Here is a 265,201-nt window from a genome sequence, read left to right as displayed (position 1 = left end):
GGGAGAAAGTCATGTGGTCAGATGAGACCAAAATAGAACTTTTGGTCATAATTCCACTAAACGTGTTTGGAGGAAGAAGAATGATGAGTACCATCCCAAGAACACCATCCCTACTGTGAAGCATGGGGTGGTAGCATCATGCTTTGGGGTGTTTTTCTGCACATGGGACAGGGCGACTGCACTGTATTAAGGAGAGGATGACCGGGGCCATGTATTGTGAGATTTTGGGGAACAACCTCCTTCCCTCAGTTAGAGCATTGAAGATGGGTCGAGGCTGGGTCTTCCAACATGACAATGACCAAGCACACAGCCAGGATAACCAAGGAGTGGCTCTGTAAGAAGCATATCAAGGTTCTGGCGTGGCCTAGCCAGTCTCCAGACCTAAACCCAATAGAGAATCTTTGGAGGGAGTGTTTCTCAGCGACAGGCCAGAAACCTGACTGATCTAGAGAAGATCTGTGTGGAGGTGGGCCAAAATCCCTCCTGCAGTGTGTGCAAACCTGGTGAAAAACTACAGGAAACGTTTGACCTCTGTAATTGCAAACAAAGGCTACTGTACCAAATATTAACATTGATTTTCTCAGGTGTTCAAATACTTATTTGCAGCTGTATCATACAAATAAATAGTTAAAAATCATACATTGTGATTTCTGGATTTTTTTTTAGATTATGTCTCTCACAGTGGACATGCACCCACGATGACAATTTCAGACCCCTCCATGATTTCTAAGTGGGAGAACTTGCAAAATAGCAGGGTGTTCAAATACTTATTTTCCTCACTGTATGTATGTGTGTGTGTATATATATATATATATGTATATGTGTATGTACAGTGGGGCAAAAAAGTATTTAGTCAGCCACCAATTGTGCAAGTTCTCCCACTTAAAAAGATGAGAGAGGCCTGTAATTTTCATTATAGGTATACCTCAACTATGAGAGACAAAATGAGAAAAAAATCCAGAAAATCACATTATAGGATTTTAAAGAATTAATTGGTAAATTCCTTGGTAAAATAAGTATTTGGTCACCTACAAACAAGCAAGATTTCTGGCTCTCACAGACCTGTAACTTCTTCTTTAAGAGGCTCCTCTGTCCTCCACTCGTTACCTGTATTAATGGCATCTGTTTGAACTCGTTATCAGTATAAAAGACACCTGTCCACAACCTCAAACAGTCCAACTCCAAACTCCACCATGGCCAAGACCAAAGAGCTGTCAAAGGACACCAGAAACAAAATTGTAGACCTGCACCAGGCTGTGAAGACTGAATCTGCAATAGGTAAGCAGCTTGGTGTGAAGAAATCAACTGTGGGAGCAATTATTAGAAAATGGAAGACATACAAGACCACTGATAGTCTCCCTCGATCTGGGGCTTCACGCAAAATCTCATCCCGTGGGGTCAAAATGATCACAAGAACTGTGAGCAAAAATCCCAGAACCACACGGGGGGACCTAGTGAATGACCTGCAGAGAGCTGGGACCAAAGTAACAAAGGCTACCATCAGTAACACACTGCGCCGCCAGGGACTCAAATCCTGCAGTGCCAGACGTGTCCCCCTGCTTAAGCCAGTACATGTCCGGGCCCGTCTGAATTTTGCTAGAGAGCATTGGGAGAATGTCATATGGTCAGATGAAACCAAAATAGAACTTTTTGGTAAAAACTCAACTTGTCGTGTTTGGAGGAGAAAGAATGCTGAGTTGCATCCAAAGAACACCATACCTACTGTGAAGCATGGGGGTGGAAACATCATGCTTTGGGGCTGTTTTTCTGCAAAGGGACCAGGACGACTGATCCGTGTAAATGAAAGAATGAATGGGGCCATGTATCGTGAGATTTTGAGTGAAAACCTCCTTCCATCAGCAAGGGCATTGAAGATGAAACGTGGCTGGGTCTTTCAGCATGACAATGATCCCAAACACACCGCCCGGGCAACGAAGGAGTGGCTTCATAAGAAGCATTTCAAGGTCCTGGAGTGGCCTAGCCAGTCTCCAGATCTCAACCCCATCGAAAATCTTTGGAGTCAGTGTTGCCCAGCGACAGCCCCAAAACATTACTGCTCTAGAGGAGATCTGCATGGAGGAATGGGCCAAAATACCAGCAACAGTGTGTGAAAACCTTGAGAAGACTTACAGAAAACGTTTGACCGCTGTCATTGCCAACAAAGGGTATATAACAAAGTATTGAGATGAAATTTTGTTATTGACCAAATACTTATTTTCCACCATAATTTGCAAATAAATTCTTTAAAAATCCTACAATGTGATTTTCTGGATTTTTTTCCTCATTTTGTCTGTCATAGTTGAGGTATACCTATGATGAAAATTACAGGCCCCTCTCATCTTTTTAAGTGGGAGAACTTGCACAATTGGTGGCTGACTAAATACTTTTTTGCCCCACTGTATATATATGTATATGTATATATATGTATATATAGAGAGAGAGATAGCAATAAACTAAATGTCTCTGATTGGCCACTGCATTCATATACTCAACAGAAATGTGTGTGATTGGCCATCGTGACCATCATTATATTTAGTTCGGTTGTGTTTTTTCTTTTTTTTCTTCTTTTTTTTTTGTCAACTTATCTTACGTTTGGGGGGAATTTTTTGTTAATTTTGGTGGCTTTTTTGCCCAAAGCCCTTGATGATTTCTGAGCTTGGTGTGTGTGTGTGTATATTGTTGGTGTATCTTTGGAATGGAATGTTACAGCAGAGTGTGATGATTCTCTACCCATCACCCCTCTCATCCCGCCACGGTAACCAGAAGAGTGCTGAGGTTATGGGGACAAACCCAGAATGTAGAAACCTTGTGCTAAACTGATAGGTCAGGTCTGAATTTACTGGTGGTCAGTGTTCTCAGCTTAGGAGCTATAAATCAGCAGATTTTATTTTTTTTGCATGTTTTGGTTAAAAATTGAAGGAAAATTGCTGTGAAATTTCAACAATCTTTGTGAAACCGGAACTCAAACTACAGTGATGTTTTTGTAATACAATATTTTTTGAATAACTTTATCAATTTTGACTAAAATAATGACTGTTTCCAGACAGGTTTCAGAACGCGGCCCTGTCTGCCATTAGTTGCGCAAAAAGATAGTCCTGCCGTATACGCCATTGGTTGAACCAGTGTTGCTGTGTCAGGCAGGGATGCGTTTTCCATACAACTCGCTGTTTTTGCTAAAATAGTGCAATGCGTTTTTGAAGAAATAACTACTCACGAAATCACAGTAACTTCACAAATCCGTTGTTCAAACCACAAAGAACTGGTGTTAATGAGGCAGGTGTTTGTGTAATAACTTCAGCTAATTAATCAGTTTGAGCTTGAATTAACGTCAGATTTAGCTGTAAATAAAGAAAATGACTCCAATATTTTTGTTCTCTCCTGTTTTGCTTTATTTTCTAGATGCTTGATTCAATCACGGCTTTCCTCGCACATCATAAAATGTTGCTTACTGTACTCTTAACAAACTAAAAATGTAGAACGATTAAGATGATAATAACCACACAAAAAAAAGAAAAGAAAAAGCAAGTAACACATTGAATTAAACATGACGTTCTAAGGACAACCCAAATTCCGGAAATGTTGGGACATTTTTTTTTTATTTGAATAAAGTGAAAACTAAAAGACTTTCAAATCACATGAGCCAATATTTTATTCACAATAGAACATAGAGAACATAACATGTTTAAACAGAGAAATTTTATACTTTTATCCACTAAATGAGCTCATTTCAAATTTGATGCCTGCTTCAGGTCTCAAAAAAGTCGGCACGGGGGCAACAAAGGGCTGAAAAAACAAGAAATTTTGAAAAGATTCAGCTGGGAGAACATCTAGCAACTAATTAAGTTAATTGACATCAGGTCTGTAACATGATTAGCTATAAAAGGGATGTCTAGGCAGAGTCTCTCAGAAGTAAAGATGGGCAGAGGCTCTCCAATCTGTGAAAGAGTGTTTCGAGTCAAAATATTGGCTCATGTGATTTGAAATTCTTTTAATTTTCATTTTATTAAAATAAAATAAAACGTCCCAACAAAAGAATGAAAAAGTATTTTCTTGTAAAATTTATTCCAGTAATCTTTGGTTTACAACTTTAAAAAAAAATCTTTTAAATAGTTTAATTACAGTTGTCTTCATGGTTTTCCATGAATTTCCATAATCTAATGTACTGTAGTTCTCACCCTCAGCTGCATGTGTTGTTGAGATTTGACACCTGAGCACTGCTGCTGTGCTTTAGAGTCTCAGGTTACGTGGAGAGAGTAAAGGACCTCTGTAAATTATTCATGACTTGAATCTTAAGGGTGTCTGAGTTGGAGCAAGCAGAGTACATCCCCATCCCTGTTTCTCTCTCTCTCTCTGTTATCTCTATCCTTCTGTGGCCCCTATTACTCTCTCCATTAGCTCAGGCAAAGCAGATATAGGATGAAGTTGAAGTAAAAGTGTTGAAAGACTTTTAAATGTAGATCAAAGTGTAGAAAGTGAAGTTGAGCTATTTTGACACTGGCAGTGTTCGTGTACAGAATGTGTCTCTGTGAGTGTATACATTGTTTTCTTTTTTTTGGATCCTGATGAGGTCACAATATTCAATTCAAACCAATGTTCAAACACTGCTTGTACTCTACACTCTCTCTTACACATATAAATGAACTGTATACACACACACACACAAAAACACAATTTCACATGATATAGTTTTTGTTTTATTATTTTTTCATTAATTACACGCATTTTATGTTTGTTTTATTTTTTTATTACTAAAAATACTTTTTAAAAGATTCTGTTTACCTGAATATATCCAGAAGAGGTCAATTATGTGTAATACTTATCTTTGTAGATTTGGTTGGGTATCCTAAACAACTTAAGTGGTTTTGGTGTTTGCCAACTTATCTGCTTCTGGCTATCCTACCGTCTCTATTAATCATGATGTCCAGATGATAAATAGCCTGAAAATATCCTATAATATTTGGAAGCAAATTTGTTTAAGATGATGACTACATACAGAGAAGAAAACGCCCACAGGGTGTCAAACTTTTAAAATAAATCATCTCGACGGACAGAAAAATGAGCACAGATTAGTCAGGCACATGTTCTCTATCTTTGCAAATCATACAAAGGGAATTATGTAATGTGTTTTCTCTGAAGACCGAGCTTGGCTCGCTCACTCTGTCGCTCCTTTTTTTTCTGTTTTGCCATCTCTCACTTTAGAACAATGCCTCTTTCATTATTTTTTTTTCCCATGGATTGCCAGCACAGATTTGAGTGAGTGTCTAAACAATCATTTTTAATGGTGCTGACAGAAACTGAAGCCAAATGCTTACGGCAGCAAATTTAGCACAGTAAAAAAAAAATTGTAATTAATTACTTGTTTGGTTTTCCATTTAATATGGACCTTTAACTTTGTTGAAGTAAATCTCTATGGAGAGGAGAAAAACATTTTGCAGTCAGTTCTAGTGAAGTTTGTACTGACGTAAGTAAGTGTTGGAATTTGAAATGGCTCCTGCCTTTATTGCAAAAGCCCCTGACAGGTGCTAGCTGCCCGTTCACAAGCCTGATCATTATTCAGGACTTATAGAGGACATGTGAGAGAGTGAGATAGCAGTATGACATTGACTCATGCTCTGCGATTAGACATCAAAGAGTGAACCGTGTACAGAGATGGAGCTGGATTGAGGAGTCTTCAGAACTGGAAAAGATTTGAGCCCCTCTGACCTCATGAATGCATTAATTAAATGGACCGGGTGTGTGAAAAGTTCTGCGGTTCATAAATGCCTGCCATGGCTCTGTTCATATTTTAGAACTTTCATTAGAGCGACTGCATTCAAGTGTGTTCTTGCTAATAGAGCACTGATGGTAAAATATCAGCTTGCAACTGTTGTTACAGGCATCCAATCCATCACAATCCAGTCATTTTCCAAGGAAAGGTGGATTCCAAATGACAAGGAAAACACAAACAAGTCAATATAAGGCATGATCTCATGTGCAAAGGTATGTCGTAATAAAATAAAGGGTTCTGACTGAGTCAGATAGGGCTGTGTGTGGCATTATAGGATAGCAACGGATGCAGTTGGTCACTCTGGTTTTGTTTGCCTGTTTCATGTTTATTTGGAACATCCTACATTGTAAAAATTGTTTTTGTTAGCTTAATCCTTTAGGGCTGCCCCCTAATAGTCGACTAACCGTTAGTTGACAAGAAGAGGCTTGGTCGACTAAAATTTTATTAGTCGCTTAGTCGCAGAAGAAAAAATTCCACACGAAGTGCATGGCGAAATCACACAGTCCGTGACGGACAGATCGATAACGGCTGGTCTATGTGGTAATACATCGGGCAGGACATCCAAACGCTCACTACTTCAAATAAGGCTTTTCATCTGAAAGATGCATGTAGTAGCAACTTTACATGGGCGCTCAATCTAATGTTAACCTAGAAAAACGTGCGCCCTTGATAACCCTTTCATTGTCTTATAATATGCATCTATTTTTACTGTACTTGCTCAACGACTCCTAAACGATTCGCTCAACGATTAATTTTTCCAAACCCCTCATTTGCTTGACACTAATCTGCGGTGATTGTCTGATTGGTCTCATTTTCATTTCATCATGCCTATAATGCCTGATAAAGCAGCATTTGTGAGGGCAGTGCTGCTTTGTGTACAGCGTTACCGGGGAAACCGCTATTTTTACTGCTCCAAAAGCGGCACCTAGTGGCAAAGAATGAATTTGCATTTTCATTCAGACTAACACGAAAAGACCAACAAGTGGGCGGCCAATATGCTAATGTTTCATGCTGACTCTTTCTTTTGAGAGACAATAACTTCATACATGGTGCACTTTCAGATTTAAAACTTTGCAGGATGTTTTCATTCACTTAGAGCTGCGTTACACAATGCATGAAAGGTAATTTTCAAAAATCCATAATAGGGGCACTTTAAAATACTCCATTTTTGGTCATACAGATAAAAGTAATAAATTTTTCGAATCTATAAAGACTTTGTTTATTTGTGTGCACTCACAATAACAATGAAACGTTGCGCTTTTGTAAAACAATGAAAGCAAACAGGATGCGCTTTCTGCCGTCTCAGTCTCTGTGAACCTGAGCACGTCACTTCGAAACTCCGTGTATAGGCCTACTTGCCTTTACAGACATATATATCATATATCATATATATCTATAGTGAGTGAAATGTCTACTTCTAAATGAAACAATTCAAATAGAAAAAAAAAATTCTCAGATTATGTAATGAAACATGCATAAAGGCACATCACTACTGCGGAGATGATGAGTCAGTGTCGCTGCCTTCATCTCTTAAGTTGAAAACAAAGAAAGGACTAGTTTATCAATAAATTATTTAAATGTTAATGCAGTCTACTTGCTGTTTTTCCCTGACACATTCATAATTATTATATCTGCCGGTGCACTGTGGCAAGCTTGAGCACTTATTAGGCTATGTAGGCAATTAAAGGCTCATTATTATTTTTATAAACGTATAAACATATTTTTATAATAGTCGACTAATGCTTAAAAAAACGACTATTAGTCAACCAGAAAAATCTTTAGTCGAAGGCAGCCCTAATATCCTTGTGTATATCCATTTTATATTAAATAAACTTATTCATATTTATATTTATATTTTTCATAGTTTCAACACATTTTCTTCATTGTTAGTAATTAAAGTGCTAGAAAAGTGGAACAATACTTTTTGGTTGTCTCTTTAAGATGAAATATAAATAATAATAATTATTTGAGGAAACATCCTATTTATTCTAAGGTACAAAGGCCTATCCTAATTTAATTTAATTGTATATTATGAATATTGTGAGACTTCCAGCATTTGGAAAAGGTAAAGAAAAAAAAAAGAAATTATGGAATGTAAAATATGCTAAATTATATAAAATATTAAAATATCGTTTGATGACATTCCAGTGTCCTTAGACCTGATATAAGTTTATAGCCTAAAACGCGGAAACATTTAAAAGTATGCAGCATGTTTCTCACGTTAATAACTGGTTGATTCATATATTGTTTTTTTTCCCCCCAACTGGGCTGAATGATAGTCCAGCTGCGTACCTCACACAGAGAAAATACGGTAAACGCCCTCAGATATTTGGGAAGGGGTGTCATGTTTTTGATCGAGAAGCTTCTATTTATAATGGATTGCTGCAGTAGCTCAAGTGTGAGGCGGGAATCATATGACCTGCGTTCATTCCTGTAGTATCGCTGTGACACGCGCTGTGTGAAACGCATTTCTCCGTCGCTCGCGAGAGGAGCTCAGCATTAACATGTACCAGAGTAAACCGCTGTGCTCCACTGAAATACTGTCGGATATATCTTTTTTTTAAACAGCAGGCTCATTCTCTTATTTACAGAATAGACGTGATTACGGGAGACGATGCCTGAAGAAAAAGGTAATGTTGCGCTTTGACGCTCTGCCTGTTTTTTTTTTTAATTATTATTTCAGGTGGCGGTTCTGCCGCTTTGTAAATGGGATCCTGTCATTTTACATGTTGATTTCATTTTACTAATGTCGAGGCTTATGAGGGTTATGATGTTCAGCCTGTTTATCATCATTGAATTTGGGGCTTTAAGACTATGGCATTTTTATTCATAATGCATGTTATATGGTAAGCATATCGCAAATGTACAATGTGAGTAGTATTTTTGTTACATTGAGGCTCTGCAAAACATTATTATGATTGTTGTCTATTAAAACAACAACAATAACAGTCCACCTAGAGAATATGCATGGTTTTGGCAGAAGGACACACTGTTGCACTCCAGGCGCTCGGATGCAATCTGGCCTCCTTGGACAGCAGTCTAGAGATGTTTGCATGTGTGTGTGTGTGTGTGTGTGTGTGAGTGGCAGAAGGAGACAGTGAAAACATGAAGGGGAGGGGGAATGGATACTGACATGCTGACATGTAGTTATTTTTTGAGTGGCAATTAAAGAGAAATTGATTATTATTATAGGTTTGTATGTCTAGTACTGTGAGGCTAAATAAGGTTTTATTTTGATTGTCAAATTTAGACACTGCAATGATATCTAAATAAGAAAGGCAGATAATTGCTTTTTAAATGTGTTCAGTGTGCATTAAGGTTGTTAGCAGGCAAAAATGGAAAATTTTATGTGAATTGGTATTAAGACTGGTGGTTGATAATGTAGATCGATAAGCTTGGTTGGTTGCCAGTGAATACAGTGTGATCCTTTACTCTGCAATTAGTTTTTAAAATCATTTGCTGTTTGTAAATATTCAAAACACTTTGAAAACAGAAATTGTGCATTATCCAGTGACAGTGCTGACTTTGTAACTGAGAATAGGAATCGTTTTTTAAAAGGAATAGTTCACCCTAAATTTAAAATCTGCTGAAAATGTACTCATCCAAGATATCAATGAGTTTGATTTATCATTTGATCCGATTTGCAGAAATTTTAGCATTACATCACTGGCTCACCAATGGATCCTCTGCAATGAATGATTGCCGTCAGAATGAGAGTTCAAACAGCTGATAAAAACATCACAATATTCCAATGATTGACTGGAGCGAAAAGCTGTGTGTTTGTATTAAACAAATCTATCATTAAGGTGTTTTTAACATTAAACTGTTTCCTCCTTTATCCAAAGTATTGCTTTTTGTCCTTAAGTCGTCTCATCTCAAGCACTGCTTACAAGCAAAAACAGTTAGTGTGACATACTGTATTTATCAGCTGTTTGAAATCTCATTCTGACTGCAAAACAGTAGATAATCAGTTATCAGGTAGTTTTGGCACACAAGCAATACTCTAAATTGCTTGGATGGCCTTGCTGTCACACTTTCACAAGGGCAAACACATCCAAGTCATGATATAACTGTTGGAAGAGTCTCAGCAGCTGCAGAAATACCTTAGTGCTGACCCTGGTGACAGTAAACAAACTCTCTTTCTGTGCTCTGCCTCTTTAATGCAGGAAAACAGATCTGAAAGAAATATTAAGAAATTAAATATAAAAGGTATTGTTATCTTTGCAAATGTGAACTGGATTTATAAAATCTGATTCTTGCTCTGCAAAAAAATGTAATGGTGCATCCGAGGTATTTTTTGTTTCATTTGTCCTTGGGAGTACGAAATTGGTATATCAATGAACATAAGTGCACAAATATAATCTGTGGCATTGAGTCTTGGATGTTTATCTTGTTTTTTCACTACCACAATGAATGAGACTTTGATTAAGTGCTTTAAATCCATTACTGTGGTTCCTGTTGTTGTCCTCCAAGGCGGAAAGCTGCTGAAATGGAGTTACCTCTGGTTGCCTCAAAATGGGCTCTCCATGCTCATGAGCGTGTAATTTGCTTTAAAATCCTTTAATCATCCTGCCATGTCCGAGGATCATCCTCACACACAGAGCTGCAAGCCTTGTGGACAAATTAGTGCTTTAAGTTTCTTATAGAAGGATGTAAGCGTCTCTTGGAGTATTTGCTGTGACTTTACCACCAAAATCTTTTAATTTTGCAGGATTTTCCTCACCAGTACACAGTAAGCTACTTGTTTTTCCTCAGTCGTCTGAAAATGATTTAACATTTAACTCTAGAACTAAATGAAAAGGAGTATGTACAGCTGCACATTGATGTATGCACTAGCTTGTGGATTTCCAAGTTATACAAAACAATTATAATTTAATAACACTTACTTTAATATAATCTTTAACAAATCTTAAAATTAACATCATTTTTTATACTGTACATTTTACTTAAATTTACTTTTACAATCATTCTATTTTGTAGTCTCTTATTTACAAAAATAGTATCATTTACCAATTTTATACTATCTGTTTTTATTAGGTGACTGCCATCAAATAAACAATATATTTGATTTTTTTATTTCCATATTTATTTGTCTTGCGCTCTGGAAACTTCTCATTGGCTGTTTCACCTTGCACAGCTGACAACCCGATGAGTGACATTTAATACAGAAGAATCATCTAAATGTGACTTACTAGGTCGCTTTGAGGTCAAGATGTGACTTAATTCGTTTCATGAAGTTGTACACTTCAGTGGAAGTGAATAAAGAGATGGTGAATGCAGGAGATGAAAATATAAACCTCTCCTCATTGCTTATAGGGAACATCAAACAGTTTCGACATGCACAGTGTGATATTTAAGGAATGGGGCTCTTATATAACTCATAACTATAGAAGTAAGCTGCAGTATTGAATTATGCTGCAGCACAAGAATAATAAGATGAATGTTCTAGTATTCAAAGGCTTTCTATTATTCAATCATACCCCAAAACCCACAATTGCATTTGCAAAATAAGGCAAATGACGAGTGATTTTTGGCTAGTTGAATGGCAGAGAGATCCTGCGGTGGAAATCTGAGCCTTTCAGATACACAGTCATGTCAGCCATGCGCATGGACCTCAAGCAGAATGTAGTAGGGCATTATGGAATCCCCACGGGTTGACTAGATGCTCTATTTATGGAGAACCTGCTTAAAGATGGATGACTCTGGCTGTATGAACGAGAAAGCTGGTGAAAAGTAAGGTGTGTGTGTGTTTAGCGACATGTGGAACAAACTCCTCCCTTACGCTGACCTTTAGTTGGTCGTGCTTACAGAGGTTTTGATGATATATGGTGTGGACATCTGAAGCATGCAGATGAGTGTATGAAGAGAGCGGGTGCGGCAGTGATAGAGATCTTACTACTGCAGTACGGCTTCATGCCTTTATTACTTGAACCGCAGATATTTGGCTCAGGTTGAAAGGAATCAGAGATTTGGGAAAGCTCTGGATTGTTTTTGTACTTCATGAGAACTTAATGATGATCCACCCTCACTTACGAGTTCTTATCAGAGGAGATGTGGTTAGGCTTATAAGATTCAATCACTGTTTTCTCTCTTTTATGATGTGGTTTTCTAGTTTATGGAAGCTTTGTGCTGGTTGGAACCACCAACATGATGATTTAATTAACCTCCGAATCTGTGGTGGCATCACGGAATCGCCGAAAATTCCGTGATGGGCTCACAGAAAAAATTCCGTGATGGGCTCACAGAAGTGATACCAATGTAAGTCAGTGACAGGCATCAGCCGCGCTCCACGCACGGAAACCCTTAGCATCAATATGCCGTCGTGATACTGGGAAATTTCTCGTCATCATTATTGTTCAGAACTGGGTAGGTTTAGGGTAGGGGTGGGGTCAGGTACTCCAGTGAAAGTATAAATTTATATACAAAATATAACTGCATCGGAGTCACTCTTTTTACGCAGCGCTGGTGTTGAACCAGTGAATCCGTGAATGGACCACGGCTGATGCCTTCTGTGAGCCCATCACGGAATTTTCGGCGATTCCGTGATACCACCACAGATTCGGGGTTAATTAAGTCCGTGAACATTACACGGAATTCTGTGAGATCAGGTTGCAACCACAATCACTTTATACTCCCTATAGTATATAGGCTTTTACACTTGACCGACATTGTGACTTGAAAGCTATAGTAATAGTTCGCCCTTTGTTTCTTCTGCACAGAAGGTATTTTCCAAAATGTCTCATTGTTTTTTTTTTGTACATAAAATGATCCTCAACATACTTTTTTGGTTCTGCAGAAAAACAAAAAATAATCAGCGTAAATTAATTCTGGATGACAATGTCTTCATCATTTGAGTTAACACTCTCAAATGCTGAGAGGTACAAAGTGTATGAATGTTTAATGATGTAACCTTTTAGACGGTTTATGACTGGCTATTTTTACCCCGTAACATTTAACCCCTTTTCAAGAACTGTGAAGTGAACTTATATAATATTAGTGTTTATTCATATTTTGAATCAGCTTCTATTTCTGTATTTGTAGTTGTAAATTCAGTTTCAGTTTTAGTAATTTCATGTGCTTTTGCCTATTTTTTTTTTATTTTTTTTTTTATATTTGTTTAAACTTTAAATTATTTTTTATTTCGATTACTTGTATGTACAAGTAATTGAAATAAAATGTATTTCAGTTGAAATAAAATTGAAATAAAAATGTATGTAAACGTATTTATTCTGGGATGCACCAAAATGAAAATTCTTGGCCGAAGAAACTGAAGCCATGTATTTTGCCAATTTTTTTTCACCACTGAATAAATTAAATAGCCAAAATGTGTTTTTTTTTTTTTTTACTGTTTAAAGAAAAAAAATAAACAATTACAAAACAACAGTTTAAAAATATGATCGGCCCTCAAAGTATATGGCATACCTTGGCAACAACCTTTACTTGTGCATCCATTGTATAGATTAATTGCTGTTCAAGAAAATAATAGTGGTTTGGTGTCTACATTATATAATTTTATTTTGGAAACCTGCTATTCTAAACTGTCACTAGACAGGCTGTGGAGACATGATTGCCCCGACTTGGATCCAGATTTTAACTGGGAGGATGTTTGGTTATATATAAAGGAGGCTTCTCGTAATCCTGACCACCAGCAGATACATTTTAATTTCATACACAGAACATGTTTAACACCTCGTAAACTCCATTTAATGAAGAGGTTAACTGACACAAACTGTACCTGTACTGTGTGTGCTTTGAAGGTTCCACACTGTGAAAAAAACAAAAAAAAACAACTTGAACCAACTTAAAATTTTAAGGCAACCAACTTCAGCAGATTTCTGAGTTTGCTCAACTTATTTTTGTGGGAGATTCTCAATTTTTTGTTGTATATACTTAAAACTCAAAAATCTGCTGAAGCTGGTTGCAGAAGAGAATTCTTTTAAAACATAAGAAAATATTACAGATCCCAATTTGAACACTGTGTGAATATTATAATAAATGTATTAATAGAGCTGTTGTAATTATAATTCTTATTATTATTGTCTTAATTTTTTATTTTGTTTTACAGAACAACAGTAAAATTATAATACTAACATTTATGAATGGTGATGGAGTTCTTGCTTTTTCTCAGCTTATTTTGGCGGAAACCTCAGTGCTTCTTTTTGTTGACAACTGCAGATTTATATATGACTCTCATTACAAATTTAGGAAGATGTTTGTCACACGTATCGCATTGTCACATGCCTTGTAAGAATTCATAAAAATATTACTGAGCAACTGACGAATAACACTGTTTCAGCGCAGATTTTCCATTGGACTTTGAACTCTGGTGCGGCACGCGAGCTCGTGCAGCGCTGTCAGAATACATACAATTTGTGCAAGAAAACATAACGTTTTGCAGTTTATTTACTAATTGTTTAAGGCTATTTCGTGATTTCAATCATCATACAGTAACCAGCAACAACCACCCTTTCCTCTTCTCATTATCCTCAGTAGTAAACAGTCTCTCGCTGTCGGTGCTTGTAATGATTTTTGTTTTAAATGCTTCCACACCGCCGACATGTTTGCTGCATTATAAAGAGTGCACGCCTCTCACTCTACGCTGCTTGCCATTTGATTGCGTCACCAAAAATGTCATTGTTTGGTACAATTTAGCTATTCGGTCTTTTCGCTTATTCTGTATTATTTCGCTATATTATTTTTTTTTTTGTGCTATTTTTGGCCAAATAGTTTCGGTTGCTGAACATTCGGTGCATCCTTCATTTATTCCCATTATTTGAAAAGGCAACATTTCTAAAGTTTGTTTTTGTTTATTTTTTAAACTGTCATCTCTATTTTTTAGTAACCGAAAATGATTTTAATAGTTTTCATTTTAGTTAACAATAACTACAATGGGTTCACCCAAGGTTTAAAAATGTAGATGAGTCTAAATGCTAGTCTTGAATGAAAATGTTTGTCCTTCCTGTTCCCATAGGTCTTTCTTTGTGGTGGTAGCTGGAATGTACCTGCCATTCGTTAAATGCATTGACCTCTTTATGAGGGTTGATAGGACTTAAAGCTTGCTCTTCTTTATTGGAAGCATACATTATGGAAAAAAACGTTAAAATAAAACCCCGCCCTCTATTCAATATTCCGTTTCAGCTGGAAATACGTCACTACACTGAAATAAAGTCGGCAGCAACTTCCGGTTCATGCAGACTTTTAAAGAGGTGTCTCATACTGTGTGACCACTATTATGACTTGGCAGATAGGTTGTCTTTCCCCGTGACATGACAAATGCTGTCAAACACACACACAAACAAACACACATTCAATGATTTCTTTAGTTTCCTCCCAAAGCACTTCTATCTAATTAGAGTCAAAGGCGCTCAGTAAGTCTGTGTGAGCGAGCTGAAACCAGCAGCTCTTACAAACTTCTCAATCAATGAGGGACAAATGCTGGTTTTCGCCTCTGAGAACAAGCAAAAACACATTTCTCTGTAGCCATTTATCCCTTAGACTTCACAAAATGAGCACCTGTTGTGAAAAATCCCACTACAGAATGGAACAGAACATCCAACAGAACCAGTTTTGCTACACGCCCTTTTAAAACAAGAGGTTGAAGGTCTTTCTCTAGCTGTGTGTTGGACTGTATTAAAGTGTTTGTTTGAGTTTACACACCTTTGTAATGGAGTAGGTGTGAATATTGGGTGCCAGACAGGCGCAAACGACAGCTTAAAAATGTACAAAGGAGAGCAGAACCCTGACGTCATCCATGTCTACCGCAAACTCATCTTTACTGTTCCGGTGATTATCCGTGAACAATGGTGTGAGAGGGTACAAGGTCATGTAATATTTTAGTATGGATCCCCGCTCATGATCTGCAGGGGGGAAAAAACAAGAATGCATTCCCATGACATTAATCCATTCTCTTTTTTTGTGGCCACATTTTTGTTTTTTTAAGTAAACCGTAAACTTAAACGGATGATATTACCAAATGTCAAAAAATTCACAACAAGAATATGATGTAGACAACTTCAGGATTTACATTTAAGAGTAACACATTTACACGCTACATTATTGTTAAAAAATAATAAATGAGTAAATAATAAAAATATTTAAAAAATATACTATTAGAGAACTGTTCACATTTTTAAAGTTAGCTTTTGTTTTTTAGTTTTAATTTTAATATTAGTTTAGGTTTTAGGAACGTTTGTCATTTTGTCACTTTTATTAGTTTTTTAAATATTTCTATTTAGCTTTTTTATTTTTAGTCATTTTAGTACTTTAACTTATTTATTTCAGTTATTTGTTAATTTTTATTAAATTTTTTGCAAAGCTTTCCACCTGATTTAATTTTTTTAATTTTATTTAATTTTTATTTGTTTTAGTTACCAAAGCTACGCTGGTTTTACCCAGAGTTTAAAGATTCATGGCAAATTATTATTATTATTATTATTATTCTAAAGTAAACTGTAGGCTTTGATGACATTTTCAGATGTCAAAATATTTATGACAACGAGATGATGTAGACAACTCCTGGATTTACTTTTCAAAGTAACATATTATATTATTATTACTATAAAATAATGTATTCCAAATCATTACATGTTTTTAATATTGACTATTCAATGTCTGCATTTGCAGTAGCATACTAGCATACGTTCCCCCCAATATTCAGATTAATGTGGTCAGGTTAGTATAGGTCGTTGACTGATTCCTAAACGTTTCTATACCTGTCAGTTGATGCTGTATTTGGGGATGTGTATTCTTTTCAGCCCAATTTTTTCTCACTGTGTCTCCACAGCATTTCACCAGCAGGCTGTTCACAGTCCCCTGGAGCAGCAGAAGGGACAACGGCAGAGCGGGCCCGTCCCGTGTCAAAACTGTGGCAAGCCCTGCAAAGGCGAGGTGCTCCGGGTGCAGAACAAACACTTCCACATCAAGTGCTTTGTCTGCAAAGGTAACACGTCAATCACGACACCACTCAATCCATCTATTATTGTGTGGCAGTTTTCAGACAGTTATATAATGGCTTTTACCCTAAAGGAATCTTGAAAGGCGCTTTGAATGTACAGCTTCTAGAATCTGAACACAAAACAAATGTGATGAAAACCTCAAGGTATTTTGTTGTGCAGCATTACACTGTTTTTACGTTAGCAAACTCTATCATTGTCCATGAACGGGGAGGGTGGGGTGCATATTGTTGTGACAGCGGTCTGCCACAACCATCGTTTAGAGAGGAAGTTTATTAAGGTGACGGTGTTTCATCTGTTTGCGATCTGATTTCATCAAGAATAGCTGCAATTAAGCCAAACAGATGGGTCACTGTGGATTCTTGTTTTGTCTGTCTGTGTATGTGTGTCTGGTTATGCATAAGCAAGATCATTTCTCCCAGCACCGGCTGTTTTCAGCTTGATGATGTTGTGAATACAGACAGGGGTTGCTAGGTGACCTCAGGGTTGAGACAATGTGATCTTCTTAATAGAGTTTAGCACGTTTATTCTTACCTCACAGTCAGTGCGGTTACTGCACGCCATTAGTCAAATTACAGTTGCTGCTCTTATTGTTTTGATAACCTCCCACCCTTAACTCTTATTGTTTTAAGTAACTGCTTTAAGCTATGCACAAATAATTATGGATTTAATACAGAGTTGTTAAGACTAGTTTTGTAAAACAGAATAGATAGTCATATGCAATTCACCATTATTTTGTGGATGGGTGTGTATTTAGAAAAGTTTGTATTCTCTGAATAGTCAATGTGTCATGCTTTTTTACATGACAAAGGATTTCTATTCTATTTCTATTGCTGTGCTTTTAAAGAATCTTTTCCACAAAATTAGTTGTACAAATTAGTTAATCAGCACCACTGTTTTCAACATTGATAATACACTACCCCTTTAAAAATGTGCTAATATATACCATTTAGGTACTAATATGTACATTTTAAGTACTAATATGCACCTTCTACTTAAAAAGGTACAAAAGCGTACCTTCTGAAAAGGTAGTGCTCCAGTGACCGCTTTTGTACATTTGTACTTACAGCGTAAGAAATGCTTCTTGAGCACCAAATCAGCCTATTATAGTGATTTCTGAAGGATCATGAAGGAAGGAAAATTCTGCTTTTCCATAATAAATGACATTTTACAGTATATTCAAATAGAAACAGTTATTTTAAACTTTAATAATATTTCACAATATTTCTTGTTCTTTATTTTTGATCAAATTATTAGACTTCACTAACCCTCAACTTTTAAACAGTAGTGTATACAGTTGAATTTTCCATTTTTAATTGTAACCATTACTGTTGTTAAATACTTATAGTGCTTTTTTTTTTTTAATTTTGTAATGTATTTGAGTTTCAATATTAGTAATTACGGAATTAAATATGGAATCTGCATAAAATTATTTCTAAATTAAAGAAGACTTTCACCTTTCACCCCGTTAGTGTCAGCAGTGGTGAGACAGTGATTTTTATTTTTATTCATCCAAAATGCTTAATAAAAATGATATAATAGGTGTATCGGAGAAAAATTGGATAAGCAAGGAATATCAGTATTTTAATTGCTAAGCCTTTAATTGTTTAAAATTTGCACTTACATTCTTAATCACACATGATTTCTTCAGCTTCAACAATTACAAATACAGTGCCTCATTGCTTTTTCTTTTATAGGAGTCATTCTAGGAACACTGGTTATGTGGGCGGGTGTTGTTTTTACAGGAAGTGTGTTTGAGCGTGTGTCTTTCCAGCACTCAGTATGCTGTCACACCACCTTCAACTCATTTGTTATGTAAAACATCAAACAAACCAGATGATATTGCTTCATTCTAAGATGTTTTGGAGCCTTCGTATGGAGGTCTGGAGAAGGACAGAGACACGTGGGGGAATTCACTTATCGTATAACTGCCTGTATTTGTTTCATGCACACCATGACAACATGGCAATTCTATTCTGCACAGTGGGGATTTCATTGCTCCATAAAGGCTGGACTGAGCACGCCCAATGCTCGTTCCAAACATGTGAGCTCAAATATATTATTCAATCAAAATGCGCATATGCATAACAAAATATATATGTACATGCAGCTTTTCTCAGCAGGTTTAAGTAGAAAGGAACATATTTTTAATGTATAGCATTATGGACATAAACATACCCTTAGTGTATAGTTTTATGTAAATTGGAGTAATTGTAATGTAACTGGAGAGGGATATCTGTTCAAAACATGCTCTAACTCAATATTAATAAAGCATTATCAAATATCAACCATTCAAAGATCTTCTAAAATATACATGTTCTGTGTGTGTGTTTACTTCTGCAAAAATGTGTGACCTACACCCTACTGAAAACACCCTAATACAGCTGCCTTTTGTTTGCCTGAATCCCCTAGTGATTTTTTTTTATCAACACACAGATACACACTATCCACACATACATACATACACACACAAACACACACACACACCAGAGTAAAGTCTTGAATCTTGATACCTCATCTTGAGAAAATGTTGAAATGATTTGATTTGAATTCTTAGAATGTCTGATTTCCCGAACCGAAAAAAAAAATCATTTTTTCTGCCTTCTTTCCTTCTTTTTGAGGCAGCCTGTGACACTTCTCTCTTCTCTGTCCTGACAGCTCCGGAGTTCAACATCTGAAACATGAAGAGCCTCATATATTTATAAGTGTGTGTTTGGCAAGTGATATGCTTTCTGTAGGCCTGTACGTATGCACACTTGTATGTAGGGATGTAACGATTCACTCAACTCACAATTAGATTCGATTCACGGTTTATTTTTTAACAAAATTAGATTTAAGACAAATTATAAATTAAATGTGTCCTTTTATTATTGCTTGGACAAAATGCTGCACGTTTCTTTGTGAAAATTGAAATATAACACTATAATAATATACTAATATAGCACTTGCATATTATTGCTCTTCTGTTGGTTTTGATTGCTTCTATTGTCCTCATTTGTAAGTCACTTTGGATAAAAGCGTCTGCTAAATAACAAAATGTAAATATAATGTAAATTTAAATAACAAAACTAAATTGAAATTTTAAAACAAGCCCCAAATCAAATAAATAAGTAACACAAATAAAAGAAATTTCTTTATATAAACAAAATAAGGCTTTGTCTGTGCTCTTTCCATTTAAAATTAGACCACTGAATTTTAATCATGATCCAAACAAAGATGCTGCATACATGTAACATGAGCAGTTTTTAGTCTAAATTAGATTGTATAATTTCGAAATTTGAAGCAAAAACAGAATGGTTTGACTTCAGTTTTGTGAAACTATACATAAAAAATATCTGCATGAAACCAAAACAGCAGACGAGCTGAATGAGACGCAGATTCACTCTCTGCCAGCAGGTGGCGCTTAAAGCGTTTCCTTTGTTTCCGCTGTAAAGAAAGCAGCGCTGCACTTATGAACATTAATATGCATTATACAGAGGCAAGGTGTAAAGAAAAAATACCATCAAAACTTTTCTAAAGACAGTAAGTTCCCCTCAGACATACATTCATATAAACTCCTACCCCTAATTGAATCGCGATTTGTTTAGCATTTCAACCGATTTGAATCGTCACATCGATTGAATCGATCTTCAACCGGCTCGCGGTTAATCGTTACATTCCTACTTGTAACTGTTATGCGTGGAGATTTACATGATAACGTTACTGGCTTTGTAATTCAAAAATATATTGATTAATGTAATTTTCTGTGTTCTATAGGGATGTTTTTTTAATACAGTAATGTAGAATTCATATTTACAGATGGGATATGTCATAATGTTGTCTATAATATGGCTTCTGTTTTATCTTGAATATTTGATTTGTTTAGTTGTCATTTCAGCGTTGTTTCAGTAGTTTTTCATTGAAGCCTCCAAGTACATATTTCCCAGTTAAATTAAATCATGTCAGTTTGATTTAACACACAAAATTAAATTGTTTCCCTCTTAAGGACAGAGCTCAATGTTTGTGTGCTCAAGGCTATGTCAAGTTTCTAATTTCAAACTGTTTCTCACTGCCACTGACAACTCCACAGATCCGGAAGGATTCAGCAGAATTAATAACAACTCCACAGATCCAGAAGGATTCAGCAGAATTAATAAATGACACACTTTATTTAGCTCCTTTAGTAGCGCTCATCAGGGACATTTAACCGCAGAGGCTTTCTATTCATAATTTAGCAGTAATAACTCAACAGTGGTGCATTGAAACCATGGATGCTGTGAAATGACAAATATTGATTTCCCCCATTCTCTGACATTTTCACTGGATTTAGAAACACATTATTCTGTAATGCTATCTGTCACATTGGATTATGATCAGCTAAGATTCACTCAAATATCATTGAATATCTCTAGCAAATAGGCAGGATGCAACTTTTGCTGCTCATTTACAGATGCTGGCTCATCTGTAAATAAAACTGCATGCTGTATACAGTAGCACACATTTAATTAAGTATATTGTGCTCTGGTTGTGTGATTATGTGTGTGTCTGTTTGGGAGTTTACATGGTTGTACCATAGTTTGGAGGTCAGAGTTGTTCACAGAAATTAGCTCAATCTGACAAAACCTCATAAATGATTCATAAATAAATCAAATAAAACAAAAACAATTCTCTTGATGGTTAAAGCTGGATTTGGTTTAGTGTGTAGTATATGGTCACACTTTATTTTAAGGTCCTATTCTCGTTATTCACAAACCATTAACTACAAGTTTAGCCTCAAACGCCTAATTTGCTGCTTATAATATGGTCATGCAGAATATGTACTTTGTATGAACTAATAAACAGCCAATATGCTAACAATAGGAAAATTGGTCCCTGTACTAAAGTGTTACCTTATATACAGCTGTGTATTCACATGACTAAATTACACTTTAAAATATATTAAAATAGAAAAATATATGTAATAATATTTCATTATATTAATGTTTATACTGAGACGTTTTTCAAAAACATTTAAAAAAATCCTGGTATTACAGTATTGTTGTCTAACATTATAGGTCATTCCAGTAATTTAAAGCCAATCCATGTTATGTCATTTCACATCAGACAATATGGTAAAAACGGTGTGGGTATTTTGTTTCTGTTTTTGCGATCTCTTTTCAAGGCTTGCAGGAGTGCCCATTCTATGTATCACAAAAACACTAATACCACTAACCCACTTACTGTATATAGTCGTTATACACTCACTGGACCTCAGATGAAAAGATAATATGAAGTTTAAAGGGATACAACTGTATTTATAGTAATATGCAATATGGAAAAGGTGCCATTTTGCAAACAACATCACAACAATACAACAACAAATACTGTATAATCCCTTTCTTCGTTTGACAAAAGTCAAATGAAGTGTTTAGTTTTGGATCGGTGTTAAAAAAAAAATGTTGATACTTAATTGGTGTTTAATTGTCGTAATAGCTAAAAATGGATAATGAACCATATTTGATCATAATTAAACACATTTCGCTTTGCTCTATTGGATGAGTGGTCAGCCTAATCTATTTTGTCTATATGTATGTATGTGTATATATTTTTTGCTGTTGTGTAGGCTATGTATCTATTCAGTGCACTAGTTCTGTCTGGCTAGTAGCCCAGGCCTTTTATGTGCGGTGTCTACAGTATGTACTTGTTCAGAGATGTGTTTTCTTATCATATTCCATTTCCCTGCTGTGTCAGCTTCATGTAGTTACATGTCCATGCCTTCTTCATTATACTAGTGCACACTAATTTGCTCTCATGTGTTAGTTATCGATTAATTGCAGGTCATTAGCGACACTCAGCATCATGTAGAACAGAACACTGTGCTGTAGTGCAGTGAACGCTCAGGATTCTCAAGGTGAATGTCACAGCTGGAGCTTGTGATCCTCTGCCAAATGAAGGTGATGATGCAGGAGTTCTTCTGTTTATCAGGTCATTGATGCGAGGTTCATTGCCAAAGGTGTGTTGATACCTAATAGTGTTGTTTTCTGCATAATCTGCTGGATGCAATATTGTGATACTGTGTTTATGATGAGGTAGTCTCAACCTCAAAAGTACCGCCCATAGTCCATTAGCAGACTGTCTAATCCAATGGCAGTAGCTGTACTTAATGCCTTTATTGACCTTAAAGAGAGTACACTCTCATGCTTTCTAAGTACTTTGTATTTTGTCTTATTTTCTAATTAGTCATCTGCACCCGACCATTTTGTCCAAAATTAGCCCATTAAATCATATTTGCCTGGAGGTATATGCAACATTAACAGTACTTCGATTATGCATTACTGTTGAGTTCCTCCCCCTACACCGTGGGCTACGATTTGGTCCAGAGTCTAGTGGTCCCAAGTCTGGTGGTCTCAGCACTCTTCAGTCTGGTGGTGCCAAATTCGGTGACCCCTTAGTCCTTCCTAGTCTGGTGGTCACAATACTCCCTGATCCTGTGGTGCCAGTGCTCTCTAGCTTGGAGGTCCGAAGTCCAATGTTCTCAGTTCTCCTTAGCTCTGTGGTCACATGTCCGGTAGTCTCCATAGCCCAGTGGTTCCAAGTGGTCCCGAAGGTCCTTTCCTTGTCATCAACACTTCCTGTAAAAGCTATTGCCATTTTGTGTATCTGGACCACACACACTTCCCTGACTGCCCCAGTGGTGGTGACGTCCGTGACATCCCCAGAGCCAGTGGCGTCTGCTGTGGCTTCTCCAGAGGTGCTGCCCCTGACTCCTCAGAGTTCCCCCATTATGGCCAGGAGGACCGTCCCTGATTCCTCAGAGTTTCCCTTCACAGCCAGGAGGGCCATTCCTAACCCCTCAAAGTTTACCCTCATGGCCAGAAGAGCTGTCTCTGACTCCTCCGACTACCCCTTTACTGCCAGGTGGACCATTCCTGAACTTCTTGAGTTACCTGCTCACTCTATAATGGCTAGGAGTGCCATCGCTGAACTCCTTGTGTTACCTTCCCATTCTGTTATGACCACAGAGGCCATCTATGCCTGGTCTGTTACAGCCATGGAGGCTACCCCTGGGTTTGTTTGGTTCCTTGTCTCTGCTCTGTGGTGGTCTTCCACTCTGCCATGGTGCCATACTCTGCCATGGACTGCAGATCCCCAGAGGTCTTCTGTTCAATCCTGGATATCCCCTGCTCAGTTGGCACAGCCTAGGTCTCTTCCTCCTCCCGTAACCCCTGGTGTTCTCCGGCTCAGTCATGGTGGTCTTCTGTTCTGCTGTGGTCGCCATCTAAGCCAGCTTTTGGCTGTGGTGGTCTCCTGATCCTGAGTGGTCTTCACCTCCACCCCTGTTGGTGGTCATCTTATATTATAGATGTGAGGCAATGTGAGTTTTTGCTTTGTTGAAGCTGCTGCTATCTATGTGATGTCTTATTGAGGTCTCTGTAGAGACATTCCATGAGATGTTCAACTTTTGTTCTATTTTATTCTAAGGTAGATGTGACATTAGTAGCCTGTCTGCTGGATTGTTGCTTAAAGTTTGATCTCATAATGTGAAATTGCAACCCCTCTCATGTAGAGGAACAGCAGACCCTCTCCAGGCAGCCAACTCCCTGAAAGCATGCACTCTAGCGCCATTTTAGATTGCCAGAGAATTCAGTTGGAACTCTAGTGCTAGCTAGTGTTGGCTTAGACAGTGTGTAGAGGGGTTATATTACCCTACAGGAATAAAACGCTTCCCTCTGTTGATGTGAGTCCTGCCAATTACATGTCACTGGTGCTAGCTTTCGCAATTCTTTGGCTTTGAGGAAAGGGATTTAATCCTGCAGCTTCATTGACCTTTCACCGATAGCTTCCGAGATTGTTCCAAAAGGTATCCCTTAGATTTAGAGTGCCTCAGGTGAGTAATGTGTAAAGGAATTGCTTTCACCCGCCAACACGTTTTTTATAATCTTGTTTACTTGCTCTTGTTCCATTGCAAAGTTTAGATTTCAGAGAATCAGACATGTCAAGAATGGCGATCCAGAGATTTTATTTCGAGTCCAATATTAAGATCAAGTTTCCATGTTGACTTACTCAGTTCACCCTCCCAATTTTTTCTTGTTTGCACACCTTCCCTATTCTATAGTCTGCTTATCTTCCTCCACCATCATTTTTCCATTTTCCATTTCTCCTAGCCCAACCCATCCTCTTTTTAGTGCCGCTTGCATAACCTCCTTAGCTGTGCTGGGTTTTTTTTTTTTCTCTTCTCTCCATGTTTTCTAATTTATCTGCTCTTTTCTGTTTCTATAAGCACCCAAAGTGTTCATTCCCAAGGTGCTGATGGGGTGTCCATCTGGAGCACTTAACCCCAGGGAGGGCTGTTCCTGGAATTGTTCTGGTATTTGCTGTTTTGGATGAAAACATCCTCTAGATTTCAAAATAATAACTAACATTATAACTTATAACTTATAGCTGAGTGGAGACTACTCATGTGTGTGATCATGAGAGCAGCATTGCTCACAGACATTCCATGCTGCTCTTATTCAGGTGTTGTTTTCTGTCTGCAACTGAGCTAAATATACCAGACAGGGTGAAAGACACACCCTGTGGTGCCCAGTGTTGAGGACTTCTTATCATTGCAGGGTTTGGGTTACATTCTTCAGTACTTGATGGGCAAAATATGCTTAGAGCAGTGGTTTTCAAACTGGGGTCCAGGGGCTGGGCTGCAATGGGATGCTGAGGGGTCCACAAAAACTTTTACTGACAAGTATTGGTCAAAGTCAATGAATTAAGATAATAAATGTTTAATGTAATAATTTAGCAGGCATTTGATATTATAACTTCATTCTCCTTTCTAAACATTGGTAATAAATCATGAGATCAATCACAACTATTTTACTCTATTGACAGCCCGATTAGTAACTGAAAGAAACATTTTTTTTTAGGAATTTTTATGCAAACAAGAGTAAAAGATGTCAACTGTCATCTTAATATGAAGAAAATATTCTACAGTATATATCATATTTGGTCACACTTTATATTAGGTGGCCTTAACTACTATGTACTTGCATCCAAAAATAAGTACAATGTACTTATTGTGCTCATATTGTATTGCAAAACACTTTTGCTGGTATTAAGGTGGGATACGGGTAGGTTAGGGACAGATTTGATGGTATTGGTAGGTTTAAGGGTGGGTTAAGGTGTAAGGGATGGGTCAACAGTGTAATTATACATTTAATTACAGAAATTAATTACAGATGTAATTACATATAGGTATTTTAAAAATATAAGTACAATGTAAAAACATGTATGTACACAATAAGTGCATTGTATCAAATTATTAATTTAAATGTAAGTACATAGTAGTTAAGGCCACCTAATATAAAGTGGGACCTCATATTTTAATAGATAATAGTTCTTCTTTTTATAATTGACTATATTTGGCTTATTTTAATTATTTATACAGTAGTTATTTAATTTTGAAGCATGGTGTCCTTATATATTACACTTATTGTTTTTTTCACAAAATATAAGTATATCTTTGTACTGTATATGAACATTTATATATTAGGTTCAAATTTCACTGCACACAAAAAAAAAACAGTGTTTAATTTTTTTAGAAGTATCTTATGAAATTGACTAGGATAATATAAAAAATTGCCAAAGTAAGATGCATGTCTATCATTGGTCAAATTCATGTAAATAAAGCATCCGTGGCTTCTATTAAAAATCTATTTTGCTTGATGAAATAAGAAGTTCAATGTTGTTTTCAGTCTTGCTCTGGGTGTGTGCTGCTCTCTTACCTTACATGTTCTCTTTAAGACAGTTTGTGCTTTTAGGAGGAAGTTTTAATTCATTTGGAACAGAATTCACACATTGTCACACCGCATATGCCTATAACCTAGCTAACCTTCCACATCACAGTCGCCAACCAATCATTCTTCAGCATCTGTGGAAAATATCTCTGCCATTTCCTGAGCAACATTCCTGTGTTATTGTTTGGATTTTTACTACGAGAGGAACATTACTAGAATGCATTGTGTTGTGTTAGCACGGGAATTAGTACACGTATTAGTATAAGTGTGCATTTGGGTGTGTGTGAAAGAACAAGAGAGAGAGCCTGTTTTCTGAGTGCTAAAGCTTATTATGTAACAGCAAAGTGAGGTCATTCAAGATAGGATCTTACAGAGGCAGGTGGATAACTGTCAGGCACTTGGAGATAATAAATGTTTAATGTAATAATTTAGCAGGCATTTGATATTATAACTTCATTCTCCTTTCTAAACATTGGTAATAAATCATGAGATCAATCACAACTATTTTACTCTATTGACAGCCCGATTAGTAACTGAAAGAAACATTTTTTTAGGAATTTTATGCAAACAAGAGTAAAAGATGTCAACTGTCATCTTAATATGAAGAAAATATTCTACAGTATATATCATATTTGGTCACACTTTATATTAGGTGGCCTTAACTACTATGTACTTGCATCCAAAAATAAGTACAATGTACTTATTGTGCTCATATTGTATTGCAAAACACTTTTGCTGGTATTAAGGTGGGATACGGGTAGGTTAGGGACAGATTTGATGGTATTGGTAGGTTTAAGGGTGGGTTAAGGTGTAAGGGATGGGTCAACAGTGTAATTATAAATTTAATTACAGAAATTAATTACAGATGTAATTACATATAGGTATTTTTAAAAATATAAGTACAATGTAAAAACATGTATGTACACAATAAGTGCATTGTATCAAATTATTAATTTAAATGTAAGTACATAGTAGTTAAGGCCACCTAATATAAAGTGGGACCTCATATTTTAATAGATAATAGTTCTTCTTTTTTATAATTGACTATATTTGGCTTATTTTAATTATTTATACAGTAGTTATTTAATTTTGAAGCATGGTGTCCTTATATATTACACTTATTGTTTTTTTTTTTCACAAAATATAAGTATATCTTTGTACTGTATATGAACATTTATATATTAGGTTCAAATTTCACTGCACACAAAAAAAAAAACTGTGTTTAATTTTTTTTTAGAAGTATCTTATGAAATTGACTAGGATAATATAAAAAATTGCCAAAGTAAGATGCATGTCTATCATTGGTCAAATTCATGTAAATAAAGCATCCGTGGCTTCTATTAAAAATCTATTTTGCTTGATGAAATAAGAAGTTCAATGTTGTTTTCAGTCTTGCTCTGGGTGTGTGCTGCTCTCTTACCTTACATGTTCTCTTTAAGACAGTTTGTGCTTTTAGGAGGAAGTTTTAATTCATTTGGAACAGAATTCACATTGTCACACCGCATATGCCTATAACCTAGCTAACCTTCCACATCACAGTCGCCAACCAATCATTCTTCAGCATCTGTGGAAAATATCTCTGCCATTTCCTGAGCAACATTCCTGTGTTATTGTTTGGATTTTTACTACGAGAGGAACATTACTAGAATGCATTGTGTTGTGTTAGCACGGGAATTAGTACACGTATTAGTATAAGTGTGCATTTGGGTGTGTGTGAAAGAACAAGAGAGAGAGCCTGTTTTCTGAGTGCTAAAGCTTATTATGTAACAGCAAAGTGAGGTCATTCAAGATAGGATCTTACAGAGGCAGGTGGATAACTGTCAGGCACTTGGAGAGAATAGGTTGCATACTATAATTTACTGGGATTGTAACAATTTTACTGCTAACGTATTCTCAAATGTTTCTCCTGTTATTCACTAAAAACAAACAGTCAAAATGAGGCAATTGCTGACTTGCGGTAAGAATAAAAAGCAATAAATTGAATATGGACAGCATAGTCCAGATTTGATTTTGAATTTGAATAGTGTTTCCTTCTGTACTGACAAAAAAGATGTTTATATTTGGATTTTAAAGGGCAAATTTTGTTTTGTATTTGTTTGTTAAACATGTTAAAAACCTTCAGCTGTGGTTGCTAGAATTGTAAAAATTACAGTAGCAAATTTGCAAAAAACAAAACAAAAAAAAACTAATATATAGAAGGTACACACAAATAAAAAATCATGGTAACGAACATGACACTAAATAATACAATAAATGTTAACAACATAAAATGTAACATACTGCCCAAAGATGCATAACTGTAAAAGGAAAAAACAACAATTGTTTAAATGAAAAACCATAAAATGAGAAGTGTTAAACAGGAAATTCTGGGAATGTCAATTTACTGTTTTTCACTGTAAAGTATAAAATGACATGTTCTTATTTGCTTCTAAAAACAGTATTTTACGGTAAAATGACATTAGATGTGTTACATTGTTTTTTTATGGTATATAGTAGGGAAGCTTAATGTTAATCAATTAACAGTTTTTCTTACCGTAACATTTTTAGAGTGTTTTACCGTTAAAATTATAAAAGCAGACAAATAAGAGCTGAAGGTGCAGCTGTGTGTGAGTGTTTTTGTCTGTTATTCAGAATGAGATATCTCAGAAAGAAAAGCCATGGGAGAGAAGGAAATTCCACAGTTATCATTTACTTCAGAGGAGGTGGAAAATGGATCGGCCCTGAGAATGATGTCATCGGAGTGTATCTGTGTGTATTATGTTCCTGATGTGGTTCCTGTTTTAGTGGAAAAAGGACTGTGAGAAAAGGAAAGAGAGAGTGGGGAGAGATGGAGGGAGTCTATGAGGGAGAGGGGAAAATTAGAGGAAGGTTGTGTTTCATTTTGTTTTGTCCTGTCCACTCATGCACCTGCCCGGTCTCCAGTCTCCATGTGCCTGGATCATGTCATGGTGTGCTGATTAGAAACACCCCAATTACTCTGCTCACATAAACAACTGGACACACACCCAAACATGTGATTTGGGTAGTCATTATGTCATTATGGGTAATATGCATATTTATTCCTCAGACCCATTAAGCACAAACCAGTGTTACTTTTGACAGCAAATTTTGATTCAGTTTTAATCATAGACTTTTGACTTTAGTCATAGACATTTGACTGGATCTCTTCCAAAATTTGCCCTTCCAAACATTTTCATCTCGTTTTTATTCTTTGACAAAAGTGTCAATAGATTTTCGTGATAGTTTTGTCATTCAAAATGAGCTTTTATTTCATTATCTCTTTTTCATTGGTGAAAACATTTTGTTGACGAAAATTATTCATCAGCGAAATTAACACTGCCACAAACTCCGCCCTATCTGAAATTCTAAAGATTTCATTGGTCATGTTTGCCACAGTCAGATCCATACATGACTTTTATGAGCTGTGAATCTATGAAGTCTGTATATTAGATTAGGTCCGTATATCCATTAATATTGTATATTAGATATTTGTTTATTAGAGCACCGACTATTAGTGATTGTAAATGGAAGCACCAACAGGTTTCTGCTCCGTATATCCTCACCAGAATAAACTTTTCCGGTTTTGCACACATTCAAGTGACGACTTTGAATGACAGATTGCATTCTGGGAATTTTATGTTATCATTTAAAGATGAACACATTGTAGCATTAACTGTCTCTCTCTTTTTTTCCTGCAGTTTGTGGATGTGATTTGGCTCAGGGAGGCTTTTTTGTGCGTCAGGGCGAGTTTATCTGCACTCTGGATTATCAGCGACTCTATGGCACCCGCTGCTTCAGTTGTGAAGAGTTCATTGAAGGGGAAGTTGTGTCCGCCCTGGGCAAGACATACCATCCGCGTTGCTTTGTCTGTGCTATCTGCAAGTAAGACACACAGTCAAACACACTAACATACATTCACTTTGGTACTTTAACAGTTTTAGCTTTACGTTTTCAGTTGAACATTTTCATTTGGATAAGGTACAGCAGCAGTAACCAAATTCAAAATGTTAATCACATATGTGACCCTGGACCACAAAACCAGTCATAAATAGCACAGGTATATTTGTAGCAATAGCCAACAATACATTGTATGGGTGAAAATTATTGATTTTTCTTTTATGCCAAAAATCATTAGGATATTAAGTAAACATCATGTTCCATGATATTTTGTAAATTTCCTATCGTAAATATATCAAAACTTAATTTTTGATTAATAATATCCATTGCTAATAACTTCATTTGGACAACTTTAAAGGCCATTTTCTCAATATTTAGATTTTTTTGCATCCTCAGGTTCAGGATTTTCAAATAGTTGTATCTTGGCCAAATATTGTCCTATCCTAACAAACCATACATAAAAAAAATTACCTTTATGACTTATCAATATCAGTTTTATCAGTAATAATTTACACACTTAATGTCTTAATAATAATAATTTTTTTATAATTCATTTTTAATCTTCTCCTTCTTCAGACATTAAGTGTTTGCTTTCTATTAATTTCTTTCAGTTATATTATATTATGTAATATAATGTGGACAAAAATTACTTGCACACTGCATGTAGAAATGTACTAATACATACACTGAACAAAATTATAAACGCAACACTTTTGTTTTTTCCCCCATTTTTCACGAGCTGAACTCAAAGATCTAAGACTTTTTCTATATACACAAAAGGCCTATTTCTCTCAAATATTGTTCACAAATCTGTCTAAATCTATTGTGGCCAGTAGGGCTGCAACAACGAATCGATTAAATCGATAAAAATCGATTACTAAAAGCGTTGGCAACGAATTTCATAATCGATTCGTTGTGTCGCGCGACGCGGAGACGTTTGATTATTAAAAAAAAAAAAAAAACTTTAGTTGAGCGTGGAGCGGAGTGAACACACTCGGTCTCTCTCGCGCACGGATGGTAGCAGAGTTTGGCGCCTCATAAAAAAAAAAAAAAGTAAAAAAAAAAAAAAAAAAAAAAAGCGGAGGTAGAGGAAAGATACATGGCGGAGGCAGAGAAATCCGTGCGACCCAAGTCATCCAAGGTGTGGGAGCAGGGGCGGCGTTTGCGTATGGCAGAGTATGGCAGTTGCCATACCCTAGCCCAGTCAGGTGCTGTGAAAAATTATCCAAACTTGAGTCGCTTATAATTCGTTTTTATTATTTTAAATCAGAGAGTTTTAAAAATAGTAAACCAATGATAAGCATTAAAATAACTTGTCAGTAAAACTTCGTAACGCCATTGGATCATCGAGCTCTCAGCGAGACCTCGTAACTTCACCCGCCTCCGTTCAGATTGACGCGCGCACAGCCTGGAGAAGATGAGATCTCTGCTTTTCGCAATGCAAGGGTGAATAAATAATTGGTGTTTGAATAGTACAGCGTTTTCTTTACTCAAACACTATGTCAGTAAAGGATAATGTTTTGTGTGTTTGAAGAGTGGAGAAGAATTAGTTATTTGCTGTCTATATCGTTTTAAATATCCTGTGCATTATGTGCATAAGCGCTTAATTTGAGATTTTGGCCAAGTGTATTAAACAACAAGAAAAACTAAGCGCCCATATAGCTACAATCAAAGTTATATAACCTGTAAAGTTGATGAAAGCATAATGCACTTGCTGCTTCAGATAACAGTTACAGCCGTTCTAATGACAGACAAAACACTCCATCTCCGTCATTCTCTGGTCAAAAACATTATTAACTCCATTTGAGCTTGATTTTCATATAATGTTAAGTGCAAGTGTCTGATACAATACCAACGCTAACGACGCAGTGTTGTTAAATTATTTAATTTTTGCACCCCAAAAGTCTATATATTTGGCAGATGTAAAGCATACATGTGTATGTTTTTGTGTTAGTCCATTTTATTTTATTTTTATTATTATTATAACAGCTCAGGGATGTTCAAGGAGCAACATGTTTGTGCACTTTCTAAAGATTTTAGTTCTGTTTTTGAATAAAGGGTTGGAAATGAATGCTTTTCTTTTTCTTTTTTAAAAATCCGATTCATCGATTAATCGAAAAATAATCGACAGATTAATCGATTATTAAAATAATCGTTAGTTGCAGCCCTAGTGGCCAGCCTAAGGCACACCTGTGCAATAATCATGCTGTCTAATCAGCATCTTGATATGCCACACCTGTGAGGTGGATGGAATATCTCGGCAAAGGAGAAGTGCTCACTAACACAGATTTAGACAGATTTGTGAACAATATTTGAGAGAAATAGGCATTTTGTGTACATAGAAAAGGTCTTTGTCTTTGATCTTTGAGTTCAGCTCGTGAAAAATGGGGGCAAAAACAAAAGTGTTGCGTTTATAATTTTGTTCAGTGTATTTATATTATTATTATTATTATTAAATTATTTTTATTTTTATTATGAAATTATTATTATTATAACACAAGTCATAGTATAATAGTATATAAAGTTTATATTTATTATTATAAATACAAAACTCTAATATGGTTTGCTAAATGCAAGGAATGATTTTTTTTCATACCTTTACACATGAAAGAAAAAAGAATAGGCTTAGTAAGTGTCAGTGTAATGTCAAAAACTGCTGTTGTATTGGCAAGTGAAAAAAAGAAAAAGTAAAGACAAATGCTGTGTGAAATGCATCTTTATTAGATTCAGCACTTCCTGCATGCAGGGTTTTGCCCTGGATGCACAAATTCCATTTGTATCTCATGGTGATTCAAACTAAATGTACTTATTGTGTTTCCGTGTGTGCATTCATGCTAGCTCGTGTAGCTGCCATTTGTGGTGTTTTATTTCGAAATGTTCTGCCGCTGACTGTGTGTGTGTGTGTGAGTGAATTTTATGGGAAGGCAATCTTGTTACTCAGGGAGGGGAAGGAAAGGGGACCCGTCAGCTTTCAGTTAGAATGTTAAGTGTATGCTCTGCTCCCAGGCCACTTATTTCCAGAGTGGTGTAGGGTGTCCCTCAGTCTCTGAATGGATGTTGTGTATGTGTATGTGCATGCGACATGTTGCTTAGAACGTGGCCCTCCTACATTTCCATAGAGATGCCCATGTTTCTGTGGACATGGTGTACTCAATTGGTATCTTGGGTGCGACTGGATCTTAAATCACCTCATAAATATCTCATTTGTAGTTACTCTGGATGACTTTATCCAACCTATTCCAACACATAGTGTTTCTACATTTGCCAGTAAGAAATTATTGTTACTGCTATTATTATACCTTTAATGGCAGGCTAGTGGGTGTGAACAGAGGTCTACAGAACTAGATGATGACATTTTTACAAACTAAACTGGTCCAACAATCACAGGAACAGAGTATTCGTTGTTATACCAAGAAAAACAGACAACCGGTATCCATCACAGAATTTTGGATAACATACACTAGCACTAGTCAGGCGATGGTGTGTTAATTGGACATGGACTTCCACTCTTCCATTGGGTGATGAGAGCATGAGCTGATTATCAACATACTGTTATATCATCAGCTCTCGTACTGAGCTATCAGCCAAAGAGATGATTGGACATGTGCCATCATAAGCCTGCCTTATAATGGCTTGCTTCAACTAAGAGGTCTTATGCCTGCCATGTTCATTGTGCTGTAGCACCAGAAAATGATTTAATGTAATAATATAAGATTAATTTTCATAAAACTTCTGTGGAATGCAGAAGTGGATGTGAGGCAGAATATTCAAGATGTTTAATTTCATACACTGTAAAACCAGTAATGTATTAATACTAAGACTATATATGTTGGATGCTGCTTTATTTGAAAAGCAATACAATGTTAGTTCATTTGATTTATGGATTTGAAAAAAAAAATTGTTTTAAGAAAAAAAGTTTAAACTACATAACCTACATGTATTTAGATTTTATATTTATTTAATATCAAGAAAATATTTTTTATGAACTCAGATGAATTAAGTTACAGTACTAAAAAAATATACAGTGGTGGCCAACATTATTAGAACAGTAGTAATTTCTCCAGCTAAAAATGCTTTTAAGTCAGTTATTTGAATCTTTTGCTGTAGTGTGTCAGTAGGAAATATCACTTTACATTTCCAAACATTCATATTGCCATTAACTGTAATAATCCAGTGAGATTTGTTTACACAAGGAGTCTGACAACAGCCAGTGCTCTACACAGAGATCTGATCTCATCTTCATCCAGTCTGTCTGAAATGACACGAATTAACAGAACAAACTGAGACAGACTAAATCCAGAAGAACTGTAGCAACGTCTTCAAGATGCTTCAAGAATCCTACCTGCAAAGCTACCTGAAAAACTATGCGCAAGTGCACCGAGGGCAAAAGCTGCTTTAAACGCAAAGAATGGTCACACCAAATGTTGATTTAATTTTGTTAATTAATTAAAAAAAAGCTATTTATGACATTATTTTTGACAGAATCCTCATTTTACAGCATTTTTACACAAGTGGCTAAAACTTTTAAAAGTACTGTAGCTTTGCAGGTAGGCTTCTTAAAGCATCTTGGAGTCAATACTAAAAAAAGCATTAAAAAAGTAGTTCAGAGGTATGCAATGCTATATTTGATGCTGCAATGATTTTTTGTGTGCGTGAAGGTCAGACTTAAAAAATTTTTATGTAAAATTCTCATTTACATTTATGTTTAGTATAAGTATGCATGCAAAAACACAGCAGGTCTGACACACAATGATGCCAAAGAACATTGGTTGTCATGTGTGTCAACTGGTTTTGAAGTGGCAGTTTCATGCAAATATCCAAATGAGTATGAATGTTAAGGAGGAGCTTGGATCTGCTATAGCTTTACAAGACTCTCTTTTAGCTTATTTTAGGGTGCTTTTTTGTCATTTTAAAGACTGACAGCATACATTCTCATTGCTTTTAAATTTATGCTAAATGTCACCTTTTGTAAATAATAGAAAGTTTCCCTTTTTTAGTATATGTAAATTAAATTTTGGGTGAACTGTGCCTTTTAGAATGCATCTGCCTTTGCTTATGCTTAGATTTAATTTAAAAGATTAACAAGGCAGTAATTGTCGTGCAGTGTTTGCCAACTGCGAATGTGCTGAAATGTTTCGTTCTGTGAGTTTTTGTGTCCCTGCATCTGATCCTAATTGAAAATAGTTTAAGAAACTAGTTTAAAGTTCATCGTCATGTGAAAGTGACTTTATAACTTTGGTGAGTGATGAGGTGACTGTGTGTGTGTATTTCTGGCAGGCAGCCGTTTCCAGCTGGGGGCCGCGTGACGTTTAATGGGAAGGAGTGCGTTTGTGAGAAATGCACTCAGCCTGTGCCAGTCAACAGCACGGCATCCCCACAGGCTGTGCACAGTGAGTACTCTGTGTTTCTGCATTGCAATCTATTCCATTCTATGTTGGTCTCTTTCTCTTACACACACACTCACTCATTCATTTCCTAAATGTCTGCAATGACAGCTTTCCCTGCCATTTCATTAGTAATACACTACACTTTTGTCTCGCTCTCTCTGCAGATTGCTGTGGCTGTGGAAAGGAGTTTAAAAATGAGCAGTCTCTGGTGGCGTTGGACAAGCACTGGCACCTTGGCTGCTTCAAGTGCAAAGTGTGCAATAAAGTGCTTAATGCAGAATATATCAGCAAGTTAGTCCCACTCTTGCTCTTCTCTGTGTGTGAATGTGTAGATGGGTGCTTGTGTGTGCTTTATCGATCGCAGTAATATGATAAGGTGATCCACAAGCCTGCTGAACCCTCTGGAAGGAGTCAACGTTATTGATGTGCTGTAGTTTGAAAGAACAGGAGATTCTCAAGGCCAGAAAGCAAACAGAGATCTGTCACCATCCTTGAGTTCAAGTGAAATACATCTTCTGTAATGTGTGTTGATGTTCTGCAGGGACGGGATCCCCTACTGCGAGGCAGACTATCACGCCATGTTTGGCATCCAGTGTGAAACCTGCAAGAAATACATCACTGGAAAAGTACTTGAGGTTTGAAGAAATCTTTTCTATTTGTCGGGGGTCCTTTAATGAATGGATTCATTAATAGATTGAAGTAGATGAATGGGTGGCTTAATTATATTGCTAACATTGCTTAAAGTCCACATGAAATCAAAATGAACCCTATTGCCTTTTTTCAAGACCAAAAAAAAAAAAAAAAAGTTCAAGATTGAAATTGAAAGTTTAGGCCAGTGTTATTTATATACTATTTTAGTATTCATTAATATTTTAAATGAGCTTTTATTATTAGATTTTGTTAGATGTTTTAGTTTTTAATTTTCATTTAGGTTTTGGTAATTTTGTTATGTGTTTTTGTCATTTTAATTAGTTTAATAGCTATAGTTTATTTTTATTTCAATTTTAGGTTTTAAGATTTTAGTACTTCAATCTAAACTTATTTATTTCAGGTAGTTGACAAGGCAGCCCTAGTGAAAAATAAATATACTAAAATGTATTTGAAATGCATTTATTTAATGCTTTGTATACTATAAATACATTTACATATTTATGTACTTAAAAATATTACAATTATAAAATACTGATAAATTGGAACAACTAAATTTGTACTTTGCATTTTAATTGTGCAGGAGTAGTGCTAAAGTCCAACTAAAGATATACTGAAGTATATTTCATTGTGCTAAATTGGAAGTATTGCAAGCTTACTTTAGGTACACTTTAAATATCTTGCATTTAAAGATCGATATTGTTCATATAAGACCATATAAATTTCATCAATATTGACATTAAACACATTTTAGGCATAATATTAACACAAAATTAATGAAAATGTTTTTCATTAATAGTAACAACACTAGTTTGTGCAGGACATATTGAAGGGTTCATCTTTTTTTTTTTTTTTTTTAATAGCCAAGGGTTTAGTTACATGACAGCCATGAATGAGGAGGAGGGACATTCTCACGCTAGAGAACATTTGATTGGACAAAAATCTGCAATGCAGGATGAGTCATCATTATTTTGATCCATTTTCCTACACTGTAAAAAGTGATAAGTTGACTTAACTTTAAAAAAAAATGAGGAAACCCATTGCCTTAAAATTAAGTAAATAATAATAAAAAAAAAAAAGTTAAGCAAACTTGATAATTCACTTAACTTATTTTTTTAATTATCATTTACTTAAAAATTTTAAGGCAACGGGTTTCCTCATTTTTTTTTTAAGTTAAGTCAATTTATGACTTTTTACAGTGTAGAAGAGACAGATTTCAAATTTAACTTGTGCATTTCTGCTAATAAAAAATTGTCAACTTTTAAGAGTGCACTAGCATAAAAACCAAGATGTCTCGAAGTAAACAGACAGAAAAAGTAAAGCCACAAAACTGTAATTCTGGCCACATTTCATGATGCAGTCAATGCCCAATGCAATCAAGTCTTGCTTTTCTCATCGAATATTCTGTTTCACTCTAAAAGAAGTCACATTACTGAGTAAAATGGCTTGTTAATGTCATTTCATGTTGACTTTATAGCAAGACTTGGTTAAGTTTTATCATATCTTTGCTTTGAGTGTGTGTGAAAGACTTTTATTCTCATCTGAGAGCTTCAGGCCGGTACTCTGTAATCACAGTGGTCATGTTGGAGGGGGCAGAAGATGAGTGGGTGCTTACAAAGACAATCTCAGACAGTCAATTCACAACCCATCTGAAGCCTAATTACAGTATAGAACAATATATCTCCTCATATTGCCTCTCACTTTTTCTGGTTTGTTCACTCTCTTTTGTACTTGCATGCAAACTTTTCCTCATTTTTCTTTAAACAGCTATTTTGTTACACCCTAACAAGCACCCTATTGATGTAGTTGTTCTTTGTATAAGTTTTCCATTAGTGGTCTCATATGAGTAAATGTTGCTTATAAAAATACTTGTTAAGTTAGGTGTGCATTTCATATCTGTCACATATACATAAAGATCTACAGCTTTGTGTACTTTTAAAGCTCTATAAATAAGTGTATCTCTCTGTGTGTGTGTGTCAGGAGTGGGACACTGTTGCTATAGTGACTGTTCCATTGGCACTGCCACTTGCTCTCAGTACCCCAAAATTAGAACGAGTCACTGTATGACATCATGGTTTAGGATGGTAGTTTTAACTACTCAATTTCTATGCCAAGTGCTTTGAGCAGATGTAAAATAAATGAAGTCATGCAAAACAATATCTTGGCATCTTTTTTTTGCCCTCGGCAACATTTTTTACATGAACTGAAGGCTAGTTGATACAGGTATCCTAATGTTAGCAAGAATAATTAGCCCACCTTTCAGGAGTAATGCCAGGTCACAAGCCTAGACAGCATCGGGGTACTGAGGTAATCAAAGGTAAAGGATTTTATTGTGTAGTTGAGGGGATTTTTAAACAGTTTGTTCCATTTGTTGTTGTTGTAAAGCATGTAACAGAAAGAGAGCACAAACAGAGCATGATTTGCAGGTCTTATTTACTCTGTAGCATTTATTGAATTGTATCTGAGCCTGAAATATCACGACATTTTGAGTGGCAAGACTGTTGGAAGTGAATGGAGAGGGAGAAGGGGCTGAGTAGATTTTCCAGTGCATGTTTTGATACATGAGAAATTAAATCTACAGCTGTGCTGAACACTAAAAGGAGTGTGACACAGCATGCTAAAAATTTCTGATCACAGATGAGTCTTTTAGGACTTAATGAAGGTTGATGAAAAATGGATGACTGGAATCTAATGGATGACAGGAAAATATAAAAGATTGATTTCACTAATCTGTACTCTTTCAGGGTGGACGGAGCTATTGACCTTATGAACTAAATCTAACCTGGAAAGTAGTGCAAAATTACAGCCTGACACAGCTCTTAAGAATCAATAAAATGATTGATAACCAGATTAATTAATAGAGTTAGAGAGAATAAGATACAGAATGATAAGACTTTATCTCTTAATCTTTTGGTGATAATACACTACCATACAAAAGTTTGGGATCAGTAAATGTTTTTTTTTTTTTTTTAAGAAATTAATACTTTTACTCAGGAAGGAAGGACACATTAAATTGATCTAAAGTTGACAGTAAAAACATGACTTATATTTAAAAAAAAATGCTGTTCTTTTGAAATTTCTATAAAAAAATCCATTAAAATATATAATTATATAATATATATATATATATATATATATATATATATATATATATATATATATATAATATAAATTTGTTTCATTAAAATAATAAACAGCACAGCTGTTTTCAATAGGAAATGTTTCCTAATAACCAAATCAACATATTAGAATGATTTTTCTAAAGGTGAGCCTAAGATACTTACTCTTGGCGTTGGTAAAAAAATAATCTTACCAAACCCCAAACCTTTGAATGGTCGTGTATATAAAATATACCAATACCATTTATTTATGGCATTTTGTCACAAATGCTCATTTATTATGAGGAGTAAATCTCACAATGAATTGTTTGGGTAAAATTTCATCCCAAGGTCAAAAGAGGGGGGGAAAAATTCTGAATTTGACATACAGATTTTTTTGGTACATTTTTTAAATGAAGTGTGGCTATTAAGAAGTGTGGCAGATTTGCATCTGTGGTCCCTCTACTGTTCAGACATAGTTACTGCAGATGGTGTTCCCCGGCCTACCGCTATCAAATTAGCATTTGAACTGCAAATAAAGTGAATTATTTAAGGAATAAATCAATTAATTACATTGTCGAGAATTAAGACAAATGCAGTCTTAATAATCCCCCAATATGAGTATATAAAATGTATTCATTGAGGGATTTCTGCAGTGGTGGTGAGTGACTGATATATGTCCTGCTTTGTGTTTATCTGCAGGCTGGAGAAAAACACTATCATCCCGCATGTGCCAGATGTGCACGTTGTGAGCAGATGTTTGGGGAGGGGGAGGAGATGTACCTGCAAGGTAATTTCAACATCATCAAATTTACACGATTTGATTCAGATACATACATTTGCTGATGTTTTATTAAAACAAATACTTCAATACAATGAATATTGCTTCTATTTTATTAGTAAATTATTTTAACGTGACAATTAATGTGTCAACTATTTACATATTATATTCAACAAAAGTATAACAATATAAAAATAATTGATTTAAAAGTTATGGTTGAGAGGATAAATTTAATTTGATGATTTGTGTGAGAATGCTACAGGAAACATTTTCCTCTGCAAAGTCACATCCAAAGCCTGAATACATTCCATAGTTGATGTGTCTTAAATTATAAAGAAAAACACACACATTTGACATCATAAGATAAATATGGTTTTATTTATTCTCTTGTGTCCCACCTCAAACGTTGCAATACTTCAGTATCTTGTTGAACTCTGTGCAGTGATTTACCACAGAAACTCACTGCACTACAGTTTGTCAAAGAAGATTTATAGTCAGATGTGCTTTTAGAAAGCAGAATCAGTTAGAAGCCTTTTTTCAATCTGGCTAGAATAAAATGAAAGACTGCTGACTCATTCAAAGGGTGAATGATTGTGTTACTTAGTTTATGAATGCCAGTTGATATGGTGGTATATATGAACATGCTAACTCCTCAGAGAGATGAAGTACGTGAAATATGTTTGTTGAATTAAGAACGGAGGCAGTTTAAAGATACAGTGAGCACAAAAAGTATTTCAGCCCCACTTAAAAATTTACACCACTGATCTTTTGTAAAATGTTTTTGAAGTGCCACCAAGGTTGCATTTATTTGATAAAAATACAGCAAAAAATAAAAAAAAACCCTGTGAAAAATATAACAATTTTAAAATGTTTTCTATTTTAGTAATATTTTATATAATGTATTCCTGTGATGGCAAAGCTCCATTTTCAGCAGCCTGCAGTGTCACATGATCATTCAGAAATCATTCTGCTAAGTTGTTATTATTAATGTTCAAAATGGTTGTGCTGTTTGTGTTTTAGTGGAAACTGATACATTTTTCACTGGATTTTTTGATGAATAGAATATTCCAAAAGAACTGCATCTGAAATAGTTTAAGACATTTATAATGTTACAAAAACTTGATCAATATAAAGCATCCTTACTGAATAAAAGTATTAATTTCTTTTAAAAATGAATCATACTGACTTTAAGTTTTTATCTACCTGATGTCAGAACAATTTTTGAGCAAAAGAATGTAATTAATTTAATAATTAATGTGATGTACTATGCTTGTGAATGTATTGCTGTGTAAACTTGAAGGCAACTGACCTCATAAATCCACTAATAATGACACCAGTTAGTTCAAATTAATTGCTTTAGTGACTCAAGAAAATGAAATTGAGCCATTTTGAGTGTCAAATACTTCTCAGAGCCAGTGTATTTTTTAACGTGGACTTGCGAGTTATATTTGGCTTTCTCTTGCACAGGTTCTTCCATCTGGCATCCTCCTTGCAGACAGGCAGCACGTATGGAGGAGAAGAGTAAGGTAAATCTAAGCAAACTGTGACTGAAGACAGGGGGGTGAATTCACTAAACAGTTGCAGCACAAAAACCTGCATCTAATGTACCTGCAATTTAATATGACCAGGAACTAAAGGGTCTGAAACAAAGTCATTCGCTTGTTGTAAATTAGGCTTATTATATATTGCACCTTATTAAAAAAAACGTACTACTTTAGTCCACAGAAAATGGGTTGACACTAGGGATGCACGATATTATCGGACCAATATCGGAGTCGGTCGATAATGGCTTTAAATGTAAATATTGGCATTGGCCTGATATGAAAAATTATGCCGATATGCCTTGCCGATAAGAGGAATACATTGACTCACATGTGCTCAGGGTGTGCTAGTGATTAGATCAAGTCAGTAGTGTGGCTCATTCTTGAAGCAAAGTTTTGCCTGAAGAATGATTAGATTCACTGTTTTGGATCGCTGCATTTAAACTAAAAATACACGTACAGAATGCATTCGGTGTATGATAGAGTAAACAGTAACAACACATGCAGCGGCAGCAGCTGCAACCTCCCCCGGGTCCTAATGCCCGCTCAGTAAGTAGTTTTTAATTCCGTAGGGGGCACTGTTGGCCTACTTCTAATAAAATGAAAACAAAATACCCAAATAATATTTAGACTGTGTTTCTGATTAAATAAAGCAGTAATTGATGCCAAAAAATCATGAGTATGATTTGATTTAAAGTTCAAAACTTAATTTCATATATACTGATTTATTTATTAATGTGTAATATGTTATATTTTTAAACAAATTATGAGCTCTAAATGATTTTCAGAACTTTTACAGCTCTTGCTTTAGACCATTTACAAATGTTAAATCTTAAATGAAATTTAAAAAAAAAAAATAAAATGTTAAGGTTACCACTGCAACTTTCTGGAAAAAATGCACCGATTGAATATAGTTTATTTATAGTTATTTTCAAATCTTCAATGTACTGTCATTATAAAAGAACTTAATTGTTGTTTATTTGATTCTAACAAATAAGTTCTTGTTAAAAACTAACCAAAATGAAAAATTATTTGCTTATTTATAATTTCTGCACAGGAGAGACTTGGTGTTGTATCCAAACAAATGGAAATATATCGGTATCGGTTATCAGCTAAAATGAGTTAAAAATATTGGCATATCGGATATCGGCAAAAATCCAATATCGTGCATCCCTAGTTGACAGTATTTCAAATACATTTTGCTTAAGAAAAATGATGGAATAGTTGGTCATGGCAGATTTTATTCCTGAAGTAATGGAGAAGTGTTGTAATTGGGCAAGTGTTCAGATGCGTGTTGTTGTCGAGTGCACTTTCGGCTTTTATAGTGCTGATTATGGTGCCTGGAACATGGTGGTGGAGTGATGTTGTACAGTGTAACAGAGCCGATGAGACGTGAGGCGTGCGGATCCATATGCAAGCTTTATTAAAAGACGTGGTCAGAAACACAGGCAGGGTCGCAACACCAGCAAACAGGTATATCGTGGACAAGAGACAAGAGTCGTCCAGAAAACAAGCGAGGGTCAATCAACAGCAAATGTAATCCAACAGGGCTTGACAAGAGGGGTAATCCGATAACAAGAGCATAGTCCAGGCAAGGTGCAAACAGAGTTCGAACGGCGAGACAAAAGGATATCCAAAAAACACAGGCAAGAATCTGAACACAGGAAAACAGGCAAGGCAAGCCTATGACTAGACTATAAAAACTAGAAAAAAAGCTATCGCTAGGAGAGAGATAAACACAATACAATACTCGGCAGTTTGAGAACGATCTGAGTGGGTGTAATATAGTGTGTGTGTAGTTGAGTGCAGGTGAATCCAATGTAGTCCAGGGTGATGTGTAACAGTCTGTGTGGTGTGAGAGTCAATATAGTAGAAGAGCGACCTCTGGTGGCAATCGGACGGAAGGCTATGGACCGGATTCATGACATACAGTCCCAGTAAAATATGCAAGATTGCGGTAGTCTGGTGTGTCTAGCTCATAGAACCATCCTGCAAGTTGGAGAATTTCTCTATGCAAATTTGGAAGGTTGTGCTGTTAACAGATTTGCTGAATTTCTTAAGAGAATCAGGCACTAAAACAATGCAGACAGCGTGTGCAAATAAACACAATTTTTATTGACTTGAATGTCATTAAAGACTAAATTCTAGAATCATTGACAGACCCTAAAAAGACAGTCAGCAGAGGTGTCGGATTTAAATATTATCCTTAAGAAGTTGAAAATGAAAAATGAGCTCTGGTTTAGGTAGCTGACATGCTCTGAAATATATTACGCAAAATCAAAGTTAAACAAAGGTGATGTGCAGTATGTGGAAGCGCTTCACTGTAACAACCCTTTCCCTGCAGAAACAGGTGCGGATTCAGCTCAATGATCTCCATTCCAATGTACCTGAGCAGGTTTGTGACATGCGGCCCTGTCCCCTCTGCATGGGCTTACTTCCCAACCTGCTTTTAGTTTTAATAGAATGCTCACTAAAGTCCAAAATGGGGCTTTCAGGCTACCGTAGGCTACCACCACTCCCACCTAGTAAAAATCAGGAACCAAAGAACAAGATTTTACATCGTCTGGACAAGTACTTTAAAATGAGTGTGTGGCTATAGAGAAGACACTGTGAATCAACCCAGAATGCATTACTTATAAATAAAATCACAAATAAATCTTTCATATTATTGTAATGAGATACTCAATGTTTTTTTATGATTGCTCGATGTTTGTTGATTTTAAAAATGACAGACCATTTTCCCTTAAGTGTGCAACTTACAGTAATCTACCATTTGTCATATATGCCATTTAAACAAAAAAATAAAATAAAATAAAATAAAAATTCTCAATAAGAATTTTTGTCTCGTCCATTTTAAATATTTAAACATCATTGCAAGGTACATTCACTTGAGAAGCAAAATTGCTTAAAATAATAAGCCTTTTTAGAGAATATTTCTTATATATCTTTACAATATATATTAATAAATCTATAACCAAACTTTTATAGGTTTATTGAGGTTAATTAAAAAAATAAAAAAAACTATTTACTATAGCATGTTTGTTTACGTTTCCTGACAAAATACAGATTATATTTATTTTTTTATTGCATTATACTGTGTATCTGTTCCTGTATAACACCAAAAAAAAAAAAAGTATTGTTCTGTCCTAACAGCAATACCATTTCTACCTTTCTGTTGATTCCTTCATAACCTGTGTGAAAACTGATAAACTGTTGTTAGTGCCGCACAATAGTAACAGCCACATTGGAATTGTTCTATAATCACTCATGTTACATCGTACAGGGTTTAAATTGAGTCAACAAAATGCCTTTTGGAAGCTGTTCCTTTTATGGTTTAGTGTCTTTGTTTTTCTCACCTTGTTTTTGTTTCCAGGTGACGAGAACCTCCTCTGAGAGCATCACCTCTGCTCCTGCCTCCAGTGCATCGGGCTCCCCTAGCAGAGTTATCTATGTAAGTGCATTTTAAAATGATTCTTTACTTTATTAATTTTCATTTGTTCAAGATCACCACCAGTGGGCAGCAAAACACAAGTCTACAAATAACTATATGTGTAGAGAGAGTTTTAAAGCCATAATGTTGCTCTTTCTTAAGGCAAAGCTGGGTGATGAACTTCTGGACTACAAGGACCTGGCTGCTCTTCCTAAAATCAAAGCGATCTACAACATTGACAGACCTGACATGCTCTCATACTCACCCTATGTGAGCTACCCTGTGGAAGACAGGACTTTTGGAGAGGTACAAACAAACACCCTCATCCAGGCTTACATGAAGGAATAACATAAACATTTTTGACAGTTTTGTATCTTTATAGGTGACTTGAAAGCAAAAGGATTGCATAATTACTCATACAACAGCTACAGCATTCATTTGTTGCAATAGTGCCATTTTTAAATGCAATCATGTTTACTCATCATCCAGCTTCATTGCAACATAGCTTGGCCAAAAATCATAATTCATTGAAGTCTTACAGTAGTTTCATTGTAACTTAGTTAGGGGGAAATCTCATTTTTTCATGAATATATCTATAATGGCATTCAAGTCCATTTTACTCATTTGCTTTCTTTGTTTACAGTCACCCCAACAACTCACCCCTACTCCAACTGAGGTATAGTAGAGTTAACATGAAGAAACGGGACCCGTTATTGTTTCATTGGGTGTTGTTCACTAATCATGCCTTACAATATATACTGAATATATGTACACATCAAATTTTTATTCAGAATCTGGACAGATTGTTACTTTAACTTATTATGTGATGAAACCATTTCTAAGTGAAAATGTTACACACCTTTTCACACACAAATATGTGCACGATTAGTGAATGAGACCTTGTTTCCTCGTATTTTGTGAGCAGTTGTTTGTGAAGTAGAACAGTTGTGGTTTGGAGACATGAACAGTATTGTGTGTTTTTCACCATCTTCAGTTTGAAAACTCTGTGGTGTAATCACTCAATGATCAGCCTATTTCTAGTTAGGACTGATTATTGCAAACTGGTCACATCTGTGTTTCTTTTGCAGCTTTATATCCTCCTGTGTGTCCCAGTGCCATAGTGATTACCGTTTAACATTGTTAATTGTCTAATGCTTTCAATTTCATACTGAAAAACTGTCTGTTTGATTCCAGGGAGATGGGGAAAAGTCTCCCCGGCACAGGAGGCCCTCCAGCCCCAGCTCCAACAGCTCTTTGGGGGGTTATGGCCGCTATACGCCTTCCCGCTCACCTCAGACGTACAGCAGACCAGGTATCCCTCCACATACATGATGATACTTATGGACACAAAGCTATTCTTACCTGCACAGTTATTGTGTACCTACACTAGTATTGGTATAGTATAGCAGAAGTATTGGGACACCCCCTTCTAATGAACAGGTTTGACTACTTTAGTAATTTCCATGAGTACAAATCTTAATGTTTAAGCATATAATGATATTCTAGGGAATTGTGTGCTTCTACTTTTATAGCAACAGTTTGGACAGGACCCTTTTCTATTCTAGCATGACAATGCCTCTGTGTATAAGGCAGGGTTCAAAAAGAAATGATTGATTCAGTCAATGTGGAAGAACTTGACTGGTCTGCAGAAAGCAAAATCCTAATCCTCGCTGCACCTCTGGTGTGACTTTAAATGCATACCTTGAGCCAAAAACTCATCATCAAACACCAATGACTTGTACATATGGTACAGTTAGACACTTCCAAAACTGTTTCAACAGAGATGGAAATACAATTTTTAAATACATGAATTATGTTTCCATCTATGTTGTCACAGCTTTGGAAGTGCCTTTTTCTGTTCTAAAGAAGGGGGTGCCCCAATACTTTTGTCCATATAGTGTATGTACAGTGTATGTATCTATTATATACTAAACAAAAACGTCACTAAAGATTTATATTTTATTTAGATTTCTTTCGAACTTCCTATTTATCCAAAAATTTCCTCAAAAATATTAAGAAGCAGCACCATGACTGAATGAATTAAAAAAAAATGTATTAACAAAAGTATTAAGCATCACAACATTTTTAAACATTGTATTGAAATCATCTTTTGTACAGCATTCCAAATCACTCACTTAAGAGATTCAATGCAGGTTGTAAAGACAGTTGGCAGTGAGGCAGTTCACTAAGATGTGGAACAGAGCTAAAGTATTCCATTCTAAAATGACATTTTTAACCACAATAAACTGATTTGATACAGAATTTCATGGAAGAAAGTAATTCAAGAATCATTTGCTTTTTTAAGTATAGTTGCTGATCTCATATTACTGCCATTCTTCCCTGACCGTCTGGGTCTCTTGCTCAGAGCAATATCTGAGTGTCAAATACACGACTCATCCAGAAAATTCCAACTTGTTGTCTGTTCCAACTTCGGGGAGGAGTAGTGCCCATGGTAGCGCCAGAGGCTCCTCCCCACTGCCTTTGTACAGCGGCAGTGGTAGAAACACACCACAGGCAGGGAGTGGTGGTGTGGCCCTGCCCCTCAACCCCACTACTCTGGCTTTGCTCCAACAGCACAACTACATCCCTTACTTCAGAGGTACCACAGTTCTGCCTGCAGGCTTTTGCCCAGTACAAATCACCACATGCTGCATGTGTGTGAGCTTATGGTCTTGGATTTGGTCGGTACAAGATTCACTCCCCCCTGACAATATGAATGAATAAGTTCAATACTAAAAATGCTATTTTTAGAGCATAAGACTAATGTTGCAAAGTGCATGACGTTCCAGCTGTTGGAATTGGATTTCAACACAAATGAACCATTGGACTAAGCTCCATAACTCTTAGTGCTTCATATCGGTTGCATTCACATTGAAGGACTAGTGAATTACAAATATAGAATTACTAGCCTATCCTTCATCCACCTTTCACCCACCTTAGGAATTGAGACAGGATTCAAACAGGAAGCAAAGTCTGAAAGTAGGCCTAGGACAGCCCTGCACCTCAATTTGCCTTCTCACGGTAAACCCTAAAAACCAGTCTGTTTTTCACTGTGTATCACCAGTGTATTACAATGATGTGAGATTGTAGGTGTACCGCAAGGTTCAGTCCTTGGACCAGTCCATTTTTTATGCTTGCTGGTATTGTGTTTATACAGAGTTGTTATGTCCAATCATTTTGCATGGAAAACATGTTGATATTCATTGTATTTGAGCTGAAACAGTAACCTAATGCACAAAGACAAATGCAGACGTTGGTGGCGAGCATCAATATGCATTTATTTGTTGTACTGTAGTTGATGTTGTGCTTCTTCTGTTAAGGTGAAATTTTCCACCATACATCTAATATTCAAAGTGACTGTCTGTATGTTTGTGTTAATGTTGCCATTTACTTGGTGGTTGTTGTTTCTCTCTTTTCAGCATTTTCAAGTGGTTTATTTGACCCAGCATTCATACTCAGACAGGCAGTAGTTTGCAGGTGGAGTTCAAAAGTCTGAGACCATGTATAGAAATGAAAAATGTATAGAAGTTTCAGAATTTCAGAACACAGATCAGTATCACAAACTTGCATTTGATTAGTGATTTGATTAGTGACCTGGAAATAATGCAAATTTCTTCATTTTACATCAAAACATTGTTTAAAATGTTTTCGAAATCTTAAAACATTTTGTTCATTTCGTGTTTTAAAAAAAAATTCCAGATCTCAGGTTTTTGGACCCCACTGTGAATATGTAAATTCTATGAATATCTAGAATATATTGGGAAGTATTTATTCATACAGATAAGATGTCTCTGCAGAGGAGGAAAGTATGATGAAACAGTTTGGGGTTTTGTGGTTTTTCTGCAAGAAGTAGAGAGAGTGGGAATAAAGTTTGCAGGAGAAGATTAAAGGGTAAATTGATGAGCTGTAATTTTGGGTCAGTTTGCCAGGCACAGTGGCATAAACTTAGGCCTTGCGCAGTTCCAGGCCAACCCTTTAATGCTGCATGAAAGTACACTGAGGTTGTGTTTGGTGTGTGCCGTTTATGATTCACTTAGCTTTCTAATTAACATATTGGTAAAGTAGCCACACAAGAGGAAAATTGCCTCTTCTTTACAAATGCAAAACCTCACTGACTGTAGCTGCCTTGATCTTGTGATATCATTGAAGGTCTTGAAGATCGAAATCATTCACAGAATATGTGATGAAATGCTGCATTACACCCAGTGGACATGATAAGGGCGTTGCAATCCATAAAATCATATTTTAATGAGTAATGGGACCATCGAGACCTTCATACTCCACAGTGTGCTCCAGTGTTGTGATTTGTTTATGTTTAGTGTTATTTTATGACAGTTTCCTACTCCCCCAGCTCCAGATGTGTGGAAGATTTTCCCCTGATACAGGGTGAATTTTTACTAACAGCACTTTGTGTGTTAAATGGTGTGTGCATGTGTCTGAAGAACAGTTGCAAGTGTGTGTGAAAGAGACAAAGAAAAGACAAAGGAGACAGAGAAAGAGATTATTGTTCGTGTATTTTGGCTTTCAACCTATGTAAATGACTTTAAAAGAGCATTTGAAAAAGAGATTCTCTCTCTCCTTTACTCTCAGTTTGGTACAAGATTGTGATTATAAATACTTTGTGATTATAAATATTTTTTTCCGAGTATGATGATAACATCACAATTCAGCCTGCCAATGACAGTCATGTCTATGTCCACTGCATACTGGCTCCATGCAGTTCAAACAGAGCCATGAAATTTGAGTGTCTACTGAACAGATGCCATCGGTATAAACACAACATACTTTCACAAACTCCAACACAAAGACAAATTTATACTTTTTAGAGCTGGCTGTATTGTGAGGTTTGTTGGAAGATCTAAGACTAAATTAATCATCATTCTGGCAGCCCTGTTAACTTTTCTTCTCTTTCCTTTTTGTTTTTGTGTCTGCCATGACCTTCACCCCCCGAGGTAGTGAAAGTGGTCGGAGTACCCCCAGTCTCTCCACCTACTCTGATGGCAAATCTCCTTCATCTACATATGTGGCGGCCCCACGGCATTTCCATATCCCAGGTAGGTGCTAAAACTTTTGTCCTTTAGCTAACTATGGTAAATCAGCAGGGATTTCTTTTCTCACAGCTCTGCCTTTATGAAAACATCTGGTAGACTGAATAATTCTTATTCAAAATCTGCCTTCATATTGTTTTGTGAAAGGTCACAGTCATTTTTGTGCATCGTTGCATCATGATTTGCATCAGTTTAATACATTTGTAAGTCACTATTGTAAGCAAAGCCCTATTTTTAGCACATAAAAGAAACTTGTTACTGTCACTGCTCGTCCCTGGATATGTTTTAAAATATATCTAATGATCAGTTTCATGTGTTTTCTGTCCATTATTGTAATGACGTCTTGTTTCCAATGCTGGCAGATGCTGAAACAAGCTCTTAAAATGTCCCACATGTGTTACATTAAATGACTGATTTTTTTCTAGAAGTAATAGTTGAGAAGCAGACGTGAGATGACCTAAACAAGCTGCAGAGAGACACATGTTGTGTCAATTATTAAGACATTATGTCATTGCAATTACTCCATTTATCTCCCTGTTTTCCTCTTGGCTCAGTTCATTTTAGGTCACATTTCTGTCTTCTAAGTTAAAAATGTGATAAAGCTTTCATTATTTGTAATGTTATACATAATTCTGACTGCAGAAAATCCATTTTTCAAAGCCAAAGATTTTGTCAAAGGCAAAATGCTTGATCATGCATGCCAATCATGTACATGATGAATGAAATGGACTACAATATCTGGAATCCTTTACAGCGTCATATACTGCATTTTCTGCCCTTTCTTTTGCCCGATTCCATCCTCTAATAACTCATGCTTCTTTATTCATCTTCTTTCTTATTCTCTTCCTCTCTTTGTCTTCCATTCTCAGAGACTAAAGTCAAAGATAATATCTATAGAAAGCCCCCTATCTACAAACAGCATGGTACAGTCCAGTCTCCGTACAACCATGTTTCTTTGCATGCTGTTACGCATGTCACCGTGGTACATGTGTCCATGGAACTGTAAACTTTGACCCTCCTTCTGTCTGCTGGTTTCCATTTCAGCTCCAAACAGTAGGCCTTGTAGGTTTTACAAATCCCAGAAAAAGGTTTGAATTTGACAAGATACTTGTTATTAAGCAGTCGGTACCTAATTGTTGGTTCTTGACCACAGGCCTAAGGGTTATATTTCTTAGATAGTCAATGTGTTTATTTTGAATAGCAGTTAGCCCTGAATAATTAGTGCTGCTCAATGCCTATTAACTTAGAGATTATTGTTTTGATGTTTGTTTTTTGATGTTACACATACACCAAAAATTTGAGGTCAGTAAGATAAAAAAATAAAAAAAAAACTCACCAAATCTCACCAAAGCTGCATTTATTTGATCAAAAATATTATAGCAATTTAATATATTGTTGTAACATTACAAATATCTTCACATCACTTTTGATCAATTTAATGCATCCTTGCTAAATAAATATATTAATTTCTTTCAAAAAAATCTTACTGACACCACGTTTTTGAACGGTTGTGTACTTTTAATGTAAATAATGCCTTTGATATGATGTTTTCATACATGTCTTTTGAAATTCACCCTGACATGGAAACAGCAGTCAGATATATTCTTTATTTTATTTTCATGCCTCTGTCCATTCATACATACTCGTTTGTCAGTTGCAGTATTTGTAGTTTCCCATCTATCTGTGGTCTTGTAACTTAGATGTTAAACAAACATGGTGTCCGTGTAACTCATCGGTTTGGTGAAATGTCAAAGGCATTTATGCAATCCATTGTGATCGGTTTAAAGACATCTGTAAAGCTCATTGTGATTGGGTGGTAGAGGTATCAATCACTTGACTGGTTTCTATCGTCCTGAACTTACCCCTTGACATTGTGTTTGGTTGTGTCACTTTTCACTTGCTTGTTGATTCTCTCAGTGAATTTGTTTTTCTCCTGTAGTGAATACTGCAATTAGTTCTCAAAACAAGCTACACTGAAAAAAATTAGATTACGCATGTAGGAGTATATAACAGTATTTTCTTTCAGTTTTTTATTGTGTGTGTTTGTGTGTGTATAGGACACTGCATGATGTAACTTGTGTTGATCACTCTCTCAAACAATGAAAACTGTCCTCAAGGATATATTTAAACTTTCTTACTGTGCTGCAGCTTCCAGAACCTCCTGGCAAGATGGTGAAGACGTAGACAGAAAGGTGATTTATATAAACATCTCTGTGTGTGTTCGTCCATTCTGGTATACAGTACCAAGTTGTTTTGGTAATTTAATCCAACCTACCCTTGTGAAAAAAGTAAATTTTTTACTTATTATGGAAAACATATATTTTAAATAAATATACTTGAGTGCAAACTGAATGTAATGTTTTTAGACACTATCCCCCGGTTTCACAGAAAAAGCCTTAAGCCTAATCCCAGACTAAAATCTAAGTCTGAGCTGTTTAAACTGAAAGAAACTTGCTCTGACTGATTTAAAAATATATCAGAGCCTTTATTTAGTCTCAAAATGCTTACTTAAATGTCCTAATTTAAGTATGGCCAAATCCTGGCTTAGTCTAAGCCCTGTCTGTGAAACCAGGGCTTAATTTCATGTTAATTGCAATTATTTGAAAATGTATTACAGTTTAAATTTATATTAATTACAATTAGCAGAACTTAGTGCTTAGTGCAAATTTTAGTCTGACTGAAGCACCGTTCACACCAAGCATGATAACTATAAAGATAACGATAAAGATATAGTTCTAAAAATTGTTCTCAATTTTAAAGAATAGCAGATTCCACAACACAGCTATAACGATAAAGGCACAGAGAAACAATATCGATGGAATCACTTTCCAAACGATTTTTTTCAGCTGATGAACAATGAAAAACCTTGACAGCCAATCAGAATCAATCCTGCTATAACAAGCTGGAAAATTTAAAGCAGCAGACGAGCGTGCGCTTACAGACGATATCGTTCGCTGGTGTGGACGCTAATATCGTTATCTTTAAAGTTATCTTTGAAGTTATCGTTCTTGGTGTGAAAGGGGCTTTAGTCTTTATATGTAATTTCATAATATGGTTAAAGTGTACTGCTGTTTGTACTGACAACCTTTAATGATAGACTAACATGTAAAGTAATTTATATTAAATCTTGTGTCATATATTTAAATATATTTGTAATTACACATTTGCAGTTATGAAGTTGCAGTTGAGTTCATTTCAAATATATCAACTTTAAGTGTAATATCAAATAACACAATTCAGTTAAAATGATAATCAAGTAGTTTACATGTGCTTTAGTATGTTATTCAACATCAAAATAATTGTACTTCAAAGCATAATGGAAGATTATTACAATATAATGATTTAAAATGTACTTTAAAGTAAAATTTATAATTTGATATTATTGCAAGTGCAATTTTAAAGATTTTTAGTACACTTCAAGTGCACATTCAATATATTTAAGCACGCTTCGTAATATAATCAAACCATGATTTGTTTTCCATCTCTCCATTAAATTCTTTATTTGATTGTATTTCTTGCTGCTTTTGTTTGTCAATAGACCAGAACAAGTTGGATGAACCTGAAGAGTGAGATGGATGGACAGTCTCCAGATTTGGACCCCAGGACCTCCACCCACAGCTTACCCACCGATATGTCTCAACCCAGTGAGTAGCCAATCAATGATTTCATTAAAACGTCACATTAGATCACTCAGCTGCCATCTTGCTAACATATCAGAGCAGCTATTTTCTGTGTAGGTAACAATGAAATCTGACAACAATTGTATCATAGTTATTGATAAATAACTTTAAGTTCATTTGCATGCCCTTTTCAGAGTAAACGGAAAAATGGTCTTTCTTTCCTACAGCTTGCCATATTGATATTGAGTGGTACATTTTCTTCTGTTCATTTTTCTATGAATTTTTCATATCCTCCTTTTAAACTGTCTCTGCCTGTCCTCCCCTTGAACATGATGCTAGAGTAAAGTGCCATAAATCTGTCTAAATTCTCTGTTTTACAGACTTTCCATACAATAAGTCTGCTTCGCTGCCAGGATATGGGCGGAACGGCATATACAAGGTAAACCTTATAAGACCTGATATCTGCACACAAACACAGCACCCCACAAACCTTTTAACACACCATCTGTGTGTGATTTTTGGGAATATATGTGAGCTGTGGTCACAAATGCTGTCATTCGCTCTCTCAGCAGTGAAGAATGTTGTTTGATCCTAGTTGGATTTGTCAAACCCAGCTGCTGGGACACAGAGGGCTGTTGTAATCGCGCACATCAGGAAACACAGTCACAGATCAGTTAGTGTAGAGATTTAGCTGAGGAAGCCATAATGCTCAGAGGGTGTGTCTGTGCTTGCGTGCAGTTAGAAGTGTGTCTTGTTCCCACCCTCTGGCTGCTTTCCATGTTCGGCTTTGATCTTGAAATCTGGCTCCCTTAATGGACTATCCTCTGTAACAAAGAGCAAGAAAACCCAGGCACACTCTTTATTAAAAATCTGATTCAGATCTTTTATCTCGCATTGCCAGTGTTTTCTTTGTTTGAAAGCTTCTCCTGTACTCTAGGTGGCAGTATTTTGCAACGGTTCTTTGTATCTGGACAATAAACTACCTGAAAACAGAAATATTACCCATTCTTTATACGTAATCTGGTCTGACTTAGTGTCATGTTTCACCTATACTTTCCACAAGCGTTCACAAAGGCATGTGAGATGGAGAGCTGGTCATAGATGAATATTTATAACCAAATCCACCGGCAAGCTTTAGCCGCGATGATTCAAGCCTCTGTCTGTGCTAGACTTTAACCTTTAACCTCAGGAAATGAAAGAAAAACTTTCAGTTACAGCAGCCACCCTGTTCAAACATGATATTGTTATTCTCATTTGATAGTAGCAAAAATAAATAATGAAGGCAAATAATGTGACCTTCTTAAAACCAGATGCTGAAATTAGTTGCTTTGGTACATGAATGTGCCTGTAGTTGAAAAAACAGCCATCTACTGTTTTGATATTGCCGTGCATTCTGCATGTGAATAAATGGGCTCTGTATATAATTGTAAATATGCCATGTCTTGTCATGCATTGCTTCTTACCAGGCAGCTGATCTTGGCGAGGATGAGGGCGATCATGACTCATCCTGGAGTGGAATGAGAGGTGAGTGAGTATTTAACTTACATAGACAACAGACAAATTGCCTTTTTTTTTTTTTTTTACCATACAAAGATTATTGGTTGTAATTTGTCTTTCTCTTTCTCTTTTTTAAACTCTTTCCTGTTTTCCAATGCTTCTCAGAGTACAAGGTGAGTTCTACTGTGTATAATGGAATGCTGTAGCTTTTCAAGTCTTATCAGTTTATCAATTTTGTAGAACAGTAATTCTTAACTTTTTCTGTCATTTCTGTCATTAATTACTCACCCTCGTGTCATTCCAAACCCGTAAGACCTTTGTTCATCTTCAAAACACAAATTAAGATATTTTTTTATTAAATCCAAGACCTTTCTGACCCTGCATAGACAGCAGCACAACTGAAATGTTCAAAGCCCAGAAATGTAGTAAGGACATTGTTAAAATAGTCCATGTTGAAAAGTTGTTACAAAAATAACTTTATTCAACAGTTTCTTCTCTTTCGTGTCAATCTTAGACGCGTGTTCATGAGAGTACCACGACACGTGTGTGATACGCTGTGCCTTGTTTATAAGCAGAGGAATGTACACGCTGACTGACACAGAAGAGAAAAAATTGTTGAAAAAAGTCATTATTTCCATTTTCTTTGCAGACAAAAAGTATTCTCGTAGCTTCATAACATTACAGTTCAACCACTGATGTCACATGGACTATTTTAACAATGTCTTTACTAGCTTTCTGGACCTTGAACATGTCAGTTGCGTTGCTGTCTATGCAAGGTCAGCTCTTGGATTTCATCAAAAATATCATATTTGTGTTTCAGTCTTTCAGGTATGGAACTACATGAGGGTGAGTAATTAATGATGGAATTTTCAATTTTGGGTGAACTATCCCTTTAAATACAGGTTCACTTGCAGGGGTGGACTTTGTGTGGTTAATTATTGGTTGCAAGATGCTTTCTATGATTTCAGTAGATATTTAGAGACAAAATTGTTAATTTTCCATTCAGCCTATTTATGCACCATTTTAATAATGTTGAATATTGTTGGGTCCATATAGTTCAATAACAAATTTGAATGCTTGAAATAATTATCATAGCACCTGTAAAACCGGGTCCTCAAGCAAAACCAGTTGAGAACCACTGTTGCTGTACAGAGATTTATGTATAAACATTACTGTTCAAAAGATTGGGGTGAGCAAGACTTTTTATTGTTTTTGAAATACAGTAAAAACATAAATTCTGTGAAATATTATTACAACATAAAACAACTGTCACTTGATCCTTATCTTTTAATATGCTGATTTGGTGCTCAAGATTTCAAAAGAACAGCATTCATTTTAAATAACGCTATACAATGAGTGCATTTTTGTAATTGTATGTATTTCACATGCATGTATGTTGCAGGTCTATCCCTATGACATGCTAGCTGTGACCCACAGAGCCCGAGTAAAACTACCACGGGATGTGGACCGCACCAGACTGGAGGTAATATTTTATTAGACCTTCAAGTAGACCACTTTTCTGTTTTGTCCATCTCTTTCCCTCTATGTATTCCTCCTTATCTGGCCTGTTAGCTGAATCATACTCTGTCATATGCTGTAGATGATTTTACTCAGTGGTTTTGTTTAGTGTGAATACTGTATATTTTGCATCTTATATATTGATTGCACTTTGGAGCATCCCAAGTTATGATGATTGAGTGATACTTTATAATGATTGACATTTAAATACAGTTGTGTTATCTTTTTAATATGGAGCATGGGTTGACTTATTTCTGTTTAATTATTATTTTGTCAGCATTAGTCTTGATCAAAGTACGCATGAAGGCAGCCAGGCGAAGAGTTGCGTATGTTTGTCTGTATGCCTGACTGTATGCCTGTATTGCGTTGAGTGTTTGTGAGGTTATGGCTTTGATGGACTACAGTCCACTTGCCCCCGGCCAACACATAATATATCCTCAGTGGTCCTGGACATTGTGTCAGTGTTATTAGTGGGTTTAAATGGAAAGGGGAAGAGAAATGTCTGGCTCACTTTAACTTCAGCATGAGTTACGAGAAATGTTGATTTACTGATCCCACTCCCTATAACTGTTAGTTTGGAATCACTGTGGTTAAAATTGCAGTATCTGAAAATGTGTGTGTTTGTCATCATACAACTGTTGTCCTGATGTAAGAGGCCCTTGTCACATCTGTTTGAATTGAGGATGATTTGAGTCTCCCAACGGGAGACACTTGCAACACCCAAAACTTTCCAAAGACGGTGATTTCAGCAGCTTTTTGGAGGAGTTCAAGATACCCATACATCTGCAAGTGATACAGTACCACATACGAAAGGGCCTGAAAGAATAAAGATTTATACAGATCTATTCTGGAATAGGCTTAAAAGCCTGGCAACTTTCACAGCCCTCCAGTGGTGCTCGTAATCCTGATTGTGCTAAAGGCAATGAATGTCCTCAGCCGTTGCAAAGCTTTAGGTGACACATGCACGTAGATGGTTGTAATTATTGTCAATATTGTATTCTTTTTTTCGCTCTGTCTTTAATCTGTAATGACGTTTGCACCATGCAGATATTGTTAGCAGAATAAACAGTGCTTAGAGTCCTGGCAGAAGTCCTTTGGGTTTGTTGTGATTAAGCTTTGATTAGCTGTCTGACAGTGTTATTTTAGGCCTTTATAGATGGATGACTATATCATGGAGCTATTCTGCATGCTTTAAAGTGATAGTTCACCCCAAAAAAATGATAATTCTGCATTGGTTTAAATTTTTAAAGTTTTCCCATATCGGAACACAAAAGGAGTTATCAAAATGTCCAAGCTGTTCTTTTACAAACAATTAAAATGGATTTTAATAACTTTTGAAGAATTTTTAATGAATAACCATTTCAGTTCCGGTCTGTTCCTCACACAGAGCTTTCATATGGTTCCAAAAGACTTTAATTAGGGTTTTTAGGGAATTAGGGTCTTATGATTTGGGGGGAAATCTAATTTCTCAATTTTTCCGATAAAAATGTGATTTAAAAAAGCTTCTGGTTTGATGAATATGCTTGTTTGTTGGGCAGCACAATTTCACCAAAAATGTTGAGATTATATATCAATTTGATTAGGAAATAATAATAATGATGATAATAATAATGACAAATTAAGAAATATTACAATTCTAATATTTCACTGTATACTTTTATTTTACAGTACAGTTGTACAATGACAATACTAATATTTCCAGGCAGCGCATAAAATATTTGAAATAGACATTAAATCACAGCTTTCGTTGTTTTATAACCATATAAGTGCAGTGTGAACATTTTTCAAAATATCTTCTATTGTGTTCCACTGAAGAAAGAAAGTTGTACAGGCTTAGAATTACACCTCTTACATTTGCCAGATATCAAAATTGATTTGTAAAGTTTTAAAATTCAATTAACTACATTTATTGTAATTCTTATCATTTCAGAGGCACCTGTCACCTGAGGACTTCTATAGCGTATTTGGGATGACCATTGAACAGTTTGACCGTTTGGCCTTGTGGAAGAAAAATGACCTTAAGAAGAAAGCCCGCTTGTTTTAAATGCCGCCGAATCGCTTGAAGGAAAGCAAAGATAAAGAGAAAACCTCTTCTCATCCATCCTGTGTGCATGGAGGATGAGTGTGAGAGAAATATATATGCACCTCCGTTCTGCTGCATAGCTACTGTCGTCCCATCTCACGCTGAGGAAGAGGGAGCGCTTTCACAACGCTGTTTGCCACCTAGCTTTGTTCGTGAACGCCGCACCACATGGTCTGAATGTTACTCTGATGCCAGAGAGTCAGAACTAAATTCTCCATCTTGTTTTTCTCTTCGATTGTCTTTGATCTTGCGCCCTCGGCTGTCTGTGTGATTACTGCATTGTATTATCTCTTTGTGGAAAAAGCACTCAATATTGATATAAGCCACCTTCTTTACATTTTATACCGTTGAGAAACATGGCCAACCAGCTCTACTTGTACATCTTTTTGCAATGTAATAATATCCATCTTCCCCATGTCCCCTTGTCTTTATTTTTGACTGCAGTGAATGTTGTCCAACGTTTAAAGTCTTGTCCTCGTCTGCTCATATTGTGTCATTCTCTTGTCTCTTCCTGCCTGTTCCTCTTCTTACCTCCTAGACATGATACTCAGCCACTGCTTGGACTGTAATATCTATCATGTAATATCAGCTTTATGGAAGCTCACTCATCCATGGCTTTAGCATGAGCAGGCCAAAGACTCAATTGGAGCGAGAAGTCAACAAAACACCTTACACGTGACTTAACCAGACTCGACGCAGTAAAACGACAAGAAAAAAGCTCCTCCATGTCATTTATTTTAAAATTTTTTTGTCCTAACCAGCCTCGATCGTGAGAAGCAAAGAGCAACAGGAGGACACAACACGACATCATGCTGGGAAGCCCCGCCCACTGTGAAATCTCATTGGTTCCTCAGAACTGTGCATCTCATTGGGTGTGATTTTATCACGTCACGCATCAGTTTTCGAACTTGTCGTATTGCGCCTGGTTAGGACACAGTGTTAGTTGATATGTTTAATAATCATGACTGTGAGTGCAAACAGCTGGAGCAATGCATAGCTTTTGTGTTATATTATGTATTTGTTTGCTTTTTCAGGTCAATGTGCAATTCATCAGATGTCATTATCATGAGATCACAGTTATTCAATAAGACATTTAGAATTGTTCTAAACTGATATCTGGACTTCACATACTCTCTCCATATTATATTGTGCACAGTACTATGGTCATAAACTTTATCAGCCAGACATTCTCATTGTTTTAATCCACACAAATGAAAGTGCTCAAGGCAAAGTAAACCCTTATTTTTGTATGCAATTTTTTTTTCATACAGATGTTTGCCAGATACTTTATTTTCCATTTGCAAATAATTGCAACATTGACTTTAGCATGGAGCCATGCCAAAGTTAACAGAATCTGTAGCAATTAGCAAAACTAATACAACACGACACTTAATAAAGCATGCAGTTCAGTGGCGCATCATATAAAACCCAAATACGATTGTTTTTCTTGTGCTTTTTTTGATTGTTAATAAATGTGTGTGCAGTATATTGATATAAATGTCTTATCATGTCACCCCGTTGGCATGCACTGCATTTATTAGGAGCATCATGTAGTGGTTTCACATCAGACTTTTATGAGTAATCATTACACGTGTTGTTTGATTTGAGATCTTAAAGTTATTGAGAGATTGTTTTGTTTCTTCAGACACATTCTTAAGTCACACCATGTCTGTTCTAGATATCTCAAACTCAAATTTGCAAAAAAGAAAGGTATTTTGTCCTTTTAATTATATGAATACATTACATAAAGATGTCAGAAATCTGGAACTGTTAGAAGCACCACCACATTCAGTAAACTAAGTTCTGAGTAATGATAACCATGTGTAACATGTGCCTATATCTTGTACAATATCAAGGCATCTTTGGATTTTTTTTAAACTGCTCAGCAGGGAAACTCAGATTATTTTATTTGGTTGATTGTGAAAGTATGGCGTTTCTAACTAACTGTATGTGTGTGCTTATCTCATTCTTCAGGGTCATAATGTGACATTTTTTCATGCAGTAAATTTCAGCCTTCATCGGTCATGCCAAAATCTGTTGTTTTGGGGAAAATACAGTACAGTAAAGCTTGTCTGAAACACTTGAACGTGTTTCGGTCTTAGTGCGTAGGTGGGAGCCTTCCCAGAAGAACCATGTTGAGCTGCGAAGGACGAATGTGTTAGTCTTATTTGAACAGCTGTAGAAACATGCTCGTGTGGGTGTGAGTGCTGTTAGCCTCCAGCTCAGCAGTCCAATAGTTCAGACTAGGTGAGTTCAGATCAGTGTCTTTTCGATCATCTTTAATCTTCAGTGTAGCACTGTTCTAACCTTTAAAAAACAGGCCCAAGTGGAGACTAAACGGGGAGGTCATATCTGCATCTGCATTTCTATGTTTTCTAAAAAATATGGTTTGCTTTTGGGAATCATTTCAAAATTTGTTATTCTTTGTGTGTGTGAAGTCTCTTTGTCTGGATGAAAGCAGATGTAGGACTGTGACCCAAGAGAACTCTGACCCAACAGTTTTGAGAGCTGCTTTCCTACTTTTGCTACTATAACATTTGAAGAGAGTTTGTGCCTGGGTCCGACTGCATTCACACAAATGTATTATTTTATACCTAGAAAGTTTGAGAGACATTCTTATGAAGTTGTCTTTGTGTTATGATGAGGTAACGCAACATATTGGGTTTTCCATGGGTGCGTGTGGTTTTGTGCTAGTATGCAAAATAACTACTGCGTATAACTGTGATTGTAATGTTGTTCTGACTGTGCAAAGTAATGAGTTTGGGAAATGTAAATGCACCCATTTCATTCACAGTGTCTTTGAGTTGCTTTGCAAGAAATATTGATATTCATCTCAATAAATACAGTTACTTCAACTCGTGTTTTTCTGTAAAGAACGTTGCTGAGACACTCAGACAGATGATTGGATGGATGGATGGATGGATGCATGGATAACCATCTAAATAAAGCTACTTCAGGTTTTCAGTTCAGTTTTGCCTTTTTTCTGTAAAGATTCTAAATCAGACAGACTGACCAATAGATAGATAGACAGACAGACAGACAGACAGATAGATAGATAGATAGATAGATAGATAGATAGACAGACAGACAGATAGATAGATAGATAGACAGACAGACAGACAGACAGATAGATAGGTAGATAGACAGATAGATAGATAGGTAGATAGACAGACAGACAGATAGATAGATAGACAGACAGATAGATAGATAGACAGACAGACAGATAGATAGATAGATAGATAGACAGACAGACAGACAGACAGATAGATAGATAGATAGGTAGATAGACAGACAGATAGATAGATAGATAGACAGACAGACAGATAGATAGATAGCAGTGTTGGGAAGGTTACTTTGGAAATGTAATAGGTTACAGATTATTTATAAGTTACCCTATTTAAAATGTAATAAGTACTGTAAATATTTCAGTTACTTTATTAATGTAACTGATTACATATAATTACTTTTTGATTACTTTTCTAAATTTCTAATGAATGTTTTCAACTGTTAATCATTTTCAAACATTTAAAGCAGGCACAGTTATCCTTACATTAGTATTACAATTAAAATAATTTAATTTTAAAATACAGACACCACAAAATCAGACTTTAGAGATCATTCTGAGGTTATATACAGATTTAAAATCATAACAAGATATAGTTTAATAGCTATGATACTGTTTTTGAAATCAAATCTTTGCACAGCTACAAAAGGAAACACTGGCATCTAACAATGCCTTGGAAAAAAAACAGTTAATCTTAAAAAATAAAGCATGCACATAAACCCAAACAGGAAATAAAATAAGCATGTGTCATATTCTGCGTCCTAAACTCCTGAAACTTTGGTGTCTCATATTTTATTGTAGTCGGTGCAATTTGGGAAAGAAATCAATCAAATCTATATGTGTGTGAAAATATTCAGCTGTAATCTACTTTGTAATCTTTAAACATTTTCATAAATTTAAATTAATTACACATTTTTTATCAGTAACTGTAACAGAGTAACAGATTATAGTTACATTTATTTTGCAATATAATAATAATAAATGTTCCGTTACATATAACTAGTCACTCCCCAACACTGATAGACAGACAGATAGATAGATAGATAGATAGATAGATAGATAGATAGATAGATAGATAGATAGATAGATAGATAGATAGATGATAGATAGATAGATAGACAGACAGACAGACAGACAGACAGACAGACAGACAGACATATATATATATATAGACAGATAGACAGACAGACAGACAGACAGACAGACAGACAGATAGATAGACAGATAGATAGACAGACAGACAGATAGATAGATAGATAGATAGATAGATAGATAGATAGATAGATAGATAGATAGATAGATAGATAGATAGATAGACAGACAGACAGATAGATAGACAGACAGACAGACAGACAGACAGATAGATAGATAGATAGATAGATAGATAGATAGATAGACAGACAGACAGATAGATAGATAGATAGATAGATAGACAGACAGACAGACAGACAGACAGACAGACAGACAGATAGACAGATAGATAGACAGACAGACAGATAGATAGACAGACAGATAGATAGATAGCAGTGTTGGGAAGGTTACTTTGGAAATGTAATAGGTTACAGATTATTTACAAGTTACCCTATTTAAAATGTAATAAGTACTGTAAATATTTCAGTTACTTTATTAATGTAACTGATTACATATAATTACTTTTTGATTACTTTTCTAAATTTCTAATGAATGTTTTCAACTGTTAATCATTTTCAAACATTTAAAGCAGGCACAGTTATCCTTACATTAGTATTAAGATTAAAATAATTTAATTTTAAAATACAGACACCACAAAATCAGACTTTAGAGATCATTCTGAGGTTATATACAGATTTTAACTAGTCACTCCCCAACACTGATAGACAGACAGATAGATAGATAGATAGATAGATAGATAGTCTCCTATGTTTATCATTAAACAAATTAAATGGACGTTGAAACTTAATATCTTCCAAAACTCCTTGATCTAACCAGTTTGTTAATGTGATAGATAGATAGATAGATAGATAGATAGATAGATAGATAGATAGATGCCTCCTATATGTTTATCATATAAACAAAGTAGATAGACGGATGGATGGATATCCATCTAAATAAAGGCACTTCAGTTTTTCAGTTCAGTTTTGTTTTTTTCTGTAAAGATCCTGAATCAGATTGATAGATAGGTAGATAGATAGATAGATAGATAGATAGATAGATAGATAGATAGATAGATGTGCCTCCTATATGTTTATCATGTAAACAAAGTAGATAGACGTTGAAACTTTTAATATCTTCCAACACTCCTTGATCTAACCTACCCAGTTTGTAAATGTGACCGCCTCCCGATTCTGCTATTGGTTGGAGTTTTTGTAGCGCGCTGCCGGATTGGCTCACACGGTTGTCAATCTCGGACCGATTTGACAGCGTGAGCGGTCCCTGAAGCGCAGATATGAATCTGAAGAAGCTCACACAGGCCAGAGGAAGAACAGAGGTGCACGCGGATACTGGGCAGGTCCACCACCTTGCGGTAAAGTTATGACGGAAAATAACGGAGAAGGTAAGATGTCACTGTTAAAATTATTTGACAGTTGTCTATATTTATGCGTTGTGAAAGAGTCTTGGCCATCCATGAAATATTTCCTAATTTGTCGATTTCAACACACTGAGGTTTCTTAAGGACAAGAAGCGTTACTCAGAAAACATTTAATGTAAGTGTGATAGGCTTGCTTTCTATGTTTTATTTCTTTACAAATGTTAATAATAACATAAAAGAGCTCTGAAGTTGTCATCCTGCAGTAATATTAGTCATTTTTTTGGAGCTGCCATCAACCCTTTTCTTCTATTGGAGCTGAGGCTGAGCACAAAGAAGCACGAGGCATCCTGATGAATGTGGGGGGCTCTTGTTGAATAGCACGAGCGTAGGGATCAGCTGGCGTCTCGAGCCCCAGTCTCTTGATTATACAGAGGGGGAGGGGCTGAGAGAGGTGAAAAGCTAAATTATGAAGAACAAATCCAATTAATTTGATACAATGCAGTGGGATGACTCTTAAATCACTGGGAAAGGGAAGCTGGATTATGTTTTTGTAGTTTATATGAGGATGAAGCATAGTTGTCACTGACAACATCATAATTGCATCTCTATGTCTAAGATTTCAGTGTAATGATTACCCTAGCTGACCCTATTTTTTTTTAGCAGCTTTGTTACTGTTGTTCTCAGGTGTTTTGCAAGTTCAGGGGATGTTGATTTAGAGAGGTTATTTATATAAAGAGTTTGGGACCGTGTGAAAGTGTTTTCATCTCCAGTTTAGATTTCCTCCAGGAATAACTGATAATGGAGCGGACAAGAACCGTCATCCTGAGTATTGTTGGCTTTACTGACTCTGGCTCTGAGATGAGAGAAAACAGAACAAAACGTTAAAAGCCACCAAAGTGGTCGCGTCTCATATCTCATTGTCCAGACTGTCTCAAAACAGTCAAACCAGGTAAAGAAAATAAAAAATAATCGACTGGAACAGGTTGGGTTTGGCTAAACCGAGTTCTTGGACTCCTTGGGTAGAAATACGATCATTTGGAAAAACAAAGATAAGAGTGTGGACAAAGCTCAGCATCTTTGATCAATAGCCAGTGTAGAGTTTAGAAGGGCGTGACCAAGCGCTTTGAGGGATGTTAGTCAAAGGCCATCTGGTAAAATGGGCGATGGAGCCTAACTTGACCTGTTCATCTGCTTTTGGCTGAACTTTCACCACAATTTGTAGCATCCTAATCAGAGCAGAAACAAAATACCATTTCCTTATTGAATCCCACCCTTTAAAAATACCATTTCCTTCGATTCTCAAGTAAATGCTGATGTTACTGGCAGTTTCATATCGATCTGGCAGAGAACGAACACCTTTGTAAATCATGAACCACTAAAAGCCTGAACTAGGTGCATTTGATTCCATTTAAGGAGAAAAAGCATGCGAGTTGCACCCTTATTATGGTAGCATAGCATGTGTAAGCTTGTTCATTTACACTTTATTTCAAGAATTTTGTAACCGCACAAAGTGAGTTCATCCAAGAGCTAAATGCCAGTCTAGCTGAGTGTTGCATGGCCTCAGTAGGTGGGAGTTTGATATTTTCTCTGATAGCTTGATGACTGTTTTGCACATGTGGTCAAAAGTCTGATTGCTGATGCAGTGACATCATTACTAGTGCACATCTGGACCTGCATTGTTGCAACATCTGTGCGAGAAAGAGAGAGGCCATTGGTGAAGATGGATGACTGGCCTTGCTTAATTTGCTGGAGAAAAAAGCAGCTGTACAGATATTTTGTGGACGTTTGTTATCTTCTAATCACTGCTTTGAATGATGGGGAAAATGCAGTGATAATATACGGTATAGTTTTCTCTTTCATAGTAGCCTGACTTGTACAAGTTCCCTTAAAGGCTTTTTTCCCCCTCTTGTGGCTCTAGTCTAGCAGTCTGTGCCTTAGGATAGTTTTCACAGACAAGTCTCCAGTGGGTTTATATTAGTCTGCCTCGCGATGCAGTATGTAGTTTAATTGTGTGAGTGTGTGTGTGTGTGTGTGTCACATACAGCTGTGAACAGCTGCTGATTCTTTGTCTGTCTTTCTCAATACCAAACCACTTCCTGACCTCTGACGCTGATTCCTATGGAAAGATATGTTGGTTTATGAAAAGACTTAAAATGCACAGACGGTTGAAATTTTATTGATGCAATAAAGAGATAAGGAAGTGTAACATGCATCGTTACATTTCTGCATTAAGCACACACTTTCATGGCGAATGCCTTGTTTGGGAATCAAACCCATGACCTTGAATTTGCAAGCACTTTGCTCTACCAGTTGGGTTCTTGTCTTTGTCTCATTAAACCTTTTATATACTCTTCTCGGTTTTGTTTATTTGAGCTGAAAGGCCCTTTGAGAACACATAAAACCCACTGACTCTGTCTTAAAGATCCCATGAGATCAAAATATGTTTTTTGACTTTTCTTGTTACTTTCAAGCCATCCATCCACCTTATGTTTAATGTAAGAGTGGGCATGGCCATTTTTAACTTGAATGCCACTTTCAGTTATTTTAGCTGTACAAAACGCTGTCTGTTATAAAAGCATACTTTTTTTTTTCATGAAAGCTATGAAAGCAGATATACACATTTAAAGGTGCTGTATGTAATTTTTTGACTGTTCCAAATCATAAAAAATACCGTAAAATGTTTGCAGATATTTAGGAAGCATGCTAAATTCACATACTTGATTGTCTGAGTAACAGTGCTACAGCAAGTTTTCTGCATTTTTGTGTCGGAATGTCTGTTTTTGTTTGTTCTGTGTGATTACAACCAATGCCAGTTTACCCAGTAGTATTCATGGCCGCGGGAACTGAGATTTTCCTTGTGCCCTTCAATCATCCCCAAGATACTTCATTTTTGTAATAACTTTGTGATTAATTAATTATTAAACTGACCAGAAATATATAGCCTACTGCGGTTGTATTTTTCTTGCGTGCCTTGTGGTGCACGTCCCTACATCTCCCCCTCACACTGACAGAATTTCATGTGAAATGTTCACGTGATATTACCGTAATTTTACAATCCGACTTGTACAAACCATTCACATCCTCGTCCTTTTTATGAGCCATTTTCCGAAGCTTTCTCGCTTCTCAAGATGGCCCCCGACAATCACATAAGCACAGCTCTTTAATTGCGCTCTAGTCTCTGGTCAAACATGCTCAAACCACTGTAGCCTAATGTAATCTATTAACTACGCACATCAGACCGTTTTTGGCAAGTAGGCTACCATATTATGACATAAAATATTATAATATTGAAGTTGTATTGAATTTGTATTTAACCTGATCACGTTTAATAAAAATATATTTTAAGTTTAATTATAACGCTGCATGTCCACGATTATTCAAACAACGAACAAATTATACAGCGAGCTAAGAACATTTACATTATCAAAGAATATCACTGAATTCAGTCTAGCATTGAGTGTAAGAACTCTAAAAAAGCTATAATCAGTGATGTTGTCTGCAGTGTATGATGAATTCATCTCTTATTTACATCGCATGTACATCTGCACTTTGTTGTTTTTGATGAGAGAATTCGCCAAAGTGCACTGCTATAATAATATTTCAACACCACGGGTTGCCAATATGCAGAAAACACGTATTGCAGCAATGTAAGCCAGCAAACAAATTGGGTCAGATTCCATCGATTCTACCCAATCTAAAAAGCCTTGGGATCCATCTAAAAAGCTCTATCATGACCTGGGGTATATTAAAACATGGATTAATCAACTCAACAAATTCCAGTGTAAGACTTGTCACCTTCCTTTGTAAATAGCGCTCATTCCAATTGTGTGTCCTCAATCTGGAAACCTAGAGGGGGCGGGACAAACAACCAATATTTTGAATTTGGACTGTAGTACCCATTTCAACCACTAGCTGTCAATATGATACACTACATATAGATTGTCTCTTCTTGGATGACAAATTTTTCACTACCCAGACTTTTGTCCAAACAAGTGCTCAAACACAGTATGAAGCGTATAACAATGATTAAAATGATATATGAATTTATAAGTTGAACAAGTTAAAATAAATATTGTTTTATTAAATAAATATAAAGTTCTGAAGTAGCACCGTGTATTTTACACAAACAGCTGTGCAAGACGTCTCTCTGGAGCTGTCAGTTACCCATACTGCCCACGGCTCTGTAACATGACTGGATTGGAGTGGCAGATCTTTAAAGTAAAACATGAAAAAGTGGTGTTGCATGCCTTTTGGCTCTTCTTCAGCTTTGGAGGTTGTCCCATTAGGGTTTTACATCGAGACATAGCCAGAGGGAAGATGTAGCTTTGCACTTTTTATTTTTATTTTTTGTTGAACTCCGCACACTCAAGTGTGTTTGTGTTCACAAAGAAGGTGCTTTTACTTCAAATTGCCCATTTGAGTACGTGTGTGTGTAGACTCAGAGTGTCTGCTGTAAACCAAGCTGAACTCGAGACCTCTGAGTCACTGTCTGAGAAAGCTGATGCTTCATTTTCTTTAGAAAGCTTTAGTTATCTTTCTCTTGCTTTCATTGAATATTCTCGGAATCATTTAAAGTAGAGGTTTGCTGTCATTATTTGTTTCCACTATGTTTCTTTATTTGTGGTATGACATGGAAAGTGAAAGAGGGAAAATAAGGGAAATAACTGAGGAAGGTGTGGAAATTGTGGCAGAGATACAGAAGATGAAAGTTGCTGTGGTTCTTAACACTCCTGACCACATCACAGGCAAAGAGGAATCTGATTAGACTGATGTGGTTGCTGTTATTCGCCGGGTGGAAACTCTGGTTAAGTATTTTGTGTTTAGGGTGTGTTGTCGCAGCCAAGGTAACAGTCTTTCTGTAAAGGCTTGTTTTATAGCTAACAGATGCTAGAACTGTTAGCATAAATAATTAATGCACAGTGTGCTGTAATTGTTTGGAGCTTTTAGGAGTTGAGCTAGTTTAAGAATAACAAATAGTGATTTGTTTTCATAGATTCCTGAAATTTTCTGTTTGAATGACTCATATCAGACAATTTCCTCAAAAACGCACCAATAATTAAATCGAAAATCTGCAGGCATGTATGTAAAAGTTTGTCATGCTGAAGAAAGTCTCAAAGCTCTGCTTATGAAACAGTCCCAGTGTGCAAAAATCTCTAGTGAAAGTGAATATAAGAGGACATGAACACAAGAACACACACATCTTTATGATTAAACAAACTTCATCTAATATAATCATCTTCAAACAAGCGTAGTTAATTGTTAACAAAAATGAAAAATTATTAAACAGGCAATCTCAATTTCCTGTCGTATCTGTATCTCTCCTAAAACAGCTGACCTACATGAACTGTTTCTTTCTGTCTTTCGCCAAATTCTTTCTGTTCTGAAAACACGCACCATCTGTGTTTTTGTGCTTGATCCTGCAGGTGTATTTGTAAGCACTGGTATTTAGACCTTGAGGCAGCTCTCTCATCTTTCTACAGTAATTTCTCTTCTCTCTGCCGCTCGGCATGCCTTTTCGTGCCTATTTTGTGCCTGTCGTTACCTATTTCCTGCATAAATTTTGTTATGCCAGATGAATAGAGACAGGAATTAAAGAACGCTCACACATTCACTGTACTGCACAAAATCCCAACAACAATGTGATGGAAACAGAAGAGGCCCACTTTATAGTAATCACTCTGTAGTCCATGGGGAAAGTGACGGTGACTAATAGATTATGTCATTTCCTGTGGCGGGTCAGAAGGGGAGTAAAAGTGAGTCAGACTTTGGGTTCTAAATCTCAAAGGGAGAACATATATTTCAACGCTCAGGCAGTATGCATGTGTGTGTGTGTGTGTGTGGGTGGATGGGTGTGCACACAAACAAACTCACATATTTCTTTTTATGCTTTTCCACTTATTAATGTTATTGTAACCCACTTTCCATCAATTCCAATTTATTTTTAGTAGGGGAGTATGATTTTTAGTGTGATAATGAAGGCAACCTGCTCTTTGGGTATTTGGGTAAAATGCTTAGTTTGGATTTTAGCCAAGACTTGTTTTTACATGTTTTTGGAATAATGGTTTCAGGCTTTTCTGCAGTAAATGTTTGTGCTTATGTGCATGTATAGATCTGCTGGTAAAATAACCAGGTGTTCAGTGCTATGTGCGCTAAAGCTGATGTTGAAGTTCTGGTTGCATTCTGGAAAATTTAAGTGCTCTTCATTATGAACTTTTTTAAGCACACAGAGATGTGTGCCGAGGCCTCCAGACCTGTCCTTTTAAATTGATTGTACTGTACATGAAGGTTACTGTCTAGGTGTTATGATTTATGGGAATACTTGCTTTCGTTCCCTGTATTTCACCCTTGACACACCCACACAAAGCCCAGAGGCTATACATACTGAAACTTCAAGCTTAGTGTGCTTTCACACCAGTACTTTTAGTCTGTTTGGTGTCAAATTTTGGTTTGGTTTGGTTGCTGGGTGGTAGAAAGTGTTTTCTTAAGTAATAAAAATAAGCAGGAAATTTATTTTTAAGAATGTTTCATGAAATTTTGCCCCTGGTTGGTCCTCACAGCATGTTTCCTAATGCAGTCAAGCTGCTTTCACTGTAGTAGTGTCACCTGCACATGACACTTCTGTAGATGAAATTGTGCCTGTTCCAAAGACAGCAATCTGCAGTGTTGTGATGCAATATCTTCTGTGGAAACAGGTGGTTCACTCGATCCAGAGGAAATTCTGTAGAGGAACATTGCCAGTGTTTGAATGTGTGTGTTTGTGTGAGTGCATTGCATATATAATTACTGTAACCTTTAGCAGCTTCTACTTTTAGTCCTCAGTAAATCTTACAAAGTTTCCACAGCAAAACTCTGTCAGAGGTGTGAGTGCTAAGATCATGGTATTCTTTCATGGATTAAACCACACAGGCATTTGCTGCTTTAGATCATAAAACACCCTCGTACATTTTCTAGCTAGCAGCAGGATTTGAAAGCCAAGTGAGTAAATGGTTATGACATTTTAAAACATAAATTTTTCAGAGATGCAGAGAATAGGATATATTCATATTAGAGATGCCAGTATTGTTTGGCTTTAAAACTACTTGAAAATTGATTCTGATTTATCACATCTTAGATTTTTACACATCACATAATTCTATAAGGCTGTAGCGATTCACATTTTTCTATGAATCGCTTTATATGAGTGAATGTTATTGTGTGTCTGTGAGATTTTATCAAAACTCAGCCTTTGTCATCTTCTTTTCTATCCTACCTCTCTCTTTTCTTTCAGCGTATGATAGTTGTTTGTTGTTGCAGTCATTCAGCACTTTTACACTTGAAGCTTTGCAGATGTTTCTTTGGAATGCTATTCCCATCATCCCTCTCTCTTCAATGGTCCTCTGCAGTACAGCCATTGGCTGCGCACAGAGCCTCCGCCTCATATGCTGTCTTCAGAGAGAATGATGAGTATAATTTTACCAAGTTTACAAAACACAAAACTGATAGACAGGAATGATATGCTGTCTTAACATGCTACGGCTACGCCACATAAAACAACACACAAACAACGCAAAAGGTAACATAAAACATAATATAAAAATACATACAAAACACAAAAGAAACAGATTTTATAAATGGTCTTTGCCCATGGAGATTTTAAAATGGTTGCTTTTGTAATCAGTGTTGCACAGAGAAACAAAAACAAAACTACTACATCTACGCCTAGACTATCAGACGAGAACCATGATTTTTCCATCAATCCATCTTTTTTTACTAGTGTTAAAGTTCAACATAGATGACCCAGATCAGTGTAAATATTTGGGGGACTTCTGGATGTTTAAAGCTGATTGGCCTGCTCTCTGACAGTAAGGGCGAGGTTTGGTAATTTGTGTCTGCCAGGTGAAGTAAAGGTCTTCCACATTCTTTTATTTTCCTTCCTTCTTCTCCCTTACCTTTCACCCACATCCTGTCACCTTCCCTTTGGCCTTGCATACTCTCAATACCTTTACATGCACTTATTTTTGTTCTTACTTCTTTCCTATTAATTGGATTATTTCAGGTCTACACCACTCTTACACCAATCTGATTTAGGTGTTTAAATGAATGCCTTTTAGTCTGAGTAAAGGTTCTTGCACACTGAGTCTGAAATTTTCGTATGCGTTGTTTCGTTTTGTCGTATTCGTCATCCTTTCCTATCAAAATGCTTGCTATGGATGCGAAAATGCAGAAAATCGAATCTGATCTGAATTTTTTATGATGGACGAAAGTTTCGGAGGCAGTGTGTAAACGTGATTGACACAACGTGAGGTCGTATTTATTTTTTAACGTGCAAAAATTTCAGATGGGAATTTCGGACTCAGTGTGAAATGGCCTTAAGTCATCAGTCTGATTATTAACAGATTATTTGATTGCAAGTACTTTTCTCCTGTAATGTAAATAGTCCTGGGGTCTCATTTATAAACGCTGCGTATGCACAAAATGGGCATATAATATGCATAAGCAATTTTCCACGCACATATCCGGATTTATAAAAAATAAACTTGGCGTGAATATGTACGCACCATACGGACATTCTAGACCATGCGTACGAACTCTTTTGGAGTGAGAAGTAATGAAGTAAACGATTTTAAACGTGTTTTTAAACATTTCGATATGCATTTACAATAAATATTCCACTCTCGTTAAGCACTGAAATTACAAAAAGTCATTACGCAGAAGTTAAACAAAATTAAATTTAGACATATAGTGGATGCATTTGACCACTTTTCATTTGGCATCCTATGTTTTAATGACAGCGAGGAGTGCTATAGGTGCACAATAATTCATTTTTAAACTGAACTACAGATCTCATGTTACGAGGAATTAAAAAAAAAAAAATCATCATGATCAGTCATGATGTGCACTTACTTCGATATTATGGCGGACACAGCTGGAAACGGTGGTCGAACGCTCAGTCCATTGTCCGGTTTGAATAGGACCAATGATGATATCTTACTGTACAACCACAGCTGCACGGACGTGTTGATGTCGTGTCAAGGCATCTACAAAACATTATAAAAAATACCACTGTATTTGAAGGATACCATTAAAGGAAAATGGTAAGATTTGCACATTTCCTTTTTAAAATACTTTCAGTAATTCGCCGAATCAGACAATTGTATTTACACTGCCAAAAATATAGGCCTATTATATCAGCTGTTTCCACTAAAAATAGATGTTCAGCTTATGGTCACATCAGCAAAACTGCATAAATTTAATTTGATTTGATTTGAATTGTTTAAAACAATTGAAATACTATATGACCAGTGTAAAAGAATGAGATGAACTATTTAAAACCGTTTTGTTTTTATGGATATTTTCATATATTTGTTATAAAACATAACAAGGATACTGGATCATTTTTAGCAATAAAAATTAATGTGTAGGCTATGGCCCAAATAGAATTACAGTCAGGATCTCATATTTCCGTAAAGTGTACCTTTGACGGTTTTGTCAAGTGGATGGGAATATGCATGGAAATCATATGCAGTTGAGGTTATGCACAGTAAAATTGGGCGTTGTAAGCTCCATATATGGTGATTTCTGGGAGGAGTCAGGGTGGAGATGCATGTATGCACAATTTTCCCCTGACTGGGGTTTGTAAAGGGATTTTTGCGCAGGTTCTGGCGTACGCATAGTTTTATAAATCTGAAAAAATTCACGCGTATGCAAAATCTAGCTTTTGTGCGTATCTACACTTTTAGGATGAAATCTATGGAGAGACCCCTGGTCTGTGTGCCCACTTAGGGTCAGAATTAACATTATGGACACAAATCAGTTATGTGACTCAATCTAAACAGAATTGGAATTAAATAGATAAAATGAATGAGCTTGCATATTTCAATGGCTGTGACAGCAGTGCTTTTTTTTTGTATTGTATTATCTCATTTTCTTTCTTTTGTTGGGTTCATTTATCAACCTAGGTTGACTTCTTTGATCTGCAGTGAGAGGCCAGGACCCATATATGTACAAGATCACATATCAAGAATGCTGTCTCTGGATCAGAGCTGCTCCTTAGCACTCCTTGGCTTAAACCCCAGTAAACAACGTGAAAATCTGATCCTAAATCAGCACTCTGCACAAATACATGCTGTTGGATCTCCGGGGGCGGACTTCCTCCCTAAGGTCTGATGAAAATCAATGTCTGTGGTTCTGGCTGAGTCTGGCTGAAACATTTATCAAGATCATCTGATGGAAAGTGCCTGGATCTGAGGAAATGAAGGACTGTGTGATGTCCGCTATATACTGAAAGGATTTGTATTTGATTGCTGTGTTCAGCAATCCAAGGAGAACTAGATTAAAATGTACTGGTAAAAAAAAACTGAGGTGGGGGCTTATACATTTTGCATTAAAGCAGATTGGTTTCTTAATTGGGTCTCCTCCCCCCTTTGGGCCAGCCAGCCATAACCAACAACACGTCTGCAGTCTCAGCCTGGCCAGATGGTGGACTGAGCCTCAAAAGGGTGGGGTGGCCTGACGGAGGGAGGTGTGTGCGTTGAATGTGTATTAGTGGTTGTGACTCGTAGTCCTGCTGCGCCATCCTCCCCTTCGTCCATCTATCCATCTGACTGTTTGCTGTGGATGGTTGGAGCTAAAGAGGCACCCTGGCTATAGCAGCTGGGACTTGAGACTGGGTGTGGATTGGGGGAGGGTCATGTGCATGTTATCAAGGGTTGGTATCGAGAAGAAGAGGAAGGAAAGAAATGTAATTGGACTGAAAAATTAGGTGGACTTTGTAGATAAAAGTCACAAAATTAGGAAGAATCTGACCATTCTGGGAAAAAAGAGTTAGGGATCAATGCAAAGTGGATACTTTATAGATCAACAGAAGAAAGCACAGAATGAGCTTCATGCAGCTGCTTGTTCCTGTTGAAAACTTGAAAAAACAGATCGGTCTTCAACATTATCCACCCCATTAATTCTAACAAATGGACTCAAGTTGAACTCCTATCTTGGTCATCTTGTCCTTGCCAACACTGTACTTGGTACTCAGTGTGCTTTGACATTTTCTGTTAAAACCAGTATGCAAATACATTTACTGAATTATACTTTCAGTGCTGAATAATAAATAGAGAGTGGTTGCTCTGAAGCAGTTGGAGAGAAAAAAATGCAAAAATCTGACTGGTACAATTTCAGTCAGACTAAACCATTTACATGACATTTTAAGAACATGAATTATTGCTCTAGTCTGATGAAAATCCAACTTTCTTTGTTCTTATAAGTGCGCTTATTGATTATTCTTGACTGAGCATACATCACTGTAGAGGAAACAGAGAGCGAGAACATAGCGTGGCCTCATCTGCACCAGTCCGGAGTATCATGTGTGGAATGTTGAGCTGTTTTTTGTCAAAGCCTTCTTTAGGGCGGTTTAAGGATATAGGATTGTGTATCTCCACTGAGACCTTTTGTTGGACTGGTTTGTAGTGCACTATCCAGCTGACCCTGCCCAACCCAAACACAGCACTAATGTATGTCTGAAACCCAGCCAGGATATTACAAATGAGCAGCGTGTCAAAAGGCAGTCATGCTCACTCTGATTCTGACCTAGTTTTAAATACTCCTTAGCACTGCTCTGTCTTCCCTTCATCAAGGCTTTCCTCCACTGGAGCACAGCCAGTGCTCCATACTGCCCATCCATATGCACTACAGCTTTCTGCACTATAAAATGACTCTGGTGTCAAATTATGCAACTACAGCTGAGCAGAGCGGCCTTTACCTCATAGCCATTTGGAGAGTCTGTGAAGCCTGATTGCTTGTGATGAAGACGGTGATGATGACGATTTCTCCAGACCTGTGTACAGAGTTTTGGTTGCAGTGTACCAGCTCAGAATGTTTCCATTATTCACATTTACTGCCTGTGTAAGTCAATCTGTGTGCGTGTGCTTATTTAGTTTAATTTTCCACATGTGTACCTGAGATAACATCTTATCAGAGAAGAACTGCAAACTGGAGACCAACCAGTTAAAATGTGGACAAGGTTTGTTGCTTTTTTGCCATTATGTGTGTTGACTACCTAGTTATGCTGTTTTAATTGGATGCATTGCAGTTCATTTAACACATTTCCTTGAATATGAACACATCTGAGGTATTTACAACAACAACATGTGTAGCTACATTCAGTCTCTGCAATCTGGCACAAATTAATTTTCATTGCAGACTGCAGTGTACATGTTTTCTCTCAGGCACTAGGCTATACAAACTTATATGGTATAGCTTGTGTAGCTTAGGTATACAAGGTGTTTTATCTCACTGATATTATGCTTTTGGAATATTACAGGATATAACCTGGATGACACAAACTGTCTTATCAGATCATCCACCTCATGTAGTCCTAAATCCTGTCTGTCTACTCTTTGTTAATTCCATAAGGAGGCTTTGGTTTGATTATACTGTGTGTGTGTGTGTGTGTGTGTGTGTGTGTGTGTAGGAGAAGAGTACAGCCAAATGTCTTTTGAAATCTTAGTCACATCTCTGCTGTTTGGATACTGAGAGTAGGAGGGGTGCAGATTGCAGAGCTGATATTCAGTAGTTTCAAATGAATCAAAAATACTTTGCAACATTCCAGAAACCCAGAAAACATTGTCCAGCAATTATAAAGGTTCAGAAAGTCCTGAAAGCATTTCAGGGATGAAAAATAAATGTCAAAGGGTTAATTCAGGACCCTGATTATAAATGCTAGTTTTCTAGCAGAAACAATATCGTCTAGAGCATTCAAATGAATTTGTCTTTGGAATTCAGTCCATTTACTTTTGGGGTCTTGTAATCAAAAATCCTGTTGTCTTGCAGGTGGTGTGCATTTGATTTTGGCTTGTGTATTTTGCCAATGAGGCCAACCACTTTAGTAATGAGGTGTTTCACCAGGACACAGATTGTTGCTGCATTCCTTGGAGACATGAAAACACATAAGCACTGATGAGTGACACACAGGCACATTCTGTGAGATGCACTTCAAAAGACTGAATTCAGCTCATGTGTTGCCCCTGACAAAACAGTTTTTGCTGTAATGAATGCCCTGCAGTGGAACCCAGAGGAAACAGTCATTCCACTGGCTACCAGGCTCTTTAATGCTTCATTAGAGTTCTGTTTGTTTAAAGCTTACCCTCCTGACAGTTACCAGTTTGCCAGTACGGGGCCTCCACCCTGTTTCCAACATCCTGAGCACGTGATGTGAGGGCCAAGTCCTGTAGAGGGGTATCACAGAATTGCTTTGTTTTGACAGCGTGTCTGGAGCTGGGAAGAGATAAAGTTTAGATGCGGTTTACTCATAATGTTGTTTACATGAGATACAATTTCTTTCTATTCTTTGTTTCAATATCACTACTCACAGTTTGTGTGTTTCAAATTAGCTGAATGACTCGATGTTTGAGAATCTTGACAGAAATGAAGTGTTTCACAATTTTGTTTTAAATGGCTTGCAGCTCTTCTTGTGTATCTCTCTAAAGACTCTTGACTCTTCTAAAATATCACTCTATTGAATTGTGTGCACTGTATTGAATTGTGCCGTTATAATGACCTCAACAGTAACCTTATTCACTCTCTCTATTGTCTCCTCCATATAACTCACTCTAGATTGTCTGACTCGTGCCATGTGCCTTTTTTAATGTGAGTAGAAAATAAACATGGCTTTGTCATGACTTTCAAGTGATGCCACAAGAAGCAGATGAAGGTGTATATTTAAGTTAAACACGCAAGGTATACACCGACTGATAAAGTTATACTGGAAAGCAACTAAACAAACAGAACACAGATAAGTATGTTATCGTAAAACTGGCACTTGTTTGAATCTGATACAGTGTTGAATCTGATACTGTGGGGAATGCAGGCTTTGTGTTGAAACCTCTTAGTCAGTGACACTATTGCTTTCTTCTGTGCTGCAGGCGTTGGGTTGGCTTAATGTCTGCGTATCAATTTGATTTCCTCCCCACAGTATGATGTCAGAGCATATAGTTGTTTTTGCTCCAAGGCCAAATATATGGATCAGTGTCCAGATACAATATCCTGCTGACAAGCACGCGAGTTCTCTTGGCCACCCACACGTGTGCAATGCTTTGCAATCCAGTCATACCTTTACACTGACTTGTAATTACATTCTTAAAAAGAATTAATAACCTTTTGTATAAAATTTGTATTTTCATCACTAAATGGGACACGCACATGAAGAGGCTGAGAAATATAAGTGCTGACTGAAATCTTTAAAAGATCTTTTCTTTAGTTTTAATTGTTTATTTTCAAATAAACGTACAACAGATTTAGGCCATATCAGCCTTGGACCTGTTTATTATTGGAAACATGAGAAGCATTAGTCACAAATTCAAGCACCAGCGTTTCACAAGTGGTGAAACAAAGGGGAAACTAAAGTTATTGGAAAAACCAAACACTTTAGCCACTAAAGACTGTATATTAATGCTTTGTTAAAACATCTGGGTCAGTGACCCTAGTGTTTTCATCACACACCAGCACACGGATGTTGCAGAGTTTCTCACTTTTTATAGAACCTTTCAGATTAACGTCTTGTAATGAATCAACAAATAGAGGACTGATGTATGGAAATAATGTATAAACTTGACAGAGAAATATGTTCACTTGTGCTACAATAAAGCAGCAAACCTTTTTTTTTCTCTGTTTCCCTTTATAATAGAGGCAGGATTTACTTTTCTTTCCTCCATAGTTCTATTAAACTTTTCAGCTGTTCAACTTTTCAATGCCAGCATAAGTTGTCAACTCTTTTGAAAATGATAATGTCTGGTCACCTGGTCACTCTGTAATCCTGCACTCCATTACAGTGAAAACACGCATTAAAATACAACCAAATGCAGTTTTGATGTACATAAAATGGCTAACGGTAACAATTACGTTTAATGATGACCTTTATGTTTAAGATGAATCTAAATATTTGATTAGAAAATACCGGGGGAAGTTAACGTATCAATGTGTCCTATGCTGTGAAGAAAAAAACAACAACAAAAAGAAACCTCTAACATTGAAGATAAACCTCTCTCATGCTATTTGTAACTCTAAGAATGAAGATACATTTTTCTCATGTTATTTGTATGTTAAGGATTTTTTTCTACATTTTTGCTGTCACACACACTGGACACAGTCCAGTTTTTCTTTGTCAACTACCCACCTATAGATAAGTCAGAATCTACAAAGTTGAACCCTTGGATGAGCTCATGTATTGATTTTTAAACTTTTTTAGAATTAAAGTTTTTTATTAAATACAGACAAGAATAAAGATGCTCTTGATCAGTCTGAGGTAAATATTCTAATCTTGCATATGGGAGTAATAAACCTATCCGCGCACTAAACCTATCCTGGTTAATCGTCCCTCTCCACACACATGCGCTGTATCCAGCTGTGGAATTGGAGAAGTGGGGCTACAGGGCGGAGAAAATAGGGAGAGGAAACTAAATAGAGAGGAAGGAGGTCCCACTTTTCGCTGAGCACGACATGGAGAGAAAGTGAGAGATTTTACTTGAAGTCTCCAAGCAGCTCCCCATAGAAGGCGCAGCGGTTTGCTGTCGGGATCGCGATAAACAGAAAGTGCTGTGTCAGGATCGAGGAGAGATTCAGGGGAAGTTTTCAGAGGAAACGAGACTTTGCCGGGCGCTAGCGAGCGGAGGTGGTCTGCAGCTGGTTCGCACAGGGAGAAAGCGGGGGAAACAGAGACGGCTCTGTTGCGCGGATTTTAATGAAATACAGCAGCTGTCGGACACACGCCTGCAACCTCTACCTACCCCGAGTTAGATGCGTTTGACTTTAAGATGCGGAGCGACCCCATACTGTTCGCCTCGAGGGGTGAGTGTCCTGTACCTCCATGAGTGGATTTATTGTTGCACGCTTTGAGAGCGTCGGTTAATATTACTGTCACCAGACGTGTCATTTATAGCATGAAACAACAATGTATCTTTTAGTGAGTTGCAACATCACAACAAAAAAACAAACAGTAAAGTTACATGTTGTAAACACATTTATCATTCTGGAATATCCACGCGCTTTGAGTAAAGAATAGGTTTGTTAAAAAGTTTTTCGGATGAATTGAATTTGAACGATACAGTAACGTTAAGTGAGAAAATACTAAATATTTCATATGACGAACATTTCAAAGGCGACAATACCGTTTTGGACCGGGAAGAGCTGAGTTCATCCCGTGAGTCAGATTTTCTCCGTTGAATCCTTCGTAGCTTTTCTCTCAGGTCAGTTAGAAAAGCCGTTGCAATTTGAAATGTGGAGGCGGTAAATTTAATGACGTCGCAAGGAAGTCATTGATTGCTATTTGTTTGCAATTATAAAACATGTTTTAAAAAGTGCTTGTCGTTTTTAATGTTCAGATTTGCATAATTTGAAACCAGTTTTTTTAAATTATATTTTTAAATATTTGAATTAGCACTTTAGAATAATTAAATCACGTTTGAGAACGAACGATTCCAGTCACCCGTAATAACTTTATGGTGATACAGGTGCCCTGTTATCTTGTCACAGAAGTCTGCACTTTAAAAAACACAACTTGAGCTGGATAGGCAGGACGTCTGTGATTGGTTGGCTGGCTGGCAGCTGTGAGGTGTCAGGTATCCCTTACGTGCATCACAGCTTTGCACTCTGTTGGATATGACAGAGCTCTATTGTCCACAATGGTTTAACAGTATCTGAGTGCAGGGCGTAGTATTGGCTTTGGGCTTTTGTATGTAAAGGGCCAAGTGTGGTTTTGCCATAGCATTATTCAAGGCTCTGTGGAATGCTTTCTTTTGATTGGTCAGTTGCAGTGGTCATACTTTAATTCTGAATGATTGTTGTCCAGAATGTGGGAACATTGTCCATATCATTGTAGCAAAATAAACTCCTTTAGGTTGATGCCGGACCCCTTCTGCTTTGTTTCAGAGTCTTAATCACACTGTTAGGGTTTATTTTGTGTTATATTATCCTTTACATATGTTACTGTATGGTGACACTACAACACCATTCTTTATTTGAAGATTTGGCACTAAAACATGTCAGCATAGTTCCAGATGTGACAATTTTCCTTTTGGATTTGAACTTTTCATCTCGTTCTAAAGCTCATGCTGGGCTGTGCTGGTGGTTAATGTGTTTATTGGCATTTATGAACATGGCACAGTGTTGTTAGACCAGTCAGACATGGTATGAATTGGCACTCGATTACTGTGTGATGTGGGTATTGGTCTGCTAGCCTACTTGGCTTTATTTTAGGGGGTCTCCTCACCGACATTTTCCACACTGATGACTTTTTAAAGGCTCACACGTGCTAGAAACCCCCAAAGCCCTTCCTTCCCTCCAAGTAGAGATGTCTGAACCAAAAAAGATGGGAGAGAAGAAGAGAACTCTTTAACTTTGCCTTCCTTCATCTTTTCCACCCACTCTGTCAACTGCTGCTTGGCTCCACTGCAGTCTTTTATCGTATTTTTCTGTTTTTACTCTCTCTCAATTGCTACCATAAACATTCACTACTACTATATAAGAGAGTTAATAGCTCTCTAGTCTCTACATTGTCCCTGAGGGGAGATATTAGTGTGCCAGAGAGGTTAGTGCGTTTGCCGCTTTGTCAAAACAGATGAAGACAAAATTGGGAAACTCTAAGAAAAAGGAACTCCAAGCATTTATGACTATTACGTGAAGTGTATTTTTGTGACCATAGGTTGAATAGTTGGATCAATTATAATTGTTATTATATATTGATATTATAATATAATATGCAGATCAGTGGGGGGGTGAGAAGCATAATTTTGGTCTAAACTAATTTGTCAATATTCATAGATTTACATAGCATATTTGATTTAGTATTTTACATTAATGACACCTTGAAAAGGAATATTGTTAATATTAAAAGTAAATTTGTCTATTACACTATTGTTTGGGGTCAGTAAGATTTTTTAAGGTTTTGAAAGAATTCTCTTATTTGCTCTTTTCTTTCTAAAAATAGAGTAAAAACAACAACATTGTGAAATATTATTATGATTTTTAATAGCTGTATTTAAAATGTATATATTTAGCCATTTGATGATGTCAAAGCTGACTTTTCAGCAGCCATTACTTTAGTCTTCAGTGTCAAATAATCCTTCATAAATCATTCCAATATGCTGATTTGAAGCTCAAAACATTTATTATTTTTATCGATGTTAAATAGAGTTGTGCTGTTTAATATGTTAATGATACTTTTTATCTGGATGCTTTGAATAGAAAGAACTGAATTTATTTGAAATGTGAAAATTTTTACTCTTACTTTTGGTTAGTTTAATGCATTTTTCCTGAATAAAAGTCTGTTTCTTCTTTCTTTCTTTCTTTCTTTCTTTCTTTCTTTCTTTCTATAAATAAATAAATAAATAAAAATACTGACCCCAAACATTTAAACAGTATTGTACATATTCTGCAAAAACCAGATGACATCTGGGACAAGTAGGTTGCCTCTTTTCATGATTTTTCATTTTCTGCTAAATTACATGACCAATTATTGACATTTTTCCCCCTAATAATATCTGGGATGATACATCATCATCCTGTATGTGGTAAACTCATAAATATGCTACAATTCAGCACAAGTACTGAAGTCATTGTTGGAAGGCAAATACACAAATGCTGGTGAGCATTCAATGCACACATAAAAAGTGGATGCAACACTTCTCTGCTCAGTTTCTCAGGCACCACAGAGTCTCCTCCACCCTCTAGAAGGATGATTCTTAAAGGTTTCTGTAACCAGTGGCCCCTCTCTCCCACCCCTCTGCCCACTGTGGTTTAGGAGTTAGCGCTCTGTAATTATACACACACAGTCACACACACATATACTCATAAACACACAAGTACGTATTTATGGACATATATTCTTAACCGTCCTTTCATAATTGAATCCTCAGTATTTTCCTCATATGTTCATGTGAACACATATGGATAGTGCACAAAGTGTAATCAAACACAGAGATGAATGTAATCACACAACTGAGATATTCTCTTATTGATGATCCTGGTGCGCTTGATATATGTGACTACACAGATGCTGCTATTGAAGCCCATCATTAGTGGGACAGTGGAGCATCTGTTCAATATTTTCTTCTATCCTGTAGTTTTCTACTATTTTCCAGGCATGTGTAGCCGAGTGGTGCTCTGGTGTGCCCTGGCCTGTGGCAGTGAGCGGTAACCATGATGAGGCCAAACCGTAAAGGAGCCTAATTTCACAAACCACAGACTAGTAGCTGCCTTATTCCCAGCTGCCAAAAGTTTTGTCACAGGCACCCAGTGCCTCTTAGATCTTTGAGAGATTCTATACAGTATATAACCTATATTGATATTTTGAGTTCCAATGGGACAGAGATATGAACAGATGGACCACTCATTGAAAAATCAAAGAAAGAAATTGTAACTCAATATGGTGGCTGTCCAATCTTTAACTTAAAGAGCTAAACAGCTTATTGATAGTTTGTTTAATCTAAAACACAGCAATGACATAATGTTCATTTTTGTATGTATCTAATAATTTATTAAAATACGTTAAAACGAGAAACAATAAACAGTTCTGCTATTGTACTGTTTTACAGTCACAGTTGTATGAAAGCTTTTTGTAAAAAAAAACTATGCAATTCATACAATTTCTGATTTTTTTTTTTTTTCATTTTGATTTAGGTAGATCAGGTTGTAAAATGTCATGTTGTGTGACACCACCCACTTTCTTAATGATGGAAATAATCGTTAAGATGTGTAAACGTGTATATTCAAAGCATAATCATAATATTTATTTGTAAAATTTGAGTTTTAGTTTTTATGTATTGTCACATTTTATTACTGATGTGAAATATATTTTGAAACATAAAAGCTGTTTTGGAGATTTCAGGCAGATAGAAAATTACTGTTACCACAATGGTTGCAGGGTAAACTGACTTGCTTTTAAAGAACTTTGATTTGACTCTGAAGGTGTTATAAGAGAGAACGGCATGTTTTTCTTTTTATCTTTCCCTCCTTCCATCCATCTGTTCATCCTCCAAGCTGTTTGGTGTGTAAGACCGGATCGGAGTATGAAGAGCTTGTGTTTTATCTCAGTCATCACGAGCTCTCCGTCCGGATCCTGTCAGCAGACATGAAAGAGAAGCAATGCACTGGATGAGAGGTCGGCCTCCTACAGAAAGGGAGGACAGATGAACGAGAGGTTCACGTTTATGTTCTTGGCAGGTTTCTTAACCAAAGCAAAAGAGGTTGTTTGTTATCTTCTTTTTTCAAAGGTTTATTGTCAGCTGTCGTATCTTTCCTCTTCTGAAGTGAGAAGTGAGAAAAATGAATAGCGTTTTGGCTCAGCATGGAAATAGAAATGGAGTGAGAGAGATAAAAGAAGGCAGAAGTGTGAGTGAAGGATGTGGGATGGTGGGTGCTTCACAGAAACTTGGCATGGGTTAGTGCCTGATTATATATATGGTAGGTCAAAGATCATGTGTGAGCATATGGATTCGAATGGTTCATTAAAGAGAACTGCTTTAAGATCTGACGGAAGAGTCAGACAGCACGGAGAGAAAGGTACTCTGTAATCTGCACGCATATATATACACACACATACATTTCCGTCTGTGAATTTCAAGGATGTTGTTGCTTCTCAGCGGCCTGGGTGGTAGACCATAACCACATATACATAGACACCTAAGCAAATGTACACACATACTGCATCAGCACACAAATAATACCAGTTCTTGCATGCTGGCAGCATCACAATTGCTTTTGCAGACCACATCCCTCTATGTTATTGAATTTGGGTCGGAACAGTAGAATAATGTGATTTTTGTTCAGGACAGACTGTGAGTGTTGTTTATTCTAAAAGTTCATTGGGTCAACTTGTCAAACTGGTCCTAGACAACCACCAAACCGAATGCCATTCATTATTTTCTCTCTGTCAACACTGAATTAAAATCAGCTTTGCTTGTTGAAACCCTTTCTGGCATGGCATCAGCCTTTTTCAGGTCGTTTTGGCAGGTATTTGTAAAACAAGACAAGAAGTTCTCTGTAAAATCTCATTTTGCTGACTTTGAGGTTTTTTTTGGTTGGGATGTGTTAATATGTCCATAATTTGTCATTCCTCAGCATGTCTCTATTTTAAAAATGGGCTGTTTGGACGCATTGCTTGCTATCTTTAATCATTTAGCTTTGTTTACACTAGGGTTAGTCAATCCAGAGTATGTGAATGAAGAAGAATCAGAGTCAGAGATTTGTGATCGTGGGTGGTTGTGATTGTTTAAAGTTTTTCCCTTCTCTTTTCTCTCTCTTTTTCTCTCTCCCCTGACTTTGCCCCCAAGCATAGTTTGAAGGTGGTCCTCATTTTTGTGTGGCACTTGGTGCTCTTTAATACAGCGATTTGGTTTGCTTGGTTGATTTTTAAAGTGTATTTCCTTTCATGTTGTTTGGCCACCATCACTGAAAGTGCTTCATTAGCTTTATTCACTCTGACATGTGCAAGCTGTTGGACGGGGAATGATAGAGGAACAACTGGAAATGGTATAAGCTTATTGAATTGTTCATTATATACAGCAATATGAGATCTAAGATCCATCAAAACAGTTGAAAAGTTCCTTTAAAAAATGTTTCCCTTCACATTTTACTGCAGTTATTATACATCAGTTTTGTTTTGTTTTTTAACTTTTTTGTCTGATTTGAATACCACATTATTTTCAGGTAAAATATACAGTATGTATGATTCCAGAATTATTAAAAGATCATTCGGATTTTTTATTATAATGCTTGTTGATAGCTAGACTGTTCTTGCAAAAGCCTGCAAAATATACTTATGTTTTTCATTTTAATCTTTGCTTAATTTATGATTTAAATTAAGATTTTGAAATCGCTACTAAAACAGGGTTTGCGGTAGAATGCATATGTATTTATAAGATCATATCACCTTGGTGACAAGCACAGTTTTTGGACAATTTTGGACAAAAACCTCTATAAAAGTGTGTAAATGGGTATTTCAGTGTGCTGTCCTATTGAAGTGTGATAGTGGATTACAGACAGCATAACTGAGGACAGGGCACTTGCATGCATTACATGCACTTATTATTTTTGAGGGGGCACAGGAGGTGGGGTGGGGGGGTTGACACACCAGTAGGCTAATGTCTTATCTAATTTTTCCTTTTTAGGCTATTCGAAATATTCCCAGTTAACTAAACTCTAAGCAAATGCATTTTGCACCTTATATATCATGTTAGTTAATCTATAATGGGCAAATTAGCCTAATGTTCTATTAGGGTCGTTCTATGGAAATGTCAATTTTCTCTCCCTAGCCTTTACAGAAATATTACTTGAAAAACACCTTAGGGTTATGATTTCTTTACATTTTATGGGTAAATAAAGATTTTTTTTTTTAAACTGTCATGTATATTCATAAAATCAAAAGTTAATCTAATAATGTGGTCTAATTTTAAATGTTAGAAAAAGAAATACATTTTAAGACATTGCCATACCAAAAGTGGACATTTCTGTATAATGACACATTACTATGCATAAAATCTGTCTTTTTTTACTTAAGTACCACATATGGGTGTCATGCCTTAAAATATTTTTTATATGACTGACTTTGTATTTAACGTGAATTTAATAATAAAAAAAAGTTTTAAGTTACTAATTATAACACTTTCATTGTACAGAAACACAGCAAATGACATTTACCTTACATTATCAAAGAACATTATCAAGACTTCTGTCTCAAAAACTCCCACTGGATGAACTGATATCTTACTTACATCGTACACACTTCTGCACTTTGTTGTTTCTGATGAGAGAATTCGCCAGGGAATTCAGTCAGCGAGCCTGAACTCATCTGACTCATCTGAATGCCTCTGATTGGTCATTGCATTCATAAGCTCAACAGAATCGTGTGTGATTGGTTATAATGCACAGAGCTGTATAAACACGTCTGTCTCTGGCTCAGCGCCAGCCAGCGAACGCAGATTTGAATTTAGCAGCTGGTGATTGTATCAAATACAACAAATATTATTTGGCTATTTTTTGTCTTTTGGAAGCCTCTTTCAAAATCCACTTGGCTCAAAAATCTGAGGGGGCACTTTGAATGGGCATGACGCCACTGACCGAGGAGCAGCTGAAGCGCATACACGGGGAAATGTCTATTCAGTTGGACACAAGAACATGTGATTTGAATTATCTAGCAAATCAGCAAGACTCCACTGATTAAATTAGATGTCCTTATGTAAGGGCACCCTAATGTCTTCCTAAATCAGTCAGTGCTCAGCCAATCAGTTTAACTATGACGTAAAGAAAAAGTTTTTGTAGTGACTGTCTTGTGTATCCTAATCTTGAGGGACAAAAACTTGCATTCAAATGAACTACAGCCAACCTGAAAAAGACTGGCTCATGTCTAGGAGTAAGTGGAAGTGTCTTTGTTGAAATCTAGACCGGCAGTCATACAGTGACACACTCAATTTGCTATGCACACTTCATTTCATAGCACACTCTAATCAGTGAGCTGTATTCTCTGTTTTACGTCAAGAACTGTCCCTACAGCAGCCGTCCTCCCCCCTCCAGCCCTCTAGTCTTATGTAAACCTTCAGCTATGTGTTTGTATGGGCCTGAGCACATTGTAATGCCGTTTTATAGACCTCTGATTTTCCAGGGCTGCAATTCACATTTGATAGCCTTTGATATTCTTCAGGTGCCGAGCCAACAGATACCCATAATTCACTGCTTTTTCCAGATGCCAGCCAACATCTCAGTGCAGAAAAGCTCATGGCACATCTTTACAGTGGCAATATGAGAAATTCAACAAAGCAGAAGATTTGCTGAAACAAACTGGGTAGTTTGTTTTCTGAAGCTCCTATTGTGCTTATTGAACATCTAAATGTATGTGTTTTTTTCAGCGATGGAGGAGTTGTTGGCAGAGTTGCGGGTCTTTCTGGAGTTGTTGGACAGAGAGTATTTAACTGCTGGAGTGAGAGAGAAGAAACAGCAAATATTAAACATCCTGCACAGAGTTCTAGCAACTAGAGGTGAGTCAAAACCCCAAAAGCTACTCATTTGACCTTTGACCTCAGCTGAACTATTCACACTGCACCATATCTCTTCATCATAACTCATGTCTCCTTAAAACCTGCATCAATTTATTTATTTACTTTATTTGTTTTTTCATTGATGTGAATGTTTTTTTATGTGTGTTTTGCTCTCTCAGAGCCCTCATGCAAGACAGAGATTCACACCTCTCTCCCGGCCCCTCCTCAGATGCCCCTACCAGAGATTCCTCACCCCTGGATGGTAAGATGTGTATATTATTACAATTAATAAAGCAAATACTATAAACTAGGACTGGGCAATATAACTAAACCTTTTGATAACCTTTTGATAATATTCAAAAATTCAATTCAATAATCTGTTGATTATTCAATATATCACCCAGGCCTACTAAACTGAAGGTCAACAAGGAAAACTTTGGTTTCTTTACAGTGAGTTTAGGTTTTTCTCAGTTTGTTTTAGCATTCCTTGTAGTCCAGGAACAAAAATAGTGTTGTCCTATATTTGGAAGTTATGTCGTCTGAACCCCGAATGCCACTGGCTGGTGGTTTGATGGTCTCTTTTTGTGAAGTTTTCAGTGCTTTTTATGAGCTCTGTAAAACAGCAGCAGGAAGTGTTCACATCAGTTTGCTTTCTGTCACATGACCTCATAGTTGCCGACACACGACCCTGATGTGGTCTCGTCCGTCACACGTGAAACACATTACGCCATTATGTGCTCTCATATGTGTGACACATCATCTTTGTTTGAGGGCAGCAGCTGATGCTTGTGATAAATAGCAGGTGTTCATAGGTCGCAGTTGGTCATTCTCAAGCGCACACATCCCAGCACGTTGTTTTACAGTCCACCCTTTACGCACTCAGCACTTTACAGTATAATTAGAAACATCCTTTCCTACTTCAGCCATCCGTGCATAACCCCAGTGTGTGTGTGAGGGGGCGGCTGTTCACGTTCCCGGAAGGTGTGAGGGGGCAGGGATTTGTGGGATAGACTGTGAGAGATGATAGGAGAGAAATATCCATTTACTACAGTCCAAGGTCGGACCTGTGCAAAACCTGTCCGAGGAAAGGCAGAACACGCAGTTTCTTTTCCATTGCACTGTTTAGTTTTTCTTATTCCTGCTCTCCATCAACCACACCCTCTACTCCATCCTCTTCTCTTTCTCTCTCACTCTCTCTCTCCCCAGCTATGTGATGATTTAGTATTGCGTCAGTGAGCCAGGTTTATAAACGGACTCCTTGTCATATCCCTGCCAGACCTAACTCTGCACGTTCATTGTGTGTGTGTGTGTTTAACTAAAGCCTTCTGTGGCCCCTATGAGTGGTCAAAACCACAGTGGGAGAGATTGAAGAAAAAAGACTGAAGCTGGGCATGTGGGTGGTGAGATAGGGCCGTGGACAGGACAGTAGACGCCACAGTATGCAAGGGCAAGAATCGCGTCTGGAGACTTTCTGTGCTTGTGTGTGTATTTGTGTTGAACTGAACTCTGTGGCTTTGGGTTTCTGAACGTTTGGCAGCAAATTCACTGCAAATCTTCCCTGTTCATGTACTATAATGAACCCAGGGGAGGAATTTTTGACTTTCCGTTGATGCATAGCTTTCTAAGCTAATTTAGTTCTTTCAAGCAATAGTGACTATTACTTAGAGACAAGTGAAGGTTATGCTTACTGCACATGCATGCACAGTTTTGTCTGTGCCCTTTCAATAGCCCTTATAAGAGTGACAGCAATGTTCAACAATGAAACCTCTTTTCCAATATATCATGCAATTAAAACATACTATACATGAACACGATACAAAAATGTTTAACTTGCAGTTGCGTGTTATAAAGTTGTGTTGTGAATAAAAAAAATAAAAAAGGTAATTGCGACTTTTTATCTAAACGATATAAACTCGCAATTCTGAGAAAAAAAAGTCAGAATTGTGAGATAAAAAGTCGCAATTACCTTTTTTATTTTTTTTATTCAGTGGCAGAAACAGGCTTCCATACACAACACAACAGAAACAAGCTGCAACACAATGAAATTATCACAACATAACAGAAACAAGCCACAAGACAACGAAAATAGCAGAACACAACAGAATCAAGTCGCAACACAATGGAGTCAAGTCACAACACAACAAAATTAGCAGAACACAAAGGAAACAAGCCACAACAATTAGTACAACACAACGAAATTAGTCGTATGCGTTGTGTTGTGGAAATTTTGTTGTGTTGTACTGTAGCGTACATCAGTTATATGTAGAGCTCCTTCAGGTGGTACAACACTTTTATTTTATTATTTTTAATTAATTTGTCATTGATTCATTTTTCCATGTTGCAAACGCCAATTTGTTTTAAATTAATTTTGATTAGACAAATATGTATTCTGTGTTCTTACATCAGCAGTGCAGTAAGTACACTTATAGGTAGTTAAAGGTGCACTAAGCGATTTTTGCCAAGCGATGTTGATATTTGAAAGCACTCTTTGTTTATATGTTTATATTTGAAAGACCTCGCCCCTGTTTTGAAATCTCCGCCCCACACGTACGTACACAACCATGGCAACGACGATCGTGGAAACAAGTGAAGATGACACACAAGCATATTCAAACAAAAGCCAACATGGATAATTTGTGTGAAAAGAAGCAAAATCAAAGTTACTCACCTATCAAGAAGAAGCAACGCAACCTCGGCGTCCAATTCCAGGCTTTCCCGCTCCTTGAGTTCTCTCCACCCCTGGAAAGCTGCTCCGTTAATTACTTAGTGCACCTTAAGCTGGTGCCCCTAGTTAGTACTTTGGTTAAGTAAGTTAGAAAAAGAACACTATAACCTAGCACTTTTTCGATGCCATCACAAGTCAATATTCTAAGCTTCTCTAAGTTGGTGTGTCAAAAAACACATCCCAAAACTTCCACTTGTGTGAATCTTGAGTGCTGTTAAAGGGCATGTTCTTCCTTTCAAAACAAGCTAGATGTAATGCAGCTGAGTGGAACAGAACCCTGTCTTGACGTGTGTTTTTTGACACGCCATCTTAAAAACCTGGTACCAAGAAGTACAAGACGTGATGCAACCTTCCATCCCATCGTGCACAGTGAGTTCAAAGACAACACTGCCATGTATCAATAAACATTTGTGGATTCTGTCGTGGAGGGGGTAAGACCCTGGTACACTTTCTACAGTCACCGAATTACATCCTGCCGTTTGTAGCTAAGCAGAGAGAGAGTGTGTGTAAGAGAATATGGGGAAGCCATAGCAGACTCCGCTGGGACAATGATGACTTCCATCTGTGTTGATGTTGGCTTCTGCTCCTCCCCACCAGCATCCCCCATCTGCACCCCAACACACAATGTCACATTAATGAACACAGACGCAGACAAACTCATTATCTGTCTGCTCTTTGTAACCCAAAAGGGAGTCTGTTTAAAAAAAATTAAAAACTCCCCTTTTTTAGGCCATTTTTAGGCCCTCTCTTCATGTTTTCCCTCCATCTCTCATTCTCACTGAATCTCCCAAAGTTAAATGAAGTTTCTTTGCTTAAAATGCTGTACCAGTGACTGTTGATGACGAGTCTATCATAAAATTGGGTACTTTTGGATTTATGTTCTCTCTTTCTAGGCCCACAGTGGGAGACGATGGAAATCCCAAGATTCAGTTGTGCTAAAGGAAAGGGCTCTACTGTATGCCCCCCCCCCCCCCAAACCACCTCCCTTTTAAGGAGGGTTAACCGCAGTCTGGAATGCAATGACCTAATCCCTCATTGTGTCATGGACAAAAGGAGGAAAATGAATTATGATTCATGCACAACAATGCATTTTGTCCGTTGCCATAGAAATACCAATACAGATGGTGATTTCTACCCCCCCGAACATCTTTTATAGGTTATAGCAAGTGACAGTTTATATACTCACTTCATTCGGGAAAATGAGCTTTCAGTTTTTCTGCTGTTTTTTTGTGTGGGGCTGCTGGAAAGTTTCTGCAAAGAACCAGTCGAGAACGAAAAGATTCTCTGAAACACATGGAAAGCTATTTGTGGAGACAAAAACATCACAAAACTAACTCCGCTGAGTTAGTCGAGTTGTTGTGCATGAATAGTGTTCAAATGTACATTGCATATCAAGGCAGCCAAGCAAGGAAATGTAGATGTTAAATGATTGAATTATTGTAAGATTGAGTGCATTTTCCTGGCCACCCTGCACAGCAGTCCCAATACAATAGACCCAGACAGGCCCAGACGTCTGTTAACACTCACACTTATCGCGGACCACATAATAACTCTATACACTATGTTATGAGGTGAAATGGTCTGGAAAGGAAGTGTGAAATGAAGTTTGAAGCTCACTTTTGAAATCTAGGTCAAGTACGTACCTTTATACATAAGCACAGACATATTGATGGACTAGATGTTGCATGAATAGGTGGAAGTGTACTTTTTTCTGTAGGTGCAGATATGCTTCATACAGATTTCCAGCTCAGACCAGAGGTGGAACTATGCCTAAAAATACTTGAGTGGCTCTGGTATGGAACGCTGCTTCAGCAAGACTCTTCACAGTGCAGTTTTTGCCTGGAATTCTGTCCTCCCTCCGGGCATAGATGCCCTGATGAACCGAAACCATAACAGGCAGTAACACAGCCGTCTTCTGTGTTTAGCTTAGCAGTTTATGGCTTGATGGGACGGAAGGAACTGATAAATAGCGCTTCTGTATTCAGGGAACTTTCAGACTGGAAATGCCAACCATAAAAGAAAAACAGATCTTTTCCCTTTTGGTTTTTCATATTTCATTGTTTTTTCCCCACTTTTTTCGACAAAGTACACTGCCGCTCAAAAGTTAGGGGTCTGTAAGATTTTTCAAATATTTTTTTTTTATATATATATATAATTATGCTCACCAAGGATGCATTTAGCTGATAAAATATTTATTAATTCAATATTATTACATTCTAAATTAACTCATTTCTTTGACTGTTCAAAAAAAAAAGAAGTCTTTTATAACATTTTAAATGTTTTAAATGTCTAAATGAATGCTAACCAGCTATTTAAATGTAAATGTACTTGTCCCAAGTAGTTTTAAAGCTGTGAATATCATCCGTTTGCATTAGCACCCCATAAGTCTGCACCATCTTGTGTTCTTGACAGAACTTGGTATTAATTTCATCCCAAAAAATAATAAAAATATCATACTGACTCCAAGAAGAAAGGAGCAACCAGGTCTTGTGCTGAACATACATTTAGGCCTATAGTATATTCACTCTTAACTACCCGCAAAGATGAAGATTGTATGGGGAATTTTGCATGTTCTGGTCTTCATTATATCTAAAGCCAAGTTGTAATGACTAGCGCTGAGATAAAGTATCGTCCTCTACCTCAGATGTCAAACACACCCTTCTCTCATGTGCCAGGAGGTCACACTAAAACATTACAATTTCTATTGTAGTTTTGATTACTCATGTGAACAAAAACCCTCAGGAACCAGCAGAGTACAGAATAAATACTGAGTTCAGCCCAACACACAATCACTTTGAGCAAATTTAGGCCATGCTGTTCTAGCCAATATCAATAGTCTAAAAAGCATTAAAGTGTGATATTTCTTGGTAATATCTGAACATAGAAGGTCCCATAACAGTTACTTCCTAAAAAGAAAAATGGAGTAATGCATTTAGCACATACAGTCTGTTTTAACTTTCCTCCTACAGTATATTTCCATGTCGTCTTGCAGTGTTTTTAATGTAAATAGTCGTTCATGTTCTGTGTTACTATTGTACCATATTGTGATAGTGTGCCAGGTGGCAACTGTGATCATTGGTCCATTGGTCTCTTGAAATGTATTGTAATTCCCCCACCTGAAAAGCACTGGAAAATACCCGTGCTTTCTGTGAGCTGAAATGAAAGAAAAAGAAATAAAGACAGACTTTCCATTGGGGTTAGAGGGGAAAAAAGGAAAATGAAAAGCGTTTATATGAGTTTGTCATCAACCATAATTGTTTGCATGCAGCCTGGGAAATGAGGGAGACTCTGGAGGGCCTGTGTCGTCATGACAACACCAGGTTGTCACATGTGCTGCCAGCGGGGCCCAACCAACCCAAATCAGGCCCAAATCAGACGGTCTTAAACACATTGTAACTCACACATGCACGCTCATTTGCGCTCATATACACACAAGCTCTCTTTCTTGTTTCTCTCTTTCAAACAATCCCACTCGCACACTAATGAGGTTCTATAATGTACACATTGAATATAGACACCAGGGGCCTTGTGTAAAAAACTTTGCGTATATTTCATCCTAAAAGTATGTGTATGAACAAAAGTTTTCAGATTTTTAAACTCTTTGTAACTATAATTACTAGTTTATTGTCTGTTTATTAGTGCTTATAAAGCACATATTCTGCATGACCATATTCTACATCCCTAATCATAACCAATACCTAAACCTAATAACTACCTAACCACCTACTAACTATTAATAAACATTAATTAGGAGTATATTGAGGCAAATGTCATAGTTAGTTAATAGTGAGACCTGGACCTTAAAGGATTATTTCACTTCCAGAATGAAAATTTAATGATAATTTACTTACCTCCATGCTGTCCAAGCTGTTTATGTCTTTCTTTTTTTGAGGAAAACATTTTTCTCCATATAGTGGACAAATTTTTTAGACGAGTTTTCCAACATGATTACGTAATGCGTGAAGATGCGCATGCGCATTGCAGAGCTTGTGCAAGATGAGCATTTGTGGTAAAAAGTATATAAATTTTATTTCTTTTAGAAAATGACCAATCGTTACGCTAGATAGGATAATTCCTTGCCTGGGATCGTGTTGAGCCCTTTGAAGCTGCATTGAAACTGCAATTTGGACCTTCAACCTTTTGGCTCTCATTGAAGTCCACTATATGGGGGAAAAGTCTGGAATGTTTTCCTCAAAAACCTTAATTTCTTTTGGGACTGAACCTAGTCTCGCGTAGCCAGACCTTCAGACTGATGGCTGAAGGTCTGGGAACTTTGGCCACTTTGAATGGCCAAGGCCCGCCCAAGAGGCCATATGACTGACAGGTAATAACAGGTGTGTAAAACTCTCGGACATATTTTAAAGATTCTATGCCATGAACTTTAAATATTTCACATACTTTTGAAAATTCAGCATATAGCTGATCCTGACAAGCGCTTGTCGTCAGTTGTAAACACGACAGCTTTCTTCTTTCGCGAGGGGGTTTGGCGCCACAGCATCTTTGTTTCCAGGCGAAACGTTAAAGAACGCGACACACATATCTCCCAGAAATCCTGTATAATCTAACCAATCCTACGACGACTTCAAAACTTCTGAAGTGTTTCCAGATAAGTGTACCATGTGCATCAGACTTTTAGCCAACATTCCGTGGGCGTGACGTCTGAGGCTGAGATTAGACTGAACCTAAGAAAGACATGAACATCTTGGATAACATGGGAGTGAGTAAATTGTCAGTAAATTTTCACTCTGGAAGTAAACTACTCCTTTAAAATGAAGTGTGACCATTTTTTCCCTCAGAACTGTATAATTATTTATATTTATAAGATTTCTCCTGCTTTATCTGCCATCTTGAATGGATTTTTTTCCACTGACCTCATTCTAGTGCTTTCTAGGATTGGCTTCTCTGCTAAGCATAGATGCAATGCTACCCTGCCCTAGCAATTTAGCTAAATGAAAGTATCTTAGAAGGCATTATAATTATACCGCCTACCTTTGGGTACAGTCTTGGCATCAGGAGAGTGTCTATGGTTACGTAAAATCCTCCCTGTGGAGGCAGCACACTAGATTTTGGAACTGAATCTTTATTGCCGCAAGCTAAATGAGTGATAGACTGTTAGGTATTACCTTTATTTATTACAGTTGTTTTTGTTTAAACACAGACGGAGAAATCTGGCCAAACGACTTGCTTTAGGTAAGGTGCCCACACTTCTAATGGTGTGCCTGCAGATAGGAATAAAGAACAGCAAACAGCCCTGAACTCTTTTTCCAGAACTTGTTGGCCAGCCTTTTGATTCTCATCTTTCTAATCTGCAGCTCGCTCTGCTCTAGTTTCCTACTTTTGATTTGTTTGTGTTGTACTTTCACTTTCTTCTTTTTCTTTCTTCTACTCATCATGACCAGCTGCTCTTTTACCATAAAACTCTCTTTTTCTGACAGTTTTGTTTGTTAACATTCCCTTTTATGATTCTTGCCACAGATGTTGATATCTACACCCTCGGTTGGTTCGTATTGACCTCACTGTAATGTGAGAGATCTTTTGAACATTTGACCTCTAAGATGAACTTCAGTTAAGATGGATAAAGCCTCAGATGTTTTGATATTGTTAGCTTTTGAGGTTTCACAGCTGTAGACATTTATTGGAGCCAGTGAAGCTGATATTTCTGTCCTCACATTTCTAGGAAAAGCAGAAACAAACAATCTCATCTAGGAGTCTGTATGACTGAGCTGACCACTTTCTCTCTCCTTCTGTTTCCCTCCATCACAAAGCCTCCAGACAATGGGCCTCCTCCCTTGCCGAGCTCCTCTCTTCCTGAAGGTTATTATGAGGAAGCCGTTCCGCTGGGCCCTGGGAAAGCACCAGAGTACATCACCTCAAGTAAGGACAGTTTTTAACATCACACTATAAATATGTTATACGTTTTAGAACTATGACAGTAAGATAGCTGCATCTGAGACCTAAGAAAGAGCATATTTTGCATTCATTTCAATAAAATTCAATAATCAGAGTCCCAACTGTGTTCTCAGATTATGACTCGGATGCTATGAGCAGTTCGTATGAGTCATACGACGAGGAAGAGGAGGATGGGAAGGGGCAGAAGATGCGTCACCAGTGGCCATCTGAGGAGGCCTCCATGGACCTAGTGAAAGACGCTCGTATCTGTGCGTTCCTGTTGCGAAAGAAACGCTTTGGACAATGGACAAAACTGCTCTGTGTCATAAAGGACAACAAACTGTTGGTGAGCACACACACACACACACACACACACACACACACACACACACACACTCACAGAGATGGACACCCATACTAGAAGGGAGTGGGGCAAGATGTGCTACTTTTTACATTTCTTTAAGCCAGGAGAAATTAGATGAAGACAGCTAATTATACTTCAGGAAGTCTCCTGTCAGCTGACAACAGACCATAGAAATATAATGACTTCTCAATCTAAAGTGATTCAGGGACAATTTGCTAATTTATTAATTAGTAAAATAAATGTCCTTCAAAGGTCTTTAAATGTCATTCTAAGGTCTTTATAGTATTGCACATTTTTCACATTTTCATAATATTTTAATATTCAGATGATTTTAATGTAGTGAAAAGACATTTAAACAATTTGCAATAGCATTTCATGTATTTGGAGGCAAAGCTTACTTTAAGTTGCAATAGTACAGCATCTGGCACACTTTACCCCACAGAGCTATTTTAGGAAAAATACTTAATTTAATAATTAATGGTAAATATCTAACAATTTACTTTTTAGTCTAACAGTTTACTTTTCTACATAAGTAATTCTATTTTTAATTCTAAATAGGTTTGCTTTTAAATTATACATTTATGTTAAAAAAGTACCTTGACATGGAAATGTTTCTTTTCTTTTTTTTTGCATAAAAATGCAACTTTTCTCATCCTTATCTATTTTACGTGCATTTCAAAATCATTTGCCTAAATGTATGGTCACTTGAAAATTCTGCACTGTTTGCATGATTATCAATGTAACTCAGTTTACCCACTGGCACATCTTACCCCACTCTCCCATTGCCTCTATTTCTAACCGATTTTGCTTGGTTTGACTCAGCTTATGTTGTAGTGTGTAAACAAAATAATTTCAGAGGAAAATATTTATAAGCTAAACAGCTTCCCTAATGTGTCTCTCTTTCTCTAAGTGCTACAAGTCCTCCAAAGACCAGACTCCACAGATGGAGCTCCTCCTGTCTGGCTGCAGTATCACACACATTCCCAAAGACGGCAAGAAAAAGAAGCATGAACTGAAGATCGTCCATCAGGGAGCTGATGCTCTGGTGCTTGCCGTACAGAGCAAAGAACAGGCTGAAGAGTGGCTAAAGGTAATCAGACAGCTCAAAAAGTGTTAGGCTCATAGGATTGTGATCAATTATGAAAAATCTAGAAACCAGCTGTCAAACAGCAAGTTTTTCTAGTGAACTACATGGATATGCTCATCTTTTCAGCATAGAAGTTAAACAAACCAGCAGTAGCAGTCCTCAGGTCCAGCTGTTCAGTGTTTGTGTTCAGTTGGGTTAAAAGCAGGTTGCTCTGTACATACTAAATACAGAACTATACATACTAGTACATCTTTGTTCAATATATTTAAATATTTTATACTCACCCACAGTTCAATTCACCTCCATGCACAAGTCTCGTATGAGCCTAAATTCTAAAAAGCGTTTCCTGGTTTAAGTTCAAAGGATTTTAATCTTAATGACTCTGAAGACTGTGCTTGTTGATAACTTGTTACTTTAATAGTCTGTTTTATATCTATTTAAAGCTGTTTTCCTCTACATCTGGTTTTCACAAACATCATGAAAAGTGCTAGCGAAAGTCTTTGGAATCTCGTGTGATGGATCTACGAGTTTATAACCTGAAAGCAACTTATACTGCACAAAAATCATCAAAACCAGCTGCAGTCAATGGACAATTGATGAAAATAGAATTTCCCTCATTGCTGTCCATCAATCCTCTGGTGGCACTGTTTATAAAGACATCACTCGTTGCAACAGTCTCATTTATAAAAACAAAAAAATTTACCACTATGATTCCATGTGGTAAAGAGCTTCTGTTTATTGATTTGCGGGCAGGAAGGCACATGCAGTGAGCTGTACAGCACCTTCAAGTGGGTGTGGACATCAGACTGTGCAAATATACAGCCCGGGAAAGCAACAACAGCTTTAATTGCTGTTTAGGAAGAGGACACAGCACTGCGCTGTTTGGTCAGGTGTTGTGTGTACTAAAAACATACTGAAGTAATTGATTTCTGCTTGGGATAAACAGAAACCACCCTAGCTTGGAGGGATTTGTTGAATTGTGTTTCATTCGTGCACACACTGTACACCCAACAACTCATTCCCAATATGAAGAAGCATATTCTAGATCAGTAATAACCTGGTATATTATTTATTCCAAGGAAACTTGAATATTCCACTATTTTCAGTTCTGCATCTAATGTCTCCCATATAAAATAGTTTATTATAGTTTATTAAAAAATGGTTACAGTTGAAGCGGTGCAAAAAAGTGCATTGTGTTTCATTCCTGTACACAGTGTGCATGGCAAAATGTGGAGGTGGTGGCAAGTTTATAACATCTGTTTTTATTGGAGACAGATAAAGCTTTTGATTTTTGACTATTGCAGAGTTCCCATGGGAAATCGAATAGAATTATAGTTTTCAAGGCCTGGAAATATCATGAAAACCTTAAAAGTCTTGGAAAAGTGGTAAACTTTCTTTAATCCAGTTTATTTGTTTTTATTTATTTTTTATTATAGCATTTAGAAAATTGCTCTTTGTAAGTGAAATTGCTTTAAAAAGGTTTTTTTTTTTACTTGTTAATTTTTCTAGATTAAATCATTAGACACTAGTAGACATTAGATCATTAATAACACAGTAAATAATCCACTGAAACACTTTTAAACATTCACAAGATGAGATTGTTTCTAAATGTGTTCAGTTTTGCACTGATTCCGTTAAACTTAGTTTTTAAAAGTGGAACTAAATGGTTTATATGGAAACCATTAGTATTAAAAAGAGTGGAATATTAGGCGATAAGGAAACTTTTTTAAGCTTTAATGGAATACTTCATGTCTTCAAACAAAATTGAGGAACATTATAGAAGCCCAGAGGCGTCTGTGGTTCGTTAATGCTTTATCCAGTTTGCTAATGATTTATTTATGGAAAGTGTTGGCTTGTTGTTTTCCATGATTCATTTTTAATTATTTTTAGTGTTGTATCTCTCCTCTGCACTGTTTTCCTCTTTGTTCTCTCTCTCTTCCAGTCTTTATTCGATTAGTTCTCTCCATGTAGCTCCTCTGTTCTGATCCTTTGGACAGGCTTGGGGAAATTCCACCTCCTGTCTTTCTTCTTCTCTTCGTTCTTCTTTCTTCTCTCTTTTTTTTGTCATCTGAGTCGCCTCTGCCCTGGGCGGGAATGGTAAGATATGGAGTACATTCTTTGTTGAATGTATCAATGAACGTGACCACTGTATAATGTTGAGAATTTTATTCCTCTTGTCGCTTCCTGCTTTCTGTTGAGTTGCATTTTATTAGCTACTGAGTGTGTTGGTGTGTGTTTGTGTGCTGATTGGTGTGAAATTGTTCATTACTGCCCTTACTGTGAATGCCTGTCATTGGCTTTGCTTCTCATCACTCTCTATTGTGGCAATTTTACATTACGACTCAAAGTTTGAATGTCTACAAACATTTGTTTGACCTTTAACTTTGACTTTGTTGTATTTTTATGCAGTAGATCTCCATATTAACTCTTCATTTGAAAATATTCTTGCTAATGAGGGCACATTAGCACAGCACAAAAGATTTTTTGACTGAGCGTATCCCAGAAACCCACTTCTTTGCAGTCAAAGCCAAAGAGTGAGGCCACAGGCTGCAATTTTCCCGTGAGCCCAATTATGTAAACCGGTTGCCAAACCCCAACGTGCTGCGTCAAGTAACGACGCTCAGAGGAGCTCGACGAAAAGGATATTTGGTTATATTTTGGTCTTTGGCATGGGGGCGGTTTGGGAAGGGGGTGTGTTAAGGTGAGCTCCTCTCTTTGTTCACTCAACACCAATGGTTATGGGTGTTTTTGGATGTTACCCCCAGGTAATGTGAGGTCACGCTCATATGTGGCGGCGAGGAGTCTGTGCAGTCTGGAGATCTCTGGATATCTCATTCACACAGAGCCACTGCACAGCGCATAGACAGCCACGAGAGCAATGACGCATGTAACAGCCTTCCAGCTGCACTTCCAACTGCATGTGACGTGCCCAATCCATTTGAGCGCATGTGCATGGCAGAACGTGGAGGTGGTGGAGAGTTTGTGGCATCTGTTTGACTGGGAGCAAAGAAAGTATTTGATTATTCAAGGGTTCTCATGGGAAATGGAATAAAATTTCAAGGCTTGGAAAAATCATGAAAAAGAATAAAATCTAATGAAATAATGAAGTCTTGGAAAAGTCATATATTCTCAAATCAAATTGTAAAAATATATTCACTAGAAATTTTTTATTTTTTTTTAATAGGTCTAAGGAAATTTCTCTAGTTTTGTCATTTGTTTTCTAGCTGTATTTATTGATATAAAAATATATCAGCTAAATTGATCTTTGAGAGTGCAATATCTTAATTCCAGAGAATTCATTGGGCAAAAGAAATTGATCAGTATCTATAATGGAACAATTAAAAATGAGATATTGAGGGATATTGAGAAATATCAAAATTCTGCCTGTTATTTTGCACTTTAACTTTTTGTTCTGTGGTCTATTTAAGGTGATGAAGGAAGTCTGCTCTAATGGAAATGGAGTGGTGGACTGTGACGGAGCTGGCTCTGGTTCCCCTGTTCACAAAGCAGAGCTGGAAAAGGTGCAAATTCATAATTCTATTTATCTTTAGTACTTTGTGTGTGTGTATGTGTGGATTTACTATGCCTGCAGAGTACATGCTGGTCTACCTACATGCAGGTTTGTGAGACTGTGTGGCGGTTTGCATGCTTGCCAGCTTCACCACACCTCAGTACCCTGCACAGGCGCCTCCTCTCTGTGTTCCTGCACAGTGGCTCTGCTGCCAAGGGCATGGAGGGCTATAAAAGCTGCATAAGCGTACCAAATTCCATCTTGCTACGGATGTGTATTGCTGGCGAGGTTAAATAGGTGTGGGATGAACTGTGATCTTATCATTTTTTAGAACACATTCTTTAATATGCACTGTGCTGCAACATTATTTTTGCAGCATGCGCATGTTGCACTTGTTTATGTGTGTGTGCTGTTTTTAAGACAGATCTAAAGGGGGTTTAATGTCAAACCTCTTAAACTGGCACAGCATGCGTGAGCCTAGTCTAATTATTCACACTCGATGCAAAACAGATGCGCTTCGAGGTTTGTTTGGGTAGACTGCAGAGGTTTAAGTGTATGGGCTTTAGTATTCTATACTCTTTGTGTGTATGTATTTTATGTGTCTGTCTATAAACAATTTATCATTAAATTTAACAATGAATCCACTGTTATGTGTGTTGTTAAGTGTTCATTCTTCTGCTGAAATACGTGTTTTCTCTGTAACTGCAAGCATATCTGTAACCTAACTCGATTTGCAGAAGCTGTCCTGCGATCGACCCAGTTCAGATGGAGAGCCCTGTCATGAAAATGGCATCTCAGATGGCAAAGATCCAGGTGAGCTTTTATGTTCAGTCCTTTTTTTGGTCCATATCATTGGAGACGACAGATGTAGAGTTCCTTTATATAAAGGAAGAGTATTTTGTGGCATACACTGTAAAAAGTGGTTAGAAGCTAATCTGTCTATAGCTATCTGTCTAAAATATTTGATTCGTGTTTAATTAGTATTTGATAAGTTGATACAGTGAAATTTAATAATAATAAACATTTTCAGCATCAGTTTGTGCTCAGAATCCTGTCAGTTACTAGATAAAATCACTGTATTTAAAAACAAAATCTGTTAGTGTTTTAATTCATGAAGTGAACTTTTTGGTTAAGAAAACAAACTTAGTAAAACAACAGAGCAAAAAACAGAACAAATTTAATCCCATAAAGCGGATGTTTATTTGACTCAAACAATTCCATTGTTTGAACAACAGCAAAATCAGGGCAAGGAGACACTTCTTAAATAATCTAATAGGATTATTTATCTAGTATTTACACCACGCTGTCTCGATCTGGGATTGAACTTTTCAGGACATCTGTTTCAGGTCTGTGGAAATGTTTATTTTTTTCAATTTGAGACTGCCTTGCCTCAGACGTGTTGGTGAAGAATTGCCTAATTTGAGTGGAATCCAAAACTTGTGCATCTGCAATCCTATATGATTGATAGCTCAGCATCACAGCCACAAGCCGCAGTAACTGCTGTGCTGTTTTCACATGAGTTATGGCAGCTGACCTCTGATAAACCTACAGATAAACAAGGCTGATGTCTTATAATAATTACTGTAAAAGTGTAAAGTTATGGAAAGGTATTGAGAAAGAAAAATTTAGGGAAGCATTTCTTGGCAGCAGAACCATGAACCATTTCTATCTGATCTCCTCTGTGTCTGTCTGATAGCACCTTAGATATCCTTACACCACACCAGCAGCCATCTACTGCACTTCTTTAATGAAAGATGAAAGAAAAATTTAAAAGAACCATGCAGATTAATCAGATTCACCATATTCTTTCCAGCTGTCGCAAGTGCTGAGACGCTGTGAAATCATATTAGCCCGAACGCAGAATTTTCCCTCATGATAAAATGAAGAACTATGTCTGCATAGGTCCTTTAAGGGCCAATGGTTTTTGCATCTGTGGCTCTGGGTTTTACCTCATGCCTGAGGCTGCTGTGCAGAGACAGAGAAACTTTAGAGGACTCAGGGTTCAGATGGGCTTAGCTTTAATTAAAGGAGTCGCCAACTAAAATGTAATCTTCTGCACTGGAGCTTGGACCAAGTCAGGCCAGAAGAGTAAGAGTTTCACTGTATCTTTATATGTTTTCTTTGTCCTTGTAAGTCTGTAATTTGTTGTGCTGTAGTGTCTTACACATTTTAACCCAGTCCAGATCCCAAACTGCTAGTTTGCTCACACTGTCCACCATTGGTTTGGAATAGGATGTGACCTGAACGGTTTTCCACTGTGTGTCCTTTTACTTTCAATGTTTAAGTTCGATTTTTTCTAGACCTTTTGTTTCTTACAATACCATTAACCACAGACCACACTCCGAAAAACTTGGAGAAGAACGAAGTTGGTTTCACGCATTGTTTAGGATTTGGATTAAAAGTCTGAAGACATGTCCTGTCATTGTCAGTTCAGCCTCTTACTCTCTGGCCTAAATTACTAACATTTTAAAGTGAACAGATTTTCCATAATTCAAACTTTTCCCACCAAATCCACCCCACAAACAAAATATTTTCCAAAGCCACCCCTTGTTATAGTTGCAACACCAACGGGTTTCTAGATAACTAGCATATCTGTATAATATATTACTTTATATAATCCCATACATATATTTCACACTCTGACACTAATTTGCCTTTTTTTGCAGCCAAAGGCAAGAAGAACTCTAAATCAGAGCAGAAAGGCACCGTGGGACGTGTGACTGGAAAGAAAATCACTAAAATCATAAGCCTGGGCAAGAAAAAACCATCTACAGATGAACAGACCTCATCGGCGGAGGAGGATGTCCCAACGTGTGGTGAGCGTTTGCAGTACCATTTTGATATACATTACCATTCAAAAGTTTGGGGTTGTTAAGATTTTATAAAGCCTGCATTTATTTGATCAAAAATACAGTAAAAAGAGTAATATTGTGAAATAGTGTTACAGTCTATAATAATAACTTTTCATTTTAATGTATTTTGAAATGTCATCCTTGCTGAATAAAAGTACTAATTTTAGATTGTCCTATACATACAGGAACAGGTAGAATAATGCCTGTATGAACAAGTAGCTGAAGTCAGTCACTAAATAATATCTGTAATATCTATAGTGGCAGATAAAGGTAGTAAATATCAAGGCTTTTCTATTGCATATTTCAGGATTTAGTTTTAATATGTTTTGGGCAGCTCCCATTGTTTTCATCCTCTCAGATATGCAGCCAAAACTCTGTCTAGTTTTTTCCATCTAGGTTTTTTTCTTTCTCCGCTACCTAAACACATTACCCAATCAAAGGATTGTCTTGCTCTTCAACCACATAATACCTAGATTTTTGCCATTGTCATCACCTGAGCGAGGTTGATAGTCCTAACATTAGTGATTGACAGCCTGTTGAATCATGTTAATGAAGCATTCAATTTGCTGACCTGTGGTTCTGTTAATATTTTTATCTTAAAATTAGATTGTCAGTCCTAAAAATTCAGGAAATCACTTTAGTCAGATAATGCAATGTCTATTTAATGACCAAAGTAGCAGAAGCAAGAACTGGACAATATGTAACCCTGGACCACAAAATTGGTCATAAGGGTCAGATTTATACATAATCAGCTGAATAAATAAGCTTTCCATTGATGTATGGTTTGTTAGGATCGGACAATATTTGGCCCGAGATACAACTATCTGGAATCTGAGGGTGCAAAAAACCCTGTTGAAAAAAATTGCATTTAAAGTTGTCCAAATGAAGTTCTTAGCAATGCATATTATGAAGTTTTGATATATTTATGGTAGGAAATTTACAAAATATCTTAATGGAACATGATCTTTACTTAATATCCTAATGATTTTTGGCATAAAACAAAAATCGATAATTTTGACCCATACAGTGTATTGTTGGCTATTGCTACAAATATACCCCAGCGACTTAAAAGACTGGTTTTGTGGTCCAGGGTCATATATGATACTGCATCAATATGGGCTAACAGTATTATGATATTGTTATTCTTTCTGTTTATCTGTATAGTTGTTTTTTATTTAACTGTGATGTATTTCAATTGGTTTTATCTCCATTGTGCTTTGTGCAAATACACTACTGTTTAAAAATCTGCAAATATTGAATTGATTGCAATAAATTGATCAAAAGTGACAGTAACAAAATATATAATGTTAAAAAAGTTTTCTATTTAAAATAAATGCTGTTCTTTTGAATTTTCTAATCATCATCTTCAGCAGTTTTAAACAGATTTCAACATAGATAATAATAAGAAATGTTTCTTGAACACCAAATCAGCACATTAGAATGATTTCTGAAGGATCATGTGACACTGAAGACTGAAAAATGAGCTTTTCTATCACAGGAATAAATTACATTTTAAAAAATATTTAAATAGAAGATTTTTCAAAATATAATCAACACTTTTACACTTTTTCTGCTTGCGTGTGGGTCTGTCTGTTGGCTGTAATATAAATCTCTCGGCCCAATCCTACATTAACAGGCTATCTGAACGTGCTGTCCAATAACCGCTGGAGAGAGCGCTGGTGCCAGCTAAAAGACAACCAGCTGTTGCTGCACAAGGACCGGGCAGATCTGAAGACACACATGGCCTCTCTGCCGCTGCGGGGGTGTGAGGTCATTCCAGGGCTGGACTCCAAACATCCCTTTGCCTTCCGTCTGCTGCGCAACGGACAGGAGGTGGCTGTTCTGGAGGTACGTGCCAAGTCCCTCAGCTCTTGCGGGGCAATTAATGTGTCTGAGACAGGACCTCAGGGCAGGGATTAGATGGATGGTTTGGTTGGCTTGCTTTCGTAATGATGTCACTGCTGTATCATGTGTAGAGTGGATTTGCAGAGATTGCGTAGATTAGTGCTTTATTTGTCTCATATTCCACTGACACTCATTCATTGCATCTTTCCTCACTCTTTTTCCCGTCAGGCCTCCTCCTCTGAGAGTATGGGAAGGTGGCTGGGGGTCTTGCTGGCCGAAACGGGCTCCACAACAGATCCTGCTGCACTGCACTACGATTACATTGACGTCGAAACCACTGCTAATGTCATTCAGCTGGCCAAGCAGTCATTTTGGTGAGAACCCAGTACTGCTAAAAAATTTTTATTAGCATGCCAGTGACTTTTTTCACTTTAGAATAGGGAACACATATTCACTACTAACTAAGAGTTTTCCCTGAACAAACTCCTTGTTTGCTGCTTATTAATAGTTAGTAATGTAGTAGTTAAGTTTAGATTTGAGGTAGAATTAAGGGATCTAAAATATGATCATGCAGATTAAGGCGTTAATATGTGATTTATAGTATGCATGCTAATAAACAACTAGTTAATAGTGTGAATTGTTACCACTTTTTCTTTAATAACCTACTTTTTCAACACGTAGCGGTATAGCATTTTTTTTTTTTTTTTTAAATTGTATTGCACACATAGCTTTACAGCCATTTGAGCTTTAATAAGCTCTCTAAACACTTTCTTATACAGCATTTAGAATTGTAGTATGTAGTATGTAGTCTGATTCACTTTACTGAACTGGTACGTTTGAAGAGTTCATGCAAATGAACCAGTTCATAAAGAACTGACTTACAAATCGTATCTTTGGGCAAAGTTTTTCTGCACCGCATTTGCATCTTCATATTTATAAATAGTTAAATATAATATTTGTTTAACATAACACTGCTGTTCAACAGTATATTTAATGCACAAAAATAAATAAAATATTCATACAATGAATTTGTTTTATTAGTTATATTCTGTGTATTTATCTGTAACTTTGAGGATATTCAAACAAATCCTCGTTGTTTATGTCTGTCATTAAATTATACATATTGTATTCACTACTTTTATTTTTTTGTTATATATTTGTTTTTTATAAATTTACCTATTATGTTATATATTTGTACAATACCACAAAAGTTAGGGGACAGTAAGATTTTTTTTCCCCCAAAAAATGTATATTTTTATTCGGCAAGGATGTATTCAATTGATCAAAAGTGACAGTAAAGACAGTGTTGCGAACTACTATGCTTGACTGTATTTGAAGTACTTGGCCAGTACTGGCGCTCCCTATACGCAGATTATGCAGTTTGCGGGGGGCACCATCCCAGTTGCTCAAAAAAACAACAACAACAACAAAAAAACGTGACGTGCCATTCCCATATCCGCGACCGCTCGCACATCATGTTTGCGGCTGAATGCAAATGATCATAATTTATGGACAACTATACCCGTGAAAAGACATCAGCAATCCGGCGCCGAGAAAAGAGAGAAAAAGATTAAGCCCGTGCATCACTTTCTGGTACATTCATAATCCTGTGAAACTTTTTTGGATGTTGACATTAATAACGTGTTTTAATGTAATAATTTCACCACCACCAACGCACCTAATATTCTCTCTTGAGTTTCCGTTCCCTTACAAAAGTTAGCAATGGTTTTAACATGACTAACATGAAAAAAAAAACATGGTTCTTGTAGCCATGGAAACCGCAAATTAACCATGGTTTTGTTACTTCAAATAATAATTTACAAAGAAATATTAAGATAATTTTTTTTTTGTGGTTATAAAAACAGACCTAAGCCAACAACAGCCTTTAAAATGACTTACAAAAACAAGGCAATAATGATTGGCTAATTAATAATTATATGGTTTCATAGAATAACACTGTTAAAATACATAATGTAGGCTAATACAAAATAAACAATTTATGTACATTACATGTTATTGCAAATGCCTGCAAAGGGACCCAAAGGCCTGGTAATTGCTTCTGTTATATTTACAGGACGATCAAATCCTTGTTTAATAGGCTATTGACCAAACATTTAATTCAAATATACACTTAATCTTTCATTTTTGGCCACCTTTTTGCTGTAGATGACACAGCCTCTATAATTTATTCAACAAAAAAACATGTGGACATCACAACCCTTAAAAATGAACCATGGTTTTATCAAAAAACTGCCTAATTTTAAATAATACAATTTGTAAATAATACAGTTTAATTAAAATTTATTTACTTTCATATTTTATTTCATTTCTATTTTGACCCCTATAGTAGGTGTTTTTTTTTTTGCTTCCATAATATTTGAGGGAGGGGGCACAACAATACAATCCTGCTTAGGGCACCCATTTGGCCAGCAGTGGCCCTGTACTTGACTCATGAGTAGCTTGTAAAGCTACAGTTTTGAAGTATCTTTCCCAACACTACTGTTTAAAGTTAGAGTTCAAGTTCTCTATATGATATTTGTATATGTAGTAATGAATATATGTATTTGTGTTCACAGTTTCACCAGTAAGCGTGCAGTTTCTCCAAACCCATACCTTGATAACCCGGTCAATGGTTACGCCTGTCCCACAGGGTTCGCTCTGCATTATGATGATGTGCCCTGCATCAATGGATCGGTAAGTAAATGAACAAACTTTAAACCCATTAAATTCTCACCTTCTTTTCTGATCCTGCCTAACACCGCTCTATTCCTGATCCACTTTTTCTTTCCTAATCGCTCTTTTCTTGCTTGCACGCTTGCGATACGGAAGGTACCAGATGCGCACTACTCCTCCCCAGCTTCAGGGGACCGTCGTTGGAAAGAAGAGTCTCATTATGAGAATACAGATCTTTATGAAAACATGCCCTCCCCCAAACTAGCAGCCCGCTACTCTCCCAAATCCATCCGCTCGCAGTCATCTTCCACAGGGCATTACAACACACCGCTCTCCACCAAATCTCTGTCCTCTTCCTCCTCTCCCTCAGCTGCTAATACTAACATTAAGCAGGTGACTAACCAAGGCACACAGTATATCTCAAACAATGGATATCTGTATCAGATTTGTATTTTGTATTATAATGGAAATAATCGCACAGCATAGTGCATGCATTGTGGACCACCCAGCTCCAGAAATGAATGCTTTTTATCTCTATATTATCCATGTCTGTGTGGCTGTGGCCTTGAATGGATTTACTGAAACCTTACTTCACTCTAGGTTACATTTTATAGGCCAAGGATAGAAAAAAGGGTTGCTGCCAGCTATAGTATAACTAAAAGAAAATGTCCCCCCAAGCAACATGTATGGTTTGCAGATCTAACCTACGTGAAATTATTTGTATGAAGTGGTAATCTTATAACTAAATCACAAATTACACCCTTAAAATGTAACAGGTGTTAACAGCGAAATCAAAGTCTTTAAATATCAGATGTTTGTTAGTAGCCCACATATCAGTTTCACCTTTTCTTGTACGTTTCTTTCATCCAATCAGCTCAAGGGAAAGAAAGGCCTGACCACCAATGGGTTCGCTGCAAAGCAGAAGTTGGACAAGAACCAGCCCAAAAAGGCCAATGGAATCAGCAGCACTGTTCCAGTGAAACACAACAACTCTAGTAAGAGACTGTAACATATAAAAGCACATCTGATAATCTCAAAATGAGTCTTTCATTTTTTTTTTAAAGTGGACATACGGCTGAAACTAAACTAAGCAGACATTAAGTCTGCATCCATTATCCTCGCTATTACACCACTAATTTCTTTCAAGGAAAAAGAAGCCACACAGATTTGTGGAGAATGCCGGTATGTGGAAATTGCAGTGCTGTTAGACAGCAGTGGATCTGTTGACATGCTCCTTTGTAAACTCAATCACCCCAAATTCCGTTTCAGACACAGACATCCTAACCATCCAGTGGCCATTTACGTGGACTCACAAATATTTGGATGTGGTATACTGTATATTCTGTCTGCCTTTTAATCTGCGTTTGTGGTCTCAGAGGCCTTTAATGTGATGAAAAGACCGAATCCAAAAGTTAAAAATGGAAAGATTTTCTGACGATGGTTTACTTTGATTATAATGCATCATTAACCTTCACAGGTGTGGACCAGTATAAGTACGGGAAAAACAGAGTGGAGGCAGATGCCAAGAAACTCCAAGCGAAAGAGGACGAGCTGATGAAGAGGAAGCAGGAAATTCGGAACCGCCTGACCCAGCTGAAAAAAGACCGGAAGGACCTCCGCACTGCTATAGAGAACAACACAGGTGAGGACGTCAATGGGGTTCAAGTTTGATTGACAAATTGAATGACAAATAAGAGTGTTCAAGATAACAAAAAGAATTCAAAGGTTTAAGCAAGAATAAATTGTGACAGGACATTTTTAATGTTACTAAAGTTTTCTATTTCAAATAAATGATGTTTTTTAAGCTTTCTGTTCATTAAAGGATCCTGAAAAATGACAGTTATAACATCTCCGGGTATTTATTTCATCCAGGTAAGCGCTCTCAGGCCACTTTGACAGAGAGACTTAAGAAAGTAGAGGATGAATGCAAACTAAAAGAGGAAGAACGAGTCAATCTGGAACTGGAGCTGACGGAGGTGAAGGAGAGTCTGAAGAAAGCCTTGAACGGAGGTGTCACCCTGGGCCTGACCATTGAACCCAAAACGGGCAGCTCCAGCCCACAGGTCTGGAAAAACAGCAACAAGTTCTCTAACATAGACATGATGTAGTGCTAACTGTAGGGTTGTGTCACTTTCTTTTTTAGTGATAAAAGCAAAGCAGGTATCAAAATGTGTCTCGTTTGTTTTTAGTCTCCAGTGCTAATGAGGCGAACGGTGGACAACTCACCCATTTCCAGCTGTGACACCAGTGACACTGAGACCTGCTCTCTACCAATCAACAGCGCGTCTCTGCTGCGGCGTCAGACACAACAGAAAGCCTCACCTGTGCGAGGACACGTCCTCAGGAAAGCCAAGGTCAGTAACCACATAACACTCATTTTCTTCATCACACTAGATATTAATAGCAGGTAACATATGCTGGATCTTATGTAAAAGCATGATCCTAAAGTTGCATTTACTTAAAGATGTTTACAGTGCATTTTTTCCCCCTGCGTGTTCATTCTGTTTTCTTTTCTTGCAGGAATGGGAGATGAAGTCTGGCACATAAGTTCTTTTCCACCAACCTTTTTTTTTCGCTGTATCTATTTATTTAATTTTGTCCATATATGAGTGATGTTGAAATTGAATTGACTGAACCATAGACACCCTTTTCCAGAATTAATTCTGGAAGACCTTGACTGAGTCTGGTGCCCGGTGCTGTTTATCCTTATAGCACTATCCCTGGATCATGATCTGACTATAAAGCAACTTACAAATGAGGAAAAACTCAAGCAATTTGTCATATAGAGACCAACAGTAAAGCCACAAAACCAAATGTATATACACTACCATTCAATATTTTGGGATCAATATAATTTTTTTTAAGGAATTGATACTTTTATTCAGCAAGGATGCATGAAATTGATCTAAAGTGACAGCAAAGATAAAATCTTTATTTTAAATTAATGCTGTTCTTTTAAAATTTGTTCATCAAGGAATCCTGAAAAAATGTAGCATGGTTTCCACAAAAATATTCAGCAGCACAACTGTTTTCAACATTTATAATAACAACAGATGTTTCTTGAGTGTCAAATCAGCATAATAGAATGATTCCTGAAGGATCATGTGACACTGAAGACTGGAGAAATGGCTGCAAAATATTCAGCTTTGCCATTACTGGAATTAAAATATATTAAAACAGAAAGCAGTTATTTTAAATTGTACTAATATTTCACAATGTTACTGTTTTTCTCCATTTCTATTCAAATAAATGCAGCCTTGGTGAGCATAAGAGACCCCAAACTTTTGAATGGTAGTGTAACATTAGAGGAAAGAGAATTTTATTATGATTTTATGTTATCATGAACACAGAACATCTCAGATTATGGTCCACTAAATATATTGTGCGCTAAGCTCACTGGTCTCAGTCAGTAATCACTTAAAAGTCTATAAAAGTCTGTTTCTTTCTTCAACAAGAAACCATTAATGGAAGACAAAATCTTCAAGTATTTATTTGTAAATGTTTAAATAAATATAAGCCACTCTGTGTTTGTCTGTTGATATTTAGTTTTGCCTTTCATCGGGCTTCACACTAGCAGCTTCGGGATATACAGTACGTCTTAAGATAAATGTCAAATACAGAATGTGATCATTCAAAGCTTGTTCTTTACAGAAATGTGTAATCTGTATGAAAGTATTTTACCAGCCTCTCCTCCTCCTCAATGTCTGGCCCATTATTTTCAATCCAGTGGTCTGGCCAAACTTTTGGCTATGCTGAGAGCAGCCCATGGGGAACAGGGCAGCTCAGGCCAGGGTGTGGTCCTCTGCTGGCTGGCTGCTCTGGAAACTGGGCCTGAAAGTACCGCTACACTTCCCCTCCGCTGAACACACTGCAACCACTGCACTGAAACAGCTGAAACACCAGAACACTGCAATGCATCATACACTGACAGTTATACATGTACTGTATGCTAACACAAATAACACAGCGTGCATATGTGAAGTTTCATTTTAGTTTGCAGTCTTAAGCTGTGCATGTGCAGGTGTAAGAGCTTGTAAGTAATACGTTTGCGAACAAAAGAAGAGTTCAGACTGTAATCTGCTTTGTTTTGACCACTCAAAGTCCAGCCACCTGATGTACTGAAAATGGTGCTTTTAAGCAATGCTGAAACTGTTCACTCCTAATTCAGCCAGATTATGGAGTCTTGGTGCTTAATTTAGACCGATTTTTGTATTAATGTTCAAGGCACATTTATAACTCTTTGTTTATTGTGCAGTGAAGATTTGAAGCTACACATTTTCAAGCTACGCTACACGCAGGGTGCTGTGTAAATATAATTCTTTTCTGCTTGGGTCAGAGCTTTGTTTTTTTGTCCAGTCATTTTGTAAAAGTCGGCACTGGATGAATGTTTGCATCAGTATATTTGTAAAAGACAACATTAAGTCACCTTTGTCTCCAGCTCAAAGTAGATGAGATGCTTCAGTCTTTCTGCACAGCTGCTTATTCAGTAGTCAAAGTGATTTACTGATTTGACAAAGTAAAATAAAACCTTTAGATTGAGTCAGCTTTCAGCCTCACTTTGCAAAGGTAATGTGGAATGTGAAAAACTTTTAAGTGTCATTTTGCTTTGAGGGTGGGAGCAAAGACACCATTGTTTGTTTTGCACCTTATGGATATTACTCTGTTTTATTTTGCTGATGACTGTTGTCAACTTGGCAACAAAAGGACTGTACATAGAAATAATTAAACTGCTTTAAAAAAAAATGGCTTGTGTGTACCAATTTGTGGATTATGACAATTCGCGATAGACCGTAACTGGCAACATTCAATTCTTTTTAGATTATAATGATATACAAAATCACAACGACCCTCTTATGTTTCACTCCAGCAGTTTGCTATTGTATTACACAGTAAAAATTAACAGGGCCTGAATTTTGTTCAGATTTTGTTTCACATAAATCTAGCCAAAGAGTCTTTAAAAAAAAAAAAAAAAGTTTCTTTTAAATCTGGCCAGTAACATATTAAATTCAGTGACTCGCACAGAACACTGGCGACCTCATGAGTGCGAAGATAAAACATTCAGATTATTCGGATTTCTCACTTTCTAGCTTGTTTTGTCACGTGGTATCTGTTACTTTTCTCATCGCAGGTCAAGATGGCCTAATCAAAGTTGTTTTTAAATAAAAATGTATTGTACAGAAATGTCTTTGAATGATTTCCATTTGTGCGTCTAGCATAAAGATAAACAATTATACTATACATTACAACGATTATTATAAATCTCCGCTAGATGGCAGAGTAGTGTTTTTCAGATGTTTACCACCATCGATAGATTTTACCGAAGAAGAGAGAAACGTTTGGCCCTCGAATAATAGTTCTGCTGTCCCATTTTCTATATTTTTATTCATATCGACAGTATTTTTGCTCATAGTGGCATATTTCAGAAAACATGAATGAGGATATTTTGACCACTCTGAAAATACTGATCATCGGAGAAAGCGGAGTGGGCAAATCCAGGTATGAGGTTTAAGATACTTGAAGTTTACAAATGTCATCTGATGGAACAACAACAACAACAGCTGCTTATATTAAAGCAACCTGACCTCGCTTTAGATAGGAACCACTGAATGTTTGTCAATTCAGTATTATCAAATTCCCATATTGAATTTCAGATTTGTGTTTATGTGTCATAATTTAATTGTAAGGAAAGTCTGATTCACCTTGCTTTCCCCTCTTCTCTTTCTTAGTCTTCTTTTGAGATTTACAGATGATACTTTGATCCAGAAATTGGTGCAACAATTGGTAAGTCTGTAAAAACATATGACTAAAGCATGACTGATGTTGATACAGGTCCAAAATATATAAGACCAGGTTTAAACACGGCAGTATTCTCATCCTTTGTAGCTAAAGCAGACAGCTACACAGCTGTGTTTTGACTTTCTGATAACTGACATGTCAAAAACAGGCATATATATATATATATACAATATATTACAAAATACAGTATTATATATTGATTAACAGGCTTTGATTGCCATCTAGTTCTGTATATTGGTTATAGATTGTTTACAAATCGCAGATTACTTGTTGTGTGAGCATGAGAAGTTTTTGTTTTTAAGTTTGTTTAATTATGTGCCTTTATAATGTAATGAAAACAGAAACCTAACCATCACAGGACAGATTGACGTAAATCACGCATGCTTCTCTAATGCTGGTCTTACTTGAAAAACAGCTTTACTTGCATTGTTGAAATTCTGGACCTATAAGTGAAATTTTAAATTTATATATATATATAATATATATATATATGAATTAACAGCCGATGTGTTAGTTATAAGCAACTAGTTAATAGTGAGAGCTGGTCCTTAAAATAAAGTGTTAGCTTACCTTATACTGTATGTTGTGGAAATTCATTGGTTGTTCAAAGCAGTGGCCGTTACTTTGACATTTAGGTTGACGTGTGTTGATGTGACCGCCGTTTTCTTTTCAAAGTCCCCCAATCCAAACCAAACAAGTCCAGATCTCCTTCTTTGGCTTCCTCTGGTAAATCTGTCAGTCCTGTGTTGAAATTCAGGAGTACTTCATGCCTCCTGATCTTTCATTCACAGAGTGCTGAGAGATTTATTCCCCTGTCATCTTTACACATACTTTCATTTTTCTTTTATGAATGTAAATCAGTTATGTTTGTAATTGATGTGGCTTTGCTGAGTGATGAGACAGGTGGTTGAGTCGTCCTATTTTCTTTTTATCTGTACGTAATAAACCCACAATTCCCCATTCAGCTATAAATTCTATTCTTTCTAACTTTAGTCGCTCTGGGCTTGTTGCCTGACAAATATCTGGGTCCATCAAAAATTAAATCTGTCTCGCTATATATGAATGGTTTTATCATAATCCAAATAAAACATCTAGACTGTATTTCCATATATGCTTGTGAATATTTTTGAATATTCCACCTGATTATTTACATTTGCTAATGTTTGTATGTGTTTGTCTGTTATAACCATTTTTTGGGGACAAATTTTGTAACCATATTTTTTTAATGTTGTAAAAATGCTGAATGTTTTCAGTTAAGGCTAGGGTTTGTCACAGCACTTACATAATATTACTCTTTTGTTTGTCTGATTGCATCTATTGTTATCATTTGTAAGTCGCTTTGGATAAAAGCATCTGCTAAATCTACTAAACACATCATTTATTTCCATTAAGGTGTAGATTTCAAGGTGAAAACCCTGGCTGTGGATGGAAACAAAGCAAAGCTAGCAATCTGGGTGAGCAGTCAATCATATTTTATCCCTAGATTTAGAGTTTAGAGTGGCACAGATTTATGTTTTGCGAAGGTTAACTATTTATTATTTAGTTTCCAGGGAAATCACATCTTAGTTTGGACATTACTGTAAGAGACAGATGTAAATTAGTCTTTAAAATACTTAAACCTTTGACTGTGTTTCCCTAATATAACACAAGATGGCAGTGTTGTTCCTTCCATTTTTCCTGAAGGCAGGCAGCTCTTTTGTAACGTCTTTATAATTCAAAATATTCATTGTTACATGTTATTTAACACTATTTCCCTTGATTTTGTTTCGTATTCACAGGACACAGCAGGTCAGGAGCGTTTTCGAACTTTAACCCCCAGTTACTACAGAGGTGCTCAGGGTGTCATTCTGGGTAAGCGAGTATAAACAGTTTTTTCACTACTATAAAAAAACATGAAAAAGCTGTACAAGCTTTAGAATAGTGTTTATGTATTTAGCATGAATATACACTGATACACTGGAATAGAGTATGAAACACCAAATGTTGTATTTGTCTGATTTAGGCTAATTTGACAAGTCTAATTGTCTATCGTCTAATTTAAAATGAATTTTTTAATTATCTTTTTAGTGTATGATGTTACTAGGCGAGAGACGTTTGCTAAACTGGATAACTGGTTGAATGAGCTAGATACATACTGTACAAGAAATGATCTTGTCAAAATGCTGGTGGGAAACAAAATCGATAAGGTAAGTTACATTTAATGCACATAATATATATATATATTTTTTTAATGCTGTTCAAATTGTCTTTAAAACACCTGCCTGGACCCAATTTCCAAAGCCTGACATAGACAGATATGCTCTTCATCTCTACACTGCTCTATGCTTATCTACAAAAAATAGTAGTTATTCTGGATTGTTAAATACATAATGCTGATGTAGACATGGAAAAGTGGTTCTGTATTCGTAACGATGTCTGATTCAGAGCTGTTTTTCTCTGTTTGTGTAGGAAGACCGTGAGCTAGAGCGAGAAGAGGGTCTGAAGTTCGCTAGAAAACATTCCATGCTTTTCATAGGTGAGTAGTCACTAAGATGTTCCCTTCATCCTGTGATGAATTTCGTGAGCCCTCATTATTCACTGATACACAAGCTTTAAATAGGAATACATTGACATTTTACTTTGGTTTCATTTCAAGACTCATCATCTTCACACATGGAAAAATCTGACTTTTGACGTAAGCTAGTTTATTCAACTGCCGTAATACTCACATGCTACTATTTTTAAACACTTGCGCCCATTTGCTAAAAAACAAAGATTATGCTATTTAATTGAGAGATGGATTATTTGTATAAGTTGAGCATTCATTTATTATGGCAGTTAATTCAAGTCAGACTTTACAATGGTTCTGATTTATTTCTCATTTGAGCTTGTGTAATCGTAACAGCCCTGTGTATGTATTTGTGGGTGACGTCCTGCATTCCTCTGCGCTGTGGGTTTGGTTTGTAAGTCATGTGACATGCCTCATGAGTGGGTATGTAAGCAGCAATCTGTCTGAATTAGCCGTGAAGCCCTCACGCCAAATGAAATCTGCAGATGGACACCATGGCTGCGGCCCGTGTGCTTGAGGCCAATGCTGTTGTTTTTTTCTTTTTCACATGTAATGTTTCCTATTTGCTTCTACTTTCTCCTGACTTTTGATATTAAAGGCCAAGTGTTTCGTATGTTTTTGCAGCACACTATTCTTATAATTCTTTTTTGGTTTTGTATTTGTTTTGAAAGACATTATTCAGCAAGGCTGCATTAATTTGATAGCAAAGGCATATATAATGCTACAACAGATTTCTATTTTAAGTACATTTTCTCTTTTTCATGCAGAGTCCAGTGCTAAGACGAGAGATGGTGTTCAGTGTGCGTTCGAGGAGCTGGTGGAGAAAATCCTGCAGACTCCAGGCTTGTGGGAGAACGTGCACAAGACAAGAGGAGTTGCCCTGTCTGAACTCTCTGAAACCGGTCAAGGAGGCTGTGGAGGATATTGCTCACTTCTCTAACACACAAACTGCTGTTTAAACAGTGCAGGTTAGATTAGTTAACGCATACGTATGCAGGATACATAAACCTTTTTTGGCACACAAGCAACACTCATATATCATGCTTAAAACATTATCATTTAACAGGTCCGGCACAAACGATATAAAGACGATCGCTGGAAAACTAGATAAGCCTTAGAGGGGACTTTTACTACATTTTTTAGTGATGAAATTAATTCAAAGAACTCTATTGAAAGCACGCTCATCATTTGTATTCAGTAAGGGGATAAAAAAAAAAAAACCTTGATTACTCTATTATACCTCAGATCAGCTTGCTTCTCAGTTTGTATATTTCTCGTAGTGTTTTACTTTGTTTTGTCCCAGTGCCTGTGTTTCTTATTTAGGAAGAGGTAAACACTCATCAGTTTAACTCGACCTTTCAAACTGCTGGAATGAGACCTCAGTAGAACACAGATTTCCATCAACATGCCCTCGCTTGATGTCTGCAACGTGCGGAACTCCGTTCTTTCTTTATCTGTCCATCTTTGGATCCCACTTTTTCCTACTGTCAATTACTTGTTAACTCTCTTTCCTCTCTCTCGCTACATGTATCTGTCTTCAATTCAGTTCTATCAGTTCCGTCTCTGTTTCTCCACGTCCCTCTCTACAGAATAATAGAGTTACCAAGGATTTTTGATTTGTGTTTTACTACTTTTATTGACCACATAAAAATATGTTTTTGAAACGTTTATAAATCAAACAGATTGGCACAAGAAGTCTCTGCTGTACTTATAAATGAGGGTAAAAAATTACTGGAATAGATTAATGAGAATAGGAGTATTTTCGCCTGCAGATTCATGGACATTTATTGTCTTGACATGTCTGTCCATCTCAGAGAAAGGAAAAAATGTTTAAAAATCCGTAGAGTGAGTCATTAGGGTGTGACTATAGATGGCTGGTTTTCTCACACAGAGAAATGGAACAAAAGAACAAATTTAGAAATAATAAATGTTCGCCAAAAAAATCTATGACACTTGACAGCGATGCCAAAGGAATATTTCCATTCTCCTGGTTTAATCTGCACTATCCGATCTGGACTATTTAGTCTGTTATGTTTGTTTTAGAGAAACATCCAGGGGGTCCCAGATGTCTGGTCTTGTGTTCGTAGCTTAAAAACTGGGTGGTAAAGTCCTGTTGAGAGCCAACCTCAGTTACAGCAGTTTCAGAAAGTGTGTGGCACATATGGAAGGAAACGCTGGGTTTGTATATACACCCACAGAGTATTTTCATTTTTGCGCATTTATGCATTCCTTTTCACTTGTTTTGAAAATGCAAATTATTAGCAATTATCAATGTATCGTATAGTTTCCAGTTGCATGCAGTGATGTCTTCTGTGCTTTTTATGGCAGTTATATGTAATGGTTTATGTTTTGACCAATCACTGCATATCAAAATCATCCCATATTTCCATTGATCTGAGATCTGACTTTAACTAATTTTAATTTGGATTCCTTACATAATCATATTTCTCTATTTGTGTGTAAGTTCAAATGTAAATCCAATGCATTTATGCAATATTGCATACTGTTATTGCACATTCATTGCTGTATGTAAATATTTGCTGATGATGGTCATAAATACATTGTAATGTTGATGTTTGACACTATAATGCTGCACTTGAAATGACAATATTTTGTCTTTGAATACCTTTTTCCCTCTCTCTTTCACTTTCTCTCATACTTTTTCCAGCAGTGAGTTCTTGTTAAATATGACCCACCACAGGAATGTATCTCTCCAGGCCTCTGCGATTTCACCGTTTCTCGTTACATTTCTGCGTGAATGCTGTAGTGACTGAAGTGTTTGCTTATTCATGTGTTCAGATGGCATCTTCATATGGTTGCCGCACCCGTCCGATGTGGATGAATCCAAATTATTGCATTTGCACAGACAGGCAGGTCCAGTAACCATAGTGATTGCAGGTTTTTCAGTCTTCGTAGCCGTTTGACCAGGAGGTGCGTAATTCCAAGTTGACAAATGAAAGCCTAGTCGAAAGCACTTCTTGGATTAAGTAAAAAATGATTTGAAGAAAGTATGTGTCGATCATACATCAACGACGCTTTGCGGTGTCTATACTGTATTGTTCTTATATGACTGGCTGTCCATACTAGTCCTGTAATTCAGTACGTTATATTTCCCCTGAAGACTTCTCTAAACGCTCCCACCTGCCAGTTTCACCTTTCTCTTGGACGAGGAAGGGATATTCCAGGCACAATATTATAATTGTATAATATAATACTGAGGCCTAATTACTCTGCTGGTTAGGGTAGCTAAAAGCCTGGTTTGGACCAATATGCTGAGGATCAGTGTTCAAAATTAAACATGTGCGGGTGACCAGCCATTCTGGTCTTTTCAGGGTAAGGATATAAATCAGCTTTCTTAGGTCCCTGTGTTGAGTTTTTAATGCTGTGTTCCTTTCTGTTCAGCCATTTCAGGTAATTCAATTACAGTAAATTATTGTTTGTTTGCATTATCTGCTTATTTTAGGCTGAAATCTGGAATTTCATGAAAAAGGTTTCAAAATCTGAACTGTTAATTTTATCTTAATGCATAATACAAAAATAACTTTACAAGTTGCTGAGGTCTGAGGCAGTGTAAATATCCGACATATTAATTTTAGTCAGATTTAGACTGACTAAAATGGCATCTAATTTTAAACGGTGAAAATGAGTTTTTGCCTTTATTATGGCAGGATAGTGGAGAGCAGACAGGAAACAAAGTGGGAGAGTGAGGGGGAGGGATCGGGAAAGGTCCTCGAGTCGGGATTCGAACTTGGAACGCCTGTATGTTGGCACACTCGCCTACGAGGCTATGAGCACCGATTTATGTGTAAATATGTGATTAATGTCATATAGGATGTGTTTGGGTTAATTAATCGCTAACAAGGTGCTTCAGTTTTCCATTTTTGATTTACTGTTCTGCCTCAGCAATCAGATATTATTGATAGTCAGCCTTTCTGTATTTTATCAAGAAACATTGTCAGTGCATTTTTAATGTTTGTTTTTGAATTTGTGTTGCCTTTTGTGGCGATACAGTAATGATTGACTGTTGAAGATCCTTAAGTTCTGTTTTCACTCGTTACACCAAATCAGGCGCTTATATCTGTACATTTCTGCATAGGCCATCAGCCCATGTCTCATTAACTACTGTCTTTTATTCTTTCTTTGCTCTCTCTCTCTCGTGCATGGCTCAGTTCTCAGACGGCCTCTCTGTGGGCTCATCACACTGTCCTCCATGAGATCATTATGAGACTGCAGTGGTGGTTTCATAAGGTGTCGAGTTCCCCAAACGTCACTGCATTTGGCCTGCTCACACACCCTGCTCGTTATCAGTCTGATTGATTTGCCGTATCGGCCGGGGGAACGGAGCCAAAGCAGTTGTGGGTCGGAGGATGGCTTGTGGAAAGTGCACGAAGGGTCAGGGTTTAGTGATGATTTCGGAATCTGTATTTCACTCTAGAGGCACATTTAGCGCATCGTGCTGTGTATAAACCGAAGGAACATTTTCATTAGAGTTCTACGGTAAATGCATCTTAATGGGGGGTGAAATGCGGGGTTTCTTTGTACCACATATTCTCTAGTTATTGATGGCATATTTGGCCAGTGTTGAAGCCTTGGTTAAGCGTGACATTGGTCTGAAAAGCAATTTGCTTGGCTGCCATCCATTTCCAAATCGTTCTTAACCTAGAATAAGACTCTATCTGGATCTGCAACACTATTTATGTTAAGTGTTAAGTTGATTAGAAATGTCTGTGATAATGCATTTTTTGCAACAATCCTCTACAACTGTCATAATCATTCTCTCCATGTGTTTAAAATACAGGAACTGTCAGAATAACACAGTTTATTCTTTCTAGATAAATTGTTCTTCTGTCTAGTTGGATATATACTTTGGAAGTTCACAGCTCACAAGCTTTTTGTGGCCTTTTAATGCCATTATTGGAGCTCAAAGTCTCACTTATTCACTAAATTGTTCTTTTAATAAGTTTTGGTTGGTTGTAATAACTTTCACTATCACTATACTGAAACATTCTAATAACTTACAGCATTACAAATCTATACACTGTGTATCAACCCTGCACAATCTGATAAAAGCAAAAAATTGTCACTGGAGCAGTACCCTCACTGCATATTACTAACTTGGTTCTAAAACTGGGGGTGTCCAACAAAGTGTCATAGCAATTTGTATCTATTTTACATTTTGGTAAATTGGTGGCTAATTTTTATGAATTCGGATAATCTCATTTGTGCGTTTCTGTATGATCTGTTTATACCCCAGTGGTAGTTATGCTTGCTTTTATTCTAAGAATTGAAGATTCATACTGTACAAATTCATATGAAATCACCCTGTAAATAAAGATCAGTTTGGGGCCTCAGCAAACTTCCAAGGAGGCTATGGGATGACTTAAAATGTTTAATTATATGATGAAGAATCGCAGTACAAATGCTAAACAAACAAACAAAGTAAACTGCAATAATATTCTTAATGTGTTCACATGGTTAATTATTTTAAAATATCAGCACTCTCAGTTTCTGTTAACAAAACCAATACTTTATCATAATTACAGCAGAAATACCAGAGGATTATTATCTTATTTAGTATAGGGATCCTTCTGATATAGTGTTGGACAATGTCAAGTGAAAGTGGTTTGGAACCACTGCCTGGAAGGGGTCATGAACTCAGAAAGCAAAATTCCCATCCAAAAAAAAAAAAAAAGTCACCACCTGGATTTAACTAAGCAAATAGGTAAGATCCTCCCATTGGATAATTACTGCATGGATGATTATTTTATGTTGCCAAAGAATGAGGTCAGCTGACTACCTGAATATACTGAATGACCAGGTTATTCCATCAATTTTTTCTTCCCTGATGGCACGGGCATATTCCAAGATGATAATGCCAGGATTCATCGGGCTCAAATTGTGAAAGAGTGGTTCGGGGAGCATGAGACATCATTTTCACACATGGATTGGCCACCACAGAGTCCAGAGTCAGATCTTAACCCCATTGAGAATCTTTGGGATGTGCTGGAGAAGACTTTGCACAGCGGTCCAACTCTCCCATCATCAATACAAGATCTTGGCGAAAAATTAATGCAACTCTGGACAGGAATAAATGTTGTGACATTGCAGAAGCTTATTGAAATGATGCCATGGCGAATGCGTGCCATAATCAAAGCTAAAGGTGGTCCAACGAAATATTAGAGTGTGTGACTTTTTTTTTGGACGGGCAGTGTATAAGAGGTCATTGTACTCTAAAAACACCCTTCAAGTTTCTAACTTTCTCATTAGTCTAAAAACAGCTTATATTGAAGCCAATGTGCCAGAAAGACATCTTGCGGAGTGTACCACTCTATGTTGTAATAGTGGGGCTAAACACCACCTCCACAGAAGAAGAACAATGCCTGCTTCTACATCGCTGCCTCTTTAGGCCCGCCCACCGATTCGCGCCTGTAGTGTAAATAACGAGACACAGAATAACACAGGTCTACGCAGAAACAAAAAAATAAAGATGCTCCGAAAACAACAAGATGCTGTGCAGTGCCAAATTCTGATCCCAACATTAGGAAAGAGTGGATGAAGTTTATTTTTAATGAAGTTTCAGACCGTGTCTGTAAGAGCTCGTTCCTTTGTTCACTTCATTTTACCACAGATTCATTTACAAACAAGACACACATTGACATACAAAAACTGCAAAACTGTTAGCCAATCATAGCAGTGCGCATTTACTTCCAAGTCTACAATTCGCAATGCCTATTCAAACAGAGCATTCCAATGAGGGGGGTCAAAACAGGACAGAAAATAGCCTATTATTTCTAAATTAGGACATATTTTGATGTAAAAATCTTGACAACTTTATAAGTGGACCTCAGAGAACCGTGTGTACAAAATAAAAATAAAGGCAGTTCAAGACCCCTTTAAAAGTTATTTAGGATACTTTTATGCATTATTTAGCGTAGATACAGTACACAAGTTTAACTTTTGAGGATACTAGTGACAAGTTAGTTTTTTTCCCCTACATTATGGCTGCTGCTGAGAGCTGACCAACCAGCTGATTAAGGCAGATATTTTAGGCTAAATTTCATTAACACAGTTGAGAGAATTAAGCAGAGATATGATGATAAAATGACTCAGAACATTCACAGAGCATTTTAAACTTGCATGTACTGTATAAAGAAGCTCACTGTCTGGTCCCTGACTTCAGTCTTTAAAACAAACTTTTGAATTCCACTTCTGCTCTGGACAGATGATGGTCCTGGCTGTAAAATCTGTTGCGCACGATTTAGATTTGGCTGGGCTGTCCACTCTCTCAAATCCATCAATCATTTTCAATCTCTATATTTGACAGAGCTCTGACATCCCGTCCCCAGTTTTGCCGTCTTCTCTTTCCTCACCTTTGTTTTCCAGACATTGGATGTGCGGCAGCGCTTTCCTCATCAATAAAAAGTAAATTAATAACGCTGTCTAAATTCCATAATGCAAGGTCTACCACATGAATTCTGACGTGACCATGACCATCCGTCTTCTGCCCCTCAAGTATTGATTTAGTGGTGATGGAAAATAAAAGACCCTACACTGAAAGGAAAAAAGTCCTTTGCTCTCAAAGTCAGTTTTTAGCACAAAGCTAAGTGGGCACATGGGAGGCCAGAGCATGAATTAGTGGCTTCATTCATCTTTAGCAGATCTGTGGCTTTCAGCGTGCTCCCATGTGACATCCCGTTGGCCCGAGTGTGCTCAGTGGGATTCCTGGAGCATTCTGTCATTCACTCCACACGTACATGCACACATAAAGACTACCAGACTGACTACTACAGTATAGAGCGCTGTAGCCACAGGCTTCTATAATAAACTAATCACATTGTATCAACACACAGAGGGTGTAAGCTTTCCTCAAGCAGAAGAGGCAGTGCCATGGAAAAACCGCATGTTTCACTGAGACAGTCCCTTTTCTGTGTTCCTGAGGAATGAAAGGAAAGAGGATGAAAACAGTCTGGTGGTCCTACGGGTCATGTGATTGGCACACGCGTTAACAGATTCTTTATTTTGTGTAAATAATCTTGACTTGTGAAGTAATTGTAGTATTTATTTCTCTTTGACTGTCTGATCTTGTGCTCTTGGTGACATGCCGGTAAGTTGAATGCACAAAATTGCCTGAAATTTCATGGTTGGATGTTTCAGTACCCAATCTCTGTTGGAATATAATATGGAACCCTTCATATTGTGTAATACTGGTGTGCTTAAAAGTAGCAGTAAATCACAACTGTGTTTTTACTTGTCTGTCCCAGGTTGTGGATAACCTGTCTGTTTTTACTTACTGCTCGTAACGGGCCGGTCTGATTTAACTGCCGCAGATTCACTTTAGGGCGCTTGTTAATGCACAAACTATGATTTGTTGGCTCATTTTCATTTTTTACCCTGCACGGTACAAAAATCCATCTAATGATTAATGCTTTTCTGGGCGTGTTGTGAGTGCCAGTAATTCTTTCTTACACTTCTGGCTTTAAAAGTGCAAAGCAGCCCTGCTTTGAGGTGCTTTTGACTGCACTGCTGGAGGTCTCAAGTCTGATTTCACCTTTGGCAAGGTTTAGTGCTAAAATGTTTACATTTGGCCAATCAAGCTCCAGACAGTAGCGCCTACACTAGAGTGAGGTCATGTGTCCTGCCACCAGCAGCATTATTATAATTCTACAGCACGTAACAGACCAGGTAGGCCATCATATCCCTCATTCAGATCCCTCCAAGTTACTCAACAGCCCTTTCTACACGTGATATTAACATTTCAAGTGATAGGAATTGCATTGTGATAAAGCATTATTATTATTTTTTTTTAGCTCAATGCTTAATGCTGATTATTTGATCATCAAATAATGCAAATCATTTTTAATGATTTACACATGTACAGTATTTAGTACTGACCACTTGGTTCACCCAAGACAGCTGTTAATACCAGGTGTAAAGAGAAGCAGTGGTTGTCCAACACAGTACTCAAAATCCAATATAGGTTATGATATTTCCTGTATTTCTGCTGTAGTTATGACAAAAAGTTTGAAAACAAGCAGCTAGAAACTAACAGTATTGATATGTGAAAATGATTAGCCATGCACAATTAATTTTATGATTACAGAAGTTGTACTGTATAGTCTATAAATTCAGTTAATACATTAGTTTTATGTGTTTTAGCAGATTAGTTTATATTTAGATTATTTTAACTATTACGAATTAGTTATTAATATATGTGACCCTGTACCACAAAACCAGTCATGAGGGTCATCATCAACCTGAATAAATAAACTTTGATGTATGGTTTGTTAGGATAGGACAATATTTGGCCGAGATACAACTATTTGAAAATCTGGAATCTGAGGGTGGAAAAAAAAAAAAAAAAGTAAATAAAAATAAAAATATTGAGAAAATCGCCTTAAAGTTGTCCAAATGAAGTCCTTAGCAATACATATTACTAATCAAAAATTAAGTTTTGATATATTTACGGTAGGAAATTTCCAAAATATCTTCATGGAACATGATCTTTACTTAATATCCTAATGATTTTTGGCATAAAAGAAAAATCAATCATTTTGACCCATACAATGTATTGTTAGCTATTGCTACAAATTTACCCGTGCTACCTATGACTGGTTTTGTGGTCCAGGGTCATATATGTATATAGGATTGTTTATAAGAAATAATATATAGTTTGTTAATTCTTTAAAAATGTAGTCAAATTATATTACTAATTATGTCATAATCAAATGTAACAATAACATTGATTTTTTTTCACTTGCGCTGACTTGTTTAATTTCTTGTACCCTGTTTAATATCAGCCCAGTACTTGAATTAAATGTCTGCACCTCTGAGATTCTACAATCCCAAATGTCAAAAGCAAAGCCTCCAGAATATCAGTAAAAGAGCTTCTGAACGATGGCTATTTCGCTCCAAAGAGGAAAAACTCACGTTATGCTGTCAGTTTTTATAAGTCCAGTAGTTTGTCTAATCTTCAGGCCTGGATTAAGCCATCTGTTATGGTGGAGACCTCATAGGACCTTTGATGGTTAGCAATTGTTTGACTGGAAAGTGGAGTGTTTCAGTGAACTACACTGGACGTCAGAGCATCTAGAGAAACATATATTACCATCATAGAGCGATTCCCAGGCACATCTCTCTGTTTTATTGTCTTTTTATTGCTTTGGATAGACGACAGAGAGCAAGAGCCCTATTTGTAATGTGATGTGCATGTGCACAAAGATTCAATGTTGATTCAATTATGTTGGCCAATCAATCATTTTCCAGGAGCAAAACAAAGAAAGAAGCGGAAAAGTTGCAGTCTGGCCCAAGTTTTCTTTTTTTTTTCCCTGGAGAACTAACCTCTTTTGTTTGATGACTGACTGTATAATTGAAAAAATTGTTTTGCTGTCAGAAGACTTATTTAGAGATAAGGCCTCTATCAAACTCTAGTTCTGGTCTTTTGACTCAGTTCTCCTCGCTTAAAGAGCACTGAGCTCTCTTAATGTGTTGTAAAGTGACTCCTGCTCACCACAAGTCTCCCGCCGTTGAGTTTAAATCCAGACATCAGGGTTATATCAAAAATACAAACACATAAAGACATGTTTAAAAATGAGTGAGTTAGGGAGTAAATCAGTGTATGAAGGGCCAGGGGCCTGCCTGTGGAAAGTGTCCGTCAGCATTCGGATTTATGAAGCCATCATAGCACTCTTGTACGAGTGCTGCCCCGAAATACCCACTGGCAAAGTGATGCTACATTGCCTGCCAAGTTTACATGTGTAATTGTGGATTCCCTAAGAGAAAATATGCCACATTAAGTGTAAGAGAGAGAGTGTGTGAGTGAGAGTGCAACAATTATTAAACCTGTCATTTGGCCATAGGCATGAGGCCGCGGGTAATCACAGCCATATGCTGATATTCAGACCAACAGCATGATTGCAAGTGTATTGCTAAATTAAAAGGGAGTAACTTATACATTTATACTTATACTTATACATTTAGTATTTGAACTAATTATTTGAGTGAATGATTCAATAACTCATAAAAGCACCAAGGCTGCATCCAAAAAGGTACTTCTTTTGAACAAGCAATTATTTTGTGACCCTTAAAAATATGCTTTATATTGTATGAATGTGTGTAGAATGAATGTAATCTGAGCGTATACATTAATCATGGCCTCATGTATGGTGGCTGAGAGGTTCTGCAAATTAAAAAACATGCAAATAGATAAAAACACCAGCAAATTAAGAAAACATCAATTCATCAGTTTGACAACACATGCTGCAAATATTCTCAACACAACACAACCCAACCATATGCACAGACCACATCGCAAATATTTAAGTGAACCGCAACAAGTGACGAATCTGTCTGGGACAAGCTTATCAGCGTCTACTCTTGATCATATGATTCCTTAGCTTTTTTGGATGTGATATATTAATATGCTGGATATTATATATTAGCCTAAATAAGCTGATGAAATACACAATTACTGTAACTGTGGAACGTTATGTAAGCTGGCTAACTTCCTTTACAAAAATGAACCATGGTTTTACTATGAAAAATAAAAAACATGGTTACTATTATTAAACCATGGTGACCACAAATAAACCATGGTTTTGCTACACCATAGTTTAACCATGGTATTTGTGCAGCTGTGGTTATACAAATTGCAATCAATACACCAAAAAACATGGTTACATTTTTACTATAATAAAACCATGGTTAATTTTCATATGGGTTGTTGGGGTTCCCTTGAAACATTTCCGTTGTGGTCTGTGCTACTTGCAATGCTTTTCTGTATTTGGTCGCATTGTGCGTATCCGCAGCAGTTGTGTTGCTAGAATTTGTAGCGCATTTCTGTATTTTGAGTATTTGCAGCATGTGTTGTCAAACCGATGAAAATGTTTTCTTAGTTTTCTGGTGCTTTTTCTATTTGCATGTGTTTTCTTACAGTTCTTCTCAATCGATTTGACACTTTTCTCCAATGCAATGTACTTGTTCTCAAAACAATTAGCACAGCCACCCAAACACAAAATTATCTTAACCAAACAGTTCAACTTTACTGCAAAATGAATCTATAGTTGTCCTAAGACAAGAATGGGTATTGTTTTGGTTTTAGGACAACTTTGATGAAAGGTTTTGATCCACTTCAAATGTTGACTACTGTATATCTACTGTTTATATCACACACACACACACACACACATTTACATCTGGAAGAGAATTTCATTGCATTTTATCTACACTACATATTTGCTGAGCTTGCATCATGGGAGAAAAAATGTAAGAAGGTTGAATCCATGCTTCACAAGCTCCTGTCTCAACATCTCCACAGGCATCTTCCTTTGTGTCTTATGATGTTGTTAAAATATGTACTAAAAATGTGTCCCATCAACAATCATAGCACAACACTTACTGTAAAATCTACAGATTTTACTTACTGTAAAATCCTCCTCTCTTCTTCTTTTCTCTCATTACACCCCTTTCTCTGCCCACTCCACCACCTTGTAGACTTACACCTCTTTCTTTATCGCCCCCCACCCCTGTTTTTATTTTTATTTGTATTTTATTATTATTATTATTATGCAAATTCGTTCTTGCTCTTTGTATACTTTCCCTTTTATTATTACTCTAAAGCAATTGTGATAAATGTGTAAACGATTAGGAAAACTGCATTTCCTGTGTTGAGTGTATGATTAACCGAATAGTTATCAGCTTAGGGCCAATCGAAAATATACCATGCTCATTTGATAGAATGATAAATTACAGAGTTTTGTTTGTTGTGTTTGGACAAATGGTACATAAATGTTTGTGATTTGTGTAAAACATTTTTTCAGATATGTTAAAGTGTTGATTGGTTGTATTAACTATTGTGAAAACATTTGAGAGTTTTGTCCACATTGTTTTGAGAAAATTATTTGCATGATTTGTAATTTGTATGAAATGAATGAAAACGTGCAATCTGTTTAGGACAATTACAAAGTATTCAGATCACTGTTTACTGTTTTGAGAACAGTGACCTGAGTTTGGAGAAATGTGTCAAATCGATTGAGAAAAACTGTAAGTTGCTGCATGTTGAGCTCTCTCAGCCACCGTACTCATAAGATAGTAAAGTGTCCATTGGATGCACACTATGAAATCTCAAGAGGTGAGGACAGACTCCGAAATCTTGCCAAAAGTAGTAAGTCATCTGTTGTGTTTTGCCTACTACTGTATATGGTAGGAAAGTATGCATATCATGCAGCAATTGTCTTGTTTCTTTCCTAAATAATTCAGCATTTCTGAATGACTTGTTTGAGTGAATGATTCAATGACCAGTGTTGGGAAGGTTACTTTGGAAATGTAATAGGTTACAGATTACAAGTTACCCTACTTAAAATGTAATAAGTAGTGTAACTTTTCAATTACTTTATTAATGTAACTGATTACTTTTTGATTACGTTTCTAAATTTCTAATGTTTTCAACTGTTAATCATTTTCAAACATGTAAAGCAGACAGGGTTAACCTTCCAGTACTACTCAACACTGATTCCAGTCAGACTTTCGAAATCCTTCATCACTTGAATTAAGATTATAATATTTTAATTTTAAGGGAGACATTGGATGCCAAATATCTTCATTTGCATATAAATGTGTCTTGGCAGTGTGTGGACACAACCACCCTACAATGATAAAAATGTTAAAATTATAAAAAGGCCTTTTTTTATATCCCCCAAAAACCTAAACAGTCTCAATTATCAAGACATTTTGATTCTGGAGTGAATAATCAGACCTCTCTTCCACCTTCAATACCACGATTGAGGTGAGACCCTTGAGCAAGGCACCGAACCCCCAACTGCTCCTCGGGCGCCGCAGCAATATGGCTGACCACTGCTCCAGGGGCCTCATTTATAAAATGTTGCGCAGAAACCGTCCTAAATTTGATCTTACGATCGTTTCTCAGAAACGCGTACGTGCGATTCATAGAATGAACGTACGAACAGAAAACGAGCGTACGCGCCTATTTCAGATGTGAAATCTATGAATTACAAATTATCTTGAACTTGCGCGCAATTGAATGGTTTCAGCTCTCTGCCTTGTAAACAACTCCTAATTAATATCATTAACATATAAAATATCACCAATCATCATAATTTAGAACAGCGACCTGAGTAATTCTGCATTACTCCGACAATAAAAAGTGCGTACGTCTGCTCGGACCCTGACGTGACGCTAAGCACTTTTCCACTCAAGGATGAATCAGTACCCATTGTTCATGATCCAGCTGCACCTCCAGAAGAAGTAAGTTTCACACTTTTTTTTTTTTTTTGGATTATTTGCGAATCGCGTATGCTCTTCCACAGAAGAGAGGGGCGGGGTTAGCAGAGCTCATTAGCATGTAAAGAGATATGCAGCGAAACGAGGTGCTGTGAACAGCTGTTTTTGACAAGGTAAAAAGGGTGTTGTTATTCATGGCCACTGAGACCATTTCGAGAAGACCCTAAAGAATCATACCAACTTGTGGAAAATGGGCATCCGATGTCCCCTTTGAAGCACTGCCACCACAAAATCAGACTTACTTTAAAATCATTCTGAAGTTAAATACAGATTTAAAATCATAACAAGATATAGTTTAATAGCTATGATACTGTTTTTGAAATCAAATCTTTGCATAGCTATGACAGGAAACACTGGCTTTGAAAAAAAAAAAAAAAACAGTTAATCTAAAAATAAAGCATATAAATAAACCTATATAGGAAATATAAGAGTTATCGGATAAGCATGCTATAAGCTTCTGAAACATTGTATTTCATATTTTGGAGCAGTCACTGCAATTTATGAAAGAAATCAATTAAAAATCAGATGTAACCCCCTTTGTAATCCTTAACATTTTCATAAGTAACTGTAATTTAATTACACATTTTTTCTTAGTAACTGTAACTAATTACAATTATTTTTATTTTGTAATTAAATTACGCAATTCCGTTGCATGTAGTTACTCCCCAACACTGTCAGTGACTCGCTCATAAAGGCTGTAACTTGTTTCATTGCTGAAAGTGTTTTGAATGAATTGGTTGAATAAATGATTCAGTGACTCTCTCATAAAGACAATTACTGGATGTAACCCGCAGAAAGAGTCATTGAAAAATCTTATATCACTGAAAATTTTATATCAGCACACTCAGAACAGTATCAAATCTGACTCCCCTGTTACACCCCGCTACGGTTAGGATTCAGATTAGGTGTGAGAGGAACTGAGAGCGAAGCGTTCATGACTGATATATTACAGACATAGAGATGGTTGAACTAACAGCAGCCCAGGAAAGAAAAAGGGAGACACTGAGAGCAAAGTGAGTTGAGGTTTTGTGTTACAGATGGTAATTTGTAAATCATAAGCCCCATTCAGAGGTCACATTTAAAACACCGTGACTCTAGGCGGATGGAAACTTTTGTCTGTAATTTTTCATCGTGATATGATGCGCTAATATGTGTTACTGTCAGTTTAGTTGTAAATATTGTCTGCCTGAAAACATTTGGCAAGCGGACATAGGCATCTAATATGATTTCTGTGTATTTATCATTGTATAGTCTAGAATACATCACAAAACGTACCCAGAGACCAATATTTTGAGTTGGAGTCTAGACGGTTTGTTTATTGACAACAGCAGGTTTATCCAAAGTGGAGTCGTCGCTGTTACCTTTAAATTTTTTAAGTGCTTTCTTTTGACTCCATGCCACACACACACAAATGAAGAACACTTCATCAACAGTGTATCGGAGAATATGAACGGCTGAAGCGCGTGAGGACGTTGCTTTCTTTCTCTTGCTGTCCCTCTCAGCCAAACCGCATTCCAGCTGCAGCTGCCATCCCTTCCATCTGCTCTACTGACGCGGTTCCACTTCACTGTACTGAGGAATTTATTTAACTTTCGGTTTAGAAATATTAGACAGAGAAACATGGGCCCTGAGGTTTCGCCCCCTCCTCTCCGTGTCTTTTATGTTTGATCTTGTCATTATGTGCTGTGTGGTTCGGGCTCCTGATTTGTAATATATTTCTGCTGTCATAACCACTCGTGGCATGGCACTTCTGACCTGGCAAGGACTGATCCGGTTCAGACATGAAAGTCAGTTATTCTAAACAAAACACAGGAGTATAGCAGCGAATGTACTTGATTTAAGAAAGGAGAAGTTTAGACAGAACGAGTGGAAGTCAGATCGTTTCTCTTTGTCCTGTTTCATAGCGAACAGAGGAAGAGAATATAAACTCTGGACAACTGACATTATTAAGTCAAAATAAAAGTAATTATCTAATACTATAAAACAGTGTTTCCCAAACTTTTGTCTCATTTACAATCTCTAAGGCTTAAGTAGCCCTTCACTGACAGCCAAAATTTTCCTTTAACTATTTATATTGCTAACAATATTATTATTATTATTATTAATAATAATTTATTTTTTTTTAAAACAAGAAACTAAAATACTTCAATGTTACTGTTTTTATTCTTGTTATTTTCCAACCATTGCACTCAAATATACAATTTGAAGTTTTCAAAATATTGCTTTTGTTTTCTATTTTCTATTTTACAGTTTGTATCTCCCATGTGAGCAGCATGCATAAGATATGAAAAATTTACTTTGATGCCTTGACCTGAGGTCGCTTGAAATGCGTATTTGCAAGGGGTAGTGTTTTCTCTCTTTTTTTTCTCAGAAATATGTCCGTATCACTCATCTGTATCCCCCAGGATACAATGAATGAATTAATGAATAAATAAATAAATCAATAGATATATAAATACATTTTTAAAAGAACTTTAACTAGATTATTATTATTATTATTATTATTAGGGTTAGGGTTATTATTATTATTGTAACACTTTAGTACAGGGACCAATTCTCACTAATAAAGTTGCCTATTATTAACATATTGGCTGTTTATTAGTACTTATAAAGCACATATTCTGCATGCCCATATTCCCATATTCTACATCCCTAATCCTAACCAATGCCTAAACTTAACTATCTTACTAACTATTAGTAAACTGCAAATTAGGAGTTTACTGAGACAAAAGTTTGTTAATAGCGAGAATCTGACCTTTAAATAAAGTGTGACCATTATTATTATTATTATTATTGGTTTAACAAAATCTATTCTCATGATGTAGCCTCAGATTTAAAGTCATACTTCTCCTTTTTTGGGCCACGACACATTCAGTGTGAGTGGAAATTCCAGCAGTGTCTGATTAATCCCTTTTCCGTAAAACATTTCTGTTATATGTCTTCACAGAGCGCTACACAAAGCAGCATATTGTGCATTTGTATTTTAATAACACGCCTTTGAAACCGCTTATTTTCTCTCTTAACATTTCTTGTGGTTACTTGGAGGTTCACAGTATGAATTAAAGACAGGAAATGTTTTGAGCACCTCAGGTTAGTGCGCTGAAGTACGGCCACAGAAACACGCTTGCATCCGTGCTGCTCTGAAGAGTGAAGTCTTAGCCAGAATAAAGGAAGGAGTGAGATTCCTTGAAACATCTGTGAATCTGGAAGAATAATAAGAGCTACAGGAAAACAATGCCAACTACCATCTTCTCTTCTCAAATGAAAACAAAAAAGATCTAAAGGAAATAATCCATTAGGAAACATAATGCAATGGATCAAACTTATTATGTGACTCAGACTATTGTAGTTTTTATGGCATTTATGCACATAAAAGATATTAAAGAAAAATCTTAGAATATATTACATTTCTAAGGTCAATCAAGCTCTGGTTAAGGAAAACGTTCTCTTATGGCTTTGAAAAATTGCCATGTTTTTGGAAATCCTAAAAGTCGGTAATTAAAAAAAAAGGGGTTTTCAAGAGAAGTTTCTTATGCTCTTATGCTTAATCAGAAACACAATTAAAACAGTAATATTGTAAAATGTTATGACTATTTTAAATATACTATATTGTAAAATGTCATTTATTCCTGTGATGACAATGCTAATCTGTGTCACATGATCCTTCAGAAATCATTCTAATATGTTAATTTGGTATTCAAGAAATGTTTCTTATTATTATCAGCTTAATATTTTTGTGGAAACCATGATGCATTTTATTCTTTGATTATGTTACCTTACTCGTTTTTTTAATAGTGTATATTAGTGCCTAACAAAGGGAGTAGCACAGGTAAGAAATGCAAAAAGTAAATGATTTATGAAGAGGAGTTATGCATTCTGGTGTAACTGTTTAAATATAAGGTTTTATCATATTTTATAACAATACATTTAATCATTAATTTATTATAGATTAAATAAAGTAAATGAGAGATTCTCCTGCCACCTGTAGGATAAATAATGTCTTTGCAATAGGGCTGTCAAATCTATTAATCGCGATTAATCGCATCCAAAATAAAATGTTGTGTTTACATAATATGTGTGTGTGCTGTGTATATATGTATGTATAAATACACACACATACATGAATATACATACATAAATCAATTATATATATATATATATATATATATATATATATACACACACTCATTTTCTTTGTTGTGCATAATGGACAAAATATGTAATAAATGTACATTTATAATCAGTATAGGGTTGGAATAGTATCTGACCCAGTGGCTAATCAGTGCTCAGGTTCTGGACTCTGTATCAGCATATGTCTCCATACAGGCAATTGATAATTAATGAAGCAACAGACCATCGAGGCAAAGTAACTAATTATTCCAATATGGGACACGGGTCAAATTTCTTCATCTGACTGAAGCACTTTTTCCCTGTTCAGATGATTTTTGGGATTTCTTTGTGCTCAGGTTGTGTGTGTGTGTGTGTGTGTGTAGCGTTTGACAGCAACTTGGACCTCTCGTCTGATGAGAAGGGTGGAGAGACGTCTGGAGTGTGTCACACAGCTGGCCGGTCCAGCATCCCAACCTGTTCAGCTAGATAATGGGTGAGATCCACAAAACCTGCTCAAACATTTCAGCAAATGGCCTCGATGGAAAGTTCTGCTCAGAGCGCTGGTCTTTGCCAGCCTGCTTAGAGAGAAACCGGGGAACAGAGGAGAGACAATAGTAGGACAGAGAGAGCTTAAGAGAGACGAGGACTTGATTTGTGCCAGTGGCCTTTATGGTGGAGGTCTGATCATGATGTGATCTGAAAGCCATCCTCCCTCAATTTTTTTCATTCCATCAGCATCCCATTATATTTATAGTGCTAAATAATAGTATAACAATACCTCAGCAAAGTTTTACATCCTTGTTTATGTGTATTAAGCACTAAAAATGAAGGCTGAAGCTCTTTCTCTCTCTCTTTCTGTTCCTCATGCCTCACCCACATTCTGCATGACTGGCATGTTTAACCATGGATTCCACATTATTTAGAACCAGGCCAAGCAGCATGCTAGAACCATTAACGTGAAAAGGGATGCTGGAGTAGATGAGAGAGATAAATCAAGACAGAGAGATTGGAAGCTAAACAGTCAGGAAATCTTTTTATTCATCTTTCGTTCGTTGTTGATATTCTCTCTCTTGTGTTGATGTTCTTTTGTACGTTTTTTTGTTGTTTTTTTTAGACTGTTCATTGACAACAAGGTTAGCAAGAGTGTGTGGGCATTGTATGTGGCCACAAAAAGTGTTTGAAAAAAGTGTTTTTCACTTTGTTTTAAAACACATGAATGTCTGTGCTTTATAGAACAAAAATATCTAGCTAAATAACATTTTATTTTAGAAAGTGCACCCTTTAATGCAAAATATCTCAAGAAAGTCATTCCAGAATAAACTTGGGTTTTGACATTTTTTATGAGTTTCTAAACTGTATATGTGTTTGAGAGTGTATTATGGATAGATGATTTAGTTTGAGACCTAAAAAGCAGAAACTCTAACCTGATGCTGTTGTCAAGGTTCGTGGCTCAGCTCAAGAATAACTTTTTAGTGAAAATGAAATGCACATTAATGCTTCACTTTGTTTAGATGGCTGAGGCCTTAACTGATGATTTGTTTAGCTAAATGAAGAGCGCAGATTCATGTCTCTTTGTGCTGTACACAGTAAATAGCACAGCGAGCACTATGTGTCCATTCCCAGGATTTGTTCAGGATTAAACCCTTTAGGAAAGACCAGATCACACAGGCTTCCATTTCCAGCTCTGTTTGTGCTGTGTGGTGTTTTTGTATTTACTGGGCTGAAACCAGCGTGAAGGCAAACAAGGTCTCTGCCTCTGGCCAAGTTAACAAGACGGCTTTCAAAAAGATGCAGAGGCTAAAAAAAAAAATAAAAAAGAGGAGAAGATCGTCATCTGAACTCAGGTCAAGCCGCAGAGACAAATTAGTGAAATTTCATTTGTCTGTCTCAATGCAGTGTGAATTATTCATCTGAGGTTGGCCCTAAAACAGTTCTGTTAGGAATGTATTCATTTGAAATTCATGTTTATTCATAAAGTAACTGAAGTTAAAACTCAAATGGATACCCTATGTTTAAATGTTACTAATTATATTTTTGATCAGGTTTTATACGAAGAAGGATTTCAGAGGATTGTGCAGAAAGCAAATGCTAATGATGAAACGCCAAGCAACATCTTGTCATCAAAAAAACATTTTTATTTAATGTTCCGTTGAAGTAAACAAGGTTCCTGGCGTAAAACTGAACATTAAAAGAAAATCAGAGAATAAATGAGATATTATGCATTCCTTCATTGGATAAACATCCAGTCTCTAAAATAAAAAAAAAGTATATAACTTAACAATAAAAAAATCAGACTATTATTACAAGTTTGTTTTTACAGTCTTTAATTATTTGAAATGTTCTAAAGTGTGCACAAAATAGCTGTTTGTCTGTCAGGTTCCTTTAGAGCTGAGTGTGCAAGGGAATAAAAAAAAAAATTATAAAAAAAATACAGAATTAGTACAACTCAGATTGATGCTTTCTCTTCTCTTTGTTCTCTGCAAAGGCCAAAAGAGATTCACATGTGATTTGAATGGATTACAGAACCAAAAAAAAAAAAAAAAAAAAAATGAAAGGAAAATTAGATTTCAAAAGCAGATCAGATCATACATTTTCCCAGTTTTGTTAGGAAATTTTCTAAAAATGTGCTACACTACTCTGCTGAGCTGGAAAACATAGTGCCTATGAATTATAGTCTCAGTGGGTGTTTGTGAGTATTATTTTTAATACTGAAAAAAAGGCAGGAGGGTGTAGTCAGATAAGTGCATGCAACTTTTTGAACAAGTCTCTTTGGCCTTCTCACCACAAGCAAAAAAAAAAAAAAAGATAACCAACATAAGATAGTGTTACCTCGCTCACTTTAAAAGTGGCTTTTAATTCTCTAAATGACATACTTGGCATCCATAACATAGCATTGAACATAACTTCTTTCCATTCAGTCAATACAAGACTAACACAGCTTGGTTGAACCAAAGGCAAAAACACTAACTAAAAGAGATAAAACCGCAGGACAAACAAAAAGAGATTGCAAAAAAGTTTGGACGTTCACTGAATCAGAGATGTGGTAATACTGCTATGGTTTGTGTGTTTGTTTTTTTTTACATGGAAGTGTCTCTCATACTTCTTGTAAACAGCAATTTGCGAGTAATTCTAACCATCTGAGAGAGAAAAGGGGGTAAAACACGACTGGCCAAATCATTTACTGCTTCCACTGAAGTACCTTGTTCAGAGTAGAAACGTGAGAAGGCAACACATTCGGTTTAGCACTGATAATGGATTCATAAATATCCCTTTGGGTCACAGTCCTCGTCTCAAACAGATACAGACCAAACCTTGAAGTTCGTCTCTCTCTTTCTCATTGTTTGTCTAAGAAATGTGCATAACTGAGAGTGTATGAGTGGAAACAGAAACTAACCCAGCTAACAAAAACATGTTCTAGGAACATTTCATTACATTAAAAATGGTTATTTCAGAGAACATTTAAAACATCCAGTTTTTTAAAAACGTTGCAAGTCATTTTTTGGTTATGCAAACGTTAAAGGAACATTGCAATTTTGCCAACATTATAGAAATGTTCTCTGAACGTTTTGCAGCAAGTAGTAACATAAAAAACCTGAACAAGCAACTAGAACTTTTCAGAAATGAAACATTCCATGTATAAATAACGTTTTTGTGCTAATGTTATTAAAGACCACATAAATGAACAAACGTGCTTTCAAAAAGAATGTTTGTTGCCAAAGTTTGGAGAATGTTGCTTGTTAGCTGGGAAGGAAGGCCTGGAATTTGATGTTGGCTGACTGAACTTATCTCTCGGCTCACAGCTATTGTTGGCAGGTGACAGTTGAAGTTTTCCATTTTAGAGACAAAACAATGTTGTAGTCACAGCCACACGAGATTTTAAGACAAAACATGCAGAAATGGCCTTAGGTGCATGTCTTTGTGACTTGTGCTGATTTCATTTTAAGGTCATCAGCTCCTGTAGGCTGCTCCTGTCGTTTCAGCCGTTTTATTTCATTCAGAGAGGACATGAACTGTACATTCTCACTAATCTCTCCTTTGAGATGCATGAAGGCACTTTGGTGCGATACAATACAAATTTCTGATTAATATCAAAATAAGTTAACATTGCAAAAGTGTCTCGTTCAGAAATACTGTCGTTACTCATCAACACTTATCAAAAAAGCTTGTGCGACCCAAAGGAAATGCACAAATCGGTGAAACAAGTGCTGCATTTCAGGGCACTTCATCGTACTCATAATAACAATAAAAACAAACGAACCAAAAAATTCATTCTTTATCAGTACCACAAAGTAATAAACAATATTCAAAACAACTGAATTCCAAAAGTAGAAGAGCGGGATCTTCTGCGCATTAGTATTTGTGCAGGATAGGCACTTTAACAGTCTTGATTTCAGCTATATGTGAGGATTTCTGGATGATGCAGCTGGTGGTGGCGGCGGTGGCCGCGTCCTTGGGTTGAGCCAGGTTAGTGAGGGCCATGGCCGCGTTGATCTCCCTCCAGTATGTCTCGTCTTTCCGCTGTCCCTTCTCCTTCTGCATGCTTCTGTTGACATACGAAAGGCCTGTTACTGAAAGATGCTCAGAAGCTGCATTCAAAGTCATTCTTGCATACTAAATCTGAAACCAAAAGTCTGAAATAATGTGAAGGTTTTTTTTTATATATATATATATGCGTGGCAGTTCTGGTTATACGCACCTGTCAAATTTATTTGATCCGTGCTCCAAAGTCTCTGTAAATACAAGCACAGGACAAACCCGGTGTCAATAACAAAACACTGTATCTTAATGCTGGCAGATGTGAAAAGTCAGAGTAGGATTGTAAGTAAACATTCGAAGGACTTGTTTATGTGTAGATCTGTGCTACTTGTGTGAATGGAGAGAGATGCTTCAGTAACTGAGACTGTAAAGGCTTGTTTCCATTTACTCTGTGAATGGTGGAATCTTCCATATCCAGATGCTTGGCACAATGATAATGTGTTATTTGTTAAATGCAGAGGTCAGCAGCACACTTAAGGCTAATTACTTAATGATAATCACCAGTTCCTCTACAACACGCACACTCGCTTGCACAAGGGTGTGTACAGTACTGACAAATTATACATTTTTGCATATAACACACATGATTTAATTATATGTGATAGTAAAAATGAAATAATTGTCTTTTATATTGTCATTTTATGAAATCCCAAATATTAAATGGTAAATATAAAATATTTACTTTAGTTGATTTATACATTTAGTTGATACATTCAGTTAACAGCATTTTTTGTTTCTACCACAGAATAAAAAAGTTAATTGCCTTAATTTTTGAAAACTCTTGCTTCATTTCTTGAAATTCCAATTTATATCTTGCAATTTAAGGTATAATCTCACTTTTTTTTTTTTGAATTGTGATTTATATCAGAATTCAGACTTAATTTCTCCACTTCTGATTTTATATTTTGCAATTTCTTGTTTCTCAGGATTGTGGGTTTATAACAGTATATAGCAATTCTTAGTTTGTGTCTTGCAATTTTGAGTTAACGTCTTATAAATTCAGAATTCTGTGACTTTTTTCTTTGAATTGTGATTTTACATCTCGCAATCCTGCTTACAATTCTGACGTTCTCAGAATTGCGGGTTTATAACACCATATTTATCTATATTTCTTGCAATCCCATGTTTAATTTTTTTCCTCAGAATTGCAAGTTTATTTCTCTTTTAAGGAAGCCTAATTTTGTGAACAAAGGGATCTTTCTGTATCACAAATGCATATTTGTTCAAGAAATGTTTCGGTACATTCTATTTCATATTCATATTAGTGCACAAAAATAATGTACTGTACATTGACAAAAGGAAACGTTTGTTCCCTAAATGCATTTCATTATCGAGACTGATCAAAATTAGACAGATCCAAGTGATTTCAGCATTAAGTATTAAATCTATAATAAATTATGAGACTGCTAGTCTTGAATTGCAAGTACAAACTGCCCCAAATAACAAGCATGTCCTTTTTCCTCTTAATGCGCACACATAACCCTGCAATCTTGTAAAATGATTGTAAATAGAGGTATGATATTATGTCAGGCTGATTTCTCACTGGACATGACAGTTACGGTTTAACATGCCTCACACTTTCATCTAGAATGACTTTTACAGGCGCTGAATCATTCTGTAAATCCAGATCAGGGTAGTGTTAGTTCGATGAGTTAAACCCCATGCCTTTACTCCGGATATCTCGGTTCTCCCCCCTGAGGCAGCGCTTCTCATGCGTTCCCCTCATCCCATCCCAAACCTTGTGCTCACACACACCCCTTGGATCCGGAACGGACATTGGAGTTCTGCCTGAACACCTGCAGGGCCAAACAGCACCTAATCATCCCCAACGGCTCGTCTGAGCCGGTGTTAAACTTGTTTTTCCTTAAAAACCGTTCACATGTGCGCTGAATGGTAACTGGGTGTTGAGGAAAGGCCAGCAGCGGCCATTACCGCCTGAGGCGGGCGTGAGGCTGATTGGGAAATATCCTGTTGTGCTCGGCGTGTTCAGTAATAGTTTTACATGGCTAAGAATGAGTGTGTTAGTCAGAATAACAGTGAGCTTCTCCTCTCGAAACTCACAGATGTGTTTGGGGTTCAATTAAAAAAAGCGGAGTGTGTGAAACAAGTAGTTGATGCGACGATGGAATGATTATCTCGCCGTAATTCATCCAGTCTGCGTTTGATTTCTCTCAGTATTTTTCCGAATGATCCCATAATGTTCCTGTCACAATATTTAATGTCTTTTATTTTCTTTGACTGTATTTGTGTCAGGTTCACTGTGCTGATGTATCACTTTTCTCATTCTGCATTTACAGGATTTGGTTGTGGCGGTTGTCTGTTCTCTATTGTAGATACGTTTTTGCTTTCAGAGGGCTCTGTGATTTGCTGTTCTCATTGCACTTGATACAAACAACACATCTAGATCTGTTTTTTGTCAAAAGCAGATATTCAGTCCTTCGCTGCATATGCCATTAAACGTTGAAATTATTACACTGTTTTTTTCCCCCAGTATTAAGCTCTTCCAAGTTTGCTCTTTTCTCAGTCTCGTAACTGTCTGTTCTGTCTTGGACAAGCTCATTTATCAACGGCATGAATATGATAATAAATACAAACAACATAGACTGCTTAGAAACTGCAACTGTGAAAATCCAGGTTTGGTTTCCTAAAAATACCAGCTCCAGGACTGAATATGAATTTGATTTGGACAGCATTCAGAGTGTGTGATAGAGCTGCTGCTTTTGTCTGACATTATTACCACAGTGACAGTAGCTCAGTTTACTCTCTTGGCAGTTGTACCATACGGCTGGTTTCTACTGACAACCACTAGCCTAACAAATAAAGACAACAACATTCTCCCATCCTCACTCTTAAATCATGGCCGGTAATGGTATCTAATCTACTAAATAACATTGAATCTCTTGATGTTCAGGAATAGAAGAAAAGAAAGAGGGAGGGCGAGAGGTGAAGCCTCTAGAATAGAAACACAGATGGAATCTGGAAAACAGAAAGAAGAAAATAAAGAGAAATGCATTTTTTTTTCTGCATCAGTTATTGTTCAGAAATACAATATGCAATGACTTCAATACGTCTTGCATGATGAACATTTTAATTTATAAAAAGAAGTCATTCTGATATTTCTTGGGCTTAAGGTCAAGCATGTCTAGGTGGTGTAACTGTTGTGTTGAGATTTTAATAAGAAAAAAGGCTTAAACCTTTGATTTTTTTAAAGTATATATATATATATATATATATAGATAGATATATACATAAAAAAATGTTTGGTGCCATATGAAAGAAATACTTAAGTGTTTGAAATATTGTTAAAAAATAATAACTAACAATTGAACTGTATTTATCATAGTTCTGTTTCATCCTAAAAAAAATGTTTTACAATTTACACAATATTACACATATTATGCAGCACATAACATTTTAACTGTTTTTAACATTTATAATAATTGGCACCAAATCAGCATATTATAATGATTTCTGAAGGATCATGTGACACTGAAGACGAATTGAATTTTTTTTTTTTTTACTGTATTTTTGATCAAATAAATGTAGCCTTCATCAGCATAAGATATTTAAAAAATAATAAAAGAAAAAATATTTAAAAGAAAAATCCCCTTTGAACTCTATACAGATGCTGATGTCTGTCACTCATGTTGATGTGATGTGTCCAGCAGTGCTAAGGGGGCTTGTCTGCACGGTGCATTAAGCGACCCTCATTTGGGAGCAGACTGTGACTCCGCTCTCTCCCCCAGGGAAACTCTTGTTGAAAATTGGATGCAGACCCACTGCAATTTCCAAATGCTGCTGCCTAAAACATCTAAAACTCAGATTTTTAAAAACAATGGCTGCGCCAAAGAAATTATAAATCCTCTATAAATCAAAATGTGCTAGATGTTACTATTTTTCTGGTGTTTTTTAATCCGTTTTTGCAGCACTCTCTGCTACTGAACGGGTCTGTTTTGAAATGGCTCTATTAGCTGTGTGTTGGGGGACTTTTGTGATACTCTATATAAATGCTGCTAAAGAGGTCTGATGTGTTGAAAATACCCCAGTACACTTACCATCACCACAGGAAATGGGAAGAGAAAGTACAGAACAGAAAGAAGTGCTAAAAATGTCTATATCTCTGCAAGATACTGAGAGCTATGTCAGACCAGCAAACACCTGCAGCAGATGTATGGCCTCTGTACACTATATACTACTGCACAAACTGCTTTCAATTACACAGACAAATAATGGCATGTTAATGGATATGACAATGTTAATTTATTTGGTCTTGACAAACTAGATTTGCCTTGTACGTTGCGGCTGCTATGAGCACGTAAGATATGCTGCTGCTGCATGAATAGACATATACGGGTGGAGCTGGGGGAGGTGGAGGGTTTCAGAGAGACTTGCTGCAAAGACTGAAGAATCATTGGCTTGCTTGCTTCAGCAGAAACCAGTCAGCTTGTGCTGTGCAGTAAATTTTGTGATTGCTAGCAGATTGCATGCACAGTATCTATCTATCTATTAGGGGTGTAACGATACACATATTCGTATTGAACCGTTCGGTAGGAGGCTTTCCGTTCGGTACGTATTACAAACCGAACGATTCGTTGGACTAATCCTATTACAGCATATTATCCTATTAGTTTAGATTAGTGCGTGTGCGCATGGGAGTGCATTCTTTCACTGTCTATTATATTCAGTCTATTAAAATACATTTAGAATGATCACAAAATTCAAGATATGGGGGCAGAAAATGTATTTACATAATTTCATATAGTTAATCAATATCACAGAAGAGTGCCGTTTTTTTCTCTCCAAAAATCAGCATGATTACAAATGATTTTTACAACAGTTCAATAAGAAATACGTTAATTAATAGATTTACGTTTTAGACAGCATATTGCCTGTTTTTGCTCAATTTCGCCAACAAAAATAAATCCAAACACAGCCACAGTACTGTTTTGTGTCTCTGAGCAACATGACGGTGTTTCATTCCTGAATGAATTGCCTGTTAAATGATTCGGTTCAATCGCAATGACTCACTTGTTAACAGTGACTTGCTGCCACCTGCTGGCGGTTTTAATTTCACATTTAAAGTATCTTTTAATTTTTTTATTAATTTCAAACATCAGTTGCCAACGTTTTATGTTTAAAATATCAAAACATTATATATGCATTTGTAATTGTAGGTTAAAGCAGTACACGTCCCTCTGAGCTGCATTAAACAGTGTGTAAAAGCATCTAAATGCCATTCAGATGCAACTTCTATGCTTCCTCTGCATTGCAAAGATGAATTTTGTCGATACTGACTCCATTTGCTTGGTAACAGCCCAAATGTCTTATTGGCTGATTAAATGTAAAAAAATTTACTCAAAAGGTGATGCACACTTTTAGAAAAAAATAAATAAATAAAAATGCCCATAAAAAGGTAAAAATCTATTTAAACTTATTGGAAAAGATTAATCTGCTACATGCCAATAGGCAACATTAGCTGGAATACTTCAAACCGGAGCTGTTTTTGTTTTATATGCTGCTAAGAAGACACTTCAGAAGATGGGTCAAGTAGGCTATAGCTCCATCATTGTTCAAAGTAAAAAAATTGTTTTGGGGGTGTGTTAGAAAATGCTCTCATGCTTGGTGGTTCGAGAAACGCATTACTGCCAAAACAGCAAGTTCCGTCTGATCCAGTATATTTAAGGATGGTGTCAATATTGCCATTAATTTGAGCTGGATTCAGATCCCGAGAATACTGAACAAGAGGATTGCGCAGAACCTTTGCACGCACGGATATTGCAAGACATATTAGAGTGATAACGTTATTGTTGTTTTTATTTTTTTGTTTAGTTTTGTTTTTTTTGGCTAAATCACAATTTAGATAGGATGTCAACAACCGCTTAAAAAAAACTGCGTTTACTATGTAAAGATGTTATGTAATATAATGTAATCAAGGTAATATGTATTATGTTTTTGTTCTTTAATTCTAACATTATGACATGAATTGTAGTGAAACTGTTATACAGTTGAATTTATTTATAGTGTTTCCCACAGACACTCTGGGTGTATCCGAAATCGCCCCCTATACCCTCAAATAGGGCACTATTTGAGTGGACAGCTATTTTTAGTGGTGTCCGAAACCATAGTGGATGTTCTCGAGTGCACTCATTCAATCCCACAATGCACCGCAAAAACGAGTATACACCCGATGTACACTCAACCATAGACATAAATAATAAATAATAATATAATAATATTTTATATGTCTATGCACTCAACGGCTAGAAATAACCCATAATGCACTGTGAGAGTCGCGCGCCGAATGAATTCCCACGTCTCGCCAGAAGAGAGCGCCAGCAGCTGAATCATCCATTCATTTTAAAAGCGCTCGTCCACGGCGTAATACAACACAGGTACAAATTCATTGTAAATTGATTATTAAATTGTTTAACTATGGTTTATACATAATGTCCGTGACAGAGTTCAAGATAAATCCTTTAATCTTACTACTGGATCTGCCCGTTTCAAATTATTATTAAAAAGCAAGCAAAGAGGCAGTCCTTCCGGTGCACCCAGTGTCCGAATTCACTCACTCGTTTTCATTCACTCCATCAAGTGAACTATGAGTGGACTAATTCGGATACAGCCTCTATTTGTGGTGGCATATGCAAATTCATTCTCTGCCAGCTGGAGGCGCTGTTGTAGAGAGAGGTTTCCCCGGTAACGCTGTACACAAAGCAGCGCTCAGCTCACAAACATCGCCCCCTGGTGGCTGGCTGCATTGCAGGTCACAAACCCCACCCCCTCCAAGTAAACGAATGGGACTTGAGTCAAAATAAAATTAAAAATTACACTTCCAATACAATTTTCCGAAATATGGTTTTGGTCATTTAAGGTAGTTGTTATCACGCTGATATATGTCCAATTGTTCATTTTTGTGATAAGTTTCATTTTAGCTAGTAATTTGATGCTATAAAAACGGGGCGTGTCGTTGTGGTTGATTGGGTCTGCAGGAGTTTGGGCGGGAGTTTGATTCCGCGGCTCCACCTCACGACTCTACTGCGCAGACTCGGGCTCCAAATTACGTAATTTTCTCAAGATGACAGCAGCCACACTGAGATCCTTTGGCTTCACTTTTCTATAGTGGAAGGAAGCGGAGACGCGTCGTCCATCTTTTTTACATTCTGTCACAAATGCTGCTTTATCAGACATTACATGCAAGATGAAATTAAAATGACATCCAAAATTTTCTGAAATGATATAAAAACACCAGGTTTCGATTTTGAAACGTGCAGTGCTCATGTTTATTCAACGAAGTCAAAGCCTTTTGGAAAATCTATTTGTGGCGGTCAGTTTTGATATTGTGGCAGGTGCCACGAATAAATGAATGTATGGGAAACACTGTAGTCTCATAATTGAAGTGTAAATTCTGCAGATTACGTCATTGTCCAGTATTGTAGTGTCAGCAATTTATAAAAACATTTTCATAATTACATATTTTTTGTAACATACATATTTACATACATAATTATTCAGGTGCATGTGTGATAACTTGCGAAAACTTGACGCTACAGCAGCACTTCTTGTCTGATGCACTCAACCAAGCGTTCTAACCATGACCTCGCCCCTCCCCCCAGCCATTTGAATTTCCATAGGCGGGATTTATTTTAATGATATTCGGTTACACTTGATTTCGATAGTCCACTTTAGACATTCTACTAACTATAAGTAACTTTGTAACTACATGTCAACTAATTCTCATTAATTTGCAACTACATGTCTACCAACTCTCAGAGTAGACTGTTAGGGTAGGTTTAGGGTTAGTAGAAAAAGTTGACATATACTTGCAAAGTCTCTAATAGTCAGTATGTTGTATGTTGTGGACCCATCAAAATAAAGTGTAAGAAGATATTAAGCAGACAGTCTACCAATACTCTAATGACTGCTAGTTGACATGTAGTTGCAAAGTTACTTACTTTTAGTAGAATGTCTAAAGTGGACTATTGAAATAAAGTGTTGCCTGATATTCTAATTGGCCGCTTTGTGATATCACAACACCCAGAAAACAACGCTGTAGTCCAAATGAACCATTCATTGTAGTTTTTGAAAAGGGATTTTTTAAAAACAAAATATCTCCCTTTGGAGTGGACTTTGGGATTTGTAACTTTGTAGATCTTTTTATGCCCAAACATACACACTACACACTGACTAAAATTCAAAAAGTGAAAAAGCATAATAGGACCCCTTTAAATAAAAAAATGTGTAAAAATCAAGGAAATTTCTCTGGCATTTCTTTTTTTTTGCGAACCATGACACCACTGTATCGTATCAAACCAAACCGTGAATTTTGTGAACCGTTACAACCCTACTATCTATCTATCTATCTATCTATCTATATACGTTACAATGCATGACTAAACTAGATATTTTTTACTCACCTTCATATCATTTAAACCTGTATGACTTTCTTTCCTCTGAAGAAAGCAGATATTTTAAAGAGTGTTTCTATTGTTTTTATGCATATAATGAAAGCCAGTTTGGTCCAAAACAACACTGGACTTTCATTCAAATAAGCAAAAAAACTTTTTTTTTCAGAATGTCTACTTTTGTGTTCCACAGAGGAAAGAAAGTCACAAATGTTTAAAATGACATGAGGGTAAATAAATGATGAGAATTCTTTGGTGAATCATTCCTTTAAAGAGCCACATCCACACACATAAACACTGGATGATCAAAATTCACTAAGACACAAAACTCCAAGCAATGATCTCAAACCCTGCTTGTCCTTTAAGCAGAAATAATACTAGACCTTGCAGCCAACCTATTAAAGCATAATCAGGCCAGTCCTGTACTGTACTGTACTGTCCTGTCAGTACTCAGTAATCACGAGTATCTGGTGCAGATTACAAACTCTTAAGAGAGAAAACGGCCTTCTCATTGACTAACACAGAGAGCAAGCTGATCTTTCTGTCCCTCGATGGCAAAAGTTTGTGACATTAACAAAACTTGAATTCAAGGGTAGCTAATGTCTCGTACATGTAGAATATAGAAGGAAAACTCTACAGGCAGGGTTGAATGGACATTGGCGGTGTGGAGATCTGGGTAAAATATTACAGGTCTGTTTCCGTGCAAACTCTCAATGAACAATCATGACTGAGACAGAATGGCATCATGGTTGGCATGTCAGAGCAGACTGGGGCTGGAAATATACCTTTATCCGTCCGTTCATTTTTTCTTTTGATCATCCATCTATCAGCTGCGTGAAGAGAAGTGACAAATGGAATCTGGGCAAGATGTCATGACTTTTTGGCTACGGAGCCACGTAGACGAGAATGGAAAAGATGTCAATGTCAATCTGTGGTGACTGAGCGTGGCGCGCACTTCTTCTGAGTCGTCGAGAAACATCTCAGCATGTAGAACAAAGAGAAGCGGTTATAGTTCAACAAGATAACCTGCTAAAATGAGTGAACATCAGAAAATAACAGACAACGAATGTGTCACATTTATAATGCAACAAACGGAGAAACTGGAGAGGTCTTCGCTGTTTTCCAAAACCATGACCATAATCTCTGCCTGCTTTTACTGGTTTATAAAATATCAGTCACATCTTTCACAGCCTTTCAAATAAAGAGCAGGAAAATTGGTTTTGCCCAAAGCAGACAGACATCATCAGCTCTTGGTGTCTCATTTTTACTCTGGGCGTCCAAAGTGTGCTTGAGAAAAATGAACGTTGTTCTTTAATAATGTCACTGAAGGCCTGTGAATGATGTTAAAATGAAGTTGGCACATGTGTCGTCTCTGCTCTGCCAACTCTACCCTCACTAGCTGTCCAGGATGGCAGCCTCCTCCTTCTCAGTTCAACATCCACTCCGTCTCGCTGTCTCGCTGTCTTTCTTTCGAGTGTCTGTCTCTTCTGGTCACTCTCTAGATAAATCCATCTTAAACGCTCTGAATTTGTCTTTTGGTTTGCTTCCATTTTTCAGACTGTTTCCTGTGATCATTTCTGTTCTGTTTCTCTCTTCAACTCGTCTCTGACGTTCACAGTTTTTTTAAACCTAATGTCATGGTTCTTGTTTTCCCATTGCCTTCCCAGATCATACTTTTGGTTGAGGTTTCATTCACTGTAATGGCCATCTTGAAACAGCAGCCCCTATTACTGACTCCGATCTTCCATTCTCTCCATTCCATTCACGTTTATCAGTAATCGCTGCACTATAAATATCCACGATATCCTCTGTTTCTGGGTCAGGGTGGTTGGAAGAGGCATGAGGCCCAACAGAGGAATGAAGAATGATAGTGATTCTTCGCACATGACATTTTCTCGTATTATTTAAAAACTCTCTGTGGTGCAAAACACAACAGTCTGGACACTGTTGGACTTCCTTTCCTCAGCCTTTGAATCGCAGCACATTAATCTGTGACGGATCGAACTGCGTTGAGGGTGCTGACATGTTCTGGGCTGTGGATTTGACTGGCGAGCTTGAAAGAACAACCAAACAGTGGCAATACTGTATGGGGGTAAACAGGGTGAGCGAGAGAGAGACCGACAGAAAAGCATATTTCAGCCTCATGGACACATGGCCTCTCATAAACAGTAAAGCTCATCTTAAGACAGATTTTATTTCATATTTTTAGGATTTCAGTGCGTCTGCACAGCAGATGACAAACAATGACAGTCCGATCATGGCCAAGATAAAGCAGCTTCCACCAATGGCACTTACAGCCTCGGCTTCTCCTCATTTTGTATCTACCAGTCAGAGTAAACACAAATCACCACAACGCATTCTCTACCAGCCAAATAACAGAACAGTCTGTACCAGAGTCACAAATTAACTAAGGGCATCATTCAAAATCGCAAAAGTGACACAAATGCCCCAGATGTTTTAAATGGGGCGCAAAATTGCTCCTGTGGTAAAAATCATCTGTTGTTTTATTGTGTTATGTAACAAACATTATATTTAATAATATGCTATTTTAGGCCTAAGTAGTGATGGATTATAGTGATTATAGTGACGCTGTCAGATTATTTTTATACTCACTGTCTTAAACATAACAATTGTTTCATGTGCAGCTATTTTTAGGTGTTTTGTATTCATTAAAAGCTTTTAAAATACGGAATATAAGGAAAATCACATCAGTACTCTGACCGCAAAATCCAGCGAGAAGCTGCATTTCATCTATCATAGGAACATGACAGTTATTTAATGCAGTGTTTATTGTGTAATGATATGCTGTGCATTGTTTTACAGCTATTTTTATATTTGATAGTAAAATGATTTCATATTTAACAGGTGTAATTGTTCACATTGATAACTGATTCATTTTTAGTATTTCACATATGGATGACATGCAGTGTGCTTTTGCAATAGTTACAGGGTACAAATATTAAAACTGTTAAAGAGATACAATAATTCTTTTATCACTCATTCATCCTCACGTCGTTCCAAACCTGTTTGACTTTCTATTCTGTGGAGCATAAAAGAAGATATTTTGAGAAATCTCTCAAATGATTTTTGTTCAGACAACTGAAGTCAATGGTAATCAAAACATATTAAAGTACTGAAATGTTGGGCTACCACCAATTTAAGAAAGGAAGTTTAAGAAATTATCTTCTTTTCTGCTCCGCAGAAGAAAAAGTCATACAGTTTGTCATACACAAACATCATGAGGATGACAATTTTTGGGAACAAGAAAGTAAATTTTTGACACTGGTCTGTTCATGATGAAGAAAACACTCTGGAAAAAAACTTTGTGTTAAAGTTTTTTTCTCAGAGGAATCCAATCTTGACCATTCAGAAGACTCCATTGGCTTCCTGTTCTGGACACAGACGAGTGGATCTGCTATTTGCTAATGGCTGGACGAATGATTCTGATCTCTCACCCTATCGTTACCTATAAAAGTCCCACAAACAAACTTCAAACACGCTAGCTAGAGGAGCACGCCACTGAGGTATTACAAGACAGTATCTGCACTCTGACGTATGTCAGGAAGAGAGACAGAAGGACAAAGAGAGAGAGAGAGAGAGAGAGAGGCTCATACTGAAAGCATTTGCTTAAAGTGCTATCAGACGTAGATAAGGCTCCATTTAGAACGCATCACAAACCTTTTGCAGCTCCAATAAAATTAAATTTTGCTTCAGCTTTAGTGTCATTCCAAAAATGGAAAAAACGATTAAAAGCAAGAAGCTTTGGAATCATTGCAAATGATTTTGCAGAATGGAAAAGCTTGTTTTGATCTTGCATTTCAAGTTTGTATGTTAATTCTGCCCAGAGATGAATACAGAATTGCTTTCGACCGCAACCTCGGGGAAGAAAAAATAAAACAAAAAACTGTGATTGAATATAATATAACAATGTTTGAAAGTGTTTTCTGAACTAAATAATGATTGCAGACTTGATCCAAAAATACATAGTTAAATGAATTGAACCTTCTAAGGTTTGCTCACACGCACATTCTTTCTTTTTTAACATGTGCTCTTTGATTCTCTTATTTCTATTTTCATTTGTTAATCTATTCTTGTGAAACTGACTCATTTTGTTTTCCCCCTTCCCACAGATCTTTACTTTCCAAGTTAGACAAATAGGCACAGGCCCTGCTTTACTATTTCTGATGCTCAAATTGTCGAAGTCTTTCAGTTTAAAGCCATTAGGTTCTCCACACTCATCTAAAAGCCTCCCATTCATTCACTGTTTCTTTCCTCCTGTCTGCTATCTATTCTCACATGGAAGCAGCCAGAGCAGTGTGTGTCTGTTTACACCTCTCCTCCGCACTAGTCACCACAATCCACATGCACTCACTTTTCAAGTGTGCCTTGGACTATTTGCAATTCATCACGATATATTGCTCTTGAGCTTCAGAACAGTTTATGCACAGAACCGTGCCGAGACACTAAGAATTCAGTTTTTGGAATACATTTTGAAATTAATCATTTTCAAGTTACAAATGGCTCCAAAAACTAAATTATAAAAGATGGACGAAAACTTATCTAACAGTGTCTGGATACATAAAGAATCTTGTAATAAAATAAGATATTTCTTCATGCTACTAAGAGGATGCTTACTTGCTCTCCAAGATCCTTTTATAAACCTACTGAGAATACTAAAAAGCTCTAATAAAAATGCTAATTAGAATACTCTTTTCAATTTGATCATGATTATGTATTATAATTATTACACTATAAAAAATTGTAATGTAAAAATTCATTTATAAAAGCCATGAAAATACTATTGCAAAAAGTTAGTAGTACAGTGCCTTAGTATAATGAGTGCAATCACTTGTCTAGGTTTCTGTATTTGTTCATATCTCATTATAACAAGAGGAGTTGCATATTTCCTCATCTCAGTTTTTTATGTGGCTTTTATTGTGCATTATCCACTATTTTAACTCTCTTTCACAATACTTCAGCTTTCATCCTCCAATTTCCAGCTCATCTCTCATCTCCCCTTTCTTCCTTTCCTACTCCCTTCCTTCATCTCTCTTTTCTCCACTTTTCACTTCTCTCAACATTCTCTCCTCTCTCCCTTTGATGATGGATGATGAGACCCCATCCTGACAAGTGTAACCTAGAGTCTGAAGTAAATCTTGGCCTCAGCCTCCTCTTTCTTTAGGATTGTCCAGTCGTCCCTCCCTGTTTTGTGAGGGATGAAGTGGGAGAATGGAGAAAACTTCTCCAAGAGAAGGAAATCTTAGTGTTCCTGTGAGTGCGTATATGGGTAGTTGACATGAAATGATTTAAAAAATGTTTTAAACAGCATTATATTATATTATATTTTTATACAGTACCTAAAATGTACAATTTACCTTGTAAATTAATTTATATTTCAACCAATGGTTTTAATGTTGATCAAAAAATACCATCGGCATGTTATGTCTCAACTACACATATTCACAATTGTGTATATATGAGAATATAAATAAGGTAAAAAGCTGTCACTTGGGTGGAACACATCACTTTTCTAAAGGGTACTGCTCCAGTGACAGCTCTTGTACCTTTTTTTCTGAGCATGTACTAAAACAACATAAAATCTAATGGTGAAGCTCAATATTACAGTTTTGAAGATCGAAATGAAATAGAGATGTTTTCATAAGTGTTTTCTGCCATTTGAGATGTGTATAGCAGAGCTGGATCAGTCATTGTCCTGCTGCTCTGTGGTCAGTGAGCAGTTAGCTACCGTAAATCAGGCAGTTCAGCATGTACTCTTTAAATGCCATATCCTTGCCAGGCTGTTTCTCTAAATTATACATCCCTCCCCTTGCACTGTATGTCACTGTCAAACAACGCTAAAATATGTTAGCCAAAGCCTGTCGTGCTTTGAGAGAAAGAGAGACTTTCAAGCTTTTTAATGGCATCATACTTACTGTATGTGGTTGGATGTGTAGTACAACTGTGCAAAAACAGCAATAAAAGTGTGCTGTGTATTTCCAGCTGTAACAAGAAGAGGGCTGTCAATCATCTGATGAACAGCAGGCCCTGAACATTAATAATGCCTGAATTTACGTGCTTCCACTCGGTTGCATGTTTAGGCTTGGATGAATTGCCCACCTGCCTCTGATCGCGGTCAGGTTGGCCTGAAATCTGCTCTAATGTTCCTGAGTTGGAGAGATTGTACTTTTCTTGGACAATGACTTTTAAAGCATTTTCTTTTGGTGGCTTCAGTCCAATGAGTCTGCAGGACTCTTATGAGTGACTGGCACCTATAAGCCCCGGTGGCCTTGTCAAGCCTCTCTGTTTTCATTTAACATATTTCTGCCTCCTGCCTCTGTTTAATATCCACTGACCTTGAAAAAGAATGTATTTTCATGTCATAAAACACAGGTGACATTCTTGGTACTGTGAAGAAATATGTCCCACAGAGCAGGGCTAACACACTAAAGCACAGCAAAACAATTGGAAAAAGCTTACAATTTTTTTTCTACATACATTACTGATTACAAACATATAGAGAATTTCTACTTTATATTTCTTTACGTCTTTACTGTTACTTTTACTTTTGATTAATTTAATGCTTCCTTTTGAATAAAAGTGTTAATTTCTTTAAAAAAAAAAATTATCTTACTGTACTCGAAACGTTTTGAACGGGTGTAATAGGCAGCAGTACCAAAAACCCTCAATGATTTAAGTATTGAGATATATATCACTTTCATCTCATTCATTTCAGTTCACTGAAGCATAATATCATAATATATTCATAAACTCCTCAAATGACACATCAGTTACAATAACTGGATCACACAGAGTCTGTTGAAAGCAATATGAGGACAAATAACATGTCGCTCTAGAATAAATGGTGCAGCAGCCAGTTTATGTCCCATGTGATGTACTTTCACTTTCCACCAGCCCCTGATGCAACCTGTGAAAATACATCTAAAGCGTTAGACAAAGTTCTGAGAAATATTTTCCTGCATGCTCTCACTTTACTGCGAGCTCCCACCCGCTCTGACAGTGCGGCATAGTGATCTATATCATACAGGACGGCCCTAAAGCCCGTACCATGCATGCAGGGAAAACACTGAGTGAGATTCCTACCATTAAATATCCCATTAAAGTGCAATTTGACATAAAATCCCTGGCATGTACCCTGGAATTCTCTCACTTCTTGTTTTCAATGAAACTCCCATCAGGGTTCCCGTTGCGTTTTATTTCGTATTTTTCTTACACAATGGCCTCTTTAGTTTTCCATCAGAGGCTTTGCTGGCCTGACGGCTCCTTTGCCACGTCTGATCTGTGAAACGTCAAGTGAGGAGTGATAGAAAGGAAGAGAGAGCTCCTTTAGATCCAATTTGTTCCATTAAGCTACATTTAACCAGTGCATTCTGAGATGCCACTTTGGTTTAAAGATGTCTGAGCTAAAACATTAGCGTCTTGGCTAACACAGTGCAGAGACAGACAGACAGCTGCTTAAAAAAAAGAAAACAGAGACCATAGATCTAAAATTTCAACCTCATGCCGTATTAGTCTGAAACTTGAGGAATATTTCTATAAAAATATTCTGGAATGTAGAAAGAAAGAAAATGGAAAGAAAGAGAATAGCAGGGGAAAAAGAGAGAGTGAAATCTTAGGAGGAAATGATTCAAACCCCTTTTAACCGGCAACAAGATTGAATGACAAATTCAATATCAATTTAATTCAGTTCATTGCTGTATTTTGTTCTGATTGATCCCTTATCCGTTGTTGTGTGATCCTCTCATCTGCAAGCTGATAAACAAGACACTTCATCTACCTGAAAGCCATCAGAATCCTTAGCCAAGAAATGGTATTTATTATGAAAGCTGAGAAAAGCCACATAACTCATAAATATTCTTTAAAAGTATAACTGCATTTTGCAAGAGCTGATTAAAACTGAAACAAGCAACAAAATACACCAAAACTCTTTCCCTCTATCTATCTCAGCAGGTGTCTACAAAAGCTGCCTTGCGTCACATAGCGCACAGGGAGTTTAAACGTTAGTCCAGAAAGTAGTTAGCAACAGCTTTTGGGTTTGAAGAGAATTCCAGCGTTCTGTTCCTCAGCCCCGAGATAATGCAAACCATGTTTGTCAGTAAGAAATGGCAAAATGAAATGAGAAACAAAGTAAAACAAAGACTGCACGGCGAGATCCCTGGAGGCTTGATGTGAACAACAATATGTAAGCGAAGAAGTGAAGAGCAAACAATGTTATCAGTTATGAATCCTGTCAGGACAAAGACGCAGTGTTCTGACCTGAAGAAACTCTTTCTCAAAGAGAAGAGAGAGCAAACACATGCACTCGAAGGGCTTCGGCGCATACACAGTATCTCACATAAATTCCTACGAATGATCAATAGAGGCTGACATGCTTCCAGATGATGATGAACAGGGCTTAAATAATTGCCAGAACTCTCCCGAAACATATTTGTCATTTTGGAATGTCTAAGAGATTTGCGATAACATCACAAACACCTGGAGGACTTAAACAGCACATGGGAGCAAACACAGCTGACTGTGAGGACTGCAGACGCTTCCTACCGAGAGACTTCGAACCAACGCTGACCTTAAACAGACGAGTTAGAGAGGCCTAAACTTTGGCAGAGCTTGCCTTTTTCGGTAAATGAGAAGTGCTGGGTTAGGTGAAAGCTCTAGAAAGTGGATAAAGTCATTATGAAGCAGCTGCAATGAAGAAATTGGTAGAAAATGGCCAAAAATGGTTCATTACTTATTAAGTGTCAGAAATCATTCTAATATAATTATTATCAATGTTGAAAATAGTTGTGCTGCTTAGCATTTTTGTGGAAACCATGATTTATTTATTTATTTATTTTTTTTCAGGATTTTTTCAAAAGAAAGTTTCTTTAAAATTCTGTAAAAGTCTTTACTGCCAGTTTCAATTAATTTAATGTCACCTTGCTGAATTTATATTAATTACTTTCCAAAAAAAAATTATTATATACCCCCAAATTTTTAAATAGTAATTTATATATTGCAAAAACTCATTGAATCTCATTAAAATTTTTATATTAAAAAATACATATTAATGCTCTTTCATAAATTGTTTTAAGAACCTCTCAAATGTTCTGCAGAATTTAAAAGCTGAAACCCCTAAAGAGACATTCAGACTTTCTATAGTGACCTACGTTATGTATTAGTCTACCATGAGGTGAGATGTGGTTATGTTTAAGATACACAATAGAAGAGACTTAAAGAGAAAATTCTTTAGGTCAGAGTTGGGCTCACTTCAGACATGACCGAGACTAAAATTATGTTCCACACGCACGCACACACACACACGTTTGTTTTTGTGAAAAGTGGGGACATCCCATAGGCGTAATGGTTTTTATACTGTACAAACTGTATGTGTTATTGCCCTACACAAACCCTACACCTAACCCTACCCCTTACAAGAAACTTTGTGCCTTTTCAGATTTTCAATCCACTCCATTCTGTGTGATTTATAAGCGTTTTGAAAAGTGGGGACATGGGGTAATGTCCTGAAAAGTCACCTTCTCCTTGTAATACCTGTCATACCCTTGTCATTATACAAATCTATGTCCTCATTTGTCACAAAAACACACACACACACACACACACACACACACACTTAGGCTTCTGACATCTTTAACCCTAAAGTTGATATACACTTCCACACTTGCAATAACACACAAACATCTCTTTACCTCACAAACTCTCTTTTGATTAAAGACTTCTTGTTTCTTAGTAGTGGATGTTGGACATGAACTCAAAACTGCGTTGAGAGAAAAAGTGTGTAATATTGAAAAAAACCAGAAGATAAGGAGAGAATGAAGATTGAAAAGAGAGAATAATTGTCTGACTGACTAAAGAAGTACTGATAGTTAATGGGCTGAAGAGTAAACCAGGATGAACTATGTTTACTGTACAGTATGTTCTGTTTCATTGCAAGTTCAAATCTGAACTTCCATGACCTTAAACGTTTTATCAAAAGTACAAAGCTTAATATAAAAGCGCACATTCTTTGAACTATCGAACTGCAATATTTTTTAACTTACTAGTATTTTCATACTATTAAAAACGCATTTCATAATATTTGCAAATGTCAAGTTGAAATGAAATGATTTATAGAACTATGTGTATGTGTAGAATAGAGAAAACATATGACCCCTCTGTGATTCTCCTTGTTGTAGAACAAGAAGCCAAAATCATACATAGACCAAAACACAGCTGATACTGGGCTGAAGAAACAGCTTCAAGATGCCCTTCTTCCTCACAAAGACACACAGACAAGGAAAGAATGTAAGACTGGCAGCAGCTCACCAGTTCTGTAGATAAAGTTGGCTTCTGCTTCAGAAGAAGACGGTGACAGCAGGTCTTCATCATACTCATTAGAGCTGAAAGAGCCTGAGTGGTTCCTCCTCCGTGCGTCCATTACACCGTTGGCCACCATTACGTGGCGGAGCGAGTCGTTAAGGTAACGGTGCAACAGACTGCTCTTGTATTTAGGTGGCGACACGTAGTCATCAGACAATGAGGCATCTGCAGCGGCTCGAAGACCCGCACCCACAGCGCCACCTTCCTTCTTGATGACGCTCTGGTACATTGGCTTGCTGAACTCCACGACCTGGGCCCGTGCTGCTGGGTCACCATCTGGATGTGATGCAGGATACATGCAAATATGTCAATACACATTTGAGAAGACATTTGCAAAAGAAAAAGAACTAAACTATAAAAAGTCAATATTTTGATCTCCTGCCCTTTACACCATCTCAGCAGGGAGCGACACGGTCACATTTTCATTTAATCACCCTTCTCTTCTGCATGACCCCTCCAGCACATTGAAAACTCTTGACTGGATTACACTCCTTGAAAACATGGGCCTCCCAACTGCAAGTGAGTGTGTCAGATCAAATTTGGTGCTGAGAGACTGATTACTGCTACAGAGAGCTGAACCATTTGAGAAAGCATGAAAATAAAATAATGTTCAAGATTTCAAGATTCAAATATATTTACAAAAGAAATGCAAAATATAAATATTTCAAATATACATGTGATAAAATGAACAAAATCAAGGCAAATCAAGCAAGCAAGCAAACAAACAATAGATCGACAAGAATGGCACCTATTCTACTGTTCAAAAGTTTGGTGGTTTGGTCATTTTCTTTTTAAGAAATTAATACTTTTATTAATCAGGAGTGACAGTAAAGAAATGTATAATGTTACAAAAGATTTTTACGTTAAATGCTGCTCTTTTGAACTTTCTATTAATCAAAGAATCTTAAAATAAAATGTATCAGTTTCCAAAAATATTAAGGAGCAACTAATTGAGCATATTTGAATGATTTGTGAAGAATCATGTGACATTGAAGACTGGAGTAATGGCTGCTGAAAATATCGCTTTGCCATCTCAGGAATACATTTTAGAACAGATTAAAATAGAAAACAATTATTTAAATTGTGATAACATTGTTTTTTAATTATTTGTATTATGGATCAAATAAATGCAGCCTTGGTGAGCATAAGAGATTTCTTTTAAATAATTTTAAAAATCTTACCGACCAAGTTTTTGAATGGTAGTAAACAGGAAACAAAGAGTTGTATTAGGACCAATGGATTGCTTTGACTATACAGATTTATCTACTTTCACACAGTAGCGGATTTTGTTCTAGACTGAAGTGTAATTGCAACAACCGTATGATGTCCATTAATCATGGTATGGAGTTGTCTGTTATTTTTGCCAAAATACTGAAAACCGCAAGGATAAGTCAAGAGATAAATAACTTTGGTAGAACTGCAAGTAATAAATCGTCTGATTTCATTTTGCTTTTTGGTAACAAAACCAATAAAAGTATTAACTTTCTCATCAACGGGGGAAAAAAACTCATCGGACATTCCAATGTCATATCTCAGCCTTGGAGAGAGTGTGTTCAGTTGATCTTTCCGTTCCATTGATCATTCTGTAAAAAACACCAAATCACTCATCTCTTATTATTTGCTCAGCCACCTGTCGTCCCATCAGTGATTCATAAAAGAACATAAAACATGTTTTATTACTGGATGATTTGTGAGATTTTGTTTGTTCATGCTTGAAAGAAAACTTTTATTGATTGTAATACAACAGAATGGAAGGTCCAAAATGTTTCCTCCGTTTTTACATTGTCACTAATGTCAAGAAGTGACAGAAGTTAATACTTTTGTTGCAGAATAAAATTAGACCATTTATCACTTGCATTGCTGTTTATCTTTTGACTTGTCCTTGTGGTCTTCAGCACACATTTTGCCTTATCACATGTATGTCCTTAGTCAAATCTAACTTAAACTTTAGCCATTTCATTTATTTGATTTACTCATTTAAGAAGGCCAAATTACTTTTTTGATTTTTCCCCCCAGCGTATCAGAACCACATCGCTCACTCCACATCCTAAAAGTCAACATTTTTTAAAGACTGTTTTAGTGCACCCGTATTGTATACTACCTTGACAACCATTCCATAATGTAGGAAACAAAGGTAAACACACTGGAGTTCACACAAACGCAATATTTCCTAGGATACAGGGATAGGATTGCGTGAGTGAATGCCTCCTAAGTGAGCTAGGATTTCACTGCAAGGCTCTATCTTGACTCAGATGTGTGAAGAGCGTGTCTGAAGCTCAGATCTTCTGTAGCACATAATTACTGAGCTCAGACATGGGAACGACAGACCTGATGAAACGTCTGTGTAACAAAGTGTTCCCTCTAAACAACTAGACATTTCATATGCATAGTAAACAACGTGTATGATGTTACATGATGGTCTGCTTGTATAATCATGGCTTACAATATGTGGGTGTATCTCAGAAAACGGGTCACAGAATCAACCCCAACATCAGAAGAAATAAACATAAAAAAGGCATATTTTAATTTTTACAGCTAAACATTCTCCCCTTATTTCTTTGTATATGCATAAAGCAGTACAACATTGAATATTGAGGGTCAATGAGCTTAATTGTCATTTAAAATGTAGATTTTTTTTTCATGTTTTTAAGATTAATAATGTATTATTTACTCAACCGTGAGAATATAATCTTTCTATGCTTTTCTCTATGTGTGTTCTGATCAAGAGCTAACACAAAAATGTAGAGAAAGACATGCTTTCCTCTGTAAATGTTTAAAAAGTGAATTTTCTATAGATTTTTTTTAAAGAAAAAAGGTTTAGCGCATCAAACCTTTTACCAACATACAGTAACTAGTTATCAATACACTTTCAAAAGTGTTGACACAATCATTTTTCATTTTAAGTTCTATGACAAGTTTAGATTTGATAATGAGGGAATTTGAGGTCAAAGGTTAAACTAGGCTGCTGACACAGTTTCTGTGCCATTTTTCAGTGTAAGAAAAAAAAAGGAAGTTATTTGTAGAATGAGACAGATCGTGAGAGGCACAGACTGGGCATTCCTCTTCTAACCACAGCGTGTGTGTCCTCATCCAAGTCATCTAATCAAGGCACCAAATACAGAGTGTGTGTTTGGAGGTCATTGTTAAGCACAGGGGGATGATAAGTGTTCTGACTGAATGTCTCATTGTGTACGGATGCTTATGTTGAGCGATGCGGCCAACAAACATGCAGTCTGTCAGACAGCCAACAACATCCCTGTAGTTGTAACGCCTTAGCGTGTGGATTAGAGCGTGAAAGAGAGAAGGAAAAGAGAAAACTTTAGATAGTTAGATGTTTTTGTGTTTGTGCATGTAAGCGCAAGATTGTGTGCGAGTGTTTGTGGTTGAGTCCTGACGCCCCGTTGTGGTGTGTTAATCACAGTGTGCATGACTGTCTGTAAGCCTACGCGTCTGTCCGGTTAACTTAAACACAGAGGAGGATGCACACACGAGCGCTGCGCTTGACATACCCCGACCCTGATTTATGGCTCGGCTGCTATACGATGCTATAAAAATGTTTGGAGTGTTGCACTGACTGCGTTGTAATAAAACATCCGTGTTTAAGCATCCTGTCTGGTCTGTTTCAGCTACATGCTGAATAAAACCCCTGTTTCTTATAAATTCCACAACACACAAATTTAGCACCAGGATAGGTGAATTTGTTTGTGCTTGTCTGTTTTAAAAAGCAGTTTTACTTGCACTGTGTGTATATACTTAAGCAGTGAAGAATAGTGTTTATTGCAATATCTGTGCAACACATATTGTACATGTCTGACTACGTATGCACCTTCTTAAAGGGATAGTTCATTAGTTTACTCACCCTCAGCTCTCTAGAAGGAAATCTATTAGGGATAGTGATCATTAATCACTAATGCAATTCCAAGGAAAAGGCACGAAAGGGCAGAATAAAAACAGAATAAATCATATATCATTACTTTTATTTATCTCTTGACTTGTCCTTGTTGTTTTCAGCACACCTTTTGTCTTGTAAACCTATATAAACATTGACTTAAACTCTCAAGTGCTGTTGAATAAAGAAACTGACTTAAGAAAGAACGGTTTGTGTCCATACAATGAAACAGTATTGGACCCCATTGACTTTCATTGTATGGACATTTTTTACAAGATTTTTTGGTGTTTGACATAAGAAAGAAAGTCATGCGTGAATTATTCCTTTTGGTGTGTGTGTGTTTCATCCTGGACCATAACAACCACACATATGAGTGGTTTATTGGTGCTTGATCAATATGACTGATTGTTAAACTTTACATTGGTAAAATAGTTCACCCAAAAATGACAATTATGCAATCATTTAATCACCCTCAATAACCTTAATCACCCTTTCTTCTGTGGAACACAAAAGAAGATGTTTTGAAGAATGTTGCAACTGTTTTTGTCCATACAATAAAAGACAGTGATGTCCAAACCAACATTAGAGCCCAATGACTTTTATTATATGCACAAAAAACACAGACATATTTTAAAAGATCATTTTTGATCATGACAGGAGTTTCATTTTTGGGTGAACTATCCCTTTAAGTGTGCATTTCATCACCACAAACACTGTGGACAACCAATTTTCTAATCAATGGTTGATCAATATGAGTTTTTCAGTGACAGATTGTTAAACCTTATATTTAGTCTTCGACATCCTTGGTTTCAGCATCACATTCAACCTTGGCACTTCTGTGAATGTGAGTGTGTTTTTGGTAAGTCTCCATAAGGGCACTGCAAGAGTAATTAGGCTCAGTTGTTTTTACACGTGTGACTGTGTGTGCAAGCATGAGCGAGGGTCGTACCATCAGAGCAGGAGTCATCGCTGCTGACGCTCAGTCTTTCCGCATTGCCCTGGACATATTTGTTGTAGAGTTTGATCCTAAGGGCCCAACTCAAATCAGGCTGCCTAACTGTGTTCTTCAGCCGCCGTCGAGCATTGGCAAACCAGTTAGACACCTGAGAAAAGAGGGAGGGTGTTGGAATGGTACTGAGGAAAGAATGACCAATAAATAAAAGGAATTATGAATGTTCATAAAAGACACAAAATATGTTTATTATTGATTCAGTTTTTCTCTACTACTGTCTTCCATACATAGACGTGTGTGTTTGGACTAAAAGCTCCATATACTGCTTTATTTATTGGGAAACTATGAAAACTATTAAAAATAGCAGGCTGATGCCACACGCAGATATCCGAGGAACACTGTGAATGTAACATCACATTAAGTCTTCTTCAACTGAGACGATGACGACCTGGGTGCTTATTCTGGCCTCTGCCACTCTCACCTAATAATATTCCTTTTCCTCTGCCCAACGTCTGTCTTTTTGCAATAAAAACAATATTTAACCCAGCCTTCTCCATTTCACAGAGACCAGAGACCATTAGATGTTATACTAGGAAAACTTTTCATGCCCGATACACTTCAAGCCACTTATGACAGGCATTGTGCTTTAAAAATGTTATCCAAGCTCTGAGTTTCTTGACCTCTGCTTTATATAAAGTTCTCAAAGAGCAAAAGCCATATTTTTCACTTTAAGCAGGTCAATGGAGGCCAGTTTTTGAGTGAGGCATTGAGTATCATAGGACGTGGTAGCAAAGTACTCTAGCAATGAGAAAAGTTCAGGTGTATTCCAAAGTCTAGAGATGTTCAAGATTTATTCAGTCATGTAAGATTATTTATTCACTGAAACTGAGCACAGGTTCTGGGTTTGTAAGTCTTTTTTCCCCATATTGCAGTGCTGTCTGCTCACATTTTTTAACAAATGGGTCCTTTTCATGAATATTAGAACCAGATTAAATTTGTAGGGTCATCCAGAATATCATCTTCATGCTGGGCCAATTCTTAACAAATTTAGAGAACATGTTTATGTCTTCACGTATATACAGAGACACAGACTGAGACAGATATGTACACACAAACTGACACTCAGCACGGACTGGAAAACACATATGTGAAGAGTTAAACACAGGCCAGAATGTCTCTGAATTTTAATATATATATATATATATATATATATATATATTGGTTAAACAATAAAAAAGAAAACCTTCACTAGAGTAAACCTGAGTTGGTTGCAACTTGTGTTTGGAATGAACACCTGCATTTTCATCTCAATGTAAAAGAAAACTGTCATTTTAATAATCCTTCTGTCAAGAACTAGTAGCTCTTGGTAGCACGTGTATGGAAAAGTTGTGGAAAATGATCTTACTCACCTGCACAAGTGTCATTTGTGAGCCAAGCGCAAGAAGGATTTTCTCTGTTTTAGTGGGGTACGGATTGTCCCGGTGTTTGTAGAGCCACTGTTTTAAAGGCCTGGCCATGTCTTGCAGAGCTTGCCGTTTATGCCGTACCTTTCCTGGGTTCTGACGAGACCTGTGGAGAAAAACAAGCCGACACAAGCCACATAAATCTCATGACAATTACACAAGACTTCAGAATGGGCACTTATGAGGAGAAATTCCATAGGATTGATTTATTACATATTTTCCACAGTGAGAAAAGGATTTTTAATTCTTTGGGGGCATTCTTGCTGCCTTCTGTTTTATTGCTAAGAAATGTCAGGAAAATAATATATTGAAGAATTAACAGAATAAATTAAATGTTTATTATTATTATTATTTTGATTGTCAATATGAAATAACAACCACCTTCTTGTAAAAGTGATATTCAATGAGCAGACCAATGACCTCAAGGTAAATGTTTAGAACTTTTTGTTGAAAATTGAAATTTAAAATACAAGCAATGTTTAAAAGAAAGCATCTAAAAATGTTATGTTCAATTTTAAGAGATTACGTAAGGGTTAAACATTCTTACATGAGAGCCTAATTAATACTCATGCTCTGTAAAACCAGCATCATGCTATAATTAACTCTCCCAGTGAGGGTTTTTCATTCAAAATCAGTTCACAGTCCGGCTGCAAAAAACAATAATGGTGCACTGAAATAGCTGCATGTAATCCAGCATCTGCACAATGACACATGTGCTGTATTCCTCTAGTCTTCTAGGGACTGGAATCGTTTGAAAATAAAAATAAAAATTCAAATCTGCAGAATAAAAATGTGTACAAAGTCTAACAGTCACTTTTGTTCTCAATTAATGTTTAGTATCACACTTTTTAAAATTTAATGGTTCCTCTTTCATGAGGAACCCAATACAGGTTCTTCAGATCAACGCATTGGTTTCAGTAGGCGAGAGAGAGAGAGAGAGAGAGAGAGAAAAAAAAATAAGTTATTTGTAAAACTTTAAAATGCTCTCCTGTAGCAAGTCAGTTTTTCTTCTAATTGGAACCTTTATTTTCAAGAGAGAACAGAAGCTGGTTATTTAAACCTGTAGATGTCAGTATGGCGCTGTTATATCACCTTGTTATCTTCCAAAAACCTGACTACACATTTAACATATTTTCCCCAACGCTCCGAGGTTCATGTTCAGCAAATATTTTCCTTGTAACCCAGAACTGTATTAACAACCTAAAGAAGTTTCTTTCCCTGCCTGTTCTCGATATCGGCGACACACACCTCTGTATTTATATTAATAATTTTCATTAGCAGTGATATTCCCCTTGAGGCCAGCAGCGCGGCTATAGTGTTATCCTATTGGCTCCGCTTACACGCGCAAACGGGCCTTCAGTAAGCGCGAGCCAGACGCACCCGCAGCGGAGGATGTTTGCACAAGCTTTTCACAAGACATCACTTTTAGGTTCGGTGTTGCTGTGTATCGCAGTCGTATAATGAAGCACTGTGTTGTCTGCAAATAGAAAACAGGTTGGGGTAAACAGCTTGGGGCGGCGAGGCTGAACGCGCTGGGTTCGGAGGGCAAATAAGGGATGACATGGTTTCTTCTTGCGCCCTCACTACAAAAATATTCGTGATTGACTGGACCACACATAGAGTTGAAGGAAATGTTTATTTATTAGAAACAGGCCTGGACGTGTTTTAAATTTGCTACCGAACACGAATGACCTCATGTACCCCAACGACAAGCCCCTGCTAATTCAGCACCATCGACAGCGACTTAATTGAATTGTGAATATTAATTTCCTGCAATTCTCTTTTTGAAACCTCAACGTATCCTAGATAAGAAGAAGGCGAGCAGGCTGTAAATTCAAACCATATGCTCTCTAACCACAACTGAGCGCAAATCTATGGAAAGCAAACACAAAGACTATGAAAAGTCAAACAGTTGGATGTGCCACTGCTTTTCACCGTTGGCTCTAAAACCGAACAACTTGATGTTTATCTTTAATAAGGTTCTCTGTGCTGTCACGCGGTTGAAAGCATTAACAGCGTTAAAAATGACCACAGATGACTTAAACAGGCTATCATTATATTCGGGTTTTTTGTTTTTTTTCTTGCTAAGTATCTTACCAGAATAATTAGGCTGATCATTCCGTCTTGAAAAATAAATGATGTGCAAAGCAGTTATCATCCACTGTGAAAGAATGCAACCTTTAAAACTTGCGGTGCTAATGTGACAATCTGCAGTGATAAATACGTTCTATTTTTAGACCATTTCGAATATTAAGAAAATCGAGTGAAATTGATGGAAACAAATAGGCTATTTCACTTAATGAAACATGATGAAAATATTTTACAGTGCATCCGCTTCATTTTTGGAGTATTGTTAATGGATTTTTTTTAAAAAGTAGGCAACACGTCCACGAACCTGCAGTAGGCTACATTTTATAAAAGACACTGAAGTTAGTGACATACCCGGATCTCCTGTGCCGGATAGCTGAGCTGTCTTTGATGACTGGGCTGCTGGCGAGCAGGTCCGGATGCTGTCCATCTATCACCTCTAAATAATTTCGACTGCTTCTTTCCACCTCATTCGCCTTCTCTTCGAATAAAACCTGGCTGCTTAACTTATTAAACACAATTGTGTTCATCTTTGGTATATTAGTCCTTCTTTCCCCCTGTGTCCGCTGAAAGCGCCCTGGCCGCCGCGGGGATGTCCTACTCAACGGAGCCGCTGCGCCTTGTCAAAATCCTGTGAGACAGAAAAAGATGACATTTATGTTCACTATCACTATCGGTGATTTCCCCACAGACATACATTTCAGACAAACTTCATTTTCTGTAGATAAAAACTGTTTTAATATTAATGTAGCCTAAAAACGCCAAAAGATGATCACCTCAGTCAAAACAAAACACTCAGATCTGATCAAGCGCAAGTCTGAGACAGGCGCGGGTGAGGAATATTTGACGGAACGGATGACTCTGACATGTTTTAAACTTCTGCAGAGTGTATTTATGCAAACTTGCATAACATTAGAAGTATTCAGAATGAATGATGCCTGTTTGACACAAGGAGGTCTATAATCCCGCGTTGACCGGTAAGTAACACACAAATAGCTTATTTCATACGACTAGAACAGAACGTGTGTCATAAAATATTTGTTTATCATCTAGCCTACTTCATCTGATGTGATTAATTAATTTTATTATTTTTTTAAAGAACTTTTTATCTATTTTTTACATCCCTATGGAGAGAGAAACCGATTTATGAGAGAAAAGTTAACATTTGGGGACCTTCTATGCCATCCACAGTGCGCGATGGAAATGAACCAAAAAACTGTATGACATCCCTGTCATAGTTCAATGAATGTGACGCGACACGACTCACTTAGTGAAAGCATTTAGAAGTCAGAAGTGAAAACACTAGTAAAACATGAACCTACCTGAACGTAACCCCTTCTGCGTCTTTCTGTAAAGTGTAATCCAGTTTCCAGTTTCCCATTCCCCTCTCACATGTTCTCCGCTCTAAGATCCTGTGCGCAAACCACACGAACCGCTTTCGCCTCTGTGCTTTATTCAAGCGCGCCCGGAAACATGAATACACGACTCGTCTCGTGTTTCCCAGCTAAGCGGATCAGACGGCGAACATACAGTGATTGTTTTATGCCGGTTCCGCCGCCCTGCAGGGGGAGGCTACCGGGAGACATCCAGCGCAACAGTGTATTCCCTTGTGTGGGTTCACGTCTGGAACGCGTCCATCAGCCGACTGCATGAGAGTTGGATAAAGTTACTAAAATCAGCCAGAGCTGGTGTGATTGGACGCAGTTTATCAGAAGCAGCTTCACCTGAGTCTGATGTGCAAAACAGTCACAATTTTGACGCGAGACAAATTAATGGATAAATTGCAGTCGAGTAGAGAAATAAGCCATTTATATTTAGGCGTGGGGAGAAGAGATTAATAGACTACTAATGTTCAGAAACACGAAATTAAAGAAGTGTTGTAACGGATTTGTTTTTCTTTTTTGTCTGTAACTTAGTGTTAGGTTATACTTATTAGATATTTGACAAATTAGCTTATAAATCCACTACTTAGACTACATAAAATAGGTAGCCTAAATTGATGTCAAGTAGGTTAGGCCTACATAAAATACGTTTTTGCTATGGGCACATATGTGCATCCCTTGATATCGTGATTCATTATCGTTAAAATGCACGTTCTGACTATCTTAAAGTAATCTAATTTGTATTTCATATCAGACATCATATCAAATCCCATGCTGTCGTTAAATAATATAGGCTATTTGGTTTCATTCCCTGTAATAACGAGAGACCTTGCGGAAGTCTGGGTTCCTCTCGTTCACCAAAAACGCTTACCGCTCTAGGACAGAAAATCCCTCGAGACCTCATTTTTATTGTCTTAACATTTTGAGAGCGGAATCACTTCATTGAACAACCTAATTCTTTCCCAAACATGGTTACCGAGGTCTACAATTACTTCTATTCCAGTTCGCTTAAGAACCTCTATAAACCAATATATAAACAAATTAATTATATCAACGCCATGTGCGATGCTTTATCGGGAGACTTAGCGTGCTGAGGAAACGCTGCTCGCGTGAGTTCCCTCGCGAGCATCGATGTGATTCTGGTACCCTCTCATTTTCCCAAATTACACGACTTACACGTCGCATTGAATGCCATTGACTGTGTCTTTCGGGTTTATCCAGGGTAGTGTTTGGAGGTGAAGTGACTAAACTCGGAGGCACATGTGCGCTCCTTACGCCCCGTATAATTGGCGCGTTCCTTTTATTTGGGTGTATTTTTACCTATTTAATGAACAAACACTCCCGGGGATCAGCAGAGTGACTCACTCCCCTCGTGAATGCAGTTCGTGGAGAGAAAAAGACAGTGCTGCTCGACCACTAACGACCACTGAAACGATGTCTTTTCTCTTACTGTCTCTTGTCTACCAGGGGTTTACCACATGTGGGTGCCCACAGGTTTACTCTAACAGTGGCATCTCCAGGGTAACCACATGCCCCTGGGCAGGTAGTCACATCACTTTGTGGTGTACTTCATTTTGTGGGATGCCCACTGCTGTGGTGTGGTCAAAGGGAGAGATAATGTGCGCTGTGAAGCCTTGCAGAAAGTGTAATGACCCTTAAATGCACTTCACCAGTGAACTACCCTGGTGTTTTGGGTGTCTGCCAGACCAAGTGTCTTATTTAAGATCTAGTCAGGCTTATTTGTAGTTTCGACCAAGCTGTCACAAAGCAGATCCATGGGTCGTCAGTGGGCAAGGAAAAACTCGGAGAGAACCAAAGACCTGCTGGTGGTATCACTAAATACCTATAATTTGACAGTACACTTAAAAACAAAGAGTTTTCATTGGCATTTATGGTTCTATGAACACCCTTTAACATTGCACAAAACATTCTATTTATAGAAAATAGGTTCTGGATTAAAATGTTGAAAAGAATGATTCTTTTAAGAACTGTTCATTGTAAGGTTCTTTGCGGAACCCAAAATTGTTATTCTACGGCATCACTGTGAAAACCTCCTTATGGAACCTTTATTTTCAAGTTAAAGATGCAGGTTGGCTTGCAAAGAGAAAATCTGACAGAAAATCTTTTACTGAACCCGTGAGCAATGAACCCAAGTGTTCTTCATTACTATTTTATTTCCTCTTCTGCTGGGGCAACATACTTGTGTTTTATTCGCTGAGTTGCCGCAACAGCATCTGCATAAAAAAACAATTAAGTGTTTATGAAGAACTAACCCAAACCCCACGTTCAACACACAAGTTTGATGACAAACCAAGATGTTTTATTCAACTAAATGCCACACCGCTAGAGCTTTCAGGATGTTTTAGGGCTAGACGAGATCCAACCATGTTTCTCACAGTTTCCAACATGGCGAACCAAGTAGTAATGGAACTGGGCTAAATTAAACGCAGGTAGTTCTTTTGCCGTATAGTTGTAATTTCCTGACATTACCTCGATGTCAACATGTCCTCTCATTAAAAGCTCAAATCCCTTTTGTGCTACCATTAATACAGTCTGTCCCTCATTTAAACCAACATTTTCACACTGGCCTTGAGTTGAGCAGCCACTGAAGGTTGTGCTGTTGGGGCCACTTAAAGAAATAAGCCACAGACAAGATTTGTTAAAATCATTGGGCCTTGTGGAAAATATAAACCGTTCAACAATTACACCCATTAGAGATTGTTAAAAGTGATTCAATCAGTGTTTTTCAAATTACCTTGAACATTTAGAGCACAAGTCAAAGTATGTGTACTCGCAGCAGCCTTTCCACACATACTTAAGGCCATTACGGTGTCCAGTCTGAATGGCATTAGCGTCTTTCAAGCTGGCAAACGCAATGTCTTGAAGAATAATTGTGTGTTGAGCTGTTGGTTCATTTTTTTCCCACCTCGCCTTTCTTTCTTAAGCTGCGTTTTTCTTTTAAAGACGGTTTCCTAAAATACATCAATGCCTGTGAAGTATGCGTGTCGTGTTTTGTTTAGTAATCTACTGGGTCGCCTGGCTCTGTGTTTTGGCATGCTGTTATCTTTTCAGGTTGCACTGTTTTCAGAGTTAATACTGTTCCTTTTTTGAAGTGGCTGCTTATTCGTGCGGTTGGTGTATTGAGGTTGGACGCCGTGACCTCATATTAAGAATCCTGTGTGCACGCTGACAGCGCATGGGTTTATTTTAGATTTCAGGAGAACAAAGGAACTTCAATATAACATTACATGGAGCACATTTAGACATGCTGCCATTATGTGATTTACAGATAGCATTATAAGCAACTAGCAGCAGTACATCAAATACGTAAAAACCATAAAAGATTGTGGCACATGAGGATGATTGGCAGCAGTTTGATATATCTGGTCCGATCAGTTACCACCACCTTCTCCTGCTGTGTAAAAATCCAAAGCAAAAAGCTCCCATTACACAGTCTCGAACACACTATATGAGCAGAAAAAAAAATCTGATAATCATCAGCAGTTGGCCTGCCGCTGTACTCCCTCTGTCTGTCTTTTTCCGTCTCGGTCTCAACCTCCTCTCTCTTTCTCTCACCCATGTTGGGTGCTGAGAGTTTGATGAACACATCCTGATGAAAATTCAAGGATAATATCATTCTTGGTCCAGAGCCACAAGCCTCCCAGGCAGGTTTAGAACCCAGAAAGGGGAAGGTCTGTGCTGCTCTAGACCTTCTATATGTCCAAGTGTTTGATGTGTGTGTGTGGGAGGTAGGTAATGTATACTTAGTAGGCTATATACACTTATATCAGGTTACTTTCATATTGTCATATCAGACTCATTAACTAGCATCATTTTTCTATAATAATATAATATAATATAATACATTCTGCAAGTTGCATTGTTACAGCAGTAAGATAAGTTACACAGGTAACTGTCTTTATGAATGAGTCATTGAATTGTTCACTCGAATGATTTGTTTAAAACATTTTGAGTAGGTAGGCTACTTCTTTTGAATGTTATCTTTCGTCTGTTACAAAAAGGTATGTTGTGTATAGTATGAATTTAATTCAAATGTACTTCATTTGCAGGGGTGCACATAAGTGGTACGCATGTGCGCATGCATGACCAAAATAAAAAGTGCGCTGTACAAATAAGTTCAGAACGCTCATTGCGACATGGTTGACAGCTGTTAATGCACAATTACTATTTAATACTCCTTTTTTATTTTAAAATATAATAATATTACAATTTATTATTTTGTTTATTTTATATTTTTTTTAAAAACTAAATAAATAAATAAAGTGCAATAATATTATTGTCATGTGTCTGCCTGTCTGAGTTCCCGTCTGTCCTTATTTGGTTTAGTTCCGTTCCTTGTTAGTTAATTATCGTTTCATTGTCCCCACCTGAGTTTAATTACGTTGTTTGCTCTTTTGTTCTCTCTCCTTTAAAAGTCCTCAGTTCTCCCTTTGTGTTTGGACGTTCTTAAGTTAATAAAGTGGGAATGGTGTGTTGAAGCCGTTTCGTTCTCCTGCCTTTCATTTATAGTCATTTATATTTACTACAACCACGCAACCCGTAACAATTATCACTATTATCATTATTGTTTTATAGTTATATTTAATGGGTCACACTATGTGCAGTGTGAGGACCAAACCAAATCTCCAGGTTCTCTTATGGCACCCCAGTTATGTGCACCCCTGTGTCATGCGACCTACAGCATCAGTCATTTTACTTTACTGCTGTTCACAAATCCTCTCCCATGGCCTCATGTGTCCATTTTCTGCACACTTCAGAATCCCACCAAGTATTTGTGAATATTGTGAATTTGGACATAGTACTCATTTCACATATTGTTTTTCACCTACTACAGTAGGGAAGTACGCATATTCAGATGCAGCCACTGACTACATGAATGAATCACTCATTTAAACGATTTGTTGAAAGACATATTTCCTTTAGGAGCAATCTGAAGCTTCTGCCGGCTTTGTTGCTTCAGCAAAAGGCAACACTAAGGCAAAAGCAGGAACATCACACTCTCTGAGTGGGTACTTCTTTTGAATAAGTAATTACTCAACGACTGTTAAAAAACTTTCTATAGTTTGAATGTTTGTAGAATGAATGTAATCCAGACATACTTAATTTGTCATGTTACCTACATCAGTTGAGTCACTTCACAAATCCTCTCTCATTGCCTCAGGGGATAATAAAGTGTTCATTGGATGCACGCTCCAGAATCTCGTCAGAAATTACAAGTGATTCAGGGACTTTTTGCCTATATGAATACTGTGAATTCGGACATGCTACTCTTTTCACATACTGTTTTTTCGTCTACTATATAGTAGGGAAGTATGCATACTTGGATGCAGCCAAAGTCTTTATAAATAAGTAACTGAATCATTCAGTTTGGGCGAATGCAGAAATTATTAATATTCATAAGCCCAACAGTCTCCATTGCATTATGGAGCAACTGACCCTTTTGCAGGGAGCTTGACTGACAGGCGATCTAACCAATCATAACGACAAATCCGCCATTTTGTCCAACAAGCAAATCAGACAGGAGAGTAGATAAGCTTTGGTGAACTTAAACTTGAAAAATTGTGTGTATTGAAATCTTTCCGTGTTTGAAATAATGTCGTCACGTTGTCAGTGTCGCAAATAATCGCATCCAAAATAAAAGTTTTTGTTTACATAGTATGTGTATACTGTGTATATTTGTTATGTATAAATAATTAAGCACACAGAGTGTATATTTTGAAAATATTTACATGTAAATATACATGTATATATTTATATTCATAAAATTTATTATATATAAATATATATAAAAGTAAAATTTTTCTTAAATATATACATGCATGGGTGTGTATTTATATATACATAAACATACACAGTATACACATGCTATGTAAACAAAAACTTTATTTTGGTGCATACATATATACATATATATATATATATATATATATATATATATATATATACACACACATATACATATATATATATATATATACACTGTAAAAAGTCAAGCATTTTCAACTAATTATTTATTAACTCGTTCCACAGAAATGTTATGTTCAGTCAATTTCTGACTTCAAAGTGTTATCTGGATTGTTATTTTTTTGTTGGCTCAACCTTTAGTGAACTAGTTTTATAGTCCATTCAACTAAAATGTTTTAATTGGTCAAACGTTTAGAAGACTACATTTAGAAGTTACATCAATTAAAATTGAACTGTTTACTCCATGTGTTTTATGAGTTACCTCAACTAAGATTTATTATTTGGGCATCATAACAAATTGCTGGGGAACTACATAAACATTTTTATAGTTTAACACAATTATTCAAAATGATTAACTGGTGTTTATCAATCACTAAAAACACACATAATAGCCTTTATTTAATAACAATCTCCATTTATAACATTTTTCATACAAATTAAACATACAGGAATGAAGAAAAAAGACACCTACATCTTGGATGGCCTGAGTGTCAGTAAATTAACAGCAAATTAATTAATAAAAGCTTTACAGAGTCAAAGAGGAAAATAGTTTGTCAATAATGCAAGAGGACAATAGACCCTTTTTGCGCCAACGTCACGATTACGTCACAGCGCTAGCTGGAGGCAAAACAAAAGGAAAACTGGAGGCGGCCCATTCAAACCAGTGCAGATTCGGCTACACAAGGAGCTTAAAATATAATCTTCTTGTGATGTTGGATGCAAGAATCGACATAGTACAGGCTCCAATCTGAAATTTTAACGCATACCTGCTGCCACTCCCAGACAAAAAACCGACGACAGCCGTGTTTAAACGAGATAAAACGAGCGGACTTGACAGAAACGATCGTCAAAAATGCTCGCGTTTGCAGCACACACTTCTTATCAGAAAAGGTTAAATAAAGTATTGTCTTTTGTTGTTATGGATTATGGTTTGTGTTACGTGTCTAAAGATTTCTTATGCATCTCACAACTACGAAATAATGTCTGTGTACATGTGTGTAAAACAACAAACTGACGATTTATATGCTTAATCATCTGTAATATACATTGTTGTGATTGATAGTGGCTGGACTTTCTAAGAACTTAACAAGAAAGAATAATCAAATACAGAAAGTTCAAAATTAATTTCTGGAATTTTTATTTCTAGAAACTATTCACATCTTCCTTTAAACGTACTGTATGTAAAGTATTGTAAACTTAACTTACATAATTTACAGGATGTATATATACATTATATACTTTAAAATAACTATTTGGCCATGATAAATACATCTTCAAATAATATAGGCCTATCCATCACATTGAATGTTTAACTTACTTTTTGTATTTTGGCCCAGTTCACTCTCACGTCTCAACATTAGCTGTAAAAATAGTTGCCAGCTGAAACTGAAATATATGTACATCTTCATGACTAGATAGACACAGGTGAGTTTCTCTTTACTACTCGTTAGGTTTCTCTAATGTTATATGCGACTCGAGTTACTCAATCGGAGGTAATCCTGTCAGATCGTCCATCCATGAGCATAGGGTCGGCCAATCTGATTTTGTCCGTTAAAGTTAACTTATTTAAATAACAATCGCCTAGTCCTGCACAGTGAGTGACTTTACATATGCAGGTAAAATCGCCTTTTCTACAGCCATTGTTAAAAAAACAAGGTAACTAACTTCATAGCTAGCGTTAGTGAAGCGGTCAGTGGAATCTTTCTGCCTCCACCTAAGCCCCGCCCACAGAAAAACGTCACAATGTTTACTAACAGAAAAAGGGTCTATAACAAGTCATTTTTCCAGTTAAAGTCAGTTCATTGGTGATTCAGTGTTGACATCATCCAGTTCAGCTGCTCTCTTCCAATAATGTCTGTGCAATCAGCCAAGCGTCCCCAAATAAGAAAGCCAAAAGGCGACAGCGGCAAGGACCCAAAACTCCATCGGTGACAGAATGGAGAAAAAACCTTGGGAGGAACCAGTCTCAGTCGGGGACAGTTCTCCTCTGGCCAGACAAAACCAGCATGGCGTGGTTTAATTCTAGGCTGCAACACAGGTCAGATTGAGCAGAGGACTTGTCTGGTTCTCGTAGTCTTGTCTTTTCACGAAAGCGTATTATTTGCACGTGTTTTTAAGCCTTGCCAATTTAAACATTCGAAAGAGTTTAAAGCATTCAAACAAGACTCGGAAAAACTCAACTGAGTACGGTGCGCACGCAGCCAGCAGATAGCAACACTGAACTGAGCTCTCTTTCGAGTCCTCCTGCACCTGAACGAACAAATACAAAAATCGCGGTTTAAACATGCAAACAGAAAAAGATGTGAAAGAGCCCAATTCAGCACTCGGACACGGTGTTTTGTGCGCACAGGGCGCACGCAGAGACGCATCTCAAAGCGCTTGAACACCAAATTTGCCTCTTGTTGCTCTTGTACCGACCGACAAATACATACAAAATTATCTCAAGATACCCGTCTTGGAGAGTATCCTTGAAAAAACTGTCGGTTATGTCTTAAGTGAAAGTAAACAGTGTAGAAAGAAATCGGATGTGTATCATTATAATGGATGCATTGTCTCTTAAAGTGTCCTTAATGTTAATCCAAGAAAATGAAAGAAAGAAAATCACTCACTGCTCGACTGAATTACTTTGTAGTTTTAACAAGAATTAATCCACAGTCAAACCAAAAATTATTCAGACACAGATATACTTTTTACTAGTGGGTGCAGGACACTAGTTCATTTTTGTAAGTGAGCATAGCAAAATAAAGTAAACTGTGACATATTATACCCCAAAATTCTTCATACAGTGGACTACTAAAATTTGGGACCAAAAGTTATTTAAACACTTTGACTTGACCATGTTTTGCTTACGTGTTTTTTCTTTAATTGCTAATGACCTTTTTACACCACAGACTGAACATAATTAAGTATTGCTTGGTAATTGGTCAACAAAGTATTGATAATTGTGTAAATATTGTCATACTAACAGTTGTCTGAATTTTTGGTTGCATTACATACCTTTCTATCAAAGTTATCTGACATTATCAAGATGAATTCTTGTCATATTTTATTACCATTTTCTAAACTATAGCAAATAAACTGTGATAATGTGAGAAATGTTGAAGGTGTCTGAATAAATTTTTGTTTGACTATATTTAATTTTTACAGTGAAGACTATGCAGTGCTATTTTACATTTGATTATTCGGTTTCTGTACCTGGATAGCAAAATATATCTTATAAAAGAGAGAAAGACCTCTTCATATCTTTTCACATCATGGAAACACAAAAAAAATATCATACAACACGCCAAAATTAGCTAAAATTCATTATAGTAACATAGCTTTTGATATTAAGTGTTTTATGGATTAAACAAGGTGAAAGACCACATTTCCTTCACTTAAATTTCTCTCAGACATATCTTACAACGCTTATTCGATTTTCATACATGTTGTACTTTTGTGTATAAATATATACATTTTAAATAAAAGATTTACACCTTTTAAATATACGTTTTGATAAATTCAGTCTAACGTTAAGTACAAATATTTATTCAATGCCACTTACCTGACACCTGAACTTGACACTTTTCTTCGGATATACAACTCATAAAACACTTTCTAAATGTCCACTCAAAAAAAAATTGAATATGTTGCATGTTTTTCTCGGTACATTTAGTCTAAAAAATAAACCATTTATTTAGTGCAACTTACCTGACGCGTGAACTTGACAAGATGGCGGCGCCGTTTCTCCCGCAAAGTCACTCAGGTGGAACGATCTCAGTGTTGGCTGGATTTGTTTTTATTAGTTAAGTCAACATTTAGCATTCTGAATATTGACTGGATTTGAAAATAACCATTCATTTAATGTTTTTAAAATATATTTGTGTAGACTTAATATAATGTCTTCTCAACTAAGCCCAAGCAATAAAATTAGTTCAACTTAAATATTTTTGCCCTTCCAGCATTTTGTTAATTGTATTTTTTACAGTGTATATACACACACACACACACACACGAAAATTATAGGTTAATGCTGTTAAACAGATTAAAACTATTTGCAACTCGGTAACATTTAACAAGTTTTTAATCTCTGACCTTTTATTGTTAGCACTGACCATGAACACAGTAATCTCTAGTGCTCAACCACACTTAGTTCTAATTGTAAAAGTTCATAAAAATGCCTGAATAGGCCTAATGCTTAAGTTCTTTAAAACTGCTTTATTTTGAAGAGAGGCTGATGAGATTTATCACCCCCTACCCCCATTTTAGATAATTCCTATGCCCCCGGTTGATACTACAGGTGATTTTTCCTATTGTAATAAATCGGTGAACTCCATAAAGTATGTAACCATAAGCATAGCCTGTCAGCACCAATGCAGTCTTTATTAAAGTCATTGAGCTCTTTATAGGGGACAGGTCTGAAAGCCGACCCAGACACTGTGGTATTTGCACACTCATTTCTCTGTTTATTTATTGTTAGGCCAGCTAGTTATTTACACTTTATGGATGGGAACGTCAGAATTCATTTGAGGCAGTTAAACCATTTAAAAGAGAAAAAAAGACAGAGGGAGGGAACTGGAGCAATAAGGAGGGAGTGAGCGAGCAAACCAAAACCATCTAGTTATGCAAAGGCATTACAAGACATATTTAACCTTTGAGAGCGTATTACATTTTGAGGGTTTGTGACCACAAAAGAACAGAAACCTAACACTTTGTTGCAACATACTGAGCAAACTAGTATGCATATGTGTGTGAGAAACCCAAAAAATCTCTAAAAAGCTAGTGAATTGTGCATGCGGAACTTTGGTCTGTGTTAAGTGAGCATGAACTTCCAGTGTATTCTAACGGCCGTGATGCTCTGCTCCCGATTTGGCTTTATATTAAAACACAGCCTTCTTGTCCTCTTGAGGCAAGGCAAAGCCACTTCTGATATTTGGAAGAAAATTTTACTAGTCATTAGTTTCTTTATGAAATATTCTATCCCACTGCCTAGGGAGCTGCGGGAACCCTCCACTTCAAACAGACGCGTTTCATTTTCACAAAAAGCAGCACATGCGCACGCACTTGCATTTCATCGCTCCATCCCACCACGACCTTAAGTAAACACACTGAATTATGATTTTACACAAATGAGACTGTATTCGAGACTGTATTCAATGTAATTCAATCAAAATCTAATAAGGAAACGGTTCCTGGTTGTTGTGATGAGGTCAGATTTCTCGGTGAGGGCAGAGATGGAGGTTTAGGTGAAGCACTTCTCAGCGTATTTCCCTCCCCACTGACTTCCAAATATTAAGGGTTGAACTGGTGTGTGTGTGTGTCTGTGTGATGACAAAACCCCTCATTAGCCCCTTTGAAAAATATCCTTGATCAAATAACAGATCCAGAAGACGTTTGCAAAAGACGCATGTTCAAATGCATTGAGATAATTTTTTTCTCTCATTTAAGATCTCAGGTAGCGATCATCATTTTTAAAAACAAAAGTATGGCTGGATCAGAAGTGAACTGAGGTTTGAACAGGCTGAGGCAGTGCGGTTGAGAACGGTCTGCACTTTTGAGCTGACAGGGCAGGAAGACAGACGCTAGAGCACTAATTCTCATCCCAATGACTTAAACATGTCCTCTGTCCTCAACTCACCATCCCATAAATTCCTGTCCTTCAGTCAAACACGCAACATTTGTTTAATGATCTTAGTTAGGCATGTCCTACTAGTCATCAACCTCAGAGAGAGAAACGGAGAGAGACAAAGATGGATGAAGAGGGGAAGTAAAAAAAGAATGGTAGCGGTTGTAACATCTGCACTGCTTGGGTTTAAAAAAGGCCTTATTTATTTTTGGTGATCAGAGTCGTATACTCAGAAGACAATGATTCTCATTTAGAGTCTCTTGGTTTATAGTCTGTTGAAGTAAACTGCACTTAGCCATACATGATAGACTCAACACAGGAGAATCCAGTATGACAAATACGGAGCCACAGGAAATCAGCTATAATCAAGCTCCATATTGATTCAAACATTCAGTTCCGTTTGTCTCCTACTTCTCATATTTAAATACTGTAGAAAACTGCAAATGTGATTTCTAACATGGTGTGAGCAGAGAATAATAAAACTTAAGCTTTCACTGTAATAATTACTGCAATGTCTTCAGATCCAATTATATGATGTTAAATTATTAGTTGAAGTAAAAACATACATTATTAATGAATTTATTGTCACATTTGGGAATATTGAGAATATTAAAACTATAAGTCTTGCTTTGAATTCAGTCTTCCACATATTCTGTAGTAGAGGCTGTTCTCTGTAGTCCTTAAAAGAAAACACGCTGTACTACAACAGATTACCTAGAATGCACTGATTTTGGTTGATTGGCAAAAGTAATTTTCACAAAAACCTAAAAATGTACATTTAATTACATTTTGGACCCACCACCCCAATGGAAACACTGTGATATATTTTAGCTTTAAAAAGTGTGAAATTCACTAAAAGGCAGCTTTGGGGCACTATTGATTTTGTACCTACAATAATTGCAGGACATATTTATCAAATGCAAAAATATCTTTATTATTATTATTATTATTATAAAATATGTTATTATAATATTATATAAATATATTTCTCAATTCAAATATTTATGTAATAAGATATAATATTGAATATTAATATAATATTATTAATGTATAATATATACACATAGTATTATATTACTGTTATAACAAAAATATTATGTATAATAGTATATTATTATTATACAACTTTCACATTTTGCCTCGCAGAATTGAGAATATCCAACTTTGTGCTTATAAACCATTTAATTTTGTTGCTCAATAGACTACTAACATTCTGTCCTATCTATTCTGATGCTCTGCAAAAGGTAAACTCTGTAATCTATAATGAAAATGATGGATGTGTACCCTTTGAATCTTGTTCACAAATGAGGTTGGAAGCAAACTATGCATCTTCACACATTTAGAATAACAGCCAGGACCACTGAGACAACCCCATGTTGCTTCATGTGGTACTATCTAAATGAACTGATTTGATTTAGTCATAAGAATAAAGGATAGTTGACTCAACCTATCTACAGTAGGGTACACTAACTAAAGTCAAGAATCCGGTTCAGATCAGGTAAAAAAAAATCTCCTTAAGTTAATAACTGCACATTTTCACTTTTTACAGTGCAGCATTGACATTTGAGTCATTATATGACAAATTTCCACTGTTTGTTCCACAAGTTTGCGTAATTGTATCTTTGCTTGTTTTGTTGTTTTGCGTTCATTATATCTGGTAGTGAAAGTACTGGACATTGGATTGATGCCGATAATATAAAACATGATTATTTTTAAGGATTACATTTTATGGGGCTGTCTGAGCAAAAGGCACGCTGCTGCCGTACTGTTGAGGTGGTCTCATTTTCCTCATACTCGCTCCTACTTTTAACAGGCAGAATTAATGAGGACATTGAGAGGAGCCATCACCATATTTTTTCAATAACAAATAATAACGCAAAATACTCCATCTCATCAGGGAGCTGCTGCACGTCAATTATGCACAAAATCATATTTACTCAGTGCAGTGCAGAAGGGACCTGCTACTGCATTGTTCCAAGTTCTCCAAGCATTCTGCCCATTCACGTCACTGTTGATTGAATTTATGAGCAATTTTTCACATTAATGGGACTGTCTTTGTCTGGTTGAAACCATGTGTGTGAGTGTGTTTTGTTGGTTTTATTTCCCCTACATGTTTGTGTATGTGGTCATCATAAGGCCTGAATAACTATTGTGTCTGCAGGCATCTGAGAAAGAGAGAAGAAGAAAATATGGTGAGTGCTTCTGCTTTAATCAGCAAGCAGTCTTCAATTACAGGGTTGCATGAACTTTTTAAACAAAAGTCACATCACCAGATGTGCCTGTTACTCAGAGGTGTGGACAACAGTACCTGCTGCATTCGTGAATGTGTTGTATTCATGGTCGAAACCACTTCAGAGAACGTAAACTGTGGAACATTTGGCATGTACACACACAGGAGAAGAAAGCGTTTATTGTTATTGTTAAATTAGATGCTGCGATGAGGAAATTGAGGGAAAAGGCTGAGACAAGGGTGAGCCAGGGTTGTAGACTCCAACAAATTAATTAATGACATGTTTAGCTTTGGCTAAATGCTTCTTATTATTACAGAGCTGAAGTAAAATATAAATAAACACACATCGGGCATCACAGCTGATCCATTTATACTCGTTGAGTGGGTAAAGTAACTTATTTGTTGCCCACTGCGGGTGAGATCGAAGAGAAGATGCGGTCACTTTTACCCATATTTAGCCTTGTCATTGGCCAGCGCCAGGCGTCGAATGTTGGCCACACAGCTGGCTGCGGCCTCCTGCAGAATCTCATCTGTGGATCCGATCATGATGAGCAGGAGCTGCGAAGAAGAGAGGAACATGTCAGAAACAACATGAAATGATAACGCTGGCCAACATTCTCCTTTCATTAGACAGAACGAAAAGCGCATAGCTACAATAAGAGTCATTCACGAAGGCCTCTTACAGCAGTTCTTTCCTGGGGCTTGAAGGAGACATCTAATCTGTTATTAAGCTATAAATGCAACTGTTTGCACACTGCGGATTTTTGCCAGAGGAGTTTACAGCTCCTGGGGCTGCCAAGGCCCGCTGCCTACTGGATGGCAGCAGCACTGCGTCGGCTCATTAACTCGCATATCGCTGTGTTTAGTTGCGTTGAGAGAGCGAGATAAGAGGTAGAAAGTGAGAATATGGCACAGAATTTATGTGAGTGAGTGTATTACAGGAATTGTGTTTGTTACTGCAATAAATAGGCTGAGTAGTTGTTTAGAAATTCTCCTCTTGTAGAGCCCTGAACATTTGGCCATGTACTAAACCACAGTTTGGCTGCACCCTCCATCAGATCAAAGGTCATATCAGATCCCTCCACTTCAGCCTTGTGTAACCCGCTTCTTTTGATCCGTTCTCTCAACACCAGACTCTAAAAAAGACCACTTTCTGGAACATTCAGACTATATATTAAAAGCTTTTTCTTTTATTGTACAATGAGAGTTGCTTATTATACTGTCACACAAAGTGAACCTAAGGGGTAGAGTTTGTGCCAATGCCACACTGTGGGTAAGTTATAATACAGTTGTCTTTCTGTTGAGGGAGGGAGGGAGGGAGGGAGAGAGAGAGACAGACAGACAGAAAGATTAGTGGTGAGTTGTGTTCCTAAATTTAAATAAACACAAACTGCGGGAAAACACACTGGCACAACGGGCAGTCTAAATCTGCTTGGTATGTGTGTGTCCCTCACTGCAGTACCAATAGGAGGTCATTCATTGAGCTTCATCCAGTTTATGCCAGCACACTTAGGCCAGAAGTTTTACTTTAGCAGGCCATGGTCAAACCAGATTCTCAAAAACCATGGATCTTTTTGTTTCTGAATGCTTAAAGGCAGGATATGAGCATGTTGTCACACATATATTCAAATAAATCACTTATTGAGCATTTCAGAATTTCAAAATTCTAGCCGATATCAATACTATAATTGGTGCTACAACTGCTACAAGTCAAGCAAGCACGAAAGAATCAAATTTGTTTCATATGTGTTTTATTGCACCAGTGTTTACCATATTTGATATGCTCTACGTGTGTGTGTTGATCAATGTTCGTGTGAATAAAATAATAAATTAAATTTGTTAATCATACAAAGTGATGATGTTTCTTCAGAAGTCTTGGACTAAACTGCTCGATTCATTTGGATTATTTCTAATCCAAAATGTCTTTTTGTACTTTTGGAAACGTGACCATTTTGGTTGCACAGACCAAATGGACACATTTGGAAAAAATGACGAGAGAATATATTCCTTGGATTTCTGAAGATGAGCAAAGTCTTATGGGTTTGGAATGACATGAGGGTGAATAAATGATGATAGAATTTTTTTCGGGGTGAGCATTAAATGACAATACCCAATATTTACTGAAATTTTTTAAAAAATATCTCCAATATTGACCGGTAATATAATGTACCAATATAAAGTCCTTTCTAAAACCGTGTCAGTGCTTGTGGATTTGAGATCTATTCATGGCTGAGATGTGTGTCAAGGCTAAATTTGAACTCTTTTCATGTTCTACACACATGCACCAAGTTTATATAGACAACACTAAGCCAAGGCACAGAGAGGTAAGACATTCCCAAAATTCCTTGCTAAAAGTTAAATAGTGAAGAATAAACAGATGGAAAGACTAATATTCTATCTGTAAGCTCCACCGGATTCCTGAACTGAAATGACTTGCACAAAAACAACAGCTTCGATAGCATCTCTCCTCATCTTTATTTGTTAAAATCGCTTCCAGGCTCTTCACATAATTTCAGCAGTCTCTCTCCAGCACATGAATGTATCAGTTATCAAGTTCAGCTGGATTTCCAGATTTGCCGTTTTTAAAATAGATCCCAAAACACCTTGAAGAGACGAACGGATGCAAACACGAGGCTGCAGCAACATGCCAGCACGTTCAGACAAGCTGCTTTTGTGAGCAGTCAGAGGATGCCCGCGACAGGGTCAGCCACCGTTTGCCAGAGCTCATAGAGTGTTATTCAGCCATGGCCAAACAGGGGCTCCTAGGGCCTGGAGCGGAGCCTCAGATAAGCACTGCTCTCTGTCTACCCCTGCCCCTCTCAGCTCTCCCAGCTGGTTCCTGAACAGACTATAATAGTCCACTTGTTAAATACTCCCAAACCTCAGTAACACGATAACTTGCCTCATGTTTGAAAAATGAATCAGAGCCTCTAAGACTTTCTTCTGTCTTATATGCCGCAAGAGCGGGAGGATCCTGACCTCCAGGAAGGTAGAGTGAAAACATGTTTTCCCAGGCTTCTCTTTCAGCACAAGCACATGTACGTAAGTTCTCACACATGTAAGCACGCTTGCACACACGCCATGTCACGCATATAGGTGTTGTGGTGTTAAGTGCAGCAGCGGTAAGCTGCCGTTTCCTGAGGAGAGGGTTTAAATCTCAGTAAAAGCCCACCGTCTACCCACCTCTACTTGTTCTCGTCCTCTACCCTCACTTTTTTCTTTACCTTTTTACTTCACATTCCAGTTTTCTTCTCCATTCATTGATCAACTAGAACCCAGTTCTAAATGGCTTGTCCCCTAAATGGCATATTGTTCTTGTGAGCTGCACACAAAAACACACAACAAGATCAGTGTAATCTGATTCATGACAAATGACTCATATGAACTGGTTCTTTTTAGTGAATCAAAAAGTGTGACCAGTTTAGTCTGATCGTCGAACCTACCCTAATGTGCAGTTTAAATCAGTCTGAAAAAGTGTTAAGTTAGTATAATTTTGTCACGGTGCACACAACAGGGAGGAACCAGGAACACGGAGACGAGGAGTAACTTCAAAATAACAGTCTTTAATAAACTCAAAAATAAAAAAAACACATGGCCTGACATAACTCCCCCAGGAAGGCGCGTGCCGCGCCGTAACAGTACCACCGGGAAGGGGGGGGTGGGCACTCTGGAAGCTCCTCAGGACAGACACAGACAGGAAGACAGGACGGGACCTCCAGAGCGGAACAGACAGATTGGGGCGCCATGGCGGATCAGGGATCTCAGAAGGCCATGGCTGTGCATCTTCGGGGCCATGGCCTTGTTCCCCTCGGCCCGGCCCCTTCAGCAGGAATTCTACCCCCCCACAAAAAAATCCATGGGGCAGCAACTGGGCGAGCCGCGAACGGCGGTGGGCTTGACACATGAACTGCAGGCAGGCTTGCCACATGAATTGTAGGCAGTCTTGAGGGAGCCGTGGACAGCAGCGGGCTGGACAGACGAACGGCCAGCAGACTTGACTGATGAGCGGCCGGCGGACTTGCGGCGCTCACGGAGATCCCGCCCAACTCCCACGCATCCTCCGCGGGCTAGAGCAAGAAGACAAGTGGCGATTTCCATGCCGCGGGGGAACACAAACAAAACAGAAACAAAACGGTGAAAAGGGGGCGCCGCTTACGGATTTGGTCTGGTCTTCTGTCACGGTGCACACAACGGGGAGGAACCAGGAACACGGAGACGAGTAACTTCAAAATAACAGTCTTTAATAAACTCAAACAGGGCAAGACAAGGCAGGGCAGACTCACAGGAACACCGGGAGTAACGAGTAGACCACACGAAATCTAACTGAACAGGCATGAACTAAATACACATGACAATAACAGATAATGACTAAAACACAGCTGGACAAGAATTAACTAATAATCACACTTAACAAGTACAGGAACATGACCAAATATAGAAACGTCAGGGCAGGAGACACACAACACACGACAGAGGCCTGACACATTTATATACTATTATAGTATTTAATATTGTTTTAAATTCGCTTTTATTAATGTTTTCATTTTAACATTAGTTTATTAGAACAATAGTAATTCTACTGAGTTTTTATTTATTACATTTTGTTTAATATATAGCTTTATTTTTTTTTCAATTTTACGTTTTAGTAATTTTAGTACTTATTTCAGTTAGTTGCCAAGTTTTTCCAACTTATATTTTATTTAATTTCAGCTTAATTTCTATTACCAAAAACAACTTTTACAAGTTTTCAGTTTTAGTGAACAGTAACAACTAGTCTGAAACATGATCTGTATAATTTACATATTAGCAGCAACAAAATTTCTTTAAATATAAGCAAAATGGACATTAGAACTCAAAATTGGAATAAAATTGAATCAAGAGTTTGCGACTCCACATTGAATTAAATTGGGAAATCTATATTGATGCTTTTTATGAGAAAATTTACTCATGTAAATAAGCAACATAAAATATGTCTCGTCCTTTCTTTTACAATTTTCCATATACACTTTCAGGATATCCTCAGTCTATTCACTTACTCCTTGTTTCATTCTTTTCCAATCTCTCCCTCCTGTTTCCTTTATTCTTATTGCTCAATAAACATGCAAAGAAAAAAGTCTTTTAATGCTTTTCATGTTATCTACACACATCTCTTAAACCTTTTTCTACTCTTACACCTGAGATACCCTGCATTCCTCACCTCAGACGAAACAGAGGGTCGAGTCATGCTGTTTCAAGACATAAAACACTCCAAACCTCAGACACATGCTACAGTAGCCAGATCAGAGAGCTCAGCGAGAGAGAGAAGGAAAGAGAGAAGACTGAATAGCCTGAGTGTGTATAAGGACGTCATCTGCTTGCCATATCCACAGCAGCTTCAACCTGCTACACACAGACCATGACTAAAAGGAAACGTATGGAATATTTCTACAGGTCGAGGCTAAATCATGCTCTCTCCTTCATATTTTGCACATATAAGCACATTTGCACTCATACTGGTTTGTTTTGAACACATAAACAGGACAGGAGGGAAAACAGAAGCAACATCACAGGACTTTCACACATGATAAGCGCAGATCTGCAGTCCACAAAAAATACAGTCTAAGCCACACAAAACATACCAGGATCTGGCAACTCGCACCAGCTGGAATCCTCTCAGATGAAAATGGCTGATAATTACCTTTCGTATTTTGTAATTTGTCTCGCAAAGGTATTTTTGCCTATGAAAGGAGTTCTTTAACAGAAAAATCTGGCTAAAGCTGTCTGCAAGGATTTATGGTTTCAACAAACAATCTGCAAAGCTGTGGCGGTGTGCTGGAGGGAAAGAGAAACTGGATGAAAAGAGTTTTCTGAGCATCAGGCACACCGAGGCACATCCGAATGAAAGCTGTGAGATACTGAGCGCACATGTCAACTCAAACGGGAGTGTGTGTTTAATTACCACAGGCTACAGGACGCTCATACACACAACATGCTGAACAGTGTCTTTCAGAGATCAGCAACCCAAGCCATAGTATTTCCCAAATGGGCTGAACTTGTACGTCTGTTTTTTTGAGGTGTAAAACGCTTGTAAAATCATAAAAGGCTTTTGTTTCAGAACCAATTTAAAATGCTCTTTCATATTTTATGAAATATTCAAATGGAATATTAAAAGTTGTTTTTTGAGTTTAAATAAATTGTGTAAAAAGTGTAAAGGCAGAATTTGGAGAGGCTGGAGGGTGCAGAGACCATCTCTAATGTATTTTCCAGTGTAAAATACTTTCTTCTCAATGCTTAATTTCCTCTGCTAAAGCTTAGGGGACTGAGTTCTACACCATTAAGAACGTCGAGCTGCAAAGTTACAGACAGAACATAAGTCTGAGAGGGCACAGCATGCAAAGCGGGAAAGGGAGAGAGAGCGGAGGAAATCATTACAGCTCTAAGCTGTTGGGTGTACAAGAGCTTCTGACTCTGAAATACGATTGCAATAATAGCAAGAGGCAGTCTTGAGTTTTACACCCCTTCATAAATTAGACTGCAGCGCAGACAACGATCCCTGATAAACTGTCTCTCTAAACCCATTTACAATGGTAGGAAATATTGTTTTAACATGTCTTCTGTCACAATAGCCGATATATCATTTTAAATGACAGTTGTGCTGGTGGTTGTTCAGGTGGAGGCAGCAAATATGTCAGTGAGAACAAGTTAAAGAGGTAATGAGGGCGCAATTGAAAGCTGGATGGTGCAACTCATGCAGACACAAGCATTCACACAGACACAAACACTGAGCTGTCCAGTTTTTGTCATTGCTTGAACCAGGCAAAAAAACATTCGCCTTAACGATTTTTGCAAATTGGACATTACTCTTTTGGAACACCCAAAGTTGATCTCCAATTATGGGCTGAGCTGAACCACATTCACTGCACCAGCACATCAGACTACAGCACACCATTAAAGGAACATGGGAAAAAATATTTGGCTGCAACACGACAACCACTCTCATAATTTATATCCAGTTGTTATTGGGGGTGTGGGGGAAGCGTTTTAACTGTATGTACGAGTTCTCAAACAGTTTTCTCATGTGAAAATCTCATTGGGAAAGTGAAATGTGGTTAAATTTGAATATTGGCAAAACATGTTTTTTTTTTTCCCTCCCAAACTGAATTACAGTATACATAAATAAAATGTCATCTTTTATTGAAGAAAACGTAGTTCACTAGTGTTAACTGCACAGTCATCAGGTAGAGAGTATCTTGAGTCTACGCTGAACCCAGTCTGAGTACATGAAGGTTGCTGGTTTAGTCTATATAAAAGACCTCTTAGACTTTCAGTGTCAGAAAAAAGTGCAAAAATAGTACATTTAGAGATACAACATCTTGTCACTGGGAAAGTACCCTTAAAGGGGTCATGACATGGATTTTTGTTTATTATTTTAATATGTTCCTTGAGGTTTACTTATAATGTTAATAAAGTTTTTTGCACGAACAAAACAATAAATATGAGGGAAAATAATTTTCAACCCTCATTCTAAACTTCTCTCAGAAACAGGCTGTTTTTAAGGGGCGTGTCCTTCAAGCCAAGGCTTCTCAGTAATCGTCCATTGTTAAGATTGGCTAACGTCACTGCATAGGAAACTGTATCAACGCCCCCTCACTATTGCATGTGTTTTGACAACATAATCAAAATAAAGCGGTCATTTCCAGACAAAGCATTATGAAATCATTTACTTAAAGTTTGTGATGCAGCTGCAGTCAGATATACAGTAGTACTGCTTCATCTTTCGAAAAATTGTTTCTTTGTGCATGGCCGCGGGAACTAGGGGTGCTGAGGGTGCTGCAGCACCCCCCGCCGCAGGGCCGGGCCTAAGATTTTCCTTGTGCCCCTCGATCATCCCCAATATACTTGATTTTTGTGATAGTTTTGTGATTATATTGAAATGACCAGAAATATGCGGCTTTATTTTTCTTGGCGTCCCTACATCTGCCTCTCACTGACAGAATGTCATGTGAAATGTTCACGCAATTAATTTTAGATTACAATTTGTAAAAACTATTTACGTCTTTTTCCTTTTTATGAGCTGTCTTCCGAAGCTTTCTCGCTTCTCAAGACGGCCACCGACAATCACATAAGCACATCTCTTTAATTCTCTGGTCAAACGCGCTCAAACCACTGTAGCCTAATCTCAGCTACGCAAATCATAACGTTTTAGGCAAGTAGCCTACCATATTGTGTCATAAAATATTTTAATAAGACTGAATTTGTATTTCACCTGATCACATGTTTAATAAAAAGACATTTTAAGTTTAATTATAAACCGCATATCCACGATTATTCAAACAACGAAAAAATGATACAGCGAGCCAAGAACATTTACATTACCAAAGAATATCACTGAATTCAGTGTAGCATGAGTCTTTTTTTTTATAGCACTCTTAAAAAATTTAAAAAATTTAAATAAAGCTCCAGTTAGGCCGTACCTACCTATTGACGCTGTCTGCAGTTTATGATTAATTTATGTCTTATTTACATCGCATGTACATCTGCAAGTGCACTGACCAACTTTGGCATATCAATAATGTTAATATTTAGTAAAATCCCCTTAAATAATAGAAATATTTCAGATATTATTAAAGAAATTATTTAACTAAAATCACAAAAGCACAAATATATATTGGTTCGCATATAACTCTTCATTCATTTGTATGTTAATCTATAAGAGTTTGGGCTGTTTAATATTAGGATTTTGTCTAAAATCCCCCACTGTGGCCCCGCCCTGCAACATCAAGCCCCGCCCCCCAGCACCCCCCAGATAAAATATGTTCCTGCGGCTATGTCTTTGTGAATTCTCAATGACACTGTGCCTCATTTACAAAACAAAAGGCTCAGATCAATCCTCTGACACGATCCGGGGTGCCATTAAAAATAAACTCTCCACTTCTTCCTTGCGCTGGAATCCTTCTGATATCTGTACCAAGACGCTAACGAGCTGTTTAAACCAAACGTGTCAAAGCGAGCGTTCTTTCACTCCATTTGTCCTTCTGACGACAGACTCAAGCAAGTGGACTGTGTCAGAAAGCGAACGCGCATCTGTATACTGTATCTTGTGTAGACAAGATAGCAGCAGTAATTGGAATTTCGATTTGCTCTTGATGCAATGCGACACTTGCATTCAGTGTGATCAAGTGTCAAGCCGTTAAATGACTGAATGCCACTGGGCGGGGCCTATGGTGAGAAGATGTCTTGCTCTGGAGGCAGTTTTTATGCAAATGACTGTGCCCAGGTGACGTCACCTTGCCCCTCGGATCCAAAACGAGCCATTTTTGGAACTTGGAACTACCCTTAAAGGTACAATTTTTGCACATTTTTCAGAGAATGGAAGTTTTTTAAGGGTTATGCTAATCACTCGGTGACATTATGGAGTTCTATAATAAAATGCATTAGGTTTCTTTTGAGCTGCTGCAATCTAGACCTGTCACTCTAACAGCCACATCTTGAAATGCTTGATTTTTGGCATTACTGGAGAGCAGTTTTCCCTAAATAACCCTGCAAGAGCTACAATAAAACCTACATCACACCTAACACATAAATCCGTTTAGTTACTTGTAAATTGAGCAATTATTACGGAAAGTTTTAAAGACCATGTAAGGCATTGTTGTCTAACATAGCGTGTATCTTTTGATTTGAGCGCCATATTGAGTGGATTCCAGAAACTGCCACTCAGAATGTATCCCAGCAGTGTTCTGTCACCCCAGACCAGTGTGTCCTGGCCAAAGTCATGCCACAGTCACATTCTACTCCTTCTTCCCAGCAGTGTGCTGAGCAACCGTTCCCCGCGCAACAGCCTTTCAATGCTCAGCAGCCCTGGCATGCTAGGGCTCAGGGGATAACTGGGGGGTGGCAGAGCGAAGCTCAGTATACACACTGCTGTTTGCTCTGCTGAATTCCCATGATGGTTAGAAAACGCTCTAACTTCCGCCCCCCTACAAAACCATCACCCCCAACCCCTTCAAAAAAAAAAGAAGAAAAAAAAAAGAAAACATGCCTTGTTCTCCTGCCCTCATTGCTCAAAAATAGTTTGAAATACATCCTCTCAAAGCTTATTAGGGATATTTTTATGTGCCAACCCTGCTTGTACTTTGGAGAAAGCTCTCAGCTAGCAATGCGAAAAATGAGATCATGCAGTACCTTGACTACTCCGTTTTCATGCATTGTGATGCAGTTGTTAGGGTCTTTAGACAGCTCAAACAGAGCCCGGGCTGTCGCTTGGTGCACCGAAGGGTCTTTTGATCGAAGGTAGTGTACCAGTGGGGCTACAGCTCCAGCTTCCCCAAATGATACACAATTACTCCCCCACGTACAGCAGCAGGCAATGGCTTCTGCCAGGTACCGCCGTAACTTATCGTCCCCCTGTACAATCACACAAAGAGAGGGAGACAGAGAAAACCTAATTAAATCGAGTATTGGCGGATAAACTTTTTTAGTATGGTTACATTTTCAGTAAAAGAAAAAGTACATTAATACTATGAGGTGTCTTTACTGTTTGTTTGGCTTACGTTAGAATAACAAAAATGCCTCTAATTTCAGAGAAGTGAATTTGTCATTGTTGAACATGACTAGATCAGCACTTACGGTATTGGTGAGATTGGCCAGCATGGGAACCACACCATGATCTGTAATAACTGCCAGGTTCTCCACATCTTTAGCAATTTTGGCAATGGCTGCACAAACACTTGCCAGCACGTCTTTATTCTGTGATTTTAGCAGGTTAACAATGAGCTCCAAACCTCCCACAAAGGAACGCACCATTTCTCCAGCATCCTAAACACAGAGAAAACAAGAAAATGTCATGAATTGCAAAAACGTTTATTTTTATGTTATCATGTGTTAAATCATTTACTGAACTATTGAGAATAGCCACATTTCGCTTATGATACATGGAGACACAACAGCATGCTTTGGGATGAGATGCAGACTGTGAGATTCAGCAAGTCTGTACTCATTCTGTCACATATGAAACCTGTACATGTCAAACTCAATCAGTCCACACTACCTAAAGACTATACTCACCTCAGAGAGGAAGTATGGCTGAAAAAAAAAAAAGAAAAAAAAAAAGGAGGAGCATTTGTTATTTTTCCCTTTGTCTGTGCGTGTGTGTAAAGCAGAGCTGGTTTTAGGCTTGGTGGCACCATGATGGAGGATGCACTTTCTCCCAAAGGCCTCGGGTCACATGAAAGCTCATGCCAAAGTAGAGGGTCAACCGCAGTAGAACAGTGGGTATTAAAAACACACAAGCCCACACATATTGCACAGAAATGGCAACTTTAGGCACTCTTTTATATTCAGTCCAGTTATTTCAGTTGTGCCAGAGGGTATGTAGCATGCCAGCAAGGCACCAGACTGTTTAGAATGATTATAAAATAGTACAGTGATATCTTTATTGATGGTACAGAGGCATATCATTATGGTTTTGGAATCAGATGAAGCCAAACATTCAGTAAACAACCCAATCTTGTTTTCCCACCTGCTATTTTTACTGAATAAAGATGTCACTTGCGATGACAAGGACAGATTATGGAGTACAACAGGTTGCTGCTTCTGTTCTGGTCATGTACAACACGATACAACTATGACTTGAGTTCAGCTTTGTGTGAATTGGAGTCTCCTAACCTAGAGAACAAAGTCTAAAGTCCCTGACTCTCTTGTAAGTACAGTTTTCTGGGGTTCTCTTGAGAACAATAAAGTCTGTCCCTCTATAACCCTGTATTTCACAACACAGCTTAACCCTAATAAACCCTTGTACACAGCACAGTAGAAATCAGCCTTCCACCCTGCAGACTCAGAAAGAGAAGAGGAGACCCAGAGCAGGTCATGCGTGCAGATCAGGGTGAGCCTCTAAAGTGATGCCAAAGGATGAGCTCTGTGTTTAGTGTGTCTGGGCAGAGATCAGGGAGGAGAGGGGAGGAATCTGCAGCGTGTCTCACACAGGAAATGGCAGTATAGGAATACTAATGAACACTGGGAAAGCGAGAGAGACAGAGAGAAGCGGGAGCAGAAGAGGAAGTATGGCAGAGCCACCAGCTGCGGAGGGTCACTGAGGAACCCTTTCAACCCAGGGCCCAAAAAAACATCCCCAACTAAGTTCCACATCAGCAAACACAGCACGAAGCGAGACGTGCAGAGAGGGAGGAAGAGTGAGGGAGAAAAGGGAGAACGGATGAAACACAAACAGTGTACAAAAACCAATGTAAGCCAAGCTGAAAGAGGGAAAGGAAAATGCCCAAGAGAGAAAAAGGGAAGAACAAGATGCTGAGTGTGTGAATATGAGAGAGAAACATTGGGGAATTGCACTCAACAAATTACAGCATTCAGGGAATTTAGTGTGAGGTATAATATTTTAACATTTACATTAATGCTTCTGGAAGATGTTCTAATTTAAAGCACACATCAAAAGCAAAAAAAGCAGGTTATGGTGTCTCCTCACATCACCTGCTTCTGGTTGTGCTTGAATACACTGTAAATACTACATCCACCGACCAACTAGCATACATATTCTGCACCTGCATTAGAGGAAATAACTCTCCAAACCAGCAGGTGACAGTAGCCTGTATTCACCATTTAAAAAGAGACACCGGAAGACCTTGGACTGCGGATATGCAAACCGTAAACAAAGCAGTGCTTGCCTTGGATTCGCCACAAAGCTTCTTTGAATATGTCTGATTAATTGAGTCCTTTCTATGCCCACTTGGTTTCATCTTTTATATGCTTTCATCACTTCCATTTTTTCGTGCATTGGTTCGCCAAGCTGAAAAGCCAATCAGAGTGATCTCTCTCACCGACAGGCTCTGCCAATGATTCAACATGCCCTACTAGTGTCACTGGTGCAGGTTGACAGACAGGTCAGTGTGTCTCAACTTTTAAGAAGCCAATGTATTTCTAATTAAAACAAGGAAAGAATAAGATCATCTATCCAAAAAGGTGTTTTTGATTCAAAGCAGTCAGGCAGAACTTTCAGAAAGACTTTATACCAATTGTTAACAACTACTTACTGCCATTGGTTTGCAATATGTTTGCAAAGATTATGCTACTGCTCAGCTGTTTTGACCTTTCTAGATATGAATGAAGAACAAAAAACTTCACCATATCATAGCCTTTACATTGCATTTTCAAGATTTACATTTCATCAGTACATAGTAACAATGAGTACATACTCAACTGCATTGTGAAGGTGAGGCCACGTTTATCATAGTTAGACAATTTTTCATGGACAAAATACGTTAAGAAATACACTGGATCAGGGATATTGTGGAGGGAAAAAGATTTTCCTACACAGATTTCATAGTGGGCTCAAGTTGATTCACCTTGTTAACCAACAGAAAAGTGTTTGGTTTGAATGTGATTTCTGTGTGAGCTGTGCTTCATACATTTCGCAGACAAAACTTCACAGAAATCATCAATGTGACGACACCTTGATTCTTTAGACTAATTAAGCATGGTCCTCATTAAAGCAGACAACACTACATGCTGAACTATCTTACAGTAGCTAATAATCACTAGAGGATTCATAGTGAGCAGCTGTGAGCGCGTGTTTGTGCGCTGGTAGGGATTTTGAAATCCCCAGATGCGGTTCCTCAAGCATGATTCTCATAAATCTGGCCCTGAAGCTGCTAACTCAATCCACATGGGCCTTTATCTAAATAACTGCTGCTGCGAGGCCGATCAGGTTCCTGATCTGGATGGGTATGTAATTTCACATAGCCCTTGCCACCAACTCTCACTCTCCTCTCCCTAAATTCGCATACTAAGAGCTGCTGACCCATTACAGTCCATGAAGTGAACCTGCATTGTTTTAGCGACACATCACAGCCAGGGGGCTACACAGAGAAAGAAAAGATAAGAAATTCTGGAAGAAGCAGAAAACTCTTGATTTAGATAAAAAAAAATATACATACATTACATAACTTAACAATGCTCGTTTATTTGCAACTGTGCTGATAATCTACAAGAAGAATAATGCATTTGTGTTAATGCGTTACACAAGAGGCTCAAGAAAGCAGACTTACTGGATGTTGTAATTCTGAACGTGTGATTTCTATGTTTACTTGTGGATTGGTAGAAAGTTAATGATATAGAGGGCAGCGCTCTAGGTTAAATGTGCATTTAGTAGTTTGTTTGCAAGCATAAGCTTCTCTGTTCTTCGTGTTCTTTCAGTACTGATACCACAAAGGCATTAGATTTGGGCATATTGTGCATCTCTAGTCAAGATTTTGCATATCTACAATGGCAGCACTCATGGCGAGATACAGATGAACCTGTTTCGAATCTGGGCATAATTAAACATACCTTTGCATTCTCAATGCAGGGGCAGATGGCCCAGGCAGCACTGGCCTGAACTTCTGGATTGGGGTTCTTCAGCAAAGACCAAAGAAGACGTACACCATCAAGACGATCGATTATCCTGAGAGAGAAGAATAACAACTTGTATTTTCTGGATACTGAGAGAGATGTCACACCAACCTGATTTATCACCCCCCATTACATAGTTTACAGTGCAATGAACAGTGTAATCTCATGACTTGTTTTCCCAACATGTTTATATGTCTGTTTTTCCCAGGGTTCAGTTTGGCTTTTGCAGCAGACTATCCCTCCTGGTGTGATGATGAAAACATTCCAGTAGCAGATCAGAAAGCTGCTCAGCATGGCCCATCACATCCCACCTGCTCAGTCCCTTACGCCGGTACCCCCTGCTCACCTTCTAAACCTTCCAACAACTCCATTAAAACATGTTCGCATCAGCCTGGCCGAGGCCTGACCCGTACAATGCTTTTAGGAGGTCCGTGCGGATATTTATAGCAGACCGTGGACAAACACACATTCACACACACACTTGCACGGAGTGCACCGTTTAACTCTGTTCCTGTCGGTGACTCGGAGGAGGAAAAAACCCAGAGAAAGTACATTTTCCAAGTCAAACATTCTCAGAGACAAGTCTTTCTATATTTCACTGCTTCTGAGTGAGGTTTACTTAAGAACAGGCTGTATTTCATGCTGCGGATATGATTCTACTAAAGGATGTAGTCAGGCTCTGGGAAGAACGGGAAAATGACTCTTCAGTGCGGTCCGTTTGTCAGGTATAAATAACATGTAACCTGTTTCCCATGTGTGCATCCAGCGACAAGGCCGACATTCAATGCTGTCATAATTGCTAAACCACGCCGCAAAGGGGGGAGCCAGTGAACGGAGGCCGGGCTGAGAACTGGTCACAGCCATCTTAACGCCAAGCGTACCCCCGACCCCATCCTCATAATAAATCAGTTTGAGAAGCATGATAACAGGGAGAGCCCCACGCTATCCCGAGAGGCCACTAAATCCTTCAGAAACAGGACATAATTCTGCACTTGAACAGGTAAGATGCACTCAACACTACAGTAGTAGGATGTATCTAGAAATCAGTTCCTGGGCTGGTTTAGCCATGGAAGTTTGTGTGTTTGACAACAAAAATGGAAAATTTAGTTGGCCATTAGATGTATAAAGATCTAATATTTCAATAAATCATTTTGAATTAGTATGTTTTTAAACTGACCAATAATGTTGAGAGTTTTGACAGATTATTTTGTACCGTGTGGAGAGACCGTCATGAATTCCTTTTACTGCTTTTAATTTCAGAAACAGGCCTGAACATGTTGTTCTATGAAAGAAAACAATCATCAAATATGAGCTATGCTAATTGCTTTGTAGACTACTGTGCTTAATTCTCAAAATAAACCATCAACACGGAACAAAGAGGAATGAAAAAAAAAACAATAAAAAAGACTCTTTGTTACTACAAGGAAATGGGAACAAAAAGACAAGTCCTAAATATAGATTCCATGAGAAAATAAGAACAACATGTTCAAGAGCTGTTACATAGGTCTACAGGACTGGAGTTCTTGGTCACTCAAAGAGTTAAAATTAAATGAATGACCTTATTTCTTCAAAAACAAGCTTTGTGGACTTTTACTACACCACTGTGGTTGCTCACATCCATAAACGTATTAATCTTTCAGACAAAGGCTGTGTGAGCTTGGGTGCCGAAGAGAGGGGAACAAAACGCTCTTCATTTGTGTCCAGCATTAATTAAGAAGGGGACTGCAGTCTATAACAGTCTTGTAAAAGCAATGAGAGTCAGATGTGTTAAATATACAGAAAAACCGATACTCAAATCTCTGTGAATGTGTGAATTACACGGCAGTTCTGTGCTCTGCATATATTAAAGACAATGATACTTGTTTTTCTATTCGTTAACCATATGTCACCACCACTAGGGCTGGGTATTGATATAGATTTCCGGATTCGATACCCAAAATTAGACTACACTGGCCGCGTTGTTCATTTGTTTTGGCATGCAGCCTTTGAGAGCACCCTAAAAGATGTTTCTTCCTATTATTTCATGAACACACAGTGTTTTTATTGTACGACACTATATACAGACCATAATCTAGTACAGTAAGCTGAAAAAGACATTCTGTGTACTCATCTGTGCTTATGCTCGCCTGCCTGTTTCTGTTTAGCAAGTCCAATGGCCGTTGTCAGAAGTGCTTTACAGCTTATACAAACTGACCGCATTGAGACAATAAAAGGCCTCCACCCTGGCCGCAGCTATGAGTCTCACAGCAGGTAGAGTAAACACAGATCTCCGAGCCCTGTAATTACAGAACCAGGGCTGAGGGCTCTTGCCCTGCCTGTGCGGAGCATGGAGACTGGTCAAGTGGCACATCCCAGGGCCCGTTGGATCCGCCGCAGAAGCGGTGGACATGAAATCTTTTACAGAGAACAAAAACAATGCCTTGTCATCCTAAACCGAGCCAGTGGCAACAGTGAGAGGGATTACAAGGCCAAGGTTGGATACTATGAGCATTGTCAGCTGCAGGATTGTTTCTGGACAACTGTTTTGGATCCAGGTTGATTAGGTAATACAAAAACAGTGAAAACAGTCTGATATGAGCACAGGGAAATGTGTTATAGTAATACAGTGCAGAGAGTTATCATTTGATTTGTAAAGGACACACAAGAATGTTGTGGTAAGAGGCAAGACTTACACCATGTTCTCAGGGTCAGTGGCACAGGCTCCCACGGCCCTTGTGACGTTGACTAGAAGGGCCTGGTTGGTGCCGGTGAGTAAGTTGACCAAAGGCTGGATACCACTGCTTTTGCGGATGGTGGCAAGATTCTCTGATATTTGGCCACATTCTCCCAAAGCACCCACTACATTAATAAGTACCTCTTCAGGTTGGTCTTTGAGCAGACCTACCAGAGTTTCTAGTGCCTTATACTCCTGAAACCTATGAGAGAGGAAGAGAGCAAGAAATTAATACTCATATGCATGCCCAAAGTTTTTTCAATGAAACAATACTAGGACTCAATATACCAAGTCATTAATTGCTTATCTCAAAGAAACATACCATTTCCTGTTGCTTCCACACAACAAGCATTTATGGTGCACTCTTTTTTCCCCAAACTTGGGCACATTTCCTCTGTGAACACACTTACTTTAAAAAATTAATATCACAGCTGTTGAAAGCTGTATAAAGTTTTGTAATGAATAGTGAGATTTTCCCCTGTGTATTTAAATGTGGTAGCTGATGGGATAATGGGAAATCCATGGGAATTCCATGAAAGAGAGCAAGTTGTGTCAATATTGCTCTGAAGGACCTTTCTTCAATGGACACAAAAACATGAAATGGTTTGTTTATAATTAGATGAAGGATTTTTTCCATCATGCAATGGATTATAAAAACATGAAGACTCAAAACCTGAAATAGCAACAGGAAGCATTCGTATGGGTTGTGGATATCTCGAAGGAGAATAAATCCGGTGATGCTTTATCACCGCAAAATTTCCCACGCTGCGCTCAATATGCATTTATGCTCAATGACCACATTTTCTGGTTTGGAGCAAGACAACAAGAGCTTTTGGTGCGATTCTGGATGTGTTTGCCAAGTAGTGGTGAACTACAGTAAACATTTAAAAGGCATATAATGTGGTTGCAGGGAGCCTCAACTAATCTCTGATGTACGGTTAAGCTATATGGCTGTTTTTATTCACAGTTACGGTTTCTGGCTAAGAAATCCTGAAGACCATTGAGTGACCAAGGTCAATTGGCTCTGGTCAAAGTCAACCAAACATTTTCTTGCAAGTAAAACAGAAATAAAATAAAAAAGCTGCCAAAATTAGCACAGCATAAAAGTCAGAAAAAAGGTCAGGCCTACACACTTAAACATAGCATGTAAAACAGAGATGCCATCAGTGAAGTGTTATCAGCATGCTACATTAAAGTTGTGGAGCAATTACATGTTACCTCTGATTAATGGACTGTGGGTGTTGTCTATTTTTGTAAAGCCAACATCAACCTGCCAAATAATCATGCCAAGAGAAACAACATGAAACAGCACCGGTCAGTCGCTACCACCAAAAAAAAAAAAAAAAAAAGGTTAAAAAGTGAGCATGCACCGTTTTAGAGTTCCTAACGGTATCCTAAAGACTGCAAAAATAATTTTTAGATCTCTAAGTGACCAAAAAAAAAAAAAAAAACACTGTCCATTTGCCAAAACCCACAGCTAAAACATTCCTGACTTCGCAACTGTTGCTTTCACCCATTTTCTCAGACAAGCTTTTATACTTTTCTAATGTAGGTTAATGGAGATCTATGGTAGTTTTACATGCAATTTTAAACTAATTATTTAAGAATAATTTCCAATAAATTGTTACTACTTTATGAGCACATTTTACATAGTATTTCTCTAGTTAATTTCTATGGGGTGTTCTGTAAAGCTTGTCAGAGTTAGCAACAGCAAAAGACAAGAATTTCAAAATGAAACAATTATGGACTTTGATGGCACTGCTGTGGGACAATAAGGGAAATCAGTAGTGATGCACATTTTTATTTATTTTATGTTATTTTATTTTTTCACTGAAACATTGAAACTAAGCGTTTATTTGGCTAAAATTTTGGTAATTAAATTTGGGTAACTGAACTCCGTATGCTATAAAATTTTGCAATAAGCCAGCTCTTGATATTTTAGCCAAACAAATTTTACAAATTGCTGGTCCAGCATCATTTTTGGGAACGGCGAAGTGCTGACATGGTAAAAACACTCCATTGGATGGCATTAATTAAAAGTCACTGTTTCGGTCAGTGATTTCAGTCCATTTAAATTATTTTGGCCTATTTAGAATATTCATCACTAGAAATTAGTACGTAATTAAGCATTTCGTGAATTCTTAGCTGAAAGATCATAGATGACTGTGATATTGCATTAAAAGCCCCATATAACTAAAAACTGAATATCACCCTTTGTGTATAATAAAATTCAAGTTATTAGCATAATCATTATAATATTTTTCCTGTTATAATATAACCATTTTAATTTTATGCATCATTAATCAGGTAAATGGTTAACATATGCCTTTCCCAGCACATTTGTGGAGGTCTCACATCCTCTTCAGTCACTACTACCTTCTAAAAGCCCCTTCGACCCTGCCCTGAACCCCTCTTTATGCTGGACTCATGTGACCAGCCCTCTCATCAGCCACACAAAGACATGCTGTCTGCTGCTGGCAACACCAGGACTCTCAGAAAAATAAGGAGGAAAAGCACCTCAAAATTATGACCACTGTAAAATACATTCTGAAATGATTTTCGCCTTAAAATGCCAGGCCTTGATTGTTTCTGAAATGGCACACTGCGCCTACACTGCGACCAGATGGATTGGGAAAACACTCCCTGGTAAATGATCACTGACCTAGCACTCCACTCCCTCTGCAGATTTAATTTTACATAAATGGTTGGTTTGTTTTATTCCAAATGCTGTGTTCGACCTTGATGTTGTACAAAAAATATTAATAAAACCTGTTCTTTCTTCACGTCCAAGTTTGCATTAAATATTCTGCCAGTAACACAGTGGTTTTCTATACAGCTGACATCTAAAACTTTAAACCAGCCACCTGTGCAAGTGAACATAACACAAGTGAGAGAGGTGTAACTCTAGTTTGGCACAACTAGCGTGAAATTAATTTTTATTATGTTCTGGATAAAGATAAACTAGAACTAATACACTGATAAAAAGACCCTGTTCTGCATAAAATATGGTAAAAAATATGTTGCAAAAGTAAGAAAAAAATATCTTAAAAATGTAGTGCATAGATTTTCATCGGATAGATTTTAAAATCTTGCTAATTACTTATAAACAATCTACCTAACACTGTTCGGGAGGCAGACACACTCTGTCAGTTTAAATCTAGATTAAAGACCCATCTCTTTAGCCTGGCTTAGACATAACACATTAATATGCTTCTATTATTCAAATCCGTTAAAGGATTGTTAGGCTGCATTAATTAGATCAACCGGAACCGGGAACACTCCCCATAACACACGATGTACTCGTTACATCGTAAGTAGAATGGCATCTACGCTAATATTTGTCTGTTTCTTTCCTATTCTGTTTCTCAGTCCGTATCCGGTCAGATGGTGGATCAGCACCAAGAGATGATGTCTACAGCCCTGATCATCAGTGGAGACCAGGACACCCAGATGACCCCCAGAGACATATCCCCAGTGAAAACCTCGATTGAATACAATAAAACTAAAAAAAAAAACAAAATAACTAAAATATAATAAAATACCTAACTGCATAATACTACTATTGTTAGAAATTGCAACAAAATTAAAATAGAAATATAAACTTTTGAACTGCGGGTTTCGTCTGGTCAGAGGAGAACTGGCTCCCCGACTGAGCCTGGTTTCTCCCAAGGTTTTTTTCTCCATTCTGTCACAGAGGGAGTTTTGGTTCCTTGCCGCTGTCGCCTCTGGCTTGCTCAGTTGGGGACACTTAATTTCTAGCGATTATCGCCGATTTGATTGCACAGATATTATTTAAACTAAACTGAGCTAGACAATGACATCTCTGAATTCAATAATGAAATGCCTTTAACTGAAAATTGAGTGTTTAATCTTATCATTATACATTACTGACACTCGATCCTCTAATTTGATACTGTTAAGTGCTTTGACACAATCTGTATTGTTAAAAGCGCTATATAAATAAAGGTGACTTGACTTGACTTGACTAGTGCTTTGAGAACAAAAAGACTTGTCTTCAAGAGAATTTAAAAAAAAACATGGAAAAAAAATATCCATCTTTGTCAGTCCATAAAAAGCAGATTGATGGGACCCTCAAAGTTAATGCATTAAAAACCACACAAAACTCTAAAATGATCTGAAAACAATATTGTTCCTCTGTATTGTCATTATTTTTTTAGTTGTGACTTGGACTCCACTATTCTCCAGGGCCCGGTTGCATGAAAGTCCTTAAGTAATTTGACTTAGGGGTATCCTTGAGGTGAAACACTTCCCTGAGGTAAGGGATTCCTTTAAGAGCGTTGCAACAAACGTCTTAACTGTCACCCTTACTTAAGGGTGCGTCCGAAATCGCATACTTCCCTACTATATAGTATGCAAAAAACAGTATGCGAGGCGAGTAGTATGTCCAAATTCACAGTATTCGAAAAACAGTAGGCGAGAAGTACCCGGATGACCTACTGCTTCCGCCCGAATTCTGTAGTAGGCATACGATGGACACTTCACCGTCCCATAAGGCCGCGGGAGAGGAGTCATTCGAAAATGGCGGAAAGCCGCGATGTGGCTGTCTTGAAGTGTAAGTACCTCAGGGAAAAACGTTGTTCATTGCGGTTAAATAATTGTACTTGTTTAACATCATCCAAGTAAACAACTGATTTGTTGAAGGTTTAAACAATGTAAACAGATGAAACAATTTTGTGAATTGGGTGTAAAAAGATCTTTAATCATTATTCTTACCGATCAGATGGAGTTAATGTTAACCTAAATCTAGTACATTGTTAATGCTGCTTTCTTTAAACAGACAGTTTGTTAAGTAATTTAATGAGAAAGTTACAAAACTTAAGGGAATTAAAGCAATTTTATTTATCTTTTACCAGTGATATTTTGATAGAATTTTTTTTTTTTTTTTTTGATGCATAGCAAACTATTAATAATTGCCTCAGCTTGTCAATGTAGCATTGATAGATTGATCATGAATCTTCACTAATGTTTAAATCCTGTTTTTATGTTACAGGGACTGATGAACACTTGAAAGCATAATGCTGCTATCAAAGGGTTTAAGTAGGTATACAAACGAATATTAATCTTAACTACACTCTTTTACATTTATGTTAGGATCTACATTTACATTTAGTCATTTTGCAGACGCTTTTACCCAAAGCAACTTACAACTGGGGAATACATAAAGCGATTCATCTTGAAGAGGCAATCAGACAGACGAAGTGCTTGCAACACCAAGTCTCAGGCATTGTTCAAATAAGTACAAGCATCTACATTGATTTATGCTTTTTGCGAGTTTTATTATAACATTAATATATTTTCAGTAGCTATATTTTGTCAGTTGCAAAGTGCTTAATATGTGGCTTTGCATAACTATTTTTAAAGCACTTGTGTGCACACTGATTTTGTGGCAGTTTCCAGCGCTTTTTAAGCAAGCAAAATCTTAACATCTGAAGAATGTTGTCTTGAGAATGGGTGCCACACTTTAGAGAAATAGGCTACCCATACACCACAAGTGAAATGTATTTTCTTAATTTATTTATATTTAATTTCTACATGGATAAGAGCACAAAGCTTTAGACAAAACCACATGAATTTTGCTTAGAGCTTAAAGCAACACCAAAAGGAAATTTCTTAAAACATTTTTATGATATTGTCAGGCTAATGATTTTCAGCAGCTTCAGTTAGGTAACTTTCACAGACAGGTTTCAAAAAACTTCAAATACATAAATATAACTTCAAAACAATATCAAAATGTTTTTCTTCCCTGTATGTGTACAAGATGAGGACTTTAAATTTGGGTAGCAAAAATGGAAATCCAACATTTACCCCAGGAATAAAGTAATAAATTTGTCAAATTAAGTTCAAATAAATATAACGCCCAAGTGACATTTGTGATTTATGTTGCTAGAATTTCCTTTATAAAGCCTGCAGAAGCCCTGAAAATGCTGCTTCCTTTTTCATCACAAGGGCTATCAGTGGCAGTGAGCTGTAAGCAAAAGGGATACACACAGATGCAGTGCACCTCTAACTACTGATACTGAACTTAATGCATCACAATACCCTGTAGACTGTTACACAAGCTTAAACGATAGCAATATAAGAACATGAACTGATTTGCAAAGTCTAATTTTCCTGCAGGTGGATACAGGCGGCCAGTGTAAACAGGGCTGTTCTTCAGCACCCTGGCGTTGTGCACAGACCTGGGATACCCAACAAAGATATAGAGGAACTTCCCCTGCCGGACAGTGACAGCCTGCAGCTGAACAGAATGAAACAACTTCCTGTCGAAATAGTGTTGGGCGTCGCTGGTGGTTCAATTCGGATGTGACACACATCTATTGTTCCAGCTATCAAATGGACAGCTAGAGACCCATCTAGCTGGGCAAAACCCGCTCCCACTGCCACCAGGTCATCAGCGGTGGGGAAAGCAATTAGCCTCCTCAAAATCCTGATAACTGCCTTGCTCATTCTGAGCACAATGTCATGCACAGAGGACTTGGGATGTCGAAGGCCACCCTGTATGATGCTGCTCACAGTCTGTTAATATGTATATAGTTTTTTTAAAGATTATAATTAGAATCATTTATCTATCTTTATATGTGTGTATATTGTCTATAATGAATATATTATGTATTTATTTCTATATGTATTTTTAGATTTATATCAGCCTCTGTCGTTCTGTTCACAGCTGGCTGTGGCTTTATTATTCTGAGGTGAAATCTACTAGATAAATAGGTGATACTTATATAATGTTTTGTTTTATATTATCTATTGTTTTTTATATAAAATTTATTTGTGTGTATGTATTAATTTATTCAAGTTTATTCATTTTTTTCCATGTTGTTCCTTTTGTTTCTCCTATGTATTTTTACTTGCATTCATTTACTGCAATAAATTACTTCCTTGCTCAAAATCAGCCTGTGGCTGCTTTTATTCTGAGGTAAAATTTACTAGCTAATTATTAATAAATGGTTTACATGCTGTCGACGAAGCCATGATCTGCAAGCATCTGACCGACGTCTCCTTTGAGCTGTTGAGCCAAACGACCTTAAAAGGCAGATGCAAGCGGTAAGAATTAAAAACATTAACGATGTTCACGCAGTGGAGTGGGCTCTTTAAATTTTTGCGCTGTTGTGAAAACACATGACACGTGACAACATCAACATGGCGGATGTAGTACGTCTGAATTCCATTCATACTATCCTCATTCATACTATATAGAACGTACTTTTTTAATGGTCGAGAAGTACGTTCGAATTCAAATGTAGTACCTACACAAGTAGTATGCGATTTCGGACGAAGCCATTGTGTTTATACTAAGCGTTTCACGGTAGTTCCTGGCAATGGCAATGGGTGCCGCGGTTGCTATAGTCACTACATCTCACAATAAACATAGATGTGTATATATCTATGACAATAAACAGAACATAACGAAATACAAACCTAACTAAAGCACGAACAAACATTAAATAAACGAGCGCTACTTTTTGTTTTGTGAAAACTTATAAGTTATGCTTTTTACACTCATTTTACAGTTTAATATGTTACCATAGTCACTGCCCTACTACGCTCATATGATATTTTATTTGTGCAGGTCTTAAAAAATGTCTTAAGTCTTACATTTGAGCTTAAAAATCCTGCAGATACTGAGTTCAAGATGACTTAAGGGAGCTGTTTTGGTCCCTTAAATTTATCAAGGTGAAATAGTTACTAAGGACTTTGTAGCAAGGCTTAACTTAGATAATTAAGGGGAATACTTAAATGACAGCCTCTTAAGGTTCCTTAAGTTGACCCTTAGGATTTTTCTTGCAACCCAAGTTTCACCAAGTGTTGCCTTAAACTTATAACTAAGGGCTTTCATGCAACCGGGCCCAGAATGATCTTTTAAATCTTTTTGGTTATAGTTATCTTTTTCGGTGTGAACAGGAGTTTACACTTCAGTAGTGTTCACACAGTTTATTTACTGGCTTGTTTAATCTCACTTTTAAGCATAAGTTTCAACGAGGCTTCTTCAGAGGTATTACCGTGGCCCCAATCTTAACAACTGAATGTTTTCACAAAGCATTACTTTTCTTAGAAGACACTTATTTGGCTAATGGGACATTAAGTGAATTGAATGTGGCATGGGGCACCTGCCTCCAGTTTCAGCAAACTAAGCCTGATGTAAACGCAGGATGAGCTTTTGTCAGCTTTGACTTATGAGGTGGAGAGAGAGCTGCTACTGGGCCATTTCAGACACAAGCCTCCCTCTGAATTCCTCTTTCAATACTATTCTATTTGCGACTGGTGTGGGGCCAGACAGTAGATCCTTCTACAGATCCTAGTCTATAACAATCCCATAAAATACTAAAAAAATGCTCTTATCATAAACTAAAAATGTAGATTTATCAGCTCCTTGGCTTCAAAGTTGTGAAAATAACACCTGATAATTTATAGACAGGTAATGGTGGAATTAAAAAATGCATTTTTGAGCCCTGTAGAGTACATGTCCCCAAACGCATACTGCAAAGCAAAGTAATATGTGTAAATCAGTTTTATATGAGAGTGCTTGTGTGACAGAACGGGCAAGCCAGATAATGATTCCAAGTTTTTTTTTTTTTTTATTTATGGGGGAAAATGACTGGCTTAAAAGACATCAGCCGCCAGAAAAATTACACCAGGAAAGCCTCCAGGATGGTCATCATCTTCACTGAGCTAAGTGACGTTGGAATAAAGACCAACGTGCTTTACATGACAAACGGTTTAAGAGTCTTTCAGCTTACACTCCTGATTATTACAGTACGACTGTTTCAGAGAAGCATTCCACATCTCCCACAGCCCACTTGCCACTAATGGAGCAACGGCCTCGACTAACACATCACGGGTGTCTATAAAATCAACACTTTACTTCATCTTTTGTTAGCGGTATGGGTGAAAGAACAATTCGCATTCCTCTAGCAAAAAGTCATCATAAAAGATCAGAGCTCATTCACAGAGTTTATAAAAACTTTTGCTCTCTCTTCAAATAATCACTTCTGTAGCTGCACTCAGCACAGACTCGGATGGACAATGGTTGACAGCTTTGAGCCATGGAAAATCTGAGCATTAGAAGTGAACAAACGAGACATCTCATAAAAACGAAGGCTGCGTTTGATTGCACATCCTCTGTCCTTCACTAAGTTGAAGGACCCCTTTTCATGAGTGATGCACAATTTGACCAAATCTGGAGCCAATTATGCATCTCACGTTGGCTTGACTCCTCCTAGTCTAAATATGCCACACTGAGATCAAAATGTCTATTGACCACACAATGAATTTTTGATTTTTAGGAATGGAGACCTGTATTCTGCAAGATCAGAAAAGTCAAACTTCTTCTAATTTTTGATAAATTATGTGAATTAATATACTGTATGAAATATTTCGTCCACACATGATGAGTAATTATGGTTGTTCTAAGAGGAAAACTGTCATAAGTTTTCTGAAAAATGAAAAATGTTTGTGCAGAAGCTCTGTAGTTACATGCACATACTTAGCTACATTTTCCAAGCTGATGGAACATTTCCAGATGGCTCCAGTCGTGGCAGCTAGTAACTGCTTGTTTTCAGCTTCGTTGAGCAACATGACCAGTGGCTTCAGTCCGTCGTACTGCCGCACCAAATCACGGGTATGTTTATCTTCTGCACACTAACACAGGAGTGAAGCCACACAAACATACAGTACACAGATTTAGGCAGCATCAAGATGTGCGCCGCACTGACAATCAGAGCCAGGGCTAAATTAGTATTTTCATTTCAACCTCAGCCCTTTTACACGGTGCCAAAGAAAAGTGTAGTTGAGTGTGTACGGCCGTACCTTAAAGATAGCACTGGCACAGTGCATTTGGAGCTCCTGGTTGTCACAGCTGAGGTTCTTCACCAGATCCTCAATCATGCCCTCAGTCTGTATAGCAATTCTGTAGCTCTTCTGCCAACACAAACATGCAGAATGACTCTCTACGCTGAACACCTACTGTAAAAACCACTCTGCCTTGCCAAACAACACTGCGTGCAGCGGCGTAACGCTTATTTCATCCTAGGGTTTCTTGCTTCTGGCCTCATACAGTCATTCACATCTTCAAACTGGTCCTTTAATAGAAACAATCTGCCAGTCAAAAGTAAGGCGTGCTATTTTCAGTCGAGTGTCCTTGTATAGAGTGGCTTTACATATAGCATTTGAAGCTTGCATTGTGTTTCACAATATTTCTTTGTATTTAAATATACTTTATAGTATTTAATGCTATTTATAATGCTATGACATATAGATAACTGTTATGAAAATACATTTAGAATTCAAATTAAACTACTGTTCATAAGTTAGGGGTTTTATAAGGTTGCATTCATTTGATCAAAAAAGAAATATTGTGAAATATTTTAATTATTATTTTCTATTTTAATATTCTTTAAGATGTAATTTATTCCTGTGATGGCAAAGCTGATTTTAATTAGCTGAAGAACTTCCAGTCATAAGTGTCACATGATACTCCAAAAATAAATGTAATATGCTGATTTGGCGCTTAAGAAACATTACTTATCATCAATGTTGAAAACTGCTTAATATTTTTGTGGTGATCATGACATTTTTAGGATTCTTTGATGAATAGAAAGTTTAAAAGAACAGAATTTATTTGAAACATTTTTAACATTATAAATGTCTCTACTGTCACTTTTTATTTATTTATTGTATCTTTGCTGAATAATAGCATTATTATTTTTTTTAATTTCCTTCTACGTTGTACACAGACATACTATAGTATTTCAGACTTTGTTCTCCAGTTTTTCACAATTCTGCAATCTCTAAATCCAATGCAAAATCAACAAAATTTTGTGCGATCCTGCATAATTCGTCATTTTACTGCACAATAACATCAAAAATGTAGATTTCACAAAAACTAAATGATTTAGCTGAATTATCCCTAATTTTATTATGCATTTTGTTTGTTCTTTGCATCATGCATGACTGTTGTGCATCTAACAACTTATAATATGGTAAATGTGCTATCCTAATTATAAAAAAAAAAAAAAAGATTCTGTAAATTATCACCACAAAATCAAGTCATTTTGATTGCACAAATCACAAAAAAAAAGAAGAAGAATGCAATCCTGTAGGGAGTCAAAATTTCATGTTTAATCAAAAACAGTTACTTGCCTTTTTTTGGAATTATTTGTGAGATTTACTAGCAATTTCTGACTGAAAATAGCTTCAAAGGGAATCCTACATTAAATTTATTTCAGTGTAGCTATTAAAGAAATTTCAAATAAACATTTTAAGCATCTGCTTTTGGTTCAACATGATGAAGCAAACCTCAGAAGCGCACTCCTGCAAGGTTCCCACCACAGGGATGAGCATGTTCTTCTGTGATGACTTGAGCAGCCGGGCGAGCAGAGGGATTCCCCCGGCCCGACGGATAGACTCCTTGTTCCTGGTGCTCTTGCTGCAGCTCCAAAGAGCCAGAGCCCCACAGCGCGCCACCTCCGCATCCCTCTCCTGCTCCGCACTCAGAGACACACCATTAGGCAAGCAGTCCAACAACTCCACCTGCCAGAAACAACTTCAACTTTTCAAACGCACTTTCCTGTGCTTGAACTTTGAAATACTGCAATAGATTTGTCACTCTGCTTCACATGATATTATTATTATTACATTATTGTGCTTTATATTGTTTTAATTTCACTCCGCATTAAGGTAGGAGAGTTGTGTCATGTCAAAACGAACTTGAATGTTTTATTAATAGGGTCATGGTGTACTTTATGACATCTTCAGTGCACTTCTGTCACTGAGTCTGCAGGATGTGGAACACAATCTCCTGCCCTGAAGCTGCCAACATTCATCTAAACATTCATCATCAGCCAAAGACTGGCTGTTACTTAACAGGGCCTGAAAATTCAGACTATGTCACACCAAAATCTACAAATGACCACATCCTTCAAAGAGTAAATTTCATGTTTCCCCTGCCGTCAAGCCAGAAAGGCCGCTCTAACACAGCATTACACGCGCGTGCCATTCAGAGGTGGTCTGGGTCTTTAACTGTAACTAATCTATGATAGCTACATTGAGAACGTCCGAGTCTAGCCCCGAGTAAATATACAGAGCAGAGTAACACGCGAGCCCTAATCATACCGAGAGTCACTCTGTCAATAAACACACATGCCAGGATGAGGGGGGAGCACGACATTCAATCTGTTTTTACCTGCAATGTGCTCCCTTTGATGCTGGCATAGAAATTGATTGGGAGAAACAGTCTCGAAAGAAAGAGAGCAAGTAGAGAAATAGAGCATGGTATACGTATGTACCTTCAACATATGCTTCATCCTTTTGTCTCCTTTCCTTATGCAAGACTTTAATCACAGTCAGCCTGTTCTGACAAACACACAGGAACAGATTTCACGTTTCTCACCAGTCTCTTGATGCCACCATGTTGTCGGACCGTCCTACGGGCCCGTCTGAACTTGGCCACATTGGCGATGGTCTCTGCAGCCAGGCACTTCAGCTCTTTGTCAGGAGAGTCCAGGATGGACACCATGGTCTGCAAACCGCCCAGATCAGCGATGGTTTGACGAATCTGAGAGTTACAACTGATCTCCTTCAAGATCTTCAAAGAACCAATCTAACAGCAAGAGAGATTAAAGTATCAATTTTTAGAATAACTGTTTTACATATCTAATGCTGTTGAATTAATTGAAATGTATGGGTTTTCATTTTTTACATTTATGAACTTGCTGGAATTTTATGAAAGCTTCACCTTCTCTTTTACTTTACTGTTGTCATGTCAAGAGCAAAAATTGCTGTGGCCTCAACATATTTTTGTTTGATATGCCTTTATAATAGTAAGTGTTACTTGTGCATGTTTAATGTAACAATTAAATATTTAGTTCAAAGAGCTGGGGATAGTAAGTATTTTTCTGAAAGAAATGATAACTTGTATTCAGCATTTACACATTAAAAGACATTTATAATATTACAAAATATTTCTATTCCAAATAAATGCTGTTGCTTTGAACTTTCTACTGTTCAAAGAATCCTGAAAAAGTGTATCACAATTTCCCCCAAAATATTAAGCAGTACAACTGTTTTCAACATTGATAATTATAAGAAATGTTTCTTGAGCACCAAATAAGCACATTAGAGTGATTTCTGAAGGATCATGTGATACTAAAGACTGAAGTAATGATTCTGAAAATTCAGCTTTGCCAATCAGAGGAATAAAATACATTTTAAAATACATTTAAATTTTAATAATATTTCCAAATTTTGCTGTTTTTATTGTATTTTGATCAAATAAATGAAGCCTCTTGTGAACGTCAAAAATCTTTCCCACCACAAACTTTTGAACAGTAGTGTACATCTGTAAAAATATAAACTAAATAAATGAAAAACAGAAGAATAAACATTTCTCAGACTCAAACTGTGACCTCTGACCCAATTAATTGAGTCTGGATGCACTTACTTTACATCTGATGTCATCTGTGTCAAGCAGGTTGATGAGAACCTCCAGCCCCCCCACATCTCTGATAGCCAGCTGACACGTCTCCTGGCCCAGGTTAAAATCTCTCAGAGCACACAACACAATCACTGTGGCTGTCTGATTAGCCCCCTGTTCACACACAAACACATGTGCAGCAATTACATTAGATGCTCCATCATAACCCACAGACAGATGAACAAAAACAGCTGTTGTTTTATATATTTCATTAATCTAAATCATGTGAAATGACACACTGACTTTATACTGCATGACTTTATATGTGTTATATGCGTGAGTGTGAAGGCAGATGCGCACGGCCACATTTGCATCATATAATTCTTGTATTTTTTGCATCAATGGCGTAATTTCTCCATGAACCTCTTTTTTCGACCCATTTGACCCAAACCCCAAAATCATCTTGCCTTCGAGTCTTATTTTGTTGACCACATGTTGTGTATAAGTGTTTGGTATTGTGACTATAAACAGGGGTGGGGAGAGATCCTTTGATACAGACTACTGCTGTGCTGTGGCCTGAAACCATAGACAATGACCTAAGTTAGCAATTAAAAGAAAACAAGCTCTGAAATGTTGGAGATGATAATGGATTGGCCTTAGAAAAAGCTCTGTTTTGACAGTTGCTATATACACACAGTGTTTTAGGCTGGTCGTTCCTCAGAAGTTGCCTACACAGTGAGTACAACAAACCAAACACGTGGCATTTGTTGGGACAAGCTCCTTAACAGATATGTATCGCAGACGATTGCGGTTTTGATATCATTCACGGCATGTCTTTTATCGCTGGAATGAAATAATAGAAGGGCGAGTGACAGATAAATAAAGCAGAGGATCCAGCAAAAATACTACACTATTAATCATCTTTAATCAAGAAATTATGGCTTCTTTAGTGATTTCTGTTTGTTTAGGTCAAAACCACATATCTAAGATCAGCTTTCCCCTAGAGAAAACACCAGAAACTCGACTTCCACGTGTGTTTTTAATGTGATGCCTCGTTTTTCTCCTCCTTTTTTTATGGAGCGGCTCTTATGAATGCAAACAAAGACAGGCTTTTCTCTCCGAGGCTGGCGTTCAGCACATTGCAGTAGGTCCCAAAGAGGCGTGTAAGCTGCTGTAACGCTGCTCGTGCAGCAGACCTTTGAAATGTGACACTCAAGTTCAAAATTGAATAAACACTCGTGTTTCTTTTTCATAAAACGAGCAACAGATAAGATCCAGTGATTAGGCCAGTCTCGCACCCTTGTTTATTAGACACATGGTACGTCCCAGTTTGCATAACTATTTTATTCTGTTTTGTAGTACAAGTAGAACAAGTAGCCCCTTGTGAAAAGTAGGACACTTTAGCATAGTTTTAAAGAGAGTAGTTAAGGAAATAATATACTTTAAAAGAATATACTTATGTGGGAACTAAATGTAAAGATTTCAGGGATTTAATTGCATATTATTTGCAATTAAAGAGTGGCGTGAAATAGAATGGAAGAATTAAATAAAATGGCAAAGAAAAAATACTATAAGCAATTATTTTCATAATTATGGCCAGTAAGTAATAAATGGCTGATATTAAAATATACAGTGGGTACGGAAAGTATTCAGACCCCCTTAAATTTTTCACTCTTTGTTATATTGCAGCCATTTGCTAAAATCATTTAAGTTCATTTTTTCCTCATTAATGTACACACAGCACCCCATATTGACAGAAAAACACAGAATTGTTGACATTTTTGCAGATTTATTAAAAAAGAAAAACTGAAATATCACATGGTCCTAAGTATTCAGACCCTTTGCTGTGACACTCATATATTTAACTCAGGTGCTGTCCATTTCTTCTGATCATCCTTGAGATGGTTCTACACCTTCATTTGAGTCCAGCTGTGTTTGATTATACTGATTGGACTTGATTAGGAAAGCCACACACCTGTCTATATAAGACCTTACAGCTCACAGTGCATGTCAGAGCAAATGAGAATCATGAGGTCAAAGGAACTGCCTGAAGAGCTCAGAGACAGAATTGTGGCAAGGCAAAGATCTGGCCAAGGTTACAAAAAATTTCTGCTGCACTTAAGGTTCCTAAGAGCACAGTGGCCTCCATAATCCTTAAATGGAAGGCGTTTGGGACGACCAGAACCCTTCCTAGAGCTGGCCGTCCGGCCAAACTGAGCTATCGGGGGAGAAGAGCCTTGGTGAGAGAGGTAAGGAAGAACCCAAAGATCACTGTGGCTGAGCTCCAGAGATGCAGTCGGGAGATGGGAGAAAGTTGTAGAAAGTCAACCATCACTGCAGCCCTCCACCAGTCGGGGCTTTATGGCAGAGTGGCCCGACGGCAGCCTCTCCTCAGTGCAAGACACATGAAAGCCCGCATGGAGTTTGCTAAAAAACACCTGAATAAGATTCTCTGGTCTGATGAGACCAAGATAGAACTTTTTGGCCTTAATTCTAAGCGGAATGTGTGGAGAAAACCAGGCACTGCTCATCACCTGTCCAATACAGTCCCAACAGTGAAGCATGGTAGCATCATGCTGTGGGGGTGTTTTTCAGCTGCAGGGACAGGACGACTGGTTGCAATCGAGGGAAAGATGAATGCGGCCAAGTACAGGGATATCCTGGACGAAAACCTTCTCCAGAGTGCTCAGGACCTCGGACTGGGCCGAAGGTTTATCTTCCAACAAGACAATGACCCTAAGCACACAGCTAAAATAATGAAGGAATGGCTTCACAACAACTCCGTGACTGTTCTTGAATGGCCCAGCCAGAGCCCTGACTTAAACCTAATTGAGCATCTCTGGAGAGACCTAAAATTGGCTGTCCACCAACGTTTACCATCCAACCTGACAGAACTGGAGAGGATCTGCAAGGAGGAATGGCAGAGGATCCCCAAATCCAGGTGTGAAAAACTTGTTGCATCTTTCCCAAAAGACTCATGGCTGTATTAGATCAAAAGGGTGCTTCTACTAAATACTGAGCAAAGGGTCTGAATACTTAGGACCATGTGATATTTCAGTTTTTCTTTTTTAATAAATCTGCAAAAATGTCAACAATTCTGTGTTTTTCTGTCAATATGGGGTGCTGTGTGTTCATTGAGGAAAAAAAATGAACTTAAATGATTTTAGCAAATGGCTGCAATATAACAAAGAGTGAAAAATGTAAGGGGGTCTGAATACTTTCCGTACCCACTGTATGCTATTTTATCTAAAATAAAATAAAACGCACATAAAATCATTCATCTTGATTGCTATGTGAATTTATGCATCAAAACATTATCATTTGAAATTTGCTAAAGGTTACATTTAACAGTGTTATTAAATTAGTGTTTTTTAAGATTAACTTTAAATGAGTTTTAGATGATGGCATGGATATTGTTAAAAAATAACATATGGTGACTATATATTGCACATCTCTAAACAGTAGCACTTGGTATAATATGTTTTGGAAGAAGACAAACAATGAACGTGGATATGAGAAAAGGAGAATATCAGATCAAAGAGATCAGAACATGATAGGACTCATAATGAAGAATGAAGGGTAGAGTTGAAAAAAAAGGGATGGGGAAATTTGAAGAAACTAATGCTAGGTACACACCACAAGATAATCGGGCTGATTTTGGGCCGATTTCTCCCCTTCCTAATCCTAGGTAATGTCCCGATTATCTTGGTGGTTCTAAAGATTATCTTATCAGATTTCCCTGTGGTGTGAGGTGTGTTAAGAGTGACTGAATCTGCTCGGAAGAACGTTGGAGGCGTCCCGATCGCAAATCGTAAATATTCAACACGTTCAGATCAGAAATCCTGATGTGTGGGGGGAACCCCGAGGACACCACACACTATAGGAGCAAAACGGTTAAATCAAGGATTTTTTGTCCTCATGTTTGTGGTCTCTCACATTTTGAAGATCTTATAAGATTTTAAAAATCTTTTAGTTTGTACCCAGCATAATAAGAGCAATGAAGGAGACAGACAGAGACAGTGATAAGAAGTGAGAAAAATAGTCATAAAGCCCTTTCACACATACAGACTTTTGCGGAAAATTACCGGTAAATTGCCGTAAAGAGATCATGTGTGAACAGGACCTTTTCAAAAATACCGGTAAATTCGTTCCGGCAATTTACCGGTATGAGAAGTTGTAACATTACCAGTAAATTGCCGGAATTCTGCTGTGTGTGAACGCAGAAGGAAAGTTACCGGTATGAGCACGTACGAGTTCAGAACGCGGTGACGTAAGACGTCTACTCCGGACCAATCCAGAGCCGTTGAAATTCAAAATTCAACAGCTCTGGGCCAATCATAACATTCTGATGTAGATGACGCATTTACTTTATTTGGCGCTGTGTTTGAAGTCGTGCGATGTCTCTGGGCCAAAAGAAGCAGCATGAACGTGAACATTTGGCACAAAAATGAAAACATCAACAAAAACACTGATCGCGTTTACCCCTCCATGTTTACAAACACAACACCGTGAGGCGCAGCCGTTTAGAGGTCATTTCTGTTTTATGATGTCACAGAATTTACCGGTAATTTAAAACCGAATGGTGCTTTACCGGAAAAAAGACGGAATGCTGTTGCCTGTGTGAACAGCGCAGTTTTGAATTTACCGGTAAAGTCGTTCTGGTAATTTTATGGCAATTTACTGGTATTACTATGTGAAAGGGGTTATAGAGAGGTAGAGACAGAAAGATACAGAAGAAGAAAGCAAGAGTGAGAGAAAAAGCACATGTGTTGTCCACATTAAGTGGCTGGACCAAATGTGAACCGAAACTAGCAGTGAATCCACTGCACTTTCTGTCTTGCCACTCTCTCGGTCTTCAAAGCATTTGATGGGTTAGCAATGAACCTTGTAAAAACATGAAGCTATATTTAGTACTGATACCAGGGAAAAAGAAATCCAATGTTCATATGCTTTCATTTGCTAGCAGCTTTGGTCTCAATGTGCTGTAGACATTCTTTACAAATCAGAAAACATCTGAAGGTCTTTTATAATGTCTCTGTCTTGAATCTAACGGGCCCTCACTCACAGTCTGTGGTGTGAAGACAGATGTTTAGGACAGATGCACACACAGATAAAAGCTGTGAACACGGATGACTGACAGGTTTATCATTTGAAATTACTATACACCTTACTCACATTAATGTTATAGAGTTTGAGTTTGTGCTATCTCACCTCTCATATGTGACTGCAGGATGTGCAAACTTACTTAGGGATGTTACTACACTTACTACTGTATATATAGCAAATCTCAGCTCCAGGCCTGGCTCCACGTGGGGGCTAGGGTGAGCCAGAAGCTTTGCTAACCCTAGCCAAGAACTAGAACTCAAATCAGGGCTCCTGCGCTGTTTTCTGTGTGCACGCACCCAAAGCATGCACACTGAGAGCCACAAGTCAAACAGCGTTCTATTACTGTATTGAGTTTTTTTGCATCTTATCATGCTTAAATTAACATATCAGTCACCTGGGTGCCCATATCGGCGAGTATTTTCGTAAGAAGTCTTAATGGAGTTAAAAATAAAAAATCTTAATGAATGTAAAGAGTTAGGAGAAAATCTGATGTGTCGGCAGCTGAATATACCTTCTGTCTTATGTCATTAATGTTAATTAAAGAATAAAAGAAAATCACTCTGCTCCGATTGACTGAATAACTTCTTTACCTTTAATATGGATTCATCTGTATTTTCATTTATACATTATAGTATTTTGTACCTGAATACCATTGTTAGGCCTACCAGAAAAAACTTAAAGCAATTTTATTTTATTTGTATCTTTGTTCTATTGTATTTATTTGTGTTTTTGCTAGTAATTTTCCATTTGTTCTTATTTTATTACTTTCATATTATCACATAGCTATATTAATAAAGTTTAATTCATTGAGTTGGAATAATTAAGATTTTTCAATATTTTTGAAGCATATTAGAATATTTCTGAAGGATCATGTGACAATGAAGACTAGAGTAATGGCCTCTGAAAATTCAGAAAGGCTTTGCCATCACAGGAATAAATTATATTTTAAAATGTATACAAATATAAAACAAATTTAAACTGTAATAATATTTCACAATATTACTGTTTTACCGTATTTTCGATCAAATGCATATAGCATTGGTGAGCATAAGAGACATTTCAATTTCAAAAAAACATTTAAAAATACTTAATACTTCTTTCTTTGGGTACTAAAATAAAATGTTGGGAAGTTTTTTAAATTTGAATAAAATGAAAACAAAGACTTTCAAACAACATGAGCCAATATTTTATTCACAATAGAACATAGAGAACATAAATGTTTAAAAGTGTAAAATTTGACACTTTTATCCACTAAATGAGCTCATTTCAAATTTGACGCCTGCAACAGGTCTCAAAAAAGTTGGCACGGGGGCAACAAAGGGCTGAAAAAGCAAGACATTTTGAAAAGAGAAATGAGAAATCTCTGTGCGTAAGGGACAAGGCCTAAGACCTTTGTTGGATGCCCGTGGTCTTCGGGCCCTGAGACGACACTGCATCACTCATCGGAATGATTCTATCATTGACATTACTAAATGGGCCCAGGAATACTTCCAGAAACCAATGTCGGTAAACACAATCCGCCGTGCCATCTGCAGATGCCAACTAAAGCTCTATCATGCAAAAAGAAAGCCATATGTGAACATGGTCCAGAAGCGCCGTCATGTCCTACAGGCCAAGGTTCATTTAAAATGGACTGTTTCAAAGTGGAAAAGTGTTCTATGGTCAGACGAGTACAAATTTGACATTCTTGTTGGAAATCATGGACGCAGTGTCCTCCGAGCTAAAGAGGAGGGAGACCTTCCAGCATGTCATCAGTGTTCAGTTCAAAAGCCAGCATCTCTGATGGTATGGGGGTGCATAAGTGCATACGGTATGGGCAGCTTGTATGTTTTGGAAGGCACTATGAATGCTGAAAGGTATATTGGTTTTAGAGCAACATATGTAATGCACAAAATAGAAGTGTACGGGTGCTGAATTGGCCTGCCTGCAGTCCAGGGCCCGTATTCATGAAAAATATTAGCGCTAAGAGTTGCTCCTAGTAACAAAATTCTAAGGAAACTCTTAGAAATCTGGGTGTTTCCCCTTAAAATTAAAGAAAAGATCCTAGTAAAGAAAAAAGTAATTCAGAAAGCATCTTAACCCTTAAAAGAGGTCTTAAGGTCCAACATTGTTAGGAGTACGCACGAGGACTTTTAAGAGGCTTAAGAGTTTCTTTAGCAGTGGAGAAAATAGACGAAACCTGAAGAGGGAGAAGAGATGTGTTGCACACAATGCATGACAGTGAGTTAATAAGACGCTATACATTAGATCGTGCAGGGATCATGTCTGTGACCGATCTTATTAGAGACAAGCTAATATCCGACACTGCGCAGAAATGCCATAGTGCCAGAAATGGAAGTAATCACTACAGTAACTACATTAACTTATTTGGCAACTGGAAAAATGCAACTCTGCAGCAGCGGTGATTTGGGTCTGTACCTGACAGCACTTTCAGAACCTTATTGTGTCGCTGTTCATTTCCTATAAAATACGTTAAGTATGACAGCATGGTAAATAAAAAATAAAGAATATATATACATATATAATGTGTGTGTGTGTGTGTGTGTGTGTGTGTGTGTGTGTGTGTGTGTGTGTGTGAGTGAGTGAGTGAGTGAGTGAAAGAGAGAGAGAGAGAGAACGGTAAAACAGGAAAAATTACGCCTGTAATTTCAAAGTGAAGGCTTGTAATAAACCCTACTCTTAAAAGCTTCTTGGACAACCAACCAATCACAGTCTTCAAAAGACTGTGTCATAGCTAGCAACGGGGTCAGCCCCGCCTCCTCACTAAGATAAAAGTTTTTGTCTTTTCCTCGCTCAGAGTTGCTCTCAGATTGGTCCTGAATCACTTTTAAGCTAAGACTCCTAGTTAGAAATTTTTAAGCTAAATTAGGAGCTTTCTGAGAGGATTCTTAGAATCTTTAAGAAAACGGGCCCAGATCTTTCACCTATAGAGAACATTTAGCGCAACATTAAACAAAAAACACGTCACAGACGACCACAAACTCTTCAGCAGCTGGAAACCTGTATCAGGCAAGAATGAGACCAAATTCCAACACCAAAACTCCAGAAACTCGTAACCTTGATGCCCAGATGTCTTCAAACTGTTTTGAAAAGAAGAGGAGATGCTACACCATGGTAAACATGCCCCCGTCCCAACAATTTTGAGACCTATAGCAGGCATCAAATTTGAAATGAGCTCATTTTGTGCATAAAATTTCTCAAGTTTAAACATTTGTTATGTTATCTATGTTCGGTAACACTTTATTTTAGGGTCTCTTAACTAGTTGCTTATTAGCATGCATATTACTAGAATATTAGCCATTTATTAGTAGTAATTAAGCACATATTAATGCCTTATTCTACATGATCTTATTCTACATCCCTAATCCTACCCAATACCTAAACTTAACAACTACCTTACTAACTATTAATAAGCAGCAAATTAGGAATTTATTGAGGGAAAAGTCATAGTAAATAGTGAATAAGTGTTCCCTATTCTAAAGTGTTACCCTATGTTCTATTGTGAATAAAATATTGGCTCGTGATTTGAAAGTCTTTTAGTTTTAATTTTATTCAAATTTAAAATACGTCCCAACATTTACGGAATTCGGGTTTTAGAATAATTTCCATACTTTCTTTTATAATTTCTTTAAGGTACTAACATGTACCCTTAAGGGGCAAATAAGGTACAAAGGTGCACCCCAATGAGATCTTTTATTTATTTAAAATAAAGTAAAATCAAATGTATTATATATTAAATCTCAACTGTTTATAACGTCACAAAATGTAAGCTACCGTATTGACCCGAATATAAAACGATGTTTTTTTTCTTAGAAATTCATCTGAAAAATTGCGGTCGTCTTATATTCAGGGTCTAGACTCTAGACTTTGACGTTTCAATAATACACCCACAACAATAGGTGGCGCCAAATACGCGTAAAACAAGTGTGCCATGAAATATGTACTGTAATGCGTGTTGTAAAGATTGCGAGTGAAAACAAAAGAAAAAGAAAAGCTTACAGCGGAATGAGTCCTGACTGTCATGTTAGCCTGATGGGACCAAAAACATCCTCTGTAAGTGATTTTAAAACGTAAGACAGTACCCAGATTTGAAGACTACAAAAAGGATTTCACTTCTACTGTTAATAACATTTTGGTAGGCTACTATGAGATGGATAGACTAAATGTTATATAATTCAGATGGGCTACCTGTTATTTTTATGGTATACCAGGGCTGTACGTTAACTTTTTTTGCACATAGCACTGGTGCTACAGAGGTTGAAAGTTTTGTAGCACAGGCCAAACAGTTGTAGCACAAGTTAGGGGTGGGTGATATGGCAAAAATATCATAGCACCATTTTATTCAGGAACACCACGATTCACGATTTTATAATGATTTAGGCCATTTAGGCCAAAGTGGGCGAAGATTAAATTTTTTGGCATTTTACCTTTGTTATTAGAAAATAAGAACAAAGGATATACATTACAAATACACATAATATACAAATAAAACAAACAGTGCTTTATTTTTCAGGTACAGTATTTAGCAATAAAATTAAATATTAAAAAACACTACATACATCAATTTCACATTTAAGCAACTGTATTAAAGCTCATCAGTCATGAGCAGTGAGTGATTTTTCTGTTTTTTTTTATTAATTTATTTATTTTTTTAAATTAATATTAAAGGAATAGTTCACCCAAAAATGACAATTCTGTCATCTGTCTGTCAATTCTGTCATAGTGTTTTATTTTTATAGGCTATCATCATTTTCTCACTCTCAAATTGTTTTAAACCTGAATTAGTTTCTTTCTTCTGTTGAACATAAAAGCTATTTTGAAGAATGTGGGTAACCAAACGACTTCAATAGTTTTTGTTTTTTTCCAATGTGGACCAGCTACTGTTTGGTTAACCACATTCTTCAAAGTATCTTCTTTTGTGTTCAGCACAAGAAATAAATTAATACAGGTTTGGGACAATATGTGAGTGACTGAGTAAATAATGACAGAAATTCAATTTTTGGGTGAACTATCCCTTTAATGACAGTCGGCAGCATGTTTAGTTCTGTCCCTTTAAGACCTGCATGCATCTGTTTCTCTCTAAACTATTTACTTTCATTTAGACATAACTGTGTTTATACATTGTGTGTTTTTGACAGTATTAGACGTGAAATCAATCAGACGCGAAAGATAACTTATAAGTTGAGTTAAGTCTTAAACTTAAGTCTAGTAGTCGCTGTTTGAAAGTGTGCGCGTGCTTCATGTGTATGCGCTCAAGAAGCACATAAGAACAGCACATGAATTAAATGTTTAACCGGCAAGGCTTTAAAGCACATGCAAATAATGCACTTTTGTGCAACTCTACTGCTGAGATAACATTTGATATGAATATTTGTCACATTGTACTGTATATTGATACGGTGGCGCCAATGCAGCTGATAATGTGCACTGTAGCACGATACTACGATATTTCTTCAAAAGCAGACCATGGCGTGGAGACATTTTAATCGTCCACCATCAAAAATCGTCATATCGCACGCCCCTAACAAGTATAATTATATATGTTGCACTGTACAGCCCTGTATATCAAAAAGTGTATATTTTTAAATGTGATTGTTGGTACATTTTACCAGTATTTACCATACTTTCAAAACAATTAAAATAGGAAAAATATGCAATATGAAAATAAATAAAAAATTTCTCAGTAAAACACAAGATTTGGTTTTCAAAAAGCCTTTTTCCAAAAGGTATATCTGGAAAAAGGGGGGTTGTCATATAATCAGGGTCGTCTTATATTCGGGTCAATACGGTATATTATCACACCGCTCTATATATTGGATAGTTTTTAGTTTTAGATTATTTCATTTATTTAACAGGGACAATGCACAACAGAAGTGTTGTGCCAGAGTTAGCTATAAAGCTAATTTGCATCTGCAGTCCCTCGGCAGTATTTAAAAATACTAAATGTTGTATACTTTCTAATATAAACTGGTATTAAATTCCATTTTTCTGCTGCTCTAACTGAAAAAGCAGATTGTCCAAAAAGTTCTCTTATATTTAGTCAAACAATCACCTCTAACTGATAACCTAGTCTGCCTAATATTGTCCTTACAGAAAGTCACACATTGTTTAAGAGGTGGTGGTGCAATATCACGAAGTAGTTTATACATCAAACACACATCAGCAAAAAAAACAAAACACAAATTGTCAAAAATCAATTATTTATATTTTTGAATAATATTGCAGTGATGATAGCTCCTTGGCTTTTTAGCTAAATTTTTCACAGCTTGTTAATAAATAGTATATAATGGATTTAACGTAGTTTTACTTATATGGGACCAACTTACACAATAAGATAAATGAGGGAGAATCATTGTATGCATAAAGAGTTTAGCAGCAGCCACAGGTAATTGGTGCCTAATATTCCTGAAGATCATCAAGCTTGCTCTAGCACTTTTAGAGATCTTTTTTAATATGTTTTTTATTATTATTATTTAAATTAGAATCCATAATCATACCCAAATATTTAAAATGCTCAACAACTCTCTTGATGGAAAAATACATTCCCACAATTTTGCTCACATTAAGAGTAAGGCAGGAATGACAACCAATCCGAGACTTTGTTCAATGCAGCAGTAAGTTTGATAGCAGCTTGTTCTTTTGTCTTAGCAGAAGTATAAACAACTGTATTATCGGCATACATCTGAACCTGGACCTCTGGACAAACTGTAGGCAGATCATTAACATATAAGCTAAACAAAATTGGTCCAAGAATCGACCCCTGTGGGATTCCAATATTATAGTCAAGAATTGGTGAGCATACATCATTAATTCTTGTGCATTGTTTTCTTAAATTTAAGTATGATTCCATCCATTTTAATGTATTAGTAGAAAAATTTAACTTTGATAATTTAGATAAAAGAACATTATGATTAACGGTATCAAAAGCCTTTTTAAAATCAAGGAAGACCGCACCAACAACACATCTCCTATCAAGACTGGATTTAATTTGTTCCACGAAATAACAGATTGCTGTCTCCGTAGAGTGATGTGCCCTAAATCCAAACTGCATAGGATGTAATGGAAAATAACCAAGATTTAAATGCTCTACTAACTTATTGCAAACAACCTTTTCAATTACTTTAGAAACAACTGGAAAAATACTGATAGGTCTGTAGTTAAGCTACATTAGCAGGATCACCAGTCTTCAATATAGGTATTATATATATATATATATATATATATATATATATATATATATATATATATATATTTATATATTATAGGTATATATATAATAAGTTTTTCAAAGAACTTGTTCATGTCTATTAGACACATGAAAAAGAAATTCCAGGTTCCCATTACTTCTCTTTCTTTGCACTGAGCAATTTACTTACACAAACCTGTTTACATTTTTGCAGGACAGGGCAGCTCACTACTTCTGAAAATGCAAAATGTATATTTATTATTTATTATTAGATTTGTTTACCTCCCTGTGCCCACATACTGTATTTTGATGCAGCTAAATTCTCAATAAAACGGTTTTCATTGGTATATTTTACTGTTTCTGTTGTCAGACAACGGAATGAATATGAAATAGTGACTGAAATGCGACCCATTAAGACTAGGCTAACCAGCTCTCCTTTCCAAGATGTTAATCTGCACAAAAATCCTGATAACCGAGCAGTCGTCTGATGAAATCAAATACACATAAGATAATGACAATAGCTATGCTGTGATTTTGGCTATACATAATATCTGTGTTTAACTGAAAGCGCTGCTCCTCTCCGCCGCTCGCTGAACAGAGCAGATGCACAGAGAGGGAAAGAAAGGGGTGTGTTTGGGCCAACCCTAAAGATTTGTCGCTAGCCGCTTTTTTGAAGAGGGGGGAAAAATAAGTCGCTAAAGGGATCTGCAAAGTCGCTAAGTTGGCAACACTGTGCATCTCCATTTCTCCAACTACGGGCTAGGCCACGGGTCAAACAGAAAATGCGCGTTGTGTTAATACAATTTGTGCCGTTAAAATTAATTGGCATTAACTTTGACAGCACTAATATATATAAATAAATAAATAATTATATATGACTTGATTAGGAAAGCCACACACCTGTCTATATAAGACCTTACAGCTCACAGTGCATGTCAGAGCAAATGAGAATCATGAGGTCAAAGGAACTGCCTGAAGAGCTCAGAGACAGAATTGTGGCAAGGCACAGATCTGGCCAAGGTTACAAAAAAATTTCTGCTGCACTTAAGGTTCCTAAGAGCACAGTGGCCTCCATAATCCTTAAATGGAAGACGTTTGGGACGACCAGAACCCTTCCTAGAGCTGGCCGTCCGGCCAAACTGAGCTATCGGGGGAGAAGAGCCTTGGTGAGAGAGGTAAAGAAGAACCCAAAGATCACTGTGGCTGAGCTCCAGAGATGCAGTCGGGAGATGGGAGAAAGTTGTAGAACGTCAACCATCACTGCAGCCCTCCACCAGTCGGGGCTTTATGGCAGAGTGGCCCGACGGAAGCCTCTCCTCAGTGCAAGACACATGAAAGCCCGCATGGAGTTTGCTAAAAACACCTGAATAAGATTCTCTGGTCTGATGAGACCAAGATAGAACTTTTTGGCCTTAATTCTAAGCGGTATGTGTGGAGAAAACCAGGCACTGCTCATCACCTGTCCAATACAGTCCCAACAGTGAAGCATGGTGGTGGCAGCATCATGCTGTGGGGGTGTTTTTCAGCTGCAGGGACAAGACGACTGGTTGCAATCGAGGGAAAGATGAATGCGGCCAAGTACAGGGATATCCTGGACAAAAACCTTCTCCAGAGTGTTCAGGACCTCAGACTGGGCCGAAGGTTTACCTTCCAACAAGACAATGACCCTAAGCACACAGCTAAAATAATGAAGGAATGGCTTCACAACAACTCCGTGACTGTTCTTGAATGGCCCAGCCAGAGCCCTGACTTAAACCTAATTGAGCATCTCTGGAGAGACCTAAAATTGGCTGTCCACCAACGTTTACCATCCAACCTGACAGAACTGGAGAGGATCTGCAAGGAGGAATGGCAGAGGATCCCCAAATCCAGGTGTGAAAAACTTGCATCTTTCCCAAAAAGACTCATGGCTGTATTAGATCAAAAGGGTGCTTCTACTAAATACTGAGCAAAGGGTCTGAATACTTAGGACCATGTGATATTTCAGTTTTTCTTTTTTAATAAATCTGCAAAAATGTCAAAAATTCTGTGTTTTTCTGTCAATATGGGGTGCTGTGTGTACATTAATGAGGAAAAAAAATGAACTTAAATGATTTTAGCAAATGGCTGCAATATAACAAAGAGTGAAAAATTTAAGGGGGTCTGAATACTTTCCGTACCCACTGTATATATACATATATATATCTCCAACTTTACCTGCATACATAAAGTGATAAATACTACATAGCAATTTTTAGCTGCTTGATAGTTTACATCTTCCCAAAATGTACTTTATATTATCACCCAGCTATAATTTGCTAAATGCTACTATAATGTATGAAGATATTAACATAAAGCTGCTTCAAAAAAGTGCAAACTGTGAAAAGCTCTACAAAATTAAACTGAGTTCACTCACTCACAGATGTATCAGAAATAACCTTATGCACTATAAAATGGTGTCAACGTCCTTTAGAAAATGTTTTCACTTGCTTTTTCCATTTGGATGACAAAGAATGATAATGCTGCCCAGGTTTGCAGGCCTTATCTGACAGCTGTATTAAAACGTCTTCAGAAAAAAGGTTGGAAACATTCATCTGTGATCAAGGTTAAAAAGGCAAAAAAGCTTGTTGCACTGCTCTCTACTTGTTGAAAACATTTGTCTTCAATAAATAACCAAGCCTAGTGGTATCTGAAATAATTTAACTGTCACAAAACTAACGAGTGAGCTGATAGATTGTAGTTCAGTTCAAGAGCAGAAAAGCAGGTCCCAGTGACAGCACAAGCTGTGTGTCACCATAAAAATCTATCCTGAGGAAAGAATACTTGAAATGTTTAGCAAAAAACAGTGTGGAATGAGCCAGCATTCATAAATCCTGCCCATTGCAGACAGAGCTCAGAAAATTAGCAAATTCTTCTGAAGAGCAAATCACAGATGGATGAGAAAACAGAGAAAGAAAGCAGAAAGGAAAAAAGGAGGAAAAGACAAACAGAGAATGGATATATAAATAAAACCCAAGAAGAAAACAAAGCTGTACTGATGCTCTGGAGAAAATTGAGATGACAGAAAGAAAAAAAAGTGTCAGAGTGATCAGGAGAACAAGGAGGTATTAGGAAAAGAGAATGTGAATGTTCATTCTGGCACGAGTGTTGTGTATGATACACACATTAGAGTTAATTTATAGAGAAGCTGACTGAGGTCTGATCATTATCATTTATCCTCAATTAAGCAGCCAGCTCTCCAGAGCAAGATAAAGACAGCTGTATAAATGATTTACACAGAGAGAAGCCATAGAGCCACAGAGCAGAGCCGTCTCCTCTAGATTTAAGAGCAAAGAGGTATCGGATTTAATGGGCAGTATTAACTTGATGCAAAACAGCATATCCACAGCGTATTTACGAGCGCCTACTCTTGCAAGCGTACACACACACACACACACACACACACACTCAAACCATTTGGATGGAATGGGTGTACTGCTGTAGATAATACTGTTTATCTTTATGTAAATTTCAGCTGCTGTCTCTTATGGTAGATAAGAGACATAGACACCAGAATGACAAACTGCTGAGCTGCTGAGTATTTTTTATTTACACTATTGTTCAAAAGCTTGGGGTCAGTAAGATTTTTTAATATTATTATTATTATTTTTTTTTTCAGCATAGATATAACAATCTGATCAAAAGTGACAGTAAAGACATTTATAATGTCACAAAAATTTCAACTTCAAAAAATATCATGGTTTCCACAAAAATATTAAGCAGCACAATTGTTTTCAACACTGATAATAATAAGAAATGTTATTTGAGTACTAAATCAGCATATTACAATCATTTCTGAAAGATCATGTGATCAACGGCTGCTGAAAACTCAGCTTTGCCCTCACAGAAATAAATTACATTTTAAAATCTATTAAAATATAAAACCATAATAATAATAATACATTAACAATATTTGAAATTATTTTAACCAAATAAATGCAGCCTTGGGAAGCATAAGATTCTTTTTGAATCATAGTGTACTGAATGTCATATTGGTAAAGAGAATAGAATTTTGCTGGTCATGTAATCTCAATGAAATCGCTCTATATATATATATATATATATATATATATATATATATATATATATATATAAAGCTTTTATTAGAATACGGATTTGAGCATGCACCTTTTATAAAGCTTATTCAAAAATAATATTAAATTTATACAGGGATAAAGCTTTTTTAATGAAGAAAAGCAATCTGCATCACACAGGACTGAGATGAAGAGCACCAGCAGCTTGATCTGACACATTCATTTTATTACTCATTTTGTCCAGTAGAGGGAGCAAGACCTCATAACGGCCATGCTAGATAACAAGATGTGGGCATTACTCTGGTTACACATATCAACTGTTCTATTCTTCTCCGACTACGCAGATGGAAAAGTGTAGCCTTTGCAGATGATTTATTCTTTAAATTAATTTCATGCTGAGGATTATTTAAAAAAAAATCTAAAATCCATTTATGCACATCATTTTTCCGAGAGAGTATTTCTCAGTCTTGTAGTCTGCAAGAAACAGTGAGCGCTATGTATGTGAGGATTGAGCTACTGCAGAGAGAGAGATCCAGATTTAGACATTTCCTGAGCAGACAGAGACACTCTGCAACGTTTCAGTCAAATTGAGTCAGTAATATAAAATTTGGCTAATCACATTGGTGAAAATTGCAAACACTATTTCAGCATATAAGAGCATTAAGGCACAAGCAATTCACTTACTTACAAGCGATTAACAAGGAGCAGAACGGGGTAATTGGGAGAAGGAAGAGTGAGAGAGAATGTTTCTATGCAACTCTGTTTGCCTGCCATGTTTCTCTAATTCAAGCTAATGAGGCAGTTGGGCTGAATCTAGTGAGACAAACAGCCCATGGCCACCTCCTCTACACACTGACGCAGTTACAAAGTGTGTCTGTGAATGTGTGAACGTGCAATTATACTCAACGCTCGTTCTTTGACATCCAGGCAACGACTGAATGGAGTTTGGTGTGTGTAATATGTTTTGCGGTCTGAAGACATGCACGATTTCTTAATATAACACTAATACTGCCATGAACATCATGAAAGGATATAGTCACTGGTGCAAACTGCCCTGCGTACATGTGTACAGAAAGGCAAACATGAAGACATGTAAATGTACAGTTCAGGTAATGTACACTGCAAAAATATCCCTAGATAAACAGCCATTAAAGCACAAGTCCGATCATTCATGCATCACCTTATAGAAACGTAATCTCCCAGAAATACAAACACATGTCTATACCCCGGAATAGAGCAGAAGAAAAGACAGAGGGGAGGAGAAAATCTGAACCTTCACTCCAAAAATAAAACAGATATTTAGTTTGGCACAGACTGTTTCGGCTTCTGATGGTAATGACATTATAAGAGCGCTACTGGACAAACCCTCATAAATAAGAACTGTGGTTTCCAGACAGATAGAATGCTGGGAAGGGCACGCTACAAACACATCCTGTCTAGAGTTGAACACAGCACTGTAACAAACGCATCCCCAAACACCTCACACAAATCACAAAAAACAAACTTCTCAAAACCACTTTCCAAACGATCATTCGGTGAGAATCAAACAGGATTTTGTTATCAAGTGCTTCTTTTTCCTGATGTTTGGTAGAGAATGAGCACCACCCCTTTGGGAAAATCACATTCGTTATCCTGTGTTTTACTGGGCTAAAAATATCTACCTGCGGCTGAACTTTGCTTGGATGTTTTTCTTTACATGATTTATAGCTCGCTACACTGAAGAAGATCCTTTTAAAAATGTGCACGCACTGTGCCCTCGGGTGTTTGACATCAGTGCCCTTTTTATCTAGAGTAGGCCTATACCTTCTATGATAATATTTACTAAATTATAAAAGGAGGTGATATGCCTTTCAATTATTTTATTCTCATATGTTAATGCAAATTGAGTTATTTGTAAACACCGTTTTAATGTATTGACTAGGGGTGTTGCAATATACCAGTGTTGATGATAAACACGACATTTAGAAAATGAAATACTGATATCATGTTAATACTACACATGATAATATGGTAAATAATCCTGTGCCATTATCTGGTCAACACTCCAACAAGTGGGAATACTGCACCTTAATGCTGGTTGCAAACAACCATAAAACAGAAAAAAGACAACGATGCTGTGTAGGTAGTACTGCTGCACAAAAATCATGTCAGAGGACATGCCAGACAAAAATGAGACACTCTGCCTGTACTCGAATAAATGGGAAATTTTTTGGACTCCGTTAAAAAGATGGGATATTAGACACTCCAGACTTGCCATGTCCCCGAAAAATGTTCAGCCTAAAGCCAACTCAAAGCCCGCCTAAACAGAATAAAAACTAGCTTAATTTTCCCCCTGTCCAATTACAATCGACAGGTGCTGGAGCTCCAAATGTGCCATCTTTTCTTCAGTTACTATTTCTTCTTTAGGTTGCCAGGTATTCATTCCAAGTATCAATGCACATTAGTAAAAGAATCAATTTTCTTTGTCTACAGATAAACTGTTTAATGGCTGCAGTACATTATAAAAGTAGCCAAAAGAAATGCAGTTGTATTATGAAAGTAGCCTAAAAAATTCGGGAAAACCACAACCCTGGCAACACTGTCTGCAGGAAGTATGATTTTGTATGCCCTTGTTATGGTTACAAAATCTCTTTCCGTCTACCAGTGTTAATATATTTAGTGTGATTCATTTTTATTTTCCGGAAAACATAAAATATGTTTTGAAAAAAAAAGGTGAATTTTACTGGCAGCATAATTTTTCTATAGATAATAATTAACAATATTTTATATATATCGTGATAATATCATAGTGAATTCTTTTGGCCACAGTAATTGTGTACTGAAAATAGTGTTGACACATGTTGGTGTGTGCATATACCTTTAAGTATTTGACTAGTTTCTGGATCTGCCAGTATTCAGAGGGCAGGTCGGTGGGGATCTCAGCACGTCTTTCAGGCTGTTCCTCATCTTCCTCATCCTCTGACGAACTCTCACTGAAGTCGTCAGCTCCTCCTGGGCTTTTACTGCACATACACATGCATATGCACCTATTAGACATATTAATATTCAAGCTGGCCCACAATTTTATGTCTTTCAGACACACAGTGTGAGAAGTACTCTCCCACAGTATTTTCTCAGGGTAGAAACGAGAACTATCCATACATAACAGGACATTATAGAAAAAGCCCTTTCTATAATAAATAGAGCTTAATACATCAAATCAGAGGAGAGCTGGAGCAGGTGCAAGCCAAACCACACAGCACATACTCTCAAAGCTCTGGTAAAATCTCTCTGAATCCAATGTGGAATGAATTATTGCTTTCTGAAAGGCCTTCATGCTCAAACCCTTGGACACAACGGCCATCAAACTCAGGGGTGTATTTGAAGTGTCATCTTAAGCCATGGCATCAAATTAAACGGCAGGGGATGGAGAGAACAGAGACAGTGCAACAGAGAGAGAGGAAGACTGGAGTGGTCATCAGTGCGTTTCTGAACTCTTTCATCGCAAGCTTATACACGCACGCACAAACGCAGATGGCCGTTAAGGCGGATCAGGCTACTGAAATGAACGTATCGTCAAACGAGTCATGAAACCCGGTACACACGGAGAAGAGGCCAGAGGGATTCAGATATGTTTTCCAGGGGATAACAGTATTGCCGGACAGCAGCGGACTTGTCTCTTTGTAATTCCCGGCATGAAAAACAACGAAACTGGTGTTAGTCACTTACTGGAAGTAAAATGTGTGTACCGCAATGCGAATGATTGTAACTGTGCTGGCTTAGTGTGTTATGCATTACATTACTGATGTGTTTGTGTAAAATGAACACATAAACGATCTTTAGAAAGCTACATTTAAAACGCTTCTATTAGCAGTAGGACTTGGGAAAGAGAGACAGGCAGGACTGTGTACTCTGGCAGTCGATGTTATGGGGACAGCTGGAGTTTTCACTCACCATCGCCAAACAGACAGAGAGGAGTCAGGAGAAGGAACAGGGTTATCAGCGGCTCAGGCACAGGCCGGTTATTACAGACCGCTACTCCCAGTAGCACCAGAGGACCGTTCTATGTGCACACCAACCTGAACGGCTGCTTCATCCGTGTCTTATTAAAGGCTATAAAATGAATACTTATCCACAGCTGAAATAATTTGCCCTGAAAGTGAGTCTTTATTTCCAATTCAGTGATTGGATACGTTTTTTTTTTACGTTTGGCTGGGAGAATAAAGGGTTATTCAATTATGCATGTTCCTGGGAGAGGGTTTTTCAGATCCTGTTTCAATGGTTAGGTTTTTACCTCAGAGAAAATACCATATGTACAATGAAAAGGCGCTTTCTGTGGACTGAGATTATGGTGGCATACATTTTTTGAGAAGATTGGCAGCCTGGCAAAGATGATCCAGAGAAATTAGCTTTTTTTTTGTTCTCGGATGAGGGTGACTTTGTGCCATTTTCCAAGATCTTCTTGCTTTCTCTGCTCCTTCTAGACTTCTCCTCTACCTCACTGGAAAAAAACAACAACAGCAATCAGATATTTAACATGTTTATATAATCAAAAATTAACTATTTGTTTTTATGTCATATTGCTTAATGTTAATTATTAATGATTTAACTGCGCATATTATTTTGAAATTTTTTTTTTTTCATAATTGTTGAACTTGTCACTCACATGACATGACTTCAGCAATTACGAAATGAATACAAACCAATCAGTTTCAGATGGGAAACAATCAAGTCCCGGTCTGCATTTGTTTCTCGTTTCTAGAAGTCATTTTACTTGGATAGGAAAAAAAGTCCCAATTTCAAGTCGACTTAAAATTTCAAAGCTGCCTTTTTTGCCCTCAATGATTTAAATTGTTTTTGTGGTACAACTTTTTTGTGGTACAACTTTTTTTACAAAATAACTTTTCCAATTTTAAATTCACCTGTTATGATGTTACATGTCTTTTTTTTTTTAATTGTTTAATTGTTTTTTTTCCCTCTCCCATCAGGTAATGTGTTTGTTTCAGCCTTCTACAGCTCTCTAGAGTGTGTCTAGTTCTGTGACACCTTACAGAGAAAGCTTGCATCATTTGAATGCAAGTTTGGTTCTGGCAGAACAGCGTAAAAAATTTAACATCTGGGAAATTCTTATTTCTCCAAAACAAAGGATTATTGTTTTGGAAATCCTAGATGAATGGTCAGAGGAGGTTTACCAGTAACAAGTGCTGAAATAGCCAAAGGGCTGATTTGTCTGCTAGATCAATCCAAGGAGGAGAACACATGCCTGAGTGATAAACTCTGGCTTTATCAGCTGACTGTCACTATGGATAGCCATGCCATGACTTCACCAAGACTCACAAGACAACAGCCACTAATGCATAAGACATAACCAAGTCTGGCTGACTACTGAACTGTGCATCTACACATTATGTAGACAAACAGTATGTAGAATGCATGCAGCACTCTAGCAAACATCAGTGTCGTGGCCTCTGATGTTCAAGCTGTGATGGTTTTTTGGGAGTCCACTGGGATTTGGAATTATCACTTACTCATAAGACGATGTGAGGCCGAGGTTCTTCCATTTCAAAGATGGTTCTAATTTCTTCTTCCTACCGCCCGGCTTGTTCCGCGCAAGCTGTTGTCTCGCCTTCTCAGGCACATTCTTTTCCTCATGGTCGTAAGACTTCAGGGTTTGGCCCGTTTCCTCAACATCAACCGTTTCCACATGCAAGATCTTTTTCGCGGATGGCACATCTTGAATGGCAAAGTCCTGTAGAAAAGAGTGAATAAAACAGAAACAAGATAGTTAGGAAAAGGACATGTCTCAATTTGTACCAAATACACAGACTTGGGTAGTTAAAAGTGTTCTTCTTTTCAAGACTTCTACATTTAACAAAGTTCTTCATGAATGCACTCTTATTTTCCATTTTACATCTGACATATTGTCTCTTTATTGGGGAGGCACATCACACACTCATCTTCGAGCTAGCACAGACTTTTCATTCTAAAAAAGAGACGTATAAAAACATAATCCCACTTATGAATTTGTATCCCTGAACATTTATATAATACAGCCTTTCTCCACAGTCTACTGCCAGAAAAACAATCCTGCCTTTGAGTTATGAGAATAAATGAAAAGAAAAAAAAAATAGAAACATATTTCCAAAATGTCTTCTGTTAATTGCCTATACAATATGAGAGGTTTATTGTTTCTGTACATTCTTGAACTGCAGCTGGAAGTTTGCCACACAGTCAGTGGAGTCTTTGTGGCAAAGTAACGCAACAATGATTTTTTTTTTAAATTGTAGGAGACTCTTTCTTTCTCCTTCTCCTACTTCTTTTTAACTTTGTGAGAAGCTCAACAGGAGACATATGAATGGTTAAGAGGCAGGAAAGATTTTAGTCAGGCACCTGCCATCCGCCCTTGGTTCCATCATTTAGAAAGATGTAGCAAGAAATCGTAACGAAGTGCAAGAAGAAGAGAGAATAGTACGAGAGAGGAAGAGTTCAGAAAGAGTACACAAGGGAAAAAGCTTTTAATATGGCACAAGGGACTCTGTATAGATCCAGCTGGGCTAAGCACACTTTGTGCCTTTCATGAGCTTGTCTGGCCTAAAGAAGGCCAAAGTTAAGAACAGCCAGTTATATCCATTTCCTTATACCACTCCACCCACCTTTAATATTATAATTGAAGTAATAAACCAGCATAAACCCCGTCCAAGACCAAGTAGGGAGAGTGAACTCTCCAGTGTATGGCATCCCAAACAGAAGCCTGAATAAAAAGAGAAAACCTCAAAAAGTGCTCAGTAAACCTCAAACTACTACAACATCTAACTATGTATGAAGAAAGAAAGACAAAGAAAGAGATTTTCAAGACAAAAGAAGTCTATTTTTAAACCCAGTGAGCTGACTATTATAGATGGTACTCACGATTGATGATGCAGTACTCTAATATGCATAAACATACGCAATGTTTAGGTCAAATTGTTATTTACTCAATATATATAAAATGTATAATATTTTATGTTTATATTCACTACAGTTCTAAAATTTGGGGTCTGTAAGATTTGAAATGTTTTTAAAAGTCTTTTAAAAGGCTGCATTTGTGTGATCAAAATTACAGTAAAACGGTGTAATGTAATTTATCCAGAGATGGAAATGCTACATTTTCAGCAGTCACAATTCCAGTCTTCAGTGTCACATGACCCTTCAGAAATTATTCTAATATGCTGAAGTGCTCAAAAAACACATTATTATCAATGTTGAAAAAGGTTGTGCTGTTAATATCTTGTGGAAACACTGACAATTGAAATCTTACTGACCCCAAACTTTTAAACGGTAGTGTATTCATATCAATATTCTTCCCAATCTAATAAATTAAAGGTATTTCTAGGTATTTCTTTCACTTTGTTTGTCATCTTGGAAATGTTTGTTTTCATTGCATTACATTCTGTTATTGCTTTTCAAAGGACACACAGAATTCTGCATTAGAATTTGTGGTTTCTAGGTTTCTTTCAAGGCAGCATAAATAAGTCACCTTTTAAAACAACATTCGCCTTGAGAGTGTGTCTATGATGCATTGAAATACTACCTTCTTCAGAGGAAGCTTACTAGGTTTTGGAACAGAGCGACAGTCTTCCTGTCAAAGCCTGACAAAGCAGTAGAGTATGATATCTTTTCCCTGATGAATGTCACCTTCTGCTCAGCCCTGGCTGTGCATGTTAGATTAAAAGTGTCTGATCTGATAAAAGTATAAAAACGCACCGGTTCCTCACGCAGCTGATATGTTAGGAGATGCAGCCTGTTGTCTTTGGCTGAGAGCTGTTGTGTGCTGAGGGTTTCTGGACTGAATAATCACGGTCCGGTGCTTGACTGATGGCTGAAGGACCAGAGCGTGTCTAAGACTTATTACAGCAAATTCAGGCTGCAATCTAGAGCCTATTCTCTGCTGAACTTTTCAGGTTACAAGAGTCCCATAGTGCGACTAAAAGCATTATCTGCACTCAAATCAACATGCGCCCTAACGTAACGGGTTCGTTTCAGGTGGATAAACGTGTATTTGTAGAAAGTGATGAGAGTCTTGAGCAAAAAGGAGAACTCTCATGTGTTTGGAAGACCTTAGAAAGACATGGAAAGAAAGACATAGAAAAGCAAACTCATGAAATCTAGAAAACAAGGAACCAATGCAAAATATGGAGAACAAAGAGGGGTTTGATTTGTGTCTAAGCAGACTACTTTTATGGCTCTCTCTTTACGGCCTCTGTCCATCACCCGTCGGCTGCTAGTGCTCATGGTTGAGCTCCCGCCTGCTGGCATAATAAAACATGAAAGTCTGGTGGGCATTTTTACACACACAAACGTTCGCACGCTGAACTGCCTGCCTGGCATCATCGCTTCAAAGAATAATAAAGTCTTTCTCCTCGCTGCCACCAATAATCGAACTCAACCTGCTAGCACATATCCAGCCTTGTTCAAAAAACCAAACACTAAAACCGCACTGAGAATATTCACCTCATTCTTTTTCTTTTCGGCAATACATATTGTTTCAAAGCTGCTTTGCCGAAAATAGTGCCTTAATACCCCCAGTGAGCAAGCCAAAGGCAACATGGCAAGGAAAAATAATTCCAGAATATCACACCAGAAATGCACCATCTGTTCAGTAGGTTAACCGTAGTCAATATAACTGTGAAGTGGCATTTCCTATCTCGATAATAACGGTAATATCAAAAAATATATATTGGCAACAATATTCAGACACCTTTCAGCAATAGCAAGTATGACTGTGACTGTTATGTACCAAATAAACAGCCTGATGTGATTTACACAAGTAGGGCATGTTCCTTTATAAACATCCTTTGTTGTTCCTGAAACAACATTCCTATTATTCAGTCACTGCCTTATGATTTTAGAGCGTTAGGGCTTTGATTGGTTGCTGAAGATGTTATTCTAGGACCTACAAAGGATGTTGACCCAGAGACATGTCAAATAAGCAAGTACAGCATATAGCTCTACTTCAGCTTTTTCTCATGGAGCTTTAGAATGATAGCACACTTAGACTGAACATTCATCAGAGGCAAGAGTTATGGAAGATGAGCAGAGCTACTGAGCACAGACTCATGGGAACTGTTCCTCAAGAAAGGAAGATGAAGCCTGTCCTGGACCTGACAGAGTTTAACTTGGACATCTCTGCTGAGAGTAAAGGTAAAATTCTGCAGCAGGCTTAGTTTGTGTCTGAAAACTGGCTCTGAATGCAGAATGAATAGATGAAAGGAACATTTTATACTTTTTGTCCTCGAGGTAACTGACGGGAGCACCAGACAGAGGTTTTTTACACCGGCAGAGTAGCGCTAGACAATAACCATTACTATATGGTAGAGCAGTAATCTTTCTGTCTGCCTTCACTTTCCATCTGCAAACTATATCGGCGAGAGATAACATCACCATCATTTAGCAACGAACATAAAGAGAAATCTGTCTCGATGATGGAGTTTCCGTTTATATTGCTCAAGGACAGAATTATGTCGGTTATAAAACCGCCAACGGTCGGCATAAAACATTAGCGTGGATCTGAGGACTTTGTTTTAAGAAAAGAAAAGTACAAGTTGGAGGAAATCTTTTGTCTGCATCAACAAAAAGGCATTTACTGAGCTGTGCTACCGATGAAGCTGAAGACAGATCTGGACAACATTGAGTCACCCCCCCACATACACACATACATGAAAAGAAAAGAAAATGCTAATTTCTTAAAGATGTTGTATATTTAAAAATTATTTTTGATTTAATTGTCTGTAAAATCTCATGTAGAAAGGACTAAATATTTGGTGCTGTAAAACAAAACATTTTTCCAACAAATACATTATGTCAGTGATGAGAAATAGGATATCATATCTCAAACAATAAACACACTTTTCACCACATCTTGAGGCCATTATCGGAGACCCAATTTGTTAATTTATCTTTTACTTAATTCAGAGGGGTCTGACTAACTGGCCTGTTCTCACATTCTTTCACACTGTGGTGATGTGAAAAATAGCACAGTGACAGAGGAGAGAACTCCCTCGCTCTCCAGCTCAGTCTCTTAATCTGTCTCTCTCTTGGTTATTGTGACAAGCAGACACTCTGTGCACAGAGAGAAGTGTGGACTTTAGGTTGTCCCTTCTTTCCCTTTGCTCTCTTCTCCTCAGCTGTGATTAATCTTAGGCTGCATACCTCACACCAAAGGCTGAGGAGCGAGCAGGAGCACACTGCTGCCAGTTGAAGGACAGCTCTTCTGTTTGTGTGCCTATGTTTGAAGTGTTGACCTCTTTCCTTGAGTCTGTTTGCAAATATTTGGAATTCAAAATGAATAACGGAATCAGTAGCCTATATGTTTAATACACGCTCTTTTTTCAGTTGTTATTAGTGTTATTATTATTTTGAATTTTTGCCTTTATTAGACAAATTAGTACAAATAAGACAGGATGAGAGAGGAGATCACAACTCCATACAATGTGTCAGAGCACTTCCCATATGCCTATGGCAAAATTGCGGATATTAGAAGTAAATATTAAAAACATGAAAAGCTATACATGTACACTTCCATTCAAAAATTCTAACGTTTTTGAACAAACATCAGAAATGCAGTAAAAACAGTAACATCATGAAATATTATCATTTGAAATAACTTGACGCGATTAATGAGTATATCCTACTTTACCTGCATACATACAGTCTACTCAAGTAAATCGATTTATATACTATATAGCAAATATGACTGTTTTTGTTATTGCAAATGTAAGCTATATTATTACCCAGCTCTAATCTATTAAATGTGACTTTAAGGCATGACAATATTAAGTTATTATATTATAAACATGAACATTATGATTTCTGTGAAGATGCTTTGAACAAATTTGTTTTGTGAAAAGCGCTATATAAATTAAAAAAATTATTTCTGCTCTTCCTTACTCTTCTCTTTGGTGTCACATGCTCTTCCAGAAATCATTTTAATATGCTAATTTGGTGGTCAAGAATCATTTCCTATTATTATCAATGCTGAAAATGTGTTGAAATGATTCTTTGATGAATAGTAAGTCAAGAAAGAATCGCACATTTGATCAATTTAACGTATTCTTACCAGATAAAAAAATATTAATTTCTTAAAAAACATTATAAAAACAAATCTTACTGACATCAAACCTTTGAAAGGTAGTATACCTTAACTAAATCAAAACAAAGCGATTTGGGCACTTGCAGTCTTCTGGTAGATTGCACCCGTCCACATCATAATTGCTAATTGCTAATTTACAAATAACAATTTAACACAAATTTCTACTAGGGGCAATGTACTATCAATAACATCCACTCCATTTCATTAATAGCAGACTTCTACTTGGCTGCACGTGTCTGTCAAGAGTATGGCATACTCGCATGATGATGTCATCTGTCTCTGATGGCAGAAATTTCAGTCTATCCAGACCACCGCTATTGAGCTCCAAGCTTTTTCAATACTCACTTTTAGGTAGATGAAGAAACCCATCTAGCATCTGAGATGTGCAATTAATGAGAACTAATGTCTTTTTTAACGTTAGGAGATGGATTATATAAGTTTGTCACAATTGTGTTGTCAAATTTTGGATGATTAGTGCATAACCATGAATTATGTCATTCACATGTTAGGATTGCCCAGAGCATGGTTAGGGTATCCAAAGCTCTGTGGTGTGCAGCAGACACTATAATGAAACCACTGTCATGTGTTCAGAAATTGCCATCTGGAGCATTTTAAGGCCAAATGCAGTGGAAGAGGATAATTAAAACTATCAGAGAAATGGAAACACAACAATGCCAATCACTGGTATTAAACCAACAATTGAGGAAATAAGGCATGACTAATCTATGCTGAAACAGATAAAACTGCTGTATTCCTGTAGTGTTAAGCAATACCTGTTCATTAGCAGCCGCAGCAAAATGGGGAGACATGTTTTTCAGCAGTGTAATAATGTCTTTGTAGAGTTCACTTTTTCTCATATAGTAGTTTACACCTCCTTCTCCATTGATTCTCTGGAAAATGAAATAATAATAATAATGTAAGTTTAAGCACAGATTGACAACATTCCCAATGGTGTATCAGTATTTTTGGCTGAGATATAAGTAAGGTTACAACAGACATCTCAATCATAACGCCATATTTGAAAAATACAAGTGAAAGAGCAAGAGAAAAGGTTCAACACTCACTAAACACACACATAAAACGTCCATCAGCTTCATACACATGCACAGACATAACTGTACTTTCAACGTTTAATCTCTGAGGTTTAGAGGTGAATTGTTCTGAGTAAATATCTAATCTATACAATTAGTATCACTGTCATTTGCAGTAGATTGAAACTGACCTCAAATGTACAATGAACAGGTGAGTGTCAGAAAGCATTGAACAGAACACAGACTAGGACAAGAGACTCCAAAAATTACAGACATTTAGAGGGAGGTGGAGGGGGAGAGAAATTAGATTGAAGAAAGAAACACGAAGATAAAAATAGATATGTACTTGATTAAGTGGCACTCTGAATGAAAAATATTGTGGTGTGTGAAATGTTGCTTTTGATTAATTGCACACACATTTAGTTCTGTGGGGCGGCTCGAAACACTGAGCACAGCAGGAGAAGCAGATCTGGAACAGAATCATTTAACTGTCATGTCTAAACTTTTCAGTTTCACTTACCTCATGTTTGGAAAAGTGTCTGTATACCATACCTTTCAAACACATTAAGAGCACATTGTGTATGATCAAATTGTCTACCAAAATTTGCTCTCTTGACAGCCTGACATGTTTCAGATTCAGAAAACTCATTGCATCATTCAGCATTCCGATGGGATACATTAATTTCCATCTGCTAGGTGCACAGGTCAGGCTTGTTGGGATATGCCCAGTTTAGATTATCAGTCTCCTCTGTAATTGGTTTCATGACAAAAATACAATATATAATCAACTGAGGGAATGTCCACACTTCTGAAACTGATTACTAATGGCAGATGATACGTTATGTAGCTGAATTCCATCATTTTTGACACCACTGTGTTTTGCTTTGACATACGAGAGAATTGTGTTCCTAGAGCAATCTAAAACCAACATACCAAATTACTGTTATTACTTTCTTGACAGTTTTCTCACCTCATCGAAGAAAACTCCGCTTGAACTGCAAGTGATGAACAGTGTGGGCTCTGTGTCACAGGTCTCAATTATAAGGGAGCAGATCTCTCCATCCATCTGCCTCCACGGTGGAGAACGACAACCATTGGAGAACACGTAATCTGTGAAGGCAAAATTTACGCTTTAGAGATTTGTATATTTTGTTACATGCATATCGGGTCAAATGTTAAATTAGTGCACCGTTGTCACCTCTCGACAGCAAATATTTGCAATAAAACTTCAGTTTTGGAAAGTTCATACAGTGCTGGCTCCCGCCGGGGCAGATGGACACTCTCTCCCAGTAGCCCTGCCAGTGAAGATGACTGATTGTTCTTCAGGACTGAGCTGCTGCAGACATAACCCCAAAATAAATCACCCACGCCAAACACCCCCGCCGATACTCCACATGCTCCAAATCGCCCTGCGCATCCTCACGGTGTCCCCCCCCCTTTTTTTATTTACAAAAGAAGCTTCCAATTTTTACTCCGCATACGGGGACACATTTTTCAAAAGAAGCCACATCCATCATTCAAAATTTGCAGGCCGCACTCCTCTTTCCAAAAACAGTTGATTGTTATGGCACAGCAAATCTGCCCGTTCTCCTCAGGGAGAAGGGAAGAATTGATGAATCTCTTTGTAAACTGAAATCTGACATATGTAATGGTTTCCATGTTGCGGAGACTTGAATACAGACATGTTATATTTAAAGGATATCCAGAATTGCCACTAATGGTGATGGCTTGAAGACTGAGTGTGAGGCAGAGAGAAAAGCTTTTTTGACATTTAAGAGTGTTAATCATAAGCCAATAAGCACTAAAATGGTCAGAACTACTAAATTTTGTGAGCTCCTTATAGGAAAACGACCCTGGAAAATGTTTCGATCTTAAAGATGTGGTCACATTAGTGAAAATTCGCAGGCCATTGTATATTGTAAACAGTGTAGCAATGCAAAAAAAAAAAAAAAAAACAACAAGCAGTTTTATGTTGTTCAACGTGGCAAGTCTGTTAAAAACCTGCTTTGGGAAATCTTTCAACCTCACAAGAAATTCCCAGTTGCACTGATTCCTAGAGAAATTCCTGGATTTTGCCTGGGATAATCTGCCAAAAAATAGCAGAGATTCCTTAATGTGTTGTCACATTTACTGAATTTAGTAGTTCGGTTGAAATCAAGTCTTTTCTACAGGAATCTCCACAGTTTGAAATTTTGCTCGAGGGCAAAAGATTTCCTCATGCACATTTCACACTGGGATCAGGTTGGTCACACAAATTCACCAAATTGACCAATAGAAAGCGGCTTGGTTTGAAATTGACTTCATAGATCCCTACGTTAATGACAATGGATCTTTTTTCGCCCATACAAAATTCTGCCAACTTTATGCTTATACAGTCTTCTAATACTGTCAAGAAAATAATGAATCTGTTTAGCTGAATATAGTTCATTCCCACCTCCGGAGGCCTGCTTTGCCTACTTCTTTGAGTTCCTCACATAATTTTCACCTAGAACACTCTTATCTGAATCCTCTAAAGCCTTGAGAAAAATTATTTGCTGAACTCTGATATCAGTTGGTATTGATTTAATTTTTGGCAGGCTGTTCGTTTTACATCAGCATGGATGTCGGCCCCGCGCACCTGCATGAGGTTCGACTCTGAAAGTGGGACTGTGAGCATTTCACTGGGGCCAACTGTCACCTCAGTTGTCTCTACAGATCCATCTTTTGAGTTATCTGACACCAGCCTCTCTTGATTCAATTTCTCGTTGGACTGCAGGAACTGTGATGGTTCAGTGGCCACATTTAACTCAGCATCATTCTTCCTGTCGCAGCTCTGCACATCATCACTAACAGCCACATTAGTGGCGTTCATCTCGTTTTTGTTAGAGTAGGTCTGCTTAATGTGTTCGTAATTGAAACACACAAAAATGTATTTACTTTGAACTAATAAAATAGACAAAAGTACAAAACCTGGTACAAATTGTCTTTAATTAGAAAGTAAAATGACATAAGATCTTGCTTCTGAAATTAGTTTTTTTTAAATTTATGACAAGAACAAGAAAAATGGTGTAAAAAATATGCTTAATTCAAAATGAAAACAAATTTATTTTAATTACCCGCTTGGAAGATCTTTTTCTCGTTTTAAGCATTAGCTCACTTAATTTTAATAAATTATATGAAACCTAATATCTTATGAAATTTTGCTTTTCAAGAATGTTTACTGTAGAAATTGATACTGGAAAACAAGAGAAAAATATTGAGTTTAAAAGGCATCAGCCAAGCATTTGAAGCCATGTCTGACAGTCACATGTGAGAAGTTGTCTCCATTTTCCCCAATGACTAAATTTCTGTACAGCTTTAGTCCAATTGAACAACTCTCATTCATGCCGGAAAACTATAGTCACTCGCTCCCAGCATCAACTTGCAGAGAGAAAGAGAGAGTGAGGGAGAAATATGTACGAGAGAAACAAGATTAATCAGATTGAGGGTGAAAATAAGTCTGGAAGTGAGTGAGTGACAGAAAGAGATAAAGTGAGCAGAAGTGATGGAGAGGGGGGAAAGTGAGGATAATGCAAACCTGATGTGTAGCTCACAGACTTCAGCACCCGGTTTTCTCCTGTTCCACAGAATCTCTTCAACAGATCTACCTCTGTATTAACAGCTGCTGGGCTTAGCCTGCCCTCTCTGGGCAAAAACACACACAAAACACAGAACAAAAATACAGCTCATTAACCAGTAACAGTAATATAACTATGAATGCATGCACAACTCCAAAGTGAAAACATTCCATGTCAAGTGGTGTAGATGAAGAAGTATCTTTTTTAGTATTGTCATTGTAAATATATATTAAAAGATATTAAATCATGGCTGACTGCTTTGATTGAAGGCAGTGTACAGTATATGTATACAGAAAGAGTGTTTACCCGGTGAACGGTCTGACAGCAATATTTAACAGCTTCTCATCCAGCTGATGCAGGATACTGAATAGCTTGTCTTCGTGTATTGTGGGGGAGATGGGCCCAAAGATCTTCTGTATTGGCTCCCTGTTAACTGTTGGCCATTAACACACATTATTCACACCCGTTTGTCATACAAAAACACTTCCACTCATCTTTGTTTTTTCCCTTAGCCACATTGCAGGTTTCACTCCAAGACTCTTGGAACCAGGGCAATAAGGTGTCAGTATAAAAAAAACACTGGCACTATTGGGACAAACAAGAGCACACTAAACGTTAGCAAAAGCTTATCGACTACACATTTAAATGTTAGCCAAAAGCTGCAGGAAGCATGTCTGGAATTAATCTTCAGATGGAAAATTTGCTTTAAAAACTGTGGTCTAAAAGCCAAAGACCACTAGTGAAAATGCTTCTATTTCACATTTGTATAATTAATACTGACTTTATTATTACAAGTTATATTATCAATTAAAAGTGAACTGAAAATAACATGAATTTCAGACTGCCTTAGTATATTTATTTAATGACAGCAGCATTCAAGCTGCACAAAAGTCTAAAAGTTTGTGTAAAGCCTGATGATCATGTTTTCCAGCCTGATCTAGGAATGACCCCAAGAGCATCTTGTGCATCAGTAGAAGAACATCTGACTGACTGCTTACACATTTTCAAAACTTTGCCTCTTTTTTTCAAAACTTTACACACAAATCCAAGAATTGCACACACAAAATGCAAAATGCCTCACGTCTCTTGCAAAATGAAGCACTGCCTTCAAAATATCAAACACATCTCAAAAAGCAAACACCTTTGCCATAATATTAATTCCTGTTAAATTTTTGTGTGTACCTAGAGAATTGTTAGTTGCGTTTTGCAAAAAGTGTTTTATGAAATTGAGTCAAAGGCTGAGAATTAGCGTATAGTTTTGCAGATTTGGCGTGTGCCGCTGCTGTTTGAGTGTCAGCTTTCAGAAATTGTGTGACAAGTGAAGATTTTGTGTGTAAGCATTTGAAGAAAAAAAAAATAATAATATAGCTGACATGATCAATGTCACATGTTATTTAATCGGGTGCTATAAATAGCGCAGAATCTTAAATATTAGTCATTTTATATTTTTAGTTCCAAGTTTAAAAAAAAAATAAAAATCCAGATTCTCAATGTGGTCTCAGATTTTGGGATTCCACATCCACCATCATAAACTAATTTAAGCACTGGAATAATGAAGGCTGCAAATGTGTTAATATTTCTAAAGGCTAAAAGAAATAATTTCAGACAAATTAGTATTTAAAGTAATACTGCATGTTCTGCACGCAGCTCACCTTCCAAACAGGCCCGGATCTCCTTCACATTTTTATCTTTGCTTAGTTGCAAAAGGTTAGAGAGATGGTGAAATGAGTGCACTGTGATGTCAGGTGGACTCAGCTGGAGAAGGGGACTTCCGTCATCATCACATTCCAGGGACACAGCTGATTCTCCTCTGAAAAAGAGAAACGGCAAAGGGTAGGTAAGAAAAATCAGAAAAGTGGTATAGTCAAAGCAGAAAATTCAATTAGATGAAATCTTTCTTTTTTCTCTAAAGTTAATGTCATGCAATTCTTAGTCAATTGCACATCTAACGTAATCTCCAGTCGTTGGTATTACCTGGTGTCATATATATCTGATGTGAAATCAGCCGCTTCTAGAGAGGTTTTCCATTGTAAAGGCTCCCTGAACAGAATCCTGGCCTCCTGTGGGTATCTGTCGTCGAAGTCCTCCGTGAAGAGCAGGATTTCAGTCAGTATGTCATTATTCAGAGGGCTGTTCTCGAGTTTATCCGCATCAGAACTCCACTGAATTGCCCTAGAGAGTGTCTCTCCCATGACGGACAACAGATAGTCTTAGCCTAACACTAAAGCAGAGTTAGTAAACACTATTGATAAAACATGAGAAGCATAAAACTATGTCAATGCATTCATTAAAACGCGAGGACCGATATGTGGTGTTTCACACGTATCTAACGGGATTATTATTATTATTTAACTAAGACGCAATATTTGTGACCCTCTTGAAAGGGTCGATTTATTAAACGGGTTATTACTTACCAACAAACGTGACTAAACAAGTATGTACAAAGTTTCTAACCGTTTTCCTCTTCAAATTCGCTGTCTTGCTATCTTGCTAACTTTTCGGCGTTTCCTTCTGTTATTAAGTAAACAGAAACGAACTAAGGGCAGGCTTCGGTTGCTAGGATACGGTCAAACAACGAGGACCAGAGAGGGTCAAAAAAGAAGTGAAGGTAACAGTATTGCCAACTTAGCAATTTTGTTGCTAAATTTAGCAACTTTTCAGACTCAAGCTACTTTTTTCTTCCAGCAGCACCAAGCAACAAATTGAGCTATTTTAAAAAATTATTTGGCAACTTTTAGCAACTTTTGTTTAGTGACTCAAACGATAAAAAGGCACATATTTTCCATCTAAATTACACAAAGAGAGGAAACCAAAGATACCTAGCAGAACACACATCACTGCTATTTGCAATTGTTCAGTTTAATAATAATAATTGAATAATTGTTCATTTATGATACACCTTGTTAGCTTGTACCTGCGATTGTTGATCAGTTAGTACACTGTAAGAAAAATATCTAGAAAAATGGAAAAGTACTAATTGTCCAAAACATATCCGTTATCCATTGTAACCCTGTAAGCCAAAAACACAAAATCCAATGTGTAATTTAAAATGCAGGTAAAAAAAAAAAAAAAAACTGTGAAAAATCAATATGGAAAATTCCTTCATATTAACATAGTGGATTATGCCCTATTTTTACAGACTCTTCTTCGAGTGCAGCATACTAACTAACTACTAATACACTGCTTAAAAGTATAATTGTTCAGAATGTATAGTTTACAGTTTACCAGTTTTAGAAACTTCCCCAGAAAATTTGTTGGCAACACTGGTAAGCAGAGCGTTCAGCTTTTTTCTTTTTGTGTTTGCAGGAAACACTTGATTGTATATGAATGATCAACATTCACATTAGGATGATTTTGCTATGCAAACAAAAGTGAGGTCCAAAACCAGCTTACCTGACCGAATTAAAGGCTTCTGCATTATGTCAACTGTTTGTTTTCTCTCTGGGGTTGCGTGCCCACAGAACCACACTTTTGAGAGGCTCTTTATAAACTTCCGTGCTGTGCTGTATGGTTTGGCAGAAAATTACACACAGGCATTTGGGCCATAGAAAAGACTTCATTTCCCCATTGATCCTGCCCGTACAGCCTCTCAAAATAAGTGAATTCAGCACAACATTATTCACGCTGGGTTTAACTTTGATAGGTCTCACTCATGAGCTTTCAAGTGAACCAAAACCGAACAGGAGCTCCCTATTTTCAGATCATGCAGATGCAAGGCCTAGTGCCAGGTGTATTAGCCTCCATCGCTCACTGCCAAACCACACCGATGACCTGGAGATTAACATTACAGAAATTTCCATGCTTTTTCACTTAAATAGTGCTCTTTAGATTATTCTCTCTTACTGAATTAATGATTTCACTTCTTGCAGCAGATCAAGAGATCATTACTAAGAATTTCTCCAGGCATTTAATATTACATGGAAATTTACAAGCATTTCCACTAGACTTCAACTTACAAAATAAATTACGGGAGCAGAGACTTTTTAAATTCATTTAATCATGTCTGTCAAGCGGTATAAAATATGGGTATTTCAGAGCTTCCACACACGTCACTAGTAAACAACACTGAATGGGTTTAATTACCATAATACTACTCTATTTTCTTTGTGTGTAGATTAGGAAATAAGCAGCCAGCGGTATAGGCCTTTGATTTTAAATCGGGGAAAATATCTGTTCTTGCTCCTTTTTGCAACAGTCTGGTCATTTACAACCATAAGGCCATAGCGATGATGAACAGAAGCAGAAAAGAAATGCAAATGCTCTCTTAACTATGTGTGTCAACATTTTGATTTATACCTACAGTCCAGACATGCTTTTATTCTACATGTATTTGCAAAAGCCCAGTCTTTCATCCTTGGTTGAATAAATGGGTGCAAATCAGTGTCGTCGATCTTACTGCGTGACATTTTGTCTGGCCCAGCCACTTCTTGGAAATCCAACAGCCTTAAAGAGGGGAGCCCACAAGAGGTAACGCTGAGACTCTGAGAGCAATAAAAAACAGACCCTCTCCATCGTTAAAGCATTGCGATCCTTCACTCTCATGTCTGCAATCATTCAATGATAAATTGTAAATAGATTCAAGATGATGGCACTGGAATCCCAGCGCTGGAGTTTTCAAACTGGAGTCAAGGGTCCCCCAAAGGGCCGAAAGCCCTTGAAAAAAATACATTTTAACTACATTTCCTTAACTTAAATTAACTAAGTTTTGTTAAAGTAAAAGTTTTGCTAAAGATTGTTCAGAAATGCTGACTGTATTTTATGCTATTTATGATATTCTATTGACAAGTTAGTAAGGTGTACAAGTGTATTAGTAGTAAACTATTTTACAATTTACTTTGGCTTCAGCACCATGACAATATAAAAGCCAATTATAACTTTTTTTGAACAACATATTTTTAAAATCACACTATTTTTGCACACAGTATAAATGGATCTTTATGCATAAAAATATATAGTCTAATTCCCTTTATATTTTAGAAACGCATTTTAAAAAAACAAACAAAAAAAACATTAAAATTAAAAACCACTACAGAAGCGGGGAACAACAACAGGTGATCGATCGGAGAGAAAAGAAAATTAATTAAAGGTTTCAAAAAGAATGTCAAGAAAGAATGAGAGAAATACGAACAGAAAAGAACAAACACAGAAAAAGACTTGTAGTCCACTATACACTCTCATTAGCTCTTACTAATTGCTGTTCGTTAAGAAGGCTAAGTACAATGAGCTGGTGCACCAGAGCTTCCTTCAAACATAAACACACACAGCCTGTGGTCAGAAGCACCTGTCAGCTCCTCCAACTCTCTCTGCCTTTGACTCAAACTCGGCATAATAAACAAAGGCGGCTTCTGGAACGGTCCGGTAGTGATGCTGATTGAGCTGAAGCGGGAACACACAGCAGAAGATTTACGAGGCGCGGCTCTGTCTTCAAGCACGGAGGCTGTGATTGCATCCGTCCACAGCTCACTCTCAACTCTCAAAACAGTCCATTAACGAGGGGAAATCGGGCTCGGGATGGATTACACACAAGTTTTGGGGCGATAAAGGGCACCGACCTACAGGAGTTAGGGCCAGTTCAAACACTACACGTTTTTGCGCTGCTTTCTAAATCATTTTCTTTGCAGTCGCAGTCTTTGACCGCTGTCTTGCTGTTTTAAGCATCAGATCTCACACAAGAGTGCAGTGTTTTTAAAACAGCATGTCATGTTAAATTTGACCTAAATATCTCAACTTAAAAACAAGTATTTATTTTCTTCTTAAAAGTTGAAAGTACAATGAAGTAGAAAAATCTGCTGAAGTTCAGTAACAAAGCATTTCCGCTTAGGCTGACGATATACAGGCCGGGGCAACTTTGAGCAATTTTGCCAGGAAACTTTTTTTGTTGCTTGGGCACTTTCCCACTAGCCTGTCTACGTCAGACTTTGTACTTCCGCTCAATTTCAGTTCGCTTCTGTACTCAGTCTGATATAGCAAACCATCTCCCAGATTATCTCCGGCTCCGCAGCAGTGACGTAGTCGCTAAGCGCCGAATTTGAGATTGTAGTTTAGGTTCAGGTGAGGACATGGAGACACGGGATGCTATTCGCTCTGTTGTGGAGAATATTCCCAGCATTTGCCAACTGAAGCCCGAACTATAAGAGTGTTTGGTTCACATTTTGAATGGAGGTGATGTTGTGGCCCTACTCCCGACAGGTTTTGGGAAAAGTTTAATTTATCAACTATTACCGATTGTCAGCGAGAAACTGGGGAGGCCAAAGTCCGGCAAGGCGATAATTGTGGATACGTAGATTTACTTCACATAATCTGCAAAAGTCGTTCACAGCCATCTTCACTCCGGTATTTCGCTCGATGCTTTTGTTTTCGCCGCATACCTGTGTTTACAGCGGAAGTTCGAGGCGGCTGAGCCGGCACATAACATACGTCATAACCAAACGTTATGTGATTGGCTTACGGGTACACCAATGATTTTAAACTTCAGACAAGCACCCGCCCACGAGAAAGTAAACGCTTGTCAATTATGCCCTTCCAGACTCTGTCTACGAAGCAAGCAAAGCGAAGTAGCAGAGTTTGGTATTACAGGGCTACTTTCCCACTGGAAATGGGTAACAAATTTCTGTCTGGATACTTTAGATCAGTCATGGGCCCTGTGTCTCACCTGGGGTGTATTCCAAAAAGCATGGTTAATTTACCGTCAGATAAACCCTGAACTTCCGGTTGATTAACCCCAAACCTTGCTTACTCGAGGTATGTGGTTCCAAAAATGCGTCCGGGAGTAAGTTCATTCAACTCCGAGTATGTTCCTGGTTAAGACTCGAGACATTCTCAACAGAGCGACGAATCACTATGGAAACGGACGCTAAGAATAAGCGCGCCATACTGCTTCTTTCTTCTTCTTCTGTTCAAAGGTCACGTAGGCCTTATGCTTAGTGCATATCGCCACCTAATTGATGGTTTTGCAATCATTTTTATTTTTTTTCTCGTTTAATCTTTAATCTATAATCTAAGAATTATATTGTTTGTTTGATGCCAATTATATATTAAGTCATATCAGATATGTATTTTTGTTATAGAAATACATTAGAGAAAATGCCGATCCATGTGTGAGATGATAATATAAAATGTAATAAATTATATTATTATATTAGCCTATATATATATATAGGCTAATATAATAAATTAAACATTACATTTTCATAAGTGTTTTATAATTTATACAGATAACCGTTATATATGCCAATAAAATATAATAACCATATTAGAGCAATATATAGGCTAACCTTATTTATTACTTATATTAGCGCTTTATCATTAAAATAGCATACAACTATATATATAGTAGGCTATATACATAACTGTATTGTAATAATATATCTGTCACGCCCACTGAAGGCTCGTCAGTAGATCATACGTACACTGTAAAATAACGGATAATGTACTGGCAGAAAATTACCAGGACATTTTCTGTTAAATTACGGACATTCTGTAGATTTACATTTTCTTCTGTACCATAAACGGACAATCCTTAATGCAGAAATTTCTAAAAAATGATAGCATAGGCCTATCTTTAGTAGCAAATAAATCCAGCACAATATATACAAATTGAACATGGTTTATTTTTACCTCATGTAAACATTCTTAAAACTGTGTTCAGTAGCTTTTATTTGCCTTAAACAGGTGAAGACAAAAATATTATTACATCAATTAATTTAACAATGTGTAAAGCACCACTGAAAATGCTTGTATTGTGGAACACTTTAGTTTTAAACAGCAACATGCAGAATGAGCAGGTACTTGACTTGTACAATACTGGTGTTGCACCAAATAGTGGTCACAAAAGATAAACTTCATTGTGAAACAGTCAAGATTCAAAATATTTTCAAATACATGCGGGAAAAAAATTAATACAAAGACAGGGCTGTCATTAATAACAATTGCTATAGACTTATAGTCAATAGTCAAGTGAAATGTTCCAGTGTTTACACCATTTAACCTATAGAAGAACACAATATTATTTAAAAAGGACAGTTCACCCAAAAATGTGAATTCTGTCATTAGTTACTCACCCTCATACCGTTCCAAATCCATAAGATTTTCATTCATATTTGGAACACAAACAAAGAGTATTTTTAATTAAATCTCTGTGCTTTCTGTCCTTCCATTGACAACTACCATATACAACAACCATTTCAAGGTCCAATAAGTTATAGCTGTCAGATTTCATTAAAAAGGATCTTCATTAGTGTTCCAAAAATGAACAAAAGTCTAACAGGATTGGAACAAGATTTTTCATATAACATTTTGGGTGAACTAACCCTTTAAGTTAGATTACTAACCTCTAATTCATGCTAAATTATCTGCATCTACAACTGACATGGTACTGCAAAAAATACTTTCTTGTACAGCATTTGAAAATAAAAAAAACAAAGATTCATGCACTCATGCCTCACATTTCAATGTGAAACTATACTATACAACTATACTAAACTAAACTTGTGTGCTTTTAGTATCTCTTGTCATGTGCCAGTTTGTGGAAACTACTTTTTTTCTGCATGTTCAGTCCAAGTTCCATGTTAAGATTTGAAAAAAGCTCAAATTGTACATGGATTCTCAAAGTCTTGGAAGCGTAGCTTCCCATCATCTCAACCTTTGACCCTCGTTCAGGATTTCTTCACAGGAAGACTGGAAATGACAAGAAACTAAATGAGTGAAAGTGAAGTACAGAGTAACATGCAGAACAATTGAATTATCAGCTGCTATTCCAAATACTTTCCAGTTCAAACATTGTTTATAAAATGCTAAACTTGCATTTCCAGTGGTCTCCAATTGCATCTGTCATGTGATCTTGTCAACAATGTTTTACGATATACTTAAAGGGATAGTTCACTCAAAAATAATTCACCCTCATGTCGTTCCAAACCCATAAGACCTTTGTTCATCTTCAGAACACAAATTAAGATATTTCTGATGAACTCCGAGAGCTCTCTGACCCACGGTGGTGCTGACGCTGCACTTTGTTTACTGGCAAATGAACGCACACGCATGCGTTGTGGTACTCTAGTTAATGGCAGCAGACTCTCCCAGGAGAGAAGAAATCATTGAATAAAGTTATTTTTGTTTTCTTTGCGCACAAAAAGTATTCTCATAGCTTCGTAAAATTACAGTTGAACCATTGATGTTGCATGGACCATTTTAACTTTGTCTTTATACTACGTTTCTGTGCCTTGATCGTGGTAGAACCCTTGCTGTCTATGGAGGGTCAGAAAGCTCTCAGATTTCATCAAAAATATCTTAATTTGTGTTGCAAAAATGAACGAAGGTCTTATGGGTTTGCAATGACATGAGGGTGAGTGATTAATGATAGAATTTTCATTTTTGGGTGAACTAACCCTTTGATTATTTTCAACTAAACAGCAACACAATAAAATGCTTTATTCAGTCTCATTACACAAATTCCTTACATTTGTATGGATTCCAGCATAGGTGCCATCTCCTCTGGATGTTTTATGTTTAAAATAAAACAAAGAGAATGTGTAGCTCAGCCACAATGGGAGGAAATGATAACTTCTTGAATGACAGCAATCTAGAAATCACCAGTAACAAATAAGAAATTATAAACACATTGTAAATTCAGAAAGCCACTCCAAACATTGATTAAATATTTCCTACACAAACAGAAGTCAACTGAATAAATGACTCGATGACAAATTTTTTGTCAATATTGAACAGGCCTAATAGTAAATAAAATAAAAACAGTTAATAAATAAAACAGAATACAAACCCATGATAAGAATGCAGGGGGTGCTTGGGGTGTACAGTACAGCAGCAGCAATTAGACCTGTCATTAGAAAAGAAAACAAAAGAAACACCATGAATCTCATGAACTGCTGTCCCTTTAAAACATGACTCACACCTGACACATCCCAACTCATTATCAGTCAAGACATTAACTTATTTAAGACTGTCACTCGCCAAAAATTGTCATTTTTACATAATTTTGTGTGCTTTTGTCCTTGTAAGTGCGAGAGAGAACTCGGTGCACTACTGACGCGCTGTCTGAAATTAAAAAAATAATAATAATAATAATAAAGCGGCATTCTCTGCGCGTGCATGACATGTGTGTTCACAGACAGCGTGCCAGTAACGTTACCGAATTAACTTCTCGTGTGTGTGTGTGTTCAACATAAACAAGACAATAAAAAGTCTAAACCTACCTCGTTTGGCAGAAAAGGCGTTATCCTTGAAGAATTCTGCGATGTCAGATCTTCACCTAGTCTTATCTTAAATTTTTTTTTTTTTTAAAGTCGTAAATGGTGTCTTCTTTTCTTGACAATTACTTTTCTTCAATAGCTCCTGTTGAAGGAATAAAGCGCTCTAAACACAGTTGTACCTCAGATTTAATGTTCTTACAGCTACTTAACATCACCTCAGCAACGTTACTTTATGACACGCTCAGTAACAAATACACCGCAACAACAATTAAAAAGTTAACTAACTTTTAATTATAAAACTGAAAGTGAGAACACTAACAAGTACCTCCACGTCGTCGAGTAAAAGATGTGACAGTGTGCTGAAAGTGTTAAATATGACGGCTCCGACATTCATTTACCAAACAAGCTAGACAGCAACTAAGTTAAAGTTACAGTTTGTGTTACATTTAACAAAAACTAATTTACTACGGAAGTGTAAGAACAGTTCCCCAAACCCAAAATCCGACTTTAAAAATGAAATTTTGACCGAAACTATCTCCGTGAATAATGGAGCCTGCACTGTTTTCGCGCCGATAATCGACTGAGCTTCTTGTTCCCACAATGCAAAGCGTAATTTAAAAAAATACGGGAAAACACCTGTAAAAACCAAATAACTTACTGAAAATTCCTTCAAATTATTACGGTATATTGTACTGTATTTTTACAGACTTTTTTTACAGTGTAGAGTTATAGTTGTGGTTATCAGGTAAACAGTTGAATACAGATGTTAAGCTGATCAAGTAAGTTGCATGAAAACAAACGAATTATTCATCAGAGTTTGGATATCCCCATTTTTGTCTAGAAACTAAGGCTGATAATACACGGGGAGCCGTCAAAGGGGAAACAGGTGAGACACAGGGCCCATGAACGATCTAAAGTATCCAGATAGAAATCTGTTACCCATTCTCAATGGAAACGTGCCCAAGAAAGCATGCTCAAAAACAGCTGCCCGGCAAAATTGCTCAAAAAGTTTTATCATCATCGTGTATCATCAGCCTAAGAGAATAACTAGAGAGAGAATTAGAGAGAATTGTACTAGCAGCTGACATTATTGAAAGTAATTTGGAATGCCTGTTAGATGTCATTGTGATGTAATCAAATATAAATTGCGAGCTTCTGACAGTTCTTGTTGTTCTAAGCCAGATACGGTTATTTACTGGCTGCCCAGCACTAGCTAACACCCGTCTTCACACGTGCAACCTCTGGGGACTGGGAATGGTGCACTTTGTCCTGGGTGTAAGAGCTCTGAGTCCCTGGGGACCGGCACACATGCACCTTGCTTTGAGTGTAACAAGAATTCGGAAGTGCACCTTTCTCAGAGTGACAGTGTATGAATTGGCACCAGACATCACATGTGCACACCATGGGAATCAGGGGCTCAAGATGCACCTTGGGTGTGGAGTGTGGTGAGAAACCCCAGAAGACCACGCATTTCTGACATGAACGTGTTTACGCTCTGTTCAAGTGTCGCCGAGCAGCAGGAAGGTCAGAGATGTTTATTTACCATGCAGCTGATCGGCAGGTACTGTATAGATGCTGATGTCTGCGCTTTGTCGTGCCGTGGAGCAGCAAGCATGATTAGGTACGGTTATTTATCGGCTGGTTGGTCATGGAGTGACACCCTGGCTTCACACACGCACTCCCTGGGGATAGGAGCCAGACCATGATTGGATGTAACGGCACCAGAGGCTCCACAGAGAACCATTTGAAGTCATGTTATATGTAGTAAGGATTTACTACAATGGGGTGTTGATATGGTCATGTGACCTACAGCATCAGTTCACAACTCATCTCCTGTTGCCTCATGGGATAGTAAAGTGTTCATCGAATGCGCACTTCAAAATCTCGCTAGTAGTAGTAAGTCATCTGGGTACTTTTTGTCTACTGTTTTTCGCATACTATGCAATTAGCCATACTACTCTTTTGACGTACAAACTATAGTAGAAAAGTATTCCACCGATTTGACTTCACAAATCGTGTTGCATGGCATGCGATATTATTTACATGTCTACAACAGCACACTCTGGATTTTCTTTCTTTAATGAAGTAGCGTACCTAGACCTAAAGCTCCCACAGCGGACAATCCCATTACTGCACAGGGATGGAAGTCAACAGCAGTTCAGCACAGTTAAATACAGTTCAACAACTCCGTTAAACTCCACAAGCAGCCTGGCTGGAACACGGGTGACTTTGGTCACGGTAATGAACACCTGCAAAATCTGTCAGATACTCGTAAAAAGGAAAATCAGCAGGAGTAGATGGAGTGAGATAGACTAATATGGGGAGGGGGGAACGAGAAAAGCCCACCATGCTACTTCCCAGCTGTGAGCTTGATCTCGTGAGCAGGTTTTAGAGCAAAGATTATGGGGGATAAAGCTGTAAGATTGTGAGACTAACTTATGATGAACAAGAAAGTTGATGACCTGTTATGAACACACATTTTCAGCCGATGCGCTCTACATCGTCTCAAACTGAACTCACAAGCGTTCGCATTCCGCAAATCAGCTACATCTCATCCCAGACTCAAATATAAATGCTACCGTTATTTGCTCATTATGAATAATAGACCGTTTTATAGGGTGTTTGCACAGGCAGCTGTACAAGTGTGAGTGTGTGTTAATGTGCATGCGTGTGCGAGCCAAAGCAAAAATGCTTAAACCCTTACAATAGTTTGATAGGCCAGACAGGCAGACACATAGAGGGAGTTGGGTGCCAAAGTCAACCTCACTTAATTTTCAACAGTAGACAGAGAAAGACTTCGGTGCATCAGTATGTTTATGAAGCGTTGTGTGATGGGATTCACGGCTGCCGTGCGCTCACCTCTTCTTAGTTTAGCACGATAAGCTCCAGGACTGTCAAAGCAGCTAGGATGGTTTAAGGAGACTGGCTTTTTGATTTATGACAGAAACTCGTATTGCAATAACAGGTTGTTAAACAGCACTAGCTGGCGGGGTTGGAGAGATTCACTGACCCGCACTATAAGAAACAGTCTGTTTAATATTTTCATTCAAATAGACTCTGCACCTGTTCTTTTTTTATTCTTACTTTTTATAGAATAGCAGTAATGTTTCCTGATAAACATTTATTTTTTGCTAACATTCTTGGAAAAACTAAGTGAACAAAAAGAGAAAAAAAGAAAAAGAAAAAGGAAACTGTCATAGTGACTCCATTGACCCACTTATTTTCCTAAGAAACTGAGCCCAATTTGACTTACATTTAAAAAAAAATAAAAAATTCATTTTTCTTTTCCGTGTATTTAAAAAGCTAAAATAATACATAAATTATGTAATGGCCTACACTGTAAAAAGCGGTAAGTTGATTTAACTTAAAAAAATCACCCGTTGCCTTAAAATTTTTAAGTAAATGATAATTAAAAAAATAAGTTCACTACATAATAATAAATTTTAAAAAAAGTTCTTAATTTTAAGGCAACAGGTTTCCCCAATTTTTTTTAAGTTAAGTCAACTTATCACTTTTTACAGTGTACATAATTGAGTATTTCAAAGAAAATGGCCCATTTATATCTTTTTTTTAACTTCCATAATTTACAAAATGGAATATAAATCTAAATAAAACAGCACAATTGCCAGAAAAAAAGCAGCTCGTTGTATTTATATATAATATGAAAACTTGCATTTGTTGTTTTGGTTTAGATGTTCAGTCAGAAATTCTGGATCTGATACCAAAAATATGATCTTCAACTTTATTACAAGTCAAAAATGACCCCAAGTCAAGAGAAGGGTTAACTTGTGAAAAAGTTTGAGGATAAAGGGGGAAACAGAAAAAAAGAAAATTCTTGAGAGGTTTTAGATTTTACATTTGTTTCTTTCTGCAATAAAGACCTGTTCTTCATCTTTCTGAAGTTTTTCTTGCTCTAAAACAACAGTCATAACTTTCATGTCTACGGTATATGCAACAAACACAAACTTGAGATCCCGAGCCCAAGCCAACACTTCCACCGGGCACAGCGAAAGGTAAACACATTACAAATCACCGCACAGGGTGTTCGTAAAGGAGCCACACTATAAAATGGAGGCAATAAAGTCAATTATTTTTGCACTAAACTTTCTCTCTCTGCTGAGAAAACAACATCAGATACGACAAAATGTTTTCTCTGTAACAATGAATATCAGTGCTCAGGCCTGGCCTGCTTCAAAACCTACAATTGCGGCTTTCATGTGATGTGTGCGCATGTCAAGCCGCTGTGTGCCTGTGCTTTCTTTGGAGCAGGAGTCTGACTTTCAAATATAGATGTTAAAAGGAGATTTATGAATATATGGATTTATGGTAAAAACCAATAATGGTTCTTTGTGACAGTAGTACATATTGGAGTGGGTTTTTTTGGACATTGTTTGTTTGTTTAACGTTTTTCATCGTTGTTCCACAAAACCCCAAATACCTCAGACTAAATCAACGAGAACTTTAACCAGAACTTTACAGATATGGAATAAGCTGATCAAGCAACCTCAAACCTCAAATCATGTCTTTGAGAAAATCATATCAACACAAAATTGAATACATTTGGGAATACTGATGCCCAGAATATTACTCACTTGATCATTTTGGCTATGTTCACACCGCAAGCCCTACACCGTATCTACACTGGATGCGATAAAATACAATAGAGCCTATTATAATCAGCGACGCTGGCTACACTGGATGCGGCGAGACGTGACACGACAAATCCCCAACAGTAAACTTATGCCTCGTTCCATTTATGATGTACTGAGACAAAGTTCTCGGGTCCAAACTGACCAGTATGCGCAAAGAACAATAGCAAAAACAGCACACTGACATAGAAAAGTAAACATGGATGCTACTGATGCCAATGTTTTCACATTCATTTATAATATGACGTGCTGTGGAAGCCAACAAATTCATAAGGAGGCGATGAGGACGACGAAAACAAAGAGAAAGGGAGTTCATCTTTATATGGCTTTCACTGTCCCTAGAACCATTATCTTCACAGCTGTTTTCAATATTCACTGAGTGACCAAAGAACAACCAGTGACGTAAAAGTCGCATGAATCATGATATGACTGGTCAGACTGATGTTAAATTGCAAAACATCGGACCTGTGTCTGATTTAGGACCACATATGGAAGTGGCACAATTTCGAAATTGAAAAGATCAGAATCCACGTGGTTTGTGCGGTTTATAAACTAAGATTTGGGTCAATTTTGCCTGCAGTCTAAAGCCTCCTGATGCAATTTTGCACTGAACACCAAGCGTTTAATGACATCCAAAACTGATTTTTTTTTTCAAAATGTTTGCCAAAAGTGTCAACAAAGACACAAACAGCAGGGTTCTGATGACGTATCGCATAATCAAAATACCAATGTCTTATGATCTCACAACTGAACTCAAGCCAAGTCATATCTAACTCCTTTCAAGCGAACGGTTTCGTTGAACTCTATCCAACTGTTTATTGGACCTGCTCATTATTTTCTCTCATCTGACTTTTAGACCTGCCCCTCCCCCCAAACCATCACTCTTAATCCACACTACATATGCCTTGGTTTTCCCGCTCTCCGACCGAAGACGGCTCCCCAGTGTCCGGTTGTACACCCACACCTCCCTCTCCTGCTGATAACTGGTGCTTCTATGATTTCAAAGGCATGTTTGAACCGAAGCACAGATCTTAATGTTCTTTCCTCTCTCTCGCGGTGTAATTATTATTTTGAAAGTGCGGTCTGGGGAGGCTGTCAGGGTTTGGCAGAGTCTATGGCAGTAATGTGCCGGGTGTTTTAATACAGCTTGACTTCTGTTTTATAAACTCTGCGGGCAAACATCACAGGCTCTCTGGTTCTTTCTCTCCCTTTCTCCCCTGCCCTCCTGTCTCGATGAACGCACACAGATGTGCCACTTGGTATTTCTCTCTTGCATGTGCTGGGTGGCGTGCATGTGTGCGTTGTGGTGTGTCGGGCTGTTTGTCTAACACGGTCATTGGTTAAGAGTTTAGGTCTTAATAGGTCCAACACTGGCACCGTTCTTGTAATTTAGTGGGGGAAGATAGAGAGGAAAGACCTGGAAGGAATGAGGAGCCCATGACATGGAGAAAAAACAGAAGAACTTTGTAACAGTGATATCCTGCTATGGCACCATGGAAAAGCACTTAGAGTCACATAAGACAGCGCTGATGTTTCCTCAGATCACAAGCACTGCCATGCTCGCTAACAGCAGAGGCCTGATCAAAGACAAAGCCCTCGGTCCGCACCTCTTTTCTGTACCTCAGGCGTCCGTAGACGTCAGGTGGAAGCTGAGTGGGGCAAGTGTGCTAAAATGCTGAGAGTTGGCGTAACAGCAACTCAAAGGGCAGGTCTCTGGGAATTCTTTTCCTCCTTTTGGACAGACTCCAAAAACAGGACAGTGAGTCAAGATCTCTACCCAGTATCCATTCTTCCTTTAGTACTTCAGTGAAAAGCCTGTGTTCACAGACATTAGCATGGCAAATCTGAAAAATAAATAAGAAAATTCAATTATTATGCTGTCTAAAATACACTGTAATGAGTGTTTTACAAGGAAATAGTATTTCAGTTTTTCCATTTCAAAATGTCATGTTTAATTCAATGTCATGTAGCAAAAAAATCATAAGGTAACACTTTACAATGAGGTTCCGTTAGTTAACATGAACCAAAAACGAAACACTTCTAAAGTATTTATTAATCTTTGTTAATTTCAAAAATTACAAATACATTATTAAAATCTAAAGTTGTTTCTGTTATTAATATTTAATGGACCTCAGCTAACTAATAACTAGTCAATTTTATTTAGTAACATTAACCAAGATAAATAAATACTGCAATAAATGTATAGCTTTTTAATGTTAATGCATTAACTTACATTAACGAAAATGGCTTTATTGTAAAGCGCTACTGATCGTTAGATATAACTGGCTTAAATACTGCAATATTGTATTCAGAAATTGGTATTTGTATTTGCACCTTTGCTCAAGATTAAACAAGTCTTCTTGTTAAAAACTCTAACTAGTATATTTTTTGTGAAAAACATTATGACTTGTGGAAAATACAGCATGTAAAACTTTGTGGTCAAATAATAAATTTATAACAATATACTCATAATAAAAGCCAATTTGGAAGAGTAGACAATAAAAGGTGTAATTACGAAAAAGTTTAAATAATGTATTTTTAAAAAACATTCTGATGTAAAAATCACAACTGGAAGATAAAGCTGCCATTATAAGTGAAAAAAACCCCTCAACATTATGATATAAAGTTGAAATTACAAGTAATAGAGCAGGATTACCTTTTTCTTTATTTTACTTTGGGGCAAAAAGTATAATCATTTTAGTAAAAGTATATTTAAAAAGTGCCAAAAAAAATCATAACCAAGTGGAATTCAGTGGAAATGGAGTTCTGCAGGCACAGATTCCATGTGGCTCTTAGGACTAGAAGTCTTTTATTTTCCCTTCACTCAGATCAGATAGTGATATGCACAACATCTGCCTCTTAAGCCCTAATTAAAGGTGACCGCTCTCGCATGCAGTTCACAGCACCTTACTTTAGAGAGGGATTTCTACACGCAGGCCAGGATTTAGTGCTTTAGTGGTTCCAGGCTCTCGTCAGGGGCAAAAGCCTCTTTTATGTTGTGTTTGCGCTGATGGTGTGTTACATGAGTCATCTAACGTGTGACACGTTTTGAATGTTCTGAGCTGATGACAACCTGTTAGGGGATAAATATTGCTATGGGGAAGTTCATACACCCTTGAGATGTGGATATACCATAGTGTTAAGGAGAGAGACCGGGTCATGCAGACACATACAGTGGGTACGGAAAGTATTCAGACCCCCTTCAATTTTTCACTCTGTTATATTGCAGCCATTTGCTAAAATCATTTAAGTTAATTTTTTTCCTCAATGTACACACAGCACCCCATATTGACAGAAAAACACAGAATTGTTGACATTTTTGCAGATTTATTAAAAAAGAAAAACTGAAATATCACATGGTCCTAAGTATTCAGACCCTTTGCTGTGACACTCATATATTTAACTCAGGTGCTGTCCATTTCTTCTGATCATCCTTGAGATGGTTCTACACCTTCATTTCAGTCCAGCTGTGTTTGATTATACTGATTGGACTTGATTAGGAAAGCCACACACCTGTCTATATAAGACCTTACAGCTCACAGTGCATGTCAGAGCAAATGAGAATCATGAGGTCAAAGGAACTGCCTGAAGAGCTCAGAGACAGAATTGTGGCAAGGCACAGATCTGGCCAAGGTTACAAAAAATATTTCTGCTGCACTTAAGGTTCCTAAGAGCACAGTGGCCTCCATAATCCTTAAATGGAAGACGTTTGGGACGACCAGAACCCTTCCTAGAGCTGGCCGTCCGGCCAAACTGAGCTATCGGGGGAGAAGAGCCTTGGTGAGAGAGGTAAAGAAGAACCCAAAGATCACTGTGGCTGAGCTCCAGAGATGCAGTCGGGAGATGGGAGAAAGTTGTAGAAAGTCAACCATCACTGCAGCCCTCCACCAGTCGGGGCTTTATGGCAGAGTGGCCTGACGGAAGCCTCTGCTCAGTGCAAGACACATGAAAGCCTGCATGGAGTTTGCTAAAAAAAAAAAAAACACCTGAAGGACTCCAAGATGGTGAGAAATAAGATTCTCTGGTCTGATGAGACCAAGATAGAACTTTTTGGCCTTAATTCTAAGCTGTATGTGTGGAGAAAACCAGGCACTGCTCATCACCTGTCCAATACAGTCCCAACAGTGAAGCATGGTGGTGGCAGCATCATGCTGTGGGGGTGTTTTTCAGCTGCAGGGACAGGACGACTGGTTGCAATCGAGGGAAAGATGAATGCGGCTAAGTACAGGGATATCCTGGACGAAAACCTTCTCCAGAGTGCTCAGGACCTCAGACTGGGCCGAAGGTTTACCTTCCAACAAGACAATGACCCTAAGCACACAGCTAAAATAACGAAGGAGTGGCTTCACAACAACTCCGTGACTGTTCTTGAATGGCCCAGCCAGAGCCCTGACTTAAACCCAATTGAGCATCTCTGGAGAGACCTAAAAATGGCTGTCCACCAACGTTTACCATCCAACCTGACAGAACTGGAGAGGATCTGCAAGGAGGAATGGCAGAGGATCCCCAAATCCAGGTGTGAAAAACTTGTTGCATCTTTCCCAAAAAGACTCATGGCTGTA

The 265,201-nt window shown here is 37.3% G+C and overlaps 5 protein-coding genes and 3 long non-coding RNA genes across 24 annotated transcripts in view; 4 read left to right on the top strand and 4 right to left on the bottom strand.

The window, feature by feature from the left end:
* Positions 1-61,859, top strand: part of ablim2 (actin binding LIM protein family, member 2) — a 71,860-nt gene extending 10,001 nt beyond the window's left edge. The window contains exons 1-23 of one of the 8 annotated variants that reach the window (XM_058793094.1): positions 8,076-8,397; positions 16,551-16,706; positions 30,161-30,344; positions 35,637-35,749; positions 35,911-36,037; positions 36,288-36,381; positions 40,195-40,282; positions 41,741-41,799; positions 44,159-44,209; positions 45,188-45,265; positions 45,407-45,550; positions 45,888-45,920; positions 46,439-46,556; positions 48,185-48,265; positions 50,197-50,298; positions 51,162-51,215; positions 52,441-52,484; positions 53,831-53,936; positions 54,293-54,351; positions 55,379-55,436; positions 55,575-55,582; positions 56,812-56,892; positions 58,858-61,859. In XM_058793094.1, the coding sequence (XP_058649077.1) occupies positions 8,382-8,397; positions 16,551-16,706; positions 30,161-30,344; positions 35,637-35,749; positions 35,911-36,037; positions 36,288-36,381; positions 40,195-40,282; positions 41,741-41,799; positions 44,159-44,209; positions 45,188-45,265; positions 45,407-45,550; positions 45,888-45,920; positions 46,439-46,556; positions 48,185-48,265; positions 50,197-50,298; positions 51,162-51,215; positions 52,441-52,484; positions 53,831-53,936; positions 54,293-54,351; positions 55,379-55,436; positions 55,575-55,582; positions 56,812-56,892; positions 58,858-58,971 (1,968 nt within the window). In that variant the 5' untranslated portion in view covers positions 8,076-8,381 and the 3' untranslated portion in view covers positions 58,972-61,859. Of the gene's footprint in view, positions 1-8,075; positions 8,398-16,550; positions 16,707-30,160; positions 30,345-35,636; positions 35,750-35,910; positions 36,038-36,287; positions 36,382-40,194; positions 40,283-41,740; positions 41,800-44,158; positions 44,210-45,187; positions 45,266-45,406; positions 45,551-45,887; positions 45,921-46,438; positions 46,557-47,609; positions 47,844-48,184; positions 48,266-50,196; positions 50,299-51,161; positions 51,216-52,440; positions 52,485-53,830; positions 53,937-54,292; positions 54,352-55,378; positions 55,437-55,574; positions 55,583-56,811; positions 56,893-58,857 lie in introns of those variants that run through there. The other 7 variants (XM_058793090.1, XM_058793091.1, XM_058793093.1 and 4 more) reach the window with 7 other exon arrangements.
* Positions 61,860-64,487: 2,628 nt separating this feature from the next.
* Positions 64,488-112,124, top strand: afap1 (actin filament associated protein 1). Of its 3 annotated transcripts, none has more exons than XM_058793746.1 (18): positions 64,488-64,607; positions 88,448-88,576; positions 88,756-88,838; positions 97,067-97,175; positions 97,325-97,536; positions 98,465-98,644; positions 102,070-102,162; positions 102,890-102,965; positions 104,819-104,968; positions 106,641-106,852; positions 107,078-107,223; positions 109,426-109,543; positions 109,679-109,915; positions 110,397-110,517; positions 111,000-111,164; positions 111,395-111,585; positions 111,712-111,876; positions 112,043-112,124. In XM_058793746.1, the coding sequence occupies exons 1-18, from the start codon at positions 64,586-64,588 to the stop codon at positions 112,067-112,069; spliced, it is 2,436 nt and encodes an 811-aa protein (XP_058649729.1). In that variant the 5' UTR covers positions 64,488-64,585; the 3' UTR covers positions 112,070-112,124. The 3 variants fall into 3 exon arrangements, with proteins under 3 accessions (XP_058649729.1, XP_058649728.1, XP_058649730.1); XM_058793745.1 differs by lacking the exon at positions 64,488-64,607 and adding an exon at positions 79,998-80,396; XM_058793747.1 differs by lacking the exons at positions 64,488-64,607; positions 109,679-109,915 and adding an exon at positions 80,000-80,396.
* Positions 71,024-80,842, bottom strand: LOC131551092 (uncharacterized). 2 transcript variants are annotated; one of them, XR_009273696.1, is made up of 6 exons: positions 80,717-80,842; positions 77,698-77,828; positions 76,315-77,481; positions 73,467-73,600; positions 71,833-72,008; positions 71,024-71,301 (listed from the first exon to the last, which is right to left on the bottom strand). It is a non-coding gene; the product is annotated as an uncharacterized LOC131551092 (long non-coding RNA). The 2 variants fall into 2 exon arrangements; XR_009273695.1 differs by lacking the exon at positions 76,315-77,481.
* Positions 112,125-114,821: 2,697 nt separating the features above from the next.
* rab18a (RAB18A, member RAS oncogene family) lies at positions 114,822-123,328 on the top strand. Its single transcript, XM_058794493.1, is given in 8 exon segments — positions 114,822-115,018; positions 115,249-115,271; positions 115,274-115,303; positions 116,711-116,772; positions 117,097-117,169; positions 117,386-117,504; positions 117,767-117,833; positions 118,634-123,328. Coding segments are annotated over 8 exon segments (615 nt in total). The 5' UTR covers positions 114,822-114,950; the 3' UTR covers positions 118,807-123,328.
* A 14,879-nt stretch (positions 123,329-138,207) lies between these two features.
* On the bottom strand, positions 138,208-169,526 carry mkxa (mohawk homeobox a). Its single transcript, XM_058793748.1, has 7 exons — positions 169,301-169,526; positions 168,333-168,609; positions 165,837-165,996; positions 164,425-164,578; positions 159,533-159,862; positions 140,968-141,001; positions 138,208-140,814 (listed from the first exon to the last, which is right to left on the bottom strand). Exons 2-7 carry the CDS (start codon positions 168,506-168,508, stop codon positions 140,622-140,624), a joined length of 1,047 nt encoding a protein of 348 aa, XP_058649731.1. The 5' UTR covers positions 168,509-168,609; positions 169,301-169,526; the 3' UTR covers positions 138,208-140,621.
* Positions 169,527-183,342: 13,816 nt separating this feature from the next.
* odad2 (outer dynein arm docking complex subunit 2) lies at positions 183,343-250,589 on the bottom strand. Of its 6 annotated transcripts, none has more exons than XM_058794391.1 (20): positions 248,200-250,589; positions 247,760-248,006; positions 247,438-247,595; positions 246,092-246,218; positions 245,746-245,852; positions 243,160-243,299; positions 241,932-242,048; positions 235,559-235,779; positions 234,391-234,531; positions 232,909-233,053; positions 213,735-213,881; positions 212,685-212,894; positions 211,592-211,825; positions 210,104-210,214; positions 209,781-209,935; positions 200,232-200,474; positions 197,497-197,611; positions 193,786-193,974; positions 193,342-193,563; positions 183,343-183,738 (listed from the first exon to the last, which is right to left on the bottom strand). In XM_058794391.1, exons 2-20 carry the CDS (start codon positions 247,975-247,977, stop codon positions 183,625-183,627), a joined length of 3,114 nt encoding a protein of 1,037 aa, XP_058650374.1. In that variant the 5' UTR covers positions 247,978-248,006; positions 248,200-250,589; the 3' UTR covers positions 183,343-183,624. The 6 variants fall into 6 exon arrangements, with proteins under 6 accessions (XP_058650374.1, XP_058650376.1, XP_058650375.1 ...); XM_058794393.1 differs by having other exon boundaries at positions 247,760-248,000; XM_058794392.1 differs by having other exon boundaries at positions 248,240-250,589.
* LOC131551436 (uncharacterized) lies at positions 197,618-205,515 on the top strand. 2 transcript variants are annotated; one of them, XR_009273769.1, is made up of 5 exons: positions 197,618-197,890; positions 198,326-198,559; positions 203,642-204,845; positions 205,284-205,330; positions 205,415-205,515. It is a non-coding gene; the product is annotated as an uncharacterized LOC131551436 (long non-coding RNA). The 2 variants fall into 2 exon arrangements; XR_009273768.1 differs by having other exon boundaries at positions 197,618-198,559.
* A 2,786-nt stretch (positions 250,590-253,375) lies between the features above and the next one.
* Positions 253,376-257,980, bottom strand: LOC131551623 (uncharacterized). The gene is made up of 5 exons (XR_009273807.1): positions 256,316-257,980; positions 255,994-256,132; positions 255,561-255,617; positions 255,241-255,362; positions 253,376-254,461 (listed from the first exon to the last, which is right to left on the bottom strand). It is a non-coding gene; the product is annotated as an uncharacterized LOC131551623 (long non-coding RNA).
* Between the last annotated feature and the right edge of the window lie 7,221 nt (positions 257,981-265,201).

This window comes from Onychostoma macrolepis, chromosome 12, assembly GCF_012432095.1.
Source record: "Onychostoma macrolepis isolate SWU-2019 chromosome 12, ASM1243209v1, whole genome shotgun sequence".
In the NCBI taxonomy this organism is placed as follows: domain Eukaryota; kingdom Metazoa; phylum Chordata; class Actinopteri; order Cypriniformes; family Cyprinidae; genus Onychostoma; species Onychostoma macrolepis.
Note: the sequence above shows the minus strand (reverse complement) of the source record. Positions and strands in the feature narration are given on the sequence as shown.

Excerpts from the sequence above, each read along its gene's own strand:
- afap1 (XM_058793745.1), top strand. The coding sequence starts at position 80,363 with ATGCGGAGCGACCCCATACTGTTCGCCTCGAGGG. Across the intron at positions 80,397-88,447 it reads CATACTGTTCGCCTCGAGGG|CGATGGAGGAGTTGTTGGCA; the intron begins GTGAGTGTCCTG and ends TGTTTTTTTCAG. Across the intron at positions 111,586-111,711 it reads CGGGCAGCTCCAGCCCACAG|TCTCCAGTGCTAATGAGGCG; the intron begins GTCTGGAAAAAC and ends GTTTGTTTTTAG.
- mkxa (XM_058793748.1), bottom strand. The coding sequence starts at position 168,508 with ATGAACACAATTGTGTTTAATAAGTTAAGCAGCCAGGTTTTATTCGAA. Across the intron at positions 159,863-164,424 it reads CGATGACTCCTGCTCTGATG|ATGGTGACCCAGCAGCACGG; the intron begins GTACGACCCTCG and ends CATCACATCCAG. Across the intron at positions 140,815-140,967 it reads GGATCAAATAAATTTGACAG|AAGCATGCAGAAGGAGAAGG; the intron begins GTGCGTATAACC and ends GTATGTCAACAG.
- odad2 (XM_058794391.1), bottom strand. The coding sequence starts at position 247,977 with ATGGGAGAGACACTCTCTAGGGCAATTCAGTGGAGTTCTGATGCGGAT. Across the intron at positions 210,215-211,591 it reads TGCAGGAGTGCGCTTCTGAG|AAGAGCTACAGAATTGCTAT; the intron begins GTTTGCTTCATC and ends TTGTGTTGGCAG. Across the intron at positions 183,739-193,341 it reads ATGAAAACGGAGTAGTCAAG|CTCCTGCTCATCATGATCGG; the intron begins GTACTGCATGAT and ends TCTTCTTCGCAG.